Source organism: Corvus hawaiiensis, chromosome 4, assembly GCF_020740725.1.
Source record: "Corvus hawaiiensis isolate bCorHaw1 chromosome 4, bCorHaw1.pri.cur, whole genome shotgun sequence".
Lineage (NCBI taxonomy): Eukaryota > Metazoa > Chordata > Aves > Passeriformes > Corvidae > Corvus > Corvus hawaiiensis.
Genome location: NC_063216.1, coordinates 71,770,693 through 72,059,050, shown reverse-complemented (window position 1 = coordinate 72,059,050; position 288,358 = coordinate 71,770,693). Strand labels below are relative to the sequence as shown.

Sequence of the window (288,358 nt, the reverse complement as noted above, 5' to 3'; positions counted from 1 at the left end):
AGTTAAGCTGCTGCTCTGATGTGTCGGCTTTTTTAAGTATTGCAAGAAGGGAAATAAAAGAATCATAGAATATACTGAGTTGGAAGGCACCCATCAGGATCATTGAGTCCATCTCCTGGCCCTGCATGGGATACCCCAGGAATCCCACCATGTGCCTGTATACTTCTCTGTCAGGCTTGGTGCTGTCACCACTGCCCTGGGGAGCCTGTTCCAGTGCCCAACCACCCCCTGGGTGAAAGAACCTTTACCTGATATCCAACTTAAATCACCCCCAATTCAGCTTCAGGCCATTCCCTCAGGTTCCGTCACTGGTCATGAGAGTGAAGAGTGAGGTTTAGCAGCACTTCATGCAGTCATGGGAATGGATAATTGGGATCGAGGCTCTTGGTGACTTCAGAACAATACTAATGGCACAAAACAACATACCAAGCACTAGGGGGCTTCTTCCATAACCCTCATACAGTTTCAAAGCTAGATCTGAGAATAGTAGAAGCATAGAATCAATGACTTGGATTGGAAGGGACCATAAATATCATCTAATCCAACCCTCCCTGCTGTGGGCAGGGACACATTCCACTAGACCATATTGCTCAAAGCACCACTTCCAGGGATGGGGCAGCAACAACTTCTTTGGATAACCTGCTCCAGTGCCTCATCACTCTTACAATAAAGAATTTCTTTCCATCATTTAATCTAAACCTACACTCTTTCAGCTTGGAGCCGTTCCCTCTTGTCCTGTCTACAGGCTATTAAAAATAGTCTCTCTCCATCTTTCTTCCAGGCTGCCTTCAGGTACTGGAAGGCTGCAATTAGGTCACCTTCTCTTTTCCAGGCTGAACAATCCCAATTGTTTTAGCTTTTCCTCACAGGAGAGGTGCTCCATCCCTCTACTCATCTTGATGGCTTCCTCTGGGTTTGCTCCAACAGGTCAATGTTGTTCCTGTGCTGGATACTCCAGAGCCAGATGCTTAAGAAGAAGAATGACACAGGAACCTTGAAGTACCTAAAACCCCCTTTTGTTGTTCATAGAGTCTAAAGAGTCTCATATGCAGGCCATTCACACCCTAAACCACCCAACGCCACACCTCAGTCCTTCTTCCCTATACAGAGCATCATCTTGCAGCTGTGCAAGACTCAGCTGAAAGTCTTATTTCTCCAGAAGGGTATAAACACACAGGCAAAACTCATTCAATCACCCAGGACAGTTGTGTTAGCCCTGATAATGATAACACCTCCTGTTGGCTTCTTACATTAACAGAGAACCTCTGAGTCATGAGCCATTCACATGAGGTATCCAGGATGTGTTTGCACACCTTACCAGCCACAGGGCTCCCTGATAATGACAGTGCTGCTAGATAACATAAAAGTACAGGAGCAAATGGACCACATACTGTTCTTCACCTTATTCTCATTAAGTCATTCTTGACACTTTTCAGCTTAGCACATACTTGGGTTGTGGAATATTTAGGACTTTTCTCCTCAAAATTATTCTCTTCCTATCAGCTTTTTCAAATTCATCTTTCACTTTCATGTTCAAAGCTAACTGGTTTGCTGGATAGGCAAAATTGCAGCCATGCTGAGTTTCCTGAGCTGGCGTGGCAGACCCTTGTTCTCAGGAAAAGGTCCTGAGCTTTGGTCCAGCAAGAAGTAGAAGGTGACGGCTTGCAGCCTTCAGTCAAGTATCAGACTTCTCGGGATACAACCCTATGCTCCTGTTTCTATCAGGTAGTTGTAAATGACCCACCTGCCACACAGTATTTCTTAATGTACTTCATTCTCCCCGAATTTTCTATTGGAAAACTGTTTTCTGCTGTAGTAAGACATTTCTGATTTCCACTCCAGGGGATCAGGATGTCTAAAAATGAAGCACTTTTGCATTTAACTTGCAGACAATGAAGCCTTTCACTGGGCCTACCTCTTGCCCTATAAATCTTGTCAGTAAAGCAGAGGAACTCACTTGTCAGTATCTAAGCCATCTACAGCTACTTATGGGTAAATCCGGGCAGGTGTGGTGCAGTTTTGGGTTTCCTCCTATAGGCCTGCAGCCATATTATTCTTTGCAGGAGACAGACAGAAAATTTATAGCCATGCAATTATAGAATAAGCTACAATGACTCCTGGGGAAGCCTGTATGTAAAGGAATCCCTGCAGAAAGAGATGGTTTCTTTTTGTTTTCATGCTAGTCTTCTGCATTGATAATCAAAGCAATTTTATCTACAGAAACTTCCTGCCTGTTAATTTACTTGGGACTGTTTTAATTCTCCTGTCTTCAGTGGAGAATGTCAAAACTATAATAAGTCTGTTGATTCTCATTCATCTGCTTGACAAAGTAAATTCAATTTCTACAGAATATTTCCCATCAAATGTAATTAGCCCCCTTGTAAATAACTGAAACAGCTACAATCAGTTGTCATAATTAACATATTTAATTCTTTCTCCAACTGGAGCAGCAAAAGCTGTTAGGTTCAAAGGACCAGGGCTGTGACTTCATAAGACAGTAAATCTATTTGTAACACTTTTATTACATGATCAAAAATTCTGCAATCATATGAAGTAAAGCACTGATACAGTTTGTGTTTCGGGTTTACATACTGTGCTGGTCACTTTGCTAATTTAAGATTGTTCCCAAAAATGTGACTGGCTGACTTAATTCCAGGAGGTCAGCTATTAGCTCTGATGCTGGCATCTAAATGGAATATAGCTGCTATATGATTGTATGTGCCTACCTGACCTCATTCATCCTGAAACTGGACTGGAGGAGTCAGCCAGAGCCAGGACATCACCGTGGCAGCTCTCTGCACAGAAGGGCAATGAATCTAGTCAAAGACTTTTAATGGACAATTTTGGCCTTTTCTTACAGCTGCAGAACCCACAAATGGAAAATGTTTGTTGGGGTTTTTTTTTCATAAATGTGTATTTCAGGAAATGTCTCTCAGAAAATTTTCTTTTACCATTCTGTAACTGAAAAACAAAAAGGCTTTTAGAATAAAAAACTTCTGGACAAGAATTTCAGCTAGTAAAACAGATGGTGAACAATTAGCACTGTAATCACATTACATACTTTTGATATTTTCAGAATATTTCCACTTTCCCAATTTGCATTTGTTTACTGATATTAAAAGTTGGAGATTTGCTCTTTTCATCCTGATCTGTGAAAGGGGCTCCTTGATTTGTTTGTTTATATTTTTTGAGAAGTCTAAATCTCAGAGTTTGAGCAAAACAGCCTCTCCCTCAGCATAACACTCCCCATCGACTTTAAAAGCCTGTCAAACATCTTTCTGTAGATCTGATTTATTGAAGCCATGCCAAAGGTGGACAGCACAACTCTGTGCTTACTTGACAAATTCAAAGAGGGTGTTTATGGGCAGATACTGTGGCCTAGATGATGTTATCTCTTTCCTACCCCCTGCCAGGATGGAATCTGACACTTCTCACTTCGTTGATGTTTTCTTCTCCCTTGCCCCTGGCTGTGGCTAAGTGACTGTTTATGGCAGATACTTTAAATCATTATCACCTCCTGGGCCTTTGAGCACAGCTACATAATCTGCTGTTGCATCAAGGAAACTCTTCTCTCAGTACAAAACAAGGCCAAATGTTTATCTGGTGAGATGATAGTCAAAGTGTCTCCTCTAATATTTAAAAACAAACAGCAGTGTCCCTGCTCTGTCGCAATGAGCATCTGCCGGCTGAAGCTGAGCAGGATTCCTGACACTTGGCAGTGTGTGACACAGACTCCTTGGAGGGTTGTTTTTAAACATTAATAAATATTCAGGAAACTTGGAGGATGGTAAAATATATGAATAAGCTCCCCAAAATATGGTTTGTTTATGGCACTACCTTAGCACTTAGAACCCTGGTTTGCAGTGTGGTGGTAGCATCACATCAAGGAGAGATTTGCTGTATCCAGCAGCGACTCCAGCAGACAGCTGGGCAGGGCAGAGGAGGTGCTGGGAACATCAGGAAGGCCATGACCTCTCTGCCCAGCTTGGGAAACCAAAGCTTGTTTTTGCTCCCCGGGGAAAGATAGGAGTACAAGGGCTGTGATTAGTGATTATCAGCCAACCATATCCTGGGCTGCATCAAAAGATGTTATTCTCCCCCTCTACTCTGTTCTTGTGAGATCTCCCCTGGAACACTGTGTCCTGCTCTGGAGCCCCCAATACAAGATGGGCATGAAAGTGCTGGAGTGAGTCCAAAGGACAAAGATGCTCTGAGGGCTGGAGCACTTCTCCTGTGAAGATGGGCTGATAGAGTCGGGGTTTCTCAGCCTGGAGAAGGGAAGGAACTCACATCATCTTGAGTGCCTTAAGGGCTACGAGGGCTGGAGAAGGACTTTTAGTGATAGAACAAGGGGTAATGATTTTAAACTGAAAGAGGGTAGGTTTAGATAGATATAATGCAGAAATTCATCACTGTGAGGGTGTTAAGACACTGGCACAGATTGCCCTAAGTGACTGCCCCATCCCTGGAAGTGTTCAAAGCCAGGCTGGATGGGGTTTTGAGCACCCTGGTCTAGTGGAAGGTGTTCCCTTCTATGGCAGGGGGTTTGGAATGATAGGATCTTTAAGATCCCTTCCAACCCAAATGATTCTGTGAGTGATTTTATTAAAACAGCCTCTTCCTGAATCCCAGAGACTACAGCTATGACCTTCCCAGCTCCCTGGGAAAAAGCGCTCTTTCAGAGTGGCTTCCACAAACCCACCCTGGCTCTTGCCTCCTTGATTGTGCCTCTCACCCTCTTAGTTCTCCTCCTTAAGGCAGCAATATTCAGTTTTTTTAAGGGGTTGAAAGGCCTTCAGCAGGCTCAGTCAACTGCCATAGCAAACCTCACAGCTCACTAAGGGTTTCTAGTAGTTTTCAAGTAGTTTGTTGGCAGAGGAGAGTTCAAAGGAAGCAATGGAAGGACCCCTGTCAGTCAGCTGGTAATAATTACATAGCCCCTCTTATATATGCCAGGCATATATTCTGGGAAGCTTCTATTTGAAAAGGACTTTGAAAATAAAAGTCTCACCTATTGAAAGGGCTCAAGTGGGTGTTGAATATTTTCTGAATGGAAATTGGCCCAAATTTCCAAGTCTTAGGAGTTTTAGATCACTTGTTACTAAGTGAATAAGAAAAACACTGTCAAATATTACTGTATAAAACCATAAAATGAGAGTTTGCTTTAGAATCCACATGGAATTTCATATTGGAATTGAAGCTTAATGATTTAGTTGATAAGGAGCCGGTGTTAGTGTAGGAGTTGATGTATAGGCTTAAATTCTAGTTCAAATTAAGTTCCTCAGGGCTTTGGCACTGACTAGAGCTTTTTGGAGCCTTTTTTTAAGGAACTGGATGGAGAGAGAAGGGAGGAATAGGAGACAGTGATTAGGAAAGAAATAAGCAGGTTACATGGATATTCCCATTCTTCAAAGGGAAGCTTGCTGTCCAAAAACATTAACATCACCAGAAATGTAATGGGTTTACATTTTTGGTTAACCATACTACACAGCTGTTACCTCACTTCACTGTTCAATATATTGCAGATTTAGTGCATGAAATCACTCTGACATCCAAACTAATCCAAAACATGGTAGCAGGAATAAACACAACTAAATAAAGAAGTCCTGGTTGTGGCTTTGAAAGATTCCTACTGTCGCACTGCATTGAAAATGTCCAGAGTTGTCAGCACAGCCAAGGCTGACTCCCAGCATGGGTGCCTAGGAAATGTTTTAAACAGCTAAAGGAGCTGCAGTTACAGTTCAAGCCAGAGACACAGTAGTTGTTTTGTCCTTTCTATTATATTACCCCTTTCACGGTAATTGCCTGACAAAGGCAGTAGTGGGGAACAGCATAGGAGCCTTTTTGTTGACTTTGCCCTTGTGAGCATGAATTAAAGGAAAATCTCTCTGTGCACAGGAGCAGTTAAAAGGTAGCATTGTTACCTGGCTTGGGATATCAAGGACCAGACATGGACTATAATGACCTAATGAGATTTACATTTTCAACATTCAAAGAGAGCTTGAGTCTGGCCCTTTCCTTATTCTTTTGGCTTTGCATTTAATAACCATACTGAATATGTTACCTTTGCACTCATGTCTTTCAGTCAAAGTATTCCTGCTGCTGTAGTTACATCTCCAAAACCTAACCCAGCAAGTTAAGCCTGAAAGGACATTTAATCAGCCGGCTCCAAAACTTTGTGAATCGGACCTGAGCAATCACATTTTCTCTTTTTCAGCTGACTGATTTATTCCTGGATAGATTTCATTCTTGCTTTGCCTAAACCTCCTAAGCATTACTCTGCATATTTATTTCTCATGCTTTATAAATAAACTATTCTCTGCCTTATTGGAGTCTTTGACACAGCCTCACAATAGCCTTCTTCGTGCCCTATTTTTACCTGTATTTTTTCTTTCTGTCTAATCTGATCATTATTTACCCAGCTTTGCCTTCTCCTTCCACTGCCTCAAAATCTTATGTAGTCTATTCCTTTTTGTCTTGCTTTGCTTACCTTTCCCTTTAATGACCTCAGGATATGAATGACTCCCTCATAAGTGGATCACTCATACTTACCCTTTTACCTCAGCAATTCCAGATCAGATAGTCAGTATGGAGTTATTTTTCTAATATCTCCCTTTTGAAATTCTAATGCCAGTTTGAACCTCAATGTTTCTAAGGAGACAGAAGTACTAATTCCTCCTGGTATCTCTTCTGCTCACTTTTCTCCACAGCTGTTGGAAGCTTCACTTCTCCATGTTCACATTCTTTATGTAATTTGTCTTCTCCTTGTCTCCCATGCCTCCAGTCTTCCAGTAATTTTTATCATCTTCTTGTCCAGTACTGTCTAACTTCTCTCTCTTCAAGCTTTTGTTGTCCTGCTGTTAATCAGCCACACACCTGTGCTATATCTTGCTTCACTTAATGTAGGCTTTAGCTTTTCAGTTTTTTTATGAAGGTGTAGATACTGTGTTTGACCATACCTTGCTTACAATGTCTCCTGGGGATCAAAACATTTTTTCACTATTAGTGTGTCAGTCACTGTCAGGTTCTTGTCCAATTTACTTTTTAATTCCAGTGTCTGAACAAAAAGGTTTAAAGAATGACCTGATAGTAATTTTTTAAAGCTTTTCTTCCCCCTATGTTTTTCCCTCTGGGCATTAAAAGTATATGAAAAAGGCTGACTCCAGACTGAGAAGAGGTGATGTTACAACATGTTCTTTGATGTATAAGCCAGAGTTATGTAGGACTTGAAACATCCTGGGTCAAATATTAAATCTTTGAAACAGAGCAAAAGATTTAGAACATTATTTTTTACTGCCAACTCCAGTTTGAGAATTTCCTTCCATAAACTTTTCAGACTATGATTCCTTAATGTTGATCTCTTCTGTGAAACCTGGTCTACTCTTCAAAATACTGGAGTGCTCAAACAGCAAGAAATTAGGATCTGGATATTCAAACTATTAGATTACAGTTTCCTCAGTTCAATACTTCTCAGTATGACAGAGAGGATTTTCACTGTAAACTATATTTCAGATTACCCTGACCATTGAATTATAGGGAGCCACTTGCTCTAGGGATGTCAAAACTAATTAACGCAAAAGGATTATGATTTTAGTAACTTTTTTTTCTAAATTTGGCCATACTTTTGAAGTGACCAGAACACATTGTATATAGTGATTGATTTTTGAAATTCACACAGCTAATTCCATCTAATGTGACCAAGAAACAATCTAACTTTGGTAGCATTTTTTTTGTAGTAGCATACCCTGATCTATGTAAATCTAAAAGAATCAGAGGAAGAATATTGAATGGAGTTATTGGCATTCTTATCCTGCTGTTGGAGATCTGGAGGAGATTTGTTTGTATGTTTGGTTTGGTTTGCTTCCCCACTTAAGTAACATTATTTAACTGTAATAAGGGGGAAGCGGGGGGGGGAAGGACAAATAGAGAAAAAAAGAAACCCACATTTGTAGATTACAAACACAAAGATATATGAATATAAATTCTGTTTCCTGCATGACAAAAACTATGCACAAACCCTGAAACCCTCTAGTTAACGAGAAGGGTTTACAGAAAGGTATCTTCATTGGAACTTGGACTCTAATATGGCCAATACTTGAGAGCTTTAATTGCCTTAAGGAGGGAGTTCTGCTATACGCAAACTGTTATTTGAAATATCAATTGTTGTGAGTAGGAGTAAAGGGTTATCCTTTCAATTCTACCTTCTAGCTTGATGAGCATTTCTTTTCCACTGACTGTAGTCACAGCTACTTGTTAAAAGACTTTAATACACAGTGCAATGGAAAGGAACATTAGCAATGCATTTCTGGAGAACACCGTTCATACTATCTTAGATCATAGCCCAAAATGAGCTGTTGATCTCACCAGTTCTCATTTGTTTGCAGTGTAAAACCACCACATGGTTTGGCACAAAAAGAACTCGCCGTCCAGGGAAAGCTGTAGCTTTTGAAGGGTGTAGCAGGTTTACTATATAGTTAAACACAAGGAATACACGAATGGCAGTGTTGTTTAATCACTGAACTAAGTTGCACATGGAAGAAATATGTTATTTGTGTTTTCTACCACCAGATACCTTCCTGGCTTGATTATTTTTTTCCTTCTCTTTAAATTCTGTGATCCTTTCTAATGAAGGGTTTCTTATTTCCTACCAGTATTGTGGAAACAGTCTAGTCAGAGTATCTATGAGTTCATTGTCTAGATGTTTGCATCATTTAGTAATAAGCACAGCTGACACTGTTTTAGCTGATCAAGTCAAATTAAACCTTCCTTTCTCAGCAAACAAACCTGACCTGAAAGACAATAACACCTTGGCCTATTGCATGGCCTCTCATTATTTTCTGAAATTAATGTTAAATGAATAGGATGTTGAAAAAGGTTGTTTTGGCTTTTGCACACATGAAACTTGATTCTGCCCTGAACTGTTGCATGCTAATTAACTCTTCATTATTGGAAGTCAACACACAATTACATCTTCTGTGTCAGTGTTCAAATTTTGAGGAGGAAGTTTTCAATTAGCATTGTCAAATGAAAATGTAGACATTTGCTATAGAGAAGGAACCCCTTGTTGATTTAGAGTCAAGCGGTGTCAAAGGCACAGCAGGAAATCACCATTAGCCAATCTGGACTTTCTCAACATGCAGCTCCACATCCCATAATCATCACCTTCTGAAGGAGAGCAATTTAGGTAGCAAGTCAATCACATCTGTAACTCTGGCCAACCCATCTGTGGCATGCATCCACAGATGGGATGAAGATTGCTTACACATTCCAGCTCCTGGACCTACTGCTTGACTCTTTTCTTTATCAGATATGCCAAACACCATTGGGAGACTGTTGTTATTTTGGAGGCAAGAGATTACTGGCTTATCTTTAAAGTTAAACCAGCTGTTTCATTTTATACAGCCTATATTGCAAATATTCAAGGTCGCATTTGGTAATTGATATTTACTGCCATGCTCAGGAGATGAAATTGTCGAAAATTGGGATTAATATTCAAATGGAAGACTGAGTCATATGGAATGTTTTTAAGCAAATTTAGAAAGATGTACTGAGTATGAGTCCACAATTCACTTCCAAAACCAGTCCGTATTGGAGCCATGTATCCTGTTTATCCCATTTTTCCACCCCACAAGTGATGCTCTGTGCTGTGGTTGCATGCAACGATTGAGAAGTCGTAAGCTCTGACACTGTGCAGCAGCAGTACCATGGGGGAGGTGACGCCATGAAGATTTTTTGCCTTTTCTTTTATACCCCTCTTATACCTTTTTACAACTTCTGTATTCCTAGTGCTTTTTGCCTACATTCTTGGACTTGTTTGTCAAGCTAAGAGACTAAATATTTTAGAAGCTTCGTAGCTAGGGATCAGTGTGCCCCAGACCCCAAGGTCCTCTCCAGAACACATTCTGTAAACCAAGACAGAACCATCCAGGGGAAGGTTCCTTGGAGAGGGGGGCTCACTTGAGCCTCTCATTAGGGAATCTTTGATAGATATGCTAATTAGTAAAACCTATAATGTTATACCCAATGTTGAAGACACACACACACACACACACACACACTTGGTGGGGTACACCTCAATGCATATGACCTAGACGTGTACACCTAAGGATCCTTAAAATAAATACCAAGGTAAATCCCTTTCCCCCTTCTAACTATGTATGACTCTTGATTTTAAGACCAGGAAAAGGCATCAGAGGAATGGACTTCCAAATGTCCCACTCACTCAGCTGTATGGAAATTTAGCTCACAGATGTCTACTTCATAGAAAAACCTTACAGAACTTAATGGAATTAAAATTTTAGATGATGGTGTTGAGGGTAGACTGTGCCCTTGGTTATTAGAAACTGCAGTTATTTTAGTTTTAACTAAAAAAATTATTAGGCTCAACATTGAAATGTGCAATAAAGATTTATTTGGTTTCTCTTGGAGATTCAGGTTAGCTGCAAACTCAAGGATTAGAATTAAACAAAATAATTAGTTAAACACAGGCTAATATAAATTATCTTCCTATTCTTACTTGTTCTTTCATTTTCCTTTGTATGTGTGTGAAATAATTCAGCTCAGATATAATTTCTATAGCTTTTAAATGGAATTGAATGATTGGAGAAAACAGTACAAATAGTAAGTACTTTGTTTAAAAATGTACCTTATCTGGAGGGGGAACGTTGGTGAAAATGAGTAGATAAGTATGGGTAGCAATAAATATCATGAGGTAAATGTTAACTTAAAACAGCACCCTTTGTGTATTTATTGCCTAAAGAAGGCACATCAAGAGATAAAGCTAAATATTCCTTTAGGCTGTAGATAAAGAGTACCATAAAAGATTGAGTATGCTCCTTGCAATCAAATGCTTTAGAGAGGTTCAGCAAGGCTGCCAAATAAATTCCCTGATCTTAACCTGACTTGCTATTTTTTTTCACATGAATTTGCCTTTACATTGGTTTGAATAATTGCTGAATCCAAAGCCAGGCTAATTTTGGCAAGAAATTCCAGAAAAGCTGAAAGGACTAATATATAGGGTGATAGAATCATAACTCAGCTGACAGATGGAACCAATTCTGGTATGCTGGTCTGTGCTTGTCCACTACAAAATCATCCCTGGCTCAAAAAAGTAATTCAAATCATGGAGTACTTTTCAACTGGCGCATAACACAAGACCATGTGTTCTTACCTTGAATAGCAATGAAAATTTAGTTTAAATGTCTGGAAGTTGCTGTTGAGTTACAAGTTAGGTTCAGCCTACTCCTAGTGATGCAGTTGCAAATCCATGATGACAGAATAACTGATGGTATGTCACACCACTGATGAGATAATGTCATTACTGATCTACATTGTAATAACACAACAAACACTATGATCACTTCTCTACTGGTGACCTAATCTCCCACTTCTGAAGGAGTAATAAATATCTTGCCTTAGAGGATAAAACACACACAAAAGTAAACCATTTCAAAGGAAGTTGAAGCCATAGTTTCCAAGTTTTATGTTATGCAACCTTTTGTTATGGTATGAACAGTCATCAGTTTTCCTAATTGGTAGAAATATAGCAATGTTTGCAGTACAGCAGAAAACTGGTTATTTGATTTTTATAACCTTAAAAGAAGATTTTACTAGGTATTAAAACCTCCTTTACAGATGAGATCAGAATACTAATATAGATGTATTATTATACTTAAAAAGACCCAAAATCAAAAAGTCTGTTCTGTGGGAAAATCCAGTACTTCAGGAGAAGTTTTATTCTAAATCTGAACAAAGCTCAGAAAGTTTGAAGTTTCTTCTGGAAAACAAAATTCCTAAAAGTTTTACCAGAGGTTCTGGCATTGGAGGTTTAGCTGCTACCCTGACTCAGGAAGATCCTCATTTTGCTGAAGGAAGTAAGCATTGGTAGCATGAGGAAGAAAGGTTTCCCTGCATCTGGATAAGAAGCCCAGAAGATTAAGACAGACAGAGAGCTCTCCCCCAATTACAGATCTATGACAGACCTGGAAAGTTTTCCATTTATCTGCACAGCAAGATAGTTGCAGAGTATAAGGTCTTGTGAACTCAAGAAATGCCTGAGAAAGTAGTCTTAGGACCAGGAAAATATTCTACTGGTAAATTATCAGGCAAGTGGGATACACTTATGATCAGGTTTTAGGTCATCTATCCTTCTGATCCAAGTACCCTGTGACCAAAGAAAAAATATATAGAGATAGATAGACTTGTATTACATAAGTAAACATTCATAGAAATCAGTATGATCTCCTGGAAAGAAAAAGGCTCTGCAGGAATACAAATGGAAAAGTTCTTCTGCAGGTTTTCTTTTTCAGACCTTTTCTCATCTTTTGTTTCCTTGATTCTTCCTAGCTAAGAACAAACCCTTAGAACTGAAGTTATGAATTTTTAATTTTTCTCTCTGCTGATGAAAAGAAATAAAATTTGTTGACTTTAGTATCACACGGAATGTATACAAAAGCAGACAGGACAAAAATAATTCAAAGGCTTCTTACTTGCTCAGGTGCTATTAAGTAGGGCTTTTATGCCCTTTTTAATGCTTTTCATACTGATTTTTACAATGTGTTCATGTAAAGGATGATAAATGTTTTTCTGGATATTTGTACTAATGAGCTGGAGATCTCTACATCTGATAAAGTTCACCTCTCCCTTGTGTGAATAAGTAGTGCCATAAATACTTTTTTTTTTTTTTCAATTTATAAAAAATAGAATTTTATATTAATGTGTTTTTAATTCCTGGGCTTTCTTTCATCAGGGACAACTAAGTGTCCAGAGAGGACAATTATCACTACAACTCACTGAATGCTTTATCTATATTGTTTGTGGATTAGGAACCTGAATTAACCATTGACTCTTTCCGATCCAGTCTGCATTCCCTTCTTTTGGAGAAAATGAAACTTTTTTTTTTTTTAAAACCCCTGTACCATCAAAAATATTTTTCAGGTCACTTTAGAGATTTGTCCAATTATCAAAAAGAATATCAAGAAAAGGTAATACATAGAGGCTAAGGAGCCAAAGTTAGAAGACAAGAGGAACAGCTTTGGTAGAGATGGTAATAGATCTGTCATTCTTGGCTCTGCTGGGTGATTTCATTACTGAGAAATTAACACCCTCCTAAAGTTTAGCCTGAAAATACATGTAAAAAAGAAAACCTAAATATACTGTGGTCTTACTGTGACTTTTGGCATTATGAATTCTGTTATTGAATTACTTTTTTAAAAAAAAAAAAAATTTTTTTTAGGTCTTCAGAATTTCAGGCCATGTGACTTTCCACTCAGATCAACGGAAAATATATCACTAGCTGGCTCTTTGTTTTTGTTATGCCCCAGTTAAAAATGCCTTTCTCTTCACTGACACAATGCCACGAGCCATGAAATTAGTTTCCTTCCCCAGATTCTTGCTGCAATCCTCAAGAATGTAATTAGATCTTGGTCATGTAAGCTCATAAATGCAAAATTCTGTGTTCAGAATTGTTTTTTAAGAGAAGTCACAAAATATGTCCTTCAGCACATTTAAATTGTCTGGAAAATGGTTAAGAACACCAGTCAAACCTCCTAGTTGTTCAAATGTCTCTATTTGTCCCATTATTACCCTGTTTGTATGATTCTGCTTATAGCCTTGTTAAAATTGATTAAGGCGAAGACTGGTTCCAAAAGCCTCCTGAATCTGACCACTCCAAAATTGCTTGAGAAGAATTAGCAGTCAGGAATAACGCATGTAATTTTTTTGTTGGCATTATGCAAGATGAGTGCAAGATATTTTTGGGGGTGAGTCAGGAAGGGTGGAGTGACAGGATGGGAAAAAATAAAAAAGAATGAACCTTTCATGGAGCTTCCCTGTAAGGTTAAAATACAGAATATTTGTCATACTAGGCTATTAGCGAAGTTCATTGTATATTTTTACTGATCCCTTAAGAAGAGCTTATTACACTCACTCTTTAATAGAGATTCCAGTGATCCCAGTGAAAAAGTTAGTGATGGATAAAAAGATAAAATTGCTCTGCTTTTATGTGAACTTAGTGTTTTGTCACATTGGTTGTTGGAAATGATGGGTCAGATGATACAAGTTATAGATCTGATTCAGATTTTCATAAGCAATTAAACCTGGGATGTGGTGCATCAAAAACTCTTCACTTAAATTCACAAAGGGCTGGATGTGACCTTATCATCAGGAATATTTTCAGTAAAATTCAGCTCAGAACCCTCTTTTCCTTCCAAGTCTGAGTCCTCCCACCCTCTCATCGAGTAAGTGGATTACCAGGTGTGGTAAAATTCTTAAGAGGGGGACCATATTCAGTTTTATTTCAAATTAGTAAGTAGTAATTGTGAACCTGAAAAATAAACTTTTTATACAAATAAGATTCCATGACATTTCATATTTTCATAAAACACCTAAAGACAGCAGCAGGTTGTCCTGATACTTCTGCTTATCCTCCCTGTGGTAGCATCTGTACAGAGAACAACACAGTTTTAAATTCTAACTCAGTTTGTGATTCACTGATGAAGGAAGCAGGAAGAAAGTGACTTGGCTTCACGCTTGGAGCAAATGTGAATTTTCTTCCACTTCAACATTTTTCCCGCTATGTTCAAATGTATTTGTCAGCTTCCTAAGGAGTGCAGTGTCCGTATCAAAGGAGACGAGACTTTCATGTAAAAATTGAGAGACCTTGAACTGCAGTGGCAAGAACAACTCTGGTGTAATACCAGTGCCAGATGGCATGGGTGTGAAAAGCACATTCACATCGATACTAACAGGCTTAGGAGAGACACGGACCAGGGTGAGGTATTCCCAAAGAAGGTGAATTGACAGTGCAAAGGAGAGTTAATACCAACCAGTTGCTCAGTTACTTTATCAGAGCTGCCCCTGTTTTCAAGGCCTGAAAGAACAGCTCAGTGCCAGAAAGACATCCAGATCATTTGGCTATGCTTGCTCTTATGGGGCACTGTTTTCAATTTCCATCCTAGTGGGGTTGCATACTACCGACCAGTTAAAACCAGCACCTGAGCTACACAACAGTGTTTCAATGGCAACACTGGACAGCTGTAGGTTCCGCCCTTCCCCTCCCCCAGCATGCTCCTCAGACACACAGCACACTTGCACTTGCACCAAAACTCACAGCCACACCCACAGTTTAACCACCTGCAATAATTTTGGCCCTGGCCGATCTAGCCCTGGGTGCATTGTGCAGCAAGAAGCCATGGGGGCCGTGCTTTTCCCCGACTCCAAGCATCGCTCCAGAGGCCACACAAGCTGTGCAGTCAGGCCGTAAAGCTCAATGGCACACAGAGATCAAGTCCTACCCACTGACAGCACATGCCCTTGTGAAAGGGGCTGATGAGCACTGGAGCTGGAGCAAGGGAAAGGGCAGGTCTCTGCAGCTGGGGGCAGAGGAGAGGGGAACAAAGTGGGTGTGTGTGTTTGGGGAGAAGGGAGCAAGGAGGGTGTTCTCCTTCCACAATGGGCTGTGGTGGGAGCAGTGCCTGCCCAGCAGAGGAAGCAAAAGGCAGGGACCTCAGCGAGCACAGTTCCCTCTCAGTGGAACAGCGAGTTCTGCTGTTGGCAGCGATCCTCCTCTGGGAGGTTCCTGCCTGCTCTCCTCACACGGAGCTGCTTGTTCCTGTCCTCTCAGAGGCCTTCAGTCTCTTAACGTGGGCCACAGCAGCTTTCTTTCCCATGCTCTGAATGAGAAGGGGCAGGTTTTAAGCAGCACTGGGAGGATTAATTAATATTTTAGCTGTTTCAACCATCATGACTTCTGGTTGCATTCATGAGACAATAGCCCTGCTCTACTGAGTTGCAGAAGTGCAATACCGAGATGTGACTGCTGGACACAATCACCGCTTGAGTCACTTTGTCATTTTTTCAGGTAGCTGCAATGGATGGACATTCTCTAAGAACCATTGGATTAAATATAAAGAAGGACACATTTCAGGCAATTTGAGAAACTTTTCTCCTTTTATTATTTCTTCAAACATATATATGTAGATACTACTGAAGGGCAACTATGAAGGACTACCAGGGTAGCTCAATTGCCTAAACTAAGGGTAACTGGGAAATAATCTCACACTAACAATCCTAAAGGACGTCTTGACGCGATGATGAAGAAACTAGTTCCTACTATGAAAACTTGGACTACCTATTCTCCTATGGTAAAGTGAGTTAAAACTATTATCTTCACTTCTACAGACTGAGATGAGCTACATCTTTACAAAACCATTAAAAAGTACATACAGGTCACTGAAAAAACTACGTTAATTGTCTAACAGGCTTGGTTTTGGTCGTCCAGGTGTGCCAGGCAACCTCTCAGCATCACTGTCTTCCATGAGGATGTGCAGGTGGAGCCAGTTTCTGCCTTACAGACTTTGGGCAATATTGCAACAGCACCATCATGAGTGGAAGGTGAAGGGCAAGGCAACGCAGAGATGTGTGTCTGCACAGTGAATCCGTGTGCCGCAGCATCTTCCATCCATTGAGCTTCAGGATTGCCAGTGAAAAAAGCAAGAATTATGCAGTGCTCACGTGGCTGCCATCGGGTGTGAGCCCCGCCAGCACAGCTCTGTGCAGGGAATTCCTCTCAGTGGGTGGAGAGCAGCATCCAGAGGCGGAATCGCAGCTGACCGTAAGCTCTCATCGCCTCTGCGTGGGTGGCCGGATCTCGGGCCAGGTGCTCAAAGAGGTTGAGCGGCTCGACGGTTCGCATTGCCGGCGGCAAGCTGATCTCTGCAGGAAGGCTCTGGTTGCCCAAGACAAAGTGCTCCAGGCGTTTCAACTGCAGGCAGCGGTGCAGGTATGCCATGATGTCCCACAGCCGCCGCGCAAATTCCCTCCTGCGCCACTGGCACAGCGGTACGGTGGTCAGCACGTGCATGACCACAGTCTTCCAGGTCGAGCTGGAAAAACCTGTGCCCCTCAGGATGCAGGTGAAGAGCTGCAGGCATTTCAGGTGCAAGCTCTCACACGGCACCTGCCTGGCGATGTGCTGGAAGAATTTTGCCTCTGCCACAGCGTACGTCTCAGGCCACGCTGTGCTTGCGATGGAGTCGGCCTCGGCGGGCTGGCTGCTCACAAAGATGCTGGAGCCGCCTTTCTGGGCCTCTGTGGGCTGGCTGACCACAAAGATGTCGGAGTCCCCGTGGCGCACCCCAAACAGCATCTCCACCATCAGGCTCTTCTTGCCTTTGCTCAGCCGGAATTGGCAGGACCGGCTGCAGGGCTGAAACACCAAGTGCCATGAGTACGACTGAGGCAAATGCAGCCACGAGCATCTCACCAGCTGGTAGAACCAGTGGGAGGTTTTCTCCACGTCCAGGTAGGAGCCGGTGCAGAGTGTCTCTAGGAGGCTGGGCTTCTGCTTCCGCCGCAGCTCCTCCTGCGAGTGGTGCAGGAAGCACAACAGCTTCTCGCCCAGCTGCTCCCTCTCGCACGTGCACACCAGCTCCACACGGACGCAGAAGGTCCTTGCTGCCATCTGCCCTGCACTGTTCAGCTCCAGGTGGAAGGCGTGTCCCGGCGGGGGATTCAGTGGGACCAGCACGTGGTACACCACGTCCTGCTCACGGGGACTCCAACCCTCAAAGGTACTGCCCACCCCGATGGCTTCTTGAGGCACCGGGTAGAAACTATTGCTCACGCTGTCAATAAAGACACGCGTGAAGCTCTCCATCAGCTCAGCTGCCACTGAGCGACCTCTCTCCACGTCCTCGACAGGACACTGTATGCGATCCACTAAAAGGATCCCTCGCTTATTCCCAACGTCACGGGCGTCTTCTTCCTCTTCAGTTCCACCACGGCTGCCTTTGTCCTTGCCAGCACCACTGCCTTCTTTTTCACTGGCAGCCACATTTCCACCTACTTCTTCTTTTCCATCTTCATTCTTGCCTTTCACATTCTCATCCCTGTGTTCTTCATCCTTCCCATTCTGATCACTGGTTCTGTGTTCACTGGAATGCCTGTCTTCCTTCACCTTCATATCGCTGCTTTCTCCTTCACTTGCTTTATCAGCACCTTCTTCAGTTGAAGCAACATTGCCGTGCTCCTCTCCATTTCCATCTTCATTCTTTTCTCCCTGCATATCGGCAGCACTGCCTTTCTCATCTTTGTCTCCAACATTGCTTTCTTCATTTCCGACGTCATTCTTTTCTTCCTCAGTTGCAGCAAAACCACAATGGTCTACTGCATTCCCATCATCACTGTTGTCTTCCTGTCCTGTCCAATCACTGCTTCTCTGTTCACTGGCATCACTGCTTTCCTCCACCTTCAGATCCGTGTTTTCTCCCTTTCCATCTCCCTCGTATTGACCTTCTTCTACATCATCATTGTTGCCTGCCTTCATATTTGCATCATTGTTTTTTTCTTCATTTCCATCTCCTCCTTTCTTTTCAGCATCATGGTCTTGTTCCACCTGCACATCCTTGTTTTCTCCTTCATTTGCGTCAGCGTGGCCTTCTTTATGTCGAGCAACATTGCCAGGTTCTTCTTCATTTCCTTCAGCAGTGTTGCCTCCTGGCACATTCCCATCACTCCGTCCTTCATCTTTCTTTAAGTCGCAGGCATCTTCATTCTTCACGTTTTGGTCTTCCTTCACCTTCACATCTTCATTTCCTTCACTGGCATCATCTTCCTCTCCTTCATTTGCAGCCACAGGACTGCCTTCTCCTTCATTTTCATTACCGCTGTCATCTGCCTCCACAGTCATATTATTGTTTTCTCCATCTTCCTTTGAATCAATAGTGTCTTCTTGCTGTTCTTTTCCTCTCTCATCTCCTAGGGTCTTGCAGGAGCTCTGGTCCTTGCCGCTGCTGTTGGCTTCAGGGCTCCTTCTCCTGCGGCTAAACCACAGGCCCAAGAGGAGCAGGAGTCCAGCAAGAGCCCAGAATGGCCACTGCTGCAGGGCACCAAAGAGCAGGGCTCCCCAGCCCTCGTCCTGCTGCTCCGGGGGCCCTTGCTCCAGCTCCTGCAGCAGCCGAGCCATCTCGCGGTCGAGCAGCTCCTCACGCTCCTGCATTCGCCGGTGCGTGGCCTCATCCAGCCCATCCCCAGCTGGCTGGGGGTACTGGATCAGGCTTTGCACGAGCACGAAGAGCAATGACAATAAAGCCATGGTCTGCAAGAGGACACACAGAAGGGGTTCAGTAGGGGCGGAATGGAGGCAGCCAGTGCGGGGCAGGAGCCACGGGGATGTGGCAGCAGGAAGGAGAGGGCCCCCGGCAGCTGGCAGGAGGCAAGGCCTGCACCGCTGCCCCAGCAAGCACCGAGCCTGAGCAAGGCGCTCCCGCCAGGGGCTGGGCCCTGGATGCAGGGACAGAACACACGCCCCGGCTGCCAGCGCTTCTGCCCCAGCCCTCCCCCAGCCCTGCCTCCCCACCGCCTGTGTGCACTCACCGCTTGCCCAGGCTCTACTGGGGGCAGCGTCAACCAATGGGGCCTTTTATAGCTGCCCCCATTGTGACACGGCCCCTGTGCTGTCACAGGCCCCAGAGCGCATCACAGGCCAGCCCCACCCGCCATCCCCAGCCCGGGAACTCATCATGGCCCTGGGCACCCAGAGCCTCAAGAGACACAAAGTGCAGACCCATCAGTCGTGAACCCTAGAGCTTCCCTGTACAAAGCAGGCACAAGCGCCCTCCCACACAACCCTTGTCAAATATAAATATGGGCGACAGGACCTCAATACGATCTCTATATCTGTGTAGGCTTTTACTGATGATTGCAGGCAGATGTTCTTCACTATTAACAATAATATTTATTACTTTGGCCACAGCCTGTCGTACATGCTAATTTTTAGCTACAGGTTTAGTGAGAAAGAAGGAATTAGAGGCTGCTTGAATGATGCACAGGAAGTTGAAACGTCATCCAATGTTAAGGCCTACCCTTCTTTTACACCAGCAGTGTCCTGCCTCACACATCTTTTGTGAGATAAAGATGTCAGGGTTTCTCTCCTGAATTTAGGAGCACTTTCAAAGATCTGTTTATTGACTGACAAAAGATCACACACAACCAACTGATGGTTTGCGCAGTAGCACAAAAAACCATCCAAACTACTTCTTACGCTAGATGTGGCTGATCAATAGCTCGGCTGAAAAATGGACAAGCCACTGTAACAAGAAATACAAGTTTGGAAAAGGAAAAAGAAAAGTCCTCAAAACGCAGAACTCCTGAAGCTTAGCTCGCTCCACTCCAATGTGCTCTCCCCCAATGCCACATAAAGATGTGCTCCTCCTGACGCTTGCAGCAACTGGCTTCTCTCTTGCCGTTCTGAGAGGAACTCTATTTTGTATAGGGACGTACACGTGTCTGCATTTAGACGCCATCCTCAATACAAACCTCCTCCCTTGCTTTTTTCTGATTGGAGATCCTTGCTACTGGATATGATGGTGCTGTTTACTGGGAAGGGTTTCTCTGATGCTGATCACAGCACAGCACAGCAGGAGCTTTTTGCTCCCTTGGGCTACTCAAATTCCTCTTGGGTGATCTCTGAAATACTCTTTATCAGCTGAGGGCTGACAGAGCACAGAATGTCTGAGTGATCGCCCTTCCCTTGTCCAGCCATGACACAAGAGCTGGGTGCACTCAGAAAACACAGTTTTCTGAACCATCCTATATAATAACAACAATCAGTTCCTTATAAAATCTGCCATCTAGATGAGGTCGCCATTGAACAGCTCCATGTCCCAAGTGGTACCCAGCAGGGAGGGAAGCAGAGGAAGACAGGATCACAGCAGTCACTGATCAGTCATTCACAGGCAGCACCACAAAGAAAGAGGGGAGAGTCAGGAATTGCACAGGCTACTCTGTTTCAGCAGCCTGTGTCACCCTGCTCCTTTTAAATGTCTTCTGATGACAAGCTTCTTGTCCAATCACAGTGCTCACCTCTGGGACATGAGCAACTAAGAGGCAGAACAGGAGGAAAAATTTCTTCTGACCTCCAGTCACCTGACTGTCAAGCAAACAGAGAAAACCTCCAGTCTGTTCTGAGGGAGGTGTTTTATAAACTCACCTGTAGCTAAAGCTATTCAGAAAGCCCACACTACCAGACGCAGAGTGGTAAAGAGCCTATTAATTTGCTGACCCTGGAGAAAAGGCAGCTTTAAACAAACTCTGCTACTGCCACTCTCTCTCCTTAGAACTTCAGGTTGAGATGCCTAGGACCAACTAAAGAAAAAAGCCATTTCATTCATGCCCTGGTCAAGCATTTCCCACGCTCTTGGCCCTCCCAATCTACCAGCCAGTCAAACACAGAAAGAGCAAGAGACCTGTGGTAGGCTTCCAGTGGAAATACTGGCAAAATCTTCTTGGACTGCATTATTTGAAGGACCTGAGGTCAGCTCACTGACTGTGAATGACTTTTACTGCTCCACTTAGCCTACCAGCTCAGCTCAGCTCAGCTCAGCTCAGCTCAGCTCAGTTCAGCTCAGCTCAGCAGCCTCCCAGCTACCTTTAGCTGCATAAGCACATGACCTGCAATCAGAAAGGTGTGAATCTTCCTTAGGAAGGAAACAGACACGGGGAATGAAGAGTGGAGATTAGTCCACACTCTGAGGAACAGGCAACACCAACCAAACACTCTGGCAATAGCTTGTGTCTAGAAGCTCTCTACCTTCCAATCCACCTCAAGGCTTTGGGACTTGTGCTGACTTGCACAAAGGAACCCACTCCACCCTGCAGCAGTGGGCTCCTTCTTTCCAGCCTGGATGGAGGCATGTCCTGTATTTTGCAAGCATGTCCAGGTGTTCAGAATGGAACATGCTGATGATGATTAGCACCTTAAGGCACGCAGCTCTTTCCTCCTCAAAGTATGCTTTGTGAAATTACAGGCAGTGCTATCTCCACCTTTCCAAACAAATTACCCTCCTTCTATTGCACTTGCCTTCAAAATACTGCCACTTCTTCATTTCAGACTATGCTTCCCTCAGAAGGATGCACAAAAGGTTAGAGTAGTTGCAAACATCTGCACCTGGAATTTTCAACTAACTGCTTCTTCAGAATGGTTTCTGACAACAGGCCATACTCTGGACATGAACACAAAAATGCTGAAGCAAGATAAATGACTTCGCTACATCTTACAGCCCAGATGTCTGTGGCCAGAGAAGACACCACCAGGTTGTCCTGATACTTTTGCTCATCCTCTCTGGTAGCAGCTGTACAGAGAACAACACAGTTTTAAATTCTAACTCAGTTTGTGCTTCACTGATGATGGAAGCAGGGAGAAAGTGACTTGGCTTCACGCTTGGAGCAAATGTGAATTTTCTGTGGATTTCAGTGTCCAGGATTTAAACCAGTAAGGGATTTTCTTCAGTATATCCAAGATGGCTACAGAAACCCTGATCTGACTCAAGAGCTCTTCTGACACTATGATACGCGCTGACAGTTCTCTGGCTGTGACTCAGTTTATTCAAATCTGCTTTCTCCGAATGCACATCTGACAGCAGGACTTGCTCCATTCAGCCTGCAGCAGTTCCACAGGAAAGATGTTGTGAAATTGGCCACACATCTTCGCAACACTTCCACTTCAACATTTTTCCCGCTATGTTCAAATGTATTTGTCAGCTTCCTAAGGAGTGCAGTGTCCGTATCAAAGGAGACGAGACTTTCATGTAAAAATTGAGAGACCTTGAACTGCAGTGGCAAGAACAACTCTGGTGTAATACCAGTGCCAGATGGCATGGGTGTGAAAAGCACATTCACATCGATACTAACAGGCTTAGGAGAGACACGGACCAGGGTGAGGTATTCCCAAAGAAGGTGAATTGACAGTGCAAAGGAGAGTTAATACCAACCAGTTGCTCAGTTACTTTATCAGAGCTGCCCCTGTTTTCAAGGCCTGAAAGAACAGCTCAGTGCCAGAAAGACATCCAGATCATTTGGCTATGCTTGCTCTTATGGGGCACTGTTTTCAATTTCCATCCTAGTGGGGTTGCATACTACCGACCAGTTAAAACCAGCACCTGAGCTACACAACAGTGTTTCAGTGGCAACACTGACAGCTGTAGGTTCCGCCCTTCCCCTCTCCCAGCATGCTCCTCAGACACACAGCACACTTGCACTTGCACCAAAACTCACAGCCACACCCACAGTTTAACCACCTGCAATAATTTTGGCCCTGGCCGATCTAGCCCTGGGTGCATTGTGCAGCAAGAAGCCATGGGGGCCATGCTTTTCCCCGACTCCAAGCATCGCTCCAGAGGCCACACAAGCTGTGCAGTCAGGCCGTAAAGCTCAATGGCACACAGAGATCAAGTCCTACCCACTGACAGCACATGCCCTTGTGAAAGGGGCTGATGAGCACTGGAGCTGGAGCAAGGGAAAGGGCAGGTCTCTGCAGCTGGGGGCAGAGGAGAGGGGAACAAAGTGGGTGTGTGTGTTTGGGGAGAAGGGAGCAAGGAGGGTGTTCTCCTTCCACAATGGGCTGTGGTGGGAGCAGTGCCTGCCCAGCAGAGGAAGCAAAAGGCAGGGACCTCAGCGAGCACAGTTCCCTCTCAGTGGAACAGCGAGTTCTGCTGTTGGCAGCGATCCTCCTCTGGGAGGTTCCTGCCTGCTCTCCTCACACGGAGCTGCTTGTTCCTGTCCTCTCAGAGGCCTTCAGTCTCTTAACGTGGGCCACAGCAGCTTTCTTTCCCATGCTCTGAATGAGAAGGGGCAGGTTTTAAGCAGCACTGGGAGGATTAATATTTTAGCTGTTTCAACCATCATGACTTCTGGTTGCATTCATGAGACAAAATTAATAGCCCTGCTCTACTGAGTTGCAGAAGTGCAATACCGAGATGTGACTGCTGGACACAATCACCGCTTGAGTCACTTTGTCATTTTTTCAGGTAGCTGCAATGGATGGACATTCTCTAAGAACCATTGGATTAAATATAAAGAAGGACACTTTTCAGGCAATTTGAGAAACTTTTCTCCTTTTATTATTTCTTCAAACATATATATGTAGATACTACTGAAGGGCAACTACACCAGGGTAGCTCAATTGCCTAAACTAAGGGTAACTGGGAAATAATCTCACACTAACAATCCTAAAGGACGTCTTGACGCGATGATGAAGAAACTAGTTCCTACTATGAAAACTTGGACTACCTATTCTCCTATGGTAAAGTGAGTTAAAACTATTATCTTCACTTCTACAGACTGAGATGAGCTACATCTTTACAAAACCATTAAAAAGTACATACAGGTCACTGAAAAAACTACGTTAATTGTCTAACAGGCTTGGTTTTGGTCGTCCAGGTGTGCCAGGCAACCTCTCAGCATCACTGTCTTCCATGAGGATGTGCAGGTGGAGCCAGTTTCTGCCTTACAGACTTTGGGCAATATTGCAACAGCACCATCATGAGTGGAAGGTGAAGGGCAAGGCAACGCAGGGATGTGTGTCTGCACAGTGAATCCGTGTGCCGCAGCATCTTCCATCCATTGAGCTTCAGGATTGCCAGTGAAAAAAGCAAGAATTATGCAGTGCTCACGTGGCTGCCATCGGGTGTGAGCCCCGCCAGCACAGCTCTGTGCAGGGAATTCCTCTCAGTGGGTGGAGAGCAGCATCCAGAGGCGGAATCGCAGCTGACCGTAAGCTCTCATCGCTTCTGCGTGGGTGGCTGGATCTCGGGCCAGGTGCTCAAAGAGGTTGAGCGGCTCGACGGTTCGCATTGCCGGCGGCAAGCTGATCTCTGCAGGAAGGCTCTGGTTGCCCAGGACAAAGTGCTCCAGGCGTTTCAACTGCAGGCAGCGGTGCAGGTATGCCATGATGTCCCACAGCCGCCGCGCAAATTCCCTCCTGCGCCACTGGCACAGCGGTACGGTGGTCAGCACGTGCATGACCACAGTCTTCCAGGTCGAGCTGGAAAAACCTGTGCCCCTCAGGATGCAGGTGAAGAGCTGCAGGCATTTCAGGTGCAAGCTCTCACACGGCACCTGCCTGGCGATGTGCTGGAAGAATTTTGCCTCTGCCACAGCGTACGTCTCAGGCCACACTGTGCTTGCGATGGAGTCGGCCTCGGCGGGCTGGCTGCTCACAAAGATGCTGGAGTCGCCTTTCTGGGCCTCTGTGGGCTGGCTGACCACAAAGATGTCGGAGTCCCCGTGGCGCACCCCAAACAGCATCTCCACCATCAGGCTCTTCTTGCCTTTGCTCAGCCGGAATTGGCAGGACCGGCTGCAGGGCTGAAACACCAAGTGCCATGAGTACGACTGAGGCAAATGCAGCCACGAGCATCTCACCAGCTGGTAGAACCAGTGGGAGGTTTTCTCCACGTCCAGGTAGGAGCCGGTGCAGAGTGTCTCTAGGAGGCTGGGCTTCTGCTTCCGCCGCAGCTCCTCCTGCGAGTGGTGCAGGAAGCACAACAGCTTCTCGCCCAGCTGCTCCCTCTCGCACGTGCACACCAGCTCCACACGGACGCAGAAGGTCCTTGCTGCCATCTGCCCTGCACTGTTCAGCTCCAGGTGGAAGGCGTGTCCCGGCGGGGGATTCAGTGGGACCAGCACGCGGTACACCACGTCCTGCTCATGGGGACTCCAACCCTCAAAGGTACTGCCCACCCCGATGGCTTCTTGAGGCACCGGGTAGAAACTATTGCTCACGCTGTCAATAAAGACACGCGTGAAGCTCTCCATCAGCTCAGCTGCCACTGAGCGACCTCTCTCCACGTCCTCGACAGGACACTGTATGCGATCCACTAAAAGGATCCCTCGCTTATTCCCAACGTCACGGGCGTCTTCTTCCTCTTCAGTTCCACCACGGCTGCCTTTGTCCTTGCGAGCACCACTGCCTTCTTTTTCACTGGCAGCCACATTTCCACCTACTTCTTCTTTTCCATCTTCATTCTTGCCTTTCACATTCTCATCCCTGTGTTTCTGATCCTTCCCATTCTGATCACTGGTTCTGTGTTCACTGGAATGCCTGTCTTCCTTCACCTTCATATTGCTGCTGTCTCCTTCACTTGCTTTATCAGCACCTTCTTCAGTTGAAGCAACATTGCCGTGCTCCTCTCCATTTCCATCTTCATTCTTTTCTCCCTGCATATCGGCAGCACTGCCTTTCTCATCTTTGTCTCCAACATTGCTTTCTTCATTTCCGACGTCATTCTTTTCTTCCTCAGTTGCAGCAAAACCACAATGGTCTACTGCATTCCCACCATCACTGTTGTCTTCCTGTCCTGTCCAATCACTGCTTCTCTGTTCACTGGCATCACTGCTTTCCTCCACCTTCAGATCCGTGTTTTCTCCCTTTCCATCTCCCTCGTATTGACCTTCTTCTACATCATCATTGTTGCCTGCCTTCATATTTGCATCATTGTTTTTTTCTTCATTTCCATCTCCTCCTTTCTTTTCAGCATCATGGTCTTGTTCCACCTGCACATCCTTGTTTTCTCCTTCATTTGCGTCAGCGTGGCCTTCTTTATCTCGAGCAACATTGCCAGGTTCTTCTTCATTTCCTTCAGCAGTGTTGCCTCCTGGCACATTCCCATCACTCCGTCCTTCATCTTTCTTTAAGTCGCAGGCATCTTCATTCTTCACGTTTTGGTCTTCCTTCACCTTCACATCTTCATTTCCTTCACTGGCATCATCTTCCTCTCCTTCATTTGCAGCCACAGGACTGCCTTCTCCTTCATTTTCATTACTGCTGTCATCTGCCTCCACAGTCATATTATTGTTTTCTCCATCTTCCTTTGAATCAATAGTGTCTTCTTGCTGTTCTTTTCCTCTCTCATCTCCTAGGGTCTTGCAGGAGCTCTGGTCCTTGCCGCTGCTGTTGGCTTCAGGGCTCCTTCTCCTGCGGCTAAACCACAGGCCCAAGAGGAGCAGGAGTCCAGCAAGAGCCCAGAATGGCCACTGCTGCAGGGCACCAAAGAGCAGGGCTCCCCAGCCCTCGTCCTGCTGCTCCGGGGGCCCTTGCTCCAGCTCCTGCAGCAGCCGAGCCATCTCGCGGTCGAGCAGCTCCTCACGCTCCTGCATTCGCCGGTGCGTGGCCTCATCCAGCCCATCCCCAGCTGGCTGGGGGTACTGGATCAGGCTTTGCACGAGCACGAAGAGCAATGACAATAAAGCCATGGTCTGCAAGAGGACACACAGAAGGGGTTCAGTAGGGGCGGAATGGAGGCAGCCAGTGCGGGGCAGGAGCCACGGGGATGTGGCAGCAGGAAGGAGAGGGCCCCCGGCAGCTGGCAGGAGGCAAGGCCTGCACCGCTGCCCCAGCAAGCACCGAGCCTGAGCAAGGCGCTCCCGCCAGGGGCTGGGCCCTGGATGCAGGGACAGAACACACGCCCCGGCTGCCAGCGCTTCTGCCCCAGCCCTCCCCCAGCCCTGCCTCCCCACCGCCTGTGTGCACTCACCGCTTGCCCAGGCTCTACTGGGGGCAGCGTCAACCAATGGGGCCTTTTATAGCTGCCCCCATTGTGACACGGCCCCTGTGCTGTCACAGGCCCCAGAGCGCATCACAGGCCAGCCCCACCCGCCATCCCCAGCCCGGGAACTCATCATGGCCCTGGGCACCCAGAGCCTCAAGAGACACAAAGTGCAGACCCATCAGTCGTGAACCCTAGAGCTTCCCTGTACAAAGCAGGCACAAGCGCCTTCCCACACAACCCTTGTCAAATATAAATATGGGCGACAGGACCCCAATACGATCTCTATATCTGTGTAGGCTTTTACTGATGATTGCAGGCAGATGTTCTTCACTATTAACAATAATATTTATTACTTTGGCCACAGCCTGTCGTACATGCTAATTTTTAGCTACAGGTTTAGTGAGAAAGAAGGAATTAGAGGCTGCTTGAATGATGCACAGGAAGTTGAAACGTCATCCAATGTTAAGGCCTACCCTTCTTTTACACCAGCAGTGTCCTGCCTCACACATCTTTTGTGAGATAAAGATGTCAGGGTTTCTCTCCTGAATTTAGGAGCACTTTCAAAGATCTGTTTATTGACTGACAAAAGATCACACACAACCAACTGATGGTTTGCGCAGTAGCACAAAAAACCATCCAAACTACTTCTTACGCTAGATGTGGCTGATCAATAGCTCGGCTGAAAAATGGACAAGCCACTGTAACAAGAAATACAAGTTTGGAAAAGGAAAAAGAAAAGTCCTCAAAACGCAGAACTCCTGAAGCTTAGCTCGCTCCACTCCAATGTGCTCTCCCCCAATGCCACATAAAGATGTGCTCCTCCTGACGCTTGCAGCAACTGGCTTCTCTCTTGCCGTTCTGAGAGGAACTCTATTTTGTATAGGGACGTACACGTGTCTGCATTTAGACGCCATCCTCAATACAAACCTCCTCCCTTGCTTTTTTCTGATTGGAGATCCTTGCTACTGGATATGATGGTGCTGTTTACTGGGAAGGGTTTCTCTGATGCTGATCACAGCACAGCACAGCAGGAGCTTTTTGCTCCCTTGGGCTACTCAAATTCCTCTTGGGTGATCTCTGAAATACTCTTTATCAGCTGAGGGCTGACAGAGCACAGAATGTCTGAGTGATCGCCCTTCCCTTGTCCAGCCATGACACAAGAGCTGGGTGCACTCAGAAAACACAGTTTTCTGAACCATCCTATATAATAACAACAATCAGTTCCTTATAAAATCTGCCATCTAGATGAGGTCGCCATTGAACAGCTCCATGTCCCAAGTGGTACCCAGCAGGGAGGGAAGCAGAGGAAGACAGGATCACAGCAGTCACTGATCAGTCATTCACAGGCAGCACCACAAAGAAAGAGGGGAGAGTCAGGAATTGCACAGGCTACTCTGTTTCAGCAGCCTGTGTCACCCTGCTCCTTTTAAATGTCTTCTGATGACAAGCTTCTTGTCCAATCACAGTGCTCACCTCTGGGACATGAGCAACTAAGAGGCAGAACAGGAGGAAAAATTTCTTCTGACCTCCAGTCACCTGACTGTCAAGCAAACAGAGAAAACCTCCAGTCTGTTCTGAGGGAGGTGTTTTATAAACTCACCTGTAGCTAAAGCTATTCAGAAAGCCCACACTACCAGACGCAGAGTGGTAAAGAGCCTATTAATTTGCTGACCCTGGAGAAAAGGCAGCTTTAAACAAACTCTGCTACTGCCACTCTCTCTCCTTAGAACTTCAGGTTGAGATGCCTAGGACCAACTAAAGAAAAAAGCCATTTCATTCATGCCCTGGTCAAGCATTTCCCACGCTCTTGGCCCTCCCAATCTACCAGCCAGTCAAACACAGAAAAAGCAAGAGACCTGTGGTAGGCTTCCAGTGGAAATACTGGCAAAATCTTCTTGGACTGCATTATTTGAAGGACCTGAGGTCAGCTCACTGACTGTGAATGACTTTTACTGCTCCACTTAGCCTACCAGCTCAGCTCAGCTCAGCTCAGCTCAGCTCAGTTCAGCTCAGCTCAGCAGCCTCCCAGCTACCTTTAGCTGCATAAGCACATGACCTGCAATCAGAAAGGTGTGAATCTTCCTTAGGAAGGAAACAGACACGGGGAATGAAGAGTGGAGATTAGTCCACACTCTGAGGAACAGGCAACACCAACCAAACACTCTGGCAATAGCTTGTGTCTAGAAGCTCTCTACCTTCCAATCCACCTCAAGGCTTTGGGACTTGTGCTGACTTGCACAAAGGAACCCACTCCACCCTGCAGCAGTGGGCTCCTTCTTTCCAGCCTGGATGGAGGCATGTCCTGTATTTTGCAAGCATGTCCAGGTGTTCAGAATGGAACATGCTGATGATGATTAGCACCTTAAGGCACGCAGCTCTTTCCTCCTCAAAGTATGCTTTGTGAAATTACAGGCAGTGCTATCTCCACCTTTCCAAACAAATTACCCTCCTTCTATTGCACTTGCCTTCAAAATACTGCCACTTCTTCATTTCAGACTATGCTTCTTCCCTCAGAAGGATGCACAAAAGGTTAGAGTAGTTGCAAACATCTGCACCTGGAATTTTCAACTAACTGCTTCTTCAGAATGGTTTCTGACAACAGGCCATACTCTGGACATGAACACAAAAATGCTGAAGCAAGATAAATGACTTCGCTACATCTTACAGCCCAGATGTCTGTGGCCAGAGAAGACACCACCAGGTTGTCCTGATACTTTTGCTCATCCTCTCTGGTAGCAGCTGTACAGAGAACAACACAGTTTTAAATTCTAACTCAGTTTGTGCTTCACTGATGATGGAAGCAGGGAGAAAGTGACTTGGCTTCACGCTTGGAGCAAATGTGAATTTTCTGTGGATTTCAGTGTCCAGGATTTAAACCAGTAAGGGATTTTCTTCAGTATATCCAAGATGGCTACAGAAACCCTGATCTGACTCAAGAGCTCTTCTGACACTATGATACGCGCTGACAGTTCTCTGGCTGTGACTCAGTTTATTCAAATCTGCTTTCTCCGAATGCACATCTGACAGCAGGACTTGCTCCATTCAGCCTGCAGCAGTTCCACAGGAAAGATGTTGTGAAATTGGCCACACATCTTCGCAACACTTCCACTTCAACATTTTTCCCGCTATGTTCAAATGTATTTGTCAGCTTCCTAAGGAGTGCAGTGTCCGTATCAAAGGAGACGAGACTTTCATGTAAAAATTGAGAGACCTTGAACTGCAGTGGCAAGAACAACTCTGGTGTAATACCAGTGCCAGATGGCATGGGTGTGAAAAGCACATTCACATCGATACTAACAGGCTTAGGAGAGACACGGACCAGGGTGAGGTATTCCCAAAGAAGGTGAATTGACAGTGCAAAGGAGAGTTAATACCAACCAGTTGCTCAGTTACTTTATCAGAGCTGCCCCTGTTTTCAAGGCCTGAAAGAACAGCTCAGTGCCAGAAAGACATCCAGATCATTTGGCTATGCTTGCTCTTATGGGGCACTGTTTTCAATTTCCATCCTAGTGGGGTTGCATACTACCGACCAGTTAAAACCAGCACCTGAGCTACACAACAGTGTTTCAGTGGCAACACTGACAGCTGTAGGTTCCGCCCTTCCCCTCTCCCAGCATGCTCCTCAGACACACAGCACACTTGCACTTGCACCAAAACTCACAGCCACACCCACAGTTTAACCACCTGCAATAATTTTGGCCCTGGCCGATCTAGCCCTGGGTGCATTGTGCAGCAAGAAGCCATGGGGGCCATGCTTTTCCCCGACTCCAAGCATCGCTCCAGAGGCCACACAAGCTGTGCAGTCAGGCCGTAAAGCTCAATGGCACACAGAGATCAAGTCCTACCCACTGACAGCACATGCCCTTGTGAAAGGGGCTGATGAGCACTGGAGCTGGAGCAAGGGAAAGGGCAGGTCTCTGCAGCTGGGGGCAGAGGAGAGGGGAACAAAGTGGGTGTGTGTGTTTGGGGAGAAGGGAGCAAGGAGGGTGTTCTCCTTCCACAATGGGCTGTGGTGGGAGCAGTGCCTGCCCAGCAGAGGAAGCAAAAGGCAGGGACCTCAGCGAGCACAGTTCCCTCTCAGTGGAACAGCGAGTTCTGCTGTTGGCAGCGATCCTCCTCTGGGAGGTTCCTGCCTGCTCTCCTCACACGGAGCTGCTTGTTCCTGGCCCCTCAGAGGCCTTCCCTCTCTGACATGGGCCACAGCAGCTTTCTTTCCCATGCTCTGAATGAGAAGGGGCAGGTTTTAAGCAGCACTGGGAGGATTAATATTTTAGCTGTTTCAACCATCATGACTTCTGGTTGCATTCATGAGACAAAATTAATAGCCCTGCTCTACTGAGTTGCAGAAGTGCAATACCGAGATGTGACTGCTGGACACAATCACCGCTTGAGTCACTTTGTCATTTTTTCAGGTAGCTGCAATGGATGGACATTCTCTAAGAACCATTGGATTAAATATAAAGAAGGACACATTTCAGGCAATTTGAGAAACTTTTCTCCTTTTATTATTTCTTCAAACATATATATGTAGATACTACTGAAGGGCAACTATGAAGGACTACCAGGGTAGCTCAATTGCCTAAACTAAGGGTAACTGGGAAATAATCTCACACTAACAATCCTAAAGGACGTCTTGACGCGATGATGAAGAAACTAGTTCCTACTATGAAAACTTGGACTACCTATTCTCCTATGGTAAAGTGAGTTAAAACTATTATCTTCACTTCTACAGACTGAGATGAGCTACATCTTTACAAAACCATTAAAAAGTACATACAGGTCACTGAAAAAACTACGTTAATTGTCTAACAGGCTTGGTTTTGGTCGTCCAGGTGTGCCAGGCAACCTCTCAGCATCACTGTCTTCCATGAGGATGTGCAGGTGGAGCCAGTTTCTGCCTTACAGACTTTGGGCAATATTGCAACAGCACCATCATGAGTGGAAGGTGAAGGGCAAGGCAACGCAGAGATGTGTGTCTGCACAGTGAATCCGTGTGCCGCAGCATCTTCCATCCATTGAGCTTCAGGATTGCCAGTGAAAAAAGCAAGAATTATGCAGTGCTCACGTGGCTGCCATCGGGTGTGAGCCCCGCCAGCACAGCTCTGTGCAGGGAATTCCTCTCAGTGGGTGGAGAGCAGCATCCAGAGGCGGAATCGCAGCTGACCGTAAGCTCTCATCGCCTCTGCGTGGGTGGCCGGATCTCGGGCCAGGTGCTCAAAGAGGTTGAGCGGCTCGACGGTTCGCATTGCCGGCGGCAAGCTGATCTCTGCAGGAAGGCTCTGGTTGCCCAGGACAAAGTGCTCCAGGCGTTTCAACTGCAGGCAGCGGTGCAGGTATGCCATGATGTCCCACAGCCGCCGCGCAAATTCCCTCCTGCGCCACTGGCACAGCGGTACGGTGGTCAGCACGTGCATGACCACAGTCTTCCAGGTCGAGCTGGAAAAACCTGTGCCCCTCAGGATGCAGGTGAAGAGCTGCAGGCATTTCAGGTGCAAGCTCTCACACGGCACCTGCCTGGCGATGTGCTGGAAGAATTTTGCCTCTGCCACAGCGTACGTCTCAGGCCACGCTGTGCTTGCGATGGAGTCGGCCTCGGCGGGCTGGCTGCTCACAAAGATGCTGGAGCCGCCTTTCTGGGCCTCTGTGGGCTGGCTGACCACAAAGATGTCGGAGTCCCCATGGCGCACCCCAAACAGCATCTCCACCATCAGGCTCTTCTTGCCTTTGCTCAGCCGGAATTGGCAGGACCGGCTGCAGGGCTGAAACACCAAGTGCCATGAGTACGACTGAGGCAAATGCAGCCACGAGCATCTCACCAGCTGGTAGAACCAGTGGGAGGTTTTCTCCACGTCCAGGTAGGAGCCGGTGCAGAGTGTCTCTAGGAGGCTGGGCTTCTGCTTCCGCCGCAGCTCCTCCTGCGAGTGGTGCAGGAAGCACAACAGCTTCTCGCCCAGCTGCTCCCTCTCGCACGTGCACACCAGCTCCACACGGACGCAGAAGGTCCTTGCTGCCATCTGCCCTGCACTGTTCAGCTCCAGGTGGAAGGCGTGTCCCGGCGGGGGATTCAGTGGGACCAGCACGCGGTACACCACGTCCTGCTCATGGGGACTCCAACCCTCAAAGGTACTGCCCACCCCGATGGCTTCTTGAGGCACCGGGTAGAAACTATTGCTCACGCTGTCAATAAAGACACGCGTGAAGCTCTCCATCAGCTCAGCTGCCACTGAGCGACCTCTCTCCACGTCCTCGACAGGACACTGTATGCGATCCACTAAAAGGATCCCTCGCTTATTCCCAACGTCACGGGCGTCTTCTTCCTCTTCAGTTCCACCACGGCTGCCTTTGTCCTTGCGAGCACCACTGCCTTCTTTTTCACTGGCAGCCACATTTCCACCTACTTCTTCTTTTCCATCTTCATTCTTGCCTTTCACATTCTCATCCCTGTGTTTCTGATCCTTCCCATTCTGATCACTGGTTCTGTGTTCACTGGAATGCCTGTCTTCCTTCACCTTCATATTGCTGCTGTCTCCTTCACTTGCTTTATCAGCACCTTCTTCAGTTGAAGCAACATTGCCGTGCTCCTCTCCATTTCCATCTTCATTCTTTTCTCCCTGCATATCGGCAGCACTGCCTTTCTCATCTTTGTCTCCAACATTGCTTTCTTCATTTCCGACGTCATTCTTTTCTTCCTCAGTTGCAGCAAAACCACAATGGTCCACTGCATTCCCACCATCACTGTTGTCTTCCTGTCCTGTCCAATCACTGCTTCTCTGTTCACTGGCATCACTGCTTTCCTCCACCTTCAGATCCGTGTTTTCTCCCTTTCCATCTCCCTCGTATTGACCTTCTTCTACATCATCATTGTTGCCTGCCTTCATATTTGCATCATTGTTTTTTTCTTCATTTCCATCTCCTCCTTTCTTTTCAGCATCATGGTCTTGTTCCACCTGCACATCCTTGTTTTCTCCTTCATTTGCGTCAGCGTGGCCTTCTTTATCTCGAGCAACATTGCCAGGTTCTTCTTCATTTCCTTCAGCAGTGTTGCCTCCTGGCACATTCCCATCACTCCGTCCTTCATCTTTCTTTAAGTCGCAGGCATCTTCATTCTTCACGTTTTGGTCTTCCTTCACCTTCACATCTTCATTTCCTTCACTGGCATCATCTTCCTCTCCTTCATTTGCAGCCACAGGACTGCCTTCTCCTTCATTTTCATTACTGCTGTCATCTGCCTCCACAGTCATATTATTGTTTTCTCCATCTTCCTTTGAATCAATAGTGTCTTCTTGCTGTTCTTTTCCTCTCTCATCTCCTAGGGTCTTGCAGGAGCTCTGGTCCTTGCCGCTGCTGTTGGCTTCAGGGCTCCTTCTCCTGCGGCTAAACCACAGGCCCAAGAGGAGCAGGAGTCCAGCAAGAGCCCAGAATGGCCACTGCTGCAGGGCACCAAAGAGCAGGGCTCCCCAGCCCTCGTCCTGCTGCTCCGGGGGCCCTTGCTCCAGCTCCTGCAGCAGCCGAGCCATCTCGCGGTCGAGCAGCTCCTCACGCTCCTGCATTCGCTGGTGCGTGGCCTCATCCAGCCCATCCCCAGCTGGCTGGGGGTACTGGATCAGGCTTTGCACGAGCACGAAGAGCAATGACAATAAAGCCATGGTCTGCAAGAGGACACACAGAAGGGGTTCAGTAGGGGCGGAATGGAGGCAGCCAGTGCGGGGCAGGAGCCACGGGGATGTGGCAGCAGGAAGGAGAGGGCCCCCGGCAGCTGGCAGGAGGCAAGGCCTGCACCGCTGCCCCAGCAAGCACCGAGCCTGAGCAAGGCGCTCCCGCCAGGGGCTGGGCCCTGGATGCAGGGACAGAACACACGCCCCGGCTGCCAGCGCTTCTGCCCCAGCCCTCCCCCAGCCCTGCCTCCCCACCGCCTGTGTGCACTCACCGCTTGCCCAGGCTCTACTGGGGGCAGCGTCAACCAATGGGGCCTTTTATAGCTGCCCCCATTGTGACACGGCCCCTGTGCTGTCACAGGCCCCAGAGCGCATCACAGGCCAGCCCCACCCGCCATCCCCAGCCCGGGAACTCATCATGGCCCTGGGCACCCAGAGCCTCAAGAGACACAAAGTGCAGACCCATCAGTCGTGAACCCTAGAGCTTCCCTGTACAAAGCAGGCACAAGCGCCCTCCCACACAACCCTTGTCAAATATAAATATGGGCGACAGGACCCCAATACGATCTCTATATCTGTGTAGGCTTTTACTGATGATTGCAGGCAGATGTTCTTCACTATTAACAATAATATTTATTACTTTGGCCACAGCCTGTCGTACATGCTAATTTTTAGCTACAGGTTTAGTGAGAAAGAAGGAATTAGAGGCTGCTTGAATGATGCACAGGAAGTTGAAATGTCATCCAATGTTAAGGCCTACCCTTCTTTTACACCAGCAGTGTCCTGCCTCACACATCTTTTGTGAGATAAAGATGTCAGGGTTTCTCTCCTGAATTTAGGAGCACTTTCAAAGATCTGTTTATTGACTGACAAAAGATCACACACAACCAACTGATGGTTTGCGCAGTAGCACAAAAAACCATTCAAACTACTTCTTACGCTAGATGTGGCTGATCAATAGCTCGGCTGAAAAATGGACAAGCCACTGTAACAAGAAATACAAGTTTGGAAAAGGAAAAAGAAAAGTCCTCAAAACGCAGAACTCCTGAAGCTTAGCTCGCTCCACTCCAATGTGCTCTCCCCCAATGCCACATAAAGATGTGCTCCTCCTGACGCTTGCAGCAACTGGCTTCTCTCTTGCCGTTCTGAGAGGAACTCTATTTTGTATAGGGACGTACACGTGTCTGCATTTAGACGCCATCCTCAATACAAACCTCCTCCCTTGCTTTTTTCTGATTGGAGATCCTTGCTACTGGATATGATGGTGCTGTTTACTGGGAAGGGTTTCTCTGATGCTGATCACAGCACAGCACAGCAGGAGCTTTTTGCTCCCTTGGGCTACTCAAATTCCTCTTGGGTGATCTCTGAAATACTCTTTATCAGCTGAGGGCTGACAGAGCACAGAATGTCTGAGTGATCGCCCTTCCCTTGTCCAGCCATGACACAAGAGCTGGGTGCACTCAGAAAACACAGTTTTCTGAACCATCCTATATAATAACAACAATCAGTTCCTTATAAAATCTGCCATCTAGATGAGGTCGCCATTGAACAGCTCCATGTCCCAAGTGGTACCCAGCAGGGAGGGAAGCAGAGGAAGACAGGATCACAGCAGTCACTGATCAGTCATTCACAGGCAGCACCACAAAGAAAGACGAGAGAGTCAGGAATTGCACAGGCTACTCTGTTTCAGCAGCCTGTCACCCTGCTCCTTTTAAATGTCTTCTGATGACAAGCTTCTTGTCCAATCACAGTGCTCACCTCTGGGACATGAGCAACTAAGAGGCAGAACAGGAGGAAAAATTTCTTCTGACCTCCAGTCACCTGACTGTCAAGCAAACAGAGAAAACCTCCAGTCTGTTCTGAGGGAGGTGTTTTATAAACTCACCTGTAGCTAAAGCTATTCAGAAAGCCCACACTACCAGACGCAGAGTGGTAAAGAGCCTATTAATTTGCTGACCCTGGAGAAAAGGCAGCTTTAAACAAACTCTGCTACTGCCACTCTCTCTCCTTAGAACTTCAGGTTGAGATGCCTAGGACCAACTAAAGAAAAAAGCCATTTCATTCATGCCCTGGTCAAGCATTTCCCACGCTCTTGGCCCTCCCAATCTACCAGCCAGTCAAACACAGAAAAAGCAAGAGACCTGTGGTAGGCTTCCAGTGGAAATACTGGCAAAATCTTCTTGGACTGCATTATTTGAAGGACCTGAGGTCAGCTCACTGACTGTGAATGACTTTTACTGCTCCACTTAGCCTACCAGCTCAGCTCAGCTCAGCTCAGCTCAGCTCAGTTCAGCTCAGCTCAGCAGCCTCCCAGCTACCTTTAGCTGCATAAGCACATGACCTGCAATCAGAAAGGTGTGAATCTTCCTTAGGAAGGAAACAGACACGGGGAATGAAGAGTGGAGATTAGTCCACACTCTGAGGAACAGGCAACACCAACCAAACACTCTGGCAATAGCTTGTGTCTAGAAGCTCTCTACCTTCCAATCCACCTCAAGGCTTTGGGACTTGTGCTGACTTGCACAAAGGAACCCACTCCACCCTGCAGCAGTGGGCTCCTTCTTTCCAGCCTGGATGGAGGCATGTCCTGTATTTTGCAAGCATGTCCAGGTGTTCAGAATGGAACATGCTGATGATGATTAGCACCTTAAGGCACGCAGCTCTTTCCTCCTCAAAGTATGCTTTGTGAAATTACAGGCAGTGCTATCTCCACCTTTCCAAACAAATTACCCTCCTTCTATTGCACTTGCCTTCAAAATACTGCCACTTCTTCATTTCAGACTATGCTTCCCTCAGAAGGATGCACAAAAGGTTAGAGTAGTTGCAAACATCTGCACCTGGAATTTTCAACTAACTGCTTCTTCAGAATGGTTTCTGACAACAGGCCATACTCTGGACATGAACACAAAAATGCTGAAGCAAGATAAATGACTTCGCTACATCTTACAGCCCAGATGTCTGTGGCCAGAGAAGACACCACCAGGTTGTCCTGATACTTTTGCTCATCCTCTCTGGTAGCAGCTGTACAGAGAACAACACAGTTTTAAATTCTAACTCAGTTTGTGCTTCACTGATGATGGAAGCAGGGAGAAAGTGACTTGGCTTCACGCTTGGAGCAAATGTGAATTTTCTGTGGATTTCAGTGTCCAGGATTTAAACCAGTAAGGGATTTTCTTCAGTATATCCAAGATGGCTACAGAAACCCTGATCTGACTCAAGAGCTCTTCTGACACTATGATACGCGCTGACAGTTCTCTGGCTGTGACTCAGTTTATTCAAATCTGCTTTCTCCGAATGCACATCTGACAGCAGGACTTGCTCCATTCAGCCTGCAGCAGTTCCACAGGAAAGATGTTGTGAAATTGGCCACACATCTTCGCAACACTTCCACTTCAACATTTTTCCCGCTATGTTCAAATGTATTTGTCAGCTTCCTAAGGAGTGCAGTGTCCGTATCAAAGGAGACGAGACTTTCATGTAAAAATTGAGAGACCTTGAACTGCAGTGGCAAGAACAACTCTGGTGTAATACCAGTGCCAGATGGCATGGGTGTGAAAAGCACATTCACATCGATACTAACAGGCTTAGGAGAGACACGGACCAGGGTGAGGTATTCCCAAAGAAGGTGAATTGACAGTGCAAAGGAGAGTTAATACCAACCAGTTGCTCAGTTACTTTATCAGAGCTGCCCCTGTTTTCAAGGCCTGAAAGAACAGCTCAGTGCCAGAAAGACATCCAGATCATTTGGCTATGCTTGCTCTTATGGGGCACTGTTTTCAATTTCCATCCTAGTGGGGTTGCATACTACCGACCAGTTAAAACCAGCACCTGAGCTACACAACAGTGTTTCAATGGCAACACTGGACAGCTGTAGGTTCCGCCCTTCCCCTCCCCCAGCATGCTCCTCAGACACACAGCACACTTGCACTTGCACCAAAACTCACAGCCACACCCACAGTTTAACCACCTGCAATAATTTTGGCCCTGGCCGATCTAGCCCTGGGTGCGTTGTGCAGCAAGAAGCCATGGGGGCCGTGCTTTTCCCCGACTCCAAGCATCGCTCCAGAGGCCACACAAGCTGTGCAGTCAGGCCGTAAAGCTCAATGGCACACAGAGATCAAGTCCTACCCACTGACAGCACATGCCCTTGTGAAAGGGGCTGATGAGCACTGGAGCTGGAGCAAGGGAAAGGGCAGGTCTCTGCAGCTGGGGGCAGAGGAGAGGGGAACAAAGTGGGTGTGTGTGTTTGGGGAGAAGGGAGCAAGGAGGGTGTTCTCCTTCCACAATGGGCTGTGGTGGGAGCAGTGGCTGCCCAGCAGAGGAAGCAAAAGGCAGGGACCTCAGCGAGCACAGTTCCCTCTCAGTGGAACAGCGAGTTCTGCTGTTGGCAGCGATCCTCCTCTGGGAGGTTCCTGCCTGCTCTCCTCACACGGAGCTGCTTGTTCCTGTCCTCTCAGAGGCCTTCAGTCTCTTAACGTGGGCCACAGCAGCTTTCTTTCCCATGCTCTGAATGAGAAGGGGCAGGTTTTAAGCAGCACTGGGAGGATTAATTAATATTTTAGCTGTTTCAACCATCATGACTTCTGGTTGCATTCATGAGACAAAATTAATAGCCCTGCTCTACTGAGTTGCAGAAGTGCAATACCGAGATGTGACTGCTGGACACAATCACCGCTTGAGTCACTTTGTCATTTTTTCAGGTAGCTGCAATGGATGGACATTCTCTAAGAACCATTGGATTAAATATAAAGAAGGACACATTTCAGGCAATTTGAGAAACTTTTCTCCTTTTATTATTTCTTCAAACATATATATGTAGATACTACTGAAGGGCAACTATGAAGGACTACCAGGGTAGCTCAATTGCCTAAACTAAGGGTAACTGGGAAATAATCTCACACTAACAATCCTAAAGGACGTCTTGACGCGATGATGAAGAAACTAGTTCCTACTATGAAAACTTGGACTACCTATTCTCCTATGGTAAAGTGAGTTAAAACTATTATCTTCACTTCTACAGACTGAGATGAGCTACATCTTTACAAAACCATTAAAAAGTACATACAGGTCACTGAAAAAACTACGTTAATTGTCTAACAGGCTTGGTTTTGGTCGTCCAGGTGTGCCAGGCAACCTCTCAGCATCACTGTCTTCCATGAGGATGTGCAGGTGGAGCCAGTTTCTGCCTTACAGACTTTGGGCAATATTGCAACAGCACCATCATGAGTGGAAGGTGAAGGGCAAGGCAACGCAGAGATGTGTGTCTGCACAGTGAATCCGTGTGCCGCAGCATCTTCCATCCATTGAGCTTCAGGATTGCCAGTGAAAAAAGCAAGAATTATGCAGTGCTCACGTGGCTGCCATCGGGTGTGAGCCCCGCCAGCACAGCTCTGTGCAGGGAATTCCTCTCAGTGGGTGGAGAGCAGCATCCAGAGGCGGAATCGCAGCTGACCGTAAGCTCTCATCGCCTCTGCGTGGGCGGCCGGATCTCGGGCCAGGTGCTCAAAGAGGTTGAGCGGCTCGACCGTTGGCATTGCCGGCGGCAAGCTGATCTCTGCAGGAAGGCTCTGGTTGCCCAGGACAAAGTGCTCCAGGCGTTTCAACTGCAGGCAGCGGTGCAGGTATGCCATGATGTCCCACAGCCGCCGCGCAAATTCCCTCCTGCGCCACTGGCACAGCGGTACGGTGGTCAGCACGTGCATGACCACAGTCTTCCAGGTCGAGCTGGAAAAACCTGTGCCCCTCAGGATGCAGGTGAAGAGCTGCAGGCATTTCAGGTGCAAGCTCTCACACGGCACCTGCCTGGCGATGTGCTGGAAGAATTTTGCCTCTGCCACAGCGTACGTCTCAGGCCACGCTGTGCTTGCGATGGAGTCGGCCTCGGCGGGCTGGCTGCTCACAAAGATGCTGGAGCCGCCTTTCTGGGCCTCTGTGGGCTGGCTGACCACAAAGATGTCGGAGTCCCCGTGGCGCACCCCAAACAGCATCTCCACCATCAGGCTCTTCTTGCCTTTGCTCAGCCGGAATTGGCAGGACCGGCTGCAGGGCTGAAACACCAAGTGCCATGAGTACGACTGAGGCAAATGCAGCCACGAGCATCTCACCAGCTGGTAGAACCAGTGGGAGGTTTTCTCCACGTCCAGGTAGGAGCCGGTGCAGAGTGTCTCTAGGAGGCTGGGCTTCTGCTTCCGCCGCAGCTCCTCCTGCGAGTGGTGCAGGAAGCACAACAGCTTCTCGCCCAGCTGCTCCCTCTCGCACGTGCACACCAGCTCCACACGGACGCAGAAGGTCCTTGCTGCCATCTGCCCTGCACTGTTCAGCTCCAGGTGGAAGGCGTGTCCCGGCGGGGGATTCAGTGGGACCAGCACGCGGTACACCACGTCCTGCTCATGGGGACTCCAACCCTCAAAGGTACTGCCCACCCCGATGGCTTCTTGAGGCACCGGGTAGAAACTATTGCTCACGCTGTCAATAAAGACACGCGTGAAGCTCTCCATCAGCTCAGCTGTCACTGAGCGACCTCTCTCCACGTCCTCGACAGGACACTGTATGCGATCCACTAAAAGGATCCCTCGCTTATTCCCAACGTCACGGGCGTCTTCTTCCTCTTCAGTTCCACCACGGCTGCCTTTGTCCTTGCGAGCACCACTGCCTTCTTTTTCACTGGCAGCCACATTTCCACCTACTTCTTCTTTTCCATCTTCATTCTTGCCTTTCACATTCTCATCCCTGTGTTTCTGATCCTTCCCATTCTGATCACTGGTTCTGTGTTCACTGGAATGCCTGTCTTCCTTCACCTTCATATTGCTGCTGTCTCCTTCACTTGCTTTATCAGCACCTTCTTCAGTTGAAGCAACATTGCCGTGCTCCTCTCCATTTCCATCTTCATTCTTTTCTCCCTGCATATCGGCAGCACTGCCTTTCTCATCTTTGTCTCCAACATTGCTTTCTTCATTTCCGACGTCATTCTTTTCTTCCTCAGTTGCAGCAAAACCACAGTGGTCTACTGCATTCCCACCATCACTGTTGTCTTCCTGTCCTGTCCAATCACTGCTTCTCTGTTCACTGGCATCACTGCTTTCCTCCACCTTCAGATCCGCGTTTTCTCCCTTTCCATCTCCCTCGTATTGACCTTCTTCTACATCATCATTGTTGCCTGCCTTCGTATTTGCATCATTGTTTTTTTCTTCATTTCCATCTCCTCCTTTCTTTTCAGCATCATGGTCTTGTTCCACCTGCACATCCTTGTTTTCTCCTTCATTTGCTTCAGCGTGGCCTTCTTTATGTCGAGCAACATTGCCAGGTTCTTCTTCATTTCCTTCAGCAGTGTTGCCTCCTGGCACATTCCCATCACTCCGTCCTTCATCTTTCTTTAAGTCGCAGGCATCTTCATTCTTCACGTTTTGGTCTTCCTTCACCTTCACATCTTCATTTCCTTCACTGGCATCATCTTCCTCTCCTTCATTTGCAGCCACAGGACTGCCTTCTCCTTCATTTTCATTACCGCTGTCATCTGCCTCCACAGTCATATTATTGTTTTCTCCATCTTCCTTTGAATCAATAGTGTCTTCTTGCTGTTCTTTTCCTCTCTCATCTCCTAGGGTCTTGCAGGAGCTCTGGTCCTTGCCGCTGCTGTTGGCTTCAGGGTTCCTTTTCCTGCGGCTAAACCACAGGCCCAAGAGGAGCAGGAGTCCAGCAAGAGCCCAGAATGGCCACTGCTGCAGGGCACCAAAGAGCAGGGCTCCCCAGCCCTCGTCCTGCTGCTCCGGGGGCCCTTGCTCCAGCTCCTGCAGCAGCCGAGCCATCTCGCGGTCGAGCAGCTCCTCACGCTCCTGCATTCGCCGGTGCGTGGCCTCATCCAGCCCATCCCCAGCTGGCTGGGGGTACTGGATCAGGCTTTGCACGAGCACGAAGAGCAATGACAATAAAGCCATGGTCTGCAAGAGGACACACAGAAGGGGTTCAGTAGGGGCGGAATGGAGGCAGCCAGTGCGGGGCAGGAGCCACGGGGATGTGGCAGCAGGAAGGAGAGGGCCCCCGGCAGCTGGCAGGAGGCAAGGCCTGCACCGCTGCCCCAGCAAGCACCGAGCCTGAGCAAGGCGCTCCCGCCAGGGGCTGGGCCCTGGATGCAGGGACAGAACACACGCCCCGGCTGCCAGCGCTTCTGCCCCAGCCCTCCCCCAGCCCTGCCTCCCCACCGCCTGTGTGCACTCACCGCTTGCCCAGGCTCTACTGGGGGCAGCGTCAACCAATGGGGCCTTTTATAGCTGCCCCCATTGTGACACGGCCCCTGTGCTGTCACAGGCCCCAGAGCGCATCACAGGCCAGCCCCACCCGCCATCCCCAGCCCGGGAACTCATCATGGCCCTGGGCACCCAGAGCCTCAAGAGACACAAAGTGCAGACCCATCAGTCGTGAACCCTAGAGCTTCCCTGTACAAAGCAGGCACAAGCGCCCTCCCACACAACCCTTGTCAAATATAAATATGGGCGACAGGACCCCAATACGATCTCTATATCTGTGTAGGCTTTTACTGATGATTGCAGGCAGATGTTCTTCACTATTAACAATAATATTTATCACTTTGGCTACAGCCTGTCATACAGGCTAATTTTTAGCTACAGGTTTAGTGAGAAAGAAGGAATTAGAGGCTGCTTGAATGATGCACAGGAAGTTGAAACATCATCCAATGTTAAGGCCTACCCTTCTTTTACACCAGCAGTGTCCTGCCTCACACATCTTTTGTGAAGACAAGGATGTCAGGGTTTCTCTCCTGAATTTAGGAGCACTTTCAAAGATCTGTTTATTGACTGACAAAAGATCACACACAACCAACTGATGGTTTGTGCAGTAGCACAAAAACCATCCAAACTACTTCTTACGCTAGATGTGGCTGATCAATAGCTCGGCTGAAAAATGGACAAGCCACTGTAACAAGAAATACAAGTTTGGAAAAGGAAAAAGAAAAGTCCTCAAAACGCAGAACTCCTGAAGCTTAGCTCGCTCCACTCCAATGTGCTCTCCCCCAATGCCACATAAAGATGTGCTCCTCCTGACGCTTGCAGCAACTGGCTTCTCTCTTGCCGTTCTGAGAGGAACTCTATTTTGTATAGGGACGTACACGTGTCTGCATTTAGACGCCATCCTCAATACAAACCTCCTCCCTTGCTTTTTTCTGATTGGAGATCCTTGCTACTGGATATGATGGTGCTGTTTACTGGGAAGGGTTTCTCTGATGCTGATCACAGCACAGCACAGCAGGAGCTTTTTGCTCCCTTGGGCTACTCAAATTCCTCTTGGGTGATCTCTGAAATACTCTTTATCAGCTGAGGGCTGACAGAGCACAGAATGTCTGAGTGATCGCCCTTCCCTTGTCCAGCCATGACACAAGAGCTGGGTGCACTCAGAAAACACAGTTTTCTGAACCATCCTATATAATAACAACAATCAGTTCCTTATAAAATCTGCCATCTAGATGAGGTCGCCATTGAACAGCTCCATGTCCCAAGTGGTACCCAGCAGGGAGGGAAGCAGAGGAAGACAGGATCACAGCAGTCACTGATCAGTCATTCACAGGCAGCACCACAAAGAAAGAGGGGAGAGTCAGGAATTGCACAGGCTACTCTGTTTCAGCAGCCTGTGTCACCCTGCTCCTTTTAAATGTCTTCTGATGACAAGCTTCTTGTCCAATCACAGTGCTCACCTCTGGGACATGAGCAACTAAGAGGCAGAACAGGAGGAAAAATTTCTTCTGACCTCCAGTCACCTGACTGTCAAGCAAACAGAGAAAACCTCCAGTCTGTTCTGAGGGAGGTGTTTTATAAACTCACCTGTAGCTAAAGCTATTCAGAAAGCCCACACTACCAGACGCAGAGTGGTAAAGAGCCTATTAATTTGCTGACTCTGGAGAAAAGGCAGCTTTAAACAAACTCTGCTACTGCCACTCTCTCTCCTTAGAACTTCAGGTTGAGATGCCTAGGACCAACTAAAGAAAAAAGCCATTTCATTCATGCCCTGGTCAAGCATTTCCCACGCTCTTGGCCCTCCCAATCTACCAGCCAGTCAAACACAGAAAGAGCAAGAGACCTGTGGTAGGCTTCCAGTGGAAATACTGGCAAAATCTTCTTGGACTGCATTATTTGAAGGACCTGAGGTCAGCTCACTGACTGTGAATGACTTTTACTGCTCCACTTAGCCTACCAGCTCAGCTCAGCTCAGCTCAGCTCAGTTCAGCTCAGCTCAGCAGCCTCCCAGCTACCTTTAGCTGCATAAGCACATGTGAATCTTCCTTAGGAAGGAAACAGACACGGGGAATGAAGAGTGGAGATTAGTCCACACTCTGAGGAACAGGCAACACCAACCAAACACTCTGGCAATAGCTTGTGTCTAGAAGCTCTCTACCTTCCAATCCACCTCAAGGCTTTGGGACTTGTGCTGACTTGCACAAAGGAACCCACTCCACCCTGCAGCAGTGGGCTCCTTCTTTCCAGCCTGGATGGAGGCATGTCCTGTATTTTGCAAGCATGTCCAGGTGTTCAGAATGGAACATGCTGATGATGATTAGCACCTTAAGGCACGCAGCTCTTTCCTCCTCAAAGTATGCTTTGTGAAATTACAGGCAGTGCTATCTCCACCTTTCCAAACAAATTACCCTCCTTCTATTGCACTTGCCTTCAAAATACTGCCACTTCTTCATTTCAGACTATGCTTCTTCCCTCAGAAGGATGCACAAAAGGTTAGAGTAGTTGCAAACATCTGCACCTGGAATTTTCAACTAACTGCTTCTTCAGAATGGTTTCTGACAACAGGCCATACTCTGGACATGAACACAAAAATGCTGAAGCAAGATAAATGACTTCGCTACATCTTACAGCCCAGATGTCTGTGGCCAGAGAAGACACCACCAGGTTGTCCTGATACTTTTGCTCATCCTCTCTGGTAGCAGCTGTACAGAGAACAACACAGTTTTAAATTCTAACTCAGTTTGTGCTTCACTGATGATGGAAGCAGGGAGAAAGTGACTTGGCTTCACGCTTGGAGCAAATGTGAATTTTCTGTGGATTTCAGTGTCCAGGATTTAAACCAGTAAGGGATTTTCTTCAGTATATCCAAGATGGCTACAGAAACCCTGATCTGACTCAAGAGCTCTTCTGACACTATGATACGCGCTGACAGTCCTCTGGCTGTGACTCAGTTTATTCAAATCTGCTTTCTCCGAATGCACATCTGACAGCAGGACTTGCTCCATTCAGCCTGCAGCAGTTCCACAGGAAAGATGTTGTGAAATTGGCCACACATCTTCGCAACACTTCCACTTCAACATTTTTCCCGCTATGTTCAAATGTATTTGTCAGCTTCCTAAGGAGTGCAGTGTCCGTATCAAAGGAGACGAGACTTTCATGTAAAAATTGAGAGACCTTGAACTGCAGTGGCAAGAACAACTCTGGTGTAATACCAGTGCCAGATGGCATGGGTGTGAAAAGCACATTCACATCGATACTAACAGGCTTAGGAGAGACACGGACCAGGGTGAGGTATTCCCAAAGAAGGTGAATTGACAGTGCAAAGGAGAGTTAATACCAACCAGTTGCTCAGTTACTTTATCAGAGCTGCCCCTGTTTTCAAGGCCTGAAAGAACAGCTCAGTGCCAGAAAGACATCCAGATCATTTGGCTATGCTTGCTCTTATGGGGCACTGTTTTCAATTTCCATCCTAGTGGGGTTGCATACTACCGACCAGTTAAAACCAGCACCTGAGCTACACAACAGTGTTTCAATGGCAACACTGGACAGCTGTAGGTTCCGCCCTTCCCCTCCCCCAGCATGCTCCTCAGACACACAGCACACTTGCACTTGCACCAAAACTCACAGCCACACCCACAGTTTAACCACCTGCAATAATTTTGGCCCTGGCCGATCTAGCCCTGGGTGCATTGTGCAGCAAGAAGCCATGGGGGCCATGCTTTTCCCCGACTCCAAGCATCGCTCCAGAGGCCACACAAGCTGTGCAGTCAGGCCGTAAAGCTCAATGGCACACAGAGATCAAGTCCTACCCACTGACAGCACATGCCCTTGTGAAAGGGGCTGATGAGCACTGGAGCTGGAGCAAGGGAAAGGGCAGGTCTCTGCAGCTGGGGGCAGAGGAGAGGGGAACAAAGTGGGTGTGTGTGTTTGGGGAGAAGGGAGCAAGGAGGGTGTTCTCCTTCCACAATGGGCTGTGGTGGGAGCAGTGCCTGCCCAGCAGAGGAAGCAAAAGGCAGGGACCTCAGCGAGCACAGTTCCCTCTCAGTGGAACAGCGAGTTCTGCTGTTGGCAGCGATCCTCCTCTGGGAGGTTCCTGCCTGCTCTCCTCACACGGAGCTGCTTGTTCCTGGCCCCTCAGAGGCCTTCCCTCTCTGACATGGGCCACAGCAGCTTTCTTTCCCATGCTCTGAATGAGAAGGGGCAGGTTTTAAGCAGCACTGGGAGGATTAATTAATATTTTAGCTGTTTCAACCATCATGACTTCTGGTTGCATTCATGAGACAAAATTAATAGCCCTGCTCTACTGAGTTGCAGAAGTGCAATACCGAGATGTGACTGCTGGACACAATCACCGCTTGAGTCACTTTGTCATTTTTTCAGGTAGCTGCAATGGATGGACATTCTCTAAGAACCATTGGATTAAATATAAAGAAGGACACTTTTCAGGCAATTTGAGAAACTTTTCTCCTTTTATTATTTCTTCAAACATATATATGTAGATACTACTGAAGGGCAACTACACCAGGGTAGCTCAATTGCCTAAACTAAGGGTAACTGGGAAATAATCTCACACTAACAATCCTAAAGGACGTCTTGACGCGATGATGAAGAAACTAGTTCCTACTATGAAAACTTGGACTACCTATTCTCCTATGGTAAAGTGAGTTAAAACTATTATCTTCACTTCTACAGACTGAGATGAGCTACATCTTTACAAAACCATTAAAAAGTACATACAGGTCACTGAAAAAACTACGTTAATTGTCTAACAGGCTTGGTTTTGGTCGTCCAGGTGTGCCAGGCAACCTCTCAGCATCACTGTCTTCCATGAGGATGTGCAGGTGGAGCCAGTTTCTGCCTTACAGACTTTGGGCAATATTGCAACAGCACCATCATGAGTGGAAGGTGAAGGGCAAGGCAACGCAGAGATGTGTGTCTGCACAGTGAATCCGTGTGCCGCAGCATCTTCCATCCATTGAGCTTCAGGATTGCCAGTGAAAAAAGCAAGAATTATGCAGTGCTCACGTGGCTGCCATCGGGTGTGAGCCCCGCCAGCACAGCTCTGTGCAGGGAATTCCTCTCAGTGGGTGGAGAGCAGCATCCAGAGGCGGAATCGCAGCTGACCGTAAGCTCTCATCGCTTCTGCGTGGGTGGCCGGATCTCGGGCCAGGTGCTCAAAGAGGTTGAGCGGCTCGACGGTTCGCATTGCCGGCGGCAAGCTGATCTCTGCAGGAAGGCTCTGGTTGCCCAGGACAAAGTGCTCCAGGCGTTTCAACTGCAGGCAGCAGTGCAGGTATGCCATGATGTCCCACAGCCGCCGCGCAAATTCCCTCCTGCGCCACTGGCACAGCGGTACGGTGGTCAGCACGTGCATGACCACAGTCTTCCAGGTCGAGCTGGAAAAACCTGTGCCCCTCAGGATGCAGGTGAAGAGCTGCAGGCATTTCAGGTGCAAGCTCTCACACGGCACCTGCCTGGCGATGTGCTGGAAGAATTTTGCCTCTGCCACAGCGTACGTCTCAGGCCACGCTGTGCTTGCGATGGAGTCGGCCTCGGCGGGCTGGCTGCTCACAAAGATGCTGGAGCCGCCTTTCTGGGCCTCTGTGGGCTGGCTGACCACAAAGATGTCGGAGTCCCCGTGGCGCACCCCAAACAGCATCTCCACCATCAGGCTCTTCTTGCCTTTGCTCAGCCGGAATTGGCAGGACCGGCTGCAGGGCTGAAACACCAAGTGCCATGAGTACGACTGAGGCAAATGCAGCCACGAGCATCTCACCAGCTGGTAGAACCAGTGGGAGGTTTTCTCCACGTCCAGGTAGGAGCCGGTGCAGAGTGTCTCTAGGAGGCTGGGCTTCTGCTTCCGCCGCAGCTCCTCCTGCGAGTGGTGCAGGAAGCACAACAGCTTCTCGCCCAGCTGCTCCCTCTCGCACGTGCACACCAGCTCCACACGGACGCAGAAGGTCCTTGCTGCCATCTGCCCTGCACTGTTCAGCTCCAGGTGGAAGGCGTGTCCCGGCGGGGGATTCAGTGGGACCAGCACGCGGTACACCACGTCCTGCTCATGGGGACTCCAACCCTCAAAGGTACTGCCCACCCCGATGGCTTCTTGAGGCACCGGGTAGAAACTATTGCTCACGCTGTCAATAAAGACACGCGTGAAGCTCTCCATCAGCTCAGCTGCCACTGAGCGACCTCTCTCCACGTCCTCGACAGGACACTGTATGCGATCCACTAAAAGGATCCCTCGCTTATTCCCAACGTCACGGGCGTCTTCTTCCTCTTCAGTTCCACCACGGCTGCCTTTGTCCTTGCGAGCACCACTGCCTTCTTTTTCACTGGCAGCCACATTTCCACCTACTTCTTCTTTTCCATCTTCATTCTTGCCTTTCACATTCTCATCCCTGTGTTTCTGATCCTTCCCATTCTGATCACTGGTTCTGTGTTCACTGGAATGCCTGTCTTCCTTCACCTTCATATTGCTGCTGTCTCCTTCACTTGCTTTATCAGCACCTTCTTCAGTTGAAGCAACATTGCCGTGCTCCTCTCCATTTCCATCTTCATTCTTTTCTCCCTGCATATCGGCAGCACTGCCTTTCTCATCTTTGTCTCCAACATTGCTTTCTTCATTTCCGACGTCATTCTTTTCTTCCTCAGTTGCAGCAAAACCACAGTGGTCTACTGCATTCCCACCATCACTGTTGTCTTCCTGTCCTGTCCAATCACTGCTTCTCTGTTCACTGGCATCACTGCTTTCCTCCACCTTCAGATCCGTGTTTTCTCCCTTTCCATCTCCCTCGTATTGACCTTCTTCTACATCATCATTGTTGCCTGCCTTCGTATTTGCATCATTGTTTTTTTCTTCATTTCCATCTCCTCCTTCTTTCTTTTCAGCATCATGGTCTTGTTCCACCTGCACATCCTTGTTTTCTCCTTCATTTGCGTCAGCGTGGCCTTCTTTATGTCGAGCAACATTGCCAGGTTCTTCTTCATTTCCTTCAGCAGTGTTGCCTCCTGGCACATTCCCATCACTCCGTCCTTCATCTTTCTTTAAGTCGCAGGCATCTTCATTCTTCACGTTTTGGTCTTCCTTCACCTTCACATCTTCATTTCCTTCACTGGCATCATCTTCCTCTCCTTCATTTGCAGCCACAGGACTGCCTTCTCCTTCATTTTCATTACCGCTGTCATCTGCCTCCACAGTCATATTATTGTTTTCTCCATCTTCCTTTGAATCAATAGTGTCTTCTTGCTGTTCTTTTCCTCTCTCATCTCCTAGGGTCTTGCAGGAGCTCTGGTCCTTGCCGCTGCTGTTGGCTTCAGGGCTCCTTCTCCTGCGGCTAAACCACAGGCCCAAGAGGAGCAGGAGTCCAGCAAGAGCCCAGAATGGCCACTGCTGCAGGGCACCAAAGAGCAGGGCTCCCCAGCCCTCGTCCTGCTGCTCCGGGGGCCCTTGCTCCAGCTCCTGCAGCAGCCGAGCCATCTCGCGGTCGAGCAGCTCCTCACGCTCCTGCATTCGCCGGTGCGTGGCCTCATCCAGCCCATCCCCAGCTGGCTGGGGGTACTGGATCAGGCTTTGCACGAGCACGAAGAGCAATGACAATAAAGCCATGGTCTGCAAGAGGACACACAGAAGGGGTTCAGTAGGGGCGGAATGGAGGCAGCCAGTGCGGGGCAGGAGCCACGGGGATGTGGCAGCAGGAAGGAGAGGGCCCCCGGCAGCTGGCAGGAGGCAAGGCCTGCACCGCTGCCCCAGCAAGCACCGAGCCTGAGCAAGGCGCTCCCGCCAGGGGCTGGGCCCTGGATGCAGGGACAGAACACACGCCCCGGCTGCCAGCGCTTCTGCCCCAGCCCTCCCCCAGCCCTGCCTCCCCACCGCCTGTGTGCACTCACCGCTTGCCCAGGCTCTACTGGGGGCAGCGTCAACCAATGGGGCCTTTTATAGCTGCCCCCATTGTGACACGGCCCCTGTGCTGTCACAGGCCCCAGAGCGCATCACAGGCCAGCCCCACCCGCCATCCCCAGCCCGGGAACTCATCATGGCCCTGGGCACCCAGAGCCTCAAGAGACACAAAGTGCAGACCCATCAGTCGTGAACCCTAGAGCTTCCCTGTACAAAGCAGGCACAAGCGCCCTCCCACACAACCCTTGTCAAATATAAATATGGGCGACAGGACCCCAATACGATTTCTATATCTGTGTAGGCTTTTACTGATGATTGCAGGCAGATGTTCTTCACTATTAACAATAATATTTATTACTTTGGCCACAGCCTGTCGTACATGCTAATTTTTAGCTACAGGTTTAGTGAGAAAGAAGGAATTAGAGGCTGCTTGAATGATGCACAGGAAGTTGAAACGTCATCCAATGTTAAGGCCTACCCTTCTTTTACACCAGCAGTGTCCTGCCTCACACATCTTTTGTGAGATAAAGATGTCAGGGTTTCTCTCCTGAATTTAGGAGCACTTTCAAAGATCTGTTTATTGACTGACAAAAGATCACACACAACCAACTGATGGTTTGCGCAGTAGCACAAAAAACCATCCAAACTACTTCTTACGCTAGATGTGGCTGATCAATAGCTCGGCTGAAAAATGGACAAGCCACTGTAACAAGAAATACAAGTTTGGAAAAGGAAAAAGAAAAGTCCTCAAAACGCAGAACTCCTGAAGCTTAGCTCGCTCCACTCCAATGTGCTCTCCCCCAATGCCACATAAAGATGTGCTCCTCCTGACGCTTGCAGCAACTGGCTTCTCTCTTGCCGTTCTGAGAGGAACTCTATTTTGTATAGGGACGTACACGTGTCTGCATTTAGACGCCATCCTCAATACAAACCTCCTCCCTTGCTTTTTTCTGATTGGAGATCCTTGCTACTGGATATGATGGTGCTGTTTACTGGGAAGGGTTTCTCTGATGCTGATCACAGCACAGCACAGCAGGAGCTTTTTGCTCCCTTGGGCTACTCAAATTCCTCTTGGGTGATCTCTGAAATACTCTTTATCAGCTGAGGGCTGACAGAGCACAGAATGTCTGAGTGATCGCCCTTCCCTTGTCCAGCCATGACACAAGAGCTGGGTGCACTCAGAAAACACAGTTTTCTGAACCATCCTATATAATAACAACAATCAGTTCCTTATAAAATCTGCCATCTAGATGAGGTCGCCATTGAACAGCTCCATGTCCCAAGTGGTACCCAGCAGGGAGGGAAGCAGAGGAAGACAGGATCACAGCAGTCACTGATCAGTCATTCACAGGCAGCACCACAAAGAAAGAGGGGAGAGTCAGGAATTGCACAGGCTACTCTGTTTCAGCAGCCTGTGTCACCCTGCTCCTTTTAAATGTCTTCTGATGACAAGCTTCTTGTCCAATCACAGTGCTCACCTCTGGGACATGAGCAACTAAGAGGCAGAACAGGAGGAAAAATTTCTTCTGACCTCCAGTCACCTGACTGTCAAGCAAACAGAGAAAACCTCCAGTCTGTTCTGAGGGAGGTGTTTTATAAACTCACCTGTAGCTAAAGCTATTCAGAAAGCCCACACTACCAGACGCAGAGTGGTAAAGAGCCTATTAATTTGCTGACCCTGGAGAAAAGGCAGCTTTAAACAAACTCTGCTACTGCCACTCTCTCTCCTTAGAACTTCAGGTTGAGATGCCTAGGACCAACTAAAGAAAAAAGCCATTTCATTCATGCCCTGGTCAAGCATTTCCCACGCTCTTGGCCCTCCCAATCTACCAGCCAGTCAAACACAGAAAGAGCAAGAGACCTGTGGTAGGCTTCCAGTGGAAATACTGGCAAAATCTTCTTGGACTGCATTATTTGAAGGACCTGAGGTCAGCTCACTGACTGTGAATGACTTTTACTGCTCCACTTAGCCTACCAGCTCAGCTCAGCTCAGCTCAGCTCAGCTCAGCTCAGTTCAGCTCAGCTCAGCAGCCTCCCAGCTACCTTTAGCTGCATAAGCACATGACCTGCAATCAGAAAGGTGTGAATCTTCCTTAGGAAGGAAACAGACACGGGGAATGAAGAGTGGAGATTAGTCCACACTCTGAGGAACAGGCAACACCAACCAAACACTCTGGCAATAGCTTGTGTCTAGAAGCTCTCTACCTTCCAATCCACCTCAAGGCTTTGGGACTTGTGCTGACTTGCACAAAGGAACCCACTCCACCCTGCAGCAGTGGGCTCCTTCTTTCCAGCCTGGATGGAGGCATGTCCTGTATTTTGCAAGCATGTCCAGGTGTTCAGAATGGAACATGCTGATGATGATTAGCACCTTAAGGCACGCAGCTCTTTCCTCCTCAAAGTATGCTTTGTGAAATTACAGGCAGTGCTATCTCCACCTTTCCAAACAAATTACCCTCCTTCTATTGCACTTGCCTTCAAAATACTGCCACTTCTTCATTTCAGACTATGCTTCCCTCAGAAGGATGCACAAAAGGTTAGAGTAGTTGCAAACATCTGCACCTGGAATTTTCAACTAACTGCTTCTTCAGAATGGTTTCTGACAACAGGCCATACTCTGGACATGAACACAAAAATGCTGAAGCAAGATAAATGACTTCGCTACATCTTACAGCCCAGATGTCTGTGGCCAGAGAAGACACCACCAGGTTGTCCTGATACTTTTGCTCATCCTCTCTGGTAGCAGCTGTACAGAGAACAACACAGTTTTAAATTCTAACTCAGTTTGTGCTTCACTGATGATGGAAGCAGGGAGAAAGTGACTTGGCTTCACGCTTGGAGCAAATGTGAATTTTCTGTGGATTTCAGTGTCCAGGATTTAAACCAGTAAGGGATTTTCTTCAGTATATCCAAGATGGCTACAGAAACCCTGATCTGACTCAAGAGCTCTTCTGACACTATGATACGCGCTGACAGTTCTCTGGCTGTGACTCAGTTTATTCAAATCTGCTTTCTCCGAATGCACATCTGACAGCAGGACTTGCTCCATTCAGCCTGCAGCAGTTCCACAGGAAAGATGTTGTGAAATTGGCCACACATCTTCGCAACACTTCCACTTCAACATTTTTCCCGCTATGTTCAAATGTATTTGTCAGCTTCCTAAGGAGTGCAGTGTCCGTATCAAAGGAGACGAGACTTTCATGTAAAAATTGAGAGACCTTGAACTGCAGTGGCAAGAACAACTCTGGTGTAATACCAGTGCCAGATGGCATGGGTGTGAAAAGCACATTCACATCGATACTAACAGGCTTAGGAGAGACACGGACCAGGGTGAGGTATTCCCAAAGAAGGTGAATTGACAGTGCAAAGGAGAGTTAATACCAACCAGTTGCTCAGTTACTTTATCAGAGCTGCCCCTGTTTTCAAGGCCTGAAAGAACAGCTCAGTGCCAGAAAGACATCCAGATCATTTGGCTATGCTTGCTCTTATGGGGCACTGTTTTCAATTTCCATCCTAGTGGGGTTGCATACTACCGACCAGTTAAAACCAGCACCTGAGCTACACAACAGTGTTTCAATGGCAACACTGGACAGCTGTAGGTTCCGCCCTTCCCCTCCCCCAGCATGCTCCTCAGACACACAGCACACTTGCACTTGCACCAAAACTCACAGCCACACCCACAGTTTAACCACCTGCAATAATTTTGGCCCTGGCCGATCTAGCCCTGGGTGCATTGTGCAGCAAGAAGCCATGGGGGCCATGCTTTTCCCCGACTCCAAGCATCGCTCCAGAGGCCACACAAGCTGTGCAGTCAGGCCGTAAAGCTCAATGGCACACAGAGATCAAGTCCTACCCACTGACAGCACATGCCCTTGTGAAAGGGGCTGATGAGCACTGGAGCTGGAGCAAGGGAAAGGGCAGGTCTCTGCAGCTGGGGGCAGAGGAGAGGGGAACAAAGTGGGTGTGTGTGTTTGGGGAGAAGGGAGCAAGGAGGGTGTTCTCCTTCCACAATGGGCTGTGGTGGGAGCAGTGCCTGCCCAGCAGAGGAAGCAAAAGGCAGGGACCTCAGCGAGCACAGTTCCCTCTCAGTGGAACAGCGAGTTCTGCTGTTGGCAGCGATCCTCCTCTGGGAGGTTCCTGCCTGCTCTCCTCACACGGAGCTGCTTGTTCCTGGCCCCTCAGAGGCCTTCCCTCTCTGACATGGGCCACAGCAGCTTTCTTTCCCATGCTCTGAATGAGAAGGGGCAGGTTTTAAGCAGCACTGGGAGGATTAATTAATATTTTAGCTGTTTCAACCATCATGACTTCTGGTTGCATTCATGAGACAAAATTAATAGCCCTGCTCTACTGAGTTGCAGAAGTGCAATACCGAGATGTGACTGCTGGACACAATCACCGCTTGAGTCACTTTGTCATTTTTTCAGGTAGCTGCAATGGATGGACATTCTCTAAGAACCATTGGATTAAATATAAAGAAGGACACTTTTCAGGCAATTTGAGAAACTTTTCTCCTTTTATTATTTCTTCAAACATATATATGTAGATACTACTGAAGGGCAACTACACCAGGGTAGCTCAATTGCCTAAACTAAGGGTAACTGGGAAATAATCTCACACTAACAATCCTAAAGGACGTCTTGACGCGATGATGAAGAAACTAGTTCCTACTATGAAAACTTGGACTACCTATTCTCCTATGGTAAAGTGAGTTAAAACTATTATCTTCACTTCTACAGACTGAGATGAGCTACATCTTTACAAAACCATTAAAAAGTACATACAGGTCACTGAAAAAACTACGTTAATTGTCTAACAGGCTTGGTTTTGGTCGTCCAGGTGTGCCAGGCAACCTCTCAGCATCACTGTCTTCCATGAGGATGTGCAGGTGGAGCCAGTTTCTGCCTTACAGACTTTGGGCAATATTGCAACAGCACCATCATGAGTGGAAGGTGAAGGGCAAGGCAACGCAGAGATGTGTGTCTGCACAGTGAATCCGTGTGCCGCAGCATCTTCCATCCATTGAGCTTCAGGATTGCCAGTGAAAAAAGCAAGAATTATGCAGTGCTCACGTGGCTGCCATCGGGTGTGAGCCCCGCCAGCACAGCTCTGTGCAGGGAATTCCTCTCAGTGGGTGGAGAGCAGCATCCAGAGGCGGAATCGCAGCTGACCGTAAGCTCTCATCGCCTCTGCGTGGGCGGCCGGATCTCGGGCCAGGTGCTCAAAGAGGTTGAGCGGCTCGACCGTTCGCATTGCCGGCGGCAAGCTGATCTCTGCAGGAAGGCTCTGGTTGCCCAGGACAAAGTGCTCCAGGCGTTTCAACTGCAGGCAGCGGTGCAGGTATGCCATGATGTCCCACAGCCGCCGCGCAAATTCCCTCCTGCGCCACTGGCACAGCGGTACGGTGGTCAGCACGTGCATGACCACAGTCTTCCAGGTCGAGCTGGAAAAACCTGTGCCCCTCAGGATGCAGGTGAAGAGCTGCAGGCATTTCAGGTGCAAGCTCTCACACGGCACCTGCCTGGCGATGTGCTGGAAGAATTTTGCCTCTGCCACAGCGTACGTCTCAGGCCACGCTGTGCTTGCGATGGAGTCGGCCTCGGCGGGCTGGCTGCTCACAAAGATGCTGGAGCCGCCTTTCTGGGCCTCTGTGGGCTGGCTGACCACAAAGATGTCGGAGTCCCCGTGGCGCACCCCAAACAGCATCTCCACCATCAGGCTCTTCTTGCCTTTGCTCAGCCGGAATTGGCAGGACCGGCTGCAGGGCTGAAACACCAAGTGCCATGAGTACGACTGAGGCAAATGCAGCCACGAGCATCTCACCAGCTGGTAGAACCAGTGGGAGGTTTTCTCCACGTCCAGGTAGGAGCCGGTGCAGAGTGTCTCTAGGAGGCTGGGCTTCTGCTTCCGCCGCAGCTCCTCCTGCGAGTGGTGCAGGAAGCACAACAGCTTCTCGCCCAGCTGCTCCCTCTCGCACGTGCACACCAGCTCCACACGGACGCAGAAGGTCCTTGCTGCCATCTGCCCTGCACTGTTCAGCTCCAGGTGGAAGGCGTGTCCCGGCGGGGGATTCAGTGGGACCAGCACGCGGTACACCACGTCCTGCTCATGGGGACTCCAACCCTCAAAGGTACTGCCCACCCCGATGGCTTCTTGAGGCACCGGGTAGAAACTATTGCTCACGCTGTCAATAAAGACACGCGTGAAGCTCTCCATCAGCTCAGCTGTCACTGAGCGACCTCTCTCCACGTCCTCGACAGGACACTGTATGCGATCCACTAAAAGGATCCCTCGCTTATTCCCAACGTCACGGGCGTCTTCTTCCTCTTCAGTTCCACCACGGCTGCCTTTGTCCTTGCGAGCACCACTGCCTTCTTTTTCACTGGCAGCCACATTTCCACCTACTTCTTCTTTTCCATCTTCATTCTTGCCTTTCACATTCTCATCCCTGTGTTTCTGATCCTTCCCATTCTGATCACTGGTTCTGTGTTCACTGGAATGCCTGTCTTCCTTCACCTTCATATTGCTGCTGTCTCCTTCACTTGCTTTATCAGCACCTTCTTCAGTTGAAGCAACATTGCCGTGCTCCTCTCCATTTCCATCTTCATTCTTTTCTCCCTGCATATCGGCAGCACTGCCTTTCTCATCTTTGTCTCCAACATTGCTTTCTTCATTTCCGACGTCATTCTTTTCTTCCTCAGTTGCAGCAAAACCACAGTGGTCTACTGCATTCCCACCATCACTGTTGTCTTCCTGTCCTGTCCAATCACTGCTTCTCTGTTCACTGGCATCACTGCTTTCCTCCACCTTCAGATCCGCGTTTTCTCCCTTTCCATCTCCCTCGTATTGACCTTCTTCTACATCATCATTGTTGCCTGCCTTCGTATTTGCATCATTGTTTTTTTCTTCATTTCCATCTCCTCCTTTCTTTTCAGCATCATGGTCTTGTTCCACCTGCACATCCTTGTTTTCTCCTTCATTTGCTTCAGCGTGGCCTTCTTTATGTCGAGCAACATTGCCAGGTTCTTCTTCATTTCCTTCAGCAGTGTTGCCTCCTGGCACATTCCCATCACTCCGTCCTTCATCTTTCTTTAAGTCGCAGGCATCTTCATTCTTCACGTTTTGGTCTTCCTTCACCTTCACATCTTCATTTCCTTCACTGGCATCATCTTCCTCTCCTTCATTTGCAGCCACAGGACTGCCTTCTCCTTCATTTTCATTACCGCTGTCATCTGCCTCCACAGTCATATTATTGTTTTCTCCATCTTCCTTTGAATCAATAGTGTCTTCTTGCTGTTCTTTTCCTCTCTCATCTCCTAGGGTCTTGCAGGAGCTCTGGTCCTTGCCGCTGCTGTTGGCTTCAGGGTTCCTTTTCCTGCGGCTAAACCACAGGCCCAAGAGGAGCAGGAGTCCAGCAAGAGCCCAGAATGGCCACTGCTGCAGGGCACCAAAGAGCAGGGCTCCCCAGCCCTCGTCCTGCTGCTCCGGGGGCCCTTGCTCCAGCTCCTGCAGCAGCCGAGCCATCTCGCGGTCGAGCAGCTCCTCACGCTCCTGCATTCGCCGGTGCGTGGCCTCATCCAGCCCATCCCCAGCTGGCTGGGGGTACTGGATCAGGCTTTGCACGAGCACGAAGAGCAATGACAATAAAGCCATGGTCTGCAAGAGGACACACAGAAGGGGTTCAGTAGGGGCGGAATGGAGGCAGCCAGTGCGGGGCAGGAGCCACGGGGATGTGGCAGCAGGAAGGAGAGGGCCCCCGGCAGCTGGCAGGAGGCAAGGCCTGCACCGCTGCCCCAGCAAGCACCGAGCCTGAGCAAGGCGCTCCCGCCAGGGGCTGGGCCCTGGATGCAGGGACAGAACACACGCCCCGGCTGCCAGCGCTTCTGCCCCAGCCCTCCCCCAGCCCTGCCTCCCCACCGCCTGTGTGCACTCACCGCTTGCCCAGGCTCTACTGGGGGCAGCGTCAACCAATGGGGCCTTTTATAGCTGCCCCCATTGTGACACGGCCCCTGTGCTGTCACAGGCCCCAGAGCGCATCACAGGCCAGCCCCACCCGCCATCCCCAGCCCGGGAACTCATCATGGCCCTGGGCACCCAGAGCCTCAAGAGACACAAAGTGCAGACCCATCAGTCGTGAACCCTAGAGCTTCCCTGTACAAAGCAGGCACAAGCGCCCTCCCACACAACCCTTGTCAAATATAAATATGGGCGACAGGACCCCAATACGATCTCTATATCTGTGTAGGCTTTTACTGATGATTGCAGGCAGATGTTCTTCACTATTAACAATAATATTTATCACTTTGGCTACAGCCTGTCATACAGGCTAATTTTTAGCTACAGGTTTAGTGAGAAAGAAGGAATTAGAGGCTGCTTGAATGATGCACAGGAAGTTGAAACATCATCCAATGTTAAGGCCTACCCTTCTTTTACACCAGCAGTGTCCTGCCTCACACATCTTTTGTGAAGACAAGGATGTCAGGGTTTCTCTCCTGAATTTAGGAGCACTTTCAAAGATCTGTTTATTGACTGACAAAAGATCACACACAACCAACTGATGGTTTGTGCAGTAGCACAAAAACCATCCAAACTACTTCTTACGCTAGATGTGGCTGATCAATAGCTCGGCTGAAAAATGGACAAGCCACTGTAACAAGAAATACAAGTTTGGAAAAGGAAAAAGAAAAGTCCTCAAAACGCAGAACTCCTGAAGCTTAGCTCGCTCCACTCCAATGTGCTCTCCCCCAATGCCACATAAAGATGTGCTCCTCCTGACGCTTGCAGCAACTGGCTTCTCTCTTGCCGTTCTGAGAGGAACTCTATTTTGTATAGAGACGTACACGTGTCTGCATTTAGACGCCATCCTCAATACAAACCTCCTCCCTTGCTTTTTTCTGATTGGAGATCCTTGCTACTGGATATGATGGTGCTGTTTACTGGGAAGGGTTTCTCTGATGCTGATCACAGCACAGCACAGCAGGAGCTTTTTGCTCCCTTGGGCTACTCAAATTCCTCTTGGGTGATCTCTGAAATACTCTTTATCAGCTGAGGGCTGACAGAGCACAGAATGTCTGAGTGATCGCCCTTCCCTTGTCCAGCCATGACACAAGAGCTGGGTGCACTCAGAAAACACAGTTTTCTGAACCATCCTATATAATAACAACAATCAGTTCCTTATAAAATCTGCCATCTAGATGAGGTCGCCATTGAACAGCTCCATGTCCCAAGTGGTACCCAGCAGGGAGGGAAGCAGAGGAAGACAGGATCACAGCAGTCACTGATCAGTCATTCACAGGCAGCACCACAAAGAAAGAGGGGAGAGTCAGGAATTGCACAGGCTACTCTGTTTCAGCAGCCTGTGTCACCCTGCTCCTTTTAAATGTCTTCTGATGACAAGCTTCTTGTCCAATCACAGTGCTCACCTCTGGGACATGAGCAACTAAGAGGCAGAACAGGAGGAAAAATTTCTTCTGACCTCCAGTCACCTGACTGTCAAGCAAACAGAGAAAACCTCCAGTCTGTTCTGAGGGAGGTGTTTTATAAACTCACCTGTAGCTAAAGCTATTCAGAAAGCCCACACTACCAGATGCAGAGTGGTAAAGAGCCTATTAATTTGCTGACCCTGGAGAAAAGGCAGCTTTAAACAAACTCTGCTACTGCCACTCTCTCTCCTTAGAACTTCAGGTTGAGATGCCTAGGACCAACTAAAGAAAAAAGCCATTTCATTCATGCCCTGGTCAAGCATTTCCCACGCTCTTGGCCCTCCCAATCTACCAGCCAGTCAAACACAGAAAGAGCAAGAGACCTGTGGTAGGCTTCCAGTGGAAATACTGGCAAAATCTTCTTGGACTGCATTATTTGAAGGACCTGAGGTCAGCTCACTGACTGTGAATGACTTTTACTGCTCCACTTAGCCTACCAGCTCAGCTCAGCTCAGCTCAGCTCAGCTCAGCTCAGTTCAGCTCAGCTCAGCAGCCTCCCAGCTACCTTTAGCTGCATAAGCACATGACCTGCAATCAGAAAGGTGTGAATCTTCCTTAGGAAGGAAACAGACACGGGGAATGAAGAGTGGAGATTAGTCCACACTCTGAGGAACAGGCAACACCAACCAAACACTCTGGCAATAGCTTGTGTCTAGAAGCTCTCTACCTTCCAATCCACCTCAAGGCTTTGGGACTTGTGCTGACTTGCACAAAGGAACCCACTCCACCCTGCAGCAGTGGGCTCCTTCTTTCCAGCCTGGATGGAGGCATGTCCTGTATTTTGCAAGCATGTCCAGGTGTTCAGAATGGAACATGCTGATGATGATTAGCACCTTAAGGCACGCAGCTCTTTCCTCCTCAAAGTATGCTTTGTGAAATTACAGGCAGTGCTATCTCCACCTTTCCAAACAAATTACCCTCCTTCTATTGCACTTGCCTTCAAAATACTGCCACTTCTTCATTTCAGACTATGCTTCTTCCCTCAGAAGGATGCACAAAAGGTTAGAGTAGTTGCAAGCACCTGCACCTGCAATTTTCATGACCAGTGTGGCATCTTCAGAAAGGTTTCTGACAACAGGCCATTGTCTGGACATGAACACGACACATTGAGGCAAGATAAATTATTTCAGTACATCTTATAGCCCAGATCTCTGTGGCCAGAGACACAGCCCTTGAGATAAAATGAAAAAAAAATTCAGAAAATGTATTTTTACCAAATGAAAATTAAATCTATTGTGGGCTCTCATTCCATTTAAGAGTGTTGTATATACCTGAAAAACAGGTTTGTAAAGGAAAGGCTTCCAGACACCACTTCATAAGAATGATAACAGGCACCACTATGTTGAGGGCACAGATAACAGTCCAATTAAGGATGTTTTTTTTTCATTGTAGTCACATGCAATTTAAACCAGCTCCTTACTTTCTCATGTCAGATTCATTGTGAATTTTTCCTTTTAGGAAAATGTAAATTATTGGTTTATATTTATGTTTCTCATGAATCTGCAGTTACTTTGTAGCCATTGTTACTCTCAAATTAGATTCCTCAACCGTAGAAAAGATAAAGGACAGCATGGTCTTGGCTGAAGAGAGTGATGTTAAAAATCAAAAAGCATGGATTTTTTTTTTCTATCCACATCTATTACTTTTTGGCAAACTCATTTTATTGTGTTTTGACTCGTACCTATGTATTTTATTGATCAGCATATTAATATTTTTTTTCTTTGGTTCTGCCAAGAAACCCACTCATTCTAATTCTTAATGACAGCACCTTTCATCTTCATTTATATCTTGTAAGTTATGCGCCGAAAACAAATGGTCAGTTAAAAATCTTACCTTACCATTCTCTTTTTCCCCCCTGTCTCTCTTCCTCAGCACAACTGAAACAGTTTATTAATTCAGTAGTCCTGGAAACAAAGATAAAAATTGTCTTAACAATTCTGATAGCCATCAGTTGTTCAGCAGACATTACAAGACTGTCTTATCTCCTAATTACTCAGGAAAGCACAAGTTGCACTTTCAGGGCTTTCCTGAAATGCAGTGAATTTCTATTCTATTTTAGTGGTAAATCCATCTTTTGATTCTAGAGAAGCAAGAAGATGGTAGAAAAGTCTTCCATGGAAACCACTATGCAGCTTCCTGACCAACAGTTTTTGAAGTCTCTGATCCTGAAATCTGATTTCATTAAGGGTAAATACAAGCAGCTAAGAGCTGCAATGAAGCCAGTGAAGGTCTCCTTGAGTCTGTACATCGTGATAGATGATGGTAATGGGAGAGCTAAAATAAAGCGCTTGGAAATCCACAATATAAAATCAGCATATGAAAGGAAAAGACCTGGAAGATTTAAGAGTCTGTAGGAGGAAAACTTCATGGCAAGTTTGTTTCATCACTCTCAAAACCTATAGTAAAATTTTAAAAATTATTCTCATGAGGTGATAGGAAGGTGAAGGCTTAAATGTGTGAAGAGAAAGGAAGGAGGTGTTAGGGATGGTATGCGTTTGCTGTATTGAGTGATTTGGCTCCTAAGAAGCTGTGTTGAGTGATGAGAAAGGGAGAAGGAAAAATGGGGAATTCTATTCTAGCCAATAAAACATGAAGAAGAAGCATTACATGAACAGCTCATTCTCTTGTAGCTTGATTCCTCCCTGCTGAATGTAAGGGCAATAAATACTTCAGGGTTTTCAGGAGAGAATGCACTGAAAATTTTTGTTCCAGGAGCTGTTCCATTCTTTTATCAGTGATGTTGTGTGTTGCATGTAAACAGTTGCCAGGAAAGGTAAAGTGATAAGAAAAGGTTTAATTTACTGATGAAATAATTTCATGGTTAAAGCTTAAAGAAATTCTGGTCTGAGACATTATTTTGAACCAACGCCAGCATGTTTCCTTCTTCGTAGTCTGAGAAGAGCCACCTTGTTCCTGTGCTCACATATTTTCAGCTTTTGGGATAGAAACCTGCTCTAACAGGATCTAAACCAGCCTCTACTAAACCTGAATATGGTGGGCTTTTGTTCTGCCATTTCTGAACAGCATTCAGAAATTAGTACTTAAGTGTTTTCTTATGAGGAACAGTTCTTCTCTGAAAGGAGATCTAGAGAACTTCTGGGCCATACTGGAGATGGGAATGAAACAAGGCTGAAGTACAATAGGGAAAAAGAAGGTATTTGCTGTATTCTTTATGCTTAGATGTTTCTGAACAAATATCTGTGCATCCAGAAGAAGTCAAATCAACCATTTGGTCTTGCATTCTTTTCTTCCTTCTTACTTGGATAAAATGTACAACAGTGAGCATGAGGGAGGCCAGGAAGTGGCAGGTGTAATAGTGAGTTGCTGTCATGCTTCCTATCCCTTGCAAAAGTGTGGCATAATGGTATGCAAAAGCCTCTGTTGAGTTGAGATCTTCAACATGGCTATCTTGCCCTTATGACACTCAAAGTTATGAAGGATGGGTTTCCACACAGTCACAGTGACTCTTCCTGCAGAGAAGCGTGGTTAAGCCAGCCCGAACATTTTTCTCAGCATTTACACCCATGAAACACAATGAAAATAGAGCAGATGCAGCCTTTATCTGTCTTTATGAGATTTGACCTATGATTCATAAGAGGCGATCCTCACTTTCCAGTCTGCACCTCTTCCTGAAGGCTTCCTGCTCAGATTTGATTGATCACTGAATGCGTTTTTTGATTTTATTTTCCCTCTCCCCTCTCCCTCCTCATGTCTGAAATGAAGTATTGAGGGGGAAGAAATGGACTGTAAAAGAAGCACAAAAACAGAGATTTGCTGAAGGACTACAGCAAACTCAAGGAGCCTCAGGTAAGAATGGAGTAATTGGACAACAAAATATTTATGATTTCAGGACATGATGTGACAAGCATTCATATGACCTTCAATTATACATGTTCAAATACTTCTCTGTCTTTGACCACCATTCTTCTGGGACCTCTCTCTGTACCATTTAGCTCACAGAGAAAGATGCTTTGTTCCTTTAGGCATACAGGGGTTTGTCAGAGATCCTTCAGCCTCTGTTCAGGAGGAGGGGAGGACACATGTTTGCAGCCTTTCCTGGTAGCATGGCAGGTCTGTGACTGCCCTCATAGCTGCTCAGTTTCCTCTTCCTCTCATGTGGTTTTTATACCTCTGTGTCCAGTCCAACTCTCCTCAGCTCACCAATCTTCCTGAACACATGCCCCCTTGGCTCCTTGACTTCCACAGCATTCCAGGAGATAGCCTTTGGTTTTAGAGTTGCTCAAGATGAATATTTATCTTCTTGGAAAAGTTTTAGGCTACCATAGCACTTCTCCGAAAATATGGACAAGTGAGGGGATTGGGAATAAGACCTAAAGAATACATGATCAGTGTGGTACCTGAGATCTTTCCTGTATGTTGTGTATTTCTTAACCAGGAGACATAGAACCTTAGTATGGTGGTTTGGGTCAAAATATCTATTACTCACTTATTTTGCTTCTGTGAGGTAAGAATTAGGAGAAAGCAAAGGAGGCACAAAACTTAAAAGAATATAAAGAAGTTTATTAACAGACCTAAAAGAAAGAAAAAAAAATCAGACTAAACCTTCCTCCCCCCCACCTTTCTCCCTTCTCTCACTGACAATGTAAAAAGACAACCCTTGAGATTTTCAATCAGTTTACCACCTCTATAATAATCTTTTTCAGTTCACTTAGGGAGAGGAGTCTCTCTTGCTCATGCTATGGAGACATCTCCACAAGAAGTTCTCTCATGGCATCAGTATCACAGCGAGAAAGCCGCCCGGGTAGGTTCTCTGCTCACATGTGAAAGTCCCTGCCCTCATCTTACAGCCTTCCCCACAACTGCTTTTGAGAGTCCAGTCTTGAGCTACGGGGGTACCATTTTAAGGTTGAGCTGTTCAGAAACAAAGGTTCTCTTCACCCATCTGTGGGAGCATTTCATCTCTAGGAATAGAGGCCCTCCTCCTCCCCTGAGAGCAAGAGTCCCCATCATTTTACAGCTGCTGTCATTTGCTTATTTCAGCACAAGTACTTCTGCTCACAATTACAGTTTGAACGCTCCAACCCCCCATGCTTTCATGAAATTACAATGGGTACTCTGATATATCATAGTCCATCACCATAGCTTTACAACAGAATTTCAACTTCTAAGCTTGAAGCATCTCCTCTTTCTCCTCCCTCAGGGTTTCAGCTCTTCCTTCTTCACTGGCTTTGGTGTCTTCATGGTGTTGACTCGGAAGACGATTGATGTCTGCAGGCTTCATCTGTTCTGGAGGAAACTTACAGCACTAAAAGAGTTAATCACACCCGGGCCTTGCAGCTGGAGTTCACTTATCTCTGTTGGTCACACGATCTTTGCTGGGCAGTGGGGCAGCGGTCTCAGACGAGCCCCAGCCGCACTAAGGGCTGCCTGCACGGAGCAGGGCTGTGGAGGGCCGCGGATGGAACAGGGCAGCGCCATGGTTGACCCGGCCAGGCTGAGCAGGGCCCGGCTCGGCCACGCAGGGCCGCCTGCAGGTGCCCCCAACGCTACCTGTCTGAAAGCCGGAAGGCAAGAGAGCTTTCCCAGGCTCCGTTCATTGCGGATCACAGAGGCGTGTCAGGCTTCTTAAGTGGCTTAAAAAGTTGCCAATATTCAAACTAGCCAGTTGATAGGTTCTGTCAGGTCATAGAGGTAGCTGTAAGCACCTCCTTGCAAGAGAACCACTTCCGTGGCTGATGGAGACCTCTCACAAAAAACCCAAACTATACTGAACTATGACACTCTTCCTCTTTCTGAACCCTCTGTTTAGGCTGAAGGAAATCTCTCTGCAACATAGGATTGCACACAGTGTGAGAGTCTCAAACCTCTGTGACTAATGAAGATGCAGAGGATGGGAATTCCTTTCTAATCACAAAGTGAAATCCACAGCTGCTTTTAAAAAAGCATTCTTTGAGCTAGGCTGATTAGTGCTGCTCTATTGTTCAGAAATGTCTGAGAAGGAGACTGTATCTAGAATATTTTAAAGTGTGTTACTCTTTCAAACTGTATGGAGTATCCAAAATGTGTTTTGTATATGTGTAATTACACATAACACCAAATATGAGATGCATCATATGAGTGTCTCTACACTGGGTGAGTCACATAGGACATTAATTTTCTTAATGTTTCTTTTTTTCTGAAGGAAATTTTATTTTACATACCTTTATAGAGCCTGTAAGTATTAGGTATAATATTTTTTTTTTTAAATTATATTTACAGACATCTCCTGACATACATACATCATGTCACATAAATCAAATTTGAATACACATCTTAAGACAAGTTTTGTCCAGATGTAGCTAATGTGGCGTAATTATGACAATTCTTCCGTGTCTTCAAGAAGGAAAAACCTCCACCATTTATTCAAAACTATAGAATTTAATTCCTTTTTCTGAGCACCACATGCCATTAGTAAACTTAAAATATCCACTGGAAGTGCCTACCTCTGGGCTATATTGCTGTGTCCCTGTGTTGTCCCTGAACATTGAAAGTGAGCTGGAGTCCTTTTAAGGTTTATACAGAGTACAGCTGTCAAGACTTTAAATCAATGAAATTTGCAGCCGCTTGAGCAAGCTGCATCCCTTCTTTCAGTGGAAGAGAAAAGAAAGCTGAATGTTGTCTTGATTAGAAGAACTTGAATAGGGAAGATCTGTGGGAAGTCAATAGTAGCTGTTGTCTCCTTTCCTGTGACTGAAGTACCTTGAAAAGAGGTTTATTTGTATCAGATACAACACAGAGCATTACAGACCTGCAGCAAAACAGAAGACACCCTGGGAACAACACTTACTTCTGCACCAACACCATGTATTGTTTCAACCTTTGGCACAGAGAGGCTCCTCTCCCATCCGGGAAGGTGGAAAAAGCACAACCTAGAATTTTTTGTGCACACAGAAAGCAAGAAGGTCTCTTCTTCCTTTGAGTATCTTTCCAAAAGTCTTCTGTTGCATCACCTTTTCCCATTGCAGAATCCTCATAGTGGGGTTGAGTGCAGTATGGAATTCACTCTGCCTCACATGCCAGCCATTGTACTTGCTTTTTTTTTTTTTTTTTAAACTTATTTTTTTCATACTCATCTTTCTGTGGCTTTGACTCTGACATAAATATTTATAGGCTTTTGGATTTCTTTTTGCTGTAAGTGATTGTTTTTAATCAGTATAAGCTCCTGGGAAGTCATCGGTCCAGAAACCAAAATGTACTTTTTCCCTATGTATGATAGCAAAAGAGGAACATAGGAGTCTGTTCCCACTTCTCAACTAGGAGTCATTTCCTTTGCTCTCTGTACTAATGCTTCTCAGACCAAGGCCAAGAAAGCTGTTTAGATTTTATATCTGCACTGTTGACCCCCATAAGATAAGTGAATATGGACAGAGAACTATGTTTTATCCTAGTGAACAGGGAATAAAGAAGAAACTAGTGACTATTATCAGAGTAGCTACACTTTAAAATCACTGAATCATTGAATGCTTGGGGTTGAAAGGGACATTACAGATCACCTAGTTTCAATCCCCCTGCCACAGATAGGGACACTTTCCACTAGATCAGGTTGCGCAAAACCCCATCCATCCTGGTCTTGAGCACTTCAGGGATGACGTATCCACAGCTTCTCTGGCAACATGTGCCAGTGCCTAACCACCCTTACAGAAAATAATTTCTTCCTTATATCTATCTGAATCTACTCTCTTAGAGTTTAAAGCCATTCCCCCTTTTCCTATCTCTACATGTACTTGGAAAAAGCCCCTCTCCAGTTTTCTCGTAGACCCCTTTTAGTCTCTGGAAGGGCACTATAAGATTGCTTTGAAGCCTTCTTTTCTCCAGGGTGAACAATCCCCTAACCCTTTCCTCATAGGAAAGGTGTTCCCACAAATCATCTTTGTGGCCTCTGGACTCCAACATACATTTTGTCCTTCCTGTGCAGAACCCCATCACTTTCATGATGCTGGTTCACTACTGAGCAGGAGCAGTAGCCTCTATATGCCATCCATGATCTTTTAAACCAAAAAGGTTTTAAAAAAAAAAAAAAAAAACAGGTCCCAGGTGCCACCTCCATGCTCCATACCCTTACTGTGGTTTAGACAGTGCTGCCCCAGGCATGGCTGCCCCATCGTCAATCTGCTGGTAGCAGCATTTTGTTACTGCTTTGTTCACAGTACCAACCACAGAAATTTACAGATGGGGTATAAATACTGGATCCCCATTTTCACCCCAGAGTATTCTAGTGGAAGGTGGGAGGAGGGTATATTGTGGACAGCCACTGCTCGGGGGAAAGAGGTGATAGTATGGGAATGGAAAACCAGAGGTCATGCACGTGCTGCTGAGAGTTTGTCCCAGGGCCAGTACTCCGGGCTTTTCTGAAAGGGTCTCATGGACAGTACTAGCACAGAAAATTAAACCTGGGATCCTTTCCCTAAAACTTTTCATCCCTCAGATACATCCTCTTCCAACACATTTTTCGTTACCAGTATCATTTTCCAAGAGAGATAGGATTCATATTAATCACAGCTGTCTGTTTCTTCAAGCTTCCAGAAGCCACACGTTCATCTCCAAAACAACATATCTGCCATGACATTATCATGGGGATTTTCAGGGTATTTGTACTGATCTGACAGAGGATGATAAGCCTTTTGCAGTGTTGTCTTCCTGCATGAAGGCCCTAAGTTTCTAGTGATGTTCTTGCAGCTTGGGTACACAATAGTCATTGTGATGACAGATCTTGAAAGTCTCAGAGATCTGATCTAAAAGGCAGATCTGAATTTTGTCAAATGCATGAGTATCCTCACTGCAGTGATTGAACCATTTAGGCATTTGGAGAAATATCCCTGTGACAAGACTGCTCATCCTGTGTTGTATAAGCATTGCAGTGCACATGGATAAGTAGCTGTTTGAACTCATCCTTACTCGTATCTCTTGCTGCAGTTACCTCCGTAGATAATTTAATCTATTAACTTACAAAAGGAAAAGATTTTAATGCTTCAAACACTGGTTTGTGGTGCTTTCTCCCCATCTCGTAGAAGGGTGATCATTTTGCTGTAGATAATGTCAGTGGTACAGTACACTAAGTGTTAATGTGTAAAACTGTGTAGCTCCACCTGACCTAGATCCCTAGAATCCCTCCCCCTGCGTGTGCAAGTGCTCCTCATGCTAATGAGGAAAGCATGCTCCTTGGAGAGGAAATACATCATGCTTCACATCTTAAAGTACTCAAGATGGTTTTTTGACATGCCAGAGATAAATAGCAGGAGGAACAAATACATCCAATACTTAATGAGGTACCATACTACTTGATGAGATACCATAATGCACACAAATCCATTATCACTCAGCTGTCTTCCACTACACATGCTGAGACTATCAATAATCACACTTGGTTTGGATTTCTGGGTAATATCCTGAGTTGAATTCAAATACAAGTATAACCTGGCACTAAGATTTTTTTCCTGCATTACAGGAAAAGCAGAGCTAATTCAAAAACGTGTTGGATTCACTGAGAACTTTGAAGAGTGTATCTGTAACTACTTGCTGCAACTGGTTTTTTTTTAAGTTTTACACCCTTTTTCTTCTCCATTTTTCCAGCTTTGACTTAGGAAAGTAAGAAGGTAATAATTTCGTTTTCTGATATTTATGAGAAAATTGAAAAAAAAAAAAAACAGCATAAATTGAGTATTACTTTTTTTTTTTTTTTTAAGTGGTCTGGCCTTGGTCAACTGCCTTTGAAAAACAAACCAACAGAAGCTTGATTGGACTCAACGGTCATGCTAGATCAAGAATCATAGTTAAAGAATTAAAATAAATGTAACAAGCCAAAAATATTATAAGCATTTTAATGAAGTAATAGAATTCAAAAGAAAATAAATTATTGACTGGCAGACTGAGCACTTGGAAACTTGCAGCTGGCAAAGAAAAGAAGCAACTGTGTTCTGTGGAGTATTTTAGATTCATAGATTACTCCAGTAGTTTAGAAATAGGGCCTGTAACAGGACCTGTAATCCTTAGCCACTGCCTAGCTAGTACTTTTGTTTTCCACATTGCCAATGAATCAGGAAGAAAATACCTCAACAGCACTGCAAACTGCTACGGGGCTTGTACTCATGTAATTATTTTTGCAAGGTTTGACTCCTGATCTACCTGCATGTGGAAAACTCTTATTCATGCCAATGAACACAGATGTAAGAAGAATACTGTATTTCACCTAATTTCTGTATTGAGTAAAACAGAACAAAATTTGGTCATAAGTGGTATGAAATAATCATTGTAAGAAAACATCTCCATCTGGACTTATATACTACATTCAAAGAACAAATAATTACCTGGAAATGGACATTATTTGCAAGACAAATGGATAATATTACAAAACCCTTTCATGGGCTAAGAGCAAAAATAATAAACCAACCTAAGTACTAAACTGCTCTGGCTTGTAGGCATGACCAGAGAGAGTAAAAGTATGACTAATACAGTCCATGTCAAGCCCCTGCTTTGACCTGTCAACAGGACTCAGAATCAGATCATTACATGCTGCCTTGCACAAGTGGATTTCAATCCTGTTGTATTGTGTGAGCCTCTCTTTCCTGCAGTACAGCTGCATCCAGCAGAGCACAGGATGAGCAGTATTCCATGACTGAGATTGCTGAGATTTCTTTCCATTTGTTACCCTTCAGTATAAGATTATGCCTCATTTACTCCACACTATCTGAAGTTTCCACAGAAGAATCTTGTTTGTTGTTGCCCCTCTGATTCTTACTCTAACATGAGTTATTTGAGTATTTGAGCACATCTTCAACAAGAAAAAACTCCTCCTTAGCTCCCAGTTTGGGACAAAAAAGTAGAATACACATTTGGCAGAGAAGGAAGAGATTGAGCAACTTTCTTTGTATGATATAAGCAACAAATGCCAAGGGCTCAAAAAATATCCAGCTCTCTCAGATTGCACTCTAGTGCTGTAATCTCTTCTGTGCTTGATGGTTTAAATCACTATTCCTTGTGGTCTCCTCAGTGAATGTAAGAGTACTAAGACTAGCAAACATCATTGCAGCACAGTGCTGTTTGGCACTCCCTGCTCAGCGAGGAGCTGCATGTGAGCACTGTGGAACTCAGTGGGCTCATGCACCAAAAACCCAACGGCAGGGCTAAGATCACTTTGGGATTTAATGGCTGTTTCCCAAAGTCACTGGGACAGACTCAGAGTGGTTATGTTGAATTGTGCAGTGGTACAGAAGAAATTCCACTTTGTAGCTCTGTTTCCTGGGTAAATATTGGACAGTAGTCTGTAGAAGGACAGCAGTGAAATGATAGAATTGATTCTATGATTCAACACTGAGATGGTGACAAAATAAGTGCAAGTGTCAGATACTGCCTTCCACAGCCAAAGGACTCTGCTTCCATTAGCCAGTCCCACATTAAGGGAGACAGATGTTTGGAAAACGGAGTTTTACCTCTTCTAGTATTTGCTGTCTCCTAGCACTGGGATAGAGCAGCTGCCCCAGCTTTTGCCCCTAATGCTGCTCCATCCTCACAGCACTCTAATGCTCCATTTCCACTACAAATTTCATTCAAAGGGGAGAATGGTAAGCCTTTTCTTCTTGCAGGTTATGCAAATTTTCTACAGGGAAATAGGTTTACTTTCCTGCAGCACTGTTATGAAGAACTTCTCTGCAATGTCTGACATCCCCCAGTATGACTGATGGCTATCATTTGACCTTGACAGGCTTGAGAAATGGGCTGATGTGAAATATGTGGAGTTTGCACTTGTTTGCCAACAAGTCTCTGACCTGCCTATTATATTTCAAGTGTCTGCCATCCAAATCCTTCAGTCATGATGTGTTTGTGATTCAGTGGTAAGCCTTTTTAATAATGCAAAATGCCATCCCTTATTTTTGAAGATTGGATTTTCTAGGGAAAAAATAATTTCAGACTACTACTTGGACTGAGAAGAAACAAGCTATTCCAGATGGAAAAATTAAAACAGAGAGGTAAATGGAACTGAAAGAGGTCTCAGAGAAATCTTTGTGTAGCTTTAGGGGCCGGAATTGCATTAAACTGACTATAACAAACATGCATTTCATTGCAGCTTCAACTCCAGCTGACAGCCCAGCTATGTAAAGTAATAGTGAAAGGAAAATTGTATGGTAAAAACAAAATATCAGGATGGACTAGGCACTGAAATAAGCTGTTTGGTCCATTTCTCTCTCCCTTTGAACAACTACTTGTAAAATTACTGTAGTACTTGCACACCTCTTGGAGGTGACGGACTGATAAGTTGATTTCATGGAGGGCTATTTTAGGTGGAGTACAAGGTGCTGAAACATTATTTGAGACTCTGAAAAGACTATTCCCTGTCTGCCTTTAGCATAATTCTCAATCATTTAGCTAAAAATATTTCAGATGGTAACAAGTTTTAGCCAGTATAATTGGTATAATCAAAAGTGTTTTAAATGTACAGTTTTGACCATGGGTAGGCTTTTGGATTTCATTTTCTTTTGGTGATTAGTTTATTTGGTTGGTTTTATAGATATCAAAATTTAAGCTACTGCAAGTCTAAATTTAACTTAGCAAAAGTCTTCCTGGGTTATCTGTATAACTCAGAGAAGACAGTCTTCCTTCCTAAGGTCATTTTGAATCTCTAAATTGGATTTTCATTTGAAACTGGCTTTCAAAAGACATTTGCTGACTATGCAATGATTAGAGGATAATTCAATATTGGATGCACCTCACCAGGTTTCAGTGCCTGGTAAGTACATCTTCACCTGAACTAGTCATTTAGGCTCAGTGGGGAGAAATAAACACTTCAGAGTAAAAAATAAACAGGAAAAAAAAAAATTAAAAAAAAAAAATAAAAAAACCCCGCACATTTGTCCAGGCAGCCATAAACAGAATTTATAGAGTGGATATTAAGTAAACCTTTCCATTGAAGAAATCTCAAGTTATATTCCTAATTTTTAAATACCTCTTTATTTTCTGTCCTCTACCTGTCCTCCTATGAAACAGATGTCCTGATTATCCTTAGCATTTAAATGATAATACCTTGATTTTCAACACAGCTTGAAACAAAGATTATTATCCACAAAACGTAAGTATATAATTTGTTCTTTTACTCTGAAGTGACAAAACTTTTGTTGAACTAGCTTCTTGGGTTCAGGATTTAATTTTTATGTAGGAATGTCAAACCCATAAAGGCCAGAACTGGGGGCAATCTGCCCAATTCAGAAGAGGAACATGAGGCTTGGTTCCTTTCATGCCAGATAAGAAACTTATCCTCCACATTGTTGGCAGTTCTACTCTAGGCCTTTTTCCTCTATCTCCCCCTCTCCTTGTCTCCTTTTCCCCACCTCTGAAGAAGTTTTGCCAGGTTTGATTTGACTTCTTTCTCCATCAGAAGAGAAACACACTTTATAATCTAAAATCTGTGAAAAAAAAGAGACTTTTTTTTCAGGTCAGACTGCTTATAACTATCCTTAGCATCAGCAGAGCAATATAATTAGTTTTGTTTAAGTGGCCAGAAGCCCCTGTTTAAGAAGAGAATAATACGCATTGCGGCAAGCATTAAATGAAAAAAACCAAACCAAAACCCCCAAAAATACTTAAGAAATGGAAATTAAGCTAGTCTTTCAAAACAACTTATAAAAAATTGTTTCATTTCATTTTCTGGCTTTATTCAGTTTTCTATGTGTTCCAATTGTTTTTTTTTTTAAAGACATGTATTATTGAATTCTTTTTGCTGTAGATACTGCTTTGTGGTAAACAGAATTTGATCTGTCTTTTTCCAATACTTTTGTCAGGCTAAAGAAAATTATTCTAATGCTTTCTGAGTTTTGTTTAATAAGAAGTACACTCACATCTTCCAATGTCCTTTCTTTCAAAACATCAAATAATGAAAATTTTTTCCTCTGAATGTTGTTTCCACATTCATTTTTACTCCTTTTAAATATTACTCTCTCTGCTTTCATTAAAACAGTAGCACTATCTTGGGTTATGATCTGGGAGACTGTCACAGGAAAAAAAAATGGCTCCTACACAGATGATTTTGCTGACCAAGGGTTACAAAAGTTTTTTTATGAGACTCTAGTTGATAACAGAAAAAGGACTCCAGTGCAGTCCTGTTCTGAATATTTTAAAGTGGAAAAGCCCATCATCATTTATCATGAAGGTTTTCTTCTTGTGCTTGGCCATTCTTCATCTTTAGTCTTGCTGCTCACTACCTGTTCAATGACCCTCTTACCACCTTTTCTCCTTCAGATTTCTTGATCTCCAGAAGCAAGGTGCTTTCAGAGCCTGTGTTAGATAAATCAATTGCTTGCTCACTCCAGGCCATTGCTATCTTTACAGGCACCTGAACACTAATGGTAGTATGGAGAGCAAAACTGATCACTTAGAATCATTAAGGCTGGAAAAGACCTCTACAATTGAGCACAACCCGTAACACAGCACCACCCTGTTCACCACTAAATGATGTCCCCAAGTGTCATATCCACATGCTTTCTTTGAACACTTTCAGGGATGGCACTTCTACCACTGCCCTGGGCAGCTTATTCCAATGCCTGACCACTGTCTCAGTGAAGACTTTTTTCCTACTATGTAATCTAAAACTTCCTGTGTACCAGGCTCTCAAACCAGGGGAAAGTCCAGGTGATTTTCAAATGACCTCTGCTCTGTTCCATGCACTCGACCCTGTTCTAGATATGTTGTGTCTTTGTCTGCACAACACACAGCAACTAGTTCAGGATGTTTCTGCTCTTTCTGATTCTCCTCTGGGTGTTGATTATGTGCCCAGTCTCGTACAGTACTTAAAAAACATATTGTTCTCTTGCAGAAGGTCGTTGCATACATATTGAATATACAATGCAATTCTAGACCTCAAAAGAGCTCTTTCAAAGTGATTTTCTTTCACTTGCTAGTAAAAAAGGTCAAAAAACTGCTGCATTTTTCACTCTGAACCAAATCAAAAGCAGAGTTGGATGCTCAGGAATTTGTTCTGCCAGAGATGATGTTATGCTTAGAGCTCAGGGGTCATTAAATATACCAGTATGCTCTTACAAAAATAAGGCACAAAGGCTTCAGCATTAGTGTCAGATACTAAGGGTAAGGCATATTTGAATCAGAACCCTGCCATGAATTTTTAGGCCCATCCAATAAATATCAAGGAACCTCAAGTTTTGTAATCAGTTTCTCAATTCCTAACTGTTGTCTACTACATTTTAGCAATTAATTAAATGATTCCCGTGTGAAACACTTTGTGAGTAAGGGTTAAGTGAAGATGGTGAAGGGCCTGGAGGGGATACCGTACAAAGAGCAGCTGAGGTCACTTGGCTTGTTCAGCCTGGAGGAGACTGAGGGGAGACCTCATGATCATTTGTAACTTCCTCACAAGGGGATGCAGAGGGGCAGGCACTCAGCTCTTTTTGCTGGTGACGAGTGACAGGACCTGAAGGAATGGACTGAAGTTGTGTCAGGGGAGGTTTAGGTTGGATATCAGAAAAGGTTTTTCACCCAGAGGGTGTTTGGCACTGGAACAGGCTCCCCAGGGCAGTGGTGACAGCACCAAGCCTGACAGAGTTCAAGGAGCATTTGGACAACACTCTCAGGCACAGGGTGTGATTGGTGTGCAGGGCCAGGAGTTGGACTTCAATGATCCTTCTGTGTCCCTTCTAACTCAGGATATTCTATGATTTTATGGTTCCTCAGGAATGTCTGTTTTCTCCATCACCTTTCAAGTGACTTTGCAGTGGCCTTCATATCCGGACACTGGCTTGATGAAGTCTTTTTTCACTATGCAACTGCACTTTCACAATCAGCCTACATTTTCCAATTCCAATTGTACTTCCATTTCAGCATTTGAATCCAGCTCCATCGCTTCCCTGACAAATATATCCCAGAGTGGTTTAGCATCTGTACAAATGACATGTTGCAGACACAGTACACCGAAATATGTCGTAAAAAATCAGATTTTATGTGGTAGTCTAAGATATTTGAGTGATAGCACAAACTGTGCTATCCAAGAGCAGATGTAAATTAATAAGTCTTGCATCATGCGTGTTCTTTGCTCTTTTTTGTGCTGTTTCAGAAGTGTATTTCCAGACTAGCTCAGTTATCTCCAAGACAGCTTGAGTCTTCTATTGTCTCATCAGTTAAGAAGACAGTCAAATTCTTACCTTTTGGAGAAGGTATTTTGTCTGAGCAGTTCCATGTGTGCTAAGGCATATCCATCTGGCATCCCTGAAGAGAACTCAGTGCAATAAATATTATTACAAATTAGCATAGTTTGAAACCTTGGCTCCAAAATGATTTAATTAACTGTATTTACTGAATGGTCCTGGGATGTATTTTAAGACTACTCCCTGCAGAGAGATGAAGGTAAACAGAGGCTTTGACGCTGCATGTGTATGTTTGTGTGTGCGGACAGGTCTCCTCTGAAACCTTCTCTCATCCAAAATACAAATTTTGTTTTCTTGTTCCAAATGGAATATCCAGCAACTTAGTCATTGGCAGTAAAACTTTTGGGTGCCTGAAGTCTTCAAAATAAAATGTCAATAGCTGGGGTTTTTTAACATATGACTGAGGGTAAAAGCACTATTGGCAAGGTTTATCAGTAATTAAACTTTCACTCAGTGCAGATACAATCTGTTTGCCTGGGAGTTGAAACAAGAAAGAACATGTATTCTAAAGCATAAACAAAGATCTCATGTCATTATAGTGCTGACCTATCTTTGCTTAAAATACCTTCCAAAACAGCTGTGGATCACTAGGCACGTACTTATGGACAGGTATTTGGTTGGCAGATTGATGGAGGTTCTCCTTTTGACAGCAGCAAATATTAGCTGTAGGTGGAACAGCAGTAGAGAGGCAGCCAGTTTTGTGAGGAAGAGTAAAAGGGCAACTGGAACCACTTCTAGATGGCTAGACAGATGGAAATGAATTCAGACAGTTTGGAAAGTAAATTAAATTACAACTCAAGTATGTGCAAAAATTAAGAGACTGATAACAAAAGACATTAGGAAAACCTAAAAATTAAATAAAAAAATTATTCAACAACTGCTCAGCTTTGCTGTGTTAGGTGAAATAAAACTCCAGATGGACCAATACCACGATATGTAAGTATGGTGAGGATACTTTCGATTCATATATTGTAACTTGCATTGTATACTAGTAGACTGATCCATCTGCAAAATATCATACATTCATAGTAATGTTTTCTGGAAGACAAAAGAATATTACTTCACAGAATGAGACTGGGTCAGGTCCTCAGCTGATGCAAACTGCCATAGTTACTTTGATTTCAGTGGCATTATGCCAGTTAATTCTGGACTAAATCCTCAACCGAAGATTTTACTTGTAAAAATTTCAAATGTTTCATGTAATACTTTCTGTGCTGGAGAAATTCTCTCTTCCACTTTTCCTCCGTTCTTCTGATTTGTTTCTATAAATTACTCAGCCTCTATTTTCAACAATTAATGCCTTCTTCTGAAGTAATTAAATTAGAACAAATATTTTCCAAGAAGACATAATAAGAATGTATCACTTGGATTCATTTGCAAGGCAGAGCAATCCTAGTCAAAATGATGTTTCAGTTACTCATTTTTGGAATCTATGGTTACATTGGTATTTGTCTTTTATTTGTTGGAATCTGGAATTGACTTTCAACGTAAGTTTGGTATTTTATAAGACTCTTGACTTGACTCAGTACCGTACACGTGAGATCTGTTGTCAATGTAATATTCCTGTATGTATATATCTATATATATTTTTTTTCTTTTAGGTTTATGTATACAAAAGGAGTTATAGATAATTTTAATACACAATATAACAGTACCGTACATGTGAGATTTGGTGTCAAAGTAATATTCCTGTATGTATATATGTATATATATTTTTTCTTTTAGGTTTATGTATACAAAAGCAGTTATAGATAATTTTAATACATAATATAACATATTTATAAGATATAATACATTGTGAAATTAGGAATGATAAGGCAAACCCCAAAATATTGCCCAAGGTCTTAAGAAACATGCAGCTCCTAATTCAGAGATTTTGTATATTATCCTTGGAAAGTGCTCACTCTCTTTGTGTCAGCTCCCCTTTACTTGTTGCGGCTTAAGCCCAGCTGCAGCCACATAGCCACTCACTTCCTCCCCTACCAGCAGGATCAGAGATAGAATTGGAAGGGTATAAAAGCCAGGAAACTCATGGGTTGTGATACAGACACTTTAATAAAGGAAGCAAAAGCTGCACATGCAAGCAAAACAAGGAATTGAGTCCCCTCTTCCCATGGGCAGGCAGGTGCTCAGCGATGTCCAGGTGAGCAGGGCCCTATCATGTGTAACAGTAACTTGGGAAGACAAACACCATCACTCCAAACGTGTCCCTCCATTGTCCCTTCTTCCCCTCCCCTTATATGCTGACCATGGTATTGTATGGTCTGGGATATCCCTTTGGTCAGTTGGGGTCATCTATCCCAGCTGTGTCTCCTTGCAACCTCCCATGCACCCTCAGCCCCCTGACCAACATGGCAGTATGAAAAGCAGAAAAGCTCTGTGTAAGCCCTGCTCAGCAGTAACAAAAACATCTCTGTATCATCAACCCTGTGTGCAGGAGAAATCTGAAACACAGCCTCATACCAGCCCCAGTGAAGAAAATTAACTCTACCCCAACCAAAATCTGCACATACTTCTGTTTAATGAGACATACTCTCTTTCCTTATCAATAGATAGTGAGGAGAAAGCTACTGGTACCTGATGTGCTGCCTTGGCATATTCAGGTGGAATCAGATTCATCCCACCCAACCTTGCCTTCAGTGCTGTGGTCTTTAGTCTACCTTCCTAGACAAAAGAGGAAAAGCTACTTCCAGAAGATGCTTGTTCTTATCCATCTTATATTCCTCTCTCATGCCAAGGTGAATCGGTCCCTGGGATGTCCATTTTGTTCTCTTTGGGCTAGAAGGAGCTTAGATTTCTAATCTTGAAATTACTGAAATTAGAGGACATAATCACACATATGGTCTGCTTATTAGTTACATATACAGCCAAATAAACTGGCTTGAGAAGACTTTATAAATTTATAAAAGAGAAATTTATAAATTGTGATATTCCTAAACCTACTGACATCATCACTAATGTTCATTGCTGTCTGGGAATTTCCCAACAATTCATGCCAGAAGTGTCTGAAGGAGGAATTGGGGGGGGGTGGGGACAGATGATTGCAATATAATCAGATCAATCTTTAGGGAATATTTTGCAAAAGATCCATCATCAACTATCTCTTTATTATAACCTCCCAGGTATTAGACAAGCCATGTGTCAGTGCTTCTGAATTTGAAGGGGGGCAAAATATTCATGGCTGGAAGCAAATCTATTGTATGTGTTGATAGGCATTGAGCAGATATAAAATTAAATTTAGCCTGGTTTGTGCTGATTACAGAACCATTACAGATCTATGTGAAGGCTTAAATGATGTGTCACCCTTAAGATCTGTAAAATTGCCCATTCCATGGGTGACCCATTAAAGTGATCTCTTATGCTTAGAGGGGTTCAGGGTTTTTTTAACTTTTTCTGTGCTTAGGTTATTGGGCAGGCCATAAACTCCAGACCTCTGCCTGGAAGGCAGAAGCTCTCTGTTTGACCTGTGATTGCTCTGTTTATGTCAAAGGAGGTTGCAGGAACAACATACAAATAAGTTAGACCTCTGTCAGTAGGACACATTTGCTTGACCTCAACTTCCTTTACTATTTCTGGAGCTTATAATTTTTATATTATTATTTATATATATTTTATATATAAGCCAAGATTACCAAACACCATAGCTGGACTGAATTTCCTGCTCCACATTGAAAATCAGACTCCTGTCTGAAGCTCTGTTTGTCTCACCCATGTTTCTTCCTCCAGTTTTTCCCTGCCTTCAGAGATTATATATTTGGTCTCTGCTGCAGCTCTTCATGCAAGGCAATAGTCACTGACAGTGTCCTAAAATTGGAAAGGAAGTCATGTTAAGAATTTTGAAAATTTGAATGTTAAATAAACTTTATGAATAGTATAATGAATAATTTATTTATTTATTACCATATGCCACAATCCTCAGTGAATTTTTAGGTTTTATTAACTTTCCATGGAATCTCTTAGATGTTCTCACTGTCCAAATTCAGAATAAGTATCTGAAAAAAATATTAAATTAAATCCACTGCAGTATTTCAGATTATAACCTCTCCCTACACACACAAACTACATTAACACAACTGTGTAACTCCCTTTTGACTGAAACTCCAAACAGAAAACCCGTGGATTAACTTTACTCTGGCATACAACAACTTCTACTTGGTTCTAACTCATTACTGACTAATCAGCTCTCTGGCAGGGTCTGGTATATAAAAAGCACCAAAGTAACTTAAAGCCACTTTTGTTCTCCCATCACTTATGTGGGGAGGTATAAAAAACACAATTCAACTCATTGTGCTTTATATACCACTTCATAACCAGCCCTCATCTAGTTTCCCTCTCAACTAATGGCAGTAAAAGGGTTCTGACTAACTTGGGAAAATTATGGCCTCAAATGCTGATGGTTTCCTGAACACAGTTCAGATGGTACGTACACTCAACCTTTGTATTTCCTGGGATATTGGCCTAACCAACAAAAAAAAAAAGTACAAGAACTTCATTCACATCACTTTTTTTAGTAGCAGAAAGGGATATTATGTAACTTTGGAAATTTGATAAAGATGCAACTTCAGAGATGGAAAACTTAATGGAAGCATTCTGGTTTCTTCAAAAGAACTATGTATTTTTGCAACAATCATGGCCGAAGAGTCCCCCAGGGCTTGGAGTCCTCTTCTGTACTACTGAAAGGATAATATTTAGAACAGAGACAATCAACTATTCATCCTCTGCCCTGATTTATGCTGTACACTTTGGATAACATTCATGCAGTAGCAGAAATTGTCAAAGCCTTGCCTATCTTTTAGCCCTGGGCAAGAATGGAAAGGGAGTAAGAAGCTTGAATGAAGCACTGAATATAATACACTCTGCTGCTGTGTATAGTAGTTATACACACATTAATATGCTTGTCTGGAAATACTTTTGACCTCTAGGTGTTCAGAGCCTCAGCTTAGTCCTGCTTTTGCCATGAATAAGAGCTTTTTGCCTCGAGAGTCTGTTTTCTGAGGCACCATACAGTGTGACTACTACAGTTTATTTACAGTTTGACATGAGGCTTAAGGAAATGCCCAGAAATACACAGCTGGAAGAGGACAGAATACCAGAGGACAAGGAAGACTGGATGTATCACAGGTGAATAAGGAAATCCTCAGCTTAGGAGACAGCCATGAGGTTAGGACACGTGTGTACTCAGACACAGAACTGGTAACGGTGACAAGAAGAGAGAATTTTTGTTTGATGGCATAGTTCTTGCTGGGATAAGAATGATGACCGGTAGGTGAGGTTAACTTATTCACATAATGTTTAATAGTTTTGGCATAACTCAAAGAAAATATAGTCCTCTTCTCTAGGCTTTTAGTAATTTATTAGGCTCTGGGCCACCCAGTTTCACCACCAAACAAGTTCTCTGTAGGCAGCAGCGGGGGGTGTGATTATTCTTTAGGCAGCAATAAAACAAATTTTTTTCCAGATAGGTCAGTGATTCTCAAACTAATTTTTTCCTGTGCTTCTCAATGGGGGGGCCTTGGGATAGGACACAGTAATAATTATTTGGGTCTATGGCTCCCAGGAACTATAGCCCCTGTTTTCTGCTTCTGTGTGTGCGGTCCATCTGTGTCCCTAATCAAAATTACTTCTAGGACAGATAGAAACTTCTTGACTCTTAACTGCCACTGCTTCTTGTGGGAATCTGCCTGGCAATGTGCCCCCTCTTCTTTTTCATTCTCTTTGCCTCTAGTTTGAGAACTCTGATCCTAAGACAGGTTTTGCTTATTTATATATATATATTTTTTATATATATATTTAAAATTTAAATTTAAATTAATTGGTCTTCTGAAGGTTTCAACTTCCTCAAGGACTTTGGAGTTGTTCTGGCGAATCATTTCAAGACTTTTTGCCTTGCTAATGTCTTCTTTATTTCTTCCCTCTACTTTTGTCTTCTAAATTCTTCTCCCTCATCATCATGATGTTAGGTTGAGAGCTTGGGAGGGTGGGAGAGGAAAGGAATAACCCTTCTTCATTCTCTCATTTCCCTGTTTTACCTCTACTACTCTTGTTTTAACACTAAGAGAAACCATTGCAATGTAGTCATGTTTTTTCATTGGCACAGATTCAGTATTCTGAAAAGTTAACATCATGCTCTCAATGGCATCTCTGTTTGCTAGGAAATCACTTATTGACTCATGAATGGCTACACCCCTTGCTGAAACTGTCAGGTGTTATAAACACACATGGAACTTTTTTGGGATATGGAGGTTTTTGGCTTAGCTGGCATCCTAAGAGGCAATACATACCGGCAAAGTGGAAAGGATCTTCTCGAATTAAACAGAAATGTTTACAAAAAAGTTTAAAACAAGAGCTTAAAGAGAAAGGGGAGAAACTTAACAGATAATTTCTTCTTTACTCTGTCTTGAAAAACAATTCTCAGTAAGTTAAACCAGGCAGCCCTGCCTGTGACTGTTCTGGACTCAGCAAAGTTTTATCTTCTTAAATGAATGCTCCACTTAATGAGACGTTACTTGTCCACATAGTTAACAGTGCGGTGGGTTAATGCCATCCTAGGCAGACCCAGTGTGAGGAGCCAATTCAGTTTTGATTTGCCTTCACAATGGTTGTCAGAGGCATGTGGAGGAGGGGTGCACATGCCCCATGTGCAGGAGGCAACTAGAAGCAGCCTTGTCTCTGAGGTGACTTCGCCAGGCAACACCCGACACGAGCAGGCAGCAGGAGACACTGTGGGGGAGCTTCTCCCATCAGGTCACGGAAAGGTCTCCGCCAATGGACGGCACAGAAAGGTTGGACGGGACCGATGGTTCCCTGTCAGCGGGCAGACTCTGGGAGTCCGGGGGGTATAAAAACTGCGTCAGGGCTCGCTGCTGCTCGCTTGGGCGGGTGGGGTTCACTACTGTTGGCTGCTCCCGCTCGCTCCCCCCTTTGCCCTGGCCCCAGCCTGCCTTCTGGCTCTCCTGCCCTCGCACCATCCTGCCTTCTTGTGCCCCTGACCGCCGCCTTGCCGCTTCGCCCTGCGCTCCTGCCTGGGCTGCCTGCATCCTTCCCTGCTGCCAGATCCGGCCGTCACTGCCCACCCTGCCGCCCCGATCCAGCCCCTCGCCGCGACCCTGTCCCGGCTCCTGCTCCTCCCGTCCCAGCCCCCTCTCACCGCGTGCCCGGGGCCGTCGCCGCGGGAGCCGCGCCCGCCGGGAGCTGCGCAGGCTCGGTCCGAGCCGGCCCGGCCGCGGGCAGGCAGCGAGCACAGCCCCGGACACCGACAGCCCTGCCCTGTCATCTGGACACCGACAGCGCTGCCCTGTCATCTGGACACCGACAGCGCTGCCCTGCCTGGACACCGACAGCACTGCGCTGTCATCTGGACACCGACAGCACTGCGCTGCCTCGCTGCTGGTAATGCCCTCTATTTCTCTCTGTCCTCTCTCTCTCCTCTCCCTCAGTCCTTTTCCATTTTCCTTTCTTCTATTCGGTCTCCTCCAGCCGTCTTTCGCTCAGGCAACTCCTTTTCCTTCTCCTTTTGTTATCAGTAAGCAGTTCTCAGATACAATGTTTGCCTCTTTTGGCTTCTTTATGTTCCCGACCATCCATTGTTAAAAGAACTCTCCGCAGTTCCCCACAGTGGAACGCGACACCCGGTATGGAGAGGAGTTAAACAAGTCAATCACCAAATAATCACAAAATTTTAAGCGTTTGTAGTAAGTGATCAAGTATTGTCAAGAAGTAGAAGCAACTGAAAAATGCTTCAGGATAAATATAGTAAAAAGTTTAAGGAAATACACATGATCCTGTATTTATGAGATGTGCAAGTGCTTTCAAGACCTTCCCTGACATCCTTCCTGACAAAAGTAATGCTCCTACAGACATTGGCTTGCCTACAGCAGTGCCTGGCCAGAAAGCCTTCACATACAGAGATGGATGATAAACAGGAATTCTGTAGAAGAGGAGAATTCTCTGGGACTAATTACGTGATTGGCTGCAGTACTTGGTATGGACCAAGCAAGCTCATTCAGAGTGAAACTTGGTTCTGTTGTCTTTGCCTCGGCAGAGATTAGAATTAGCTGAACCAGGAGGTAACATGTGAATGCTCATGTCCATATTCTGGAATTAAGATAGAATTACCTGGCTTTTCAAATTATTTCTTGGTTCCAGCTGATATTTTTGAAGGTAGAATTACCATTTCATGAAAAGCATATTAAATTAAAATTCATATGCTGAGAAAACACATTCCTTGAAATTTAAGTTCTAGCAAGTGCAGTACAACTAAAGAACTGTTATAATTAATTAGTAATGATAACAAAAAATCATACTGGTATTTTTAGATGTATTTAAACTTGTGAAAAACAAATGAATTTTTCATCCGTTTAATGTGAGCAGATAAAGAATGAATGCTCTACTAGGAAAATTCTTAACTTTATCTGCAAAATCTTATCTCTTTAAACAATATAAAATTTATATGCTGACCTTTCAAGAAGAAACCACTGGAAGATATTTGAGATGATAAACTTCATTGTGAATACTGTAATACTGAGACACATTCATATTCTGTGCTATAAAAGTATTCCTTTTGGATGATAATTTTGACCAGCCATAAAAATCACCAAGCCCCAACTCCACCTTCTGTGTCTAGTACTGTACAATTGTACTGTCAGTCATTACACTCAACACTGGGTTTTTGACATTTTCAACATGACTGAAAGGGCTTATATGACTAAATTAAGCTCATTAAAATACTGCCAACTTGAAATCTTCATGGACAAAAGGAGGAAATGTCTAATACAGATGCACTTAACCCAGTTTAACCCTCATTTTGCTTGTGAGAATAAATCGTTAGGTTTTATCACTGTAAAGAATAAATTTCTCTGTGTGTCATTGCTTTGAATAGGTTGGGTAAAAAGCCTACTCAAACCAATCCAGCACTCCCAACACTGACCATGCTTTAATCACACAAGCATGGGCAAGAGAGGGCCTTAAATTCTCAGAGCACGTCCCAGTGGAAACATTAAAGACCTTGCTAGTGGAAATGGGCTATCTAATACCACAATAAATATAAATCTGCCTGGAAAGATCCTGATTATCCTGGAAGTCTAACAAATTGAGACACTTGGTTTTGGTTAGGAGAAAGCTTTCAGGTTCTGCAAGTGTTATCTGCCCAACATTCATTTCATCTCATGCAACACTTCTAGATGTATGTTAAACTGAGGTGTGCAAGCCCTTTTATTTTCTATTATTATTATATTTTAGTTAAAATGTTTTAGAGTTTCTGTGGCTGAGCGTGGATGAATTAGAATGCAAGCTTTGGTGGGAATTATAATTAGAAAAGCATGTTTGATCAGAAAGAAGGAAATTAAAAAAATAGTTAAACTGTTACAGTCCTTTGGTTTTATATTGCCATTATCAGGTCTAGAAAAATGACAAGGAACCATGCTTAATATGTACTTTAAATCTGGCCAGTGTCTAATATGATGTATTACTTCAAATCAATGTTTTGAGTGAATCTTACCTGCAAGAAGACATTTGTAAAAGCCTTATGTATTCTCATGTAAATATTCATCTCAGACTCATAATTTCACTTGTGCACAAACAAAGAAATGTTGAGAGTAGAAGATGGGAATTTCTCATCCAAACCATTAATTTTTTTGTTATTAGACTAGTCAATAAAGGTCTGAAATAATCTTCTATATGTCAGATGAAAACAAACTTGTAGGGTAGAAATATTTATTTCTTTGATGTAATAAAAGAAGATTGTGTTTATTAGATGTTATTCAGGGATTTAAAACAATGAATCTCCTGAAGAAATCCAGGAAATACTGTTCTGGTTGAAAAACTACCAAATTTCTAATATTTGGCTGATCATTCTGAGACTTTTTGTTCAAGCTCCGGATCTTACACGAGATTGATACCACCAGTTACATCCTTTAGTATTGTCAATATCAGTGTGTTCTTGGTAACTTCTGATCTCTCTGGATATGGCTTAAAATCATAGTTTATTTTATGTTGCCTTTATATGCATTAAGGATTCAAAGCATTCATGCAGAGTGTAAGTATATGCTGTAACTGACAAAATCTCGACATCAAAATCTGCAGCTGGTCACCTGAGACTCTCTTTGCACACAGCATAGTTAGCAGAGATATATTTCATCACATCTTAAAATAAATGTCAAAAATGGGTCAAGTGTATCATACCCTGGAAGTCCTGATTTCTGTCTATTGACATTTGCAAACTCAGCTCTTGATGTCTGGTGCAGAAATCTGAGCACAAGTGTTTATACTTTCATTGTCAGATATGATTAGGAACTTGCAAATAGCACTCAAGTGATTGGAGAAACGTTCCTGAGGCATCTACTCCAAATCTGTCCGGCTGTTGAAGAGATGTATTTATTCCACAATGAGAATTAAAAAAAAAAAAATCAGTTTGGAGGTATGATAATTTCATTTTCTCTGACTGGGATTCCAGTGGCACATGCAGGGGCACAGGTTTACGTGTGCTGATTGCAAAGTTCATGAGAAGGCAATGCAGCTTGACATGATAGCTAATGAGCACCAAGTTCACATTTTGTCAGTAGTACAGGCTGTACTAAGCAATGAAAGAAATACTAAGTGATAACAAGTATTCTGCTTGACATGAATAGTCACGAAAAAAAGAAAGAAAGCAATAGTAAGGCTCAAAAGGATGGAATTCCTTAAAGTACTAAAAAAAAAACCCCTGGTATTTAGAGCAGTTAAGTTGAAGACAAAGAGTTTTGGTCAGAGAGGATAAAGAAACTAATTGTTACAGCAGAGAACACAACAGGATGACAGAAGATAAAATTACAAGCAAAAGAGGGCCAAGTGGTTCTTTCTGTGTCTTTCAGAGTTGTTGATAATTGACAGTTCTTGGATTCAAACCAAAAGTCGTGCTATATTTGATATAAAGATAACCCCAATAGCTTGGAGGGAGTTTCATGAGTGTATTTTATCTCACTTCATGAAAACAATCTGTATTTTTAACTGATAACAAGTTCATTTCTGTAGAGTAGGAAAGAAAGGTGTGGAAAAATGACTGATTCCCAAATATGATAAGAAAATAAGGTAGTGTTTAGTTTAGAAGGTGTGTCTGACAGCAAGCTTTAATTTATATGCCCAAAAGCAGTGGAAAATCTGGGGCAGGGGGAAATAAACCGTAACAAAAATAGAACAACCATCATTCTGAGGTATAATTTACCTCCATTAAGGAGGCAATACATATCATGCCTTGTTTTGAGCAAAGCCTCTGGATATACGGAGATTAGATCCCGTAGCAATTAAACCAGTGCCTCTGGAACAGTGCACATTTTCTGGTGTGTAATACAGGGTAAGGAAAAAAGTGGATTTATTCAACAGCAAAGGAAAGGAAAGGAAGGAAAGGAAGGAAGGAAAGGAAGGAAGGAAGGAAGGAAGGAAGGAAGGAAGGAAGGAAGGAAGGAAGGAAGGAAGGAATTCGGAAGGAAGGAATTTGGAAGGAATTCAGAAGGAAGGAATTCGGGAAGGAAGGAATTCGGAAGGAAGGAAGGAAAGAATTCGGAAGGAAGGAATTCGGAAGGAAGGAAGGAATTTGGAAGGAATTCGGAAGGAAGGAATTAGGAAGGAAGGAAGGAAGGAAGGAATTCGGAAGGAAGGAAGGAATTCGGAAGGAAGGAACTAATTCTGGTGCACCTCTCTTAAAGGAAGACTGTCCCTGAAGACAACAAAACCATAAAAGATCATTAAAAACTGATTAAATGCGGACTGTTCTGGAAAACTGAGTTCAGGGCCACTGGACACCTCACTGTAATCCTAAAAGTTTAGCCCAGCTAAAGCTCTGTGACTTCATTGAATCAAGAATTACAGTCTGTCAGATGAATCACTCTTCCAAGGGAGACCATGGAAGCTGTGGCTTAACTGTTTTTTTACAGGGAAGGAGACTCTAGGGAAAAATCCACTTAACCCTTTCTTGGAGTTAGCAAAATGGTCATTGAACTGGAAATGCTTCAAAACAATCCGAGTTCAATAAACCACTCCTGAATTAAGCTGTTAATTAAATTTTCCAACCAGTTCTAAAGAAAAACATGAAATATTTAAGTTTCTGGGTCTTTCAAATGATAGTAACTGAAAGGAAAATGCATTTATAAATTTCATTCCAATGTAAATTAACCAGGTTTAGAGTACACACAAGGGTCCATTTAGAAAGAGAAATGAGGAGTTTTGATTGTTCAACAGCCAACAGACTTATCTGCTCCCAGCAGAGTCTCCTTGGTGTTGAAACACTGCTCTTGTGTCTAAATGGAAAGCAAAAAATGATCTGTTCAAAGAAAATTCTGGTGTTGGTGTTGGGTACTCATGAAAAGTGGGACTTTTTAAGGAAACATGCTAACTTCCTATATGCAATTACCAGCATGCTATGTTTTTTCCTTTAAATCTACAGTTAAACATGAGCCTGCTTGGCAGCCTATAGGAGGATCATTAAAAGATGCAATCTGTTCCAGTTACAGTAACCTGCAGCGAATATTTCATAATTCAGAACTGTGGAGGTGTTGAATCCATACCTGAAACATTAATATCCTTAAAGCACATAAACAACTTAAGTGTCAAGGAATCTTTAACCACAAAGTTTCATTATGCTATTTAAATTCACACCTAAGGCTGCAGGGTAGGGTTGTTAACAGCTGACTTGGAATAAAGTATACACTAGGTAGGGTTTATTCTATTAGACTGACTTTGTATTCTTTCCATAGAGCTTGATTTATGAAATGAATGTATTAGGTTAATGCAGTAAGTGAAACTTGATTGCTTGTGTTTTAAACATAGATCTGTGTACAAATAATTGATGGTATGGCTGTATTTTCCATTATGCAGTGACATTTTGCATAGTTACCAGCTGCTAATGAGGTTTTAAGAAACTGCATTTTTAAAAATCAGACTGTGTGTACTCATGGACTGTATCTGGCAGCCTCAGAGAAAGCCTGTCACACCAAACAAGTTATTTTTCTGTGAGTTATCTGATAAGTGGCCTGTCTCCGTGCAGTGCTCTAATGTAAATCTTTAAAAAATGTAAGAAAGCCTCAATATGATCACAACATGGTCCTGGGTGTTTTGTAAAGCCAACAACTCTTCCAGCCAACTTAATATTCCAGCCCTGGGAGGGACTCCTCCCTGTGTTTTGGGAGCTCTACAAGTTGTTTCTGAAATTCCAATATAATTACTAGCTTTATACCAGAAATCCCATGGAAGAGGCCTGATTGGAATGTATGCATTTTCAAAAACTGTATGATTTTTTTAAAGGCTTCTTTTTGTAGCTTTGTTTAATGGAACTGACTCCAACCTCGGCCTTATAAGAACAGAAATACTTTCCAACATGTCAAAATATGGTCACTTGCTCAGCTTCAGAAAGATTACATTCATATTCTTGTCCATGCTGCTTCTCATGCCACATCCACAGAGCTATCCCTTTAACTTCCAAAGCCTTCCTTAAAATTGTTCTCTGGGCTGCTTAGAAATAAGCAAGCTAACATCAAGATAAGACCTTTGACCACTATTAGTGATCACCAGATAGACCAATATTATTTAATTTCCTTAAAAGCCCTTGGCTGCCTCTGCATAACAGTTTCACCTCCACATTTATTTTTCAGCCTTTGGTAATATGGGTTCAAGGTCCAGTAGGCCTCCTCTCTTCATACAATGTAGATACTGTGGCATTTTATAAAAACAGACTTGGCACGGGATTTAGATCAAGATTAGTAGAGTTACAAGAAAGACACTTTCATGTGAGGTATTTAAGATCCTTTCTTATTTATTGACAAGAAAGTCAACATCATCAATAGGATTTGTGAAGCCCTACAATTCACCTTAAAGAGACAAAACAAATTCGGGTCAGTATCTCAGGCATCTAAAGACATTTGGGATGCTTGAGAGTGTCCAAGATACAGAGACAGAACTGACATCTCACACGCTACCAATGATCTTTTGAAGCAACACTTCAGGTCATTTCAAATTACACTGGAGGTCTAAATTGCATCCTTAGTCTGAATTCCACATTTTTCATGTAGAAGGTAATTTAGACTATGTAATTTTATTCTGTTATTAAGAAGGAGAGCCAAAGTATCTGTGGCAGAAAAACACTGGGAAATTTGTTATGAGTGCTGAGCTACCTTGAGCCCATTATAAATATTATCTCTATTCAGATGTATAACCAATATTCTTCTTTTCTATAGACACCTTCCTGGGGTTGTGCATGTGTTCATTTGGTCTTCCCCAGTCTGGCAAACTGTCTGTTTCTAAACCGATGCAATTCCTGTGATTAATGCCTGATGCCAAGACCAAGGGAGACACACTTCTCAGAACTATTTCCCTCTAAACCACTCAGTCTATGATGTAGATAAAAGATACCAGCTGGACAAGTTGCTTGTATCTTTCCTTCCAGAAGAGAACACATTCTGAAAGTCTAGTAAAGAAGACTTATTTTGATCTAGCTGGTGGTTAAACTGGTTCTGATCTAGTAATTGCTCTTTTAAAATACACTTTCTACAGGACTGTAGCCTAAATTTAGCATAGTGAATGTTTTTGTTCAAAGGCCATACTAGTCAACAATTTCCAGTGCTGGAAAATATTATAAAAATTATTGGGAGCAGCAGGCTGTCTGTTTTTTCCAAAAGCATTAGAAATTACCAGCTCTGAAATGAGACCCAGGCTCCCAGCTAGCCTGGAAAAGGAATAAGAACCACCTATTTCTGCAATACAGTTCTTGAATTAATTCTGGCTTCTGGTTGGAAACATAACTAATTTTCCTTTCATTTTTACGTTCTTGAAAGTTTTTTTGATTAAAACTGGGAGGTGACATGACAGGAGAATGCCAACTTTGTGCTGCTTGTTTCTTGAGTACAAGAAAGCATGTTCCCTGATGGAGACCTCATGGAAAAGTTCTGTAAGTCAGAGGAGAGAGGGGTTGAAGGAGAGAGGGAGAAGGGAGAAAAGGAAGGGAAAGTGGGAGATCAGTGAAAGAAGAAAGCTGTAAAGTGGAAACTACAAAATTTTTGGGTTGCTGCTTCCAGGATTTTGTTCTGGAAAGGAGGACTTGATTGTTCTTTGAAAGGAGCAAGTCTGGGAAAGCAAGTAGAGGCAGAAATGATCTCTGGCCTAAGCTTTCACAGCAGCTTGGCTGAGCTGTAGACAATTTTACAGTGGAGATGAGACAATTTTGGAGACAGGCTTGAGCATGGAATAGGGTTGCACTCCAAAAGCCACAGGTTTTTAAAGAAAAATGAGAGGTTGTGTAAGGCATTAAAGAGCATCTGAACTGGAGACCTTGGCTATGCTATTATGATTTGTAGATATATAGCTGTTTTGCCTTCACTGGGTGATACAAATTGTAGTGCCTTTGCTGTGAGTTGAAAATCAATGTTTTTCAGAAATGAAGGTGAAAATATTTCAGTGAAAGCTTATCAGATTCATCTCTGTACAAACAGCAACTGTTATCTATCTCAGAGGCTTTAAGTAAATGTTAATATTTGCATAATTGCAGATAAACACATTTAATGAATAGGAAACTTTGACATATTCTTGTTGGGGTCTCCTCCCCTGCCGTGTAGCCCTGGGAGAGGGGCCCTGAGGGCACAGACACGGGGTTTCCTGTCCCTGCTCAGCCTCGTTCCCATTGGTTGGTTTGTGTTCCCTGCGCGGGAGAAGGACCCTTGGTCCCGTGACTGGGACAGTTCCGGAGCAGAGCCCCGGCCATGCGGCTGGAGAAATAAACATCTCTCTGAAACAGCTATCAAGAATCTGTCTGTCCGTATATATTTCCTTTCCACGGGACTCCTGGTTTGATATATGCGTGTTGCAGGATCCCCACTGCAACAAATGGTGGAGATTTGTGAGCAGAACGATCCCCGATCCCTAAGCGACTGATTTGTGTGAGTAAACCCTGGAAACTTTGGATTCCTCTTCTTGGTTTTGCTTTGCTATTCCATATCTAAACTATGGAGGAACCGTGGGAAGACTCTTGGCTCTCAGAGCCGCATATGGACATTTATCTTAAACTTAAAATGATTCTTGAACAACGATTTGTAAATTTTAGCTTGATTCAAGCTCAAAAAGAACTGAAACACTTCCTGGCATGGTTGTTTAAGAACTTTTTCTATGTTTCTTGGGATTTAATTATTACCAAGGGCTTTTGGAAAACCGTTTGGACACAGTTAATGCTAGAGTCAAAATATATGCCGATGGAAGAATATTTTCGTGAATATTATTTAGTTACCGAGACTGTTGAGCAATGTCAGCTGTGTCCTGGTGAAGGGAAGCGTGGCGCAGGGAGCGTGCGGCCCAGGCCACGTGCACCGAGCGCTCTGAGAGCAGCAGCGAGGCAGTTCCCGCGCGCGGGCGGAGCCACGCGAGCCGCAGTGTCGGTGCCGGAGCGAGGCGCGGCGGGACCCGGCGGTGCCTGCCCGGTCCTGTGCAGCGCGTGGTGGAGCGAGCCCCGGGAACGCCCGGCCGAGAGGGGCGGCGCGCGGGCAGCGGCTGGAGGCGATGGCGGTGGAGCGGAGCCGCGCCCAGCCGAAACGCGCGCTGGAGCAGGGCGCGGGGGAGTCATCGCTCAGGGACCCGGCCGAGACGTGGGTGCAGCGCCCGGCAGCGGCAGCGAAGCTGCGACCAGAGGAGGCGACGCACGGAGAACTGAGCGGCGTGGCCCGGCCCGGCCCGCACAGCCCCGAACGCGACCCCGGGAAGAGCGCGCAGGCACCAGCAGCCCCGACAATTCCAACACGGGAGCGACCGAAAGAGACAGCAAAGACGCAGCGAGACAGAAAACAGCAGCCACTCGGAAAAAGGAAAAGATCATAGCAACTAAGACCTTAGGGATAGTAAAATGGTATAATGTTAAGCAAAATTATGGTTTTATAACAAGGTGTGACAACCAGCAAGACATATTCGTGCATAGAACTGCTATTAAAAAGAATAACCCTGAAAAATGCATCCCAAGCTTGGGAGATGGAGAGGTGGTGGAATTTAATATTGTACTAGGGAGAAAAGGGTTACAAGCATCGCAGGTCACTGGGCCTGATGGTGTTCCTGTAAAAGGCAGTATATATGCAAAAAATCGTAGTCATGTTAGACAGTATCTCCATTGTAAGCCCCCCCTACAGTTTCCCTTTCCTAATCCCACCTTTCCCTTTTACCCTATGTCCTGTTACCCCCAGTGTATTCCCAATCCGTTTTTTCATCCATGGTTTCCCTCACAAAACCATGCTTTTGCCAATTGTTTCCCCAAAAATCCCTTTCCAATGCCGAGTGGGGGATGAAAAGGGGGAGGGAAGAAGTTAAACCCTCTCCTGCCTCAGTTTCCCCACAAAGCATGCTCAGAGAATTCTGTCTCCCTTCTGTCAGCCCTAAGATGTTCCACAGAATCTGTTTGGACATTTAAAGACTCAGGAGGGTGGCTTGTTTTGTTTTGAAACTGTTCTTGTTATGTTTATCCAGTTGTTTTCATTCTCCTTTTATTAAAATAAAACGAGTGAGGTGTTGGGGTCTCCTCCCCTGCCGTGTAGCCCTGGGAGAGGGGCCCTGAGGGCACAGACACGGGGTTTCCTGTCCCTGCTCAGCCTCGTTCCCATTGGTTGGTTTGTGTTCCCTGCGCGGGAGAAGGACCCTTGGTCCCGTGACTGGGACAGTTCCGGAGCAGAGCCCCGGCCATGCGGCTGGAGAAATAAACATCTCTGAAACAGCTATCAAGAATCTGTCTGTCCTTATATATTTCCTTTCCACGGGACTCCTGGTTTGATATATGCGTGTTGCAGGATCCCCACTGCAACATATTCTGAAAAAGCTTCTTAAAAGAAAACCAAACCCAAACTCAACACAAACAACAGAAAAACCAACCAAAATTTCATTTTAGTTTATTCCATCCTTGATTAGTTTAAAGGAAAATATTTTATTGTAGAAACATGGTTTAAGAATAAATCTCTGTTCAAGTCAGCACTGGAGTAGTTGCTTAATTTCCATTGGCACCTGTGGGACCTAAGCATATGATTCACATTAGACAGATGCTTAAGTGCTTCCCTGAATAGGACTGTGACACAGTGACCCAGCCCCAAAAGTGTATTAGTGCATTACATGCAGTCTCTATAATATGCCAGTAAACCAGAAATAAAATGTCTGCATGTGCCAAAAACATCTCATGATATGTAGCTGACTGAATGGTACACTGTGGGTTTACTACTGTAACTCATTTTTATCACTGCAGTGCAGCTGATTTTCTGAGAGAAAAGGTAAACAGGATAGAAGAATCAGCACTCCCTGATTGCTCTGTACCTAAAGAGATTTAGTCTCAAATAAGCTTAGGAACATTCCTTCTGCATTCTGATAGACAGCAAGCAGCTAGAAGAAAGGCCATGCTATTCCTGGGGCTCTCAAACAGTAGAGAAATAAAAGGATTCCTGAGACACAGACTGAAACTTTGCCAGCACTCAGGAGAAAATCCTCAAATGTAAGTGAAAGGCAGAAATACAGTGGAAGAATAAATTCATTCAGCAACTCCTCAGTTCACTCGTTGAGAAATACCCTCCCATATGCCAGCTAGGATAAGACACATTTTGTTTCCCTATTTTAATCAATTTATTTTATAGGTGCGTCCTGTTTTATAATTATGTATCTTACTCTTTTGCTTAGCTGGAATACAATTTGTCCTCCTATTAAGTCCAGAATTCAAAGTGATTAGATAAATCTGGGGGAGTACATAACACATGTTCAAGCAAAAACCCCCCATAAATCAGTGTTGCAAGTAAATTCATTGTAGGGTCTGTATTTTGAGAGGAATTAGGGGATTGAGAGTGATGGTGTGCTCTTGCTAAATTCCAGTGCTTGGATCAAGGTCTGAAGGAAACTGCTCCTAGATGGCAATAGGCAATTCATGACTAGAACTACACTGTCCCAGGGAAATAAATATTTAATTGCTCATTAATACTTTCCCTGCCCGGCTCTGTGGGTCCCGCGTGCCCCCACAGACGCACGGGTGGGTTCAGTGTTACAGTAGGTAGCAAAGAGTCCAGAAGGGCGTTTGTGTGCGTTCTGCCAGGAGCATTTATTGCTGCTACACTGTCCAAGGGTGCAGAGGCAAATACCAGCATGACCCCAAAACTCACAGTTTTATCTGGGGTAAAGGTGGGAGCAGGGAACGGGGAGCAATGGGGAGCTCTGGGGGAGTGAGGAGGGGTAGAGGCTGACAGCCAACCGGGGAATCCAAACTGGGATAGATTAATGTAACAGAACAAGCATCCCGGGAGAAGCCTTTTTCATCACCCTAACATAAAGTGGTTCTTGTGGTACTGGGGACTTGTCTTACTGAGAACTCTCTGTCCCTTGTAGTGTGTGTTCACCGGCCACCACAGCTCATTGCACTGAAAACTGCTGCAGCTGGAAGACTAGGATGAAAAAACCGCAGACAACTGGAGTTGGAGAAGTCACAATATGTAGGTGAAGATGTGCGGGAGATTAATTGAAGAAGGTGAAGTCCGTCCTATGTAAATGGATGCAGGGGCTAGGGGAGCTCAAGCACAGAGAAACTCTGATTGGAGAACTAAAATTCAGAGGGGTGTCTTGAACTTGGGAATGCCACTTGGAAGATGGATCCCATGGGAGAGTGTGGAACACAGAGCAGAATAAGAGAAGTCTAGAGATGACAATGAAAAATATTACCACCTACAGGCAGGGATCCTGGCTGTAAAGTACAGAGAGAGCAGAAGTAATTTGTTACCACGCAGGTTTGCATCAAGGAAGATGAGACAAATTCAGGCTGCTTCAGAGACTCCCAGAGTATCTCATCAGTACAAAATTGATTTATAAAATTCCTGCAATTGCCTTGATTTAAGGAAGCAGTAAAAATTAGTCTATATTGTAGCCGTGAACATTTGCTCTACAATCCTGATGGGCTGTGACTGCAGTAAAAGCATGAGAATTACTTCAGGATTACTTCAGATCACCTACTCACAGATGATGGATATGGCACTTCAAGAAGTCATCCACACATATTTCCATGAAAAGTAACTCAGCAAAACCAGTAAATAGCAGATTGAAAAGGTCTGGAAAGCATTACAAGGAAAGTGGATGTGCCATAGAGTAGTAAGGGCCATCTACTAGTGAGGGACAGAGGAGACAGGGAGGCTGCTTGGGGCAAAACATCTCAATCAGGGCCAGTGCCCCTCAACCACGAGCAGGGCAGGCCAGGGCATCAGACACCTCCAGAAGGGATGGAGACAGGATGAGGCCAGCCTGTGGCATTGTCCTGTGGGTGGGGATCAGGATCCAAATGAGGGAGCAGGGCCAGAGTCAGCCCCAGACTGTGATGGCCACAAAAGGCAGTGGGGGTGGAGCAGTGCCCGATTTCCAGGAATGGCAACATGTGCACTGAGGAATGCCACAACTATGAATTTCAAATGCTAAGTGTTGAAGAGGATTTAAACAACAAGGTTTAAATTACTCTGTTTAAATTGATTATCATAGTTTCTGAATTGAACCTGAATTTTGGTACAATGACTGAATTGTAATCTAACCGATGAAAGATATACATGACTGTTTCCCATGCTGCTGCCAAATAGTCATTGTTCATATAGCATTAACACTTGCTACTTTTTCTAAAGGGACTAAAACATGTATTTGCTCTGACCTGACTGATTTTTGATTTTTTTCATGGAAAATGATTCTATTTTATATGTTGCTAAGATGGCCCTGCAGGTAAACTTTCTAAATCCCTTCTCTTTATTGAAATTGCCCAAAGAAATGGGGGAAGTGAGCTTGATTCCCACCTTACTCTCTCTAGCCCTAGAGACTTGGCTTTGATGGTGATTACCTTCTCTCAGAGGACTTACACAAAAAAAACCTGCTTTGAATTCCTGGGTTGATACAGATCTGAAATCATCACCCACCTCTCTCTTTTTTATCTTGAAAAGAACAAACAAAATTCCACACAACCATTTAAATGAGCCTAAAGTGCGAGGTGTTAAAATATTTCCCACAAAAGGCTTATTGAGGAAAACCTGTTCTGTTATTCAAGCATGTCCAAATCTACAGTATGCATGCATGCTCTGTTTTCACACAAAAATCATGGTTGGAAATATTAAAACAGAATACAAGAATTCTCAAAAAAAACCCCCTCCAAATGCTCTAGTTTGATTGCAGTTGTAATGTATTTGTGTGCCTAAAGCATCACTAATGTGTTGCTTTGTGAATCAAAAAGCATTTTTATTTTTAGATGTTCTTTCAGCCATGGATGGAACCTTCTAATCAACATGAACAATTTCATCCTTTGTTACCTTCTATAAATTGTATAAAAGATCCTATTTACATTGAGGGAGCACAGAACAAAATTTCACATATTGCAGAAGGTTGCCTAGTATAATGTGGGATTGAAGGTGCCTTGCATAAAGAAAAAGGCAAATCACACCCGTTTTCTCGGTGAATTTACTGGCAAATGCAGATCTTCTCAGCAAGGTGGTGTCCCAGATACAATACCTGTGTTTGAAAGTAGGAGCAAAAGAGGGAAGTTTGCTCCTTCTTTACTTCATTTGCTTTATCTTTCTCCATAAACCTAACTAAATATCAAGTGTATAAAAACCACTTGGAAGTGGAAAAAACAACAAAATACCACAATGCATTCCTTGACTAGGATGCTCCTCCCGAAGCAGAACTCTTGGAATATGGTGTTGGCACACCAAGCCTGTATTCAGGCAGGGACTGTGAGCTGAGTGATAAGGCACTTCCTTCAACCCAGACTTTTTCTCATCCAATCTGTCAGATGTTGTTTGTCCATTTCCCTGCATCATTGTGAGCCTTAATCACTTAGGACAATGCTCATATAATCATCAGTGGAGAAAGGTTAAGGGTCTTAATGTGCCCCAAGCACTATAAAACCTCAGAGAAGAGGTTCAGTGACTGAACAATATTATCTTAAAGGCTAAAGGTGTTTTTTTCTCCTTAATGCATACAACTAGACATGCTCTTACTGTAATGAGCAGAAGTGGCTATGAAGGTCATTGACAATACTCTGTATTTATACAACCATTTATAAATATTCCTGTTGCTTCCCATCATTGTGGAGGAGTTTTACAATCCTTTCCTTTCATCAAGTTGGCCAGTGACACAATTTCTTCTACAAAATTTTTGGAGCATGTGTGGAACTTGGAACAATAGTCAGGAATTTGGATGTTTGTGTTTAGGCTCTTCCATATTCTTCAGAATTATTAAAGCCTTTACCTACTCAGGGACTTTAGTGAGACTTTCACAGTTCCATATGTAGAAATTAACTGATTTAGATAAAGGTCTCTGAGATTGAGCAGCCTCAAGCACTTAATCTCTTCTGTCTAATTATGAAAGCAATCATCACCTACCTAGCTGATATTTCAGGTTCTAGGTTCAGCAGCACTGACATCTCACACTCTCTTTGTGTTCCTATTTTAAAACAATGAAAATTAGATGGCCCACTGCTGTTTTAGCAGACATTTTAATGGGTCATGGAACTTTTTTCTCTGATACAACAAGGCACATCCTAAATTAAATGGTTTCAGTAACAGGATCACTGTAGCCAACTTGGCTTCAAATTGACATAAGTTAGCTTAGCACACTGAGTAAATCCTCAGGAGGCTGGTGTTAAGATACCAGAGATACTCCACCATTGACATCCAAAATACTTCCAGAAAGTAGTCATACATTTCTGTTTCACTATAGGCATCTCTGAGGGAGAGGAGGGCTCAAGTCTGAGTCATGTGGTTGTGGACGCCTGTGCAGCTTTTGTATACATTGAGTATAAAAAGGATATTTCAGGCTCTGGGATGTCCATTTGGCACTTCTTCAAGAATGTGAAAAGCAGGATTAAATTAAAAATTCAGTGTTCTGAAATAGCTGAATTTTTCAAATAATAAGACACAAAAAACTTCTTTACTGAAAGCAAAACTTCTGTCCAATAAAATAATTCTAAAAGAAACAAAATCTCTTCTTTTTCCCCATGATGTGACCAAGTACATTTGTCATGGGTAGCTTGTAAAGTGCATGTTTCTAACACTGTGTTCATCACAAGATTTGTACATTGCAAAGGCCCAGTGAAACCTCAGAAAAAGCTTGGAAAACGGATCCTTGCTCATTATAACTAGAGCATGGAACAGACTGATACCTGAGCAGTGAGCTAACAAATGACCCATTACAGAGGTTATTTAAATGTTTGGAATAAAAATGGTAATACCTCTTTAGGTACTTCCAATGGCAACTCAGGAGTTTGAATTCTCTGTTGTAACAACAAAATGCTAAACAATTTAATGAGAAGAGCCTGAACTATTAAACCCTATAAAGGTCACATTAATTGAAATCTATGCGTAAGTCATTTAACTGGAACTTGATTTTTTTTATGTGGATGTTGATTTTTCCTTTTCTGTGGTTAAAGTCTATCATTATATAAATGTTTACACAATAACATTGATACAGTTTCTCTTTTATGAGTGAATGTATAACCTGCTTTCTATATATTGTGATGGCTATCACAGTTCTGTATTTTTATTTACCTTTAGCTTAGTATTTTAAAATATTAAGCACTGGTAACCTAGTCGCTAGCAGTAGAACATTGCCTCTATACACAATCCTAATCTCCACCCCAAATTCACCCACAGTAAAATCAGTACTTTAATATTCTGCACCTTACTTTTAAAAAATTCAGTGGTTTTAGGGAGTATCAAGTGTGAGGATCTTTCTTTAGAGCTGAGAGACCCTGAATTCCAGGCTGGAGGTGACAAGGTTTACCTTGTTCGCCTCACAGACAGAGTGGGATTTTTTAGGTACTGTAATCCAGACTTCCTCTGTGCAGTGACAGGTCCAGAAGATGATTCAAGTCCCCCATTACAATATAATCCTCTGAGTACAGTCTGTTACATATAAAGTGAGTTTAGGCTGACTATTCCTAATACAGATGTCAGACTACAGCTAGTAGTGTGTATGTTTATAGGGCTGCTCATAAGCATTCCTGTAAACTGAATAAAGCTGCAAGTGTCTTTAAAACATAAAGGAAGACATTTTTTCATGATGGTTCTCTGAGTATGGAGGCTCTGGAAAACTTCAGTTAATTTACTTTACTGTGAAATATTTTCTATTTGCAGAGAAATGTGTAGGATTAATGAATACTGACACCTGAAAGTCTTGGAGATCCAAGTATTACAATGGAAACACATCAGCTTACTGTACATCCCCAAAGTCAGCCAGTGCCCCCCCCCCCCCCCCTTATCAGTCACTTGATAAGCAGTTCCACTGCTTAGGACTTATTTTGCTTAAATTAAGATTGTTTCATATGGTCCTCAGAAATTTAGCACAGCAAGCCAAGCTAATAGCTTTGTGCTTCATTTGCCTGAAACAATTATTCTGGTCTTTTCACTTGGAGAATTTTTTCACTCAGTGGTGATGACCAGAGTTTGGCTGACTTTTTTCTGTCTGGTCACTCTAAAGTTTTGTTATCTGATACATGGATAAAACTCCATACAAACCAATCTAAAGTAAACAAAACCTCAGAAAAATGGGAACAAACAAATGAGAACTGGAGGAGCTTTGCTTGGGATGTACAGCATCTGCGACCTTGCTATGCTGAACATTTGAGATAAAGAGCTGAGAGCTTTAGACAATTTCTTTTCTTCTCATTCATAATTTTGTGTTCATTTTTATATCATGGACATAAACCCATCTGCTGCTAAAACACAGAAAATTATTTCTATAAAGCTGGAATTGTTGCAGTAAACAACACTTCTACTTTGTGCAAGTAGAGAAACTCAGCAGTTTTACGGTAGCATTACTAGAAACAGTTCTTTAGCAGAAACCTTTGTAACTAGAATGTGTAAGGGTATAAGTGATGGAGCTTCAGCAAAGCAAAGAATATTCATAGCAAACATCTGGCTGTACAGTAGGTTTATAGCTAATATTAGAATAATTTAAACTTAAGTCACATTCTCTCTTGTAATCAGATAAAGTGATTTCAGACCATTCTGGCTTGTAGCCATTAAGACTACTAAATCCTGAGCAAGGGTTCATGCTTTTAGATCTCTTTTTTTTACTCTTTTCACTGGTGGTGACCCGTTCAGGGAAACTATTAAACCAGCCTTCCTCATCAGCACACTATTCTCTTTCATTCTTTTCCAGATCTTGTTCTGCTGTTAGGCTTAATTCATAGCCCTGTGTATGAGGTCCACCGCCTATCAGTGATCACAACGTTTGCCATTTCTTATGGGCAATCTGTCAGCTGTCATCTGCCAGATTTCACCATCATTCAATTTAATTAGAACATTGAACGATTATCTTGATATTATCCTTTTACTTTAGCACCTTAAAAATCATTGTATTACTTATATTGAGCAGAAAAACTAGAGAAGAAAATATATACCAGAATAAGAAGGGATTTTTAAAAGGGATTAATAGATAGATTTTCAGACTAGAAATCACAGAAGTTTCCTTACTGTTGCTTCCATGACCTAAACCAGGACAGTGTTGTGCCATGCAACCTCAAATAAAAAATCAAGTTTTTACTTTGAATTTAAAAATTGGGAGGAAACCATAGCTGTTAACAACTCAGCAGTTAACAATTTGTAGGGCTCAGGTCTAAATCTGATTTAGATCTAAATTTAGGAGTCTATGATGTATATATCTTCAGGTGAGTGAGAGACATGTTTCTCTCTCTCATAGAAGTCAGTGGAGATGTAGCACAGGATTTAGTCTGGTTAGTTTTCTGGTGGAATTTCAGGTACCCTGTGGCAGCTGCTTGGCCTTCCTCTGCCAATTGAGAAGGACATGGCTGCCCTGTAAGTCCCTTGTTGTATTTTCCAGTCCTGTGAAAGTCTCAGACTCCCTACAGCATTTCAACTGGTGTCAGACACCTACCTTTAGATAAATTAACAGAATAAAGTAAAAGCTAGAGATCACAGTTGGCCAAAAGCCAGGTTGCCTAAACTAATCTAATCTAATGCCATTTGAAATATTTCATAGAACCTCAGCCAGGCTCCAGCTGTCACTGTCATACATCTCCCCATTGTTCTGTATCATCTGATAAGCAGCATGTCTTGTGTGGCACGAGATGCGTGTACATCATGCAAACGAGTCATGCCATAGATGTCTATTCTTAGAGGAGCTGAGTGGCTTTTCCACGTGCTGCCAATGGTGTTAAATCAAAATCTCTGTTGATAATTATAAGATCTTAGACATGTACTGAATATATAAAAGTCTGCGTATATATTCCTAAATTTAGGCACATTTTAAGCAATCTAAATCTGCACTACATTAAATTTTATTTATGCCAGTCTTTTGATAGTTCTAAATACCCCTGCGGAGGAACAGGGTTTCCACCTACCCATGTTGAAATACACAGATCCAGGACAGCAGCTCGAGTATATCCATGTAAGTCAGCAGTGGACAGCAGTAGCTGGTAGCACTCCACACTCATACCCTCGAGACCAGCTGACCTGCAGTTTTGGCTTTGTGCTCCACAGTCAAAAAACATCCCTGAAGGTGCTCAGTCCAGAAGTGTTGTGTTTTGCTGCCTAAAGACGTGGTTAGACAGCAATTCCAAATGGAATGCTGTCCAGGGCACCTGATGGGAGGCTGGTCTTAGTCTGATGGAAGTAGTAGCAGGTGTGGAGAGATCGCTTTGGAAACAAAATGGGCCAGCACAATTTTTGTGTTAATGCAACATGTGTTCTTAGTTTCATTTGCATTAAACCTTTTCTGTCCATGTGTGTTTATGCAATTGAAGAGAAAAGCTAACATTACATAAAAGTACACAATGCAACTTTTGGAAAGCAAAGTGTGTATTTGGGAGACAACTGTTCACATCAAGGCCCAGCTGGATTTTTTTTTAATACCAAGGCAACTCAGTAAAACCAATGAACAATCTTGTTGTTGTAACTGAACAAGATTTATCCCTTGCTGTCTCATTTTTACAGCTGCATGGGGTGCTTATAAGGGTCAGGATTCTGTCCTCTTTTTTACCCCATTCCCCAAAATCTCAGCTTTCAATCAGCACTGTCACAGAATCCGTGGAGGGGAAAATATATAAATTGGCCAAGAATTTGTTCTTGCTCCTCTGTTTTTTTTATACTTAAGAACTAAAAGCTTTTCTTTGAGCAGCATGAGCACAGTGTGTTTACTTTCTGACATTGAGGGGTTTTTGGAAATGCTTGATGTGATTTGTACTTCTGGTGTTTGAAAACTGAATGGTAATAAAAAACAAACAAAAAACCTCCAAGCCAACAGTAGAACACATTTAGACAGAAGGAAAACAAAGCAAGGTGAAACTCTCTGTTGGAATCTAATAGTGAAGATGGGAACTACCTTAATAACTCTGAGGGGAAACCTTGAATCTTGTTCAGTTTGGATTTTTCTTGGGAATGTTTGGGAACACTTCTGTTTAAGTTAGCTTGTTGTGACCTGGAAGAAATTACAGCTTTAATAATATTCATCTGTGAAAATCTGAACAACCTAATTATGTTTAGGCATGCCTGGGCTGAGGTGTTACCCTAATTTAAGGCAACATTTTGTGGCTTAGCGGTGCAATAGTCACAGACCATAAGGAAACATAGAAGAGACTATTAAGTCTCCTCCTTGCAGGAAGAGCTGTGTGTGGTCCTTCATCCTATATGTACTCTCAGTAAAATGTAGAAATCACTGGAAAATAAAGATGATTAGTGGAGCAACAGAACTCAGCAGTGAATGGCAGCTCACATTTCTGGGTCAGCTGGAACTTAGATGTGTCCTTACTAAATTTCATACTCTTGTCAAAGCCTTGGAAATTGTAAATTGTGAATGGAGCATTAATATAGAGTGTCTGGGAAGCAGCCAGTTGCCCATGCAGTTGCTTCCCAAGAAATTAAAGGAGAAGTCTTAAGATGCTTTCGGAAGTACTTTGGGCAAAGAATACTTCTGATTGTATATATTTGCTATTTTTATTGCTGCACATTTCTAAGTCCACGTTCAGAAATGGTGTATTTTTCTCCTTGATTGCTGGAACACCTAGATAGTTCACTACAATTTTACCAAAATACTCATTGGGAGATATAATTTGTTTTTATTAGTGATCCTAGAAACTTAACCTGGCCTATAAAACTGTCTGGCTGAAGGATTGCACATATATAACTTTATTTACTCTTTTCTACTCTACCTGGCAAACATTTCACAACTGCACACCATGTTTCAGTGGAAAGTAATCATTGTACTGCCAATGGCTTAGAAGAGGGTCTCCATCCTCAGTTGTAAATTTACCAGTCTTCAGTGAGCAACACTGATTAATCCCAGATGAGCATGTGATTTGAGAATCACAGAGCTGGGATAGAAAACTAGGGGTCACATTTCTGTTTAGAGCGGCACATTCACATCTCCAGTTGCCTTAAGTTTTGCATACCTTAAAATCAACAACTGACTTACCTAACCTGGCAGGAATAAAGCAAAACAAAACAATACCCCCCCCAAACACTCTTGTGAAATGAGGAAGATGAGAAACATGCCAGTATGGCCTTTATATCTGTCATATCTTGCTGACTATTTTGCATTCCTATGCTATTGCAGCAATTTCTAAGTATGAAACTTCCTTTTCAGTGGTGTGTATGGTGGGAAGTTATAAATTAGACCTATAGACAAATACAAATCTGAGGCAGAATGTGGATTATTCACATCAAAAGAAGGAGCTGTCTTTACTAGAGTTCTCAGTGACTCTGCTATCCCACCCAAAATACTAGATAATGATCTGTAGGAGAGAAATCTGTGCTGGCAACCAGCAGAACTAGCATTAATAGGTCTTTTTTACTTCCATATTTTAGCAAAATCTTTCAACACAAGCATGGTTTAGTGGGTATCTGGGGACTTAATTGAAATATGGCCATTTCACTCACATTGTGATAGAACACGTACATCTAAGCATGATATTTTTCCAACTTGTGAAAGAAAAGTGGCTTAAGAAGCAAAATTGTGCTTTAAGGAGTTAAACCTCCGATCGCATACTTTGTTCCCACTTTCTGTGACACTCAAAGCTGTCTTTCTAGTTTTCCTCTCATTTGAAAATTCTCTTGCAAGCGGGGAGGTTGTGCTCTGGTGATTAAACACAGATTTTAGTGGCTTGCTTTATTAACAATGCCTCTGTTTCTGCCAAATGTTGTTGTTGCTTCAGGATTCTTTGGTGTGTACCAAGAGCTGGCACATCTCCTGCATTTGTTCTGGCACTTTTCAGTCCCCGCAGTGCAGCAGCACAGGCAATAGAAGAGTAATCCAGCAAAATGCCCCAGGGACAGAAATGCCAACCAACCAAAGCCTGACTTGAGTAATGCAGCCAGCACACTTGAACTGTCCTGGAAAATAGGAACTGGAGGAATAGAATTGAATTTTACAAAAGATACTATTAAAGAAAATAAAAATTAAAAAAAAAAAGACATTTGAATTGAGCTCAGTTTTAAAGCCAATGTGAGACTGAGCATGGAGCTGTGTATAGCTGCTCCCAGGGCAGGGCAGGAATCAAACTGGTCCTCATTTTCCCTGAGAGCGTGAAAAGGATTGATGCCATCTCTCTCACAGGCATTGATTACTTTTTGCTTAGTTCTGGCTAGATGAGAGCTGCCTGCCATCCGTTCCTACCCACCTGGTGATGAGGGAGGCAAATTTCAACCTTCTCTCATCACAAAGCCTGAACATCTTCCAGAAATGCAGCTGTCCCCATGAGGGACACTGACCTGTGTCCTCTTGTGCAGGAGGAGTGGTCTGTGCTCATCAAATGTGAGGCAGGAGCACACAGAGGCTTGGGGACAGACACTCAAGTGTAAAGCTGAAAATGTAACTGCTTCATGACCAAGAACCCAAATTTGTACAAAACACTCTAGAGCAGCAGAGTGGGAAGGCATATGGAGTGCCAGGCTGTGATTTGAAGCCAGAATTTTTCATGTGGAACTTGAAGTCCATGCTGGGATCTGCAGTGTAATGGGGAGATCACCAACCTGCGAGGCACCTCAACCTACGGCGATGTCCCTTGCCACAGGAAACAGACACCTCGGTGTACTGAAAGCAGCTTTGTTACACCAGCTTGGCCTCCTTCTCCTGGAGAGACCAAATGTGTTCCAGCTCTGCTCCCACCCTAATCCTGGAGAACTCACAGAGAAGTTGCACTGAGGTCTATTTGCCACCCCACCTGCAATATAGGAATTACAGTTCTTGTTTAAAGTGCTCTGTGATCTATAGCTAACTGTGAACTATTCATTTCTTTGTTCCCTGATCAAAAGAGCTCTTGCTTCCATTTAAGAATATTTTTTTTCTCAGATCAGTAATTTCTTTGCTCTATCCCAAATAAAATTATTTTTAAAAAATATTATTATATTGCTTTTCATTTAGTCAAACATGTGAAACATCTTACTAAATACTTTCCAATGCTTTTCCAGAAGCTTTTAAAAGAAATATAATTTATATGAAGAGTCATTTTTTAACATGGTATTTCTATAAAAAGTCATTTATTTCTTTAGATAGGACAGGTAATATTTTCCTTCTGCCATCCCACTGACATTTTGACACTCTTCTGCTTCCCTCTGTTCTTGGATAACAAAAAACAACACTTAAGAAATTACAGGGGATTTATTTACAGTGATACATTCATCAGTGAGGTGGCAATAGCCACTCTGGTACTCATTGCAATCATATGAGTTTAAATAAATTCCCAAACAGCTGTGATGCCTGCTCTCTCCAGCTGTGCTGCCCATGACTATTTTAAAGATCATTAACAATACTCATGTAACAGCAAACTGTTACAATCTCTGTGCAATGTAAAGGTTCCCTGGCTAAACTAGCAATTTTCCATTACAATTCAAAACTGTTATTAGAGGCAGGGATTTGCATATTTTAAAATATCATTTTATGCTTAATTTGTTTTCTAATGACTCCAAACATGCAGTGTTTCAGTAATGACCCTTTGGACTGTGTTCTGCTTTCTTGATGAATTAATCCTGACAGCTTTCTCACTGTAAGAAATCATTGATTTCATAGCAGTATTGCACAGATTTCAATCATAATTTTGAATCTGCATTTGGTTGTCATGACTGCAGCTGAAGACTCTTCAAATGTTTAAGCCCTTCTGCTACCTCAACACCTTTTTAGAAAAGCCACCTCCCAGTGTCCGCCAGGAATTAGCCATCAAAGCAAAGGCAGTTACCATGGTCTGGGGAATCACTGAAGCATCAATCAGGAAGCCTTTTTTCTCCTTTATTTGCTTGTTACCTAGGAGGAAACCCCACTGTTTTTATGTTATTGATTCTTCCTTGATTGTTATCTCGATAAGTAGATTAAACATTAGTGCTCTGTGGGGCCAGGCCATTCCTGGTGCTCATAATTTCCAGTTCTGTTACAAGGATTCTGTCAGTTTGCTTCAAACTCTCTAACACATGTGTTTCACTTTAAAACCGAAATCATCTCATATAGATGCAAATCGCCTTGTTGCCTCCCCAGGGATTGTGTGAATTGGCATCGCCCAGGCTTGTATGTTCCCTTAGAGCAGCCACTTAAATTCCACCTTACACCTGCAATATTGTTCCCTTTAGAAAGAACTGCTTTCACTCCACTGGGATATGTCAGAATATAGCTGGTGGAAGCCAAAGGAACCTTTGAAAAAAGACTTATTATATTTGGATTTGAATAATAAAGGCTTCTCTGCAAGACTGCAGATTACCAAAAGTCCACTTAGACCAAAATCTCTTTAGCATTCAAATAATCATTTAGACAGGAACTCAGCCACCTAAAGAAACTCCTTTCCACTTCATCATCATTCTGGGAATCAAGCCCTGAGACTTTTCCAGCAGTCTACTGGTGTAAGACTGGTGTAAGAGGAAAATCAGACTCAGAATTTTCAATTTTTTCCAGCTATTAAGTGCCTTTCAGTTAATTTCCTTTTTTTGCTATTAATACTGAAAAATGTCACTTCCTTGACCTTTTTCATTCCCCCCTTTTCCATTTGGGTAATGCAAATAGATGGGTAAGACTCATGGCAGCATTACAGCAGTGAAATCATATTAGCACTTCCTTCAGTTTCCCCTTCCTGAGCACCATGCTTCCCTACTGAGTTTGTATATATCTATTTTTTCTGAACATGGAACCCTTATTTTCCTGTTTTTAAACAGAGCAATATTAAGTCTTTACTTTCAAATTTAACTCACTGGATAGATCTCTTATTCATGAAAGCTCTTTAGCAGCTTAACTGACTGCCAATAAAATTAAGGAAGGATGAAACAGGATTGGGGATACCTAAATTTACTACAGTTTAGTTTACTTTCAGCAGATTATTTTAAAGATTTTTTTTTATTATTGCATTTTTACATCATACCTTTGCTGTTGATGATATGCTGTGGGAGTAGCACAGGTGCTTGACTTCTGCTTCATTGACACACAAATACCATTTGCCTCCTCCTCAGGCCAATTATCTCATGCACTTTCCATTTCAAAACCTACCAACTGAATTCATTTGCAAGAAAATAATCCCACATTAAAGGATGTCCCATGAGTAAAGGCTACTTACTCTGTGTAAAGCAATGAAAAAATCACAGTCCTTAAATTATAATGTTGGCACTTCAGCTCTTTAGTTTCAGACTCTCAAGAGCTGTTTCCACCTTTTTGAGGTGGAAATAGTAATTTCTATTAAGATGTGGCAGCATCTTGCCAAAGACTGTGTATCTCAGGGAATTTTTGAGAAATTTGTGCCAAACCTCTTATTTGGTTCAGTTGGTATCGGGAAACTCTCTGATGCCCATTTCTCATGTTTGCTTGGAATCCTCTGTGATAGAGAGTTCTATTATATTTCTTTTTCTATTTTCTTATTGCAAACCCATCCTGATGGGTTTTGCAGTGTACACTACCCAGCATTCTTGTGCCAATTTAAAATTCTCTGCTGCCATTCGAACTGAACAAACTGTAGCAATGGTATGCAGATAAATGTGCCCCTTTGTTTATAGCAATCACATAAATCTGTGTGTATTGATACTGGTGCAAAGGTCTCTGATGATCCTGAAAGAGAGAATTTGGGCAGGATATCAATCTCTTATGATCCTGAAATAATGCCATGAGATCTTTAACTTCCACTTGGACAAGCACTAAAGGCAGAGAGATGGAAACTTGGATTAACTTCTTATCCAAGTGACACCTCTCGCAATGTTTTTGACCCTTACTTTAAAGCTGTCACCGGTTGCCTTGATTTATGGAAACACTATCCTTTTAAATCCTCCTCCCTCTTATCTCTGCAGGCAGTTTCCTGATTTGCTTTTCTTTCTCTTAGATCATCCATATTATTTCTGACAGGGGCTGTGTGGACAGCCACACTTTCAATGGTACTCAGAAAGAAAAATGATTCTCTGTTTTCCAGCTGAACAGAAAATATTACAGATGGTTTTAGTAGTTTCACTTAGAAGACTTCAAGACTTTTTGTTTCAGGTTACAGAAAGAAAAATAATAATTTTAAAAAATGCAGAAAAATATCACTGCAAAGTCGTTTTCATCTTACTCTAATTTCACAAGCTAAGTTTCCCAGGAAAATCTGAACTGTACCATAGTAACAGGATACCTTTTCCATCATTCCAAAGAGCTTTCGTCAGTAATAAAGAACCTGTTGGACTAACATTGATTCACCAACAAAAATAAAAGCTGGTCCCAGCCCCAGAGATTATGTCTATACTAGTAGTGTACAAAACCATGACCAGGGTACAGGTCAGAGCATGAGCACACCAATATCTCTGTTATTTAACAGTTGCCATAATCCCTGTGTTGCCTTGTGCCATTTAGTGTTGCCAAACAATACCTGGGCACAGTTCAAGAGACTTCACATGCCTGTTTCCCATGGGCAGTTTAGGTATTTTCATCCTGGCATCCTTTGGAGAGAAGCAAGACCCAATGTGTGAAGTCAGGCCATGCCATGTCATCAGGGCTCAGGGGCACAGAACGGTCTTTGTCCATTTTTACAGCTCAGACACAGCCAGGGAGTCTGCAGCTGAAGCACAAGGAAAGTGGCAACAGAGGATGACAGTGGAGTATCAGCCCACAGGAAGAAAATTTTGTGAGACATCAGCTATATCCCAACAGAGAAGGAAATCTTGGCAGCCTATGAAGGAATCCAAGCTGCCTCAGAGGTAATTGGCACTGAGGCACAACTCCTCCTGGCACCCTGACTACCAGTGCTGGGGTGGATGTTCAAAGCAGAGGTTCCCTCTACCCACCACGCCACCAATGCCACATGGAGCAAATGGATTGCTCTCATCACACAGCGCGCCCGTATCGGAAAACTGAATCACCCTGGGATTTTGGAAATAATCACAAATTGGCCTGAAGGTAAAAACTTTGGTCTCACTGATGAAGAGGAACAAGAACCAGTGACATGTGCTGAAGAAGCTCCACCGTACAACCAACTGCCATCAGAAGACACACGCTACGCTCTTTTCACCAATGGTTCTTGTCGCATCGTAGGGATGAAACAAAAGTGGAAAGCAGCCGTATGCAGTCCCACATGACAGGTTGCAGAAGCTACTGAAGGAGAAGGTGGATCAAGCCAACTTGCTGAACTCAAAGCCATTCAGCTGGCCCTGGGCATTGCTGAAAGGGATAAGTGGCCAAAGCTTTACCTCTACCCTGATTCATGGATGGTAGCCAATGCTCTCTGGGGATGGCTGGAAAGGTGGGAAAAAGCTAATTGGCAGCGTAGGGGAAAACCAATCTGGGCTGCTGAAGAATGGAAAAACATCGCTGCCTGAGTAAGAAAGCTGGTTGTGAAAGTCCGCCATGTAGATGCCCATGTCCCCAAGAGTAGGGCTAATGAAGAACACCAAAATGACAAGCAGGTAGATCAGGCTGCAAAGATAGAAGTGTCACAGATAGACTTGGACTGGAAACACAAGGGAGAATTGTTCCTAGCTCGATGGGCCCATGATGCCTCAGGTCATCAAGGCAGAGATGCCACCTATAAGTGGGCACGAGATTGAGGGGTGGATCTAACCATGGACAGTATCTCCCAGGTTATCCATGACTGTGAGACGTGTGCTGCAGTCAAACAGGCCAAGCAGGTGAAGCCTCTGTGGTATGGTGGGCGATGGTCCAAATACAAGTATGAGGAGGCCTGGCAGATTGATTACATCACACTGCCTCAGACCCGCCAAGGCAAGCGCTGTGTGCTCACAATGGTAGAAGCCACCACAGGATGGCTGGAGACCTACCCTGTGCCTCACGCTACTGCCCGGAACACCATCCTGGGCCTTGAAAAGCAAGTCCTTTGGAGGCATGGTACCCCTGAGAGAATTGAATCTGACAATGGGACTCATTTTAAGAACAGCCTTATAAACACCTGGGCTAGAGAACATGGCATAGAGTGGGTGTACCACATCCCTTACCATGCACCAGCTGCAGGCAAAGTGGAACAGTGCAATGGATTGTTGAAAACCACCTTGAAGGCATTGGGTGGGGGAACTTTCAAAAATTGGGAGCAGCATCTAGCAAAGGCCACCCGAGGTTCCACCAATAGAGCTGGTCCAGCCCAGTCTGAGCCCCTGCATACAGTAGATGGAGATAAGGACCCAGTAGTGCATGTCAGAGGTCTGTTAGGAAGGACTGTTTAGGTTAATTCTGCCTTGAATACAGACAAACCCATCCGTGGGGTTGTCTTTGCTCAGGGACCTGGTTGCACGTGGTGGGTAATGCAGAAAGATGGAACAACATGTTGTGTACCACAGGGAGATCTGATTGTTGGGTGAAAACCACCTGTAATGTGAAATTCCTGTATACCCCTGCTTGCTGAGGGTCACTGTCACTGTTCATACATAGCTGTGTATACATATATGTGTGCATTGGGGTGTGTGTGTGTAGAATTAGAATATATTAGTTTGGGCAATGAGCCAACAATATGGGATAAGGGGTGGAATGTCTTGGGGTGACTTTATGATGTTGTTTCCCCTATCACTGCTCTATGCCCAGAAATTAACTTTGTGCCTTTCTGTGCCTTTAAACTGAGCCTGAGAGGAGGAAGAGGAAAAAAACCGAGCAAACTTCTCAAAGCAGTTTTTCAAGGTTGCAGACACGCACTCCTCTGCTTCTGCGCCCTTCTTGCTTTTCAGCCAGCTTTTGGCTCCTTTTCTCCGTAGGGAGACAGAGAGTTGAACTTTGTTTTCCTGAGACTTCGTTTTTTTTTTTTTTTTTCTTCTTCTTCTCTTCTGGACTGTTTCAAGATCAGACCACATTGGGAGAATTTTCCACCAAGGCCCTGGAGGTGGGCCCACGATCCAGCTTCGAGGAGGAGGAGAGAGACCATATCTACAGAAGAACTCCAAAATTTTCCCAGGTTTCTCTCCACAGCAAGAGGTTTTATTATTTAGCATTATTATCCTTTTCTTGTGTGTTTGTTAAATAAATAGTTTTTATCTCTTTCACTTTCCTCTGAGAAAAATTTCCTTTTTTTTTTCCCGAACCTGGTCGAGTAGGGGTGGTTGTAACCTGCCTTCTATCAGAGGATATTTTTCCTCCAAATTTGTCCAAACCAGCACAGCTAGGACAATCTAAAAACAAGCCTGAAAGGTAATTTTGCAAAGATGACTTTAAATCAGTTACCATATAACAGCCTTGTACCTGAGACTGACAGCTCCTTTGGTACGTGAGAAACTGTAGAAATAGACTTATAAGAGTTTGAAAACATGGACAAGCAAGTCATACTTGATGTCCTTCTGAAAAGGCATCCACAAAGGGAATAAAACCAGTAAAAAAGTGTACAAAATAGTAAGTCAAATATGTCACTTGAATTTAGACCAGTTGTCTTGGCAGAGTAATAACTTGAATGACAAAAACATTAAGGAGAAGGAGGATCAGATCTCCTCAATGTGAAAATAAATGTGAAATAAATCTACCTCCAGCAAAGTCACTTTCTTTCTGATATTAGTATTGCAATGTTCTTCCACAAAGAGATCAAAACTGTCCCACCTTAATTATTTTACATGCAAAACAAATTGGGGACTTGTGACTCAAAATATCTAAGTGAATTCATACAGTTTTTTGTGGTTTTTCTTTTCCCTTCTCTTTTTCTTTTTTTTTTTTTTTTAACATGGACCTAGAGTAAGTTTCCTATCCTTTTTTTTTTTTTTTTTTAAGTTACTCTGGTGAAGAAGTAAACTGTAACATGAATGCCAGAACTGTCTGCAGCACCATCTCCTGCTGTTCCAAACCAGCAATGTGGGTAAGATCACAAACAAACAGCACAGTCCCAGTAGGCTCCAGATATCCTGAACTTCCACTCATTAAAGTTGGGCTTTAAAACAATACAATATGGCTTCCCCTAGAGATATTTTTTCCAAGAAAAAATAATAATACACTGAATCTTTAAATTTTTTTTTGCTGTGTCTTGAGACTTTTGTAATAAAGCAGGGAAAGTGCAGCATGATTTCATTATGTCTTGACTATATACATTGTGAATATTGACGTTTTTGTCAATTAAAATGTAAACATAGCTTGAAGATTCCACACAGCTTTAATAGATGATCAGCACAGTTACTCAGACTGTGGGTATTTTAAGAACATGCCCAGATTGCAGCTGTCAGAAGCAGATAATTTTATTCAATATAATTATTGTGGCTTTCTTATATGACTTAAAGTGTGCAAAGTTGAAGTTCCTTTTTTCTCAAAGTCAATTACCACAAAGCTATGAGAGAAAAGCATTTTTTTCCACATGAAACCCAAGTTTTTAAGCTCTGTTCACACAGCTGGGCATGCAGAATCAGCAAAGCTCTTAAAAATTCCCCAGGGAATTAATGTGACTTAATGGCAGTGTAACAATGGGATAGGGCTTGTCGCAGTCTTCTCAGTGACTTCCAAATAAAATAAAATGTAGAAAATAAATAAAATGAAATAAAACAACCATTCAATCTTCTCTGACAAAGATAGTTGCAATGGTATTAACCAGCAAATTTGTTCAGACCGAGACTGTGACCCTTGCTGTGTTTATTGCAGTGAGACCACTGCCACAGTCATTGGAAGTGTAGTATGTGAAAATTCTTCATTGTTTCTGCGCTAGTTTGTTCTGCTACAGTAGCTGAGGCAATTTAAAGGCCAACTAGTGGGAATTACTGCAGGATACATGTTAAATGTGAACATTATGCTAATATCACAAGCCAGTCTGATTTAGCAGCTCTTTAAGGCATAGTACAAGATGGTCCCTTGTCTCCTTTGAACTGAAGATGTCTTTTCTTACTGTGGGGACAATTTTCAACTGATCACTGAGAGACATTTTGGCTGAGTATTTTGCATAATTTTACGGTTCTTATAATCTTGATTCTTTTTTAATAGAGAAAAATTGGCTGGCCTTCTCATATGAATCATTCTGGTGTTGGGAAAGGGAAAACAGCCAGTAAAGTTACATAAAAACAGGAGGGGAATTGAGTTACAGACATACACCAAAGCATCCAAACCAGTAAAACATATCACATATTATTCTTGAACAATGCAGCCTCCTCAGAGGTACTGGATTGCTTCTCCAAAGTCCTGTCTAATATGTGATTGACAAGAAAACTACACCCCCTGTCTTGAAGCTGACTTGACTGGCATCAGTGGAGGGGTCTTCTTTCGTCCCACCTAGACTGAGCACTGACAGGTCATCCTGTGCCTGTTATCTCTAACCTGCTGTCAAAGCATCGCTGTATCGCTGCTCAGTTTGGGTTTCTGCTGCCTGTCTCTCCAATCCCAAGTGACATAGTCTGGAGGATTCTCTGTGCCACCCTTGTGCATTGATGGACACAGCTAGTCTTTGTCTTCCCCTTCTTCCAGACTTTTCTGCAGTTGTCTCAAGTGTGAGGCCCACAAAAGGCTTGATAGCAATTACTTAGCTGGCATAGACTGTGAGGGGGCTGTAAAAAGAGTAGACCTGTAAATTTGTATATATTTGTTCCACAACTGTATAAAAAGGAGAGAGGAAGAAAAAGAAGGTCATGTTTGACAACGTGCAAGAGGTAAATCAGTTCTGGAAAGGTTAAAAATTGAAAACCTGTTCCTTTGTCCAGCAACTCAACCTAAAAGACAGTCCTGAAAAAAGCTACTCCTGGAAAACAGCCTGATGCTCTTCAGACTCACTATCCTGTCAGTATGAGCTATCAAGCCCTGGGCAGGATTCAAGGCTTTCAGGATTTTTCAGGATTTTAGGGTCAGGTTCAATGCATCCCGCTGCTGAGGACATTTGAACCTACTTCATCCCACCTAGAAGAATGCCTTAAGTGCAGTTTCGTGGCAGCATTATGGTTCAACTCTTTCACTTTCCATAGATTAAGATGCACAAAAGTGGAGCCTAACTACCACTTCCCAAGTGAATACCTCAAAAAAAGTGTGTGGGATAACCAGTGCTGATATTTTTATATGGAATTATGTATATTTAAATCAATGTTCTCAAAGGAGAGACTGGAGGAACCTCCAGCATTCTGACATTATAAGATTGCCATACTCACTTGAAATCATACTCTGTTTTATTGAACAGTGAGAGGATTGCTGTGGGAAGAGAAAGATTTCAATTACTTTTTTGTTGTTAGAAACAAAATTTGATCCTGTGTTTTCCAAATTCTGCATGAATTCTATTATTACTGAGTAAAAATTGAGACATTGTTTCTGTTTCTCTTTAAGGCAGACTTAAGAAACTAGCCTTTTTCCTTCCAAACACATAAAATTTCCTGGACACAGAACTCAAGAGTGCCACCATTTCTCAAAAAAAAAAAAAAAAAAAAAACAAAAAACGAAGAAGGAAAAAAAAATATTCCAAATTACCTAGCTTTCACAGTAAATCTTATTCTTACATTTAATCTAACCTAACCTAATCCAAGCTTCTCAGTTTTCTCAGATGCACCACACAGTTCAGGGTCTCATTACTGTGTTCACACATCAGTATTTTGCTATTTATTTATTCTGAAAATTCTCTGCATCTTCTAATTTGTACTGTAGCTATGTGATTCATGTATGGGCTTCCTGATACAGTGAGACAATGATTCCTGATGGAAGGCACACTAGGATTTTTTCGGAATGCAAAAAGGGAGAAATCTGAACAAGCCAAATCAGAGAGCAACAAATTATATATTGGGTAGAGGATAATGTTTTTACTGCTTGGTCAGACTGTGTTCTACACTGCATCTGCTGTGATATACTTTATTTGAAGAAATACAACTCCCATGGCACAGGGTTTCCTAAAGCCAAAATCGAATAGACATGTAGAATTCACTTAGAGAGAAGGCTGAACTAAAAAAATGACCTATAAGTAGGTGTTCCTAGATTAAATACTTGAACTGCTTATTTTGGAGATCACTACTCAGACTAACATAGATGCAGATCATGTTTTCCAAAGAGTAACAGTCTTGACCTCTGTTGGCTGGGTCATAAAATTGTTGTGGGAGGCTATTGTGGAGCACTTTCTTTAGGTGAGTGTGTTTCAGTTTAGATCATTGGACACCGAGATAAAACCTCTCCTTTGGCAGTTTATAAAGGTTTGTGCTCTTCAGAAAGTCCATACAAGTCCAAAAAAAAAAAAAAAAGCCTGGAGAAAGGCATTGGCCATGGATTAAAAATCTCTTTTCCACTCAATTCTTTTATGAGGGGTAGAACGGAAGGCTGGAGGCAGAGAGAGAGGGAAGCTTACTTGGGAGGAAGGGAGGCAACAGAACTAAATGATGACTTATGAATAATCATTGCTTTTGTTGTCATGACATTTTATTGCATTTGGCACCAAATGGCTGTGTCGTTATAGCAATTTATGTTCATGCCTCATTCAAATGCAAAAAAAAATTAACAATTTGTTTCTAAAATAAAAAGAACATGCAGGAGCATCTGCAAAGAGAATGACCTCTTTCATTTAGCCCAGCTTTAATAATGTGTAAAAGTAGGAATTTACTGTCCAACTAGTTTGGTCCAATTTTGCTTGGTTGCCCTTCGGCTTTATTATTAGTCAAGCAGAGGAAGAAATCTGCTAGCCATGTTCAAAACTGAAAAAACATGGGTAAGATTTTAAAAGCTTGGTGTGCTTCCAGAGACTGTGTCACTCAAGTTTTTGGTTCTGGTTCTCTAATTAATTACAACAATTATCCATCCCTATCAGAACTCATCTAAAGATTCCCTGAGACTTGAACACTGGGCAGGCTGTGTTAGGTTAGATACACAGACTTGGAGAGCTCATCAAGTGAAACCAGTGTCTATGGAGCCTGGGGTGAGAAAACAAGACATCCCACCTCTGTCTAACTGCATTTTGTATTTGCCTCTTTCCTGTCTCATCTCAGAAGTGGGCCATCCAGTGCCTCCACGTATTTCCCCTGAAGCTCCTAGGTTGCTTTTAAAACTGAATGATAGCAACACTTGCACTAAAGAGAGCTGGAGGTGGGGTTTGCTGAATCAAAGTTCAGTGTCTGTGGGTGTTCTCCCAGTTAGACGCTTGTGTGCTCATGGCAACTGACCTCTCGTGGTGTCCACTTTGTGGTGTTGTTCTTGGATGGCTGAAATAGAGAACACTTTTACAGCTATTTGCTTCACTTGACTGAGGATGGAATGGTTCCAGTTGTGTAAATAGCTCCTGGTGCTCTTCCAGTTTTTCTCCTCACTACCCCATGGAGATGCATTTGCTTAAGCAGGGCATAGTAGGAGAAGAAGCTCTGCTGGATTCCTCCTCGCAAACCTTCCAGCACATCTCAGGCCTGAACTACAGCATCTCTGTCAGTACAGCCCGTGACTTCTCCTTGAACACAAAGAACCAGTTTTACCACATTAAGTCATGGTTTTGTCTAATAGCAAATTAAGAGGGAAAACTTAACGCATGTGACTCTTGGTAGAACTTGGACCTCCAGAGACAGTCAGTGAATATCCCAATCAGCTACACATTTGTCTATCCTTACACAAATCCCGTGAGATAGCAGTTGCACAAAAAGGAATATTATCTAATTAACACATGCAGTTGGAATTTGATCTTCCATTTTCCTTTGGAATATCCCAGCTGAAACTGCACTCACATCACTACAGGATTTATGAGGATTACACAAAGTGCTTTTTCCCATACACATCGTGAGTATGAGTTTCATCCATCAATGCAAGCTTGCATAAGCCCTGTGAATGAAGGGTTAGATGTGACTTTGAAATCCTATCTCAAGTGGAAGAAAAAAATGGAAAGTACATAACACGTAATATATAATGTGTGGATATGAATTTTCTTCTCATGTACAGTTGTAATCTGTAGTTTAGGAATGTTACATTGAAGCTGGAAGGTATAACCATTTGTATAACATAGTTTTCCTTTGTTTGCTTGGTAACTAAACAGCATGGGAATTAAAAATCATCTTTTGATAGTCTATGTCAGAGTAATAACATCTGAAACTTACTGCTGATTTTAGAGGCTTGCTTCCCTCCAAATACCCACATTTACAGAGGAAAAGAGTGAGAACTAGTACTTACAATCCCCTGGCTCCTAGTTTTATAGCCACATGCCTAGATGCTTCTAGGAAAAATGATGGAGAAGGGAAGATGCCTGAGTTCTGGTCTGATATAGATTCCTGAAGCTACATTTGTTCCTGGAGTTATGTTGTTGTTGTCTGCTGAAGATATGACACTCTGTTAAAAATGTATTTAACCAAAAGAATGAAAGCATTCACTGCTGACTCGCAAAAATTACTCTCCTTCTCCACAGGTACTGGACAACACCGTGTGTTGAACCTGAACAATCCAACCAGACAAAAAGTCCATCAACCTTTCTTATCCAGGGACTATTTTCTGAAACACATGAAAAAAAAAAAAAAACCCACACAAAGAAACAGTACAAAAATGCAGTGGCTTTGGTCCTTCTATGGCCTTTTAGCTTTGCCAAGGTCTCACTGAGACCTTTGAAAGAAGTGGAAAATCCTCAAAGCTTTAGAGTAGAGACCATCTTTCCTTGTTCTTTCTTTCTCAGCATTAACTTTCTTCTCAAGCTCTTCAGTATCTTTATCCTTCCTCCAGGAAGTAGCATGAGGAACAGAAAAAGTCCAGACAGGAAAAAAGCATAGAGACAGGATAGGCAGTAGAAGAATAACAAATAGAAGACCACTCTTGAAGAGCTGATCTTTGGCATCCTCTGGCATTTCCATAGAGGTGGAAATCATGCCAATTCTTGGGTTCTGTACAAAACAGTGCAAAAGAAAGGCCAGCAACATCCTCACTATCTTTAGAGGAGCTGTCTTAGTGCAGAGAAAGCTGGTAAAACCAAGATCACAGGAGAAGGAAGTTTTCAGTCCAACTTGTGTAATTTTAATGGAGACATCATTTGAAGGACTAGTGAGCACTGACCTGGAAAATCAGTTTCTAACTGAGATATCTAAGAGGTAGAACCAAAAATCTCCAGTTAGTTTTAGCAGCTGAGCCTACAAAATGCAAATTCAATTGCTCAGAGAATTCCTAATGGCTAAAAAATAATCTCATCTTCTAGGCTAGATACTGATCAAGATGCTTTACTTGAATAATTTCTGAAAAATAAGACCCTATAAACCATAATATATTTGCTGGTAAAGAGATATTAATTGCATTTGTACCTCATTCTGTCCAGCTGGATTAAGTTCTTGCTGAGCACATCAGACAGCTTTTATTTGCTTCTTGTCATGCTAAGTAAGAAGGCATTTATGCTAGAAAATAGCTTTAAAATGATATAAATCTTTGCAGCCACAAAAGGACCCACTCAGACTGAAAATCCTTGCTTTTTAAAACAAACTCACTTTGGTAACATGTTCTCAATCCAAATATCCAAAGTAATGTTTAACCCTTGTACTGTTTTCTCCTCTCTTACGTGATACCCTTGTTCAATTATTGCAGTATACTTGATTTAGATTAAAGCTCTTCACCTTTTGCTCAATACACTGTACTTTAAGCATGGTAAAGTCTCATTAAAGCAAATGAATGTAACATTCAGATCACTCTCCAGATTTATAACTTTGTATGGCAAGAGAACTGATGCATGTCTTTCACTACAGAGTGGTGTATACCAAAAAAATCTTTGGAAAGTGAAATGGACAAGCCTGGATCAGATATTCCCTCAAAAATGTCGTAATTCTGTAAACCTGAGAAGCTCAATAGTGCACTTTACATGTCAAAAAATTAATCAGTTAAAATGGGACCAGATCTTAGATTTAGCCAAGTCCAGGCTTTGGAATGTAGCAACATACTCCGTGGCTTGTAACAGGATATCTGACAGATATGAATTTTTATCTGTTCATATTTGCCATATACAGATGTAGATTTTATATTTTATTTAATAATTAAGTTTTCATAATGAAAAGGTTTCTGGATTATATGAGTCACATAGTTCAAATATTCTATCAAAGAAATGTAACTCCTCATTTTAGAAAGCGTGTAATATTTTTGTATCTAAAAAGCTCATTAGTCCTAGAATTTTTTTTAGACTATCCACAAATTGAATTACAGACTATATTTTGAAGAAAAAAAATCATGGGTTGTGAGGAAAAAGGATTGATTTATCAATTTAGTCATAAATACTAAATGAAGAAAGACAAGAGAGTGCTGCATCTGGAAACCATGTGTGTTAGAAAAGGATGCTCATTCCAACACTGGCCTCTGGTTTAGGCCTCTCTGTTTAGTTCTGTTCAGCCTTGAGGTGTAACAGGCATAAGCTTCATTGTTAACTCTAAATTCAGATATTACCAGGATTTATATAATCTGTGGGCAAATTCCATTACCAAATGAGTTGGTTGCTCTACTCATGGAAAAGTTTGATTACCTGAGTCCTTGCATGCAGTGATTTCCCATTCTCTGTGTTAGCAGAGATCCATGACAGTGGATTTCAAGTTGGTTATCAGCCATCAACCAGTTTTTCTCCCTGAAGTCAAAAGTTAGTTTTCCTGGCTGATATTAATCTGGGACATACTTTTTAATTGAGAGCCAAGATCATACAACCAAGCTCATTTCTGGATGTGAATTTAAGGAACTATTTGGGAGAACCTCACTAGAACAAATAAAGGAAAAATATCAGGGGCACCTGATGCAGACTGAAAATTAACTACTCTGCCAGCTTCTTGTTGGATTGGCCTAAATCTTCCTGTATCACCAATTGCTTTTAATATGAAGATTTGGATTTCATTTGACTGGTATTGCAACATCATCTGCATAAAGCTTTTTTCATGCAGTCTTCATTTCATGCGTGCTTTCCTCAGTCAAGGCCTAGAAACAAAGAATAATTTTTTTAAAATGAACAGGAACAAATTCCAAGGATGAGAAGATATCCCTCAGGAGTTTCAAAGGAACATGAACTGAGTAATATTATCAGGAATTCTATAGGAGACATTAATTGTTACCATTCCCAAACACTTGAAAAATCAGTCATTGGCTTACATGAGACACAAAATCTATAATATTTTCCAAGCATGGTTTTCAGATATCTTCTATTTGCTTTCGATTGCTGAAGTTGCTATGGTTTGAATTTCCAAGCTTTTCTCTGCCACAGCCTGTAAGCTGATGTTTTATCTATGTTTAATGGAAACTGATCTTATATGAACATACAGCTTGGAGCTGAATTTTCAGAATTCTGCCAGTTATTGTAAGTCTTGAGATAATATGATGAGACTTGGAGTTACAGAAGCAGGTAAGAAACCACCTTATGACATTTTGCTTCTGTGATTCAGAGATCACTTGAGAGGTTCCTTTCCCAAAAGACCCAAATGCGTTACTGTAAAACCTAAGACCTGTTCCATAAAAATCTTGCTTCAACGAGAGGACCATACCAGTTTGTAAGGGCCCAAGAATTCATCCCTTGGAATCTTTTCATCACACCTGTGGAGTTCTGCATCATGTGGTACAGTGAAGCTGATAGACAGCTCCACTTGCTGCCTCTCTATAAGAGAAGCTTATAACTCCAGAATGTGTGAGGGACCAGAGCACAGTACTGCAAGACTGATGCTTAAAAAGCTCATTATCTGTGAAACATGTTCTACTTCCTTCATCAGACTATAAGAATGGTGAATCTAAAGTAATTGTATCATGTCTTCCTTACAACAGTCTTCGTGAATTTATCTTCTCAACAGTTTTCAGGGAATTGGTATTAGACCTTCCTATGAACTGGGAGACAGGACACAGAGATAAATTACCTTGGACAAGTCTTCAAAGGAGTTGAACCTGGGCCATCATCAGACCACACACTTGTGCCTAACACAGACAGGTGGAATTTACTCTTTGTTTCCCTTTTACAAAAATAGATTTCCCTGTAATTACAGTTGGAGTTTCAACTGCACTTTTACTTTCTCCCAAAGAAGACAGTAGGTTCTAGCAGATTAATCTGCCTTTTATTTTGATCAGGCAAGTAGCCTGACTTTTTAACTGACCTGCTGTGATTTCTGAGTTGAGGAAAAGCACAAAAGGTTTTTATTAAAACCAAAATACTTAGCTTTTTTGAAACACCTTGCTTTGTATTTGCTTTCTACACACAAAACCTGTTTTACCCCTCCAAAACATTTTGATGAAAAAGATCCTCAAGCCTTACTATTCAGCAATTGGGCCTTTAAAAACAAATTTTGGATAATATGAGTTTTTATAACACATTTATATATTTATTTCTTGGATTAGTGTATTTAAGGGGCTGTGAGCAGCTGAGGGGACTGACTGCTTTTTCTAAACCACATGGGGTTCTTTTGGCATTAGTGATGAAGCTGTTCTATGCCAGTTAACTGAGGCTTATGAACAAAGAGACTTGATTTAAAAGTTCATGCACAGGTTACAGAAACACCGGTGGTGTGAGCAGGTTTTCTTCTCCTCATCTCTTTTAAACGCTTAAACACCTCTTCTCCCAGCCACAGCTAACTCCAGCTAAGGGCCTTATACACGCCTGAAGACAGCAAAATGTCTGTGCTTCTGCTTCTCCAGCAAACCTGGACACAGGTCCTGTGGCAAGCCCTCATTTACTGCTTAATTCTTTTTACAGGCAGCAGGTATTAAACAAGCTTCTTGCAGCAGCTGTTCTGGGAAACACTGGCATGGCTGTAATCCCCCCGGCTGAAATGCTCCGAGGTATTTACTGACTCTCTCTGCTCAGCTGAAGAGCCTCCAAGTCACTGGAGCCAGACTAACTCTGGGCTCCTGGTGTTAGTAGCCAAATGTAAAAACAAATCAAAATATATATCCAGGATCTGAATTTTAGGCTAAGTAGGAAAAATGCCCACATCAAAAACCTCTACACTGGGGCACCCAGGAAGGTTCTGTTAAGCTCTTGAGTCCTTTTCAAAACATGCCTGTTTTCTTCAAATTCAATTCAACTTTTGAAATGTAGAATATAATTTCAAACTGGAATTAGAAACATCTTTGCTTATGACTCAAAAAGATAAATTGATGGGGTTTTTCCCTCCAGTTTTTTGTTTTAGTTGAAACTACTTTTCAGATTCTTTTTCCTAATTTGGTATCTCTGAAGTTTGGGGTTTTTAAACTTTTATTTTTAAGCAATTTTATAAATAAAGTATTTACTGAAAAGCATCACCCAGCACTGGAAGATCTCTTTGGAAAGAAATATAATGAAAAATGTTCTCAAAGAAAACACTGAAAAGGAGCCAGCAAACATCCTACTGCAAGACGAACAGAAATATCAAAAAAATATAGACTTCATTAGACAGATCAATTCCTCATAATATCCTAATCTAATGATCAGGCTGACTATGGGCTTTGTGTCCTTTGGTGAAAAGAAGGATGTAAGAAATAGCTGCATGCTAAAGTCCTGGTTCACTGCTTTCTCTCAGACACTTAAGTTTTATATTACAGCCTCAGCTGTATTTTATTATTATTATTATTATTATTATTATTATTATTTTTAATACTAGGCTGCTTTAACTTCCTTATCAAGGGACTAGAGTTTATGGATTGAGCAGACAGTGTCCCAGCAGCTGAAGTTAAAATTTATTCTTATGTTATAGAAAAAACAGGTCATTTTGAATGGAAAGCTTTTACAGTCTTTGTAATTAAGATGGGCAAGATGGTTCTCAACATTTTCCTTCCACAGGATAACTAGGATACTTGAATTTTTCTGTCTGGCTTGGGAATGAACTAGAGGAAGTTCTGATAGGAGCATAGAGATGATTGAGCTTTCAAAGACTGGGTGGGATTTCAAGCAATACTGGAGTGTACTGTTACCACCTTAATTCACTCATTTTTATGGAGTCAGATCATAGCAGAGGATGATGCTGTACATAGAAAACACAGAGACACAATGAGGCTCTGAAGCAGCTTGTACAGAAAATCTCCCAGTGAAATTTATTCAAGCACTAACATTATTTTTTCAGCCTCCCCTGCTTATTTTCAGCACAATATGGTGTCTTTGAAGAAATGTTAATGGTCCGGCTTTCTGTGCCATTGGAAGTGCTCTCACCTGGCCATGGCTGGGCAGAGGCAGCAAGGCTAAACCACAGGATTTAGCTCTGCCATAGGCAGTCACAATAAAGAACAAACCACAATTATCCCTGTGCATGTCAGGGCAGTTGGAGCCAGATGATCTTTAGGAAAGCATTCCAACCCAAACTTTTCTAAGATTATATTATTCTATATATAAGTATTTAGAAGTATTCAAATTACTTCCATGTTATGGTTCTTCCTGGCATTTTTCCCCATTTTAATCCCTATTTCTACTCTTTTGAGTATCAGAATGCATGTACTGCACCAGACGAGGTCTTGCCATGACCGTGCACCCAGGCATTTTCCCCTCATTCTCTGTGGATCTCATATGCCTTCACACAGCTCTGCAACACCAGCAGCTCACAGTCGTGCTGAGTTTCTACTCTGCAGCCTGCTTCTCTTGTTTGCTGCTTTCAAACCCTCAGCATCCAACCCCTCCAGGAGAAAGTTTTATTACTGCCTAAATGAATCTTCTCACTTTTCATGGCACGGAATTTTCTCCCATTTCTATCTCTCTAACAAAAGGCTTTTCAATTCTTTCTTAATGGCATCCCCATCTTTCACTACAGTGACAGTGACTTCAAATGCTGTGTTGTCATGTTTTATTAGCTCACTTCTGGGTTTCTGTGCCAAAGTCATAATGAAAACATTACATTAAATTAGTCCAGGTTTGATCCTTGAGAAATCCCACTGCAATGTCCATGTGATCCAAGGCTTCTCGTATAGGTACAGCTTGTCATCTTCCATCTAAACAATTCTTTAGCCAAGTTCCAGTTCTTGTATTAGTTGTCTCCAGCCCAAGAAATTTCCTGTGACTCTGTCCCAAATACTTTACTGAAGTCCAGATATTTACTGCATTTTCCTCATGAGGAACTGAAGTATTTTATCAAAGGGAGATTGAATATCTTTAATAGAAACATCTGGGACAATCTGTGGTTTTGTCATACTTTCATTTGGCTTTTTTTCCTTAATTAATTTTGTTTTGAGTTTATTACTTTTCTTCAAAATTTTCTTCAAGCCTTAAGTAATGCCATTAAGAGTATAATAGCCTTATCTTCTCTCTTTTTTTTTTTAACAGCAGAGAATGACAAGACTCCCAGATAACAAATTTGTTTTAAGAAGGAATCAATACAACAAATCTTTATGTGAAACCGTTGTGTAAAATGAACTCTTTGTGTGACTCATATCCCATTAGCCTTGGTGTATATCTGTTATAGGGCATTCCTGAATTTCAAATATACATCTGGCATAAATAAGACTAAAATGATATTATAAATTGACAAAACCCAAAAGACTACAGTTAGTGAATTTGAAGATGAAGGATTCTTGTCATACGAAACTGGAAATTGCGTACTCAGCTATATCACAAAAACCGGTGATTTGGTCACTGTCAGCAGTGATGTAAAGGATGGCATAAATTAGATGTGGGCTTTGGTGAAAATGCAAGATGAGCACATTACATTCAGAAGAAGACAGTACATATTCTCTTTTTACAATACATAGTATAAAGTCCACTTGTGATATTTTTACTTTTGTTTGCACAGATGGACCTCTGATGATTTAACTACAGAATTACTTTTGACCATCACCTCTGATGGATGCTCTAACCATGACAGGCTGCATACTTCTGATCAGATACTTCTCCTTCCTCACAAATATATTATTGAAAATGGTACATGTTTACAAGTATTTGGTATCAATGTAGAGACATTTTTTTTCATCAAAATATCCAAAACTATTTTCTTAGAAAATTTCTGGTTCAGTTCTTTGGGCCCACTCAAAACCTTGAGGACAGATATAGGTAAAACCACAGACCAGGGAGGCACTTTCCAAGCCATCACGATGGCAACTTTGAATTATTCAGTTTGTTTCTCTCCTGATGATAACTCATCTCCTGATCTGCTATAGGGAACAGAGCCCATGTCTTCTTGTACTCTGGAATCAGGAGCTACAGCAAATTCTTGGTCGTCTTAACTCCTGTTTTTGGATCCCAGAGCCAGATTAAATGAATATCATCCTTCATTTCTGATTCTAAACATTACTGTTCATATGGAGTAAGATTTGTTATACAAATCCACTTTAGTGGAAGACAGAAAGGATTTAAGGGTATCAGCCACCTTCACTGCCCTTGAAATGTGTGTGATGCCAGGTATGAGGTCATCTGGGTAGAATATGTAGATACTTGGATTCATAGGAGGCATATACAAGAATTAAAAATTGAACAAAACCAGTTCTGCAGTGAAAATGAAATAATTATATTAATCTGCTTTAGGGCAACTGATGTGAGATTAGAGCTAATCAATTAGCCATGCAGAACACATAATAGCCACTATAATAGGACATCATACAGAGGCAGCAGATGGATTTTTGAAGAGTAACAAAGAGACTTAGACACTAAATACATTGACTTTCATTATCTCTTCACACTTTTTACAACGACAGAGCAACTCCCTTGGCTGGCATACACTGACTTGGATCAGTTGAGCTGAGTGGAACTAAACAGATTTACAAGAGCTGACAGTCAATTCCTTACACCTCTTTTCCCCCTCGTTCTGCTTACACAGCTTAGCTTTACTTGCAACTTCAAACTTTTTGGGTGGCCTCTACAACTTATAAGAGGAAATTCTATGCAGAAGTAATTTATTAAAAATAAGTCATTCCAAAGGTTTTCTTGGCTGAACATCTCCTACCTCCCCTGCACCTACACTTGGTGATCTATGAATTTCTTCACATCTGACTGTGTTGGGGAGAGGTTTTCCATTATTTTTTTTTCCATTTTATTTTCACATCAAAATATGTCATTTTTTTAATACATTTTCTCTGAATGCTTGGACATGTGAGTGGTTCTGCTGACTGTTATGTGGAAGCAAAAAACATTGCAGAGAACCAGTCCTCTGTGAATAGTCAAAAATGCTTAAAAGTACATTATAGCCCCTAGACATTAGACTCAAATTTCTGAATGATCCAGCTTGAAATCTAATGTGAGCTCCCATACTTCTGCATCTAACTTTGATAATTTTAGCTGACATTCCTACAATGACAGCTTGCACATTCAAATACTTTTTATAGCCCACAGAATTGTTTTATCATGCTTTTTATCAAATCAAGCAGAGAGAAAGAAAAAGGATTTTAAATTATTGATTTATTTAATGTTTCCCAGAACTCCTTTGCTATTTCTTTATATTTCAATCCATCACTAGGAATAGTGAGAAAAGGTTAAAACAATTGAAGGTGATGAAAATCTTCACGGTAATGTAGATACCAGTTTTTATGAAGCTGTCAAAAAAGTACTGACGTGCAAATTTTCAGTATTAATATAATAGCTTAAATGATTTTGTTATTCTTATTTTAACCCAAACATATTCTGGATTTACATATCTACCAAAAAAAGGTAATGTTTAATATGCATTATAAGCAACAACATATAGTTGTGTACTTTCACATAAAATTGCTTAATATATACATTTTTTAAAAAGGAAGGCATCTCATCCTCCAGTGTTTGAGGCTAGTAAGAAAACTATTAGACAGTGAAGGATTAATTCTGATGAGGACTGAATTGTTTGAACATTAAAGCTGCCACTGGTTTGTACAAACTGGTTTGTTTTAATTGTTCTTAGCAAGTATGTCCTGGATTGCTAAACATGATTTTAATTTATAATGGTATTAACACAGCAGTTTGTTGCATTGTCACTTTTGGGAACCATGAAATGAGACATGAGAGTTACCGGATTTGTTTGTAGGCACATGGGAAAGTTTCATCACAAAAATCATTCTCTTGGGACCGAATAGTTCGGACTTGGATTTTTAAAATAAAACAGGACAGATACTAAATGTTTCAGTAAAATTCTGTTTTGTGTTGGACTTTCTGTTGGAAGAAGAGCCTAGAGAGGGTGAGTTTGGATTTAAGTTTTATGTTTGTTGTTTGTATTGCTACAGAAAATCACAAGTGTGCACTGGGATCTCACTGACAAACCTGTGTCCTCATAGCAGTCATTCTGTCTGCAAAGTACTTTTCCTTATTTCTCCACCTGTGGGAATAGACTGAGGAATAAATCAGGGAATTGCTCTAACTACATCATGAGTGTTGCGTGAAACTACAAATCTGCCTCCAGCATTTCCTGCAGCAGAGGGATACACTTTATACCCCGTGTTGTTGTTGCACAGCTCCCCGTGGGGATGATGGCAATGTCCTCACATGTGCTGCTGGTGTGGAAGGTGGGAGTAGAACTGCTCCACGATCACCTGGACAGCCTTTTTCACCGTCTTTGGATGCATCTCATGTCCTCAGGGGCTGTGGAAAGGGAGCAAAGCTTGAGGAAAGGCTGAGGGAGCTAGGCTTGTTCAGGCTGGAGAGGAGATGACTGTGAGGCGACCTCATCCATGTTGGTAAGTATCTGAAGGGACAGTGTTGAGAGGATGGAGCCAGGCTCTGCTTAGTGGTCACAAACAATGGGACAAGAGGGAACAGGCAGAAACTGGAACACACAAAGTTCCACCCGAACATGAAGAAGAACTTCTATGCTGTGATATCACTTCTCAGTGATAGGGACTTCCTAATATAAGCCTGATTTTTATGATTTTTTTCTTTCCATTTGTTTAATCCTTATTTTAATTCCTGTAGGCTTTTGACATCCACCACAGCATACTACAGTCTACACCACAGTTTAACTCAGCACTGTGTGAGCAGATGTTTTCCTGGGACCTGACACTGGGTAGTTTTTTTGACACTTAACTGTTTAATGCATCACAGGAAGAAACAATTCCGATATGAAGGCATCAGGAGTAGCAGAGATAAACTGTATGATGTACAGATGTGATAAAGAACCTAAAGGACAACTACTATCACAAAAGTAACTAACAAAGAACACAGACAACCTCAATGCTTTCCTTTATAGCAGCAACCTGTCCCAGAAATACTGATTGTTCAAACTATTCAGGATGCTATGACTTTATTCATGACCTCCACTTTCAACTGCTCTGTGAATGCATTTACTTGTCAGGAAAAGTCTGTTCTTTAGCATCATCACTCTGAAATTGCATCACAGTGGCCAAAAGAGCTGGAATCTTGGATCTTCTGCACACTGAGAAGGAAAGTTCTGTAAAACACATGAAATGATTTTGAGGTGAGTGGCAGAGAAAAGGCAGGTGGATGTTTTGGCAGTACCACCTGGACAGTGTCAGGGATAGGGGTTGGGTATTCTGCTCACAAAACCCCATGCCAGCTGGGTTAGCACAGCAGGCAGAGCACTCATTTCTATGAATGTACACTCAGAATTGTTTCCAGATTGTCCAGCCTGGCAAAGTGATGCTGAGTAGCATTCAGTCGTAGCAAACATCTCCCTGCCATTTTCATTCCTGAGAGTTTCCTGTGCCTGACAAAAGCCCTGCTGTTCCTCAGGTGAATATGTCTCACAGGTTTCTTGTGACAAATCTGCACATATGCTGCAATACGTAAACAGCAGCATTGGCTTTCCCTGCAAATGTTCAATATGCATCTGTTAATAGGATCAAATTTTCTTCACACGTTTTCCAATCTGCTCAAGCTGCTTTGGCAACAGTAGTGTTCCTGCTAGCAAAACACCCTATCATTGTGAAACTTGTAAAGATGCTGGTTTGCCAGGAGAATGGTTACAAAATGTTTTAGTTTGGCATTCTAGTCAAGAGCTGAACTATTATCTAAGCTGCTTGTTTCCCACTCCATATTCTTGTTGGGAGCTGAGAACTTCATAGTTCTTTCCAGTACAAATGAAACTCTCTCCTTCTGTAGCAAACAATTCAGTGGCAATTCTCTGTGATAAATAAAGAACATGAGCCCTTATTGATGCTTATGTGCTATCTAAACTGTGGGATTATTATTCAATATCCTTACTTCATATACTATACTTCAGGATTTAGGATAATTGGGTAGTTTTGTTTCCAAACTGGAAAACTTTGGATAAAATCTAGGCAAAGCTAATTATTTTGTCTTTCAGAATGAGATTCAGCTCATGGACTGAACCTAAATTTAGACATCTATATGTATATCCCTACTTGTGAAACTATGTGCTGAGGTTGCAACTGTAGTGGCAGCATATGCAGAGATGTATTGGAGCACTTCAGATAGCACTAAATTCCTACATTTAAGCCACTGCTTTGAGTCCAGAGTACTCAAAAAAAAAAAAAAAATCCTAGAAGAGAGGCCTATATTTAACTTTACAAAACTAATAAGCATGAAACTTGTCAGTTCAAATGAGAAAGATTAGTAAGGTTAGCAAGGAAGCATGAAAAGCCCCCAATTACAGCTTGTTTACAGGACAGCAACACAGTTTAAAAGAACATTCGAGGAAATAAGCATGGTTTCCCATTATTTTGATACTTCCTTTAGCATCTGAAAATGCAAGTGTGCCAACACAGTGGTGAATTGGAACATAGCAACTCTTGGAGCATTTTAAGAACATTAAATTAAAAAACACTGGGTTGAATAAGTAAAAACATGCCCTCCAATCTGTTTCGATAGTTTATTTTATAGCACTGCCAGACAACACTATTTGTAGACTTCAAACTTTTTGAGTAAAAAAGTTAACAAAAGTATGTTCCTTTCATAAAATGGTCCAGTTCCCTTTGCACATCAGAGTATGTTCTCTGTAGATGTGTGAAACTGGAAAGGCGCTGGGTTTGGACACACAGTCGTCCCCATGAAGAGTTTCAGGCTGTAGTAATCATCCTCTCTGAATTAGATAACCCTCCCATGCTGCAGCATGACTTCTGCATTTCACAGCTTTATCTGCATTCTCCCTTTATCTGATGGAAGCAGACATTTTTTTACATAACAAAGCTGTTAATTAGTTCTTGAAAAGATTGATAGGGACTTGTTTTGTAATAATTAGAGCTAATGCTATTACTCCTGAGGCTAAGGCTGTGCTGGAACAGAGATTTTTGTAGTTAAACACAGATTCAAAGGCACTCCATAAACCAACATGTTTTATGAAGGTTTAATAGATATATGCATGCAAAAGCTGTGTATACCAAGTGTGTCTTACAATAACATATTATGTGAAGGTAAAACAAATTTTCAGATGATGTAATGGAATACAGTATAGTAAAGTAGTTGTATTTCTTACAGGCATCTGAATTTCTAGACTAAATTCTCTGTCTTTATACTTTTGCATATCCAGTGCTAGAAATAAAACAATTTAGCTTTTCTGTGGAACTTCTAAGATAAACACTTTTCTAAGGCTAAAACTCTGCCTTCAAACCCCTAGGTAAAACTGTCATTTGCTTGACTGGGTTATTTGGATGGTGAGCACATAACAGGAGGTATCGATAAGTAAGTCAGACAGAGGAGTAATTATCCATACCCTTTAAAACATAAAAATAGTCATTTAGACTCTTCCAATTTCTTTTGTCAAGAATAAATGCAAGGCAGGCTTTTGTTTAGCACTTCTCTGAACTGTTGCCTCTTCACTGGCGAAAACAGGGACTTCAGAATCACAGAATGGTTTGGGTTGGAAGTGACTTTAAAGATCATCTGGTTCCAACCCCCTGCCATGGGCAGGGACACCTTTCTCTAGACCAGATTGCTCAAACCCTCATCCAGCCTGGCCTTGGACACTTCTATGGATGGTACATCCACAACTTCTCTGAGCAACCTGTCACCACCCTCTCAGGAGATAATTTCTTCTTAATATCTGGTCTGCACCTACACTCTTTCATCTTTATCCTGTCACCTGATTTCCCTTTATCCTGTCACCACAGACCTGGACTGAGATCTTCCTCGAGCCTCTTCTTCTCCAGGCTGAACAGCCCCAGCCCCAGCCCCAGCCTTTCTTCACAGGAGAGGTGCTCCATGCCTCTGACCATTTCTATGGCTCTCCTCTGGACCCATTCCAACAGGACCATGTCTTCCTTGTACTGAAAGCCCCAGAGCTGGATGCAGCACTCCAGGTGGGGTCTCACAAGAACACCATAAGAGAACTTTGAATTAAATACAGAGAAATCATTACCTCAGTATACACTTGCTGGATTAAATTTATATGACTTAAAAATAGATATGGAGAGTAATAAGCACTGTCTGAGTTTTAATCTGATAAAAATGTGTTCTTAAAATACTATACGAGAAGAATATATAATTAGGAATCTGGCCCAAACTTTACTGACTTAAGAGAAATAACTATCACTGAAAGATTTTACTAATATGACAATTTAATGTATTTGTTTTGAAGGAAAAGAGGCTGTTTTAATATTTAAAAGTATCTCCACCTTAAATCCATCTGCAAAGTACACATTCTCCACATTCTAGATCCATTTCTAAACCTAACTCATCTGAAAATAAATCTACTTTGTTTATGTTCCTATTCCATGATCTCTGCTTACTTGCTCATAGTCTCTGATAGACCTGAAAATGGCTGCAAGAATACTTTATATCTGTAAGGTGTAATAAGTGCCACAAAAATAATTTTTTTTGGTGATACATACCTGCTACTCATACAGTTACTTAAAAACTGCAGAAAAGCCTCAAAATATAAATAGTATGGGAAAAGGAGAAGAGGGAGCGACTGCTGACAAGTTATCATGATACATGAGCTTCATGATATATGGGCATCAAATACTATACAAGATGAGTGCTCAAACAATCAAAGGGAGGTAACTATTAACATATAATTAAACAACAGAACCCATGAAATGTTGTGGACAATCAGATCAAAAAGCACAACTGACCAGTACATGGAAGGAAGGGACCGTGGGAGGACCTCAGACTTGAACAGCCCCTGCCAAAAACTTGATTAGAAGCTAAAATGGCCTCTTCAAGTGTGTTCTTGCATAAAAATACCACTTGCTTGCCTTTTTTTTTTACTGTGATTACCACTGTTGGAGATCAGATCCTGATACGGATGCACCCTTGGTCTGTTCCAGGACTGTTGTTGTGAGGTCATGTGAAATTGTTTTTTTTATTTAGACATGGTGTTCAATGTACTAAATCAGAAGGTGCCTTCCTGTTCAGATAAGGTATGAATGATGGAACTTAAGCAGGGGAAAATTCAAAAGAAGATTTCAAATCCTGACTCTCTGGTAGTTTATATGGTAGTTCAACCCAGCATGTAAATTAAGCAGAACAAAGCCTGGGTGTGGGCTCTTTGGGCAGACATGTCCTTGGGAGCCAGACTGGACAGATGGCCACTGTGCTCTGGTGCCAGTGGAGGAAGCTGGTCATTTAGAAAAGTTTCCTCCTCTCCTTCCCAAACTTGCTAGCATGTGTCAAAGGGAGTAGGCCTTCTGAAGTCCCATTTTTGCATCTCTGGAACAACTGGCTTGCTCTGACCACTGAACTATAATAGCTTATGGGTCCAGTGCTCCAGTATGAACCACTTCATCTGCTGTTTGACTCTCGGTGCTATAACACTGCTTTCAGCTTTGAAAACAAGAACAAAAGAAAGTGCCTTGAGAGTGTGGAGCTATGAAGTAACCACATGTAATATTTCTTAAGCACATTTGTAAAGCTACAAACTGATCTCTTGCTAAAAAGAGAACACATTCTTGTACAAGCAGTATTCCCTTCTCCTTAAACTGGAGTACAGCTGTCCCAGTCTTGACCTCATCCAGCTGTACAGAAAGTTTTCTATGTGATAAATACGACTTAACTTCAGATGTTAATAATTTCTCCTCTATTTTTTCCAAGTCTTGTTTCTAACCACATGTATGAAACATTCAAGCTTCAAAACCTTATACCAAAATTCTAAGAGCAGGTCATTTTGTCATTAAATGAGTATAAGGAAGCACATGCTCAAATTGAAAAACTGTGCCGGGAAAGTGCCTATGCTACTTGAAATAGAAAAAGTTTGCCTTAAATTAGTATTCACAGCTACAAAGAGGTGGCAGAGATCTGCATTAGGGATCCCAAGCCATCTTTTAGGTGCCACTGACATTCATCAAAATCCCACCTAACCCTGTAGGTAATTTAAGTGCCTAGATTAACAGATTTGAGGTGTCAGTGACAAAACTACAGCATCACACTGCTTTTTCTGTTATTAATGGACAGAAAATAACTCCTACAGGCTGAGTCCAAGTGGCTGCATTGGGCTTTTGCTCTGAAATGCCCCTCAGCACATCCTTCCTCTCTGCAGGGAATTAAAAGATGGACATTAGTCTCCCACATGTTATCCTTTGTGATTATTCCACATAACTCCCCATGTGACATCTAAACTGAGAAACTCCAGAGAAGAAGGTTCTTGAACTGAATGTAAATCTTAGCCTGTCCTAACTCCACGTGAGAGTGGGATTTAAGCACCCCCTAGACATCTCCCAAATCTTGTTTACTGGGAAAAGATAACTGAGGCCCAGGCTGACTGTCATCTATGCTGAACTGTTCAGGGGTCTTTGTTTTGAAACACTGCAGCAGTGTCTTCTGTGGTGCAGAGCTACAGGTCATCATAGGAGCAGTCCAAGAATTTGCAATTCTGTGTCAGGAAATGTCTATTTTGAGGATGTCCAGGAGCAAGGTGCTGAACTCATGCCTTCACCCTCCAGCACAACTTCATCCTTTTGTCTTGCCCAGTTCACCTGCATGGTCTGACCCAACAGACCTGCTCACAGCTTGTCTAACTCCATAACAGAAAGTGCAATATTGGTGCCTTCCCACACACTCCAAATTTCATAGGTTGCAAATTCCCTTCTTCTGAGATTAAAACTGATTTTGTATGAAATACAAAACTATTCATTTGAGCAGCAAGTGGAATGTAATTTTCTGTACAACTTGTTTGCGTTTTTGTTATAATTATCTATAAGGTTAATTAAATCATGGGGAGATGAATGTTCATGGCTTTTCTTGAAGAAAATCTGTTATCTTTCTATATCAAACTGAAAGATTTCTTTTCAAAACTTACTGCCCATTGAGAACATGGAGAAAGTTTTTCTAAAAATATTTTTATCAAAACCTAGGGTCTTTTTAATGATTTTTTTTTTTCCAAAACAGAGAAAATTCCCTGAAATCCTGAAACTATACTTAGAAATTAGAAGGGGCAAAACTAGCAGCCAACTCTCTCCTTTTCCTCACATTTTTGGGATGCCAGAGCTATTCCCACTACCCTCAAACCTCTCCCAAACACTTTCCTCTTTCTCACAAAAATGCCCCAATCCCAAACCTGTTACTCATCCAGAGACAACTCAGCTCCTGCTGTTACCAAGTGCAAACCTGATGAGAGAAGAACTGAACAACACCACAAACATCGCTTGTTCTGGAAATGGAAAAATTTTGCTCTACCTATTCAACAAACAGAACAAGAAAAATCAATCCAAGAAATCACTTTGCAAAACATTGCACACAGCAATTAATTCTCCTCCTCGGCAGAAGAAAATGATGGAGGTGATTTGCATACGAGAGCTGTTCATCATGTGTAGAAATGGTTAAAAAAATGTTGTCAGCACCTTTTCATCTGAAAAGGGTTGTTTTAGCAACAGTGATATATTTAAATTACACTGCTTCCATCAGGAGATGCTTTGATCTAAAGAAATGAACATTTCATTTATCAATGCACTGAAAAATGTCCTCTGTAAGCTGCTCTGATTTTTCATCTTGCATGTTAGTTTTGGCATAGCATTTCAGAGAATTTTGTAACTAGCACATATGCAATCCCATAAAAAGTAATAATAAAAATGCAAAGAATCTGGAAACTGAATTCAGGGCTGCTCAAAGTTCTGTTCAGGTCCAGCAACACCCTTTAGCACATTCAGTGCATAGTTACCCTCATAACTATACCTATATACAGGTAAATATATAGCTATCCTTATAATGGTAGCACAGCATTCTACCATGGATTTTTCACCTTTCAGTTATTGCTTGAACCTTAAAATCTTCACCTGAATTCATCTTCTATCAGGTTTAGGTGGTAAAAAAACAAACTTCCTAAAGAGGTTTATTCCAGAGGGCATCATTTCCTGTAATTATAGTGATTTAAACTATATCTTTTATAGTTTTGTATATACAAAACTTCCTGTCTAATTTGCTCAATTTCCCAAAGGTTGAAGAGCTTGCTTTGTCTTTTATCCCATAATTTTCCTATGGTTTATTTTAATTTATTTGATATACTCAACAACTCATGCCCTAGAGTAAAATCCCTTCACAGATTTCTTTTCACATGGAGGAATTACATGTCTTTTATGTGCATACATTTAAGGTATTCAAGAATCATCTTTCTTACAGGCTTACTTTGAGAAATAGTAGTCTTTTCTTTTTCCCTTTCAAGGTAGAAAATAAACTTATCTTTTATTAGCAGTGAGCCAAGAACTTGTCCTGTTCTCATTGTGCTCACACATAATGAATATTTAAGATTTTCAATAATAATCTTAATGAACAAGTCAGGGAATTAGTTGGCTGCATATGTGACTATGATCAGGTCACTTAAAGGGTAAGACAATCTTAAAATTAGTGAGGCACTGGGGAGGGCTATTTAGAACATTGCAAAATGTATATGTTGAGATACTCAAGAAACCTTTTTAACTCCATCTTTTGCTATAAAGAAAAGATCTCCCACTGGCTGAAAAATGACAAACCATCCATATATAATTTAATTTGCTTTGTATAATTTCACACATTATTTTATTTGGAATGAAAGACGTAAGTTTGCAAGGCTTCTCAGCAAGCCTCTACTTTACTTGAATTTCTGCGTTTTGGTAATGCACAGCAGGATAAATATATGCAGTGTTTCTTTCACCCTTTAAGTAATGGAGACAGACAGTGGAATGGAAACATATATCTATGAAAAGTGCTTGGTGCAATTCCTTTATTCAGGCATGTCAGCAGCTGATAACACCTGGTTGTGATGACCATAACTTGCATGGTGTGTGGGTCTTTTCCTCTCAGAGCTGCTGATTCCAATCAGGATTATCAATCAGGACAGTGGTTTAAGTGTCATAAAATATTTTAGAAAATTGTGTGTGTTACGTAGAGTTTATTCTCATTAATGGTCTCTTTTTATGTGACAATGTACAGCAGAAATTCTGAGACTTACACACATGTGAGTGTTTGATAGTAGAAGAATCAATGACAAAAGGCAACACTGAGGTGATGGTGTGGGTTTGTCCAACAAACAGAAGCAAAATAAAGCTAAGATAGGATCGAACTGGTATGAAACAAAAAAACATTATTTCTGTGAACACTTCAGAAATGCTTGTATATGAAAAAGCAGTATGTTGTAAATACTGCTGATACTTCACAATTGATTGTCTCTGCCCATAGCTTGATAAGGATCTGTGTAGAATTCCAATTCAATAATGTGGATGAAAAGCCAAAGGCGAAAATCATCCTGGGGAAATTAATGTTTGTCAAGGTAAAAATGCTTTTGAAATTCATGTTTTCATTTGTTCTGAAAACAAACCCCAAACAAACCCCAGCCCAAACCCCTCTCACTGCAAAATGTTGACACTTTTTGTTGCAGTGGGGATCCTGCAACACGCATATATCAAACCAGGAGTCCCGTGGAAAGGAAATATATATACGGACAGACAGATTCTTGCTAGCTGTTTCAGAGAGATGTTTATTTCTCCAGCCGCATGGCCGGAGCTCTGCCCAGGAACTGTTCCAGTCACGGGACCAAGGGTCCTTCTGCCCGCGCAGGGAACACAAACCAACCAATGGGAACGAGGCTGAGCAGGGACAGGGAAGCCCCGTGTCTGTGCCCTCAGGGCCCCTCTCCCAGGGCTACACGGCAGGGGAGGGACCCCAACACCTCACCCGTTTTATTTTAATAAAAGGAGAATGAAAACAACTGGATAAACATAACAAGAACAGTTTCAAAACAAAACAAGCCACCCTCCTGAGTCTTTAAATGTCCAAACAGATTCTCTGGAACATCTTAGGGCTGACAGAAGGGAGACAGAATTCTCTGAGCATGCTTTGTGGGGAAACTGAGGCAGGAGAGGGTTTAACTTCTTCCCTCCCCCTTTTCATCCCCCACTCGGCATTGGAAAGGGATTTTTGGGGAAACAATTGGCAAAAGCATGGTTTTGTGAGGGAAACCATGGATGAAAAAACGGATTGGGAATACACTGGGGGTAATAGGACATAGGGTAAAAGGGAAAGGTGGGATTAGGAAAGGGAGACTGTAGGGGGGGCTTACAATGGAGATACTGTCTAACATGACTACGATTTTTTGCATATATACTGCCTTTTACAGGAACACCATCAGGCCCAGTGACCTGCGATGCTTGTAACCCTTTTCTCCCTAGTACAATATTAAATTCCACCACTTCTCCATCTCCCAAGCTTGGGATGCATTTTTCAGGGTTATTCTTTTTAATAGCAGTTCTATGCACGAATATGTCTTGCTGGTTGTCACACCTTGTTATAAAACCATAATTTTGCTTAACATTATACCATTTTACTATCCCTAAGGTCTTAGTTGCTATGATCTTTTCCTTTTTCCGAGTGGCTGCTGTTTTCTGTCTCGCTGCGTCTTTGCTCTCTCCTTCGGTCGCTCCCGTGTTGGAATTGTCGGGGCTGCTGGTGCCTGCGCGCTCTTCCCGGGGTCGCGTTCGGGGCCGCGCGGGCCGGGCCGGGCCACGCCGCTCAGTTCTCCGTGCGTCGCCTCCTCTGGTCGCAGCTTCGCTGCCGATGCCGGGCGCTGCACCCACGTCTCGGCCGGGCCCCCGAGCGACGACTCCCCCGTGCCCCGCTCCAGCGCGCGTCTCGGCTGGGCACGGCTCCGCTCCACCGCCACCGCCTCCAGCCGCTGCCCGCGTGCCGCCCCTCTCGGCCGGGCGTTCACGGGGCTCGCTCCACCACGCGCTGCACAGGACCGGGCAGGCACCGCCGGGTCCCGCCGCTCCCCGCTCCGCCACCGACACTGCGGCTCGCGTGGCTCCGCCCGCACGCGGGAACTGCCTCGCTGCTGCTCTCAGAGCGCTCGGTGCACGTGGCCTGGGCCGCACGGTCCCTGCGCCACGCTTCCCTTCGCCAGGACACAGCTGACATTGCTCAACAGTCTCAGTAACTAAATAATATTCACGAAAATATTCTTCCATCGGCATATATCTTGACTCCAGTATTAACTGTGTCCAAACGGTTTTCCAAAAGCCCTTGGTAAGAATTAAATCCCAAGAAACATAGAAAAAGTTCTTAAACAACCATGCCAGGAAGTGTTTCAGTTCTTTTTGAGCTTGAATCAAGCTAAAATTTACAAATCGTTGTTCAAGAATCATTTTAAGTTTAAGATAAATGTCCATATGCGGCTCTGAGAGCCAAGAGTCTTCCCACGGTTCCTCCATAGTTTAGATACGGAATAGCAAAGCAAAACCAAGAAGAGGAATCCAAAGTTTCCAGGGTTTACTCACACAAATCAGTCGCTTAGGGATCGGGGATCGTTCTGCTCACAAATCTCCACCATTTGTTGCAGTGGGGATCCTGCAACACGCATATATCAAACCAGGAGTCCCGTGGAAAGGAAATATATATACGGACAGACAGATTCTTGCTAGCTGTTTCAGAGAGATGTTTATTTCTCCAGCCGCATGGCCGGAGCTCTGCCCAGGAACTGTTCCAGTCACGGGACCAAGGGTCCTTCTGCCCGCGCAGGGGACACAAACCAACCAATGGGAACGAGGCTGAGCAGGGACAGGGAACCCCGTGTCTGTGCCCTCAGGGCCCCTCTCCCAGGGCTACACGGCAGGGGAGGGACCCCAACACCTCAACTTTTAAAGGATTTTACTGCTTTCACTTGACGTGCCAGGTGGGGTCTGCCCACACCTAGCACAAATTAGCCATTCTGTATTGAAACCAAGTTTCTGAAGTTATGGCTGCTATACATAGAAGACCAACATGTTTAATATACTTTAGCTCTAACCCACTCCTGCAATGGAAAATGAGTAATTTGTAATTTAATTTCAATAAATTATTTCACCGCTTGTTCTTTTTTGAGAAAACAGGCAGTATTACTTGGCATAAGTGGTAGGATATTGTGCAACACACAACAGAGTTCATATTTTCAGTCCATTGCAATGTTTCAGCACAGCTTCACCGAGGTCACTGCTGCTGCATCAGCCAAGGATCTGCTATTGAACTGAGCTGCAAATTTAGTGTGTAACATACAGAGACAGGAAAAAAAAGCCCTATTCATAATGAAAAAGCAGGAAGAAAGGCTTGAGTTCTTAGTCAAAACACCTCCTGCAACCAAAAAATGTTACAGTTGTTGTTAATTTCAATGACTCACAATCCACTCTTCACTAAGCCATACTAGTATTTGTTTTGGGGTATTTTGCTATACCAGATACAGAAAGTAACACAGCTTAAAGGTCACTGATGGGGCGAAGAGACATAATGAAACACAGACACAGAGAAATCAGCAGAGATACCTGAGACACTGAAAATGCAACAAAAAAACCTCTCCAAGAATTCTATTGTTTATGTCAGCAGAAAGACTTGAGATGAAAAAAGAGCAACAAATGACAAATATTTGCCTTTTTTTTTTTTATGAAAAAATCTATTTGCTTTAATCAAATATGAGAATCTAAAGCACCTACTTAAAATCCCTCTTTCTGGCTCCAGAAATGAGAAAAAGAACACGATCATTCAAAGCAAAACCAAATCTTTTCCTTTCCTCATCCTTGCTCCAGCAAAGGCCACTTTTTTTTTCCAAGTGTCAGAGGAAGGTGCAAAGATTCCTCTAAAGGACACATGCAAAGTAATCTGTTAGAAGGGAAGATCTGCTTAGAAAAATACATGCCATTTTTTAATGGTGCCCTCACTGAAAAATGGTAGAACTGAACCTTAAATCTATTTTCACACATTATACATATATATATATAGCTATATCTATATATATCATGTTGTATATATGTATGTATATATATCATGTTATATAGATATATATATCATATCTTTAAATATAGATAATGTTGTAATATATATATATATCTTATATATCTCATGTTATGAAAAATGTTAATGCCATTTTGGGGTATCAGTTAAGAACAATACAGGAGGTTTTTGTACTACAGTTTCCTTCACAAATTGGCGAGTTTATGTCTGCCAGAAGGTTATCTGCTCTTTGGAGAACACATGTAATATGACAGTTGTAAATTCTATCACATTTTTCTTCTTGAGTGTTCACGGACAGGATGCTGCACTTTAAAGGAATACTGTGAGACTAAAAATTTGAGGTCAATGGGTCTGGATGACTGTAACTGAGTAGATATTGTGTATTTAATTAGGTGGCTGATCCTGAGAAGAGAATCTGCTGTTTCTCCTAACCTGAAGATGTGACTACTCAAAACTCCACGAGTCATTCTCCAAAGTTGAGATTAGCAGTTGAAGAATCCATCCTGTGACTCATGGGATCTGAGATTCACAAGTCTTAAACCTCCCTTGTTTTGCAGGGGAGTAGTGAAATTTGGCTGGCTCTGGGAATTTTCCCTGGTGGTTTCTATCTTGCCTTAATTGCTTTGCAGACTTCTAACCTGCCCATTTTCCCCTTTGGACTGCACAGGAATAACAGTGGCGTTCTGGGGCTATGGCCTTTCCTGCTTTAAAAAAAAAAAATCTTGAGGCCCTTTGGTGAGTGAGTGCCATGAGGCCAGTGAGGTCTTGACACAAACAGTTTTCTGCAGCAGCCTTAACAGGGGGTCATGGTGATTTCAGGCAGAAATTCCCACCTTCATCTCTGTCCAGCTTCTCCTTCCCACACCTGTGCTCTTCAGCTTGTCCTAAATTTGGCTGAGGTGTTTGTGCATCCCCAGTTTACCTCCTTTTCACACAGTTTGTTCTCCCACACATCCTCCTTCCTCACCTTCACTGCTATTTGTCACTTTTCCCATTGCAGCCCCTACTACAGCGTAGATCTTTCAGAAATGGAGTAAAGAAAAAAAAAGTCCTAGATTGAAAGATTACATCTCTGTAATTGTGCTGGTTTTCTGGTGTTTTTTTCTGTGGATTAGAATGAAAATTTGCATCTCCTGATTGTCTCCAGATGAAAGTAAAACATAAAATTCTGTTGCCAGAGGGATCTTCCTTTGTCATTTTTGTGCATGTTTGGTTTTGCATTGAAATATTATTATAATGACTTCTGCTACTCCTTTTTTTTTGTGTGTAGGGTTTGCAAAACCTCTCATTGTTCTATCCCAGAAATAAGACTGACGTGCATGAACTGCTTCTCTTGATGCACAGGACTTGATTCTGATGGCCACATGTGAAAGGAGCGGAACTAATGGGCATTGTCCATTACAAAAATAACATTTTGATACATGGTTTGTATTTTGCCTCGTCAGTGGTGTGGTATCACAAAACCAGGCTTAGATATTTTTCAGTGAAGTCCAAGCTAACTGTTTTGGAATATGAAGAATGTGTGCCTGCATAGGCATCCAAAGATATGCCATAAAGCCATGAGCACGGAACCCATTTCTGCCACAAGCACCACAAAAACCGGGAGTGAGCTGCTTCAGATCATTCCAAAAACCACCTAGATCCTTGCCAAGTCTGTTTGCCTTTATAGTTTAATTCTAGGGTCAATAAACACAAAGGAAAGTCCATCAAATGAACAGTATGTATGTAATTTACAATTAGAGCATGCAACTGGTATATCATAAAAATATGGATACAGTTATGTCTCTGGGCTGAATGGAAAGAACCACAAGTTTTGACAACTTGCACCTGCAATATAAATTTGCTGGATTTTTAGAAAAGTAAAATACTGCATTACATGTACACAAAGTACATATTCCTTAGCTATGGTCCTTTTTTGAAACAGAGATCCTGAACAATGTTGCCAAAAGAAACAGCTTTTGTGCTTTCAGACAGCCAACATCTTGTAAAACCAGGCAGATGAATGATGTTATGTGTAAGAGATGAATAAAAATATCAAAGACTGACGTTCAAAACAGGCTTTGCAGGCCAAGAAAATGGTATTAAAATTCATTCCATCAAAAATAAAAGCAAATAACATTGGGACCAACCTGGGCATTTAGTTCTGCTCCAGAAACTAAAGGCTTGTGAATATTCCTGAGGCAGATCAATCACTCTTTTTGCAGTGAAATTTCCTAAGGATTTAGACACATTACTACATTGGCTCTGTTCATTGATAATAAAGGTGTGAGCATATGGTTTATGAAAGTTTTTTGGTAAGTGGGTATCCTTATTGCTCTTTGATAGTATTCAGAGTCATGCTCTTGTATTCTGGCTTTTGAATTTCGGGGGAACCTTTTGCCATCAATGTTAGAAGACTGGGATTTCATTCTGACTAAAATCAGAAGGAAGATTTTGATAAGTAAGGCTGACAGCCTTCACAATTTAATTCATAGAAATGCATTAAAAACCCCCCAATTCAAGCTTGAGTTAGCACCTAATAATTCAACAGCATGAATATATTCCTCTGTGATCTCCAGAGTTATATATCAGTGTGCAATTTAAATAATAAAAAACCCCCCCTAATTTACGTAAATGAAAGATTTGAACCCAACATTAATCAACAACGGCACACACTGCTTTTAAACTTTCTCATGCCAGTAAAATATGCAGGTGAAAATTTCCTCTCTGTTCTTCAAAGCAATTGCCAGTTCAATCTGCTTTCATTGATTTATAAGTAAAACATAAATATTGGTACCGTAACTGAAGACTTCAGAAAGAGTTAGATCTATTTATCAGATATTATACAAATGCACAGGAAAATCCATTCTTTTCCTAGGCTACACCAGATTTTAATCAGAAACTAGCAACTGACCATCAAAGACAATAAGAAGAATGGCACTATACAGACAAACATCCCCTGTGGGTTAGTTAGGAGTGAGAGTCACCTCCCCTGACTTGACGTATCTGCAGATTAAAGTTCAGACAATGAACTAGTCACCATGCACTGCCTTTGGGGGGCTTCTCCAAAGAAGAAGTCATCTGACCTTTCTAGAGCAGGATCACATATTCTTTGGAGGTGCCTGTTTCCCTTCTTGGACTAATTAGGAGTCTCAGGTGACTGGATCATAATTAATGTCTTACTTTTGGCTTGTACTTGCATGGTTGATCTTTCTGCATGACCAAAGAGTATCCCAAAGAGAGGAACAGAAGAGGTCACAAGCTGAGAAATAGGCAGTGAGGAAACAAAAGTGTACTTTCACCAGTATTTTTAAAAATGCCTTATTTAATGAGAATATTCCTCCTTTATCTTATTTTTGGTCTTCTCTAGAAGAGGGCTGCTGTAACACAGAGGGATTTTGGCAGCACTCCTCAGTGTTACAAGATACATCTTGGAAGAATGTAGGAAGCTGGATCAGCCTCTGTCCCTCGGTCACATAAGCTACAGCTCAGTTATATATCTGAGCTTTTTATGGCCTTGCAGATGCTTCTATTGTGACCAGTCACTTCATTTGTCTCAGTCATTCTATTTCATTTGTGTTTTATTATTTTCTATTGAAATACATTTTTAATCATGGGGGTATTTTTTATTTCTCAACCAAGAGCTTCACAAATAGAACAGTGTGATTCTTTGATCCCTTTTGACATCCAAATATAGAATAGATGTAAGTACTCCCATGTAATTACTCCCAGGTAAACTCTAAAATTATCAGGTATTTTTAGCCTGTTTAGACATAACCCAGAAATCTCTAACATACATCTGGATCTGCTCTGCTTTTCAGTTTTGCCAACAATACATTTATGTCTAGTAAATAGTCTATTGGGTCTCATGTATTCAGAGACCTTCATGTGCCAAAATAATTTGCTGTTGTACCTTTGCCTTCCAAAAATTAGGATGATGAAACATACTGCTACAATGGGATTTGCTCTAACACTACCTAAAATTCAGTTGTCTTGATAATGATCATGGTTGTTAGCTGTTGGAACGATTTCTCCAGGGATTTATCTTCTTTCTGGTTACTTGGCTATTTCTCTTCTTCCCAGTTACCTAGCTCAGGACTGGCACTTTTTCTTATGTATCTGTACTAGCTCAGCCCAAGGTTGAAGGTAGAACTCAGAGATCACCCACTGAAATTCCTGAGTCAAGTCAGAGATAAGTGATCAAATCACAGTTTTGGCCTTAAAGTACTTCCCTACATAAATGAAGTCTTCTCATCTAACTGACATTAATGTGTAGCTGCCAAGTAGCTGAGACTGGAATAATTAATAAATAATAACATATTATGTAAATATTTCTAGTGGTACCAATTAAATATATATAAGTTATTAGCTTAATTTCCCTTTTTTTCTACTTCCAATATAATAAATATGTAACTAGGAAAACATTAATCTGATAATATTTTCCTGTGCTGAACAAAACTGTTGAAAAGTACCAAATTTGTAGAAATTGCATCTTCCTTTTTAATATAAATCTCTGGTTTACTTAAGTTTCTTAGTGACCTGAAAGCACCTGGAGCTTTGCATTGACTTGGTAGATGCAGCACCTTTCCATATGTAAATACCCTTGGTGTAAATGTCTGTTTTCAAAAGCATTTTGTGAGTGCAGCGACTGCAGGGCCGCTTCTCTTCTATGGCCTCAGGTTCTGCTCTCACTGCAATCAATGTCTCAAGTCTTCATTTACTGAAAGAAGAAAATTTGAAAGAGAAAATCTTAAAATCCAGCACACCAAACCAATCTATATTCCACATTGCACTTCATATCTGCAGTTTGCTAGGACAGAAGTTATCTCCCCAAACCAAAGTATCAAATGCTGGCTCTGGAATGCACTGGGATCCTTCCCATTTCGGGTCAAGTTACAGTCTTCTCAGCTGATAAAGCCACTGAATATATCAGCATTTTATATAAATGCACATGGTTTCAATGATGCTAAACTTTTTAGATTGTTTTTTTGTTGTTGTTTTTTTGAATTTTTTAAGCCCTAGTCCTGAAGACTGAATGGCAGCCAGGCATAGTCACATCTAGAAATGTTGCTGATGTGAACAGAATAAAATCTAGTACAAACCCAAATAAATTATTTAAACTGAAAGTAGAAATATAGAAAATCAATTAACAATCTGCTGATTTAGTTTGAATAAAATAACTTTCCATCAGACTCTGAAGGTAATTTTGTTCAATGAGGAACACCAACATGTGGCAGCTCTGTTTCCAGGTTGCAGTGCTGAGATGAATAGCACCTTTCATAACAGGGTCCTCAATAACCTCTGGACTTGATCCTGAAAACACTTTGTATGTAATTATGTTGGCTTCAGCTGTACTACTTCAGGGTGGGTTTCACTCATTTAACATTAGACATTTTGAAGCAGACATGGAGGCTCCCTCTGCAGTCAAGGGAGAGATATGGAAAACACTAAGGAGCAAGTTGTGTTCCTTGTCTGAAATATTTTTAATTTTTTCTTTTTAAATGTCAGGGTACCTCATCACAGAGAGAGATTGGCACTGATCTCTGTTGACTGCATAAGGAGCAGCTACAATTCGAAACCTCAGTTTTATGCAATAAGCTTATTTGGAAATTTGAGTGCATTTGTTTTTGTCGAGCAAAGTCTGGGATCCTTACAGCAGTCAGATGAGCTCCTTGTGGAGAGACCAAATCACTGCAACATTCATCACTTCATTTAGTGCAAAGCATGTATTAGTAATGACTGATGTCTCCTGTGGCTGGAAAGTGGTAGTTTACAGGCCAGGGATGCTGCAGGACAATCAGACCTGGATGCAGTTGTGATGCAAAGGGGAGCAGTGTGCAAGAAGGACTCACTTCATCAAATGAACCAGAACCACATTGATGGGGTGAGGGGCTCATCTACTAAAAATCTACATCTGGCCATGTGGGAAGAATGAGTTGTGCTCCTGTAAAAAGTTCTATTGAATTGTAAATAAATTAAAAATAAAAGAGGAAAAAGAAATAGTATTGGTGTTTTCCCAACAGCTCCCCACAAAACATTCATTTAATTCAAAATGTAGCTCGCTGTGGATTGTTGAGATACTCAAAATACGATGATGCAGGGATTTTGCTAAGCTTTTGGGATTTGGCTTCCATTCACTGGGATTCAGATGCCTCCCTAACCTCTTTTGGCTAGGCTAGATTTCTTCTACAGAGAAATGCAAACCTTTGAAGTTCTCTTCTAGAGCTCTCAAAATCCACAACTTGTATAAATATATGCCTGTCTACATTAGAAGGGGTGATCTTCAAGTTAAGAGGTCTTTTCCTTCAAAACTGTTGCACGTATTCAACAGGTAATCAAATCATGAAGGGTTTTAAACAGAATACCAACACAGAACAGAGAAAGCACATAAACAAACCTGCTGTACCAACTTAGTGTTTTCATCCTGCTGAGAGTGCTGAAAAGTGCCATCTTTCAGACAAATTTCATATTGATGTGGCCAGCAGCATACTGTCTTAAGCTACTGACAACAATCTGTTCTCACTGAGGAAGCTACAACAAATTTAAGAGTTTAAGGGAGGTGATCTTATAATACAATCAAAATAGTTATTTATTGAGGACAGTGAACGTGAGCCCACGTAATGTATGCTGTAAATCACTGAGGCATGTGGTTCCATTTAACACTATTTTGCTTGAAAAGTGATCACTTAGAGGTAAGGTTTGCCCTAAGTTGGGTAGGAAACAAAAACATGCAAGAATAAATAATAAATAGGGTGTGTTTTGGACAAAGCTATCTTGTAGAGGCATTTAGAGGAAAGAACATTTCTATCTATAGAATGATTCCTTGGATGTTTGTCTTCTGTTAACCACAAGTACATATTTTCACTGGAAAAATGTGACTTTCAGGCATTCACAAAGATTTGTTCATGCTAAGAATAAACAGAACTAGATATCCTGTATTCTGAGATAAGAAAATACATGGTATCATTTCATGTAATAGCACTCATGTTTTATTAAAATGAGGATTTTTTTATTATTTCTACAGCCACCACTGAGGGGAAGTGGAGTTCTCTGGACACAGCTCAGAGTGGATTTTATTCTTACCCGCCGCCCCTGCTTGGTGCTGAAGCCCATAAATCAATGCAGCAGTCATTGCCATTTAGGGAGAGCAGGATGCCTTAAACCAATTAGTTCAATGGTTGATTTAACTGGAAGTAGAATTATAGAAATTTAATTTATACAAAATAGAAAAGTGAGCTTCAGTTAATTTTTCATGGAACTCTGACTCATAAAATACATAGAACTGTGGGCTCTCAGAAGCTGATTTTCTTTCCTATCCCAGACATAAGTGGAAATACAACAAACTTTTTTTCTTGAGATACTATTTATTTTAAAGAGATTGAATAATATCCCAGATGTGATCTGTAGACAAAATTTTTATTCTTTTCACCATATTTGGGCCAGATCCCACATTCAGTGTATGCCTGTCCTGGTCCTGGCCAGGACAGGGTTAATTTTTGCAGCAGCCAGGAGGGACATGGCCAGGACCCTGGGGTTACAGCTCTGCTCAGGGATAGGTGGGTTTTTTTTCCAGTTTTTTTTTTTCCAGGGACATAAAATCAGTGTGCACTACTGTGCAGGTGCTGCATTATGATTACCAACACTGGAGTAAAACAGATTCTCCTCTTCCCAAAGTGGTGGGGAGTGTCTTGCTTTGGAGACCCCCAAGGGTCAGCCTAGCTGCATCAGCACAGGGCAATGGACAAACTCTGGCTATTCCCATGCATAAAGAGTGCAAAAAAAAGAGTCTTTTTCCTGATGGACTGCAAGGTGGAAATTCCATACCTTACTACTACTATTCTGTTTCTTACTCATCCTCTTTAAAACACCTGACTTCTACTAACTGTCCAATGTGTGTGACTATATATATATATATATATATACATAGAGAAGAATCTTCTCTATACAGTCCTTTAACCACTGTAGGTGCCATTATTGGAAGTGGAAATACGACTTATGTCTTCAGAGAATATTGACCCAGATTCTTGGACAGTGTTTGATCTGAATTTGACTTCATTGCAAGTGTGGAACTCAGTCTGCCAATGTGCTTGCACAGTAACTGTAGGAATTTAGTGGCCCGGGGAAGCAAATTTGGTGGCTGAGTCACAAACACAGGCACTTGAGGCTGGCTGGATGAGGTGGTTTCTGTGCCCAGCTGATTGCTCTCTCCTCATCCTTACAAAGGCTTACCTACTTGTGGATCCTTCACTGCTCCAGCTGGCTTTCCAGTACATGACAGTAAATCAGTTCTGGTTTCAGTGGCTTTATTTATCATGTTTAACATTTTCTTGTCTGTTGCTGGAAGCAAACAGGAAGAGATGGCTGGGAACAATCAGTGTAAATCGACACCTTATTTCTTGGGCTTGTCAATAAGGAGTGGGAAGTTCCTTTGACAATTTTCAGGGTTGGACATGAATCACAGGACCTTCTCATGAAGGACCTCAGAGTCACTAAATGCATAGTAGTTCAACTGGAATCGAATCACTAGGCACAACTTAGCCCAACATTTGGAAGACAATCCCTCTCCTTAAGAGACTTAAGCAACACCATTGCATTGCATCATGCTGCAGGCATTTCTGTCACTGCTTACAGAAGGAATAATAGTGCTCAGCATAAAGATAAACACTTACAGTGTGGCAGCAGGCTGTGTCTCATGTTTCTCCCGAAGTCTTTACTAAAGGACGGTCTATTTTACCATGACAATTAATTTCACATGAAGATAGTTTTGCCTGAAATATGCCAGTCTGGCATTACAGTGTCTGGACAGTGTTCAGACTTATGATAAAGCACAAAAGGAAGGGAATGGGAAGTAACAAAAAGAGCTGACCTCTCTTCTTCATTTTAGTTATTTGTGAAAAATCTACTTGGTCATTTAATTCATGCTTGTGTTACTGCCCAATGAGAAAAGGAAAATGCACATATCTGATGTTCAATTTCTGCTCTTTCATGAGCCACTCAATTTTACAGGAAATTTGAACAGTTGCTCTGGGCACTGGGTGTGGAATTTGGCCTTAGGGAAACCTCAAATCAGCTACTAAAGAAAAAAAAAAAAGCCCCCCCCTCCCCACCCCCTTTTCAAATTCGTGTTTAAAAGGACATATTCAATACTTCTCCCATCCAACAGTCAGTGACCTTTCAGCATGAAAAATGATGGTATCATCCTCACCATCATTATAATCATCACATCTTCAAAACTTGGGAAGGAACCTTTCTCTTCCTCTGAAAACTTTAGACCATTTCTATAAATTTGGCAGAAATTCCTATTTTGGGGGGCATTTCCAACCCCCTGTTAAGAGCAAATGCAGTCCCCACCACAAACGTCACTCAAAAAGGTGTCATTAATGCAGACACTGAGAAAGGTGAACTTCCTTCTGACGTCTCCCTGCAAAGCCGTACTTATCTGCTCTGGGAATTTCTGAACAGTGGTTTAAAATACAATGCCAAGGAATGCATCCAGTGATCATTTACAACGATACTGTGCAGATAGCGAATGCCTGCTCAGTTTGTGTCCATGGCATGACCTCGTGTAACCTTTTCTGAGAGCCAGGCACACAAAAGCGCGTTCGTTCGCTGCTGTCTGCAGAGAAATGTTATTTTACCAGCTTTCCTTTAGACAACAGCCACAAGAGGGCGGATTTTTTCCTGCTTTCTTCTACTTCATGAAGAGCTTAACTATTTCACAAATTCGGTTTTATAACTCTCGAAAGATAAATATTCAGCTATTTATTCCACAACCCCCCCCTCAAAAAAAAAAAAAAAAAGTGTTGTCATGATTTTCAAGAAGATAAGTACCTGCTAAAATAAAACCATTTCCAAAACTGCCCCTCCCCCCCCCATTTCACAGACTCTGTAGGCTTGTTCCACAAATGAGAAAAGGAGACATTCATGCTGATTTCTTTTTCATAGGAGTCTGGAACATCTCCAGAACGTGAAACAAACAGAACTTTCCAGCACATTTTATCAGGATTCATGTTTACAGAGTACCTCAACCCCCTGTTCTGTAGTTCTAATAAATCCTTAAAAAAAACCCACAAGGATTTTTCTGCCATCAACCTGCTCCTCATTTTCTATTTGTTGAGCTTCCTCAGTTGCAGAATGTGGTTAGCAGCAGAGTGCCTGTGATCTTCAGTGACTGGGAACAAAATAAAATGCAAGAATTATTCTACAGAAATTCAAAACACAAACTGGGCTCACATCTGCATCATACTCATCCCAATTATATTTGTGTTAAGCAGTGCCATGCAGGGATTAAAACAATGGAAAGTTTTATCAGTGATAATAAAGTGAATGTGGAAACTCAGGTATAAAATATCCTTTCATTTTTTTTGAAGGCCTTAAACAGCAGAAGTCAACAGTCAACCTGTCTCCAAATTCCTCCCTTTGTCTTGTGAGAATATAAAACACATGCAGCTAAGTATAGTCTGTATCTGTGTGTGTAGAATTTGTAAAAATGTCAGTTTGGTACTGCAGTAACAAACTGTTAAAAAAACTTAGGTTAAAAAGGTGTAAAGTTGACTTTTGGTGAACTTTAAAAACTTCTCTTATTTAGCTCCTGTCCTGTATACCCAGACCACCCATCTGACTTGTGTGTGAATGGTAGGTGAGGATGAAGTTCTGCTGAGGTGAGTTACATGGTGGAAACTCCAATATATTTCTCTGGACTTCCTTGGTTCTGCTGTTATTTCATGGGAGCAACAGTCGGGGTCTGTTCCACAACTGAGCTGCCAGCTGAAGGCTTTCAATCTGAGCCCTTCACTGAGGGAAACACAGCTCTTGAAAGAACCCCAGTGTGTCTTGTCTGGAAGTGTCTGATACTGTCTGTGCCATGTGTGCAGTGGCTCTCAGCCTGTGGGCAGGAAGGCTCTTCCTCGGGCAGCCACAGAAGGAAATATGTTGGAGAGAATGGTTTGGTGTGGGAGTGGTTGGTCTAGGAGCGAAATTCTCTCTTAGGAAGTGGTCTGCAGCATGCGAAAGCCAGAGAACCACCAATGCAGCACATTCCGGGGGCAAAAACAAATAAATGCAAAGGCAGATGTGTCCCTGGCATCTATAGTTCCGTACACGGGAAAACTCTAAAATGCGCACCAGCCCCGAGCTCCGGGCTACTTATCAGTGAGTGTGGCCAGCTGGCTTTTTTGTTCTCACTCAGTCTACAAGCCGGTGTCCCGCAGTTCTGTCCCAGTGGGAATGTGTCACGGGAACACCGAGAGCGGACCTGAGGCTGCTTTAGCCATGTGGATGAGGAGCAGCAGCCGCGCACGGCGATCCCAGCGTTAGGTCGGGATGCTCCTGTGAGAGCTCGCAGGTGCGCGATCTGGCAGTGCAGGAGGGGGCTGTGGTCCAGGGAAAGCACACTCAGGATTCCAGGGTGGGCACATCGCTGCCACGGTCGGGGTTGGTGCGCGCACTCCGACACGTCTCAGGAGCCGCCGGGTGCCGGGCCGGGTGCCGGACCTGCGGCGGAGCCCTGGGGGTGTGCCCGCGCCGGCTGACAGACACCCGGACACACAGGCGCACTCTCAGGCGGCAGCCCATTTGCTGGAGGGGTGTGCATGTGCGTGCGAGGGAGTGGAAAGGGGTGGCGGGATGGAGGGAGGGCGGCCGAGGAAAAGTCTGACAGTCGGCGCAGAAGGAGCGAGACCCTCCGCTGCTGCCGCTGCCGCCGCCGGGGAGGAGCCGCCGCGCTCCGCTCGCAGCGCCTCCGACAGCCCGGCCTCGGCCCCGGCCCGGGCCCCGCAGCGCTCCGGCCGCTCTCCAGCCCCGGCAGGTACCGGCCGGCCCCGCGGCTCCGGGTCGCTGGGGCGCTTTCCGCCGCCGCGGAGAAGGGGTGGAGGGCGGTGTGGGAGGGTGCGGGGGTTCCCTCTGCCTGTCCCGGACCCTCCGCTCGCATCTGCCCCGGGCGCCTCCGGGGCTGCCCCGGCAGGAGCGGAGCGGTGCCGGCACCTGGCGGCCCCCGGGCCACCTGCCTCGCTGTCAGCGGGGAGATGGGGCTGGCTTAGGAAAGGGTTAGGCTCTACCAGGGGTGGGCTTGGGGGTGAACGGAGAGAAGGAGGCAGTTTCGGGGAGCGGGGATTAAAGGCTGTGAGATGGGAGAGGAGTTCGTGCGCTCAGCCCGGCACCCCTGCGCCTGTTTCTGCTCCGCAGAGGTGGCTCCGGGCTCTGGGAAGGCAGCAGGGCGTGATCTGCCCATGCTCCTCAGCAGAACTGTTGCTTGCTGGACCGGTGGCAGAATTCCTTCCTTTCCATACAGTCCTCCAGCATCGCCGTGAGCGCGACTGCTGAGCGCGTCCATCCCCGGCAGCACAGAGCACCTGGCTGGCCCGGGGCGCTCGCTGAAAGGAGATCATTCGCCTGCTCACAGGGACACCTCCACTTCACTTTGTGAAGGAACTCCCAGGGTGGGACAGCTGCTTGTTTTGCAGCGAATATTGCAAAATGAAAGTTGTTGCTTGTAGAAGGGAAACATTCCTGAGCGCGTTAGGTAATCGGTGACTGTGCTGCAGAAGCACAAAGCAGCCACCTATGTTTCCTCAGAAAGAGCTTCACTTCTATTTGAATTGGGACAACTTGTCCAAGAATAATAGAGATAAATGGGACCAGAAGCTGAGAAAGCAGCAGCTCACACTGTGTCTGTGGCTCTGTCAGAGGCCGGGAAGATGCAGGCAAGAACTTGAAGAATTGTAGCATGTCACTTCTTTTACTTGCAAATCTGGGGGACAAGTAAAGAGACTTGATTTCGCTGTTCACCATTTGGAGGTGTTTAGTGCTAATGGCACATCACTTCAATACTGTTTTTCAAGTCCTCATTAGTATAATTGATGTGATTTTTCCTTTTTCCTTTTTTGTTAGTTGATTTAGGTTATTATGAGTTTGATCCAGAAAAGTACATAATCTCCTGCAAAGTGTGTAAGGGCCAAGGTCTTTGGTGAAAATTTTGTGTCTAAATAGCTTTCTAAAGAGGAATTGGGGTATTTTAATCCATAATTTTAAACCTACTGTCAAACAGAGATACCCAAATTCTGCAGGTGCCACACCTCTTTTTCTTAAAATTTCCAAGACAAGTCCTGCTCTGAGATATCTCATAAATTGAACCATTGTAGTCTTGATCAGGCTGAGCAGCTTGGCTTCACTTTTAGTTGAACTTTATTTTGGCTTAGATATCCAGACTAGCCTGAGATCCAGGAACTAAATTTGCTTTCCCTCTTCTTATGACTGGATCAATCCAGCAGGGATTCTCAGGGTGTGGGCAACAGAACAGGCTCGCATTAGGTGCAGTGCTGAAGCACTGAGAGTTGTGAATCAAAGTCTCCTACAGTGATTATGTGGGCTCTGCCCAAGGAGTGCTTTAACCAGAAATGGAAATAGCAGCTTCACCAGTCTTTGCTGTGTCTCAACATACAAGTATGACTTCTATTAAAAGAGCTGGTAGGTGCTTTCAGGATAATAATCCCAAGAAGGAAAAAGTGTCTTTCAGTAGTACTGAGTAAGGTGACTAATGTCAGAAAGATATAATTTTGAGTTGTATTCCTGCCCTCATCTTTGTCTTGGTGAGTAGCTACCGTCAGCTCCCCAGAAGATTGATACCTCGTTTGGACCCCAGTCCCAAGTACTGGCATCTGCCTGCTTCTCTCTGAGCTCCAGGTTGTGCCATCATCCAGCCTTCCAAAACACTATAATTGCTCTGATCTTACTCTGCTTCCCAATTTTTAAATTTGTTTTTGTTTTTGTTTTTGGTTTTTTTTGTTTTCTGAGAGGTGATGTTTTCAGTGCAGACACCACTGTGTTCATTACGCAAATTATGCTGCAGCCTGGACATTCTACTGGGATTTTGCAATTGAATCAAATGAAAAAAGGCCCTGGGGGGGGGAGGGGGGAAGTTTTAATTAAGCTAGAATGTTAAGTGGAAATAGATGTTGTTCACTGGGAAAGAGCCCTTTAAAGTGTTTGAGGATAATGCGTCTTTATTACCCAGAGATCAAGTAATGATAATTAAGCAGCTAACCATGTAAACAGCAAGGTATTCAAAAGCAAAGGCAGAGGCTGAAATGCTCCCAATAGCACCTGTCCTGATTTTGATCCTCGCAGAAGGGGTATGCTCAGCCTCTCCTCCATGTCACAAAACAAGCAGAGGAGCAAATGTCCCACACAGGCAGGATCTTTACAGTTTAACTGGCAGAAGGCCATAATCACTGGAGTCACCCTGTGAGCCTGCTGTTAGCTCAGGGTGGCCAAAATAATGATGTCTTTCTGGATTCTTTCTTAATCCCTGTTTTGCTTTTCCTCTCATCCTTTTTGTTGTTAAAAACCCAGCAGCTGTAATCTCAGATGTCTCTTCACCATGTGCCACTGCAATGTAGACATGCCAGTCACCTGCGGATCCACAGAGGCTGATTCATCAGCTGGGAATCAGCTGAATTCCCAGCACATGCCAGGATTTCTTTGGCTAAAACCCCTGGTGCTGGAATTGGCCACTGAGCCACCTCTGTGCTCTTTGAGGTTTCCTCCATGAGGGAATCCTTTGGGGCTGGTTAAGCAGGCTTTCCCACCACGCTCTCCTGGCACGGCAGCCTGCGGGATTGCCGGAGCTATATTTGGCCCTTTGTCTTTTTAACCCCTGGAAAGAGCCAAAGGTGTGTGCTAAACGTCATTAAATCAGATAGACGCAGAGAACGTGTGATGTGTTTGTTTTCCTTGCTTTCTGGATTTTCTCCAGTTGCAAACAAGCAACAGAGAAGCTCACAGTAAAGCCATGTGCATGAGACGTGAAGCTGTATTTATGTGTGAAGGAAATTCTGCTCCATGGGTGTGCTATTTTTAACTTCTTCATAATGCTGCACCTCTGTCACACTTCTTAACACAGTTTCCCCCTGCCCCAACATTTGTCTGGGTTTTATATATTTTATAAACTTAGCAATGGCAGTGAGTCATTATTTAAATAATCCCTGTATAAATCTTTGGCCCTTTTATCTTCTCCTTTCTATCCTTGTGTATTCAGAAAGGCCCCTCTCTGGTATTGTTGGTTTTTTCCCATGTTCTAGCGACATGCTACGAGAGCACGCACGTGTTATCTGACAGTGGGTGATAGAAAAAGAGAAAAAAGCAAAAAGAAAAAAACCCAGCTCTTCTATTCTGCTCTCGCCAGCTTAGATGGATCCAACGTCACATGGAGGGGATCCAGGATGAGTCAGGAAGCAGCACTGTGGTCCAAAATTCCACTTTGCATTACAGCTGGGAAGCAGCATTTAGCATCATGTGGATTTATTTTCTCTTAACGGGAACTGCAAAATAATTTATGGAAGTCACATAACCTAATGGGCAGAAGAGATAACAGTAAGCCAAGACGAACCTGGATTCCCATCTGTGTTGAATCATTGACTCAATTGACTATCAGTGTGATGGGTGTGGTAGTTTAAGCCTGGGACATTAAACTGGCCTTAACTAAGCCATTGCACTTCCCCACAACGTAACTGGAAAATGTGATTAATGTTCAGAGCTCTGCTGGTACCTGAGAGTTTACCTAATAGTTTCCCTGGTCAGACTAAGCACAGGACATTAGAGGCATTTATTTTCAAACTTAATTTTCAGAACAAATCCTAAAGGACTCAGAATATATATGGCTAAAGACAAATTCATGCTTTAGAGCTTATGGGTATGTGGAGACCTGTAACTCGTGAGGACTTTCTGCACTGCATGAATTTCACACTGTGCATATTACTCAGCTTTCAGTAACACTTATCCTTTTTTGTACATCTTTGCATATTTTTCTTCCTGTGCTACTATAAACAGAAGAGTTGTGTGAGCTTTTTCTTATAATGTGGTCAGGTTAAAAGCAAAATAAATAACCATAATTAAACTGTTTCCAATTTAGTTGGTCAGGGAATCAGGAGACTTGCAGGAAGCAGATGTCATGCAGCAGAAGAGAGGCTAAAACCTCTGTAACATCTAAACATACTCCAATGACGTGCTGGGTTGTTGTTGCTTTCTTATTTTCTTTCTCCAAGGGGGTGGGCAGAAGAGAAGTTACCAATTTTCCTGGAACATCCTCTTCCAAAATTCCTGAAGACACTGCAGCACCAAGTCTGATCTCATCTTGTGTCAGCATAACTCACAACTAAATGCACTGGGAACAGAAAGCCTAGGATTAACTAAAATTATACAAAACTAAGGCTGTCATAAAATGAAAGACTTGGGCCTGTTCTCAGTCTGTCTGTCCTTAGTGACTTCAAGAGACTTAAGCACTTGTTTAGAGATAGGCTGCTGTGTAAAATGTTCTCTTGAAAGAGTTACTTTCCTAAAGTCTAAGCCTAGAGTGAGATCAAGCCTTTTAAAAGTTAAGTGCAGTCCTGAGGGCTGATGTAGCCAAATGTTCCAGCTTAATCTTGGCTAGAATGTTAAGATTTTGAACAGCTAGATCTAATGGTATGTGCCTACCTAGCTTGTTGTATTCCCCTGGAATTTATCAATGACACACTCCATATAATTGTGGTTACTTTTTGTCTGTCTAAAATCCTTTTTTGGTTTTGCAAGGGAAAGACTGCAAAGAGGGAGTATGTAAAAAATTCTTTCTTAACCAAAAGCAAAAAGTTGATTTTTTTTTTCCCCTTCCACAATGAAGAAGTAAAACAATGTCTGTTGCTCTCATGCTTAATGTCAGAATCTCTGCTAAAAAATAGTAAGGAGAAATATGATGAATTTTTCATATGGAACTTATTCCCTGTAATTTTATAATGCATATGTGTGAAGTTTTATGAAGGCTTATGCTAAAAGGCTTTAGAACAGTGTAATAAAGGAAAAATGTTCATAACATCCTTGGGTATCTAGAGAGCTCCACTTGGAGAGAGGGAAATAAAGAGCAATGACAAGTAGTTATAGGCTGTTGCAAATGCAGTTCATTTTCTCCAAGATTTACAGTAAGAATGAGCTCTGACTGTAAAATTCTCTGCATTATCATAATCTGTAGCTTTGCAGGATGTAGCATTCCCATGTCCATTCTCTTGACTTGTGAAAGAAAGGTTCCCCCTGCATATAAATGACCTTTAAATAAATCCTTTACTTAATTTCATGTCTTATTTCACTTTCTTAAGCAGGTGCTTGAAAACCTTTATTAAGAACATAAATAAATCTTCAAAGCTGTTACTATACTATGTCCTACTAATAGAGCAATTGCATGTTACATCTCTCTGACGATCCGTTTTTGTTCAATAGAAATCAGAGAAGACAGAGGTACAAATTTGCCATTTGTGTTTATATAGTCAGTAGTTACAAGCAGTGAACCTCTTCTCATTAAAAGCAGCTTTCATTAATTTATTAGCTATGTTTCAGTAACATTGGGAGGGGCCTGTCAGACATCACGGAATCATAAAATGGTTTGGGTTGGAAGGGACCTGGAAGATAATCAAGTTCCAAAGCCCCCTTCCATGGGACTCATTTGGGGAGCCATGAGCACTCCCAGCACACAGATAGGAGTAGAATCAGTAGGTCTGTCCATGACTATGTAGGGTCACTCTTTTACTTCTGCCAATAATTAAAATAAAAACTAAAATGTAAAAGAAATCTCAAGCGCATATTTCAGTGGCTCAGGTGCTGAGGTGACCTGGAAGGACGGTTTTCCAGATGTAGGTTGCAGAGCAGTGGTGTTGCTGGTGTTCTGGAGCGTGGCTTTCCCAGCCACCTCAGTTCCACTCTTTTGCAAGTGTTGTGTTGGCAGGCCCAACAGAAAGAGACTGGCATAGTTGCTGCACCATCTGCCAGGGGGAAAACTTCTTCACTGGATCTGCCCCAATTAAGGTTTTGATATCAGTGTTGATACTTCCTACTTGATACTGAGCTATGCCATTGAATTAATCATGAGGAGACAAATCCTACCTGTTCCTGAAGGAACGTGCTAACCCTGGGGCGGCTGGATGAAAGGTGTTGGGAGAGGTGGATCTTCTCCTTTCAGTCTGTGGGAGAACTGGGCACACGTGGAGCCCACCCCAGCTTTGCAGGTGAGGTGGGCAGAGCAGTGCCTGGTTCTGAGCACCACGGGCACTGAGCAGGCACAGCTCTGTTGTGGCCCACGTGCTGTTGGCAGGTTTGGCTACATGTAAAGCATGGTAAAAGCAGAAGACAGGTTTGATCCTGGTCTTTAAGGCTGAACTTGGCTGACTGAAGAGTCAGTTAATATCATAAATCTCTGTTATTAATCTGATTTTTTCCTAAGACTATTTTAATAGGCAAGGATGCTTTACATAACTACAGCCTGAATCATTGTTGTCAGTTGATCTGATGTCTTATACAATCTGTAATCTTGTCAGAAGTGAGGTTTTCTCAGACCTCATGAAATCCAAGGTGTTTATATTAAGACTCAATTTATTGTTTTGCAAATTGAACTCAAGGCTTTAAAGGCTTTAAGGAAAAGCTGACTTGATGTAATTTTTGGAATGTCACCCCCACCTAACTGAGGAAAAAGTAAGAAAATTGGTGCATCTAAGGGAGTTACTAACACTGCTCAGGTCCAAGGGTCTTTTAGGTGCTCTTTCTAGGAAAAAAAGGTGCATTTAGCTGTGCTGCTCTATGCTGTCTATCTTTTTAAGATGAATGTCCTGGGTAATACTATTTGCAGTGTACTGGTTTGTTTTGGAGTTACGATTCGGTGTTTAGAGTCCTCTAGTGACATCTACAAAAAGCAGATAAATTTCATCTCATAAAGCTGCCTTGAAAAAAAGTAAAAAATGGATTTATGCCAAAGAAATATCCTCCCCAGTGTAACATCCCAACAACCTGTGCATCTTTCAGTGAAGTTAAGGGAGTTTACACATGGAAAGATTTTCTGTCCTTAGATAAAATAAGCTGAAGGCTGAAGATGGATTAAACTCACATAATAAAATTTATATGAAGGGGGAAATGGGCTGATTTTCTTAAGGTATCTGACTGCAAATTCACATGTCTGTGATTTGGATTTTAGGTGGTTTTTTTTTTTTTCTTTCCCTAAAGAGTTTTACACTTCTAAGTACAGATAAATTACTATGCTGTCCTCAGGAGACCAAAGCTCCTGTGTCCTTTGCTTCTTGTGACTTTGCTACAGCTCATTACTTTCCTAAATGGCAACACGAGCACCATTATGAAACTCGCAACACAGACAGTTATCTCCTCAATGGTACTTAAAATCGAATCCTTCCTACATGGTGAAAGATGAGTTACTGTGCTTTGGGTCTTAAAGTGACGGAATGATGGAAGGATTGGGTTTTTTCTCAATTTGTTGCTGTTGTACATTGATGTGTAAGGATGAAGAATGGATACTGAGGCACAATACACTACTGAAAGCTGCAATGCCAATTTCTCTAGCTTTTCACAGCCTGACAGACAAGCAGAAGGTGTGTGCAGCGAACAGTGCAGGGAGTTTGTGTCAATCCCAAACATCTGCTTTCAAAGCAAGGGAAAAAAACCCAAAAAGCAGAATGCAGTTGTTGTATTGAGTTTAAAAGCTGAGGCGAGATTCTGCATGGTTTATCCTTGTTTTTCCATTGTGCTGGGTCTGTGCTACTGCCAGCATGTCCTGTGGCACAAGGGCTTGGTCTTTCCTAACAGGAATTGACCATCCTCACCTTTTTTCTGCAGCAGTTCTCCATGTGGTTTCAACCTCCTGCTTCCAAACTCCTCTCTGAAATTTCATCTCATTTCATCTCATACAGTTAAACTCTCTCTTGTGCTTTCGTAAAAGCTTCAGGCATAGTTTTCCTGTATCCTCTCAATTCCCAGAAATGGTCCTGACATGAGAAAAATCTCTCACTCCCCAGGGGTACTCTACTGTAGCAGTCTGACATGTGGAGTGTTAAACTGTTAAAGGGAGAGAATTCAGACAGATTTCAGGTCTTGTGCCAGGTTTTCACAACAATGGTAGAAATGCCTTTGTGATAACATTGATATCACAGGCACAGCTGTTCTGCAGTTGGTCAGTGATGAAATATGGATAGTTATTTTCTTAGTGAAGACAGGCTTTATTTCTATTTTTATCCTAGGTTACCACCATTATTTATGGGTAATAAAATCTGCTCTAGTAAATGGTGTTAAAAAAAAGGTACTTTCCATCCTTCCTGTGCTTTCCTTCCTTCCTTTCCCTACAAACAAGGTAAATGCCACTGAAGTGATGTGAGAAGAGCATTTTGGAATGTGTGTGGATTCATTGTGTTTTATTTTCCATCCAGGAATTCAACATGACACAATGGAAAGTAGGATTTGACATCTCCAAGATAAACTATTAGACAATGTATAAAGTGCTGCACTCATCTTTATAAGAGAAATAGCGTGTAAGACCAGAATAACTGGGACACAGTGGCTTTGATAACGAGCAGCATTGTTATCTTTGCAAGTATCAGCAGAGATTACAGTGGTCTGTTGTGGTGGCCCTGGGGGAATCTCACAAGGCCTTGCAGTAGGCCGTGTACGATTTGTTTTCATTCTTTTCTCAGCAAAATACTGGTTTGATGCTTGGAAAGCATGACCCTGTTTAAACTGTGCTGACTCTCTTCGTTCTGCTTTGAGCCACATGGGAGAAGATGTGTGAGCACAAGCAGTTAGAAAAGTTGAAAAGGTGCTGATGGAGGATGGAGAAATTAGTGATTGACAATGAGGAAACATTTTGTTCTGAAGAGCCACCAAGACTCTGTGGGCATTGTGTTCAGGACTCAGGATCCTCTGTCAGTGGCTCCAGTGTTTTCTCCTAGAAGATCAGTAGCTTTTTTCCAACTTGTTTTACCACATCTCACCAATGGGGTCTGGTCTGAGCTGCCAGTATATTATGGAAATCTTCCTAGGCTTAGCCTGTGTGTGCCACCACTCAGAAGGAAAACCCAGCTATGCTGTGGAGGCTGCAGCAATTGCTCAGAGCTCTTTCTGGACATTTCCAGTTGAAGGTGTGACCTCAGTCCCATGGGTATCTTTTCTTGTGTAGCTGTCATTTCCACCTCCTGCTTTTCTGTTAGGCTAAGAGAAAGTCCCAAAATAGGCATTTGAGTTTTTGGCAGTGTTTGCTGCCAAAGCACTTACTCTCCATTCCCCTACAGAGATAGGGTGGTGTGTGGGTTTCTCTGGTGTGTGTAAAACTCTGAAGTAATTTGTTCCTCTGGTGGTTTGAAAGACACAGGTTGGAAACCCTGACACAGAACAAACACGTTTCCTTGTTCTGAAGCTGGGTGATTGGGCAGAACTTTCTCATATTGGTGTAAGAGTTTTAACTCTTTCTGTTTCAGAAGATGGGCAAGGCAGTTCCATACAAAGGATGTTGCAGAATCTTGTTTTCTTGCTATACCCAGAAACGGAATTGTATTTGGACAATAAAAGCTAGGCCATAAACAAGCTACTGCATTTAGTATAAGGGTAACAGTGTAAGGTTTTGGTGGTCTAGTTAATACAGGAGATGATCAAATATCCCTCTAATAACCTGAAACTGGAAAAGCTTTTACAATTATTCAAATATCTTTCTTGAAAGATGCATGATACTTTACCTGTATATTTCCCACAAGCTGTCCATACTCTGTGCTTATGGTTTCTGAAAACAAAACATAGTTAGGCTTTGATGGTAATTCAAGGTTGATACAGGATAGTTTTGATTAGTTAGGGATCAAGGCAGCTATTCTAGAAGGAGAGAACTGCACTTATGTAGTACCAGAAATAATGTTTTTATGTTGTAGTTAGTTTGAGTAGTATGGGGCTGACACCTCTCTCTCTACAGAAACTTGCTTTTCTGTTTCACTTTAATGAGATAATTTCCAAAAAAAATCTTCCCAGATGAAAGGAACAGAGCCTGTTTTATAAATTGACCCATATTGCAACCCGGGTGCAAGTTCCAGGCAAGTCAGAGGACATGCTCAGCATTCAGCAGTTCTCCCCAAGATTATTCTAACAAGCACATATCATGCAGTGCTGAAGCCTGCTCTGGACTGATAAAGTCTGTCTGCATGTGGGAGTCACCTGCTGTTCAACTGGAATAACAGTGAGCAGAGTGGTATCTGCCTCACACTGACTCTGCATTTGCCTGTCACAGGGTGTCTGCCCTAACTAAGGCTGGTGTTCAAATTAAGTAAGTTGCTTCCAAATTAAGTAAGTTGCTTCCTTCTAATATACACACTTCTGTGTGATGTGATTGCAGAGCAGCCAGTGTGCTGCTAATTCACATCTTACTGTGTCTGGACTCTTGTATTGGCATGCCCTAAGTATTTAAATTTTAAGGTCTCGGTCAATTACTTGTCTGAGTGCAACAGACATGATGCCAGTGCACTGTGCTCTGATGCAGAGTGCTCAGATGCTGCATACCAGAGTAGAACTCTGAAGCAAATGTAGTATTTTCGCTGATTTTAGTGCAAAATCCAACTTTGTGCTGGTGTTTCTGTGTTTAGTTGTATCACAGTAACACCTGAAAAATTCTGGAATTTTGGCCTCACTGTGCTCTTACTGCTAATTTAAGATCTAAGGATAGCTTAGAGAAGACCAATAAAAGTGAGAAGGGAGGCTTGGAGTCAGGTTTGATTTATGAGGAAGAATGAAAGGCTTGGAGTGTGCATAGCTTGTTAGAGTTTGACAGAGAAGAAGACATAACTGTAAATACTTCAAAAGTTTTATTCAAAAAACAGCAGAGAATTTGCTTGATGTTAAGGACATTCCAAAGGTTAGGACAGCAGCTCAGGAGACCTGGGGTTAATTCTATGACATACATCCTTAGGCAAGTCATTTCTGCTGAGATCCTAGCAAATTCCTAAGGGTACCCAACTGCCACTTCTTTGTCTACATCAGTGAGTATTTGTCAGCTGCCTGAAAAATGCCTAATTTAGACAATTAACTTGCTAAATACCTTTGCAGGTCTAGAACTTGGCCTCTACCTCCCTTAGCTGTATGTGTCTGTAAATGAGTAAAAATTAGCATTTATCATAGAAAGAGTGTGAGAATTACAGGTTTGGAAAGTACGGATGTTCAGATATTGTAGCAATGCAAGTACAGTGAGTGGAAAAGCTAATTAAGATGAGACTTATTTCACTTGCCTGAAGTGTAAGATGGTCCCCTAATCTTCCTCTGTTTTCTGTACAGGGATGAGGTGCTCCCAGGGGCAACGCAGTATCTGAGCCAGGGGATGAATTCACCCTGGCAGTGCCTGTCTCCACCCTTTCTGGAGGGAGCCAAGACAATGCCTGAACTTTAGATGGTTGAAGTTAGGCAAGATGAATGTTATCTTAAGAATAAAAGGATCAAATAAAATCAACTAAGCTTGATTTTAAGGGGGGGAAAATGTCTTTTTCAAGAAAGAATTTCAGTATTTGCTGAAATGTTCTTTTAAAAGAATTACAGAAACCACCTCAAAGAACTTGTGTTTTCTTCCTGTTTTTTCTTGTAAAACATTCAGGAAACCTTTTATTAAAATCTAGCTACTTGATAGAGCTCCCACTTCTCCTGTTTCCTTGAAGCAGTCCTTACGCAGACTAGCAACATCCCAAGAAGTGCTACTGTCCTATGTATTACTAACAAATTTTGTATCAGGTACAGCGTACATGTCCCACGTTACCTGACACTGCACTTGAAAATCCAGACCTTAATTATTAAGTGGGAGCTGAGCTCTTTTGGCAACCTACTTGTGATGTCTCTTGCTTTCATACAACAGCCTAAGTAGTTGGAAATACCGTGTTAGCTCTAGGTGGTAGCTGTCTCCTTAGAAAGGACTGATCCTCAGAGGAAATGCAGTTACGGACATTGTGAATTTAAAGAAAAAAAGTGGGAAAATTAAAGTTACTCAGAGAAGAGTTACAAAAATTTTGAGAGTTTCTATGGATGCTGCTGGAGGTCCACGTGTAAAGCAGCTGTTGGATGCTGGGGATCTGAGGGAAAGTTAAGCAGTACAGATCCATGAGGAAGACCAAGATGACTTATCTGAGATCTCTGCTGACCCATGCAGTGGCACAAGTTTTCACTTCAAAAAAAGAGGAGCTTAACTAGTTTATCCTGTTGTTGGTGTGACTCAGTGTCAGAGTCCTTCCCTCCTTGTACTATTACATTCATTACCCTGCAGTGACTTTGTGAGTAGTTTACTCTATGATTTGCACTCTTGAAAGAAGGGGCTGCTTTCAGGCTTGTTTTGATAGCTCCCACTTCCAGCCTCTCCAGAGCTCACCTCCACACGGCTGGAATCCGACTTCCCTCACAATTTCTTGTCACTTGCCTACTTCACTGGCTCTGCAGGGAAGGGGAGAGTCCCTTTGCTTTTCCAGCCCTTGTCTTCTGGCTCATCTAGTGATGAAGAGACAGGGATGTGTGAGCAATCAGTCTCATCAGGGACAGGGACCTGGTGTCAGAGGGTCTGGATTTCCAGTATGATACTGGACTAGACTTGTGCTTGGGAATGTCTAAAATATGCTCAATTCGGAAGTGTTTGCAGAAATTTATTGTTTTTACTTGACCTTGTGGACCCAACACTATTGCTTTGGAAATCAGAGCTGAACAGTCCTGAGAACTCGGAGAATTAGAGTTTGCACAGAGGACCTAAACACAGTGGGGATTTTATCTGTGTGTAAAGCAGTCCTTACTCTGATCAGGATGTGAAATAAGTACTCCCTAATTTAAGACATATATTTGGGTCACAAGGCAGTGAGCTTAAAAGCCCATCTTCAGCCAAAGTGAGACTTAGTGAGTTAGGTGGGAGGTGCACCCATTGCTGGCTCCTGAGAGAGCCTGGGGTTGAATTAAGGCTTATGTTCCTGGACACCATAAGGACTCTTGGCTGTTCCTGCTGCAGGCAATATTCTGCACTGCCAATGCGTAAGGGAATAAAGACAGAGATGATGTGAATTGCACTGAGATCAGCTGCGTTCTGGGCTCCCTTGACACCCCAAAGTCATAATCCTCCCATGGGTCACTGCGAACCAGTGATTTCACATCACCCACTTTGTGCCCTAATTCAGTGGGCAGTGAAAGATGTTTACAAGTGCCTAGAGCTTCAGACTTGCAGAGGACAACTCAGTGTATGAGTGTTTGTCCACAGGTCACTGCAGGTTGTACAACACGATACCGAGGACAGAGACAAAACACAGCAGTGACAGGAGCTGTACATTGCCTATATATTGCCAAGTAGCTGTTGTGCTCTGCCTGTTACTCTTACTAACAGTTGTCTCACTTTTTCCTCCCTCTGACTGTTTTCTCCATCTGCTCCCATTCAGTATGTATTTAGACTACAAGCTGCAAAGAGGAGAGGCCCTTGTATCCTCCTTGATAGTATGTGCAGCACTGTGGGGTCCTGCCCTGGCTGGGGCCTCTAGGCACTGTCCCAGTGTAAATAATACATAAAAATAGATCAGCAGTGTAACATCGATCAAGAAAACCATACAGAGACCTAACCGTGCTTTAGTATTGAATTGCTCTACTGTCTACCATAGGATTCCTGCACTAGCTTGCTATAGTTTCCTGAATTAAATGACAGATCATACAAAGCCTTGTATCTATGGGCAGCATGCAGGGAGCTTGGGGGAAAGCTGTAATTGCTAAAATCAGGAAGTGTGCCAAAGATGATCTGCAAGTACGTGGAAGAATGCATCTTTTGTGATGTTCAGGATTTTATCATTTTTATTTTGGAGGCTTTCCAAGATTTAATAGCAAAAAAGCAACCAAAAATTTGGAAGAGAAGCAATCAGACCAAACTTCAGCTGCAGCAATAACTGCAATAGCCTGGGCATTTGCAGAAGTTTCTTCTCTCGTGTCACAGCACTGACTGGTCATGTTGCACCAGGTAGGATTACATTAAGCAAAACAACTAGCTAAGTGACGCAAACAGCTTTTGAGGAGTGCAAGTGCAATACGCAACAAAAATAGGTATTATTATTGCCTGCACCACTAAAGTTCATCTGCACTCAGAGCCTCACTAGAGTACATACTATGTACAAAGAGCATGAGTTGAAACTTATGAAAGAAATTAGCAAGTATGTTGGAGATGAAAGATAGACCTTGGAAATGAGGTATGACCATTTTCATTCAGCTTGGAGTCATGAAGGTGCAATGATTTGCTCTTGCACAGTTACAGGTAATTAATAGTTCCTTGCAATCAGTTTGATGGGATTGCTGAGGGGGGTTTGGAAGGTGAAAACGGACAAATCCATGCCACTGAGGATACATTTCTTGTGAGAGCAAAGCACTGGACCTGTAGCGCCAATTCTCAGATGCTTTTCAAGAGAAATTGAGAGCATTTTCAAACCATTGATCCACTTCAGTTTTAAAGACCATTCTGTATAAGTCCTTTTCTATTTAAAGCATCCCTGGAGGTGCAAGTGCCAAGAACTGTGCAAGTGAGACTCTCTTATTCATTCTGTATCAGACAAACTGGTTGCTCCTGATTTCAGTTTCTTCATGTTAAACAAAGTCTTCCTGTTCTGCAGAAGACTTTATAAATACATGTAGGGACACTGAGTCTTTGGTTTCCACAGACCCAAATAAACCCATGAGAAAGTTTCTACCGTTGCTGTCAGGAAGAGTTAGGCAAATAGCAACCAGCAGGAGAAGAGGTAAGCAGTTGTGCAATCTCCATTCATATTCACACTCACATGTAGGGGAGAGAATTCCCAGCTCATGAGTGGGCTCAAAAATAGAAGAGAAACATCCCCAAGGCTTCTGGAATGGAAAAAAGAAAAGAAGCTGCAGAAGCTCAACTCTGACAAATTTTTTAAAAAAATCCAACAGCTGATTGGCAGAAGGGCTGTTCTTTGACATAAAATACTTCCTGAAATTCTTTCTTCCAAGATCGATGCTGATTATTTTTTGTTTTAGTTTTCCTTACACATGAATTAATTAGAAAAAAAATTAGGCACCTCATCTGAATATGATGACGATGCTAGCAATAATTTTGCTGGTTTCTTAACTCATTATTTATTAATCCCTTCTTCTGAGCATGTGGTGGAAGACAACGAGAGACTCATCACATATCTCTCTTTATCTGTAACCCTGACATCTTAAAAGGTTATTTCCCATTTCTATTCTCATTTCATCATGAGCCTTCTGTCCTCAGTCCTGCAGATCCATTTCCACCAAGCACAGCAGCACTGAATGTCAGGTGTTTATAATAATTCAGCCAGTGCTGTCTGCAGCTGTGACGGATTCCTTGAATGGGTCCTCTGGCAGAAGGGAAGAGGTGGTGACATGTGGCATGAGGGCTGTGACAAGCACTGGAGATCAGTAGTGTCCTCCTGTCACAGTGCTGTCTGCATGGCTTTTATCCCCTGTCTTTTGTGGTTGGTATCTCGTGGAAGGTGAAATAAGCACGTCTGTGAAGAAGTCTGTGAACTTCTCTAAAACAGCAGTGCCTTGTAGGGGGACACCTGTGTGCACTGTAGCGGATATCATCTCTCTGCTGTTTCATTCCAATTTTGTCAAAGCTTTTCTGAAAATGGCTTCAGTGATCATAAAAAACCAGCTGATATTTTAGCCTAGCACTGCCTTTAAAAAAAAAAAAAACCTGAGTTAAATTCCAAAAGAGTTCACCTGTAATTTGTCTGTCCACACACTAATAAAACCTAGAATCCCCTTCCTATTTTGATTTCTACCTGATGGCTGTGTTAGTTTGATTCTGATGTGTATTAACACTATTGGACTATTTTGCAAGGTTTTGCCACGTCTTGTATTTTCCACAGGAATTGCACAAAGAAAGGCAGTATTTTTTAAGTGCCAAAACCTGATGGGATGTTTCGCTGGCTCTTTTCACTGGCTGATGGCTTTAGTGGCACATTTCCCTTGTGAGTGCAGGGACTGAAGCCGATCACAGGGGAGACAGATGAGTCACATCTGTATTTGCAAGTTAAACAAGGTCAGAAGACTGTGTTGCCCTGCATGGGCCTGTGATGTTTGTTAGCGTGTTCACTGGACTGGTTTTTGCTCTTGTCAACGAGCACATTTCCAAACTGCCTGACTGTAAGCTGGGGGGATGCGAGGGCTCCCAGGAGACAATATGGATGGAACCACTTGGTTTTGAAGGGAATGAGTGTTTAGCTGTGTAGACAGAAGCTGTTCCAGGCTGCTTTGTCTCAGAGTCTGCAAATAGTGTCTGGCACATTTTATTTATTGCTCCAAACTTAGACTTGGGGTCTGGAAGCTGAAGTCCGAGCAGCTCTAGGGGTGACTGTACCGTATTCCTGTCATTATACAGACTTTTCCTCCACCCATCCTCTGTTTATCTTCCTAGATGTAACCTCGTCAGGGAAGGTATTGATACTTGCTCTTTATTTGTAGACTATTTAGTACCATGTGGTCCTGACCTGCATAGATTTCAGTTAAGATAAAGGCAGTTGAATCTGCTCTTGCCTGTTTGCTTTCAGCTTGCAAAGTTTTCCCTGGCTATAATGTACTGTTAAGGAAGGAACAAAGGATAGCCTCTTAAGAACTGTAAAACCTGCTTCACTTCAGTCCTGGCTATTTAATTTTGTAGGCTTATGTCAGACCCGTAAGGTTAAAAATGTTTCTTTTCTTGTCTTGGCTTGAACAGCAAATGGAATGTTTCAAAGGAAAAAAAAAACGAGTCCATACGAGGCAGGCCAGAGTGATGCAGCCTTGCCTGTTTTTCTTGATCTGAAACACTGTATTAGCTGGAGCACAAAATGGTCTGGCCACCTCTGTTTCCATCCCATTTTTGGATGGAAAGTTGCTCACCAAACAAGAGCAGAAGCAATCATTTACTTCTGAACGGGCAGATTTTTGCTCGTTTTCTTTGCAGCATTACATTTTCTTGGTTAGACTTCCTTGTTTCTTAGACTCTTCCTCCTCCATGAACACCCCCAAAGCAGCAGAGTAAATAATTTTGGCTTACAATGAACAAGTCTCTGAGTGAGAAGTGGTGAATAAACTTTCTGTGTCTTACATGGGGCAGACTTGAACTCTGCTGAAGGGGCCGCATGCAGCAAGGTCAGGAGTGTGATGAAGTATAAGTTTGGAAGGGGAATCTGCTGGAAAGATAGTATAACCCACTGAGTGATAAGTGCTGACAGACTGGCACCCTGGTGTTTGAAGTGCTTTTCCTTGTGGGAGAAGTATGTCTCTGATCCTGTTGTGTTATGGCCAGGCTCAGTCTGTTTTGAAAGCCTATACTGTCTTCACATGGAGACTCAAAAAGATTCATGCTGAATGTGTTTAACAGAACCCTGAATTTTGGGCCATGGTTAAAGCTAAATTTTATAAATTCGATATGGCTTTCCCAAAAGGTATTTATAACAATAATCATAAGCATATGTCAGTACATTTACATTATTATTATATGTTTACAGTAATGTTTTTCTAATACTTCACCATTAAGCAACTGTGTTTAGTGTACTAGTTCACAGAGAATAAAAGTATTAAGTTATGATTTCAAAGGAATGATAAAACAATAACACTGGGGAAGTTCAGTCATCTTAACAAATTGGGAGCATTATTCAATCTGTCCAGGCAGGCTCTTGCACAGTTCCTGTTCTTCTCTGTTTCTTTCCTGTGGGTTTATCTTGAGAATGCTCCCAGTATGGCCACACAGGGAGACAAACTGAAATATGTGAGTGAGACCCAGGGTGGGAGGCAGAAGATAAAGTGAAATGTCCTGGGACCTTCCAGGAGAAAGCTGCTCTGCTCTTTACCCAAACCTCAGTGACAGAAGTAGTATCACAAGCTAGTCAGATGGTTTGACTAATATGAGCTTTTAAAAAAACAGTAGTGATATGTTTTCAGTTCCTTGAATCAGTTTATTTCAGTTACATTTGCAAATTTATATATATAAAAAGAACAGAATGACAAATTCTGTAAATGAAAAAGCTTGAGAGAAAAAAAAAAAAAGAGAGACCTTTTTTACGTTCAGTTTCTAATCTAGGACTGGGACATGCTCCATTTCCTGTATATCAGGACAGCAGTATTCTGCCACTTTTTCAGAAGACTTCTGATTCCTGATGTGGCAGTTCTGTTGTCTGGTCTGGTTCTTTGACAACCACTGCTCAGAACACTTCGATGCTTTGGAAGACAAGTAGGCAGGGGTAGAACCCCCAATAGCATACAGGACGAATCAAGCCTCTTAACTACTTGAATACAGAGGGTATATCTGCATAGACATTTGAATAAAACTGTTTTTATTTTCAATAGTAATTATAAATCACTAGACATATATATCTATCAGGTTTCAGTGATTTGCAGCCATGCTCTCCTCCATTGGAAACAATGATAAATAACTTACAAGTGCTTTCATTATCAGCATCCCAAAAGAACACTGTCTGTACTTCCATTCCTCCACACTCTTTAATGTATATGCACTAGGATGCATTTTTTTGATCATGCAGTCATGCAAACCAGAAAGCATGTCTTCCTCAGGACTCCTGAGTCATTCCTTCAGAGGGTGGACACTGATTGAGAAAGACACCAAGGAAGAAGAAACATTGTCTTGTTATTTTTAAATGAGCTGAGTGAAACATTGCCTTTACTTTTTCTTTGCTTCACAGTTTTACTGTAAGGGGCAGGATCACAGTGTTTTCCATCACATTCATTCCAGCTGTAATTTCTGCAGCTTTTCAGTTCTTGGCCATCTAAAGTTCTCAGTTCATTTGTGATGAAATCCCTGTTGTGCAGACTGACATTTTCATTCATTTCCTCTCAAGTGAGAATACTAGTACAGTAAGGACATGTACACCTAACATCACTGATATACTTTTCTGTCTAAGTAGCAGGAGGATAAGAACCTATTACACAATTTTTGGAGGGATTCTTTACCTGCTACTGGAGAGGACCGTGCTCAGATATGTCAGGGGTGTTCGTGATTGTTCAGCAAAACGCATTATGTAGGGAGTAACTACCTGTAGATTTGGAACTGGAGAAACAAAATAAATTGTTCTGCTAATGTTTTTGCTGGCTTTGGGAGCATTTATTTGGCCTGAGTATAGGGAAATAACATAAACAAGTGTCAGCCTAGACCTACATTTTTCCTCCCGTATAGAATCTGAGCCTTAAGTAGAGTAATGAGAAGGCACTGAGCAGGTCAGGTTGGTAGTTTCACTTCCCGGTGGTTACTGTTCCTCTCTGTTGGTTATGTGTGTATCTTCAAGTGACCAGGCTGCCACCTTCTATTTTTCAGGTACCTGAATTGAATGGAGGTGAGTCTGAGCCTTTGTGATATTATCAAATATTTTTACACTAAAGTAATTAAAGACAAGCTCTACTTCCATTCCAACTATTGGAATGATTGTGCTCACTAATTGTTCTGTCAAAGGAATTTACAACTGAAACTAAGACAAGAAATCGAGTATTTGTCTACTAGTGACTACAAATGTCACCAATATTATAGGGTCATCATGGTCATGAGCCTTTTCTACCTAATTAGTGCAACTTCAGTACCAGCACACACTGTATTGATTCCTCTCTGCATTACTCGGATACAGCTCCATAGGGGAGACTTCATTATCAATCTTTATTATTAATCACTTCTACTTTCATTAAAAAATATGAAAATATTCACAAGGAAGTTAATTGCTGGGAAAAGAAGGAAGGAGGAAAATGAGAATGTGTAATCAGATAATTGTTATTTGCAGCTGTAAGCTTTTCTAAAGTATTGAACATCATTACTGAGGCAAAATAATTGCATTTTCATTTTACCATGTTTAGAAATTGCATGATATCAAGAGGCTTGAAAACCTTCAAAGATACTGAACACGGAAAATATTACTACCATGGGTAATAGTATTCGTACCAGTTTATATATATATATATGATCTAAGTAGACATCTGTCTTCTTAGAGAAGACAAATCAGTCTTCATTTTTAGCGTCATGTGTGGGTCTTCAGAAATTTTTTATCTAAATTAGATTCAGTACAAAGCTTTCGTGTTTACTTTTGCAACTCTTTTGCTCAGGAGAATCAGTTGACCTGATGCGTACCTCTCGTGTGCTGCCCCAGCTCTGTGCCTTTCTAGAGATCCAGTTCATCTTTGTGAAAACAGAGTGAGGCTGTCAGTGTGCAGTTGTTTAAAATAAGCTCCACACTTCACCGATGTGGTGGGTCAGATCATAGTTTACAGATCTACACAGGATTTTAGAAGGAATTCATAGGGACTCCTGTGGGGCTTGACCTTGGTGACAGTGTTATTGACATAACTCATTTTCTTTGTTGCACAAAGGAAATCTAAAATGCAGCCTTATTAAGCAGTCTCACTGAGTTATACAACGGTTACAACTACTTTCAATTATTTTTTTTTTTTTAATTTAAATGTCATTTATTAACAAAATTCCTATTACGGTAATATTCTGTGGAAAGAAATGAACCAACTATCCTGTGCAATTAAGAAGTATTTTTAACTGGAGATTCTGGAATAAATTCCCTACTTTTGCTTGATGAGGAAGATGAAAAGGGAGAAAGTAGTGTGGGGGTAATTCTGTTTTTCATTCAGACACTTCTGCTTTCACGATTGATACAAAAAATTATAAAAAGCTCTACAGAAACTGGAAACTACAATGTGGTTTTGCATTGTGAGTCTATACCTTATATTTTCTCAGTATTAGCACAAATTTAGGCACCACTTAAACAACAAATAGATTGCCAGTTAGTGACACTGCTTTTGTTTTTCTATTCTTTTGATTCTGAAGAATCACTAACTGTATTATGAACGTTATTTTGCAACAAACTTTTCAGGTCTCTAATTGATCACTATTTTGCTGATTTCTTCCTTTTACACTGAAAAAAGAACCATGGTCTTGCATTAAAAAAAGAAAAAAATTGCATATCAGATTATACTGGCTTATTGTATTGAATGTGTTCCCAGAGATATGTCCAATAATCTATCTTGTTGTACAGTGATAGTTTGTAATTAAACTTCTTGTTCCCTGGAGGGCCCTAGTTTTGGCTTCCTAAGAGAGAAAATGCAATGTGATAGATGTATCACTTTTTTTCACTTCAGATGAATGGAACAAATGTCCAGATTTGCCTGAATTACTGCCAACATGTAATCTTTAAAAATTCAAAACAAAACAAAACAAAAAACCTAGCAGTTTGTTTATTTGAAGGAATTCTGCCAGTATTTGGAAGCAACATAGATGCAAGAACAAATGGTTATTTAATTATTTTAAAGCACTAGTATTGTATTTATTGGCCTATTGTTTGTCCTAAATTCAGCTGTTTTCATAATGTTTAGTCTTCTTAATACAAAATGTAAATTCGCAGTTAATATCCTGAGGATTTTTAAAATAGATGTTGCCTTGTCAGATGTCTTTCAGAAATGACTTTGTTGTGACAGTTGCGTCAGACTTGTCTTTTGTTTGCCTATTGTTCCTTAGTCAGTTCACACAGGGTAATCACCTCAGCCACTTCCAACTCTATTAAACCTACTTTACCAAGCCCAAAGTGTTCCTCCCTTCCTCTCCTTTTGCAGGTGCTTCTCGTGGGGATGCTCTGCAAAGTCTGCAAAGGCTGAACAGGGCTGTCAGGTGGGTAAATCAAAATCCACAGCTTGGCTGATGGGGTCTCATAGTGTTTTTGGAGACACATTAGCTCAGTACCTCAGTCATGCAGGAGCCTTGCTGGGGCCTTGGCTGTGGCTGATGGTACATCTCTGTCAGAAAGGCAGCACTGCCTTTTGGTCACCCTTGGAAAGCTCTGCTTTTATTTTGAATGCTCTAATTAGTGGAATTAGTGCATAAGCATTTTACAGGCAACATCCTGCCTGGAACCATATGTTGGACAGCACTGAACTAGAAGATACACTCTGGGTCGGGGTTAGTCTGACACACAGGAAAGAAGAGAAGGGTTCTTGCAGAGTTGCGAAATTTTCTGTCCTCCAACTTGGAGATGAGGCTGGGCCAGATCCCAGTGCATGTACCCATCAGTTCATTACTTGCTTCTAGAACAGGCTCTTTGAGAGTTCAGTTAATTTTTTGTTGTTGTGGGTTTCTTTGTTTGTTTGTTTTTTGGTTTTTGGTTTTTTTTCTCTCTCTCTTTGGATATACCAGGGAGTCATAGCTAGCTATCTAGCATTCTAAATTCAACATCACTTTAGAATTAGGTGCTTAACATGAGCACAGAGGTTTTGGGTCTCCTGTGACTGAGTTTATAGTGTCTTTGGATAAGGCAGTCTGCCAGCTGCAGGTATGCCTATTCCCATTCAATTTTTGCTGTTTAGATACTGAATAATTCCAGTGTAATCTAAGTGTGCCTCCAGTTTTTAAGAAGACTGCCATAGGGGCAATAACCCCTCCCATCCCAATCTCCATGGTGTCCCTGGCATAGTCTTGCGCCAGCTGGGCTGGACACAGCTGAACACAGGTGCAGTGGTGGTTTGGGCCATCACTTGCAGGAACAGGTGCTGGCCTTGGTTGCTAGTTTAGCTCCATCATCCTTCCTTGGTGTCACCTACCCTTCCTCTCCCTGTTCTCAGCCCCAGCCATCCCCCCCAGACCAGGGCTCATCCTTGCAATGGCTTGTTGCAGCTTCCCAGGCAGTGTCACCCGGTCCCTGTCCTTGCTGCCTTCTTCGCCCTGTCAGGCATGTCCGTGACAGATAACAGCATTGTTTCCTAGCCTGATTTCTGGGATTTCTGGCCATACCTCCTGCCCCAGAGTTTGGCAATTGCCCTTGCACAGCATGCTGAACTCTCTATGGCCAGCTTGAGGGATTTCTCAACTGCAGCGTGCTGTGGCATGGTACAAGGATCTGCCTTCAGTTAGCTCAGGAGCACAGCTCCAGACACGTGTTTGGTTCAGCAAATGCTATTTGTTTGCTGGGTGATGATGTTTTTCTAAGCTTATGCTTTATTCATAGCATGGCTGACGTTTCTGCAAGAGGTGGTGATGTGTCTTTGGGTCTTAGTTCTTTAATGATTTTGGAAATACACTTCAAGCAGCTATAACAGTGCACATTTGATAACCTATGTATGAGTAAAATTACAGTGATAACCAGGGGCTTATGAATTAAATTAAATAAATAAAGTCACTAGGTTTTAAAAACAATATGACTTTACTGTGATGAAAGGAATAATTTTGATTCAAGGATGGAATAGATCTTGCTTTTAAATTTAATTATATGGTACAATTTTGTGATTATCATCGTGGGATTACTCATGGGATTAAAATGCACATCTCTTAAAATGAAAAGTAGAAATACAGATTTTTAAACATTTCATTTCAAGATCACTAGGTACATTATTACCTCAGCTACAAGATAATTTCATATTTGGTCTGATCCTCTTTGATCTCTAACAGATAGGAAACAGCTTTCAGTAGTCTCCCTTCATAATGTTTCTTGTTCAATATTCCCATGTCTTGGACTAAATGGCTTCTATTGAAGATGTGCAGTGGCCCAAGTGACCGTATTTGAGCTCTGAATTTGTTGTATCTCTCTTCCTGTTTCTTGGTTTGGCCTCTTTTCAGATTAATAATGTGAGACTAGATAAGCTTCAGGAAAAAAAAAAAAAAAGGAAAAAAGAAAGTCTATTTCATCATATTAACCCAATGATAATACTATGCAGCATCAGAAGAATAAAGCTGTATGTGTCTGCAGAGCCCTGAGATGAATACTGGTTTTTAAACCTGGAGATTTATATTCCTGTAGGAATGTGTCATATCAAGGGCAGCAGATTATAAGGGCAGCTGTAGTTATCATTAACAGGCATAAGTATTTGAAGGAATTTTGATATTTCAACCATGGTTTAATATCAAAGGTCTCCTTTGTGAAATATGCCAACCAAAATACAGATGACAATTGACTGCTACTTTTGGCTTCATTAAAAAAAAAACCCAAGAAAACAAAAACAAACAAACAAACAAACATAAAAAAACCCAACCAAAAAACAACAACCAAAAAAACTTCTTGAGTGTGTTATATTTTTAATATTTAAGAAGTAAGATCATAATAACCTGGAAACTCATACTCAGGTGCTGTGAACCACAAGAGTTTCTTGTGGAATAAAGAATACCTATCCATACTGTGTATGTCTGTATCTGAGTGTGGATGGGTTGCTTTTCTGTGAATCTTGCACCTTTTATATCCTTAGATTGTTATGAATAGAAGAACATTAAAACCACTTTAAAATTCCTTTTACACTGACAGAATTTTGGATCAAATACATTGAAAGAAATAGAGAAGTGTGGGCATTTCTGAGATTCTAGAGTTCACATATTACCAAGCAGTACAGTTCGCAATTGCTGTATTGAACTTTCCTTGTCCAGTAATATGGAATAGAAAAATAAGATTTTTATATAGTGTCTAAAAGCCTAGAAAATTAATAGTTTGAAGTACTGCCTTCAGCTTTCACAAATTTCATGGAGAAGTGAAGACTCACCACAATAAAGGAAGTGTTCAATAGCTATGTGTGATTGACCAAAGCAGTTTCATTAGTGTGTTGGGGGTTTTTTTGTTGTTGTTGTTGTTTGTCTGTTTGGTTTTTTTGTTTTTAATATAATTCAAGCTGTGCTTTTGCCAAATACCAGTCTCAGAACTTTGCACCCTACATTCTGACAAGAGGCAACAGTGTAAAAAGTGGTGGGAAGAGAGACTTCAGCAATATATTTCCTCCTTTTGCCATTCTCCCAAAGCAAAACTTGGAGTCTCTCTGAAGCCATTTGCCAGCATTTGCTATTAATCTGCAGCCTATATCTACATACTATAAATTTTTTTGAACCATATTCAATGGGTCATTTAAATAAGTCTGCTGTCCAGCCATTATTCATGTGAGAAGCAATGCAACCAAACTGTATTGTGATTTTCCTACTGCAAAATATTGTCCTTTTTTTAATTTATTTACTAATATTTTATTTTTCTGGAGGCAGAGTGGATGCAGACACAGTACCTGCCAAACTCACAGAGAGACTGCAGACAGAGGTTCCAGTTTTTTAAGTTTCCAGGGCTTTGTGCATTCAGATTCAGGCATTCTAACTTTGAACATGCCATTTATATCTTATAGCCATTTAATCTGGAAGACAAAAGTCATATTGGCATGGAGGAAAATACAGGAATGCAGTCTCTAAGCCCATGAAAGAATGTCACTGCATTACAGCAGCTTAACAAGTTATCATACATCAGCTGAAGCACTGTAATTGTCTGTCTATGCACTTGAGCTTGCCCAGAGTGAGGTAAACATCCATATGCTCCAGGGATTACTCATTAAATGAAGCATTATGTTTTAGTACTGAGAAATCTCTGCTGTCCTTCCATTGTTTTCTACTTTAAAGACAAATTTCTTTGGCATAAGACTAATTTTAATTATGTGATTTGCTGTGTGTATATGTTGGATGTTTTTCAAGTGCTCATGCAGACTGTAGACAAACACATACATGTGTGCACACACAACATTTTCCCTACTATAATTTGGTATTTCTGGCACTTTGCAATAGTAGGGTCAAAGCCAAACTGTAGCTACCTCTGGAAAATCTTAAAAGTAGCTGTAATTGAAAAAGGTGCTGTAACTTTTCTGTTTTAAAAGCTAATGAGGACTTTTTTTCCAGAAAGTGTATGCTTTCTGTCATTGCTTCAATGTTAGTTTTTGATAAATCGAGAAACTTTTGAACATGTGTATTTTTTGAAACAATTCTGAAATTCATTAGGCAGTGACAGAAATGCCTTTGCATTATAGTGATCCACTGCAGATACTAACTTAACTTGAAATTTGACTTTTGATAGATAAAATGGAAAGAATGAAATGATTCTGAATTCTAAGTAAATAAATAATACTAATTCGATCCTCTGAAATAATTACAGTTTATAACTGAATTGAAAACTTTGTTTTTGTTTGAAAATGAAAGGAACTTTTTTGATAGGGTTCACTATTGTATTTCTGTGAGCTGTAACCCCTTTGTACATTTCCTACCCCTCATGATTCACTCTGTTGCTAAAGAAGTTGTGTTCTGACAGGCCTTTAAATTAATGCCTGTGCCTGTATGAAGCACAAGTATGGAGTACATGAAGTACAATTGTTTTAAGTATTCATATTTGTCTACTGTTGCACTAAAATCTAACAAACTCAAAGGAGAAATCCCTTTCATGAGCTGTAAATTTCAAGTTCTGACCTATTGACTTCATGAGAGTAAAAATCCTCCAGTGGGAGTAAGATGTTCATCATGTCTTAACATAAAAGTCCAAGAGTCAAGGAAACCCCTGGCTGAAATAAACAAGCAGCTCATCCAGTCTGCCATTCTGGCAGCAAGAGTGGGTAAGACCAGATGTTTCTACAGAAGGCATAAATCTTCACAATTTTACTGTTCTGTATTGCAAGATGGTGTTTCTTACATCACTCACACCTTGAAACATGAAGATTAATAGAGCTTATAACTCTTTCTTCATAGTCAATTTGTAGCATAAATCTTAAAACACATTTCTTAAATTATTCAATAATTTTAAGAGCAGAAGATTTTAAAGATACATTATCAGCTGGTGCAAAAGTAAAACCATTCACCCCCATGCTGCCTTTACTAGAGTAAAAGTTGTGGATATGAGAAAACCTGACCATTTCAGTAAACTAAAAGTGAATTTTACTGCAGTGTGAGAGAGGCCAAGGGTCTTGTCAAGGAGAGATGCGACAGAGCTCCCCAACTGCTGGGTGCTGGGATGCCTTTTTCATCCTACCTGCCTGAAGGTATTCACAAGTTCGTGTGGGAGCCCTTCTGCAACTGGTGTGGAGCCACTGATGACTGTGAAACCTGAAGGGTTTCTCTTTCACTGATCTCACCTCTGGTTTTGCCCCGCCCATGTATTTGCCAGTCTTGGCAGAAACTTACTTTGTTGAATTGAACTTACTTTGTTCAAAGCTGGTCCTGGATTCTCACCAAAGATTTAGTTGTGAAATATTGTATCTCATCTTGTGCTGTGACCGTAGCAAGATATTTTTCTTTGGCAGCAAATACTCATTAGAACTGATGACTACTCTCACCTTCTTAACTTTCTCTTGACCAATTTTCACTTAATTTCCCACTCATTCCGTGACACGATTTTATGCAAAATAAAATAATGAGGTAGCATGCGTAATGCCTCTAGTGTTGAAACAGTTGGATGATCATCACAACTAAATCAGAATTTTCGGGTTTTTTATTGCCCAGTGGGATCTACTTTCTGGCTAATGTTATGAAGGTGGTGGTGTATGAGGGGAAATTAATACATTATCACATTGCACTGTTGGTATTGGAAGTGGTTCTTCACACATGGGGTAGCAGACATATAAAATTGTTTGCCAGATGGTGTTGCAGATGCAAGAATTTTACAAGGGCTCAAAGGGACGCTGGACAAGTACTTGAATGTGATATCTACTTGGGGTTGCAAAATAGACAGGCCACAATAGGCTCAGGAAATCTCCTGAGCTGAAAATAGATGGAGAGAAGGGGGAGCACTAAGGATGGGGAAATATCATATATAAATGTTCTATAATTATTCTTCTTACTGTTGAAAAGAGACCACTAGACTGGATGAGCCTTCAGTCTTGCCATTACAAACATTTTTATATTCTTACTTAAGTAACGAGCTGTTGTATGAGAGGATTTTTCTGGAACAGGAAATGAATGTTGAAGGTGGAGAAAACCCAGAACTGCTTAAATGTAGAAAATTAGTAATGTGTATTTTGGTCCATATTGCTAAGGAAAGAAAATTGAGATAAAACTTTAATGCTGAAAGAAGATCAAATGTGATTACTTGTTCAGTTACTGACTGCATAGGTTTGCAGCCTTGCCTTTTTAGCTTTTATATTTCACCTGATGTTACTGTGAGGAACAGATCTTCATTGGTTTTGTGGTGATTTCTACTGGTAGTTCTCCAAGTACATATAGAAGGCATTTTCTGATGTAGCTGCATATCTTGTACATCCTACATGCTTCTTTCTAAACCTGTAGCGGAACTTAAGTTCTATAACTTGCACTACAGTACACATATACTATTGATAAAAGCTGTAGCACTATGTCTGCTAAAGATATTCTTCTTTTTCAGAATGGGGATCCTTACGTGGAACAATTAAAAGAGGCATGGTCAAGTTATAGTTCATGAGTCAGTCTAGTGACTCATGATACTGAAATTTATTATGCACATAAGGCATTTATTTTAATCTTGTTTTTTTAAATTTGTCTCATCCTTTGTTAGGGTTGGCCTTGCATGCTGGATTCTTATCTTCTTATTGTTTTGTGTTTTTTAATGTTTACACATGTACGTCTTAAAAACAAGAATGTGGCTGAAGTGCCTCTAAGAAACAGATGCCAAGGCTTGAGTGGGCTTTTTGAATTCACTCACTCTGCACATCCTGACTACCAGAGCTGGGTTATATTTGTAAATCTCGCCAGAAAGAGATGACTTTCTTATCATACATAAAATTTAAATTTGCATCTGGCAGAATTTTTTTCGCCAAAAAAGTTATGGTTATCATTGTTACTATTGCTGTTTTAATAGTATTAGGATTAATGATGATGGTGAAAATTATAACTGTCCTTACTCCCAAAATTGCTCTACTTTACATTAAGAAGACCAAAACTGCTGCAGTGCTTTTCTTTGCATATTTTAATGTTTTGACAGACAATATCAGCTACAGACTTTCATCAGCCATCTGAAGTTACTGCTTGCTGATCATTAGCATGACTACAACCCATGAGGTTATAGATACTCTGAAACCATTCAAGAAAAAGTGCTGTGAGAAGGTATTTTTCCAGAAAGTCCATCTGTAAGAAAGACTGCTATTTGCGTCCTCCCAGTTTATTAGTGGCGTGAGACAATAGCAATTTTAACAATCATTTTCCTTGTACGAGTTATTAGTCATCTGTGTTCTTTTGAGGTGATATTTTCAGTGTCCCTTTTTTCTTTTTCTTCTTTTCTTTTTCTTCTTCCACATTAATGGCACTTCTGTCACCATATGGCTTAGTTGTTTACAGATCTCCAGAATACAAAACTCACAGTTTGCATGTATGTTTCTGTTTTTCTCGGGGTGCAGAAAAATGTGACTATTTTGTGTTTCCTAGAAAGGGAGTTGTGAGATCTCAGCCCGCATTGCACATTACACAGAAGGAATCAGTAATGAGCTCTTTCTGTGCCTCAGGAGGAGCACAAAGCAGCTGGAGTGGGACTAAGGGTCTAGACAGCTGAGCTCAGTGGGGATGGAGGATGGTCAGCACTACACAGAAAATGTTCGATAGCTTGTCAATTCATGACCCTGAGGTCTGAGAGGCTTCCATTCCCTCAGACAAATGCTGATCTCCATTAATATGAATGGTTGAACTTCATTTGACATCAGTCAGTCCAGGCTCTGAGTGCAAGTACATTATTCCCAGTGCCATTAATGCGAGTCACATACCCCAGCTGAGCAGACAAGGGAAGCAGAGTTTTCAGTAGTCATTGTTGTTTTGCTTTTGCAGGACTGTGTGAAGGTGGTCAATAGGTTTATTCCTCATGACTGATTATCTTCAAGATATTTGTTGCATTTTGTGAAGTTCATCTGCAACCTTGTGCTTGCTTCTTAAAACTGATATGCTGTGTCATGTAGCCCATTTGACTGGGTAGAAAGAAGCATGTCATGTTTAAGATAGTGACACTGATAATTAGCTGTTAATATCTAATTTCACTCTTTTTTTTCACTTCAATTCCTCCTAGAATATCTACTGAGTACATTTAGCATCAGCTTCCCCAGCTGAAAAATTAGGGATGCATTTCCTTTGCAGTGATTCAATGATGTATGTACTAGTTACTGTATATTTTAATTTGAATGTTTGAAAGGTATTATATAATTTTTGAAAACTGTATCTTAGTAGCGTTTTACTCTTCTCTAGGCACAGGAGTTTTGATTTTGCATTGTGACTTAAATATACAATAACTAAAAATCAAGGCTTAAGTTGCTTAATTGGTTGTCACATACCTCATTTTAGAGGTGATTACCATTTAGTTTGCTGAAGGACCCAAGGACTCAGATTCCTTTTGAACAGCCAATATCTATTTTTTCTGATGACTTATTCATAGCAGTTTGGTTTTTCCAGTTCCTTGTGAGGAAATTGCCCTTCATAGGATCTGTCCATGTAAGGTTGTTGTATAATGCATGCTCATTTGCTTAGTTATATTTGTAAGCTCCAGCTGTGCCCATCACTTGCTAAATCTGTCATTGAAGGATTTTGTTTTAAATTCTGCCTGTCTTTGTTTTCAGATGTCTCTGAATTCCTTCCTGTGTTGAGTCACAGCTGTGAAAAGAGAAATCTCCCTCTTTAATTCAAGGGTTCGGTGGTTTAAAAGCACTAAAGCCTGGTGGGGAATGGCTTAAGGAAGATAGTTAATCATGGTGATCCCAAGGCTTCATAAACTTACACAAGACTCATCTGACAGGAAGAGTCCTGGATATCTTCAAGTCCTGGCTTCTTTGAGGAGTGGCTGTTTTACCAGGGAGTGGAATCCTCTATGGAACAAGCACCTGTGGTGTGTCTTTGCCACCTGCTCAGCCATGGCTATGGAAACACAATCTTCTCCACTGCATCTCTTTTCCTAGCTAAGCCAGTGTGGAGCCCAAATCCTTTCCAGTAATTTTTTTTTCCCCACAGCCTTGAGAAATATTTAATGTGGTAGCTACAATGGCTTCCACTTGTTGGTGCCACTGGCAGGAAGGAGTTGCTGATTTGGACAGAAAAGAGAGGTCAGCCTGGAACATGCAGATGGTCTTGTCTTCTGGGTGAGCAGAAGTCATTGGCTTGGTTTGGGTGTCAACAGTTCATCCAGTGGCATTTCTCACCCAGCTTCTTCTAACTCCAGTGGGGGAATCCTGGGAGAAATCCCCTTCTTGTCTCATCAGTGCAGGCAAAAGCCTTATTTCACATACTGTGTTAATAATTTTGACACTCAGTTCTGTGGTTAGTTTTCATCGGATGGGCAAACCAGGACCACGTGGATGAACACTACCTGGCAGCTGTGAGATACTGAATTAAGTTACAGAGATAATGCAGTGCCTGCCCCTATGCTGTGTGTACTTCACTTGTCCTATGCATACGCTGCTGTTCTTGATACCAGGGTTTATGATCTGCCTGTGAATCAGTTCTTGAATTGCTGCAGCTTTTGGACAGTTTTAGAAAAGAAAAGCGATCCTGTTTTCAGTCAGATTTTAGTAGTAGGGTAGTTGATTCGTAAGCAGATCAGTTAGGCATTGCCCTTATCAGAAGAGTCCTTGGGAAGATAAGATGACTAGAGAGTAGAACAAGTCATTTGATGGCTGTCAGGCATCTAAGTTTAGGTGGAAGGGTGTTGTATGTTGAGCAAGACCTTCAGTGTGTGATTCAGTTCATTTATTCATTTGTCCATTAACTGCTAAAGGAAGTAGTAGAAAAATTAAGGTTGAAGGAGACATTAGGAGGTCATATGGTTTTGTTTGTATTTCAAAGAACGGATAACTTCAGCTTTGGATGAGATTGCTCAGCTATGTCCAGTCAAGTTTCAAATGTCTGCAAAGATGGAGAATCCACGACTTCTCTGAGCTCCTGTTACAGTATTGACGCTCCTTGTAGGGAATGAAACCTCAGAACTCCCTCAACATTGAGATTGCCTCATCATCTTAGGGGACAAATGACTGCTGGGGAAAAGGAAATTAGAAGTGGTGTTTTACGTCCTACCTTTTTTATATTGGTCTTCTGGTTATGGAAACTAACTGGTTAACCATCAAAAAATCTTTCCTTTTTTTCAGTGAAATACTGATTCATCTGTGTACTCTCTATCCTCACTTTGTCCTCACAAGACAAAGGAAAGTTACTGTGGTTTTAAACCAAAGTGGAGGTATTTCTGTGTTGAGTGGAGGAGGTGATACCTGAATTCTTGGTTTCTTTTTCAGCATGGCTGTTTCGGATTCCAGGAAATGTCGTGATAGCACCCTTCTCAAATCAGCTTAAAAAAACTATTGCACCAAATATAAATTGATTTCTGCTGTGACGCAAACAGAAAGTTCTTTGAGGGTCTGATAGTAGCATGTTGTAACCCTTGAAAATAGTAAAACTGATGATCCGGGGACACAGGACTGTTAAAGATTTGATAACCTGCTGTCTGAACTCATGCTGGCAGCATGTTATTCCTTACGCAGCTCTGTGAAGTTCTTTAGAGAAAATGAAACTGTGATTGCTTGTAATTTTCTGCAGTTCGCACAAGCACTTAAATCAAGAATAAAACACTGGAAGAAGTGATATTTGAGTCATGGATCTCACTGCAGGAGTCAAAAGTCTGTTGTGCCTGTGGAGAAGTTTGGCTCTGTGACTAAGGGGATGTGGGTACTGGTCCTGACTGCTAGTGTGACCTTATCCAAGGGATGTCATCTCCTATGGTAGCATTAAAAGAAATCCAATTAACTCCTGATGACAAGGATAGAGGATAGAGAGTAGAGCCATTAAAGCTTTTAAACTGCTCAGATGCTGTAATGTTGAGTACCTGAGGGAAACCCATCAAGAGGAATAGGTCCGCATTGAGTCAGTGACTTGTATAAGCTCACAAGTGGGATTTTTTATAGAGGCTCTGCTGATTCCCTGTCACACATACTCCAAATTTAAATGAAATCAAATGTTTAAAAAAACTAGGAAGGAAGCAAATGTGTTCAGCCCAACAATAAAATAACTGGGTTAATGGGCCAACACAGATCACTGCACTGCAGTGTACACGTTCGTATGTGTATCATTTTACATTCTGGCTGCACAAAATGTTGATCCAAAATTAGTTGGACAATGGATTAAAAAAACCCTCCTCCAAAAGAGTTCAAGCATATAGTCATGAATTATTAAATCAATTTGTTGGAAGTGTAAATTAAAATCCTTCTGGCATGTCTTTCCCTATAGCGTGGTTTATGTATTAAACCCTGAAGACTGTGCTGTACAGAGTTCACTGACAGTGCATCAAATAATGAGGCCATACATTGATGAAAGGAATTTTAGGAAAATATGCCATTGGATATATAGCAAACATATTTGATCAAAGCCCAGCTGCCATATGAAGTACACATTTTTTAACCATTGCTAAACTGTGTTAGCCTGAATTCTTTTGAAAACTATTATTTGACTTTTACACAGCTGACAATAAACTAAGTAGTACTGGCAGTTAAGGAAACATCCTATCAGGATTTGAAAAACAGAAATAATCCAAAAAAAAGTTTAATTATATTAAGATGCCTACTACAACATGCAGTTGCCTCTACTTAACATTTGTAACATTCTGTTTTTCTCTGAGAGTGTCATAGACTTTAGATACAGCTGGGGAATCTGAGAGTGCCTGCAAGCATTTAAAAAAAATTACAAACTATTTGGCAAGACATTAACGCTTACATCAGATAATCTAGCTACAAATTTTAGCACAGTAAAGCATTGGCTGTGAAATGAAATGAACATTATAAATATTTCTGTAAATGTAAATATTTGTTCCTTTATTTCTTTCTGCTTTGGGGAGGGTTTGTTTTGGGGTTGTTTTGGTTGAGTTTTTGGTTTAGAAGGGTCTTCTGGGTTGTGACTGTGTGCATGGTCTGCAGGTTCAGCCTGCACACAGAGTTGGCTGGCTGGTGGTGCCTCAGATGCGTGTATGGCTGAAATGTGTAATATATTGTTGTATAGTGTACAATTAATGGAGCCATCCAGCACTAGGAGCTGGCTGAGATCTGGATGGCTTGGATCAAGGACAGAAGAGCCCCAACTACTTGCATCTGCAGATGTATCCGTGCAGACACCTTGCTGGCTGTACCCTTTCACTGTTACCCACCTTGGTGCTGTATCGTGCAGAGCAGTAAGTCTGGATTTGATATATGACAGATTTCACCAGAGTGCTACACTACCTTCTCATCAAGCTGGGTTTTTCATAAACGTACAAAAGGCATGGTAGGGCAAGTTCAAGTAACTAATATGTAAAATACCCCGTTGCCACTAGTTACTGGTAACCCCCAAAAATATCAGCTAATTCAGACTTCTGGTCCCTGCTAGAGGACTCGTGCTCCACTTATGCGTATGTTGGAAGGTCTCCTACGACAGGAAATAGAACAGTTTTTCCATAGCAAAACACTGGCAAGAATTCCTGGAGGTGAAAAAGAGACTAATCCTTCCTTTGTGTTGGCCATTGTAGGTTTATGTTTCTTCCAGCAGAAGAATGGTGGTTGCAGGGTCAGTGGTTTAGCTGGCTTGACAGTGCTGCCTGGGGTTAATTCAGGCTGTGGCAGGACAAATGCAGTCTGCTAGGGTTTAAATGCTCAGGAAAATCTCCCCAAAATGAGCATTTATTTTCTCTGATGGCCATCATGACAATTTTCTGGCTTTTCGGTATTTTCTCAAAAGCAGGCCAAGGCTGTTCCACAGGCTAAGCTTCCTGCAAGTGTTCTCTCCCTGTCTCCTTCACTCAGAGCTGAGCCAAACCACCCCAAGTGCTGCAGGTGGTGACAGACATTTCAGAGGAAAATTCTCTGTCTCTCTTTGAAACCCTTCAGACGTCACAGTACTTGGCAGAAAGTGGTTTCCATCTAGTCTACCTTTTCATTAATGTCTCTAGGAATTTTCATGCTACTGCCTTTTTCTTTTCTTGGATACCAAAGTTACAAAATTCATCTTAGAATTGCTTTTCATAGCTCTAGTGGTTTTTCTGGTCTTCTGGGGAAACATGCTGTATTTAAAATAATGTAACACTGAGGTTTGGCTTAGGGCTCCTTTTGATTCTTATGTGTTGCTAAATCGTGCCTTACACTGCTTTCTTCTTTGGCTTCTGTTTGGGTTTATAAAGAGCCTATGGAAAGCTGTTATTATGGACGTAATACCTGAAGTCATAGTTCCTTCCTCAAAAGAAAACAAGAAAAAACAAGAGGAAAAAGAATCTGTAAGAGATGCATATGCATCTAACTTTAGAGTGAAAGGCATGTTGATATTTCTGTGCAAAGAACCCGGCTGCACATCTGACTGGTGGGACATTTTATTTATGTGCCTACCTCCTCTTGGCAGTATCATTATTACATTATCAGATGACAAGTTGCTTTCCATCCCATCCTTTTTCTTGAACAACAGATACTGTGTTTGAGAAACAGTCTATAGAATGTAAAAAACCCATGAGTAGGATTTTTTTTTTTTTTTGAGGAGACGCAATATACAAATAATTAGGGTTAGAGAATAGCATTTGTTTTATCCTCGGTCTTGGATTTATGTTATATGTCCAAAAGATTTAATGCCACAGATAAAATTTCTCAGAATCACCATTTGTAATGATACATAACATGTCTGTGTGCATGTCTGTCTATCTGCCACTTTCTGAAAAGATTGCTTCTGTGTCTGTGTGAAATCTTTGGGTGTAATCCTGACCTCACTGACATAGACCTGAAAAATATCCTGGTATCTTCTGAGGATGAAGTGCTCATTTCCTATGTGTATAATTTTAGGTGCCTGACAGTAAATTTCATGGTCAGATAAGCTCTTCAGAGCAGTGTGACACAGATCACTCTGTAAAGATTACCCATTTCTACCAGTGTTTATCTCCAAATAGACTACATGCCTGTTAGAAATGCTTCCACCAGTACATTCCCTTCAGAAAGATGCAGAAAAGTATGAAAAAGTAAACAAAATAAGAGTTCCTTCCTTCTACTTCTCTCAAGTTTCACTTCCTTAGTCACCATTTTTACTTTAGTTTGAATTCATCTCAATGTACAAAAAATCCAGCATAATCCTTAAATGTATTTTCTCTGTCTGTTGGAGAGCTTTATTTATTATCAGATGGTTCTTTGCAATAAAAACAGATTTTTTCCTGTCTTTGTTCCCTCGGTTGCATCCTCATTGTCTCTCAGACCCTTCATTTTTCTTTGCTCTATTTGGTTCTTCTCAAGGGGGAATCAGAGCAGTGATTTTTCTTGCCAAGTTATTGGTGTTGAATGGATAGTGTATAAATCCTGTGAGAAGCTCAGTAAAAGTGAAAACTTTTAAAGTTTTGTAAAACTCATTGTAAGCTGGGTTATGCTTCTTATGAGTCTTTGCTAATCATTTGGGTATTTAACAATAGCGAAGACTGCTCTATGGCAAAACCTCATCTAAACCAGGTACACTAAACCCAGTGATATAAGCAAAAAAAAAAAAGAAAAAAAGATCACCTACTCTAGGCTCACATCATGTTTTTTGATTGTACCATTGTCTTTTTATTAATTAATTTTTCCTGGTGTTGGGAAGTGAGGCAATGCTGATCTGGGGTTTATGTAAAAAGCAGTATTTTTCTGACTCCTGAAAGAGAACATTTTCTGGACTATAAACAGCACAAACCCTACTTAATAAGTAGGAGAATAGTGATGAATAATACTGTTTACCAGTTCTTGGATGGAGTTAACTGAGATTTCACAATGAAGAGAAAAGCATCTTCTGCCAAATAATATATCAACAGACCATCTATCTAAGTGGTACAAGAACATAGTTTCATTGTGCTCTGGATGAATGTCATCTTTGTTATTGCAGAACTAAGTTAAGAATATTAAGTAAGTCTAAAGATGCAATTTTATTTTTAGTCTATTTGATTTTATAAGTTACTAATCTGAGTCATGTATGCTTATAGTTTTCTCTCTTATTAACAAAGACAATTCAATATCCAGTTCATGATTATAGTACAGTTTTGAACCACTCAACAGTCAACCATAGTAATTTTTCTTTTGGAATATCTATGATAATTTCAAGGTGAGGCATCTACATAATGCATTGGACACATATTTGTATATTTGTAGTTAAAGTAACATGCTTTAAATTTGTGTGCATATATATAAAGTACCTATACTTAATGAAGAGATCATAAAGAGATAGGGTACCTTTCAATAAATTTGAATTGTAGGTGGGGTAATTTTTGTTTCTTCTTGTAGGTGATTAGTTTTAAATCTTTTAAAGCAGTATGTTTGTCTGACAGGCCACTCATGCTATTTTATTGATGTCTAGAAGGGACATCTTTTGCTGGCTTCTGACTCCATAGACAAAATAAAACCTCAAGATCTCAAACAAGGATAGATGAGGAAAAGAAAGAAAAACTCTGGCATCAGTGATAGTAAATTAGATATTGAGGCTACATGGCCTAAGCAACTTACTCATTAAGTTTTTTAATGAATTTATAAGCTTATAATGACTAGGTTGCTCTAGATTTTCAGTTGTCACAATTTGCAACAGTGCTATTAGATTCACTAAAACTGAGCCGTAACTGTTTATTTGAATGTAAAATTCTGAATTTTAAAATGACCTTGGAAACCTAGTGTTGGAAACAGGTTTTAAATTATCCTCCAATTCCATAAAGGTTTTTATTTTACAGAACTAACCAAGAGTTACATGAATACAGTTAAAAAAGTGTGTGTTTGCAGATGGGTCACAGTCCTTTCAGCTCTGGACTTCATGACGCCAGGAGAAGTCGGAAACTACACAGTATTTGTGAATGCAAGATTTTGCATTTAGATAGGTTTGAGCTGAACGATCTGAAAAAGCTCCCATAAGCACAGAACTCCTTACTGTCTGTGTGTTTGAGAAGGCTGAAGAGCTCTGTTTATTGCCACAAAGGGCCTGGAATAAATTATGTTTAGTAAATTGGCTCCAGGTTTTCTTGTTTCAGACAGTAGCTTCAGAGCAATCTGTTTTATAGGCTCCACTAAATCTGACCAATTGCAGGGAGGTGACACCTCATTTCAGAGACGTGACATCACACATGTGCCAGTCAGGTCCAGCCCCTCTCTCTGTCAGGATGGCCGGGCACCAGCAGTTCAACTTTCTGTCTTTTGGCAGTTTAACCTACAGCCTGTTCCGAATTTATGGGCCCCGCAGGGAGGGCCTAGCAGGATGGAGCCAGGCTGCTCAGCCCCTCCTCAGCCTTGTGCCTCCCACCCCTACATGGGGCAAATAAAAGCTTCTTTATTCCACTGGAAATGCCCCTGTTTCAGCGAGGTGTATGCCTGGCTTCCTTCCCTGGTCGGTCTTGCAGGTGATAATTAACACAGTGCAGTGCTATTTCCTAGCTGAAGCCAAGGTCGGAAACCAGCTTTAGCCTCAGCATTTTTCATTTCAGACTCTTTTTCCTCATTTATTTTGGATCTGTTCATGGTGAGGAAGTTTTACAATGTGTTGGTCCTTAGCTGAAGTATCGAAGAACTGAACAAACCAGTAATTTTTCCTTCTCTGACCAAATTCTTCTTACTTTTGAGGGGAGGAAAGAATGGGGGAGTCAAATTTGAGTTTAGGTTTTATGTTTTATTTCTGCTCGTGGAACTGTTTGCTACTGAGCTGCGTGACCGTGGGTCTTTTCAGCACAGGACACTGATTGACATTGCATGTGTTACAGAGAGGAAGGGTATTTCCTGAAGATTAATGGCAAGTTAGTTGGCCTGAAGTTCATTAACCTGAGCTAGACTGTTGGAAGGACTCTGTGTGGAAGCTGGAATTGTATTAGAGGATCATCATAAACTAAAAATATATGTGACAATCTGGCCAGATTGCAATGAATCTAAAGACAGGACAGGGTTGGCTTGAGCTCACAGAGCAGCTGCCTCCAGTGTAAACTAACCGCCTTGTGAAAGCAAATGGTTTTTCACAGACATTATTCAAATAAAAGGGGAAAGGGAAAAAAAAACCCAACCAAAAAAAAAAAGGAAGGTTCCCCATTAGCAAAAAAAGCCTACATAAAAGAGTGAGGTTGTGAGCTATGGCCAAAGGCCTGAGTTTGGTGCTGATTCTCAATCAATTCAGCAAATGACAGTGCATTGATGCAACTGTTTTTTTAGTCAAATTTAGTCCTGATTCTTCACAGTTATTTGCCTCAAGAAAATGAGCCCCATATCCTTTGGTGAGTTCCCTGTTGGCTGAGGCCCAGACCTTCAGGCCATGACTTCTCAACATACTTGCAGTGAGACTGGCTCCCTCTTAATTGCTTCTTTTTGAAGTATGGTTTGTCACTATCATCCTGCTGAAGATGAACAGGGCTGGTGTCTCATCTTCATATATTCTTCCCCCTCCTCCCCTCTCCTTCTTTTCCCCTTTTTCACCTCTAAATAAATTTCTTAAAGGCGATTTAACCCTGGGATAGTCTAATCCACTTTAGTCCTTCGTGGTCCACCCTCAAATAGGTGTGTAGGCACAGAAGAAGTAAGGGTGTTCTCTTAGGATCTGATACTGTAATAAAGGGAAGAGAAAGCTGAAACAGGCATTTCATGTTTGTCTGTTTTCTCTCCATGTCATTTCATGAACATGTACTCACACTTGGCCAAGAGTAGTGCATTCAGACACTGAACATGAGTGTTGAAGAGGGGACTGAGAAGAAAGAAGCTTAGTGTTCTGCAATAGGAATTATGCTTTGGGGATTTTACAAATTGTTTCCCTCTTTTTCACCATCATGCTCTTCTTGCACACTTCCTTGTCTTTTGCTATTGAGCGAAAGTCTGGAGGCTCAGAAAGCCCAAGTTTCATCTGAGAAAGATTTCCTGTGTCAGAACTAAAGGGATTCTGTTTCCATCCTTTCATGCCAGGAAGGATGAACTGCCTGTATCAGGAGGTGCTGAATTGGTTCTGGGTGCTGCTGTAGCTCACAGAATTGCAAGACCCAGTGCTGCAGGAGTTCAAATAACAGACCAGTGGAAAGGCTCAGGGGCCACAAGCTGTGCTGCATCTCTCATGGACTTGCAAGGAACCTCTCCTTTGGTGTCTGTGCAAGTACTGGCTGATGCGGGCACTAGGATTGCTCTTTTAATCAAGCAGCTCCAGTACCTTTCAGAAAAGAATTTTCATGGCACATCATGAGCCATTAATCTCTCGACTAATCATAACATTTCCTTACTCCTTGGTTTTACAGCATTACTCAAACACTGACATTTGTCATTTCACCAGCCATCTCCCTTGACCTCTAGCATCAGGCACTTGGAGGGGGAAGGATCTAGTCTCACAAATATTTTCATACTCTGATCTCTGTGATTTATTAACCATGAAGTTTTGCCTTCAGAACTCAAGATGCCATTTCAAATAATTTCATGTGCAAAAGTCGAGTTATTGGGCAAAAGGGATCCTTGATAGCTGGGTACAAAGGACAGCAGGACTGCTGTTGCTGTTTTTTTTTTCAACTACTGTGCTTGCTGTGTGACCTTGAGGAAATAGGTTCATTGCAGCTTTATGGTTCCGTTTTTGCATAGAGAAAATAAGGGCAGTGATAATTGCTTTCATTTGTAAAACACTTTAAGATTTATGGAATATGAATGATTCTTACTAAGTGAAAAGTGTTGCAAAGCTGGCTTAGTTGCACACTGTGCTAACAAAATCCCATATCAGCCTATTGACCCCAGCCTGAAACACTCATTAAAAGTTTATAGGACATTTTGGTGGATGAGTTGAGGCAGTTATTCTGCTGGAAATATCATACTGAAAGCACTTTTAAATCCATCATCTGCTTTGACTTTTTTTCTCTATTAAAACTAAACACAACTGCTTGCTCTATCCAGTTTTCTTAGTTTATTTATGAAAAGTTTTTGATGGGTATGTACTCACTGTTAACTCAGCTTGTACCCCCATGGCATCTGAGACATTACAATTCATTCTAGTCATAGCATAAACATACAATAGCTGTTGTACTGAGACAAAAAGAGTTATAAAACATTAAGATATCCGGTGGACTGGTATTAACTATCAAGTTGCATGGTCACTTTTGAATGGCAAATGTTCTTTTTATGGATACTGCATTAATTTAATTTGTTAGCTTAAACTTTAGCTAGGCTAGACACTGGTGTTTGAAAAGTTTACATATTTTTCCAATGTCAAAATGTGTAAATTTAGTATTAAAGAAACAAAACATATTTACTTGTACTAGAGGAAAAAATACTTTTGTAGCAAAGAAGTTAACTGAGGTGCTCTTTAAAGATAGGTCTGGCTTGCTTACAGAATTGTTACTTACGCAGTAAAGCAGATCTACAGATGTTTTCTTTTTTTCTTCCAGATAAAACTTGGATTGTTTGAAAAGTGGGGAGATATTTCACCATAGTACAAAAGAAGATACAGAAGAGGAGAGCAGAATGAGAGCTTTGCAAGTGCCACATGCCTGCAGCCTGCTGTCTTTAGTGATGCTGTTCCTTCCAGTCACTGGAACGTCAAAACAAAATATCCCAAGACTGAAGCTTTCCTATAAAGGTAAACTTTTCAGTAGTTTTTCTGATGCTGCCACTTTCGTTTCGATGTGATACTGCCAGCAGTTCTTTTTGTATTACTAACCAGGAAATACATAATAGAAGCCTTAAAGATGGATGAATTCTGCCTCAGGGCAGTATTAAAATCTGGGTTTTTTGTTGTGTCGGGGCACATGTTTCTGAAGTATAACTGTCTTTTAAAAGTATTATTTCTGTTTGCTCCAAGAGGATGTTAACAGACTATACATAACTTAGAGGGGAGTGGTACTTGAAACACTCTGAGGTGCATTGGAGACATTCCTATGTGGCTGGTGGGGATGATGTGAGACATGGAGGACATTCACACCTTCCTACAGCATCAGAGAAAGTTGAGAGAGCTGACTCAAGTGTTTCAAGGGGACTGACATTTATTTTTGTAATAATTCTTTTTCTATCACTAAGTGGGTATGTTAAACTCTTCATATGTGGTTTTCTTTCTCCTCGCCTCTTTGGATCACAAAAGCGTGGTTCTCTGCAGAATTTCTTAGTCTTGTGTGTAGTTCTTGTTAAGAATGGTACCATCTGAGGGATTTCAACACAGACATATTTATGTATTAATGGATAGTTTTTTAAAGAAGGTAGATTTCTTTTTGCTTTGAATGTACAGTACACCTCCACAGGCACAGAGATGTGTCACTGATACTTTCTTCTTTAGTGAAAACAAATGCTCTCCAGTTAGTTATGTTTCAGCTGTGTCAGCACCTTGCCCTTATGGGAGCTATTTCTGCTCTGTTTTTCAAACTTATGTCTTCCTATGCATTGCAGAGTTACACTCAGGATGGTGTGATGGGACAGGCTGTAAAGCCTTCATCGGGGCTTATGATATGTTTATCATGAGTTTAACACCCGGAGAAATTTATTGAGTAAGCAGAATGACATGCTATTTATTTACAAGCTTCTCTTTTGCTAGATTTGCATGTCACTGTGCATGCTATTCCACTGTGTATATAAATGTGTTTGGATGTGTTTGTGTGAGAGAGACAGAGGAAGCAAGATCAAGGGATCTTGACAACATTTTTATAAATTCAGGAAACAGTTGCACTCACTGAAGCCAATGAATACAGAAACTGAAAGACCTGACATGAGTTATGAAAGTTAGCAGTAAAACCCTCCTAACATACAGCCGGCCTTCTCACAGCTAGGCCTTTTGAGATAATTCCCAAAAGCAGCATATACCATATGGCGATGGCATTTATTGTGGATTTGACACTCACGATTAGTGAATGCCTCTCAACTTCAAAAGCAGATAGCCTTTGGCAAAATCCTGATGGATGCCTTTGGCAGGTAAAGAGGGGGAGAAAGAAAAATTATTGAGGTCAACACAGGGGAAAAAAAAATGGCTGAAATCTTAGTTTAAAATAGTGGCAGAGACCTGCTGGGAACAGTTGGGAAAATGCCTGAGCTCGTTTAAAAAGACAATGAGCAGATGATTGATATTTAGGCCCTGACCCAAACTTTTATTAGCAACTTTATAAACCTTTCAGTTTGGCTTGAGGGATACCGTTTCCTGTCCAAACTTATTCACCTATATCCCTGTAGGGGGGGAAAATCAACAACAGATACAGATGCAAAATAGCACATAAATCTTAGTTTTGAGAGCTGTGATGGAACTGAAAAGTCAGAAGAAAGAGAATTACCAGAATTTATTGTGCCTTGTCTTACTTTCTTGGGGGGTTGGAAGGTGTGTATTTTTCCACATGGAACAAGAAAAAATTTAATGCTGTTTTTTCACACTTCTGTATTGTAAATGATTCCAGTATGGCTTATCATAATTAAACTATATTTTGTGTGTTGACAACAGAATATCAGATGCACTGAATATTTAATATAGTTTTGAGAATTAAGTCTACCTTCCTCCCCCCAAATCTTTCAGACAAAACAATTCCAAGGTTTCTGAGAGTAAGATGTAGGAGAAATGAACTGTTTTGCCAGTTCTCATAAAATTGTTAGTCATGTCACTGACAAGTCCTGGCATCTCTGTTCTTTGGAATTAATACTTGAACTATCATGAAGAGGAGAATACAGGGCTCTTTTCCTTCTTTATGGAAAACAGATGAGAACTGGCCACATCAGGCAGTTCCAAAACCTGGTCACATGTGTCTTTGAAGGGAAGGTTTCATCTCCTTTCAGGTGCAATGTGTTTATGGCATAGCTCCATCTTCCCAGAAGAGCTGAGCATTTGCTGGGGCAGGAGAGCTGGAAGTAAGCAGGACTTTGCTCTGCAGTTACTGAATTTTCCAGTTGCATCAATCAGTGGTGGATGGAGGAAGAGGGAGAGGGTAGGGTGGCTGAAGATGTGTCTATTAACTGCAGGAGTGCTTCAGTGAACCACAGCATGTCAAAGCTCCTTTGTGTTCAAACAGCAATTAAAATTTTAGACCTTCTCTGAATGGCAGTTATAGGTTTCCTTCTTCTCAAGGTTGTCATCTTAACGAATGGGGAATCTGTGCAGGAAATGTTAAGATATTCCAGTGAGTGATGTTGGGATCAATGTAAAGTCATACAATGGATTTCCTTTGTTTGTCCCAGTCTAAAGATGTGTTCTAAAAAATTGTGCATGTATAAAACTAAAACTACACACAAATCAATTAAAATATGTTGTAATACAGAATCAAAGTCATATATTCTCCACCTGTGTTAATCGAATACACTATGATCTTCAATCACATATCTCATCCTTTCACATTTTCCCTGATCCATTAGTTGAAAAATTCTCTTATTCACTCAGACTTAACATTTAGATACTTGTTCATGTCATTACTATCCCAGAAATTGTCACTCCTCTTGTGATGTTTTTAGGGTGCTCTCACTGCATATACTTTACTTAATCTGTGTATCTTAGATACTTCTACAAGATTGAGGTGCTTTTACTATTATAGCTTTAATATTAGGAGAAGGTAACAAACTGTCTTCTAATAGAAGATTATGATCTTAAGAAAACCAGGGGATGATTTTGAGTAATATTCCATATTTTGACTCTCTTTGTCTAGTACTGCTTTCAGTCTAAGACTGACAGTTTGTATTTGTCACTCATTTTCATATAGCTGGAGATAACCTGTGACCTTCATCCAAACTGCAGAACTCCACAAGCGCACAAGTGATATTCAGCTTCCCTAAGCAGCACATCCTTGTTGTCTGCTGCCTCATTTAACATCCTCATTCCAACCTCTAGAGCAGATGCAGAAGGTTTTCATATACCAGTCTAATTCATTAATGTCATTTTCAGGACAGCATCAGTTCTGTTACTAAAGAATGGAAGGCTCTGTGTCCTAATTCATGTACTTTTAATTCATACAGTGTAGACAGTCTTGTTTCTGTTTTATCTTCTGAGTAATAATTTTTCCTAATTCATTGGGAGGTCCTTCCATAAATATCGTGTGTGTGTCTTTTTAGATTTTACTTCATAGGGAGAAGTAAAGAATAGCCAGACCAGAAGGTTGATTGCCTTCTGAGAAAAAGAAGAAAAAAAATCAAATTTTTCTCAATTTGTGGCTATCCTAAACTTTTCCTGCAGAAAGAGAGAATCCTAATTGCAAATTTAACCCTATTGATTTGATTTACTTTGCTGCTTTTCATGGACATTTTAGTAAGTGTAGTCTGTGTTCTCAGTGAATGCATTTATATTACAAAAGTGTGCACCCTAGTTTCTTGGCTGGGGGGCATGCCCCAGCCCAGATTTGGACATTGTCACCAGTGACATCCACAAACATATATCATTCCCGTGTGGGAATGTGGCCATTCCCCAGAGCAAACCATGCTTGCTGTGACAGCGGTGACTTGGTCAGAGTACCAGGAATCCTGCATTGTGACACAGTACAGAGGAATAAGCATGACTGAAGGCAACGTTTGACTTTTAAAGCAGGATTTACTTAGCACTGTTAAAAACGACTATGGTAGTAATTTAAATCTAATAAAAGCATTATTCTCAGCTGATTTGTTTTTCTCCATATAGAATGAATTAAGATGTAGTCTCACTCTCACTGAAGTCATGGCAAGAGTTTTTCCACTGAAGTAAATTGAAGCAAGATCAAATTCACACTCCTCACTTTTTTCATCTTACCTAAGTAAACTAAAGACAGGCAGTTCTTTCTCCTCTGCTGAAGGATGACAGTGCTAAATCAACAGCTCCACATGGAAATTAGCCATGTTCAAGGATTGTTTAGTTTCACACAGTGTTTTGCACACAGGATTTTCTTCCCCCTAAGAGTGATCCATTCTTAAAACATGGTGAAAAAGCAAACAGAGAACATTTTGGTGCAGGAATTCTTTTGAAAATTTGACTGGGTGAGTACATTTCCTTAATGTTCAAAAACTATCCTTTGAACATGCTATTTTACAGTGTCAAGCATTCTGTTCTCTATATTGTTTTTGCTTTAAACCTGTTTCATTTTATAACTGATGAGATGCTTAACTGTTGCATCAGAGCAGTTAGTTTGTTCAGTTTCAGTACAGCTGGCTTATTTCCATGTCATGCATCATTTAATTATACATATAAAACATAGTTAAAATTGTACAGCTCCATGAGCCTCACTTAAACTGTCTGTGACACTGCAGTAATCCCAGTACCCTGACGGGGTGTTGCACAGCTATGAATGGTTGGAATGTGGTAAACTGGTGATGTGTAAGAGAGCCTAGAAATGAGCTTGCATTTTGCAGCTGTGCTTGCTCTACTGGAAGAGGAAGTAAAACCAGAAAAAAACTGCTCTTGTGGCAATATCAGCATCTGTAAATATGAATGCTTAATGAAAATCGAGGAGAATGTGCTGAGTGAGGAAGTGGTGCTTTTCCCTTGTTTGTCGTTTTAATTAATTTTTGGTGGTTTGTTATTTCTCAGAAAAATCTATCTCAGATTCCTCTGTGGAAAAACATGAAGTGTTTATGTGAGAGTGAAGATCCTAGTATTGGATGATTGTCTAGATATGCAAAAGACTTTGCCTGTTTTGTCTCAAAAATGCTTTCTGGAGGCAGTGATCATTGAGCCTTAAAATGTACTCTAGCTTGAAGATGGATGGGCACTGCTGTCCATGTGTATATGCTGTCGACTGAGTATAAACTTGAAGGCATTTATTACATCTTAGTAATGGGAAAAGCAGCAAATTTCTTACAGACATTTTTTTCCTTTTTTAAGCTAGTGAACTTGAAGGTCAGATTCAAGTATATGTTGCATTTTCTGTCATATAATTATCATATATATAATGTCCTGAAGAGCAGCCTCCAGTCAGTGACATCAACAGTTTACATAGCAGTTGAACTAAGAATAACCTTGGAGAACTGACCCATGTCAACCTCTTATGAGTGTAAACTGTACTTCAGAACAGTTTCTGTTTTTTCATGATCACAGAAGGGCCTCGATTGGATAAAAGAAGAATTGTGTTCAAAAAATACAAAACTATTCTGCTGAATGTTCACTTTACTATATCTCAGAAGATGAGAGGAAACAAAACTGAAAGAGTAATACTTAACAAAGGATTTTTGCTCCCTTATAAAAAGAAGGATGGGACAACATCAAAAACAGCTTCCCTAGAAGAATGCAGGGAAGATACATGATAAGTGGCATCAGCTTGGAAGAGGGATCAAAACTCTTTCTTTGATTACTTTTACTAATGACATCTGTTTAAGCAAATCCAATTCAGAGCAGTTTCAGAAATCCCAAACTTGTTCTCTTTCTGAGCACTATTTGGAGGGCATGATCTGCCTGACGTCAGTGTCTGTCTAGCAGTGGACATCTGTGGTCACTATGCAGGTGCTCGATTCACATCCTGTTTCCTTTTCCTCCCTCCCCGTTTATGCAGTTCCATTTATAGGTGAGTTCCCCAAAGAAGAGCTGAGGAACATAGGGGATGACTCTTCCGTACTCACAGTCCTTTGGAGATAAATACACAGAGATAGCAGAAAGAGTAAGAATTTCCTTTAATAAACCAGCGCAATATCAGACAAGTCAGAGAGACTGGTTAACTCTGTTTAAGGCAGACAATTTTGAAGATGGTGGGAGTGACAGATGTACATCTTTGCTACAAATTTGAAAAAGGAGACATTCTACTTTCTGAACAAAATCCTGGCTATCCAGGAATTTTGCACTGTGTTGAACCATAGAGTTTTAAGAGCTGAGAGGTTGTTGAAGACACCAAAATTTTGTAATTAACTTACTGGGCCTCTTTAGGAGGGTGTTACGTCTTCCTGTGCATCATTCAAGAAGCCTGGATTTCTTTCAGAAAGATTTCTCACTAAATCTGTAACAAAACATTAGCCTATATGACATCCTGCCCCAAAAGTAATAAATATAAATATTATTAATAAAAAATGACCCCCTCCAAGATTAAATAAAAGCTTACACCTATATACCAAGAGCATCCATGGATCTTGTCACACAAATTTATATTTGGCAAGGGTTTGTGTGGGAGGGCGCTTGTGCCTGCTTTGTACAGGGAAGCTCTAGGGTTCATGACTGATGGGTCTGCACTTTGTGTCTCTTGAGGCTCTGGGTGCCCAGGGCCATGATGAGTTCCCGGGCTGGGGATGGCGGGTGGGGCTGGCCTGTGATGCGCTCTGGGGCCTGTGACAGCACAGGGGCCGTGTCACAATGGGGGCAGCTATAAAAGGCCCCATTGGTTGACGCTGCCCCCAGTAGAGCCTGGGCAAGCGGTGAGTGCACACAGGCGGTGGGGAGGCAGGGCTGGGGGAGGGCTGGGGCAGAAGCGCTGGCAGCCGGGGCGTGTGTTCTGTCCCTGCATCCAGGGCCCAGCCCCTGGCGGGAGCGCCTTGCTCAGGCTCGGTGCTTGCTGGGGCAGCGGTGCAGGCCTTGCCTCCTGCCAGCTGCCGGGGGCCCTCTCCTTCCTGCTGCCACATCCCCGTGGCTCCTGCCCCGCACTGGCTGCCTCCATTCCGCCCCTACTGAACCCCTTCTGTGTGTCCTCTTGCAGACCATGGCTTTATTGTCATTGCTCTTCGTGCTCGTGCAAAGCCTGATCCAGTACCCCCAGCCAGCTGGGGATGGGCTGGATGAGGCCACGCACCGGCGAATGCAGGAGCGTGAGGAGCTGCTCGACCGCGAGATGGCTCGGCTGCTGCAGGAGCTGGAGCAAGGGCCCCCGGAGCAGCAGGACGAGGGCTGGGGAGCCCTGCTCTTTGGTGCCCTGCAGCAGTGGCCATTCTGGGCTCTTGCTGGACTCCTGCTCCTCTTGGGCCTGTGGTTTAGCCGCAGGAGAAGGAGCCCTGAAGCCAACAGCAGCGGCAAGGACCAGAGCTCCTGCAAGACCCTAGGAGATGAGAGAGGAAAAGAACAGCAAGAAGACACTATTGATTCAAAGGAAGATGGAGAAAACAATAATATGACTGTGGAGGCAGACGACAGCGGTAATGAAAATGAAGGAGAAGGCAGTCCTGTGGCTGCAAATGAAGGAGAGGAAGATGATGCCAGTGAAGGAAATGAAGATGTGAAGGTGAAGGAAGACCAAAATGTGAAGAATGAAGATGCCTGTGACTTAAAGAAAGATGAAGGATGGAGTGATGGGAATGTGCCAGGAGGCAACACTGCTGAAGGGAATGAAGAAGAACCTGGCAATGTTGCTCGAGATAAAGAAGGCCACGCTGACGCAAATGAAGGAGAAAACAAGGATGTGCAGGTGGAACAAGACCATGATGCTGAAAAGAAAGAAGGAGGAGATGGAAATGAAGAAAAAACCAATGATGCAAATACAAAGGCAGGCAACAATGATGATGTAGAAGAAGGTCAATACGAGGGAGATGGAAAGGGAGAAAACGCGGATCTGAAGGTGGAGGAAAGCAGTGATGCCAGTGAACAGAGAAGCAGTGATTGGACAGGACAGGAAGACAGCAGTGATGATGGGAATGCAGTAGACCATTGTGGTTTTGCTGCAACTGAGGAAGAAAAGAATGATGTTGGAAACGAAGAAGGCAATGATGGAGACAAAGATGAGAAAGGCAGTGCTGCCGATAGGAAGGGAGAAAAGAATGAAGATGGAAATGGAGAGGAGCACGGCAATGTTGCTTCAACTGAAGAAGGTGCTGATAAAGCAAGTGAAGGAGACAGCAGCAATATGAAGGTGAAGGAAGACAGGCATTCCAGTGAACACAGAACCAGTGATCGGAATGGGAAGGATGAAGAACACAGGGATGCGAATGTGAAAGGCGAGAAGAATGAAGATGGAAAAGAAGAAGAAAGTGGAAATGTGGCTGCCAGTGAAAAAGAAGGCAGTAGTGCTGGCAAGGACAAAGGCAGCCGTGGTGGAATTGAAGAGGAAGAAGACGCCCGTGACGTTGGGAATAAGCGAGGGATCCTTTTAGTGGATCGCGTACAGTGTCCTGTCGAGGACGTGGAGAGAGGTCGCTCAGTGGCAGCTGAGCTGATGGAGAGCTTCACGCGTGTCTTTATTGACAGCGTGAGCAATAGTTTCTACCCGGTGCCTCAAGAAGCCATCGGGGTGGGCAGTGCCTTTGAGGGTTGGAGTCCCCGTGAGCAGGACGTGGTGTACCACGTGCTGGTCCCACTGAATCCCCCGCCGGGACACGCCTTCCGCCTGGAGCTGAACAGTGCAGGGCAGATGGCAGCAAGGACCTTCTGCGTCCGTGTGGAGCTGGTGTGCACGTGCGAGAGGGAGCAGCTGGGCGAGAAGCTGTTGTGCTTCCTGCACCACTCGCAGGAGGAGCTGCGGCGGAAGCAGAAGCCCAGCCTCCTAGAGACACTCTGCACCGGCTCCTACCTGGACGTGGAAAAAACCTCCCACTGGTTCTACCAGCTGGTGAGATGCTCGTGGCTGCATTTGCCTCAGTCGTACTCATGGCACTTGGTGTTTCAGCCCTGCAGCCGGTCCTGCCAATTCCGGCTGAGCAAAGGCAAGAAGAGCCTGATGGTGGAGATGCTGTTTGGGGTGCGCCACGGGGACTCCGACATCTTTGTGGTCAGCCAGCCCACAGAGGCCCAGAAAGGCGGCTCCAGCATCTTTGTGAGCAGCCAGCCCGCCGAGGCCGACTCCATCGCAAGCACAGCGTGGCCTGAGACGTACGCTGTGGCAGAGGCAAAATTCTTCCAGCACATCGCCAGGCAGGTGCCGTGTGAGAGCTTGCACCTGAAATGCCTGCAGCTCTTCACCTGCATCCTGAGGGGCACAGGTTTTTCCAGCTCGACCTGGAAGACTGTGGTCATGCACGTGCTGACCACCGTACCGCTGTGCCAGTGGCGCAGGAGGGAATTTGCGCGGCGGCTGTGGGACATCATGGCATACCTGCACCGCTGCCTGCAGTTGAAACGCCTGGAGCACTTTGTCCTGGGCAACCAGAGCCTTCCTGCAGAGATCAGCTTGCCGCCGGCAATGCGAACGGTCGAGCCGCTCAACCTCTTTGAGCACCTGGCCCGAGATCCGGCCGCCCACGCAGAGGCGATGAGAGCTTACGGTCAGCTGCGATTCCGCCTCTGGATGCTGCTCTCCACCCACTGAGAGGAATTCCCTGCACAGAGCTGTGCTGGGGGGGGCTCACACCCGATGGCAGCCACGTGAGCACTGCATAATTCTTGCTTTTTTCACTGGCAATCCTGAAGCTTCTTTCCTGCTCCCGTGGATGGAAGATGCTGCGGCACACGGATTCACTGTGCAGACACACATCTCTGCATTGCCTTGCCCTTCACCTTCCAGTTTACCACGGTGCTGTTGTAATGTTCCTACATCCACGAGGCAGAAACTGGCTCCACCTGCACATCCTTACAGAAGACTATGAACTGAGAGAGGTTGCTTGGCATACCTCAAAGACATGAAACTGGCCTGTTAGGGACTTAATGTAGTTGTTCAGTGACCTGTAGCTCCCTCTACTATAGGAGAATAGGTAGTCCAAGTTTTTATAATAGGAATTCTTTATTAGCATTGCTTCCAGAGGTCCTTTATTATCAGTCCATAACTATTTTGCAAAGTTGCTCTTAGTTTAGGAAATTGAGCTACCCTACTATAGTAGTTTGTCTGCTTTTCAGTAATATCTGGATAGCTATGTTTGGAAAATTAATAAAAGTAGAGAAGTGTCTCAAATTGCCTGAAACATGACATTCTTTATATTTAAGCCTGTGTATCTTAGAGAACGTCGTTCCTATATACCTGCCTGAAATAATGACATTTTGCAAACAGAGATGTTGGATATGTTACGTATGCTCTCTCTTGAGCAAACCCATAGAGATGCTTGAAGGTTGATGTGAAAATGCCCTGAAATGCCTGAAATTCTACAGCAGAGTTCTCCTGAATTTTTTAGGAGTCTTTGGAAAAGTGTTCTTTTCACAGTCACTTTTATAACTGTAATACCCTCCTGGGAAACAATTCAGTCCTGAAAGATGAACAGAGAATTCCCTAACTGCAAAACATGTGGTTTAGGACATAATTCTTTTTTGGGCTTCTCATAACCATGGTTTTAACACAAAACTGTGAACACAGAAAGTCATGTTTTCTCTATTCCCAGTTGTCTGTATCCTTTTGGAGAGGCCCTGTTGTTTTATGAATATTACGTTTTTCACCAGGTCTAATAGTATTGTATATCAGTGAGAGCCACTTCACATGCACAGCTTTGTCCGTGGTGACATGCAGCTAAACAAAATGTAATTTACTTCTTGCAGTACATTGTAGAGATTCGTAGTAGTCTGGAAGTATTTATTCTCTTTGCCTTCATACCAATATATCTGGGGTCAACTGGTCAATTTTAAACTCAGCATACCTTAGGAATTGGATAAATTGCTGCAGTCGTGCTATAAATACTTTTCTTTATCCCAGAAATTTGCTTGAGTTTCTACAATGCCCATGTAAACCTTCATGTGTATTCTCCAACATGAGAAAGGACTTGCTCCTACCTAAATGAAAGTGATGCAACCTTTGTTCTTTCCCGTATATGAAAGTTATACAGCCTTTAGTTTCAGAGTCCTTCAAAGTTGTCTGTAACTGTTTTGAAAGTGGCTGAGATGTTCCCTTTCTGCTAATTTAGGCATGGCTTGTCACTAAAAAAAATCTGTAACTAGTCACAAAGGGCATTCTGATTCTGAACCAAGTGGTTCTACATTGCTGCATTGTGACAACATGCTGGAGTTGAGGAATGGCAACATGGTCACCACACATGTGACTTGATGCTAACAAGTGTAAATATGTTTTATAAATGCAAATACATATTATCAGAACAGAATGAAATTTTTACTTTTGAAGTCTCTTTGCTGTGGCTCTGCTGCTGGAGATTTTATAAGTAAGCAATGATCATGCTGTTTTGAGCCAAGTCCACTGAGATACTGTGTGAAATGAATAAACCCAGTCACTATTCCAGCTTCTATCACTCAGCAGTGAAATATTAACCTAGAAGGGGAGTTAGCTGGATACTTATTTAATCACTGGGCTGGAAAAAAGTATTTAATTTTGAGGAAAACAGCAAATAGAGACCATAAACTGAGTGCTGAACACCTACTCATGAAAGACCATCCCTGTAACTTTGTTACTGTACCTTGTGAGAATGCTGGTTCTGTGTTAGCCAGGCTACAGAGATGCAGTGATTCAAATCAACAGCTTGCTCTAAGCTTGAAAATCATTGGGAAATGTGCTTTTCACAGTAAATTTTTCCAGTGTAATATCCTTGGTGATAGTAAATATGTCTCGCTGTGAAGGGAAATTTCAACGTGTAAGATTAAAATGTGTTGTTTTATAGACTGAGAACAATTATTAATTTAGCTGAAATTTAATCAACCCTCTGTTAATATTTACTTGTAAAGTTTTATTAGGTCATATTACAGTTATAATCTTATCAGTGGCCGTGCTCAGAGTCTTATTTCCAAGCTGTTTTCAATAGTAAATACCAAACCTAATTCTTCACCACTTTGCAGCTTGTGTTGTCATTTGCACCAGTAAGAAAGGAGTGTGCAGTGTTGTCATTTCAATCTGGAATATTCTACAGATGTTTTCCTTATGATGCAGTGAAATAAATGATTGTACAAGGCATCAAGCAGGGCTCATTCCCACTTGGGCATTTCAGTCATGAGGCAGCATTTTCCCTCACTGTTGTAGCTGTTCTAGGTGGGGTTTTTTTTACTGAGAAATTCTAGAACTGTTAAACAACAGATGACAAATGTCCATTTGGGATGGTCTCTTCAGAGATCATTCCTTTCAAATAAGGAAATGGGAAGTAGACAGCAGTCTCAGTCATCATCCTTCATGTATGTGGAGAAGAATCAAATCCACATATTTTTGCAATTGACACTCTTGCAAAGGCCCATGCTTTGCATGGCTTTAAGTGCTGAAAGTGCTTTAGAGCATTTGCACAAGCATGTAATTTATCCTTCCTCAGATCAAATTCCTGTGGCTGCAGATGAGAAGGAATTTTTCCTCATATTCTGTATGCTAGTTACCTGTGTCCTGCAGGTGAGGACTGAGGTTTTTATAGTACCATGTTAACCATAAGCTGCTTCTAAAGTGATCTTGCTGGCAATTAATAAACATCTTTTAAAGTGTTACTAGTTTAGAAAACAAATCCTGACATCTTTGCCTTCACAAAAGATATGTGGGAAAGGACAGTGCTGGTGTATAGTAATGTAGTGCTCAGCATCAGATAAAATTTTTCAGCAAGATTTTTTCCCAAAGTACTGCCAAATAAATCTCACCTAGGGGAGTAGGAGCTGTAATGCATGACAATTTGTTTTCAGATTGTACCATAACAACATCCTGCACTGAGCCAGACAAAAGTACACAAACTTAAGTAGAAGTGACTGAGCCAAAAAATAATCATCATAATTATATACCAGGTAGTCAGATTAATAATGATAAAATATTTTTCTCCCACGGTTCTGTTCATTAGCCAGCACTAGAACTTAATCTTTTCTTGCCTGTGACTTGGTTTGTGTGAGACCTTGGAGAAAAATGTTTGGGTGGGTTTTTTTCCCTTTATTTAATTCAGGACTTTTTCTCCAAAACACGGGCCCTAATTTTCATCATGATCAGGATATGCCAATAAATTGTGCAGTAAGTCTGGGTTTTCTAGCAGGAATGCTACATTGTCCATCCAGTGCCAGGAAGGTGGAAATACCCTTAATTTTATGTTCCTGTTAAATACAGGATTTGCCTTTCTGTCTGAAGATTTCCAAATAGTTTAGCTTGGAGAGTTTGCTTGTGGAAGAACTGATTCACGTTTATTTTCTTTTCCCCAAAGTAATGACTACCCAACAAGACTTAAATATCCTTGTGCTCTTTTCTATATGTTGTTTGTGTCCTTGTCCAGAATTATGTCCACAGAGTATTCATTAGGCAAAATGCTACAGAATTTTTATTTTACAGCCTTTTAGCTTTTTTGCAACAGTATAGGTTCTTTCATTAGTTTCATAGAGCATCTTTTTTTTTTTTTTTTTTTCTTAATTTCCTACAGTCCTACATTCAGTTCTGGGGCACCCAGTTCAAGAAAGACATGGACCTTGGAAGGAGGAGCCCTGAAAATGATCAGAGGGCTGTAACACCTTCCATATGAAGACAGGCTGAGAGGTTTGGGGTTGTTCAGCCTGGAGAAAAGAAAGCTCTGAGGAGACCTTATTGCAGCTTTTCAATATATAAAAGGGGCTTGTAAAAAAGATGTGGAAGGGCTTTTTAACCAAAGCCTTTAGTGACAGGACAAGGGGCAATAGTTTTAAACTAAAAGAGAGTGGATAGAAACTGGATATAAGAAAGACATTTTTTATGATGAGAATGGTGAGAAACAGGTTGCCCAGAGAAGTTGCAGATGCCCCATCCCTGGAAGTGTTCAAGGCTGTGTTAGGTGGGACTTTGAGCGAGCTGATCTAGCGAAAGATGTTCCTCCTCATAGTGAGGGAGTTGAACTGGATGATCTTCAAATATTCCTACCCACTGTTTCCTGCTCCTAATTATTCTTGGCTGGCATTGACCTTCTTTGCTGCTTTATATCTGGAGCACCAAATACGGTGAGGTATTGATCCTTGATCATGTGTATCCATGAGTATGGTGATGTAAATAGAATTAGTTTTCTTAGAATGAAGGAAAGATATAGCACACATTTTGCAAAGATATGTCTTTCTTGGTTTCTAATTTCTGTTGAATTTCTCATTCCTTTATGCCATACAGATAATTTATTAAGAAAATTTAATATAGAAAAGTATTTTGTGAAAGTAAATATTACCCAATTTGGAAGTAAGAAAAACCCCAGAGAAACCTGAAGTTAACAGGAATTGTATTATGACTCTGGAAAGACATGCTCCAAGACTGCACTTATTTCCCTGGTACACTCCATGCTGGTTGCATATATTTATAAAAGACACTGATGAGTCATATATAAACATTTTGATTATAAAGATTTTCTTCGTTTTCCCACAGACTTGCTGCTTTCAAACAGCTGCATCCCATTCCTGGGCTCAACAGAGGGGCTTGATTTTCGAACCTTGCTGCTAGATGAGGAGAGGGGCCGGCTACTAGTTGGGGCAAAGGACCACATCTTCCTGCTCAACTTGGTTGATGTAAACAAAAATGTAAAAAAGGTCAGTGCCTTTTCCATGGAGTTTATTTCCTAAGTTAAATTTTGTTAAGTTCTTTCTGTTTGGTTGGTTTTGTGTTTTTATTTATTTATTTCTTCTCCGGGTAACTGCAGATTCGTTGTGCAATGAAATTTACCAAGATTTGATAATCTCGCCTCCCATAGTTATACAGATTATCTTTAATCAATTGAGTTTCTTGTGCTGTATGATCTCCTTTGTGACTGATAACCTGCAAGAGATCAGCTGTGCAGAAGAGCCCTGCAGTGCATGAAAATAGCATCAAAATATCAGCAGACAGGAAAAATGCAGCTCAGAGTGTTCACTTCTCAATTCCTCTGGTCATGGTTACCCTCCTCATTTAAAAGCATTTGGAAGGAAATAACTGAAGACAGCTCTTTCATTGCTTCCTGGCATCCCTGGGATTACTTTACTCTAATACTGAACAGAGCAGAGGCAATTTGGATGGTTTAGATCATAGTAAAATGTAAGTGGCAATTTTAACATTTTGGTTAATATCTAGAATTACTAGTTTTAGGAAAAGCTTCCACTGGGATCTGCTGTAGTCCCTTGCCTGTGCCCAGTGACAGTGTGTTAACTTGAGATAATAAGATGACAATTTAGCCTTCAATATTTCTAGCAGACATGGTGAACTGAAGCTTTGGAAGCACAGTTGACTGCTATGAGTGAAAACCAGATGCTTGCAACAGGAACACATGAAAACTGGTTTCCTGCTTCTCCCAGATATGAAGAAAATTTGAATTCTCAGCTGTGTTTGGTATTTTCTTTAGGCATCAGAGGGTGGTTTTAAATTACTATGTACTGCTGCCAGCTCTGAAGAGGTAACTGACCCTGAATTAATGTGATTGCAGGCAGGAGCTGAACAGGTGGAACAAGAGACTATTTTGCCCTCATGTTTGAGAGCAACACTTGCTGTCATTGTATAGAAGAGATACAGTACCAGTCTGAATATCTTGTTCCTTATCTGGATTTCAGCAATGCTGCACATGCCAGTTTTTGTAAAACTCAGATTCTGGGTATTTCAGGAAGTTTCTTCCTGGCATGCTTTATCAAGCACTTACCTTGCTTCTGTCATCTCAGTAATTGACTCAAAATCCACTACCCCTCCCAGGATATTGCATTAATAACAGCACTACTCATAATTGCAAATTTTCAGACTACAAATTGATTTTTGGTGTAGGCTTTCTGTAGAAGACAAATTTTGTTTGTGTGAAAAGCAGACTTCTGTTTCTGTGGGCTTCTGCTTGCCTCCTGAGAGATGCTGAGTGCTGTCACCTCCCATTATGTTCAGTGGGGCTTTCTGAGCCCAGACCTTTCTGGAGGTGGCAGCACTCTGCATGAGCCACCCCTCAGTCCAAGCTGGTGACATTTTCCCTTTGGCCAAACCACCGCTGTTCATTATGGACCTTGTGCTTTCCAAGAAGAGCAGAACACCGATGGAGCCAGGAGAACTAATGTGCAGTCAGACAGTGCCATTTGGTATAGATGTTGTAGAGAAAAAACTCACTTTGTATTGGAAAGAAAATTTGCATTTCCTAAGATGAATAGAGAATGCATGCTTACCTATCTGTGGTAACCAGAAAGGAGGGAATAAAATTCCTAACCACTTGCATATCTGGACTAAATATGTGTGCAGGTTCAAATACTTCTTTTAGTGGTAAACTAATAGTTTAACTATCCAGATAATATTTAACTTTTCACAAAAAAGCACTGAGGCAAAATATATTTAAATGGGTAGAACTGACTGAGAAGCCTTGCAGAGCATCCTGGTGTGCTGATTTCCCAGGTCTCCATGGGCATTCAATAACTTTATAAATGTATCTTCTTGCATAAATGCCCAGGTAACACAAGACAATGTCACATGAGTGTTTCTCTTTAATTCCACTATGCTTGGCTGGTAGAATCTTGCAGTGGAGGGAAGGGATGAGATGAAGGAAGTTGCGTGAGGAGCTGTGTATAAATCTCAGCCCCTGAGGAGGATGCTAAAGGATACTCTACAGTAGCAGTGAAGTGTCAGAAAGTAGCATTTGCCGGTGCTGTGTTTAGACTGACCGTGGTTTGGGTTGGCGTTGGGCCAGGCGGCTCACTTCCAGGCCTTCCCAGTGTGAGGAAACCACACATGTTGGGACTACAAGGGTCTGAAGTGTGTCCTTTGTACTCCTCTGGAGTACGAGTCATCTGGAAAAAATAATCTGCTTAATACAGCTACTAAAATGAGTAGAAATTGATTAGAATATTAAGTTTCCACCTATAAATGATGTGTTTATTAATGACTTTGAGGAAGGAGTGTTAAAAGCACGCTGATGGGGCGAGAGAGGTATAACAACTTTGAGACTGCAGTGCAAGATTGTGCATAGTTTGGGGTTTCTGTTCTTTAAAACAAAGCTGAATATGAACATTAGAATGCTCTGTGCTGGGTAGATTCATCTTACTTTAATAAAGCTCTCAGTTTCAGATATTTGTTTTGTTATGAGCTACTGATACCTCCAAAAGCTAAGTCAGGATCCCAAACAATTTGTTCTCATGTGTGGATATAATTACTTGGCAAGATTACATTTTAGAGTCTAATGCTCTATATTAAGACATTCTGGCAAAGAAGGATCCAAAGCATTGTAACCTGCTCCCTTTTCTAATGTATACATATATATAATTTAATAACTTCCTTTTTAAAACCTATTAATTTACCTAAATTAGTTAATTTGACTTACATATATTAAGTTATAGCTTTATTTCCTGCTGTATTTTTCCTGATGAAATAAATCAGTAGTTCTGCTGGAGTCACAATTTCTTAAATCATTGTAGTTTTTATTCAATTTATTGTGTAATAGGTTGAAAACTTCCTTAGCTGGTAGCTTGAAAAAAAAATCTGTCCGGTTTCCAATGCTTGTAAACCTCATTATAAAACAACAGTAAGTACCACAGTGTAATAAGCAAGTCCTCCAGAATGACAGACGAATGCAGAAAGTGAAAGTGATTATAGTCAATAAATATATAAAATATAGCAATGGATAATCATCTTTCTGTAGCAGGGATGTATTTTCTCTGAAGTTTTCCCGTACAGAAGCCATTAGCTCCTATTGCAGGAATGGCATTATTAAGTGCCATAGTCTTTTTCTGAAAGATCCTCACATCCTTGACAAATTCTGCAAGCTATTTGCAAACTGGAAGAATTGTGATTTCTTCCTGTGAGTAAAATAAAGATGGTCAGCAAAAGAAAGTAGTTCTGCTGAAGGCCTCTGTGCCATTACCACCAGAAATGCAGTGTAAAACAGAGAGATGTTTAACAGCATGAGAGGCTGGAAAGCTGGCGAAGAAATTCTATAGGAACCCCAACCTCTGGGATCCTGCTGGAAACATTACGTCAGTACATCGAAGTTTCTTGTGAGTTTGCGTAAAGCCTTTTCTATTTTACTCCTGGTGCTAAATAAATACGAAATACAAAATGTTGTCAGCTGGGTAAACAGTGGGTAAATAGCTGCAAAGCAATGGTGCCCCTTTCTGTGGCTGTGCTAACAGTGCGCGCGGGGTTACATGTCAGCGCGATTATCACGGTGTGATCTGCAGCGCGACCCGCCCAGCTCCGCAGGAATAGGAATGCTATCAAGGCCTGACAAGCTTTTGAAAAGCTGCCAACCTGCAGGAGCTGTCAGTGCTAGAAGACACAGCCCCATGTGGGCCAAATAGATAAACATGTCAGATCCCCAATAGCAGCTTTGGAACAAGTTGTTTTCATCTGTCCCAGTGTGCATTGGCTCAGGGTCACAAATCATCATTGCTTGGAGCATCCTCAGTTTGTAGTTGCTACTATTTTTCTGGCATGTGCAGCTGTCTTGTGACATCCTTGAAAGCCCTTTTGTATTGACTATTATCTGTATTTCACAGGGAAAAATATACATATGCATAAATATGTATTTATCTGCTGGGTAAATGCTTATGAAATAGCTGCACATAATTTTTTCTATAACTGCAGTGCTTTCCAACAGTTAAAGTGAGCTTGTATTTCAGCACTGTTATCATTATGCACTGTTTACAGTGTGACCCACCCACCTCTGCAGGAGGGGGAACATATATGCAAATACATATGCATATTTATGTAAAATAGCACCCTCAAGATACAGGAGCAGAATTTTACATTCATTGCTCTGAGAAACTTTCTGTCAGTCTGTATAAGCGTGGTCTCAATTAGGAATGAACCCAGTGGGAATTTAGCCAGTACTGAAGGGAGGCTTTGGTTCTTGCCATCAGGCCTGAGCCTCAGGAATATGTACAGAGTTTGAGGTGTTTATTGCAGCCTTGAAACACAGTAATACCAAGATTGGTCCTTCCTAAAAAATATGTGTGGCTTATTCTATAACTCAAAGGAAGTTAGCCTCCTGCCTGTCAGCAAAACTGCAGACAGCCTGAGAGTGAAGCTTTCTTGACCTGTCAGAAGAAAAAGTTTGCCAGGAAACATAATTGAAGGCCAAAGAGTCATGTGGAAACCACTGGAGATATTTAAACTTACGAAAGTGGGACATGAGGACTGAGATAATCTAGGATAAAGGCAGTGAAACTTCGGGTTAGGGACTTCCAGAGGCAGAGGTGATATCTTTGTGCTTACTAGCCCTTGAAGGGGTCTTACCACTGAGCTATTTACTCTATAAAGTTGTTTGGCAGACTTAAATTTAGGCACCTGTGTAGACAAAGTGAAAGCTTTTGAAAAGTGTTTACAGACACAAAACAACAGATGGAGCAAGACGTGAAGAAAGCAATATGAATCCAGCATTACCACAGTCCTAGGTGGAAGAGAGTGTCTCTGTTATTTCCTTTTGCATTGTTGCTGTAAATTATGTTTCCATAAACATCCGCTGTCATTTTTATATTTTACCCGTGTGTTTAGCTATAAAGAATGGCCAGTATCCTGCTCTCTGAAAACATTTGCTCATATTGGTCATTGGCGTTTTCAGAGGTAGGGTTTGTTTTTAGTCTGAAGTGATAAACGTGTCAGGAGCAATGCCATTTACCCTAAAAATCCTGGTGTACAGTTTCCTTTTAGGAGAAAGAGGCAGTAGTCAGAAGTTTGCTGTGGTTACGCTGTGGAAAATGAAGTGTAGAAGCACTGAAGCCTTTCAAGATTTAATCCATTGTAAATGAAATCAGCATCTGGTCTATTTTCTTTAAGCTTTCACATGTGCTCATATACACATGAAAATGCACTTTTCAGAAAACCCTTGAGGCTGGAAGTATTGGCTGCTACTTAAGTTGTGTTGGAGATCACAGTTTAAGAGGAGTACTGGGGCATGTGGAGATGTAGCTTTGTCCCAGACAGATGCAATATTAAATCCCATTTGGTTCTAATATGAGGTTTCAGTCTAACAGCCACCTGCCAAATTTAAGCTACCAAAAGTTCGTGAATGCGTCATCCAAATACACAACTTTTATTTCCCTCTGACTTCCAGTGCATTTTACTCAGTTCAATGGCATCATGAAAATAAAGAATGCCATACACTGACACTGGCATTCCTGCTGTGTTGTAAATCACTTTGAAACAAGCCTCATATTCTCTCTTTCCCCCTTCCTGTTATATCAGATTATATCTTTCAGAGATCCAATTTTCTGTTACTATGAAATAATTGGAGGTGGAATTTCTGGTCAGTTAATTTCCTAGATGTGTATTGCAGGTACACATAATGATACCACAGGTGAAGGTCTGTGGCAAGATATAAACAAGATTTAAGGATAAATTCTTGGCTTTTAACAATCTCTTAAGTATTTCTGAGAGTTAGCTGAACCTTGATGAAACTGCTGTAAAGAAAGCTAGATGAAAATCTCTAAAGACAGCCTGGTTAGTTTTCAAATACAGGGAGAAATTCAAATGAGGAATTCAAATGTATCAGCTTCCTTTGTTTGCTGATGACTTTAAAATACTGAATTCCAGAGTACAGCTATTACAGTGGGAGTCGGTTACAAGACCTACTCGGGGTAACCTTCCTGTTGGGATTTGTATATGAGAAAAATCTGTCCAGTTCCCCAAGCTGTGGACTTCCATACTGCACACATTGATGCAGCAGATGTGAGGTATTTAGAGAACAACTGGTATACCAATATGGTGTGCTAAAATCAGATCATTTTCTCCTTAATTAGCGCAGTTGTTTAGAGCATGGTGCTAATAATGTCAAGGTCATGGGTTCAGTCCCTGTACAGGCCATTCATTTAAGAGTTGGACTCAATGATCCTTGTGGGTCCCTTCCAACTCAGAATATTCTGTGATTCTGTGGTAATTGTAACACTCTCTGTTTTCCACAAAATGATACTGAGAATGCATTAAATTCTTTCCAGTGTTTTCTGGGAAATTCAGTAAATTTTTAGGGCTTGCAGTAATTTTTAGTGAAGTGACCTGGGGTCAGTATACAGCAGTGACAAATGTCCTAGTTCTCAAGATGCAGTCCATGAACACCCACTCTTATGGCATTGGGGCATGACATTCATGATACTGTCTTATGCATCAGGGTGACATTCTTATTGGATCACTGTCGTGTGTTTGCTCAGTGCTCCTTGCTCTTACTGGTTTTCTTTGCTTTTAATTTTTGAGCTATGAATTACAAAGTTCTTCAGAAAATCAAGAAAAAAAAATTAAAAAAAGGAAGTCACATTATTGTCATTTTACTGGTGGGAAAATTGAGACCTGACTGTCACATATAGTAAGACAATAACAAAGCCAGGATTAGACTGTCTCCTGGTTTACTTCAGTCTGTTTGGATCATGTTGCCCTCTTTACTGTACTCGTTTTATGGTCCCGTTGAGCTAAGTCATGAATCCTTTTTTTTTCACACAGAGGGGTAGTTTTTCATGGAGAAGAGTTTGTAAGGGGGAATATATTGCATATCCCAGTGTGACAAACGGTTTACAACTCAATCTGGCTTTGTTCTTTGGGAACTGCAGTTAGGACTGTCATATGGGGAATTTACCCATACCAGTGATCAGCCTAAGCTTCTGAATTACAGTGTACATGCTTCACAAAGCCTTAATAAGACATTTTGATGCCCAGAAAGCTGTAATTTTATTGCATACCTTCCCTCAAGCATCAATATGATGAATATCTAGTCCTCAGAATAAAACAAGGGAAGAAAGCTGGCTTTCTCTTGCTGCATCAAGCAGCTGTTTAAAATCAATGTATTTTCATCTTAGTACTTCTAGCACCTCTTACTCCTTTTAAATAGGAAGGGAGCAATCCCTTTCTTCATAGGCCTCAAATTCAGTGTGTGAGTGTTTTGAGACATGCTGATTAGCTGATGTCCTTCACTGCTGGTAGGGACACACCCTGCTGGTGCTCCATGCACCGCTAGTAAAGCACTTTGGGGTGTCCTGTACCAGAGGCTGCACTGATAGAGAAGTGCTGAAGCATCAGGCATGGGAGAGGCTCCAGTGAAGGCCCCAGGGCTGCTGAAAGCCGACAGCCTCAATGGCACACTCAAGTGCTTGCTGCTGGCGTGAGCGTGGCTATCTTGGGGACGTGAAACTGGAAGGGGTCACGTTGGTCAATTGGTCTCACTCCCTGCTATCAGCATCAGCTACCTCATGGAGCAGTTATTCCTCTCATAACCCAGTCCAAAGCTGTTGTAAGTGGCCCTTTGGGATACTTCATGCAACTTCTTTAGGAATGTTGTTGCTGTGGAACAGATCCTTGTTACTACTCCGATGTTTCAGATTGGATTTTTGTTAAAATCTACAATCTATTATTTATATTTATTTATTAGCAGTTTATACCCATTTCCTCTGGCTGTTTATAATTCTGGTCTTCAGAGCCCTTTGATTGATTATTCCTGCATAATTTAACTTCTTTTGTTTTAGTGATGCTTCCCAACTTCGTGTCATCTGCAGGGGTTGTTGGAGAGTTCTGGGATTTTACCAAAGCTACTGACGGGTGCATGAAATAGGATGAGCTCCGACATTGTTTCTTGAGGAACCTCATGAGTAACTTTGTACCTCAAGTTCTTTACTTATCAGACCATTTTTTTTTCTTGTACTAATGCCTGTTTTTGGCAGCTGAGCTAATCAGTTTCCATGTGACAATGTAGTGAATACTTAAATGGAGCCCTGACGAAGAGCAGCTCTACCACCTTAATGTAATTCAGCTAGGTTATTAAAGAAAAGTACAATATTGAGCGGGATAATGGCTGTTTACCAAATTATATTGTCTTCTCTACCACACTCCATTTTCATTGGAAACTTGTATTATTTCTTCCCTAACTAAAAACTTGTTTTGAAACCTTAAAAACAGATGAAAAAAGACCAGTGGGCTTTTAAATTGTTTAGATAGCTTGTGATCTTCCTCTTCTGTATTGTGACAATATATAGCATTTTCCACTCATTTTGTAAAGTCCTGCACCATCCTAGATTTAGTAGCCTAATTAGAAGTGATTCTTGAAAAAGCTGTACTTTCACACATTTTTTTTGTAATCAGATTTCACTGTTTTATTTTTGAGCACCCCTTCTCCTAAAGATTTATAATCTTAAGCGTTAGGCTAGGAACAAAATCTGATAGAGAAAGATGCATACATAAAAATGAGTAAAATACCAGTATTATTAATTCATGACAGATGGCAGCTGAAATTTGGCTCTTAATGTTGGATCCAGATATTATTTATATATATATATATATACATATATATATATAGCATCCACATATCAATTTATTTATATATAAATAATGTATTTTAAAAAGTTACTTCCTTTTTCATTCCTTTCTTATAGTAAAAATGCATATTTAGAGGAAGGGAAAATGTTACTTTTAGAAATTTACTGCTCCTGATCTGGAAAAGACCTTTGTGGTTTTAAATGTTTTGTTTTAATCAGAAATCAATTTCCAGCTACCCTTTGAAGTGATACTTTATTTGTCCTACACTTATGTACTGCTTAATTTTGTACTCCTGGGAGGTTTCCTTTCTCTCTGATAGAAAAGAGCTTATTAACTTTCATTTATTAGGAGAATTTAATTTCTTTCCCATTCCTAAATTTAAGAAAATATTTGAAGAATGATTTAAAAGTAATGGTAAGATTGTTTTTTTTCTTTTAATTGGGCAGTAGAAGATAAAATCTGGAAATCATGACAGTAGCTGACTTTTGGAATTTTGATATGGTTATTTTAAAAGGAAAATAAACTGAAGATTAAGAAAAGAAAAGAATCCTATTTAAGTATATAGTTCACATATTCCAACTAGTTGCATTCTTGCCTTAAATCCAGTAACTCCACTTAGCTATTCTAAGATTTCTCCAGACATTTCAGATACATACAACTATAAAGTATATTAAATATATAATTTGTACTGATGGTAACACAAAATGATTATAACTTTACAAGTCAATGTCATTGTCACCTTTAGTATATAGGGCCTGGCTATCTGGGGTTTTTTTCCATTCCTTGAGGTTTTTACTTATTGAGAAATTTGGGAATAAAAGAGAATTTGTTAATAAGATGTTACCATTGTGAATAAAACATATAAATAGAAAAAAAAAAAAAAAAGAAAAAAATGACCAACTTCAAAGCTTCAAACCATTTACAAGCTCAATGATTTTATATCTGAAAGAAACTACAGGAGCCTCCAGTCTTACTTTTTTGGCATATTATGAAACTAAGTAACACATTGGAATAAAATATAATGGTAAAATTTAATTTCACCCCCTACAGAAAAGTCAGTACACATGTATAGTATTGCTTGTGCCAGTGTTTGAGGGAACCAGACTTGTGGCACTGTTACACAGCATGTCCTGTAATAAAAAAATGAAGTTCATGCTTTTTTTCTCAGCACATCAACTCATTATTTTATGCAATTTTCATGATGCAACTCATCAAATTATGCAATTTTCTTGATCTATTACAATTTAGAACTGACAGTTTCTGGGAATCTCTCATTTCTCATATGGTAAGCTAATAAATATCACTTTTACTCCCCTATATATAATTGCAAATTGATTTTCAAGTTAGATCACTTAGCTTCACTTTTCATTGTCTAATGTGGCCTTATATAATGCTAAATACTGAGGCTGTTGAGTAACTAGAGAGTAAAACAATTGATTTTTTTAATAATAATTGTCTGTGGTCAATTATCATAGAAGGGGGGATGTGTGTATTTCAGCCTTGTAGGACAAACACTGATTCCCATGAAGGAATCTGTAGAAGAATTGAGGGTAAGTCAAGTCCATTAACACTTCTGAAGCCTTGAAGCAGATGTCTCTGTTTTTAACTCCTCCAGTTCGTCTGTGTAGTTGGCAAGGACAGCTGGGCATTTTCAAAAGCCTACAAAGGCACATCTTGTCTACCTCATTGGATAACTAAACTTTGGCCAAAAATCTCCCAAACCCCTTGAAGACCTCAAGGCTTTCCTGTAACTGATTCAGGGATCTTGGGCATAAAGTTTATGTACAAGAAAACTGAGGATCAGATCTCAGCTTAGACAGATCTCCATGGCCAAATGTATTTGGAGATCCATGATCTTACATTCCTCTATCTGTTCCTTTTCATCAGCTTTTCTTCACTGATAGCTTTTCATCAGCTTTTCTTCTTAAACTTATCTGTGTTGCAGTGGAGACCAGACGGGACCTACCTTCAGCCCTTCATGATGTTTCCAGTACTTTCTGTGTGCTTCCTGGCACTGTGCTCTGTGCCATCCACACACCCCTGAGATGGCTGATTGCATTTTCAAACCTGGATGCTTTGACCAGATCTTTCTGAGAAAATGCTCTGGGAAAGCAAATTTGTGCTCCAGTGCTGCAATGCTGTTACACTGTCTTATCTCTGACTCCATGTAAATATTGTTGCAGAGGGTTAAGGTTTAAGTAACTTAAACTACATTGTCTCTGCTAAGAGGTTTTTATCAGAAAGGTAACTGAGTTCACTTGAGAGGAAATTAATTTCCTTGCAGAAATCCAATACATCCATTTTCACTGGGAAGGAAAGAGAAAGAAGTAAAATCCAGACTGTTTCCAGATTGAGAGAAACAGTGACTGTAGGTTTTGGAAAGTGATAAAGGTACTTGAGGGAGGCCACTTGCTTTTTTCTTTCCTTACCCATGTGGGACTGAGCCTGTGTTTGTCAAGCCACATCCTATAAGGTGCCAACAGCTGGGTGAAGGGGAATATGACAGCAGTCAACTCCTCTTGCGTGCCATTGAGTTGTGCATCCTTCCTTGATGATGTTTTTATTTGTAATGCATATTATAATTCTTCATTCCTATACATTTGCTATTTAAGATTTTGTAAAGCATGACTGGAGACTAAAGCATTTGTGACTGCTAATGACCTGCTGACTGGTGCCTGGGACTTCAGGCAATTTACTAATCAATATTTGCTTAAAAAGTAGTGTGATTTTTTGTGTTTTTATTACTAGTCATGAGAAATAACAATTGCTTTTTCTTGTCAAAATTAGAAGTACAAAATACCCGTATTTAACACGACGGGGATTCAAGAAGAATCTGTATTTAGCTTCTATTTTAAATTTAATAGAATCAGATGTACTCAATCATATCCAGTTTTGACTGCTTAATTGAAATCAGTGAGGCAGAACCTGAACTGTTGTTCATTGACATTTCTTCACTGACACAATTTGGATTACAGTAACTGATAGTATTTTGTCATCTGGATTTATGTACATCAAAACCTATTTTGTAGAATTCTGCAGGGCAGATTAAAAAAGAAAGAGAAACAGTATCAATATATACTGGCAATTATCTAAGGTCCACAGTTCTTCTCTAAACTTCTGTGTCATTTTCTCAGTAAACTCAGTAATGTTGATGAGTGATGTTTTTAAACCATGCACTGTTGATTCCTGTCAAATGTACTTTTTGTTCTACAAATTTCCCGTAAGCTATTCTTAGTTTTTTGAACCTAATTATTTTCATTTGAAAATTGGCAGAAGGAGTAAGTGTTTTTTTATAACAGTTATGCCAAGTCCACTGAACCAAATTCTTACAAATGTAATTTGCCTGGCTTTGCAATCAGTTTAGTTTCCAGATGATTTGGCTCATCATAACTTTGAGAGAAACACATAATGGTGACAAGGTGCCCTGGCCAGATTAACTGAATGCTTTTTAAAAGTACATGTAGCCAATGAAGAAATAAACAAGGATCAGCGGGGTTGATTTAAAGCCTCTTAACTTTTTGTAATGGGATCTTGTATTTGAAGTCATGTTCATTTCAATTTACATGCAAGGTCCTTCAACATGCATAAATCTCTTTTAACTGTTTATTCCTGGAATAATCTACAGTCACAGGACAGTGTATAATCTTCATAATCTTTGTCTTGTTTTAACTGTTACAGATTTACTGGCCTGCAGCAAAAGAAAAGGTAGAATTATGCAAATTAGCTGGGAAAGATGCCCATGTAAGTATGATGTATGTTTTTTATTATTGCTGAGGATTATGCATATCTGTGTATTTTTTATTAAATGCAAAAAATGCTTTAGTAAGCTCTTGTTACACTTCTTCTGAACTAATGTCCTAAGTGTTTCTTCTTAATTAAAAAACAAAGTTACATTTCTATTGGTTTTTAAATATTAATACTTAAAAAAATTCAATATTGCAGGCATCAATCATGATATGTTGTTCTTTTATGTAATAAATGCAGCTGAGAGATGAATGGAGTTTCCTCAAAAATGTATACCAGGCAGTATTTCCCTGGAATCCTCTTTTCTCACATTAAAATGCTTCTTTTTTTCTTGGGTATATCCTGAATGTAACTTCATTATAATTCATGAAAGAAACAGTAGTAGAGCAGTGTACAAATCAACTTAATTTGCAGACAGCTGCAGTTGGGGTTAAAAAAAAATCTCAGACTCAATGGCTTTTGCCAGAAACCACAAATCTTCTTTAGGAAGTATATTTAAGGTACATACGTGTATACAATACAACTTTTATATGTTTTGTGCAGCACAGATTACGTCATGTGTCTAGAGCCCACTATAAATGTAAACATTTCCTGGCTGTAAAATAAAATTTCTTCCTTTTCTCTCCAAAAAAAATCTCCAGCATGTTGGTTACCAAGGTATATTCCAGCTCAAAATGCTCTCAGCTCTCTGCCTGAAGAGTTTAGCTTTTTATTCTAACTTGTTACTACCCTTACCTTTACAGCAGTCAGAACCTAAACAATGCTGAGCATTGGAAATATTCTGATACTGGTGTATGTGGAAGATTTGTGCTGATCTATTTCTACACTAAGAGAAAAAGGAGAGGGTCCTGAGAGGGAAATAGTTGTTTCGGACTCTCACTTAGATGCAGGGTGATGGCTTGAACATATGAACAAATCCTGTGTGTTCCCTCTGAAGTATCTGTTATGTGTTTTTGTATTAATTTCATTCTGGGGAAGGCTAAATCAAGGCTTTTCCCCCAGCCCCATGTATCATCCTTGCAAGCATGCCTGTGCTACTTACCAACAACAACAACATGGAGCAAGCCCAGCTAGAGCCAGGACGTCCCACTGGACTCAGAAATGACCAAATAAAAGTCACCAGTAAGATGTGGTTGGTGCAGAGACAAAGCACACCCTTGGAAGTGTGCTGAAGCCTTTCAGCCCACCACAGTTGCTTTAATCATGTGATCTTTGGTATTAAAGCACGTGCAGTACCCTGAGCTGGGAGCAAAGGCAGGAAGACTGGTAGCCAGACAAACGCAGTGGCTCTGTGACCTCTGCCCAATTGTTGACAGGTGTTGTTTGCTACAACACTGGCTGAACAGATACCCTCTAAACCGTGCTGTGAGCAGACAGCTTCTCGTGGCTGTAAGCATACAGCAGAATTAGGTTTGCAAGTCTGATTGATGAACTGCCTGGTAGATAGCCACTGTCAAGTTATAGTCCTAACAGGTTTGAACTACTTGTAAACAGTTTCTGCTACAGTAGTTTTTGAGTTTAAATACACCAATGCTATGGCTGTAACTTATATAAGCTTATATGGCTGTAACTTACATTATATGTATAATGTGAAAGAGAAGAATAAACATGAAAAGTAACCTTTATCTTTCTTTTCCCAACAGACAGAATGTGCCAATTTTATCCGAGTTCTTCAGCCGTACAACCGGACCCATGTTTATGTCTGTGGCACAGGAGCATTTCACCCTCTCTGTGGATATGTTGAGCTTGGAACTCACAAAGAGGTAATTTAACTTTCTCACTAGTCTGGCATGTCAAGGAATAGCCCTCATCTTGTGTAGCATTCATCATAGATTGGAAAATACTATGTGAGTGTGTAAAAAATGACCTGACAGCAGCTTGCATAAATAACAGGGTAAGTGGTGGATTCTGTGGGTCAGACGGGAACTCTTGTTCTCACATTTGATATGTGCATATCACTTTTGAACAAAGCACTTTCCTCAGGCTTAATACACAAAGTTCTTCAGAATGACACTTCCATGTGATTAACTAAGTGAAGAGAACATCTAATCCAGATGTCTTCCTTTCTAGTAAGTCATTTCTGCACATACTTTCCTTACGCACATACATTCAGAGTTCAAGATGAAACTTGTTCTATCTTTTAATGTACATATACCGCAGAGGGTATCCTATGCCTTGTGCATGAGAGTAATAAACACTTTGAAAAGGTTCTCTAAGCCTGAGTCCAGGGACAACATCTCAGAACTTTGCAGTGTGTTGCAGTCTGGTCACCAAGCAGGTCTTGGGTGTCCTCCATCACTAGTGGCATATTCCCGAGCCGAAGTTAGCAGCTGACTGGTCTTCATTTACTGGTGACAAAGAAATCACTATCCTAAGTGGTAAATGTTTGAGACCTAACCCCCACAACAGAAGAATTTTAGTGTTGTGTCAAGCAGCCACTTAGTACACAAGTCTCTTTTTAACTCCTATATGTATCACACCTTGGCTATATTTATCCCACTGATACTGTTCTCAGACAGTGTTGAGATGTGTGTGACCTGTCCGTCTGCTTGCCTGTGGTGCAGGCTTCCTATGCTGCTATAGAAATAGCTTTCTCTTTTCTTCAGGGCTTGGTGAAATTCTAGAATATAGGAAATGAGGTTTAAAGTTAATAAATGCAATAACCTGAAACAGAATAATAGAATTATAGAATGGTTTGAGTTGAAAGGGCCCTTAAAAATTATCTAGTTTCAACCTCCCTACCATGGGCAGGGATGCCTTCCACTAGACCAGGTTACTCAAAGCCCCATCTAGCCTGGCCTTGAACACTTCCAGGGATGGGGCATCCACAGCTTCTTTGGGAAATCTGTGCTGGGGCCTCACCACCTTCAAAGGAAACAATTTTCTTCCTGCTATCTTATCTGAACCTACCATATTTCATTAAAAGCCATTCCCCCTTGTTCTGTCACTGATACATGGAATCAAGGGAAGGTCCTCATGGAAAAAAAAGTGATTAAGCTTGCCCAGACTGAGACCCATAATTATGTACCCCACAATCTGTGGGTTGGATAACCAACCCAGAGGGGCTGCCTATGCAACAGAAAACTGAAGCTATGAGAAATCTACTTGGTGGTGTTCTTTCCCTAATAAACCATTAATGCTCCTGGTATTGTCTGGTATATCCTGTATAATTTGGCTTACAATGAAATAATGTGTTGGCTTCTTTGCTTTGCTACTTTAAATATTCCAGTTGAAGCAACTGAAATTTTAGATCCCTTGTATCATGCTGGTGTCTTAGCTGAATGATCAAATACACAGCTGAATGGAACAGAACAGCTCTCAGCAAGAGTATAAGTAAGGCTCTGGTTTACCTCTGGCTCATTAGCAAGATTCCGTATTCACTCTACCATTGCCCTACTTCATTTCAACTACTTCATTTGTGAAGGTTGTTTTCACCAGACCTTATGAAATTATGGATTTGGTCTGACTGTTCAGTCCAGCAGCCAGTCTAGACAAGGGGTCTGTCTCAGTTAGACAGGACCAATTACCTTAGAAAGGAAATGGAAGAAGAATCCTGGTATCATGTTTCCTAATCCCCTCACTGTCTCCCAGTCCTGCCTCTCCCACATTCCTCCTGGTTGCTCAGCTGCAGTGGTAGGTTAGGCAGTGTTCAGCACTGCTCCTGCCTCTTCTGACAGAGAAGCTCTTCTACAGCCTCCTACTGAGTTATCAGCCTTGAATGGCATCAGGCATATTTTCCCTTTCCTTCTTGGCACCCCAAACACCCTTCAGCCACCATCCTTCCACCACCTCTCCATATAAATGTGACAAGTCTGGAGGGTGCTGAGGATAGGCACAGTGATGTGAATTTGACAGGCAGTTGAAAATGTCTCCTTGTAGGAACTGAAGCCAGGAGTCCTACAGGATAAGTCAAAGCACTTTTAATGCAGATCCATTCTCTTAGTGTTTTTTCATTCTTCCGTCCCTCCCCTTTTTAATTTTTTTTTTTTTTTTAAATTTAAATCTCTGGGTTATAAGAACAGATAATGAATGTCTGGTAATTAGCAACCTCTCTGGAAAGCTGTGGGATGCTTGGGAGAGCCAGGCCCTGAGATAGCCTCTCGGAGGCTGTGAAACCAGGCAGTGCTCTGCTGACCTTTGAAAGCTGCTCGTGGATCTGCACAGTGCTCTCCTGGCCAATGCCAGAGCTGTGAAAACAGAGGGGAAAACAGTGTGGATCAGGTGACTCAAAACCACAGCAGACACTGCTTTTGAAGCAGTACAAATCCCCAACAGAATCACACAATTAAAGGGGATTAAAGTCCTTGTCTTGTTATTGCTCGAGTCGCTGCCAAAACTTCTCTTGGCTGGTGAAGAAGAGGCTTGGCCCGGTTGGTGCTGTTAGCCACAGCTCTCTAAGGGATGCTCTTTTCTTTGAAAGCTTTGCCCGAAGTGAAAGCAGGAGGTTAATTCTGTGTGAATGCTTGGTAGTGTCCATTAGTTTGTCTGGGTGAAGTCTGAAATATTTGATGTTGATCTATAACTCCCTTGGTCCCCTGAGTATTGCTGGGCTTGCAGACAGCCTCTTCACATGTGATAAAGCAAGGGTTCCCTGAGCAACTCAGGGTTGCATATCCTAGAACTAAGGACAATTGGACACCAGTGTAGCATTGTAAGGAAAAAAAAAAATTAGTTTAGTTCTGTCCTTGCTCTGCTCACTGTAGGAGCATGAGAATTTGGTTTGCTTGATATTCCACAGGTTTGGGAAGGTAACGAGTTTTTTGCTGGTTAAATTCTGCTTTGTATGAGCTAGGACGGCTGGAGGAAATTGAATTTATGTTCATAGATTGGAATTGATTTTTCTTTTCTCTTAAGGAGCTTAATTATTCAATATCCTGGGCTTTTGTCTTCTGAGCCTAGAGAGTTTAGGAGGCACCTCAATAACATAGAAAGGTTTGGTCATTTATAATCTGATGTGCATTAAGGATGAATTGAATTAATGTGTTGTGAAGTCTAATCCTATGTGGCCATCTTTGGACATACTTGCTTGTCATTTGTACTCTCCAGGCCTCTTGCAAGTCAGAGGTATGGAAACAAATAATTAAAATCACTTTACCTATTTTTAAGCGTTTAAACCATGGAGGTGTTTTGATTTTTTTTTAAACTAGCTTCTAAAGTTTTTTCTCTACAATAGACATTAAATCCACATTGAATGGATTTCTGAGTACTAGAGGGATTTTAAATATCACAGTAGATAGAAAAGCATGTTAAATGAAAATATGTTAAAAGCAATTCTCTAGGCAATCTCCCTTCTCTTAATGGCAGGACAATTCTGAAGATCAAGTCTCTATACCTGCAGAGAGTTCACTTTACTCCTCTGAGCTATCAATTTGCCTTCAGCAGGACTCACAATGGATTTCAGCTTAAGTGTGCTTTCAGGAAGCCACTGAAAGGGGCAAGTAAAAGAGCCCTTGTTGGCAATTCAAAATTATAATAAAGCTTCAAATGGATGCTTACAGGAATTGACTTGTTGCTTACCCACTGAAAACATAGGCAATAATTTTTAAATAATTTATTTTCTTTATCTTCCTCTATGCCCTTGTTCTGTGGCCCAGGAATTAATCACATGGTATTTGGAAACCACAAGGAAAAATCTATTCTGATATCTCTTGTATCATTAGCCTTGTTAAAAATAATAAGAAAGAGCATATGCTCTTTCATTTTAAAAGAGTCTGAACTGTGTCTGCTGTGAACATTATTCAGCAGTCCCTGGAGAAATTTCTGAGTCAGCCAGAATCCCTTCAGGGTCTCCTGTTGCAACACAGTCTATCAGCACTTTCCGAAATAGAAGCCAGTGCCTTTTAAGTACAATCCAGCTTTTAATTGGAGTAGAAATGATGAACATTACATCTCCTTTTTTCTGAAAATAATTGTATTTTTTTAAGATTTGTGTTTCACTATAGAGTGACCAGGATACAGTAAAACACTGAATGAAAATATACGGATGTAAAACAGACACAGACTGTAAACATCAATGCTGAGATGACAGCTGCACGATCTAACACATCTTTACTTTGTACATTAGCAGAACAGGCTGTCTAAGTGAGTTTTTCTCTGTAGCCACACCAGGATAATGAATTTGTGTTTATTCTCAGGAAATGGTATTCCGTTTGGATACCCAGAACCTGGAGTCTGGCAGGTTGAAATGCCCGTTCGATCCGCAGCAGCCGTTCGCTTCAGTGATGGCAGGTAAGGAGCCACCGGAGCCGGGTGCTTCCCTCGGACCTGTGATGGCTCAGGATGTGAGCCCGGGGACTCAGCACATGTCACCGCTGGAGCTCCTCTGGCACTGGTCGTGTTTCCAGTGCTGGTCCGTGCTCTCAGAGCTGGGGAAGCCTTCAGGCTGCAGACAGCACAGAGCTGGAAGGGCAGTAGTGCAAACAGAGGCATTAGAACGGCTGTAAAGCCTCTGTCAGCTGGGCAGGGAGGCAGTTTCATCTTCACCCAGTCATTGCTCCTTTAAGAGGACAACAAAAAAACCCGCATGGACAGAGAGTGTTTGAAGCCCTTTTGGGCCTCTTTCTGCAATTATCAATATGTTCTGCCCTTTGAAGTCTGCTGACATGCACTATTTCCATAAATACGTTTCTGAGGTTTCTATTTACTCGAGTAGCCACTTCTGAAGCTGGGAGCCGAGGAACAAGATAGTGCACTCTGCCTGCTGCGTGCATCGCAGCACTGTGTGGTCTGACATTTGGGGCCGAGGAATGTCAGCTTGACCTCCGGATTTCAAATCACTCTAAGAGCTACTTTTGTCATGGTTTGGTTCATAGCTTTGGACAATTTTCATTTAACTTGTCTGTCAAGCATATGAATACAAGATAAGAGTGAAGCACCATGACGTTTTCATTTACAGCCAAAGAGCAGTGGTGACAATGCTTTGAAGTATCGGTCACTCTGTGTTATAAAAAGAATATGACTAATGTTCAGTCTTTATTCTCAGATAATAAGATAGATGATTTGTGATTCTGACCCTACAGATGGGGCAGGACTTCCTTTATTAAAAACAATAGATTAAAGCCTGTGCTTATTCTTCTCAGAGACCCCTAGTACTCTTTAATGACTGTGAAGTCTATTTTTAAAATGGGAATCCAGAAACTTTAACTTTTTTTTTACTTTTTTTTTTAATGCAAGCAGTAGAACTCTGTGATTTATTACAGCATTTCCTAATTTCAGTAGCATTCTAGTGCTTTGACTGTTCTATTAAATCTTGTGAAATGAAGAAGCTGCTGTCCTTTAGCTACCTAAGACATGAACTTTGCTACGTAACAATTTTTTGATCTAGATAAAATTAATGGTCAGGGTATTCTAGTATCCCTTTTTTGATTGTGCCTGGTGTCAAGTGCTTCACAATAATGTACAAGGAGTACTGTAAAGAGTTACAGGCCTGACCAGAGAATGTGTTTCTGCTGTATCTTTGGATGCTTACCTTATTCCCAAATGAACGAGGAGAGCAGTACAGTTCATGCATAAGATGCTGCCCTGGAGCTCAGGTGAGATCATTTCCCATCTCTGCCAGTGATGAGCAGAGTAACCTTGGTGTGTCCCTTCTCTCTGTCTACTGCCAAATGGCAGTAAAGATTACTTGTATCCTTCAGAGAACACTTTTTATTCAGTTATACATTTATGAGCTAAGTAATATCTAACTGTATTTTCACTCATATATGTAAGTTAATGCAACTGAGTAATTTTCATTCTTTGTAGAAATAGGTAATCTGAATACTACATGACATATCACTTCAAGTAAATCCCACAGATAAATTGGAAAAACTAGTCCTTTTGACTGAAGAATCACCTGCTGATCATCCATCCTCTATTACAAATTACCACTCACCAAAACTGTTCAGGACGTAGAAGGAACTTGGAATGAGAGATACCAAACACTGAGAGAAGTGCTGAAAATGCCTTGTCAGCAGAGCCTAAGCAAGGATGGAGAATTTCTGTTGGCCCTTCAGATGTATCGATCACCGAGTGCCTGTCAGTTAGCAAACACCAATTACCCTGCCCATTCCTCATTATGACAAATACCTTTCAGAATGCACTATTGTTTCTTTACAAAGGCAACATGCTGTCTGAAAGATGTGCTTTCCACAACTGTCATGGAAATAATACAGAAGTAACAATAATAATGAGGTAAAAAGAAAGATGATAGATCTTTTTTGGACAAATAAAGTGCTTGTGGATCATGGGTTGTGGGTTGGTTTGTTGATTTTTTTTCCTCCTTGATCTTACTTTTTAAGTGCATTTACATCTTTCGCAAATGAAAGCACAAACATCAGTGTTGAATGGTATTTATTCAGCATTCACTCTCAACAAAGGCTTCTCTCTATAAGATCTTGTGAAATGTTTCAACCCAGGAGTATCAGAAAAACTGGAGAAGGAACTTTTGGGAGGGGATTTTTATGTATCATGTAGCTTTTTATAAGATTATCATTTACGAACATGAACTTTTTTGTTTTTATGAACCCTAGGGATTTATTTCTGCAAGTCATGAAACAAAAAAGCCCCTCTTGCAACCAATAAAGTTATCTGGTTATTTTACAGAAAAAACTGAGTGTTTTAAAATGCACTATGTTGTAAAAAAAAAAGTTCACAATGATACTGTTTCTTTGCTTTTTTTTGAAAAGTACTGAGATCTGAAGGGAAACAGAAAAGATTGTGCATTTCTTTGCGTTTTCATTGCCCACAAAAGTGGCAGAAGAGCAAATAGTGACTGCAGTTGCACTGTTACAGATGTAGTGTCCTTGTGAGGCAAATTCTGTCTGCTTTATTCAAGCAAGATGTGTCAGTTATTTTAGTAGACCACTGAGACCACTCAGTGTTAAAATGATGATGATTTGTGTCTGTAGCCATATTCCTGACATGAACACAAATTCCCTGCATTTGTGCCTGAATTCCACTTCGTGAATTAAGTGTTGGATGGAGATCCTTGCACCAGGAGTGGGCCAAGCTGCAACATTCCGGTGGGGAAGCATCCATCCCATTTTTCTAGCTCAGGAGCAGCAAAGCCATTGGGGCTGTGGCAGTTGTGGGGCACAAGAGATAGCTGGAGTTGATAGATGGCCATGTCCTCACCGTGGCTCCCAGGTACATGGGACAGGGTGTTCAGATTAAATAGACCTTTATACCCTTAAGAGCCCCGTACCCGTTAAAGCCTGGAAAATTTACTTTTCTGAGTGCCTGAAAGATCTGAAAATTAGTCTTTGACTATGCTATTTCTCAGACATATAATTACAAATACCACTCTGATTTAAGTGTAAGTAAATTCACAGAACCAAAAAACCCATTAAAATGGGACCCAATAATGTTTTAAAGCATTAAATTAGTTCATAGACCAATTAAACACAGGTGTTGTTCACCCAACAAAATGTAAATAGTTTTAATTTTTTTGTGCCACAGCTGTAGGAAACCTATTTCTTTTTCATTTGCAGATGAGTATCTTTATGCTGGAACAGCTTCTGATTTCCTTGGCAAAGACACTGCTCTGACACGTTCTCTGGGCCCTTCTCATGACCACCATTACATCAGAACTGACATTTCTGAACATTACTGGCTTACTGGTAAGATCCCAAACATATGCTGTTGTCATTTGCATTGTCCCTGCCTCTCTGAAGTTAATAGCTCCATCCTTATATAAATATATGACCAGTAACTATAAATATAGATATTGTATCATGGAGTCTTTCGATTATGGAGGCTTTTTTTAAAAAGCTCAGTGGAACAAAAATACACTTGAGAAAAGTCACAGAGGTGAAAATGCTAATTAAGGGAAGAGTAGGAGCATAAGACCTAATCATAGTTTCCGTCTTTGATCTGTATATTGGTGTATAATCCTACAATTGCAATAATACCATGACTTAAGTGCTTCTATATCCTGTCTTGTTGGAATAATTTTTTTTAACTGTTTTTTTTCCAGTCATTTGTTAAAAGCTGTTCCATGTAGCATGTTGAAACGACAGACTAGAAATTCCACATTTTTTGGTAGGAGGTGTTTTTTTCTTTTCTTTTCCTTTTTTTAAGGGAAAAACACCCTTTGTTGCTGTGAGGATCATTTTAAAACCACTAAGGGCACACTAAAATAGCTTCCCAAGCAAAACACTGCTTTTTCTTGCCCGTTTAAAAACATTGTGAGCTAGTAAACCCTCTAAAAAACTGGCTGCCTTTGCACCCAGCCAGTCTCAAACCACACACAGAGTAACATGGAAAACTTCACTCATAAGCTAACCCTGCTCAATTAAAGCATCCCCCTTTTAGCTGTCAACTCTCTTTAAAGATGTGGCAACACTGGCCCTGGCTCAGGATGCCTGTGTAACTATTATGGGTGCAGTGTAAAGCCAGGGCCTGCTGACCGCAGGGTTAAGTTGTCTTCCCAGCAGACAACTTCCAAAAAGGATAATTTTGCCTCTTAACTCTTTGAGACTTCAACAAGAGGAAATGTTCTTTTTTTCCTAATACATTTTCCCTACACCTTCTCTTCTTCTGTATTATTGCCTTAAATTTCTAGTTAGATATAGTGCCATAACCCCAGGATTTCTGCTATGAGATGAGGAGGAAAAGGAAAAGCCACTTAAAAGTAATTTTTACCTTTCCAAATAGGTGACAGAAGAATGTCCCATCTGACTCTGCTGACCTATCCCACTTCCATTTCCTGTGCTCAAAATCTTTCTTGTCCCATCCTCCTGTCTCCTGTCTCTCATTTCCACACACCCCTTGTGCCCTGCAGACCAGAATTGGACTGTGATATGGACCAGGATGGGTCCTTCCAGCAGTCAGTTCTTTAAATCTAATTACCCATGCAAGTGCATATCCAGTTTTATCACTGGTGGCCTGCAGATGCTCAGCATGGAAAGGTGGCTGGGTAGCTGCTTTCCTAAGGGATGCAATAATAAGCTAAAAAGAGAGATTTACTGTGGTTTGGCCCTAAGGAGCATCTGGTGTTACCATTAGTATAGATCCACCTTGATGAGTATTACAGGGTTCAGTTCCTAGTCCAAAAGAACTTGTAGCTTAAAAATCCAGTTCCAAACATTTCTTTCTCTTGTTATTGTTTCTTCATGAGCAGTTTGAGGCAAGGGAAGAGTACAAGCAAACAGAATAAACTGTAAGTTTGAGAAATGTTTAGATGTTTTAGTTTGGAGACTGGGTGGGGGGTGTCTGCCTTTCCTCACTCTTTTAGATTGATTCATGAGTTATTCTGTTTTCACTTAGAGCATCTGTATTTGTGAAAGTTTTCTAAGGAGAACAGTATATTAATATGTCTGGGTCTGAAAAACAGCTTTAGTGTGCTAGACTGTGAGGTGAAAATTGCCTCACACTGTATAAACACTGAAGACCCCATATATTCTTCAGGTTTACCTCGTTTCCAGCCATATAAAACCCTACAGCCACAATTCTGTCTAAGACTTCACAAACACAATCCATTCAGTGTTATACTAAGAGGTATAGACATAAACTAGGTGCTTTTAATATTTTGACACAGTGCTTTTAAGGCTGGAGAAAATTTTAAGTGCAACTTCAAATGACAGCATCATTTCTGCAATAAGCCATAGGGTGGCCAATATATTTCTAGTTTATTATGTAATGTTACCAATTACATACTTTTGTGCTTTCAGCCAATATTGGTATAAAGAAAATATTTACTTGATTTCAGGTTTAAAACTCCCATCTCATCTAAATCCCCTCTTCCCTAAATCTACCATCCATTTACCAAGCATGTGTTAGACCTCCAGGAAAAGTTGTACATGCTTGAATAATTATATAGTTGAAAATAAATTATTACCATGCATGACTCATGTTTTACTTAGGATAAGCATAAAATGTACAGCTTGTTTTCTTCCAGAAGGCCAAGGAAGTTTTGCTGTAATGCACCTCAGTATTTTTAAAGTTCAGTCTTATTCTGTTTCTGGAAACAGAATTATCCTTCCCTGAGGGAAGGGAGGTAAAGACAAAGCATGAGGGAAAAATGTGGGATACCTTCCAGTTCCTTGCAGGGCATCTCTATCTTGACTAATTAAGACATGTCCTAATCTCAATGACTGAATAGCAGCTCCACAAAGGGGAAAAGGAGGAAGGCAGCTAATCTTTCCCATGACTCAGGCTCACACGTGCTCATACTCCCGCAAGGGTGGCACTGGAGCAGAGGGGAGCAGGGCTGGGGAATCAGGCGTTCCCACAGCTGCTCACCGGAGCTGCCTCGCCTGGGGATGGGGCACATGGGGCTGGTGGCCCCTCTCCGGATGGCAAAGCCGCCTACTGGAACCGAGTCTGCCCCGTGCCAGCCCCGTGGGCAGGGGAGAGCATCCCACCAGCCCTGCACACAGGCATCCACTGAACAGCTGCACATTCCTCCCTCCCTCTGAGGAAGAGAAGGCCATAGCTGGAACGAGGGCTTCCTTGAATTTCATTCAACTCTTTTTTCCCTTTTCACTTTTTTTATAGCAATTTAGCCGTCTTTTCCAGGGCAAAGTCTTGCAGGCAATGAGTTCTTTATATCCTGCGAGCTTTGGATGGGATTCAGCTCCCTTAGCTCTAAAAGGCAAAAGCTAGCATCCTGTCTGAGCTCAGTCCTTTTGCTTGCCTCTGTAATTTACTGAGAGAGGTGGCACTTCCAGAGGGTGACACACCCCACCTATTGTAGGAATCTGTCTTAAAATAGGATTATTCATTGCCACTTTTTCCCTCCCTGAGAGAAAACCTGGCTGAGAATGGCTTAGGAGCTTGACTTCTAGGTGGTTATGGTAAATAAGGTAAGCACTGTCCTTTGCATTCTGTCATGCCACATATTTCTGGAAGTCCAACTACACAGAGATGCTGCCTCCCACTGCTTCAGGTTGCTTTTTCATTTCTTCATGTACTGGGACAACCACTCCTTTGTTGTCGCCTTTTTCTGAGTCTTAACTTCTGCGTAGGATGCACTGCCTAAAATAACTGCTGGTTTCAGAAGGAGGTGATGACCAGCAGGTGACCAACACAAACCCCGCAGTGAAGGACCAGCTGTATCAGCTTTTCCCACCAGGCCACATGAGCATGTTGAAAAAAGCACAAGCAACACCTGTACCATCTATTGCCAGAGCTCATGATGCCCTTAATCCTCACTTTGGTTACATACAATCTAGCTGTGAACTTAATATGTGGGAAAATCTTCTGCTGAAGCAAATAGTGGGGGGGATAGCCCTGTCTATGAGAAAACAAACGGTGGTTTAAAATCATCATCATTAGTTTTTTCTCCCATGCAGAGAATCCAAAAGCCTAATTCACAGTTAGTTGCAATGTTCTTCTGTATGTTGGATAGATGGGTTAGAAAAGATGAGACCAAGATCTCACTTGCAGAACATAAGGTGCTTTTCAGATCATAATCTCTTCCATTTAATTGTTTTCACTTTGTATCTTTTACAATGTATTTTTGTTTGGATTTAACTTTCAACTACAGTGTTTTCAGCTGTGATTTAAAACTGTTAAATATTAGTGTTCCTTTAATTTGTTAGAGATTCTTCTAAATCTGTTCCAGGAATTGGTATTGAGACATTTATTTTTGCATTTGGCTTGCCAAGTAAAGCACTGAAGTTTAATCTTAATACCCCCATATATTCAGTGTTTTGTTTGGTGAATGTGGATTAAAAAAAAAAAGGATGTGAATTTCAAAAACGTGGTATAGAAGTATTTCACAGGTTTCTTCTTAAATGGCTATTTAACTAACCACATGTGTAAGAAACAGTACTGGAAGCATATTTATGTATTTATTCATGCTTAGAGATCTAATCTTCAAAGTAGCCTTACAGGCCCTGAGGGGTAATTGAATATTTTCCTCAAGATCATTTTGAAATCCTGACTTAAATTTATAGATCTTGATGACTGCATCATTTCATTTTTTCTGCTGACACCATTCTCTAGTGTCAAAAGGTTGAAAATGGAAGCAGCACTGGCTGTTTTCACCCATAAATTTCGTCTTCTGTCACAAAGGTGCACACTGAGCACTTAAACACATCCCATTTTGTCTCAGGCCCTTTGTCTCAGACTGCAAACTTTTGAATCAAGCACTCTATTTTTCTTCTTTGTATACTGTAGAGTTCATGGTGAAAATTCCTCAAGGCTAATATAAAGTAACAATCATTATGAAAAGGACAAAGGCATGAAGATACATTGAAAGCTGATAATAGTATTCCCCCATATAAACAGTGTGCTCTGTTTGCTCTGCATTCTTACACCACCCTCCTTATTGCTTTCTACTGCAGCCTACCTGATAATGGGGGACAAAGACTGTGTATTTTATTGCTGAAAGAATGTATTTTAGAGTCAAGGGTCTCTTTGCACTATATTTGTATAGCCACTTCTGTTTAAAGAAAAACATCATTGATCCAAGTGCCCTCAGAAGAGCTCATCTATTGTAGCACACTGGGGAATGTCTCAAAAATCACTGCCCAAGTAGCTGGTTCACTTGTGCAAGGCAGTGTTGTTGCCTGCTCTTCTCCAATCAGGGACCCTTGGATTGCTTCAATTTCTGATTTTAGTGCAAAATTTAAAGGCAAAAAACCAAAAAATCCCAACACTGGAAACAAAAGCCCTCAACTAGTGAGCAGGTAGAGCAGGATTAGAGACCATGGATGAGGGAGCTTGGGAAGACAGTGAAGAATATCTTGGCCCAGTAAGCATGCCTGAAAGATGCAGGCAGATACCCAAGCTTGCCTTGGAAGAGACCAGGAATAATATAATGGCCCAGCATGGCAAGTCAAGGCATTTCTTGCAAAAGCAGATTTAAATAACCCAAACAAACTATTACACTGTTATAGCCAGTTTGTTTTCAAGCACAGGGAACTGTGTCCGTAAGACTGACCAGCCAGTTTTGGAGTTGCTGTGCTAACTGGGGAATCCCAGCGTGGCACTGTGTTGGATTTGGTAGATGTAGTCAGGTTGCTGTATCAGAGATACATGGGAAACATTCCTTTGCAAGCTCTCTCTAGTAAACAGTAGTGTGTTTCTGTATTCATAACTTCTGCAATGAGTAATTGATTTAAATTCTACCAGGTGATTTCAGAAAATCTACTTAGCTTCATTTTGGTGGCAAGAGCAGTAAGGTAGATTCATGTAGGCTATACTTTGTACTGAGAGTTACTCTATTTTCAGACAGAGAATGATAACCAGTGCTGCATACTTTTGAAAGTATATATATATATATATATCTATATATCTATATATACACAAAAACATCAGCCTAAGAGTAAATACTTCAGACTTCATGGTGGTTTTCACTTGGAGTTAGTAAGAAACTTGCTACTACGTGTCTATATAATGATATTTTCATTTCACTGGAAGATGCAACATAAATGCAGAGATTTAAAAGCAAGCTCTAAGGCTTTTCTTCAGATTTTTAACCCCCCTTTTTTTTTTTTTTTTTTTTACTTTCTAGGAGCAAAATTCATTGGAACTTTTCCTATCCCAGATACCTACAACCCAGATGATGATAAAATCTACTTCTTTTTTCGAGAAATATCACAAGATAGTGGCACATCTGACAAGACAATCCTTTCCAGAGTTGGGAGAGTTTGTAAGGTGAGGACTGTATCTTTTTATTTTATTTAAATATAGAAACTAAACAAGTTTGGTTTATTTCTGTGAGAACTGTGTTTTCCACTTTGTTACCCAAATGAGCCTACATATTAATTTTTCTGGACACAGAGTAGTAACGCCATCTGAAATTTACTTGTAGAAAACATAAACTTGATATTGACTGTGTACCTATTTTGAAAAAGGTACTATGTTTATAAATTATAATGCTGTATCCAAAAGATGAAGTATTGACCTTCAGAAATGCAATGATGTCCTGCTTTGTTTCATGAGCTTTCAATAAGGACTGATGTGTCAAAGTGTACACAGTGGCAAGGTATTCGGAGTTTTATGGAAAGCACCCTCTGAATGTGTGGATATGCAAACCCATCCCTTCAGCCTGGTTCTGTACATCATTCCTGGGCATTACTGAGAGCTGGGGTCAGTCATTTGTTTCTGCACATTCCTGATAACCAGCTGGGGTGAAGGGAGGCTAAGAAAGTATACAGTTTCTGAGTTACATCCACATCTGCCTGGAGGTTTCCTCCCTTGGGAAGAAGAGCAATCCTTGACCCATTGACCAGGAGGAACCAGACCCCGGGTCTGCTGCAGTGTAAAAAGTTCATTTGGCTGGTGCCTGACCTCCTTTAAATGATTGCTCCTTCACTTTCTCCTTCATTATGCTTGGGTTTGCCCCCTGTGGAAGGTTTGTGCCCTGATGGTATATACAGACTTGGGCTTATATGAACTGTGCTCTTCTTGGAGAAGCATCTTTGTCAAGGGCAGAAGCCTCCTCAAAAGGTAATGAAAAGAAAAAACAGTTCCTGCACATGAAGACAGCAGTCAGTGTAGTTTGCTGTTTAACAGCCTGATGGATTTACTGAGGTCTCTAGCCACAGTGGCAGAAGTGTCTGTAGACTTTTGTGTCAAACACACTCTCTGTCCACTCCCCTGTCCCCTAGGACATTCTATTCCTGTCTTCTGTAGGAACAGAAGCAGTCAGTATAAGTGCTTCTGCCCTGTCCTGAGATCCTCAGGAATCGCTGGTAAAAGTCAGGAAAATGGAATTTGAAAGCTGCCTTCATATTAGTAACATAGTAAACATAAGCTTTGAGCAAATGTTCTTTTAGGTATCAGCAACACCACAGCAGTCACACAAGTAGGTACATTTCTATGATCTTTTGTTCATAAGCTTTATCTGACTTCCATTTTCTGGGCAGTGTGACTCTGCTGGCAGTGAAAATTATGTTCTCGAGAAACTTGAAAATTAGTAAATGAACAAAAGCATTTGTGTTCTGAAATAAGATGTGTGTGGGAGAAGAGCGCTCATTTAGCTGTGGCCACACTCTGAAAAACAAAGAGTGACAAGTGTATGGATGTGTAAATCTACAACTGCTCTGCAGTCCAGCTAACGCCCAGCTCCAACTGAGATTTCAGTGGCCACAGCCATTTCACACTTCTGTCCTTGACCTAAAGTGTTAAGAAAACAAAACATTCATCCATAAATCAGTTCTCTAGTAGGTTTTTAGCTAGACGAAAGAATGGATAATCTTTAGTTGGGTATTTCACAGCAGTGTGATTAATGGCAGAATGGAAATGCAAACATACATGATTTGCTGCTAGACATGGCATTTGCTGATTATGAGAAAGCACTTAATGCATTAGGAGAAATTGATAGACAACATTTTCAAGCCAAGGCACATGAGAGAGTATAGTAAACTAAGATATATTGGCTACACATCCCCAGCATCCTTTACCTAGAGAAAAAAGGAGATAAGCTATCATAATAAAAGCAAGTGTATTGTAAGGAAATCCTAATGACTGTGTATAATCATACCTCAAATGAGAATGAAATCGTAGAGTAATCATGTTAACAGGAAAAATGTCATGAATTTTATTTTTAGTAGTCAAAGCAAAACAATGAAAACCGATAAGCACAGTGATTATTATTAATAGTTCTGCACTGTCTTCTTTATTTACTGAGCACTTCCCACTGGTTGCAGAATTATTTTGATAATCCAGACTCTTGGGGTTTTTTATATTTGTCTTAATTATCAACAAATTAAAAAAATACTGCTAATTATTATAATAAATATAGAACTATTATGAGTATTTAATACAAATTAAAATCTGCAAATAGCCTTGTCTGTTTATGGACTGAAATATTTTGTATCTGTGCTGTGGTATGAAACATCTGCTGTGCTTAATTGTCTCTGACACGGGAACAATGCCTTTGATTGCAACACCTGATAATTTCTACTTGCACTGTCTCATTAATGGGACCTGTACTGCACAAAGTTAAGCCTTTGCCCCCTTTCCCTGTTTAGCAGAGAATAACAGTGAATGGGAGGAGCTCAGCAACTTCTGAAATAATTTGCTTGGTGTAAACACAGTTTTTTCCTACTAGAACTCAATTGCTCCCTACCTCACAGTGCCTTAGGGCTCATGTCCATTAATGCCAGAAACACATGCTGAAATTAGAATAGGTTTTGTTTTTAATAAGAAGCTTAGTCAATGCAGCCTATTTGGCTAATTTTCAAGGGTTCAACAATATGGTCTCTCAGTGATCCTCTCCCTTAGGGAAAATCTTCTCTGGAAAGCATTCCCCTTTCCCAGCTACTTTCAGACCCAGAAGACTGCAGTGCTCCTGCTGGCACAGCTCTTTGCCCAGAGTCAAACAGCTGTCACTTGTCCTGTTCACCAGACCATTCGTGCCCAGTGTCCTGCAGCCTGTGGTGCAAGAACGCAGACGCTGCAGCTCTGCACACCACTCATTTGGGTTTACGTCATCTGCTCTGTGTCACTGAGGGATATCACTGGCACTGGGGAGGAAGTGCTTTCAACAGTCACTTTCAGAACCAGTTGTGTCATTTATCATGGCAAATGGCATTTCCTGGTTTTGGTTTGAGTGAGGCAGAAAAAGTATCATTGCCCTGTCTGCAATACCTGATATTACTTATGGTATGTTCATACTTACATAAATTGCAATGTTTGGGGTTATTTGCTTTCTTTTCATGTAAGGGCATAACCAAAAAGAAAAACTACTATTGAAGATTAGCTGGCAAAGTTTATTTCTTTTTTAAAATTCATTCAGTTACACACGTATATTAAATGATCATGCAAACCTTAACTTCTTAAGGTCATGGATCCATTTATTTCTACTTCTAGAAATGCAGGCCTAAGCTTTTACAGCTACACTGTCTTCAAGCCCACAATGCTGAACTGCTTTGCATCAGGTAAAGACAGGACACAGTAATTACACATTAAGCAAGATTTTGGAAAAAAAATACAATTGCAGCATCCATGCACTGTGCCCTGTGCAGTCCAGTAACAAGTCAGCTACATTTTTGTACATATCCACCACTAAATGATGGCAGAATTGTAATTCTATTTATCGGCAACCTCATATATGTACAAGTATAGCCCTAGAAAAGATCCAATTTTCCCTCCTATTTTCCCCTCTCAAATAAAGTGAGAAGTAAAAATCTAACCTGGAGGAGTCACAGAAAAGGTTTTGAAGAGGGAAGAAAGTTGCTGGAGCTTTTGTTTGTGTGTTATCTATATAGAAACACATCTTTTCATAGTTACAACCTCATCCTATTGGAATGGAGTGGAAATTAGCCAAAAGCAGTAGTCTCTCTGCTGCAATATGAAAATCCTGTTTATTATTACAGTGGTTTGCATTTGCTGTGTTACAAGCTTCTCTTTAATGGTTTGGGTGATGTATTGCAAAAGTTATAGCATGCAGTCTTAGAGCCTGGTTTCTGAGACCTCAACTGCCAAGAAATCAGACTTCAGCCCCTGATGTTTTCCCATATTTCCCAAAGTGTTCGGTATCCAGAAGCAGCTTTTGTTCTAGTGGGAACAAGCGAGCTCTTTGTCTTTTTTTCCTTTTTTTTTTTCTTTTTTGAATACCATTCCACCCCTATATATACCAAGCTGTACCTGGGGAAAAGAATACTGCAATTAGGCACAGCCCTCTTGGTTAAACTGTACTTTCTAAGCACACTGGAATGTAATCATTTTAAGAGCTCTTGAGTCGAGAGCCCTGGACACACCCTGCATTCCACCTTTGGGTAATGTAATTTATTTCCAAAGCCATGAACATCAGCAGAGTTCAAGGCTATGACCTTGCCTCCTGTCTGGTGCTTTAAGCGATTTGTATTCCCAGAATGGCAGGAGGGAGCTATTCCTCCGCGGCTGCAAGTCCAGAGTCTCCGGTGGGCTTTGCCATGGGGCTGCTTGAATGTAAAAGTTAAGAGGTGTTTTTCTTGTCCTGGAAATAGTCTAGCCATGCCTTTGCTGTGACTAGGGATAACTGGCCCATTATCATTATTGGTATTTCTATATTGTGTAGATAATTGATCTCTCTCCAAAGCTGTTGGAGCTGTCCTGGCAGTGTCCTGCTTTCCCGTTTAGCCACACTAGCTGGGTCCCGGAAGCCAAATAGCCATGTTAACATGTTCTCAGCAGGGCTAATTAGTCTGGGCTCAGAGCCATGGTCGTGCAGCTATCCTGCTTCCAGTTCTGGAGGCAACTCATTCCAGACAAGGTTTAACTTACTGTGTGTAACATGCTTACATACCTCCTTTGTCACTATAATATTACCTAGCCACAATGTCAACCATGGCAAATACTTTTTTTCCTTGATTTCTCCATGATAATGATTAAAAGCCCTCTGAAAAGGTTATCCCTAGAAGAACAATGGCCCTCATCTGCCCACTGACTGTCTCTGCAGCTGTGAGTCTTTCAGCAGGCGACTCCTCTTGGACTTCGAAATTTGATATTTGCATATTATGTGCCATTTGGAAGTTTTCAAATTATGTATAAAAGCAGATGCTCATCATGATGATTTCATTTTTAAGGGCTGATGTGTTGGAGACAAGCCAATTCCATAGAGTATCTGCTTCTAACTGTGATGGATTAAGAGATGTAACATCAGGATTTGTCAGGTCTTTTGGTCCAACTTTCCTCATTGGCAAGGGTTATATAAGTATAGGAAGTTTTGTACATTTCTGTCCCTCATGGGTGTGTTTCAATAATTGGTATTTTGAGGGGGAAAATCATGATTTACAGATGAAGCAAAAATATGTAAGATATGCTTATGTGTAAAGAGGTGTGACTGAACTTTACTGAGCCTCAGGGAAAGTGAAAAAGAAGTTGCAGTGTCAACACAGATCTTTAAACACCGGACTATGGAAATGCAGCTGCACAACCTCTGAAGCAAACTCTGGAAGTCATTCTAGTTGCCAGAGATACTCATTGCATAAGACACTGTCAGTACACCCTGGCTCAGAAGTGTAAACCTGCAGAGTTAATTGGAGTGAAGTTCCTATGGCTAATCCAAAGTTCCTGACTTGTGAGTGCTTTGACTCAGATGTTCAAATATCTGTAAGAGTGGCGAATAATGACTTTTTGATTTGGAAGTTTCCTCATGTGATTAAATTATCTTCCTGTCTTTTTTTCCCCCGTCAGTACATTTACTATAAAAATGTGCCATGGTTTGCAGTTTTGCTATTGTTGATCAAGTACACTGTTGTAAATGCAGATGTTTCAGGATTCCAAATTCTAAAGGACTCTCTAAGGTGATGACCTACCTTTGTTCTTTGGTCTCATGCCCTTCCCAGCTCTCAACCTGTGGTTATCAATGCTGTGGTCACAATATGTCATGCTACTGACTTCAGGTACTTGTATATATCCAAGTGAGGAAACTAATTATCAGGCATTCCCTTCCTTCAGTAAAGGCAGATGACTAGTTTTTGGAAGAAGACTCCTTCCATCTTCAGCCCAGATCACTCTCTGAAGGACGTATTTTCCACTGTCTGTAAAGGGAGCTCTGCTCTACTGGGTCCCTGGAATCTGAAATTCAAGACATTCTGATTTGAAGAATGTGAAATTCTGAATGGCAAATTCAAGCCTATTTGTTCAGAAAGAAGACGATTTATCCCAGTGCTGGGTCTCACACTGCTCCAGTTTCACAGAGCTCTCAATCTGTTCAAGTCATATAAATTTTGTTCTCCTGTTTGACGTTAAGTGCATGATCCATCTAATTACTTGACTTGCCTGTAGCTTCATTATCAAGAATGCTGCCTTTCATGACCTGAAGGTTTTGTTCTCTGTCTTTTTATATCCTTCCTATGTATGTATCTCATATAATTTATATTATGTAGATAAGAAAATTTAGATGAGAGACAGGTAAAGGCAAGTCAAACACACTGGAATAAGCCATGGACAGTTTATACTCAAAATTTTAAGTAGATTTTCCTGAGAGTCCCATAACATATTTTATTAGTTCAGCCATAAGTCTTTGGTAACTTCAGGTTTTTACTGAAACTGGAATGAACAGGTGGATATAGCAGAGTTCATCTGGTTTGAACAGTTTGGGGGAATATTCCTAATACTAGCACACCTGTTGGAGATAGTCTTAGCAGGATTGATGTTTGGCCTTAAGGTAAAATGGTGCTAAATTTTATTCTTTCATTTGTCCCAAACCACATCTCCTTGTCTTTACCTGAGCCTATTAGTTTCTGGATTTTGGGGATTTTTTCATGGTATGTTTGATAACAGTCCAGAATTTTTCTTTGCTGTGTAGTTAGATTTTCCAGTCTGGATCCCATCCAAAGATATAATTTGGTAGAAACTTCTGGGTGTGATGTTTAAATACTTTCCAAAATAAAAATCAACATTTTCCATAGTGAGCTAAACAGTTATGCATGCTCAGTGTGAGTACATTGTCTTTCTGAATGAAATAAAAACAAACCTGTTTGAGGAGCAGGAACTGAACAGAGTCACCACCTCGTTGGCAGATTGGAACTGCAGACACAGAGGAGAAGTAAATTCCCCAAGTGTACTCAATGTATCCATCGGAGAGCAGTTGAAGTTCTAAAGTCTCATGTGCCTTCTTTCTCTTGCTTATATTGCAAGTGTGCTTTTGTTCTCTCTCAAGTAACACTTCACGTGTAGCTTGACGGTTTTGGATGTAACCCATAGCCTGATGAAATCAGAGGAGGATTCTTTCATCTACATCAGTATGGTTTGGACAAGGAATTTTGCACCTGAATTCCTGAAGGAGCAAATTTAACTTTCCTGTGGTAGGTTGGCACCTGACAGAGTTGAGTGGGGACAGAATATGCAAAGTAAAAAAAAAATTTACAAAAGAACTGTGAACCTGAAGACAGAAGTTGAAAGGAGACTGTAGTCTATTTCTCTATTTATAAAGTCAGCTACAAGGCTGAGTTTTTTTCTCTCCATAGTATAAAGCTTTGCTGCAGGGGATGCCATTTGTTTCTGGTAGCTTTGTCACATAGTTAGGCTTCAATAAGAGAAGGGCTTCAGGGCCTTTTGCAGTTTCAGCACTTTTCCTCTCTGTTCTCCAACATTTCCTTTTATTCAGGCTAGGAATTCTCTTTGGATAGTCCTTTTGCACATCTTGCCACTGGCTGTAATTAATAACCTGCTTCTAGAAATTCCACTCATTGTCTTTTTTCTTTTTCTTGCCCTTTTTTTTTTTTTTCCCTTTAAGAGGCTGTTCAGAATAATTACTGTCTTTAAAGTTTTATGAATCACACTGTTTGACATCTTTGATGTAGACTGATTTTTCAGATAACTGCACTTTTTGTTTTAATGTTCAATTTGTCACTGTTACTTACAAGCAAATAAGAGATTTAAAATCCCTAAAGATGCAGATGTTCTTTAGCTTCATTGCCATCTGTTTTCATGCCTACTGGATTCCAAGACTAACATTTGTTCATTTTAATGAAGCTACATTTATATAGTATATAAGACACAATAGAATAGAAAATAGATACAACAAAGCTTTTAATGTAAGTTGATTTTTAAATCACTTGATCATAGAGCAGTATTTTTTCTGATGGCTTTTATTTTCATATTAGCTTATATTTAGCTAGATGGTTAGAAAAGTACATTGTTTTGCTTAATTGCACATAAATTGCAGATCAGAAAACTGAAACTTCCATGGAAGTCTCCCAGGAGAGGTGTATGATATGACCTTAAATTACTTCACAAAATTTACTCTGTGCATTTAAACAGCATTCTTCCTGTATGTCAGAAAGCCATACAATTACCTATTCTCACTGAAGTGGGACATCCAATATTTGAATTCTTAATGTAATTTGGTAGAAGCCTGATTTCTCACTCCAACAAATTGTTTTTTGCAACCACCTCATTCAAAAGGGATTAAATTTTCGGATTTCTGTAAATAAGAGTCTGCCTGATTTATTAAAGTCATATTGGATTACTTCCCCATTTATCTAAGTAATTTCTGGTTTTAAATCTTTGTGATATTTTGGGATAATATTTCCTCAACAGGTGACAGATTGAACAGCCCCCCTTCTAGTTGGCAATTATCTACATTTCTAGCTCAGGCAAACACAAGTAACCAAGATTTTACAGGCACTTCTTCCTGTTAAAAAGAAGGTATTTCAGGCAGAAGTGTTGGTATTTGTTACAGCTTGTGAGATTACAAAGCAGTAAGTGCTAATTAAAGAGTTATTTATATTCAAAATGAAATATGCAGTCCTAAGTGCCTTCATCTGTCCAGTAACAAAGTTTATAGTAAACACAGCTAATCCAGTGTGCTTAGAAGTGATATTTTGGGAGATAAGATTTCAGATACTTGAGGCTGGTTGGCTGTTACAAGATTAGCCATATTTTTGGTATGAAAGGCTTGCTCATGCTGCCTTCCCCTTCTCTCAGCACTCAAATTTATCTTGTCTCCTTGTCCAATCTCCCTGAAATATTTAGAGTTCTTTGTATTCAGACCATATCTCTTGACAAAAATAATTTCAGTACATCCAGTTAATTACTTAAACTGGCTTGAGGCAAACCTTTGCTAAATCAGCTCAATGGGCTTCTTAGGATTCTGTGACTTTGTGTTTAATCCTTATTTCTGTTCACCTGTGCACTAACTGGACTTTGCTGTGGTGATTTTCATTCTTCCATGCATTTCTTCTAATCCACTGACTACCCAGCCTGTACATCCTATTGTATTTATGTCTTGCCCTACAAACAGTTCAAAATATTGGAGCACATCAGTAATTCATTCCAGACTGAGACTATTAAATAATCTCTTTGACAAAAGAGGCTGTCTTCTTTCTGTAGCAGCCCAGTCTCAAAAATAACTTGGGCCAGTATTTCCTTTGGGCAGCCTCTCAGAGGCCAATAATCAGGAATGATGAAGGTCCAAGGAATCTACACCAGAGTGGAGATGGCAAAGTGAATGAGTCCACGTCAACATGGTCTGAAGGAAAGGAGAGCAACTGCATGTTCTTCAGCACCTGAAGCCTCAAGATGGGTCAAAGACTGACCTAATATGCACCAAAAAATAGTATGAGGAAGGGAGGAGTGCTCTTTCTTAAAAAAATAGACATTTACAGAAATTAGTAAGATAGTACTACTTGAGACTCCAGGAGCAAAGACATGCCTGTACTATTTATAGTTTCTAAACCTCCTTGGTCTGAGCTGAACTAATTCTGTGTGTAGATAAAATCATCATGGCCTTTGTTTGTTTCTGCACTTTCTCAGTCAATCTCAATGAATCGTGGGCACATTGTAGGAAAGACAAGACATTGTTTTAATCAGAGATGACTTATAGAATTGAAGAGTACTATATGGCTATTCATCACAAAAATCCCCCAAAAGTCCCAAAACGACAAACAAAAATATCTTCCTAGTAAAATGTGCTTTTTATTTCGCTCAGCCATGGCAGTAGGAAGAAGCATGTTGAAGGATATGTCAGCATATTGTATGTGCAACTGTCTAAATCAGTGAAAGGTCTTTTCAGTCTATCTGCACCATAAATTTGTCACTCTCTGGCTTCAGAAGGACTTGGTAGCTCTTGGAATGCTGACTGGTCACTGAATCCCCCCAGCTCCATTATAAACTGTACAGTGTTACTTCAGCAGCTTTTGGATATGTAGAACACACCGAGTGAATGCCTGTTCTAATGTCTCTTAAATTCAAATAACATGGTTAACGTCATGTCCTGGCTTGAGAGCAAGGAAATATGGATACATCTTAAATCCAGTGGAATTTTATACTTTACAGCACACAGCACTTGCTAGGATTGCTTTCTTTGAGCACAGTGTTTTTTGGTTCATAATGCTCTAACTCACTGGAACTACTGATACATTTAAAATAAGCATTTGTGAGAGTGCTATGTGGGATCACAACTTAAGGTTGGTAAAACACAAGTACATATCTTCCATCTCTTGCAGAAGCTGAATGCCTGTAGTGACAGGAGTAGGACCTAGACAAGGATCGTTTTTCCATTCCAGCCCCATCACTTGCTCCATGCTTTCTTCCTATTTGCTGGTCCTTGTCAGGTAGTTCGACAGCTCATCTCCTGTGACGCTGCATTGCATCCACCAGAAATCAAAGTGGAAGCCCTGCAATGTGAGATTTTCTTAGCTAGTCCCAATTGCCAGAGGAAGAAAAAGCTTTACACTCCTTGCTTTTTAAGATTCTTTGTTCCATCTTTTTAATTGTTTGGTTTTAACTGCACCGCAAAGTTTGTTTGCTCCTCCTTTGAACAGAACACACACATGCAGAGGTTTTTTTGGCTATTGGCTTCAGGCTGCTAATTTTGACACCTTTGTAATAAATCTGCTGGGTAGATGCAAAGCTTCAGGCTTGGCAGAACCTCAGGAAATCAAGAGAGGAGGCAGCAATTCTTGTAAGAGCAGGAGTTCCAAAGGCCTTATATTAACAGGAATCATTTCCAACTGAGCTAATCTATTTGAAAGTAGCAGGTACATGAAAAGGAAAAGCAGTTAGAGTGCATTACAAGAGAAGTGTTAGTCCTTCTGAAGTGATTTCAGCACTTAAAGCCAACTTTCTGAATGCCTGTAGTATGTATGATACAGCCCTGAAGGGCCAAACACAGTCTGTGGTGATGACATGTAATTTCCACCACCCGATGTTTCCTACTGAGGCTGGTTCTGTACCTTCAGATTGCAAACTGAATTAACAAAACAGTGATTTCTCCAAATGAACCTGAGGGGGCTGAATATTTATGGCTGAATTTGAGGTCCTTAAACATACAGCACAGATCCCCTAAGCTTCAGAGTTTATAACTGAAAGGCACAGGCACCTTCGTGGGCTAATTCAGAACCTACAGCTGGGAGACTACTGCTGGTGATAACATTTCTTTTAAGTGTTTCAATTCTTGGTTCCTGCTGGTATATCATTGCCCTTACCATTTTGAGGATGAAGAATTTTGGGGCCTAAATAACTCTGCAGAACCTAAATAGTTCTGCTGTTTGGAACCAGCAGGATCCTTCATGTAGTCACTGGAAGAAGTACATGAGCAAACTCCTAGTTTGGCTTCTTAAAACTTAAATCATCTACCATCCATTCCTATCTACTGATCCAAGTCAGTAGAAGGACACTTACCCTTCAGAAAGATAATTCCAATTTCAAGTTACCCTTCATGGATTTTTTCTTTCTCCAGTGACTAAAGGAAACTTGGGCAAGTATGCTTATGTTTTGGAAACCCATAGTAAAAGAAATGGAAAAAAAAAAAAAAACCCCTGTTGTTGGAGTATAGACTGATATTTCCATAATGACAATTATTAAAATAATATAACTGGTTTTGCCTGGAATGCCTTTTGATCTGTACTATGTACACAAAGTGCAGTATTTACATTGTAAGCTGCTGATGAATATAGGGGTTTTTTTTGAGAAATCTATCCAAAATGTTCTGTTCTATTATTTGGTTTGTAAAGAATTTTGAAGAACAACTGATTGTAAAAAATAGCCTCACAAAGAGCAAGAAATCATGTGATATATCCATGTTTTCACACAGCATTCCAGTTAAAAAGGTGGTGAAGGAACTTTGCAATCAGATTTGGGTATAATTAGGAAATTTGAGTCGCCCACTCTCGGAGCAGATAAGTGACTACAGAAGCTACTAAGAGAAAGTGTCCTACACTCTCTTAGGAAAAAGAAAATGAAAAATATTTTGATGTTTGTGGTAAGAGCAAACTGTCGAATCAGACAGAAGAAGCACAGTCCATACTGTGCTGTTACATTTTAAAGCTCTTATTTGTTTAATATTCAAGTATTTGATTTTATTTTTGTTAGAATGATATGGGAGGGCAAAGAAGCCTAATAAACAAGTGGACAACTTTTCTGAAAGCCAGGCTTGTGTGTTCCATACCTGGTCCTGAAGGGGCAGACACACATTTCGATGAGCTGCGTAAGTTGATTTATTTTTAATGGTCTATTTTAACATTAGTAATGCCTGCTTTTGTTGGTTTTTTTTTCCTGTCTGGTTTGTAGAAGCATTGTGTCTTGTTCTGATTCTACTCCTCTTCCAAACAGGGCTAGTAATGCCTCTGACTTTTATCAGAAGTCCCTGATGATAATTGATACTGGTCTGATCAGAATTATGGTGTTTTTCCCTTTCCCTCCAAAAGCTGGGAAGTGAAAATCTGATTCTGTATAAAACCCAGAATATCTGTGAATGAACACATTTCGGAATATTAGCACAAATTCATGTGGCAGAAATTAAAATTCAAACAAAACTAAAGCCTTGTTATAATTTTACAAATTTCCAAATTATAAATGATAAATGCAGAAATAGTCCATGGATGTTTAACTAAAAAGAAACACCAAGTATATTTTTCTCATTGCAGAAGATATATTCTTACTTTCTACAAGAGATGAGAGGAACCCTCTTGTGTATGGAGTCTTCACTACAACAAGGTATGTGTTAGGATCATGTTTGCCTGTGGAAACAAAGGATGAAGATCTTACTCAGGACTTTTACACTTTTGTATATACTGAGGTCTTCTAGACTAGATCCTGATTCAGAGCAGTTAGGAATTGCTGGAAAAAGGCATCCATGTCAGGGCTGTGGTCACTAAGGACAATATTTTTCAGAACTGGAAATAATGAATTATGTCCCTAAACCTTTCTGTGCCTAGCTTTTGAAAACGATTGTAAAAAGTAATGAAAATGTAACAATCAACAACATGCTAGATTATTTCAGCCTCATCCAGTTGAATTTATAAATTTCTATCATATTTATTGAGCAACCAGTAATTGCTATTTTAGGCAAATTATTGTCATGAAGCCTCATTTCTGTAAGCAACACCTTGACATCTGCTGTTTCCTGATATCAAAATTACTCTCTAAACTGATAGTTAAGTGATTTTATAGTCCAGAGTTAATGAAAGAATAACCCAACTTTATCTCAAGGGGATGCACTAATTAATTAATGACCTTTCAGATCAATAGTGAGATACTCTATAGAATTGTCGGAAGAAAATTAATAATCTTTTCTTTTGTCTCCCAAACCTTTGAATTAGGTGTAAATAATGGCTAGCCAAATGCTGACCAGTATGAGTGCAATGAGGAATTGCCAAGGCACTCCTTAATTCAGAAACAGTTACCACAGTAGCTCCCTAGAATATATAACCACAGAAAATACTTAAAATTGAAGTAAATATTGCACAATAAATGAAGTGGTTTGTGAAGTAACTGAAGTACATGCTACACAGCAACCTGGCATGGTGTTCTTTTGAAAACTGAAATATTTTGGATTTTTTTAGAAAAATACATTAAAAAAAGGAAAAATTAATAAAAAATAAGTGTTTATTTTTATGTCTTGTTTTGTTGTCTTTCCAATGGAATTTTTAATTCTCAGGGACCTCACCAATAATACCACTAATGTTTGGACTTCCAGATGTGAACACAATGTAAATCAATGTCCTTCATTTGGATAAAATTCTAATCAAAAGAGCTAGTAAATGATAGCTGGAAACTGTCAGCCACTAGAAAAAAATTGCACTCTATCAAGTAATCCCAAAGGCCAATCCAGGTTTTAACTGAGCAAAGTTTAAAACTGTAACAAGAGTGACATTAAATATCTGTAGTTATCAGACCTGTACACATCGTTGCTTAGCAGCACTTGCATCAACCGCCAGGTGTAGGATTGATCCAAACCCCATCAGACTCTGTAATTCATTAATTCCCTGGCTGAAGCACCAAGGAGGTGTTTGCAGCGTGCACATCAGTGAATCTTCTCTTGCAGCTCCGTGTTTAAGGGCTCTGCAGTGTGTGTGTACAGCATGGCCGAGATCAGGGCCGTGTTCAACGGGCCCTACGCCCACAAGGAGAGCGCGGATCACCGCTGGGTGCAGTACGAAGGTCGCATCCCCTACCCCAGGCCTGGCACAGTAAGTGTCTCCTTAATTACAGACCTCTATTTTTACTCAAAAGCAATCATGCTTCACACCCCTCCCTGGGCTGGTAATTTATATTTTCCGCTCAGGATGTTTCAAATTATCCTCTCAACTCTTTCCCTTCTGTTGACAGCCCAGACTTCTTACCTACCTTGTAGGTATATAAATATACATTTTTCCATGTCTCTGAGATAACATTGTGTCCAGACTAGTTCCTGATTGTCTCTCATATTGTGGTCTCCTACTGTACAGCTATATTTCTATCTGTTGGAATCACCTCTAAGGCATCAATACTTCATAAAAAGCCAAAGGCATTTCTTTATACAGTGTTATCATGAGGTTTTTTATTTGTATTTCTTGTTGTCTTCGTGTCTGTTAAAATCATTGAGATACTGTCATTGGTTCTCTTATGTGTGCTTGTGCATGTGTTGTGTTTAAAGTAAAATAAGGAGGTAATTGCTGGACATTTTATGTGATAAAAAATAAGTAACAGGAAGAAAAGAGAAATTTTGTATCTGGAAGTACTTTTAATCCCAGTCTCTTAGACCTCAACTGTAAAAGGCCAAAATAAGGAGGAAAACTTAGAAATTATTGAAGGTTTTTTCCCACTTCTGTCTCAGTATTTGGAAAAGCACAGGCTGACATTACAGGCAAGGAAGAAATGGTATTTTCAAAAAATACATCAACTTTAAAAACATCATCACAACTTTAAGCAACTCTTTATACGTAGAATGTAAAAGCAACAATTTTATCTGGAATAGCTCTACAGTCTCTTGGTCAGGTATTCAATGAACAAGTATCAGGCAGCCAGCAGGGAGCTGTCAACATCAGATGTGGCCTAGAAGCCATCTGGCCATTTCTGCACTATTTCTCTGACCTCAGCACTGGTGTAACCTTTGCCTCAAGCCACATTATCTGGTTAATTTAGTCCATCTTTTCACACATTTCCCTGTATCTCCGTGTTTTCTTCGTCTTTCCATTGGACTCAACAAGCTCATGATGTTTGTTGAACGTGGTGGTCCCAGGGTTCTGCAGGTCAGGCCCCAAGTGCTGATTCCCTTCTCTCAGCTGAGGATGAGCCTCAGAGCTGCTCTGTCTCCAAAGGCCAGGACAGCTCAGAGACTGATTTGGCCTGCCCAGGATATCAGCCCTGATGGAGCAAGTCACAGCTTATTGGGGCAATTTAGGCATTGCAGGCTTACGCGTCTCTCTGTCATGCAGAATACATACTGCACCCAAAAAGAAGATGCTTTTTTTTTTTTAATTGTATGTAACTCTGCAGCTGGTAAGGAAGTTCAGATGAATTTAATTTTAGCTACAAAAATGGTGCCAGCAAGAACAATAGCTGGTCCCATGGCATCTAAAGAGATTAAAATAACTCTCTTGAAAAACTCAGAGTGCCCCATAAGGATGAACACTCTGCACAGATAGACAGCTCATAAGCTCATTGCATTTTTGAGTGTATTAGCCATCACATGGTTGAGCTGGGATTCACAAGGAAGGAAACATGCCATGCTGAAGCATGTCAGTGCTGATCTTTAGCATTGATTTGAATATCCATGGTTGCAAGTATTCTAAAGGTTGGAAAGCTGAAAGAGTAACAAATGTTTTCCATAAGCCAACCCTTACCTCTCCAAGGCTTACTTTAAGCACCTGGTAACTGCTGTGAGAAAATAGTTTCTTTAAAGTTCTCCAAACCTTCATGGTCAGTGGATTTCTGTAGGAGTTTGTCTGACAAAGGACTGAGAAGGGAAGTGGATTTACTGAAGAAAATTGTCAGAAGAAAGGTGTCTGTAATACTTGCTATCTAGATTAGGTAAACGTATTGCTGCATAGCTTTTTATCTGTTCTCTTAGGGAGCTGGACTGAAAAATACTTCAGGCTCAGTAGTTTAATGTAGGGTATCCAAATAAGTAGATTTATGCCATGCTCTTGGCTTGTGATGGGCTATGCCAAACTTGGATATGATCAGTTTTAGGGTGGGATCTGGAAAAGCAGTACAGTGGTAAAAGGCAAGGAAAAGAAGTAGCACGAACCTTGAAGAACACTGTAGTGTGAATGCTGAAATGCTCTTCCTTAAAGATTAATTTCATCATTTCTTGCCCACTGTGAGGTGGTTCAGGAATGCTCAGAACAAAGCCAAAGAGGGATAATCTACCCTTTTCTAAGTTACCAGAACATTTTTGAAATTTAAGCTCCTCGTAAGTGTTGCCTACAGTTGGCATAGCCAACACTGCTCTGATTCTATACTTCCTGTATTTTAAGTTACTGGCAAAGTATAAAAATGTCTATTCTAGGAAATACATTTCTTTTGGTGGTTGGCTTTGAGAGATACATTGACTTTCTTTCAGCATTTATACAGAAGCAGGAGACTGCATACCCTAATTTAACTTTCTGCTCTGCTGCCTTTATCTCTTAAGTAAATAAAGCTGCTCACTATAGAGACTGTGACTACTTTGATTTTGAAATTTTGACAAAATGCTTCCTGTGGCAATTTGTGTGTGAGATAAACTCCCAACAAGACCATGATATCATGCCTTCACAATGTTGAGTGGGGAGCAGGCAGCAGCAGCCCTTGCCTGCTCATGTCCCTGAGCTGTGGCAGGCTCTGGCTGCCCTCTGCCGTCTTGATCAAAACACCCCTGGACACAGTGACCTCTGGCACACTCCACAGCACTGACACTGCAGAACACACAGCTCTTTAACTTCTCTCAGTGGTATTAAAGTGCAAGTGGAAATAACGGGAATTTAACAGAGGCAAGGCTTCTAATCTATTTCCATGTGGAAGCTGAAAATAAAAAGAGACAGAAAAAAAGCATGAAGCAGGCAGCCCCAACACAAAGGATGAATTGAAAACCAAGGGAGCTTTTGCTCTATCTGCTTTAGCTGTTTAAAAATTGGACTTGTATATCTGCTGCTGTCCCCAGATAAAAATTTAGTTTTCTTCCAGTCTCTTAGGGTTTCACTCGGGAAATTATCCATTAATAAGGAAACCATGGAGAACTTTCTTTGAAGTTCTGCATTCTGAAGCAGAGTTTTCGTAATGCCCTCCCAGTAATCACAGAAGGCATTTGAGCAAGATTTTCAGTGAATTAGGAGGAAGAAACCTTTTCTAGTTTATTTATTGAGCTGTAACCATTGCAGTATCACAGCAAGTCATAGTGCTTCAATCCCTTTAGAAATTCTGATGGGATACAAGGGAGTCATCCTCATTTCACTGATGGTGAATAAATGTCATTAAGATTTTTAGAGGAATGACAGTGTTTAAACCTGCAGATTAACACTCCGTCTGATCTACTGCAGAATATAGGACTGTTAAATGCTAGCCAAGGCAACAGCAAATGTTTTTGATGGGTGTACATATCTTATTGATCTGATATGTGAAAAGATCAAAACAAAGCTCTGAATGAGCAAATTAAGGATCTGGCAGCCTGAGTCACTTAGCTACAAGAAGAAGCAGCCCAGCACATTGCTCATGTCCATTTGAAGAGTTTAATGTCTCACCTCTTTCTGCTCCAGATCTGAACACAGTCCTAGGCTCTTGAATTCTTTGTGTTTTCTTTTTATTAAACAAGTTACTTTACAACCCCTCAGATTCTCCTGTAATCATGGAATCTTAGAATCACAGAATCGACTGAGTTGGAAGAGACCCATCTGGATCATTGAGTCTAACTCCTGGCCCTATGCAGGACACACAAGAGTCCCACCATGTACCGAGAGTATTGTCCAAATGCTTCGTGAGCTCTGTCAGGCTTGGTGCTCTGACCACTTCTCTGGGGAACCTGTGCCCAGCCACCCTCTGGATGAAGAACCTTTTTCTGATATCCGACTTAAACCTCCCCTGACTCAGCTTCATCCTTCTTCATCCTTTTCTCTCTCAATTGCTTTCTCTCCCTTCCTTCAGGGAAACCCCTTCCTTTATTTCTTCTGGTAATCCAGTGTGCAGGCTGATTAAGATGTGGTGTCCATCCCACTGGGACTTGGCTGTGCCACAGAGAAATACTGCCTGCCAAAATGCCTCCCCTGTCCTCCCTTCTGGTTAGTTTTGCTGCTTTAATGAGCTTGTTCATAAACATTGAGGGTCGCACAGGTTTCCCTTCTATTTTTAGACTTACCTTCCCCTTTTGCCTATCTTTTATGGGACAGACTGCATTCTTTTCTCCTCCAATTCCTTTCTCCTTTGATCTCCCTACTGTAAAATGGGGCTGCTTAATTAGGTGAAATGTTTCACTTTACGGGTTTATTTTCCTCAGAAAGCCTCCTACACCTCCTGTTACTCACCAACCTGTTCTCCCCTACATGAATCACCTTCCAGTTCATAACAGCCTTTCGAAATGCTGCACACCTTGTCACCTTTCCTCATGGCAGAGGTCAGCTGCCTGCAAAGTCAAGTTCACTCACCCAGCTGGTCTCAGCTCAGTTAGCCTCAGATTAATGCTCAATTTTCTCAGCTTTTTCTATCAAAAACACAGGTGTGTTAAATGGAAAAGCAATACAAAGTGCTCAAGACAAACAAAAACAAATCCTGCACAAGCAGGGATACAAACCATTAAATAAAATAATAGGGGACTTAAATTTTTTGTTTGTTTTGTTTGTGCTTTTTATTGCAGGGAAAGAGTGAGTTTAAATGTGCACTGTTTTGCATTTTTCATTTTACATTTAAAATTTTCTCTGTTTGTTTGTCTCCTACAAACCTGATTTGTTCCCTTCACCCCTGCCCTCTTCCAGGCTCACTGAGTAGCTGCAAGGTTACTATGAAAGTCTCCCTACTGAGTGTTCAGTCCATCTGGTACGACTCACTCAACTTGTAGAGGAGCATTAAGGGTTTTTGCAGGTATGTCCAAATACAAAATTAATTGTGCAGCTCTGATCAGTCTACAGAAAAGAAGCCACACAGTATTTAGGCCTCTCAGGATCCCAAGTTTCACCTTCAGAATGGCTTATGGTTGAACCTCCAGTGGCACATAAGTGCCTGTGCCCTGAAAATCATCTCTCAGCTGTCATCTAATCCACAGAGTATCATAAATCTATGAGTACCCCATTTTTAAAGTCTTTCTGGGCATCTTGGCAGCTTGCACCAGTCCTCAGTGGTGGATCTTGAACCCTCAGGATGCAGCTTTTGCATTTCTTTATAAACTCTACAAAGTTCAGTGCATTGGCTGTGTTGGAGGTCCCCATTTAACACATAAGTGAGAGATTGAAAGTAGTTCCTGCATTTTATCTGCTTTTTGCTTGATGAATCAGTGATAAGGCAACTTATTAGGAGCCTGGAAGACTTTACACTTACAAGTTTTGGCTAAGATGAGATGTAATTACCTTTGAAAAATAAAACACCTTCAGCAGGAAGGAGCAAGGAGTTCCTGGGATGAGGGACACCTCCTCAAGGAGGGTAGCCCAGACTAAGACATCTAATTCCCTGATATGGGAGAGCTTTAAGAAATTTCTCACTCTTTCATGTTTCATGCTGGATACTTCCAATGCTCACAAGAGTGACTTGCTGGCATGGTTGTCAGTTCTCCTTGTGAAATGCATAAAGATTCCCAGCCTGGACATTATAAAACAAGGAGATACCTACTGCACTCAGTATGAATAATCTGACCTACCCTGTGGGTGCTTGAGTCTCGGTGTTAAGTGGGTCTAAGGATACACGTGACAAGACACTTTTAAACTGGGATTTTCAACACACTTGTAAATAGGAACCCTTTTGAAGTTCCCAGGGAGCAACATTCTCTTTTTAGTTTGTCAGTAGACATCAGCACTGCTGAACTACAGATGCATCATTAATGAAAAAGATATGTGTTTACATACCTTAATAGCTAGATTCCCAAATAATTGCCACAATTTTTAATAGGTGTTAGATCCAGCAGCTCTTACTGAGTTCCCTGGATGGTGTGAAGCACTATCCAGTTTGGCAAATTAGAGGTTTATTTAGGAGCCCAACTTCTGGCACCAGCCTTTGAAAATCTTGGCCGTGTTTCCCACATAATGTTAACACAGTCACACTGTATGTCTCAGCATTGTGTGAGATCCACACATCCAGCACTCTGCTAAGCTGCAAATTTAATAAGACAAGCAAAAAAAGGAGAGAAGCTTGCATATCTGTGGTGGTGTTAATTTAGTGTGTATTTGCTTTTATTTGAGAAAGATTAGCCTTAATTTACCACCTTCTGACCACATTTGGATACAAATAACAGGTGAGGGAATAGAAGGCATCTTAGTAAATCACCTGGGATCAGGACTTAGTCCAGAGTGATTATTGTCAAACTGAGCTCCCACAGAAGGCATTTCAATAACTTTAAGTAACTATTGATTCTTCAAAAGATTTGTGCCACAGAGTTTATACAGCAGTTGCATAGAGATGCCCTTAGTACTTCCAACTCTGTTTCTGTTGGGTTTGGGGGTGTTTGTTTGTTTGTTTGTTTGTTTTGTTGTTTTGTTTTATCTTTCATTTCTTGACACATATATTTTTATCAAGTTATCATTCATGGCAGCAAAGGCAACCTCAGAAGAATCGATTATATGGTGAACAAGTGTCTTGGAAAATTCTTATCTAGTAGTACTAATTTAACTGATTTAATATAATTAATTTTTTTTTATATGAGCTGTCTAGAAGAGGAGCATCAAATCTGAGCTGGTTGTCCAGAATTCTCTATCAGAAAGAGAAAGATAGGCACCCCCTCTATGCAGTTTACATGCAGCCAGGATAAGAATCTAGGTTGGGTGAGATGAATCCCACCCTATAGCAGAAGCTGAAGGTGCTGAGAGAGCACACTGATAGTGTTATGAGAACTTTCATGAAGCCAGATTCTCTTGTAGTCCGCATGAAACAACTCTGCCAACCTACTCCCGTGACATTTGGTATAAAAGCCAATATCTTACTGTCCCCAGGGGGAGATGTCACGTATCTGAGACAGCATCTGGTGCTGATGACGTGAATAAATGAACTATGAACTGGGCAGAGAACACCAGTATCGCTATCATGAGACCTGCAACAGAATGTGAACTCACATTTTCAGACATGAAAGGTTGTTTCACTCACCCACTTGACCATCCTACATCCTATTGATTGCTAGGAAAGGAAGCACAAGCCTACAGGAATTGTTCTGCAATGATGGGTGGACACAGCTTTAAACAACTGCCTGAGAACTTTGCCAAAGGGTGGCCAAAATGACTTTTTCATTCCCCTGTTCCATCCATCATGCCACAGTGAGTGATGCCTCTGGAAATAGCTCCCTTGGCCAAGCATAACAGGGTCACACCTGCCCAGCTGTTCTTGGTGGTCATGCTGTCTTAGGATAGGATCCAAAGCCCACTGAAATAATTGGAAAAGGCCCTGTTGACTCAAGCAGATCTCTGGATCAAACTCTTAGTCCTTGTTTCTACTAAATTAGCTATGCAAGCTTGCAGAAGATTTCCCTGTATTGTGCATGGTAGGTTTTGGGCCTTTGGGATTGCTGTAGCAGCTCTTTAGTTCCATACTATCAGAAATTTTATCCCTGTGGTTTTTACTAAGTGGTGTCACTGCTCTCATCTTTCTCCGTTGATGCATTTTTGGCAAAAATCTAGGAGAGCTTTAAGACTGAAGGTGCTACTCCCATTTTTCGCATAGAAATGGGCTTCTGCAATAGAGTTGTTAACAGGTGAGCAGTCAGCAAATTTCCAGTAGATGCAGATGGTGACTCTGAGCAGTGAGCGGGAACATGAACCACAGAAAAGGGACATACAGGGGAAAATCAACCTCTAGTCCACCGTGAGGGGGAAGAGAGTTATTGCATGGTTGGGAAGTTGAAGAAGGGAATTTGTTTCTCATCCTGAATAGAATAAATTAATGCAAAACTTTGATCAAAAGACAAAGTTACTACATGTTTCTCTCTATTTATCCCAACAAACTTATGTTCAACACCTCTAAAGGTAAACATCCTTTTTTTAATCCCAAAGTCTATTTTTTGTCCCAAAGTCATATTTCTTTGTGAAATTATTCTACTCATATTGTTACCTTCAAAAGCCAAGCTGAATACAGCCCACCTCAAGGATGTAACTTTGCAAAGACTTTGGAAAACACAGCAGAAAACACAATGTAGGAGATGATACCCAGCAAGCCAGAGGGTGAAGTTCTTACAGGACTGCTGGCACAAGCCCCCTAGGTTTGTGCATTGGCTCACTGCAGTATGTGTTTCCAGTGGAACTGGTATTTCCAAGAGGACTTTCCTTTTCTTCTTTCTTACTTGTGTTCGACTGTATCTTCAAGGAATGTCTTTCGAGTGGTTATCACAGGACAATAGAACTCTTTTGTTTTTCTTGTCGCTTCTTTCACAGCCATAAATGGAATTGTACAGTGAAACAAAAATGACTACGTGATGGAATTTATCTTAATTCAAATTGGCACAGGTTTACTGTCCATGGGGAAATTGTCAAAAGCTATTAGGTGATCCAGGGGCTTAAGATGTTTTTCAATAAACTATTTCAAATCCTTTATGAAGATGGGGATGCAGAGGCTTAACTCTCACAGATTGAAACAACACTAAGCAAGTGGACACTTGAACAAAGTCTGTTAGCTCTCTAGATAGCCATAAAATTCAGTTCAAGCAAGCAGTGGAAGTAGGCTGCAGACTCTTAAATCACTGGGGCTACAGGTCTGTTAACGAAAACCAGAGGTCAGGTTCAAGTGCAGGCCCCTAGTCAATCTTTTGTTTGATGTTAAGATGGGCTTTGCCGTAGTTTAGGCACACTCCAAGTGGCACCTTCCCTGTGGCAATGCTGTGGCAGTGTTTGGGGTCCAAGGTAGACCAGGAATTGACCACAACAGACATTTCAGATGTGGCGATAGATGTGGATGTACAACATCAGCTGGTCTGTGCTTCCCTGGCCTGTCTTGTTTCTGAATATACACGTAGGCTCAGATACTTTTGTGAAGCTTTTCCTCAGTCAGAAATCTGTGTTTAATTGCTGCTCTGCCTTACATAGTGGAAGAAATCCTAACCACAAGCCCTTAACTAGCACCATAGATTCAACACGTCAAACTGGGTAGTTGGGAATATGAGCTAGTCTTCTCTGTCAAATACTGCTATGAAGGAGGACTGTAGAGCAACTTCACTACAAATCTTTCTCTTCATGGAGTACAGAGGCATTACCTGATCGCGTCTTTCTTCACAGGCTGTGTTAGAGCTCCACCTGCCAGTAAACACAGGGATTACGTAGTTAAAAGTAGTGTTAGAAAAGAAGCAATCTGTAGTTTATGTGTGAAAGTTTGTCACCAACTGGAATAATGTGCCCAGTTCATCTTATCCAGGACTGTAGTTCCCCAGTAACACCTCTAGATGTCTCCAGGTTCAAAACAGACATTTTCTCAGACTTGAACTTGAGACTAATTGCGAAAGAACGGGTATAAAAGAGATGCAAACAGCTGTGGGAAGGAAAGAAGAGATAGGTGAGCATTAGAGATCATGGGTCACCAAAATTAAACACCTTGCCGGTATGTACTTGGGCTTACCCCGAAAGGCACGGAAGGAAAAATCTGATGGAGGTTGAAGAGTTAGGTTTGTGGGTAGTCTTCAGGCAAGATGTGTTAGAAACGGCTTTGTGTAAACTAAAGAAACCACTGGAGTGACCAGTTTGTCAGTATAGGTCTAAATAGGGGTGGGAGTGAACCCCAGCACGGGGAAGTGCCTGAAGTACCAAATTCTTGAGCAGTTATCTGGACAAGAGGAGGATGAGACTATGCTGTTAAAAACTAGAGAAAAGGACACTGCATCTGAGCCCTGGGCCTGGTCAAGAGTGTCAGCTCTGTGAATGAGTAAGGAAGTCAATTTTGAGAAATAATGAGCCAAAGGGGTTGTCTGACATCTAGAGGATACACCTTTTTTAAGAAAAAAATATATGTGATGTGTAGGAGGTACAGTTCACTGAAAATGAATTGATTTCAGGCCACATGCAGGGAAAAGTTATGGCTTCTGATTTCAGGCCAAAGGCAGACACTCAGCTTTGTAAAGAGGAACAGGAATACTAGAAGCAGAAGAGCGTTGAGATGCTGAACTTACAGTGCGTGAGCTCCTCCCGCAGCAGCCACAGGAGGGCAGCCCAGGCTTGCTGTTGGCAGCCCCTGCTCCCGTACCTGCTCTGTTCCAGGCAGCCTGCAGCAAATTTAACTGTGCTGCTACCTGCGCCCAGAAGTGAATCCTACAGAGCATGACAGGACTCCTTTCCTCGGGTCTCACTCTCCGTGTTTGTGTAAAAAACCAAACGTGATATTTTGCCTGTGAGTGGGTCAGGGAACAAGGAAGTGGAATTCACTGCACCCATACTGAGCCCATCATGAGAATTTCTCTGGTTTTAAAGCAGTTCTTTCAAAAAGTGAGGTGGTGACCAAGTGCTGCTTTGGGATGAGACGAATCACTGAAAAATAGGATTATTACTGCCTTTACAAATGTTATGGTGGAAAACTTGATTTCTACTTGTACTTCTTTACTAAAACTCCTCTCATCTTCTTGTTCTCTCTGGTTTAGTGTCCAAGCAAAACGTACGACCCGCTCATAAAGTCTACCAGAGACTTTCCTGATGAAGTCATTAGCTTCATTAGACGGCACCCTCTGATGTACAAATCAGTTTACCCCGTGACAGGAGCCCCGGTGTTCACGCAGATCAACGCGGACTATCGTCTCACCCAGATTGTGGTGGACCACGTCATGGCAGAGGACGGGCAATATGATGTCATTTTCCTGGGAACGGGTATGAGAGAGAACTTCCACTATCATTGTGCACAAACCACATCCTTTTAGAACACCTTTAGTCCAGTAGGTCCTGGATAAACCTGAATAAACCTCTAGACTAAGATCTTTTTCCTATGCATGCAGCTTCAGGAAGCATATAAGCACTTCTGATTCAGTTCCAGGTCTTCAAGCAAGTGCTGAAATTAAATTAATTTTTCAGTTCATGGTTGTACTACTGTTGGGATGTTAATGCCTCCTGCTGCCTAGGTGATAAACCATTTAGGGATCAGAGTACCGGAACTTTCTTGACCCTCCAAGTACCACTCAGTACCTGTCTTTACAGACTACCATGGTAGTGTGGCTTCCTGCTGGAATCACATCAATGAAACTATTAAAAGAAAAAAAAAATTACCTTAATAGCTTCAAGGAGTACTTCATATTATCAGTAGTGACATGGTAGTGCATCAGCATTTTATCTCATGAGATGCTGAACAGTTAAGAAGTTATTTCAAATCGAGCCTAAGGCAACAATTCCACTCAACTAATTTTAAAGATATAAATTAGCAACATGATAGCTCCAAACGTGACAACCAGGATTGAAGAGAGAGTGGTTAAGCTACTCTTGTCAGGGAAAAAGTGCTTTGCCATTTTTCTATGAATAATTATATATCTATTTACATTTTTATAATAGATTAATGCCTAAAGGAAAAGGTCTAGTTTTAGCATAGTAGTTAAACTTAGAATCACTGGATGAATCACTGAAGAGAAAGGTTTGCTAAGGAATATCAGTATACCTGTTCATACGATTTTTGAACCAATAATCCACCATATTACTCCATTGGTGGTTTTGTTCTTATTCCATAATTCAGCATTCTCTCACTCTTGTTCTATGTAGGTTTTATAAAGCACTTTTCACTGGTAGATCTGAGTGCTTTAGTAAGGAGGTCACTGCCATTATCCCCATCTCAGAGAAGGTGAAACATGTACATGGAGGTGACAAGGTTTATCCAAGTGCAGCAGATGAGCTACTGCTGTGAGCTGTAGGGAAATTAAGGTTTCATTTTGAATCCTACCCCAGTGCTGTTGGGTTGCACAACATTTTACCTGGCCTATGAGCAAATTTTGTGTCTCTAGCACAACTTGATATGTATGGCTATTCTGAAGTAATTTGAGGAAAGGAGTGAATTGTCACAGAGCATTGTCTCTTATGAAGTGTGGGTTGTCTCAGCCTTCAAGAGTTTTCTATCTGTGTTACCCCACACAGGAGTCTAGAGATAGCCTCTCTCTCAGAACTCTTAGGTCTTTCAGCAAAATCCATTTCACAACTCGTATCTTCCAGAAAAAGACAATGTCACAGACCCTCTATGATCCCAGGCTAGTACAGTGGTGTCAGAGAAAAAAGCAGTTACATAAAAAAAGACCATTAAAAGTGCTGTTTTCTCCCCTGCTGGCTGAGAAGGCTGGGGATGACCTTTAGACATGATGATTGAAAATCTGTGTTGCTTTCTGAGAGCAATATTAATATAGTCAACAAAGGAACAGGAACCCATTCCCAAACTGTGTGATGCCTAGGATTTCAGAGTGCTCACTACAACTTACTTTTCTTCTGATAAGAATGAAAAAAAGTAATTTGAAATGTAACTGTCTGAGAAGATGAGTTCAATTGTAAAAATGTACAAAATATTCTTTTAGTGGCTGTAGAGGTTGCTTTCAGATGTTTTCTGTCCTCCATTTTAAAGTTTTTAGTAGAAATTAAATTATATTGAGAGACCAGCAACTTGAATTCTCCCAGGTTAACTGTTCCTACCTGGCACTAAGACATCTCTTCAAGTGTAAGTAGTCAGGTTTAGAAGTGTCAAGACCAGCAAGTACCATGCAGTCACTAGATGGCGCTCCATAATATGCAGACATTTATTTTTCTGCAATGCCTTCCTTAAAAGTGTGTTTTCTTTTCTGTAAGTGCATGGTTTTGTTCTTTTTTATCCTCCAAACTCATTGTAAGGAGAAAAATGAACTCAAAGATAAAATTTCAATTATATAGAGAGACTGAATATAGATATAACAAATAACCCAGGAGATTTTGAGCAGCAGAAGATCAGTAGCTTATTATATGTTTGAATGTACAGAGCCAACTTGTGCATGTGCAGGCTTTGGCAATTATGTCAAACAAACTCTGAAAAAAAGCTCTAATACATGAGGCAAACTGCCATAATTTGGCTTTGATTGGTAATGTGAACTTCAGTAGTTTTGGAAAAGAAGAATGAAAATCTCATTCTTTCCCTTATAATGTATTATATTTCATTATTTCAATACTATGTGTAGAGCTTAGGACTAAGCTGCACTGTGTCACTTCCACATCCCAGCACCCAGCCCACTCCCCTGAGCAATTTCTGAGTTCTGAACCATTCAAGGTTCACTAATATGTAATGGTCTGACATGAAATGAGCAGCTATTTTTTACACCAAGCAGGAATTCAGGTTAAAATTGATGAATAGATTTAACTTTAAAAAAATCTCTAGATGATTCTAAATAAGTAATGACTAAAGTAAGATTTTTGATGCTGAATGGAGGTCTTTTTTTAAAGATTTCCTTAAGTGAAGAAATAAATTTTAAAAGTGCATTGCTTAACTCATTGCATTAAAATGAATCTTACTTCTGATTAAGGACCTATACTGGAAATAAATTAATTCTATAAAAAAGAGGAAGTAATTTTCTGCCAATTTAGCCCCCTGAGCTGGCTCTCTTTGAGGTCAGTTGGGCCCCAGTTCTGTCTCAGGGAAATGTGCAGAAACTCGTAGCTGGCAGCATGGATGTGCTTGTCTGTGTTTGTGTGTTTATGTAGCAGGAGAGTTGGGCCATCCCTGCCAGGAGCAGCCTGCGACTGTGTTGGCTCAGCCATACAGTAAAACCATAAATGCACTGTATGGAGAGAGCTCTGCAGGCAGCAGGAGATGCAGTGGGCATAGATGTGGTTGGAAAGCAACATCCCTGATGGATTAGCTTTATCTACGGGGCAGGAAATGGAATGGCCCATGCATATTGAGACATACCTGTGGATTTACATGAGGCATATTTGTTTCAGACGTAGGCACAGTCCAGAAGGTTGTGAGTATCACAAAGGAGAAGTGGACTAAGGAGGAGGTGGTCCTGGAAGAGCTTCAGATATTCAAGGTAAGCATTAATAGCCACAACATAAATTAAATATTATTCAGGGGACATCATGGCCCAAACTGGCTTTGTCTGTCTGGTTGTTTGTTTACTGGAACTAGTTCAAGTTTCCAGAGGGACACTATGTAAATTTTTAAATGCCTTGGTATTCTTTGGGCAAGTCGATTGAAAAATGTCCAAAACCAAACAGACCGTGATTTTTCAAACCCATAGAATGTCTCATTTATCCTGCTTTGTTCTAGTTTGAAATTATGAGCCCACATTTTTTATTATTTATACATATTAAAATAGTAATATTATATTTTTAATGTGAAATTTTCTATGGCCCAATTGGTATTGGGAGTATCCTAGGTACAATTATATTTTTTAAAAACAAACACACAAAATTCCTTGGGTGCACAGAAATGCTTTAAAATAGCAACATTAGGAATTGAAAACATAAGGAAAATAAGCAAGAAGTTAGCTTTGATTATCCGTGTGCTTTAATTTATTGGTGAAGGCTGACTCTGTATTTTTGACCATTTTGATTTGGTTATTCTGTAACTGGAGCCCTGCTAACACCAACGACTTCTTCATAAATACAGCTTGTAAAAAGCCCAAGATTCTTTTGTTGCACAAGCACAATTTTTGATTAACTTCAGTGCTGGGTAGGGAGCTGACATCAACATACTTTTACATCAGAAAAATGGAAACCTTTGTCTTCCCTACTGATTTTCTTTTCCATTCATTAGTTTCTTCTTCATTTGCATTCTCACTTTGCTTTCTTCTTATGCTGCTTAGCTCTTCTTCAGTTTTCACTTTGCTTTTCCATCAAAGTTTGTCTGCATCCATGGCATTTTGATTACTTTCTCACACATCCTCTCTCCTATGTGCTATACAGCCCAAATTGTTGTCCATACTGAATAAATCAATTTGGGACTTTTCCAAGTGTAAGCACAGGATCATTAACAATTATTTCAAAGAGTTCATTTCTCCATATGCCTTTTGATATGTCATGTGTATGACGAAACTTTGATTTAAAGGATCTCTATGTCTTCTTCCCACTGTCTTGGACACCAATTATAAATATCACTCAGAAAATACTGAGATTACTCAGTGGCCTGCCAAATAATGAGCAGTTCCAGTATGTGCACCAATTTGCTGCATTCTTAAAACATAACGTCAAGGGAAAATGTGCCATATCATATTTAAAACAAAAAAGAGGTCATTTTTTTCTAGTCAGCAGACATTCCTTCACATTTTTATTTGGTAACATTTATAACTGCTACCTCTATGGTTTTGAATCCAGAAAATTGAAGGGGGTAGTGGCTGAAAAAACATGCCTTATTTCCTCAAACTGCATTAATATTAAACAACAGGCTTAGATAAATCTTCTGTTGGGTGATAGATAATTCCCTGAGCTTTGTGCTGTTCTTACATCAGTCACGGGCAAAAATTTCACTGTCTTTCATAGCCATGAAATACATCCTGGTGCAGAGATCTAGCTATGTATCCCTTAAATGGCAACTAAGCCTTTCAAATAGTGCTTAATATGAACTAAAGTTGATGTGAAGGTTCATTGCCCAGGATGGGGTAGATATCAAACTCTCAGAATTAAAGCTAATTCCCTCCTTCCAGCTGGGGAAATTTATGGGATTTCTTTTTGGAAGCATGAATTTTGTTATTTTCTGTTGGGATTTGTTTTCTTCATATTAGTTAAAACCAAGCAAATGAGCCTGTAGTTTTATTTGCTTATTGTATGTTAAGTTCTGCTCTCTTTTTCACTAAGAACAGGGAATTTGTAAACTAATACACGTTGCTAATTTATTTTTCAGCACCCTTCGTTTATCTCAACCATGGAGATTTCTCAGAAACAGGTAATCATAAGCTTGTTTAATTACTGGAGGATATGGGGTACACTGAACACCTATTTTCAGGTGACTCCTGTTGCTTAGTGGCCAAGCTTTCCATGGGTGGCTCTTAAAGTGTAACTGGAAGGAAAGAGATATGTTTGAAATTGTTTGCCTGCCTAATTCCTGTTTGCTTACAAACAGTAATTTGTGTACCCAAGCTGGTAATTATTCAGGGAAACAAACCTTTAGTCATATGGTAGTGAGATTTGTAAGTGAAGCCAATGCACATTCTTTTTCCGGCCTCCAGAAATACTTGTCTCTTTACAATCTAGTAATAAATTATTATTACTATTATTGTTTTTATTTTTATTAGTAGTCAGGAGAGATCAGGGCCTCACTGTGCTAAAACTTGTATGCACACAACCAGTCCCCCTCCTCTGAAATTGCAGCCTGAGTCTGGGTGGTCCAACCCTGGCAGTGCAGGGGCCATTCGTAGCGCGGTATCTCCTGATAGGAAACGGTTTTATGGCAGCTCCAAGCTCCGTGATGGCTCCATGCATGTTCAGGAGGCAGCGTGACACCAGAGCCACCCCTCCCTGAGCCGCAGAAGTGACCAGAGCAGCTCTGGCACAACAGGGCTCCCTCACACGGGAAGAGGTACTTTGCCTTTCAGGCACGCACAGCACAGCTGGGTCCCATCTCCCATGAAAAAAGGTGGCAGGCCAGATGGAAGTGTTGCATGAGCCAGCTCCAGCTTGGACCACCCTTGGCTCCTCAGGCAATCCACACACGCGTTGGGGAGAGGGGAGAAACATTATCCCCATCCTACCTCGGGATCAGAAGCAGAACATGAAGTTTATTCACACAAGGTCACCCCTAGTTCCCAGATTGTTAACGTTGCGACTATCCAGCCCCTTGTTTTTAAATGTGTTATTAAGCCATTCTTTCCGTGGTTTGCTTCTGATTTTTTACTGTAGCACAAGGGTGCTGTAGTAAAACACAAGGGTGTTGAGTGCTGGTGTCTTTCCAGGACTGCAGTCCCCTTTCCTCTCTGCTGTGTTGTTGGGATGGATGGGCACTGGCCAGTTCACACTGGGCCCTGAGAAACATTTTACACTGAAGAAGGAATTTTCCATTGTTTTATAAAATCTGGGATAAGGTTAAAAGTCTGCAACTGTGGCACTGAAGAAGGGAACTTTTTACACTGGCTACTTGGAGAACACTCCTAATTAATTTGCTTTGCCTGATTTGCAGCAACAATTGTACATTGGTTCCAGGGATGGATTGGTTCAGCTGTCTCTGCACAGATGTCACACGTATGGGAAGGCTTGTGCAGACTGCTGCCTTGCCAGAGACCCATACTGTGCCTGGGATGGAAACTCTTGTTCCAGATATGCCCCCAGTTCTAAAAGGTAAGAAAAAAACATGACATGCTATAGAAGATCTTGCTGCTTGCAAGAATTTTAGATGTTCCAATTCATAACTTGTTGCCTTTTTACTTAGCATGTCATTTGCCTCAAAATGTGCTCGTACTCTGGCCATGTTTCACATTTCTGCTCAAAGAGCTGTGAAGACAACATAGCTTTGTTTGTGTGACAGTAACTTGGCTACTGCAGCTAACATCGTAAATCCATCACTTTCCTTTTTTATGCTGAATGCTTTAAGACACAAGGTGCTCAGATGGAGGTCCAGGTTGTGGCTAACTCTGCCCAAGATGCAAGAGCCTCTCTTAAGCTTCTGACTTTTTCATAGTAGTTAAAAAGCAGAGCTTAACATAGTATCCCAGAGTGGTCAATAATATATTAAATTCCCTGACCTAACCCAACAATTGTATTTGTGGTCTAGCCATGAGAGGGAGACAGAGATTTAAGTACCATGATTTGACCATACTGGCAGCAGTCTTTCCACAGTGAAAGAAGCTTCATCTGAATTTTCTGTACCCACCAGCTAGGACAGTACCTTGGATGTGGATGGAGGGAGAGCATGCTGCAGGGTCTAGCAGTGCACTGCCTCAGCTGCTGGATGTGTCTCCTGAAGTTTTTGGCTGATTTAGCTGGTGCCAGAGTCCTTCACAGCCTCTTCATTCCCCTTTGGACAAAGTCCTCCTGACAGCAATTCTTGCAGTGAGGTTTCAGTCTGAGCTCAGGCTCTGGAATGACACTTTTCACCTTAGGGGTCACAGGGCTGGGTCCTGAGCCATTGAAGTTAATGACTCATACGTTATCATGTCATGGTGTCAGGGAGCTTTATGTGTTCTCCCTCATAGCCAAAGCAAACTAAATTCAGAGAAGCATAAATGAAAGGAGAAAAGCAAGTGTTCAGGCTCACTGCAAAGTTAGTGACACATGAGGCTTGCTGAAGTCTGGGGTGGGCTGGGACACGGAGATCGATGGGTCATGCTTTTTAACAGATGTGCAGTTTGGAGGGAAGGCCAAAAGTCCGTGGTTCCAAAACAAAGGATGGGTGACTGGCCCTGGGAATCCTGCAGTAGATCAGTTACTTGAATGTTTTCCTTCTGTGCTGAAGTCTGTGCTTCCAGCATGTCTACAGCTTTTGCTCAGTGGACAGACAGGCCTTGGCAACCTGCTCTCCTTCAGAGGCGTTGCTCTGCACATGGAAGGTCCCACTGCTGCTGCTTGTGAGGAAAGAACCAGTTCTTTCCTGGGTCTCCAATTCTTCTACTGAAAAATTGAAAAAGTTTCCATTTTTGTCGTAGCTCTTGGGAGATAAATGCAATTATACACAGAGGAAGAGTTCATTTTTAGCGCTATCACACTGAAATGACAGTAAATCACGGTGAGTTCATGTAACACACCCAGTGATTGGCAGGCAAGTTAGATCATCTCAGACCATTGTCTTATGTTTTTTCTGTCCATAAAGATGAAAGATAACCAGATTTTGTCAATTGTTTGTTAACAAACTAAAATACATTATTTTCTCTTTATTTTAATAATTGGCTTACTAGTCAGTATTACCTTGGGTTAATACTGAGCTCAGTTTTGAATATCACCTGTTGAACTTCAGATTTTTTTCATGGTCTACAGCATGAAATGTTTCTAGGTATTTGCAACACAGTCTACCCTGCCAGGAGAGACATGCTGGTCTAAGCAAGTTTAGACACTCCTTCTGTCACTGTATTACACACTCCTTATTTTAGGCAGATATTTTTCTCTTGCTTTTTCTCTTTCTCCTCCCAGTGGTTTTCCCAAATCACAGGCTCTTCTCTTGATGTCAATTGTACAAATCTCTCTAGGCCACATGCTGCTTTGAGGGTGAGGCTGGTTTTAGTTAAGACCGTAATTGTCAGCAGTAGGGTGGGAGCAATGCAAGTCCACATCTGCTGAGCTCTTCTGTATTTTGTTGTTGCATTCCAGCAATTATGTCTGAAGTGTTACAAGTTTGCATGCTCTTCCCATAGGCGAGCCAGAAGGCAGGATGTCAAGTATGGAGACCCAGTTGCACAGTGCTGGGATGTGGAAGACAGTGAGTATTCTTCACCTTTCTTGCTCTTTTTGTCACTTAGGCAGCAGATTTTGCTGTGAGGGTCTCTGTCTCCAAAAACTTGCTAAGCTCAACAGAACAGCTGCCTTTCCCACCCTTTATATCCATCATCCCTCCCACAGTTAAAATTTTCAGAGCTGGAGCTGGAAAGGAACAGCCAGCATGGGATATCACCCTTGCATCCCTTAGGGGCAACACTCCCCAGCACTCACACAGGGCAGGGAGACGTGCCCCTGGCACCAAAACATCAGACACATCCCTGAAACTAGCTAATGGGATGTGCATGATGTTCCATCCAGAAACAGGGCAGCAAATCCCACAAGGAGGCTTGCAGGGGGGAGTGGGGAACATGCCATCTCTCCTCTGCCACTTGACACAGGTCCCAAGGCTGAGCTGCAGCTGCCAAACCAGCCCCTTCCCCTTCCCACAGCTACTTAAATGCTCCTGTTATTAACAATAACCTACCCCCTTCTCCCTACCCTCTTCCCTCTCCCTTTCCCACACCCTCTTTTCAGATGCCAAAGGGTCTGGCTGCTCCTCTGGCATCTGCAGCCCTTCTCTCTCAGCGAGCACTGTCAGTATGAAACCCTGCGGTTACACAGCAATCTCTGTGGCAGCGTAAAATAAATGAATAGCATTCAAACCCAACCATGGCTTTGTCTGGGGTTCTTCTAGCTGCTTATTAAAGTGAACAATCCAGACAAAACAGTATTGATTGTATCACCACGTTGAACACTGGCTTTGGGACAAGCCATCCCTTCCCATTGATCTCCAGTTATTCCGTGCCGCTGCGGTGCTCGGTGCCTGCTGCAGACCTCAGTGGGAGGCAGTGCAGAAATCAGAGCTGCTTGCCACGGGATCAAAGCCTGACGTCTGTTGCACAGTCTAGAGGGCTCTGACTGTACATGTGTGCTTGCAGACATAGTTAAAAAGTCAGGGTAAGATTTCCATCAAAGTCAACGACAAAACTCCTGTTCATCCCAAGGGCCAGAATTTCCTTGCTTGCTGCTTGCCATGACTCTCCAAACACTGATATCTGAGACTGTGCAAAGCTCAAGGTTATAGAAACCCTAGCAGAAAGGCTGACAGTGTCACATTTTCGTGGAAGGATAAAGAGATACTGGAAGAGTTAGCTTTATTAGACAAATCTAAAGTCTTGTAGCACAGAAATTGGTATTAATTCTTTGCCCTGACATAGTGCCACCAATAGCAGTTTTATCCACTTGGGGTGACTCCTGTGTGCCATAAACCCTTTAAGCTGACCTGTGTCACTCCAAGCTTTTGGCTTATTCAGACCATTTTTGTTAATTAGTAATATTGTGGTCCTTAAACTTATTTAAATTCAGGGCTCTGCTGTGTGAGGTTCTCTCCCAGACACTTCATTGGCTGCATGAAGTTGTTAGGCTCTCCTGAAATCTTAGTGACACAGGGAAATAATGCAGAGAGCTTGAATTTCTATAGAACTCATATAGGTACTTGTTATATTGAAAGCATGATCCAAAATTGTTTTAATTTTGACATGGAGCTAACTTTTGATTCAGGAGACACTACTGCTTTCACCTTCCTTTCTGTTATTCAGAGGGCATAAGAAACATCTTTAGTCTCTTGCTAAGGTAGATAAGGTGCAGATAAAACAGACTAGAAAGAGAAATGAAGATGCAGAGATTAGAAATTATTTGCTCAGATTTACAGAAGACCAAGAAAGGATTTCAGATCTCCTCATGGCTCCTTCCATGTTTGGTCTGAAACATACTACAGAGCATTTCAAATTACACTGAAGGGAGGCAAACTTTAGTACTTTATCCCTGTGACTCCTTTAATGTGCTTGGGATGAACAAACCAGACCATACAATCTAACTTCAGCAGGTTTAGCTCAGGTTTAGTAGTTGCATTACTTAAAGGAAAAATATGGGTCAGATTTTAAATTCCTCAAAGGTGAAAGCCCCAACTTTAAAATGGAGCAAGCTCATGATACAGATTTTATTGACCTCCTTAAAAACCAGTTGCACTGAAGGAAGGTTAGCAGCCGCCTCTAAATCCTCATAGTTATAGTTTAAGCTAAAAGTTAAGTTTCCTTTTGCTTTTTTATAATTCACTCACTCTTATAGCATCTGTTCTGAATCAGGCTATTTTCCCATTGCTTTAAAAAGCAGGTCAGGGTTAATCTCCTGTACCATGTTTGCTTTCCAGGCATTAGTCATGAAACTGCTGATGAAAAGGTGATTTTTGGCATTGAATTTAATTCAACTTTTCTGGAATGTACTCCTAAGTCCCAGCAAGCCTCTATTAGGTGGTATGTTCAGCGCTCTGGAGAAGAACATCGAGAAGAGGTAAGTTATAGTCATCAAGGCAGGTTTCCTCCACAGAGAATTCAGCTGAGCATTGAGAGGCAGGAGTTATTGGGATTAGTCGATGTTTTACTTTTCCCTGCCTCACCTTAGGTATCACATAGCATTCTGCAATCACCATTTGAGTCATGCAGTCAGGAAGAGAGAAAACCATTTGCACTGTATCATAAGCAGATTTTGGTATTTATTTTGACTTACCTGCTCATCCTATTAGACATAAAAAGTTAAAAACGGAGATAATATAAATCAGTGATAAAAAGTCAAAGCTGTTTTGTCCGATAATTAACGCATCTACTTGTGTAGGTAAAAGTATGTTCAAAACCCTATGTTTCAATAAAATCTCAGCTCTATTTAGTGTCTTGATTGCTTTCCCTTACTATGTTAAGCAGTGTAGCTAAGAATTGCATGTGTGGTTTGCTGCTTCTCTCCGTCTCTCCCCAGAGAAGGAATGGTCTGCGTGGTTAAAAGGCTTTTTATTTGCTTTTTTTCTTGTTAGTGGAGTCTGAGATTTTTTCTTAAATGGGACACTGCTCTGATGCAGAGATGTCAGGTTAAGGATTGCTCCTTGCATCTGGTGTAGAAAGCAGTGAGACTTGTGGTGGCCCTTAATTCCTTTGGAGTGCAGCTTTGGGGTCCTCACTGATGGAGAGGCCCTGGGGAAGCCTCCAGGTCGCTGCAAACCTCCTGCACAATTTCCTGATGATTTTGTGTGACACTTTCTGTGCTAGTGACAAAGGGCCTCTCCAACATGCCTGGAAGGTCAATATCCTGGGACTGGTTTGGACTGGGTCTGTGAGTGAGTTTCAAACCTCGGGAGTTTTCATAGCCTTTCTCTTACATGAGTGATTTTGTGTCTGATGCCAAGTCCTGCTGTGATGGCAACCATGGCAACGGGGAAGGAGAAGGGAAATGAGCTGCCCTTTCAAGGGAGCTGGTCCCAGGTGCTAGATATGCTTATTTGTTGTATGTTCTTCCAGGACAAAAATTAGTTTAAATGACAGGAGCTATCAAACATACAACTGGTCTTCCACTGTCAGTGATAATTCATCCTATGAGACTTCCTGAGTGCAGAAAATGTGCTGGTCCTTTCCAAAGGCTGGGGAGATGCAGACCAGGGCAGGTGTCCATGAGAGAATCACTTCCGGGTGAGATGTGACTCATGGAAATCACCCCAAAGTTGCAACCCCAGTTATGTCTTGGCCCAGAAAGCCAGAGTTAGGGGATACCAGACACTTCTGATTTTCTACCAGGTAATACAAAATCTTTTCCACAAGGTTGTAAATTGACTGTAACACTGCAGTACTTTTAATTTACTCCCCTTCTCTTGCATATGTTTTGGATTGACAAAACTTTTTTTCCTCTGCTGGGGAAAAAAAAAGCTTGATTAATTTTTAGACAGGTGCTTGAACACCAAAAGAAAGAGACTACTGGTTTGAAATACAACCTCTAATGTCCATTATAGCCCATATGTGGAAAAAAAATAATTTGCCTTCTGATCAGGTGGCCAAGCACCCTCTCAGCCACAGGAGGTTGAAGTGCACACCCAGCTAAAAGTGTATTGGCATTTCATGGCCTACAGTCATTCATTTTACTGAAATGGAGTTACCTTTACTGTCCTGTACATGACACTCTGTGATCACCTTCCCTAAGGCAGCAGTTTGTAAATGCACTCACATATTTGATCAGGGAAACAAGTAAAGTACTTTCTTAATTTTAACCATGTGTTTAAGACTAATTTTAAAGTAAATTTAAGCAGATAGTTAACAGGTTTTTGACTGGGGTGGAGGGGTGATTGTTCTTGTTGATTTCCTTTTCTTGTGTGTGGGGTTTTTTTCTTTATTTTTTTATAAATGGGAAGTTATGTCAAATTTTGAGAAGACTCAACCTTTTTAAAAACAATGTGTTGCAACTATACCATGAGCTACAAACTTTGCACAAAGGAGCTGGTTCCCTGTGAAGAATGTAATATTCCTATATCATAAGAAATCATACTTTCAAGACTTAAAAGCCTCTTTTGAAGGTCTGCTTTTGAGTCTTATCTGTGTCAATTTAGGGAAAATGATATTATTAGTTGATTTTCTCATAAATCACAGGTTCAGATAGGCCTCTGAAGGTCATGGAACCAAGCTCAAGCTGTCTTTCCTGTTTGATCGTAGAACAAACTGCAGGTCAAACCAACTTTGAGCAAAGTTACGGCATGCTAATATATATAGCATAGCCTAAATTAAGGCTATACTCTTTTTTGACACACTTTGTAGTTCCAAAAGGTTTGTTGTGGCAGTGACTTGGCCCTTCCTTCTTGTTCTGAGCCAAATACCAGTTACCCAGGCCTGGTGATGTCCAGTACAGCAGGACTGCCCTGCATGCCAAGGATGTGCACATTGGGAGGGAGTTCGGGAATGTGTGCACATGTGTGGTGTCATTAGAAGCCCCAGCAAGCACACAAAATTCATCTTTGCACATTAACAGCAATGTTTACTGGGCTTGCTCTGTGTAAACAGTCTGACATCTGCTTGCATGAGAAAAGTAAATCTTCTCTAAAAGGCCATATTAACCTCTGAGCAAATTTAGTAGAAAATTTGAAGGAGAAATCTGCGCAGATTTTCTACTACATGAATGTTAAAAGTAGGCAAATAGCTTTTTACCACATGTTGTGCCTAAAGCCACAGCAGTGCCTCTGTGATCTAGTTTTGGCAAAACAGAAGTTGAAGCACATGCTCCTCAGCTCCCAGGGTGGTTTTGTTAGTTGTGGGGGTTTTGGGGGGCTTTTTGTTTTTTTTTTTTTTCCATCTGAAGATAATAGCCTATGGAAATGCATAAACAGACATTGATGATTAGAGGATTGGGTTGCTTGAAGACAGTGTATAGCTATTAGTTTTGTTTGAATCTTCCCAGAAAATTCTAATAATAACAATTTCTAGTATTTTGACCCAGGTTAGTTTCATGATCCTAAGGATTTGAACTCCTGAACAGACTCAGTTTGCATATATCATATTAGTCGATATCATTTTTAGAAGAAAATTTTTTAAAAGAAGCTTTTTTGTTTACTTTTTAAGATAACTATATTAATCTAGAAATTACATGTTTTCAAGTACCTGAAGTTAAATTCCTAATTTCAGGTATGAATCCCTAAATGAATGACCAGGTCTATAGAGATGCTGAATAATCACTCCTCCTATTTGAGCAATAAGGGTTAACTGGTTAAAATATTAATCCCTTGATAATTTGCAGATCCAGAAATTGAGGTTTTCTGGTTTTCTAACTTGACTTACCAGTGAAAATGAGTTCATCAGTATAAAAAGCTAATTGGAGACCTTCATAGAAAATCCAAAGATCAGAGTAATTGACTTTCATTTCAAAGTACTTCAATTTGACAAAAATACCATATGTGATAGAAACAGTGAGGTCATGTTTAATATATAGCTTGATCTTTGCTTAACCAGTGTCTTACCATAACTTCTCCCATTACAATTATATTTTCTGCTCTCTCTCTCTCTCCCTTCCTGCAGCAGATTTCTCAAATAACACTGTACATTCTTTTAGTGCATGTCTTAGCAGTTTAACTTATTGTGATGACGATACCATGCTTTGCAAATGACTCCATGCACCTGGAACTTAGGTTACGGACTTTTAGTTCCAGGGCTGGAACTGTAATGTCTCAGCAAGTCTTTAAACTTGGCTTAACAAATAGATGGCTTTGCACTGTCCCAGACATGCACTGCAGCTTCCTGAGGGAAGGGAAAGGGCAAAATCCAGACTAGATGGGAAGCATTTGGCCCAGCAGGATGTCCCCGACATTTCACCTTTAAGGTCATGGTTCAGAATGTGACTTCCAGGCAGAGCAACCTGTGGGGAGGGACAGGATCTCCTGTGGTACAGAAGCTGTCACCAGGTCATTTTGCTGCCAGTGGGAGTACATTTCCCTGTAGTTTAGGACTGTTTTAAGGTCAGGAGTCAAATATCTAGTGCTTTTGCGGTTAGTGTTGCTCACGCAATTGATCATGTTTGTTCCTGTGCGTGCAGCGTTAGTCACTGGGATGACGGAGAGTGCTTCAGTGCCTGGAGTTCATAGAAAACTCTGGGGATGTCATCTGTTCATAGTGTCTTAAACTGCTGAAGCTCTCTGAGGCTTAAAACAGATACTAGTTATTTCTCAAAAATGTCCTGGCTTATTTTATGTATGTAGTAAGTGTCAGGACTGCAAAAAGCAAATGTGTGGCTCCCGACAAAGGCATTAGTTTTGGTGCCTTGTTGCTCTGAAAAGCATCAGCCCCTCTGCTCTAGACTGCACTTCACCCTGAATCTCCTGTGGCTCCAGATCTGCCAAGCTGCCCCCTCAGCTGCAGGGGACAGAACAAACCATGTGGTCTAAAGTGACAGAATAGGTGCAGATCACTTTTAACTTTCTTCTTTCTGCTCTGCTTGTACCTGGTGGTGAAAATAAATACACCAAAATGCATGGGGACATTCCAGTTTCTCCTTCAGCAGTTCTCACCCTTTCCATATTCCTGCCCCACAGCCCAGACTGTTCTCCTGATGGACCAAACTTAATCTGATATTTTGGTAGATACAAGAGCTGGATCTACTTTTGGGCAGGACATTTTGCAAGGCACTACATTGTGACCTAGCTCCCCCATCAGAGCAAAGAGATGTTGTTTCATTCCACATTTTAGGCATTTTTTCAATTTATCCAAGACATAATCCATATATTTTTGCATCTGGAGGTTTTTGCATCGTGATGGCAACTTTCTTTGTTACAAACATCTGGTCAAGCAGAATCTTACGAAGAAAGGCCACAGATTCAGTGCCAGCCCTGAAATCTAAGAGTTGGGTGATGGCTGAGTAAGGCAGAGGACACACAGCAAGGACTGAATTTCCCTCTTCTGTCAGGGCTGTGTAATTCAGTGTTTGAATCTTTAGGTCAATGAGAAAGAGGTCAAGAGAGTTGGGAAAAAGAAAAAAAAGAGATTAATTCTGCAGCCTAAGGACTACTTATAGTTCTTTCACTCTTTTATTTTATTATATTGCTCATTGCCTTTTTTTTTTCTTTAATACCTTGAGTTTCTTAAGTAACACTAATATTTTTGACAGTTTTATGGGGAAAGAAGAGAAGTAACTCTAAACTGAATGACATTTCTGGTTTGATTTGGATATATTGGAGGGGTGATAGGAATGGAGGAGTTTAAAGTTTAGTCTCAGAATAAGAAGTAAACTTCACCTTGAAACGAATAGGAATCATGAGTTTCCATAATGACATTGTACCAGCAACACATTCTTCATTTTTCCTGAGGCTGTTGGTAAACAAAAAAAGATGTTAAAAAAAAAAATTAACTCTACAGCTGTGTTGGAGCTAAATGATTATTTTCCCATACAAGAGAAACAAAGTCATGTGTAACAATAATGTCAGAAAAACCCTAGAGTGATCTTTATTTCCAGTCAAATGATGAGGATGAAAAAGAGAACAATAGAAAAACAAAGATGAATGTGAATTCGCAGCAAATGTTCCTCATTTTCTTTTCTCCCTCTCTCAGTTTGTTCAGGGTTTGCAGCTAACCCATGATTAGTCCAGCTTTACCTTTAACATTTTTTCACATGTTGATTAATGAGGGAAGGCAGGCTTTGAAGCCACTTTCTTCTCCCAGACAGGTGCAGTGTTTTAACTGTGAAAGAGTTGACATGTGAATTATTTGTAAAGAGGGAGCTATCTAAACACATCATTAGCAAAGGACAAAAAGCATTGACCTAACCTGGTGCCACAGCACTTTCAAATCTTTGGTTGTTTTCCAACTTACTGATTGTTTAAAGGTTTGCCATCATTATTGGCAATACTTATTTTTTTCTCCATTATTAAATTCCGGTTGTGAAAATCAAGGGTTAGATTTGCATGGGGATCTTTTCCCTTTGTCAAGTATTGCCAGTATCTATGGCATGTGTCATAATTCAGGTAATGTAATTTTTGGAAAACTTATGTGCTTATCATGAAGGATTAAAGTACAATTTGTTGATGCAATATTGTCAAAAACCCACTCCCACTTCACTAAGAAAAGAAAGCTATTGGTAATCAATTGCTTCATTTATTGTGGTTTATAAGTTGTTTCCTGTGGAACAAAACTATGTCTCTCATGTTTAAGTTTTATTGTATGCTCAAATTTAAGCACATGTCAACAAGCTTTTTACGAATTTAAGCCTGTGTACTTCTGAATTGTTAAATCCTATTCAGAAATATTTTAGAAGAGTTACTGATTTTGACATGGTGGGGGGTTGAAACAGTGAATCCACAGTTGACCAAAACAAAATTTCTTTTATCTAAGTAGTCTTTTTACTTTCCTCAGAATTTAATAAAATCCATTTTACATCTATAGGTCAGGAACCAAAGACCACATTAAACATTCAAGTGAAAGGTTAAAGATCTACTGCCAAGTAATGAAATGCCAGGTGTTTATGAAACTCCAGAGCCCTGTGGGGAGGAAAGTAGAGGAGAAAGACAGGAGGAGTTCTGAACCTATGGGTAAAACAACATAAACAGGATACCAAAAAGAGAAGTGAGGGGGGGAAGCAGTAATGAAGTGTTGCTGAATATGTGTGAAATCGGAGCCATAATTTTATCCTGCCAGAGGAGTAGAAAGAAATGAACAATGAAGGCACAGAGGAGGAGGTGACAGTCAGCCTAAATCAATGTCCAAGGTTAACACAGGACATTGTGTAGGAACATTGCTTCATTAAAAATAGGACTCATGATGGGCTGGGATTAAGGGACACAACCAGTTTAGACTTCTACCTTCCTCTGCAGTATCCCAAGGCAGGGGGGGGGACAGCTCCATCAGTTAACACATTTATGGCTATTACACAAATGGCAAATAGTTATGAGTAGCAGGGTGCTGGACTTGGGGGTCCAGAGATCTTTTCAAGTCTAGATCTGCCATTATTCTGCCTTTCTTTCACTGAAAAGAGGCGAAGCCCTAGTGAGGGCACTTTGGACTGGCACCCAGCCAGCCAGAACAGCCAACTGGAGCCCTTCCAAGTGTGGGAGGTTGTCTTGACACAGCTGTCAAGACGCTCTAGACTACAATACTGGCAGAGCCACCGGCAGGCAGATGCTACTGCTGCGATTGCATCAAGCCCCAAGCTCAAAGACATCAGTGCTGTTTTCACTCAGACAATGTGGGAACTTGGTCTTTGCACAGTGCCTTATGAAACCCAAATGTCTGGAAGTTAGCTGCTTCTTCCCATGCTTTTCCCTCAATTTCGCAAACTTGGACCTTCATGCTGACACGAAGTCTGGGCAGAAGAAAGGGATTTCCTTGTCGTGTTGCAGCAGCCGGGCCTCCAAACACTTCCACCTGGGCCCTGCTCCAGCTTCTCTCTGTGGAGCACAGCACCACAAGGAAAACACCTGCCCTAGACATTTTTCTTCCTACAGCTCCTTATTTGTGGACTCTTTTATAAATTCTATGCTCCTGTTTTTACTATAAAAAAAGGAACTTTTACTTGGAGTGAAGTGTCACTAGCTGATCCAACTGAGGACTAGTGCCCTGTGGTGTGGGTTCTGTGAAAGAAGAGTGGCCTTTTCTGCTTTGTTTCCCTGTTATCTTCTGTGCATGTGCTCGTGGCTTGACCATAATTTCTCTGATTTAAGCTCAGTGTGGTAAATCAGCAGTAGCTTGTGCTCTTGTAGCACCTGTTGTCAGGACAATCGATTTTCCAGGAACTTCCTGAAATTTGTATCATTTCACCCTCTGGGTACTGAGTAGACATGCTTATATACAGTTTACAAACAATGAAGCTAAAGTTTCCAACAGCAACAACTGGGGGCAGGAGCCAAAAAATACTTGACCAGAGAAAAAGGCAACCAGAGCTATAATCTGACCTGCTTTTGTAGCAGCTGATTTCTTGTCTCTGCTGCTCTCATACCATTGGAAGTGCACAGGCCTATATCCATCCATCCATATTGACTTGCCTACATACCTGTCTAATCCATATGTTACTGAAGACTGTTACAGCTGAAACAGTAGGAAACAAAAGTCTCTCTGTGGTTGTATTATATTTATGTGTATTGTTTTTTCTGGTGATCTCAATATGGTCTCTCAAGCTTTTTTAATGATTTCAGGGTCATTGTCATAGAAACTTAGAAAAGAGTAAAGCTAAAAGCCCTGGAAGGTCATCTCATCCATCTCTTTGCTCCAAGAGACTTTATTATGATAAAGTACTAGTGAGTTAGAATCATAACAGATGGAGAATCATATGTATGTATAAATTTTTTCCCATGAAGTAGCAGAGGGAATCGTGTGCAGATTTTTTACATAAAGAAACAGTGTGTAGCTTACCCACTGTGAATAAATCTAATTTAGTCATCTTTATGCCTCCCTGATCTTCATCTTCTGAAGTTTGCTGGAGGGTCAGATGTGCACTCTGGGAAATTTTCCAGATTCTGTGTTGGTTCTTTCTGCCCACAGACCCCCCTTCTCAAACCCCCTACCCGGCCTTGAGCTGAAGTTTTCCCCCATGGTATTGATGCCACCAGCAGGGCCGAGGCAGCCTCCAGCAGCAATCCAGGTCTGAAGTGCCAGCTGTGCTGCAGCCTCTGCGTGGCAGCAGAGCACAGCACGCCCGGGAGGGAGCAGCTTGGGACACGCTGGTGTCAGTTTTGAAGGAAGTGCTGGTGTTGGACATCGGGAGTTAGGGCTCTGCTTTCTACTTCACCCTCTGCTACTCATCTTTATATGGTCTTTGGCAAATCACTTACCTTCTGTGTTTCCCAGCTGCAGAAATACTTGGGTGCCCAGTGCCCCATCCTGTTTTTTGGTTTGTTTTTGGTTTTCTTTTTCTTTTGAAGGGGGATGCTATTTTTTGACTTAGGTTATTTTGGAAATAATTTTCAGATTACCAGATAGTTACTTACCTGACAGTGTTACTAGTCTTAAGGTACACCTTCTTTTAACATGTAAGACCCATATTTTTTTAAATATTTCTATTTGTAAATGAAATTACAGCTCCACACTTGCAGACTTCAGCTCCCACTTGCAATCTTGCTGTTTTGTTCAGGGTTTTGGGTTTTTTTTGTTCTTATTTTTCTCTTAGTTATTCTTCACAGATCTTAGCAATAAAAGAACCATACTTTGTTTTATCCATCCAGCCTTACTCTGCCTGCTTTTAATCACATCTCAGTGAGTCAAAGTCAGGATCAACTTCCTTTTGTAAAACTTGGTTGAAGAAGATCAAAACCACAGCATTTCTCTTTAAAAATCAATAGTAGTTTTCATATCCATTGTAACAGGGCCTCAGCACTGCAGATATATACAAGCACTCTGGTATTTTGGGTGTATTACAGATACCTCAAAAAGAGCAGTTAAAAAAATGAATGGGATTTGTGGCAGTAAATAGCTCCCCTTCCTTGGAGAATGCATCTTCCCTCACTGCACTGTGGTGTGATGAGTGTTGCTGTCTGTCCTGTCAGCTGTACAGAATGTGTCTTTTGCTACTGCATGCTGAGTGTCCATGATCCAGATGTTGCAGTCAGGAACAGGACTCAGACCCCGAAGGAACTGCTAGTATCTGTCCCAGCTGCACCTTAGGGATGGGACACGCCGTGTGCCAGCCAGGCCTTGTCTCCACCAGCATAGCACTGACACACATCTCATTTTGACCATGAGACTCACCTCCTGTGTTCTTTTTTTGTCCGACCCCACAGCTGAAGGCTGATGAAAGGATCATTAAAACGGAGCATGGGCTGCTGATCCGCAGCTTGCAGAGAAGGGACGCAGGAGCCTATTTCTGCAAAGCCCAGGAGCACACCTTTGTCCACACCATCGTGAAGCTGAATTTAAATGTCATCGAGAATGGACAGATGGAAAGCACTCAGAAAACTGAGGACGAGGAGGGCCGGGTGAGGGATTTGCTGACGGAGTCCCGGCTGAGGTACAAGGACTACATCCAGCTGGTCAGCAGCCCCAGCTTTAGCCTGGATGAGTACTGTGAACAGATGTGGCACCGGGAGAAGCGGCGGCAGCGGAACAAAGGTGGTGCCAAATGGAAGCATGTGCAGGAGATGAAAAAAAAGCGAAACCGAAGGCACCACGAGCCAGCCAGGCCACCATCGACGTAGTTTGTAAATGCTATTTAAAGAAAGGACATTTTCCGTGAAAAAAAAATACTGTGTTCTGGTTTTGTGCATCTTGCCTATGAATTAGTACTGCTTCTTATTGAAATCAGAAAACTTACCATCACTATTAATCTGTGTGAGACTGTACAGTGGGATTCAATGCCAAATGAGATGTTTCTTATTGGAGTGCCACACACCAGGCAGTAATTTCAAATGCATTCATTAAAAAAGAAAAGATGTACACTGTTAGCTAATTTCTGGGTAGCCTTAGACTTCGTGAGCTGTGTTCTTTACTTCTTGCATAATTTTCACATAGGATTTAGTGTCTGTGTTCCTGTGTTAACATTTGCTGCCACATTCCACCCCAGAGGTGGCTACGTTTCAGGGGAAGGCAGATGTACTTCCAGTTCTTTGGCATCTTTCTGAGTAAGAAGCATGGTAGAAATGTGTGACAGATCTGCAAAAATACCCACTAATTTACCCACTGGGCCTGTATACAGGCACATGGGTGAGGTTTGCTAGCACAGAGAGGCACAGCAAAAAATCAAATTAAGTTTTGGCTTAGGGACAGCATTCATTCTCCCCATAAAAAAGAGAAAGCATAATCATAGTTTAAGAGAGGGGAATTACCGAGCATTACTCAAACTCGTTAGTGTTTGAGTAGCCACCAGTTTGCAGTCCATGTGCTGAAATGAAATGTTGACTCTAATTGAAATTGCCACCTAGATGTTTGGGAGTAAATTTCCTAAGTGGTCCATGGGAGGTATGTGCACAAATCCTATTAACAAATAATGGGATTCCTGCCTGCACCTCTCCTATGTCTCTAAAGGTTTGACGCTGACTGTTTCTCTGGCCCTTTTCTGGGTTTGTTTTATGCAGAGGAAAAGAAAATTAAAAGACAACAACAAGGCTAAATGAAAGACGATGAGGGAAAATATTTAGTGGCTGAGACCAGTGCTCTTGACACAGAGCTGACATTCCTCAGATGTGTGTATCCTTTGGGATTTTTTTCTCAAAGGTCTTCTGTATTTTTAAGTTGAAAATTTGCATTGTTGGAATTAATACTTTTATTATAATTAAATAAGAGATGTCCACATGTAAATAAAACTTGAAAGTTAGAAATTTGCTGTATACCATAATTTCATTTGTAAAGTATTCCTTTTTCCTTGGTTTATATTTTGAGTTTAATAATGTAAATTTTTCCACAGAAACAAATACTGGCCTCATCCTTGTCTATTTTACATTGATATTATTCATCTGATTTTATTCCTGATATGCAGCAACAAACACAAGCTCAAAATCAGGCCTACTGTCTCCTCTCATGAGTCACAGCCCCCCTCTCCTCTCTTCCATCTAACCTCCCTCCCTTTTGCCTTTCACGCCTTTTTGAGTGTGAAATGACAAATTAGCCACTTCCTCACATGGAAGAGAGCTTTGATGGATACCAAAATGACAGACTTTGCTTGTTTCTCATGCATTCTACAGATCTTGAGAGCAAAGTCTGTGGGAAACCCGTGCAATTGATGTACACCTCATTAAGGGACCAAAACTGTTGGCTCTGAAGCACTTGCCCGTGCTGGTGTTTGTGTGCGCATTCAGTCACAGATCTAAAATTGTGCAGGTCCAATTTGCATCTTTGTTCATTTCCTCTCTGTTGAAAGTCGGATATGGTAAAGTGTTTGTCAGATTTCAGAAAGGAATCTCAGCTTACCCACGTTTCTTGTAAAACCCGAAAGCTGCGTTTGCATGTGTTGTACAAAAGCCAGCGATACCATATGTCATTAATTTTAGATGCTTTTTTAATAGGAGATATATGAGTTAATTAGGAGATATTAGATAGCATGCATACAATGCTTTGATAGTGTAAAGCACTGAGTGCTAAATATTATAAAATACATCTGTGGAGAAAAGGGAATTTCTCAGCACAGGACCTTTAATCAGCAGAAGGACTGATGCTGAAGATACTAACCAGTCATACAGTACTTTGAGAACATGCAGAGAACTTCTTGGCATTTTTGCTGCAAAAGAATGTAGACCAGGCATTTCACAAGAGGCTCATCAATTTGGATACCTTGATTTTAAGGCCAATTAAGACTACTTAGAGAAGGTATGGGGATGTATTAAACTACTACATGTAAAGTGCAGGGATACTTAATATTGTTGGCTGGAAGATTATGCTGTCACCATATAGAACCTGCCTAGTAATTCCTTACTAGATTTTTATCAGTCCACAAAGTCCCATTTCTCTAGCTTGGACATTAAGGAAATGAGTGGAACCACACCAAGGCTATGGAATGGCAGGTGGGCTGCATTCACATGCACTGGTAAAGGATCCACTCTTCTCATCAGTGGTGACATGGTACTTCAATTATTGAATGTCAGACTACTCTCATCACATGATGCCTACTTCATAAAAAAGCAAACCAGGGTCATCTTTTGTACTTTTTCTCCTCCATGAAAGCTAAATCATCTGATTTATGTTTAGGTGTGATTGGAGTTTGCATTCCACAAATGAACCCCCCAACTGACTTCAGCAGATATCTGGGATAAGGGTATCCGTACTGGGAACATTAGATTTAAATGGTTGAATTAAAATGTTACGCTCTTAAAAACTACTTCAATTTCTTTTATTTCAAATGTTCTTGCAATGAGATTCTTTTTAAAGAGATGACCTCATAAGTCTGGGGTATAGTGGTAGCATAAAACCCCAAGTGAGATATAAGGCCTCTTCCATCATGGGAAATAAATTCAATATCCTCCAAACCAGTGTGTTACATTGGGTTCATGCCACCCCAGGGAACATATTTAATAATCCTGCATAGATAAAAGTCTCTATTTTGGTATACTGGGTAAGATGAATGCTGTAGCTGGCAGGGGTAGCACGTCTCATATAGTGCAGGTAATACACATGCAAGGAAGCCAGGGGACCTTGGAGACCAAGGAATGAGGGGGATAGATTGCAAATCACTACTGGAGGTAAGACAGGGTTTTGTTAGGCAGGACTCAACAATGCAAACACAAGAACAGGAACAGGAGGAGCAGTGGGTCTTTCCCACAACCTGCAGTCCCAGAGGGAGGTTCAGAAGATGAGCTCGACCAGAAACTGTAACAGAGGAGTATCCCCCTCTTTTCAAAAAGATTTCATCTTTTGTATAATTTAGAGGCTCAACTTGAAGTCTGCTTAAATTTCAGTTCAATGATTTGGGGATCACCTGCGCTGCTGTAAGCTATACTATGAGCCACAACAGGCCCGTAGTTAAAGTGAAACTGAGCCCTGCCTTTTTCAAGAGCTCCATAAAAATTTAAGTTGAATGAGTTTTTGGTACAGAATGGAAAAAAGTTGCCTCCACATTAATAACTGTAGCTTTTAAACAGATCTCCTAGTGCATTGATCCAAATATCATGAGGTTCAACAAGGCCAAGATTAGGTCCTGCATTTTGGCCACAAAGAAACCCCTGCACTGCTACAGGCTGGGACAGGAGTTGGAAAGTGGCCCAGTGGAAGAGGAACTGGTGGTGCTGGTCCTCTGTGGCTGATCATGAGCCAGCATATCCCCAGCTGGCCAAGAAGGTCAGTGGCACCTGGGCTGTATCAGGACTAGCGTGGCCATCAGGACCAGGGAAGAGATTCTTCCTCTCTGCTCAGCACTGGTGAGGCCACACCTCGAGTGCTGTGTCCACCTCTGAGCCCTTCCAACTTGAAAAGGACAAGGAGATACTGGAGTGTGTCCAGAAAAGGGCAGGGCTTGTGAAATGACCAGAAAACATCTTCTGAGGAATGACTGAGGGAGCTGGGAGTGCTTAGTCTTGAGGAGACTCAGTTGAGACCTCATCATTCTCCACAGCTTCTGAAAGGAGGGTGTAGTGAGGTGTGGGCCAGCCTTTTCTGCTGTGCCTGCAGTGAGAGGACCAGAGGAAATGGCTTCAAGCTGAGACAGGGGACATTCAAATTAGATATTAGAAAAAAATCTTTTTCTGCCTGGGTGGTCAGGCAATGGAATGGGCTGCCCAGAGAGGTGGTGGAGTCACCCTCCTTGGAGGTGTTTAAGAGGCAGCTGGATCTGGTGCTGGGTGATGTGGTTTAGTGGTTCAAGGGTTACAGGGGCAATGCTGGGCTGACAGACTAAATGGTCTAAAAGGCCTCTTCCAATTTTATGGTTCTATGATTCTAATCTCTGTTTCTATATGATACAAGATATTTATTTGAATATGCATTCAACAGGGATTACAGTTATTAATACATTGTCTTTTTCTTCAACAAAACCTTCTATTGACCGTACTTCAGCAACAGGTCAGTGCTGGACTGAACCAAAGTGGTTTCAAGCAGATTCTTAGAATAACCAACACAATGTGAGCTGTAGTTATAAAAATGCTGAAAACTGATATAAGCTTTAAAGCCCAACAGGGCTCTAAACTTTGCAGCCATCTTGCAGTCAGTTAAAATAAAACAGAAAATGGGATTAGCAGAAAAAGGAATAAAGTATTAACACTTACTCTGACAAACTTGTTCTGTTACTGGAAACCATTCCAACAACAGGTGTGAATGTGTGCTCATGCCATAAGCAAATACTTTTCCCTCTAAGCAGTTAAGCTTATATTGCTTGAGGTATCTAAGAGCCTGAGTACTTTCCAGCTCATATGTAGATTTTGAACCCAGTTCTTATATCATTCATAATGAAGTAATTAGGCTAAATGCTACAGATATCCCCTGGTTTATGTGCTTTTGAGATCAGAAGATCCCTACAGTTCGAATGCTATGAACCTCTTATTCAAACCATTATGGATATTGATCTTCATTTAACATTTCAGATAATGAATAATTATTTGTTATCATTACTCACTGATCATGTAATGAGCCTGTGTCCCATAATAACGTCTCAATATTTAATAACAGCTAATGGAAATCGAGTTTGCTGACATTTTTTCATACGAGTGTATCTGTACAGGACTGCATATACAAATGTCTTCTGTTTATTTTGTAACAGAGGTTAATTTGCAAAAGGCAAATGCAGTTTCAAAGAGTCAAGGTTCATCTCAGCCTCCGCTGACAG

The 288,358-nt window shown here is 41.8% G+C and overlaps 9 protein-coding genes across 9 annotated transcripts; 2 read left to right on the top strand and 7 right to left on the bottom strand.

Moving 5' to 3' along the window:
* Window positions 1–16,026: 16,026 nt before the first annotated feature.
* LOC125324336 (inositol 1,4,5-trisphosphate receptor-interacting protein-like 1) lies at window positions 16,027–18,325 on the bottom strand. Its single transcript, XM_048300001.1, has 2 exons — window positions 18,108–18,325; window positions 16,027–17,921 (listed from the first exon to the last, which is right to left on the bottom strand). The coding sequence occupies exons 1-2, from the start codon at window positions 18,323–18,325 to the stop codon at window positions 16,568–16,570; spliced, it is 1,572 nt and encodes a 523-aa protein (XP_048155958.1). The 3' UTR covers window positions 16,027–16,567.
* Window positions 18,326–18,377: 52 nt separating this feature from the next.
* Window positions 18,378–19,337, bottom strand: LOC125325146. Its single transcript, XM_048301892.1, has 2 exons — window positions 18,460–19,337; window positions 18,378–18,394 (listed from the first exon to the last, which is right to left on the bottom strand). Exons 1-2 carry the CDS (start codon window positions 19,091–19,093, stop codon window positions 18,378–18,380), a joined length of 651 nt encoding a protein of 216 aa, XP_048157849.1. The 5' UTR covers window positions 19,094–19,337.
* A 5,046-nt stretch (window positions 19,338–24,383) lies between these two features.
* Window positions 24,384–26,262, bottom strand: LOC125325004 (inositol 1,4,5-trisphosphate receptor-interacting protein-like 1). Its single transcript, XM_048301638.1, has 2 exons — window positions 25,935–26,262; window positions 24,384–25,751 (listed from the first exon to the last, which is right to left on the bottom strand). The coding sequence occupies exons 1-2, from the start codon at window positions 26,260–26,262 to the stop codon at window positions 24,505–24,507; spliced, it is 1,575 nt and encodes a 524-aa protein (XP_048157595.1). The 3' UTR covers window positions 24,384–24,504.
* Window positions 26,263–31,905: 5,643 nt separating this feature from the next.
* LOC125324340 (inositol 1,4,5-trisphosphate receptor-interacting protein-like 1) lies at window positions 31,906–34,204 on the bottom strand. Its single transcript, XM_048300003.1, has 2 exons — window positions 33,877–34,204; window positions 31,906–33,693 (listed from the first exon to the last, which is right to left on the bottom strand). Exons 1-2 carry the CDS (start codon window positions 34,202–34,204, stop codon window positions 32,447–32,449), a joined length of 1,575 nt encoding a protein of 524 aa, XP_048155960.1. The 3' UTR covers window positions 31,906–32,446.
* A 5,644-nt stretch (window positions 34,205–39,848) lies between these two features.
* On the bottom strand, window positions 39,849–43,159 carry LOC125324333. Its single transcript, XM_048299999.1, has 2 exons — window positions 41,820–43,159; window positions 39,849–41,636 (listed from the first exon to the last, which is right to left on the bottom strand). Exons 1-2 carry the CDS (start codon window positions 42,913–42,915, stop codon window positions 40,390–40,392), a joined length of 2,343 nt encoding a protein of 780 aa, XP_048155956.1. The 5' UTR covers window positions 42,916–43,159; the 3' UTR covers window positions 39,849–40,389.
* Window positions 43,160–48,304: 5,145 nt separating this feature from the next.
* Window positions 48,305–51,077, bottom strand: LOC125325145. The gene has a single exon (XM_048301891.1). The coding sequence runs from the start codon at window positions 50,831–50,833 to the stop codon at window positions 48,305–48,307; it is 2,529 nt and encodes an 842-aa protein (XP_048157848.1). The 5' UTR covers window positions 50,834–51,077.
* Window positions 51,078–55,633: 4,556 nt separating this feature from the next.
* On the bottom strand, window positions 55,634–59,018 carry LOC125324310. The gene is made up of 2 exons (XM_048299968.1): window positions 57,679–59,018; window positions 55,634–57,495 (listed from the first exon to the last, which is right to left on the bottom strand). Exons 1-2 carry the CDS (start codon window positions 58,772–58,774, stop codon window positions 56,249–56,251), a joined length of 2,343 nt encoding a protein of 780 aa, XP_048155925.1. The 5' UTR covers window positions 58,775–59,018; the 3' UTR covers window positions 55,634–56,248.
* Window positions 59,019–153,544: 94,526 nt separating this feature from the next.
* On the top strand, window positions 153,545–284,533 carry SEMA3D (semaphorin 3D). The gene is made up of 18 exons (XM_048301099.1): window positions 153,545–153,700; window positions 194,766–194,956; window positions 209,331–209,491; window positions 221,802–221,864; window positions 223,511–223,630; window positions 228,002–228,095; window positions 231,338–231,466; window positions 237,310–237,452; window positions 249,549–249,663; window positions 250,103–250,172; window positions 251,503–251,647; window positions 262,156–262,378; window positions 265,442–265,530; window positions 267,342–267,383; window positions 268,614–268,771; window positions 270,778–270,842; window positions 273,051–273,190; window positions 282,897–284,533. Exons 2-18 carry the CDS (start codon window positions 194,842–194,844, stop codon window positions 283,308–283,310), a joined length of 2,286 nt encoding a protein of 761 aa, XP_048157056.1. The 5' UTR covers window positions 153,545–153,700; window positions 194,766–194,841; the 3' UTR covers window positions 283,311–284,533.
* Window positions 201,671–204,629, top strand: LOC125324778. Its single transcript, XM_048301098.1, has one exon. The coding sequence runs from the start codon at window positions 201,915–201,917 to the stop codon at window positions 204,444–204,446; it is 2,532 nt and encodes an 843-aa protein (XP_048157055.1). The 5' UTR covers window positions 201,671–201,914; the 3' UTR covers window positions 204,447–204,629.
* Window positions 284,534–288,358: the final 3,825 nt, after the last annotated feature.

Excerpts from the sequence above, each read along its gene's own strand:
- LOC125325004 (XM_048301638.1), bottom strand. The coding sequence starts at position 26,262 with ATGAAGGCAGGCAACAATGATGATGTAGAAGAAGGTCAATACGAGGGA. Across the intron at positions 25,752-25,934 it reads TGTTGCTTCAACTGAAGAAG|AAGGCAGTGGTGCTCGCAAG; the intron begins GTGCTGATAAAG and ends CCAGTGAAAAAG.
- LOC125325146 (XM_048301892.1), bottom strand. The coding sequence starts at position 19,093 with ATGGCTTTATTGTCATTGCTCTTCGTGCTCGTGCAAAGCCTGATCCAG.
- LOC125324333 (XM_048299999.1), bottom strand. The coding sequence starts at position 42,915 with ATGGCTTTATTGTCATTGCTCTTCGTGCTCGTGCAAAGCCTGATCCAG. Across the intron at positions 41,637-41,819 it reads TGTTGCTTCAACTGAAGAAG|AAGGCAGTGGTGCTCGCAAG; the intron begins GTGCTGATAAAG and ends CCAGTGAAAAAG.
- LOC125324310 (XM_048299968.1), bottom strand. The coding sequence starts at position 58,774 with ATGGCTTTATTGTCATTGCTCTTCGTGCTCGTGCAAAGCCTGATCCAG. Across the intron at positions 57,496-57,678 it reads TGTTGCTTCAACTGAAGAAG|AAGGCAGTGGTGCTCGCAAG; the intron begins GTGCTGATAAAG and ends CCAGTGAAAAAG.
- SEMA3D (XM_048301099.1), top strand. The coding sequence starts at position 194,842 with ATGAGAGCTTTGCAAGTGCCACATGCCTGCAGCCTGCTGTCTTTAGTG. Across the intron at positions 249,664-250,102 it reads CACACATTTCGATGAGCTGC|AAGATATATTCTTACTTTCT; the intron begins GTAAGTTGATTT and ends TTCTCATTGCAG. Across the intron at positions 268,772-270,777 it reads TATGCCCCCAGTTCTAAAAG|GCGAGCCAGAAGGCAGGATG; the intron begins GTAAGAAAAAAA and ends CTCTTCCCATAG.
- LOC125325145 (XM_048301891.1), bottom strand. The coding sequence starts at position 50,833 with ATGGCTTTATTGTCATTGCTCTTCGTGCTCGTGCAAAGCCTGATCCAG.
- LOC125324336 (XM_048300001.1), bottom strand. The coding sequence starts at position 18,325 with ATGAAGGCAGGCAACAATGATGATGTAGAAGAAGGTCAATACGAGGGA. Across the intron at positions 17,922-18,107 it reads AATGACGTCGGAAATGAAGA|CAGTGATCAGAATGGGAAGG; the intron begins AAGCAATGTTGG and ends TGAACACAGAAC.
- LOC125324778 (XM_048301098.1), top strand. The coding sequence starts at position 201,915 with ATGGCTTTATTGTCATTGCTCTTCGTGCTCGTGCAAAGCCTGATCCAG.
- LOC125324340 (XM_048300003.1), bottom strand. The coding sequence starts at position 34,204 with ATGAAGGCAGGCAACAATGATGATGTAGAAGAAGGTCAATACGAGGGA. Across the intron at positions 33,694-33,876 it reads TGTTGCTTCAACTGAAGAAG|AAGGCAGTGGTGCTCGCAAG; the intron begins GTGCTGATAAAG and ends CCAGTGAAAAAG.